The sequence below is a fragment of the Solea senegalensis genome, linkage group LG6 (genome assembly GCF_019176455.1).
Source record: "Solea senegalensis isolate Sse05_10M linkage group LG6, IFAPA_SoseM_1, whole genome shotgun sequence".
Taxonomy (NCBI): Eukaryota; Metazoa; Chordata; class Actinopteri; order Pleuronectiformes; family Soleidae; genus Solea; species Solea senegalensis.
This window is the reverse complement of record NC_058026.1, coordinates 20,470,061-20,711,813: the sequence shown is the minus strand read 5'-3', so window position 1 is coordinate 20,711,813 and position 241,753 is coordinate 20,470,061. Positions and strand designations below refer to the sequence as shown.

The following is a 241,753-nucleotide window of genomic DNA, read 5'->3' as shown; positions in this document are numbered from 1 at the left end:
CTCAACACATGAAGCGCCTTTACGTCACGTGATTCAGTGGTGACGGACGCCCGTCTGCAGTTGAGAGTTTACCACAGTGCGGCACAGAACATACAGTAGGAGAAAGTGTGTGCTAAGGAGAGATAAATACAAAAATGATGGTGATGTAAATCACACAATTACCCTTTTATATAAACATTCGGCTCGCGATTGCAGACCTTTAGCAGTTCTGTCGCTAAATACGCTAGAACTCCTCTATTTTAGACATTTCCTTGCTAAATGTTGGAGATTAACTTTTCTTTTCAGGATGTACAGTTCGGCATTGTTCGGTTTGATTCTTGTGCCTCTTCCTGTGATGGCACTCTGACCAATCAGTGCACAGCAGTATGATGACATCACACATTTTCCCTGGTTTCCCTGAGCTAGTGGAAACACGCCATATGTAACTTAAGCCACTACAATAATAACAACGACACGCCTATTATGCAGGGGCATGTCCAGGGAGATCACACTGGTTGGCACTAATTGAATGTTTCTAATATTTTGTTCATGAGTGCAATAAACATCACAGAGAATCGTGATCTCAATTCTGAGCAAAAAATACCAATAATATCATGATACAATGATTCTGTGATCATCAATATATTCAAAGACAATCATATAGCGGTACATCACAATATCTTTCTAACTGAAGAAAACAAAACGTCAGCGAAAAGATAAAAGTGCAGGATTTCTCTATTTATTCACATCATAGAGAACAAAGTGCATACAGTCTATGTATTCAACATGGATGGAGCATCTCTTAGCGTAGCTTTCTCCACCATTGTCCCGTAAACTCCCTCTGCTTCAGCCAGGTAACTTCCACCCAAGCTTCCCTCATTCATTTGAGCAGCGCCACCATGAGGAGACATGAAGTAGCAACAAGTGAAACTGGCAGTGACTGTTTACCTTAAAGCAGCTTAATTTGTTAATTAAAATATCGATATTTGCTCTGGCGCATTGATGGTATTGCACGAGGAAGCACGTTGATAAAGCCCCAGATCAATATTTTGACCCACCTCTGTGATCAAACAATTCTTTCTGTTCATGTTCATTTAAAAGGGAAAGTGCATAAATTATTGGTAAATATTCTGTATTTATATAGTGCTTTTTTAGTCTTGATGACCATTCAAAGCTGCTTTACACTACAGTTTTGCCATTCACTCACACATTCATACAGCACATCTATGTCCAGCAGTGGCGGACTGGCCATCGGGAGCACCGGGACGCTTCCCGGTGGCCCGATGGTCATCCTGGCCCGACTTGAACAGTCACCGGACTGAGTGGACTGACTGGAGTTACCGGACGCCCGGGCCAATCAAATCAATCCATGTAGTTACGTAATGACGCCGCACGGTGACCTGTCGGCGTCACACAACAATCAATTAGCGCCGCTGTCTTCACTCTAGTAGTCGAGAGAAATGGAGGGACAGAGGAAAAGGCAAGGTGGAGCATAGAGAGAGAGAGGGACAGAAACAGAAAAAAACACTATAGCTTTCATTGCGTTTATTGTTCAATCACCGTCACCACCGCAGACTGTGTGTCTCACGGAGGGTTAATTCCATCACCTCTTAAGCAACAATAGTGGAAGTCACATGCACAGCCCCAGCCCCCTCCACACACACACACACACACACACAGGCACATGACCCAACAATCAATCCAGAATACCTAGAGATTAATCAAAAATATGATTTTGTTGCATAATGTTTGAGCCACTACAGTATAGTTTATACATGTTGAAATAATAAATCATAATTAAATACAGCTAGCTTTTTTGTTTACTCTTAATCTATTAAGCTGCAGCTTTTTGGCAGTTTTCTGTATTGTAATTCTGCACCTAAATGATAGTTTGAATATCATTACAATATATACAAGCTCTATAGTACGACTATACATTTTATAGGCTGTGTTCACAGACACCTGTCTTTCTGGGTTGTGTGTGCAATCATTAATAATATAAAATCAATTAATGAATATATATATATGTATACACAGAGAAGTGTGTGTGTGTGTCTGTGGTGACCATTGAGCATTCTTTTAACTATCAAATAGGGTTAGAATACACAACTAGAGGTATGGTGGTCTGCATGAGAAGGGTGGACTGGATTATTGTCCCAGTCCGCCACTGATGTCCAGTACATTTTTCTATCACTCATCTTTCATTTCAGCAACATGGGATTAAGTGTCTTGCCCAAGGACACATTGGCATGGAGAGTAGCGGAGCTGGGAATCAAACCCACAACCTTCAAGTTCAAAGACAACTCACTCCACCACTTAGCTACTGTACCCGAGTTAGCATAACCTGCCATTTTAAGTCCACAGACAATCTATCTATAAATTCCAAGAACGTCTGTCTGTCTGTCTGTCTTACTCGCATTCTTTCGAACCGAGGGTCCTATTGATTTCAAGATATTGGTAAAAGAAGCACATTGGCTTTCGCCACTCTCACTGCTCTACTGTAGCCACTCCCCCTCTCACTCACACAGCACTGTGAGTGAGACAAGGCTCCGTCAAGCTGAGGCAGTGGACGAACGCAGTCACCCCACTCCCCTCCGGGAGGCGTTACTGGTCTCACCACACCCGAACCAGCAGGTTCAGAGGAAGCTTCTTTCCTGCAGCTGTCACTCTTCTGAACTGTTGCTCTGCATCCCGGTCACAACCAACCAACTGTAACTGTTAATTTTCCATATTTATTGTATGCCATTATTTCACACACAAATAAAAATGCCACTGAACCTTTGCTGTGTAACAGTAACAATGAGCACTCAAACACAGCAAACCAACAATGACTAAAAACAGATTTTGCATGGGCACTGCACTAGTATAAACTATTTTGTGTTTTTAGATCATTCAGTCATAACAAATGAAGTGCAGTCACCAAGTTCAAGATATCTTCAATTACAGTATCCTCCACTTAAGATATTAAGTTGAATTAAGTTTCAGACGGTTAAAAACTGAATTGCTTTACCTATAGTCTTGACTAGTAAGAATGACGTCACAGATATCCACAACTACAATTCACAGTAGTCAACAATGAAATTACAACTAGTCACAATAATGTCACAGATATCTGTAAAAACCGTGTGTGTTTTTTTTAAAGATAACAATTTGATTGTTTTGAGCACAGTTGTGCCAGGGAGCAACCAGGAGGTTGGAGATGTTGAAATCTCTTCTTAAGAGTTGAGGGTTAAGCATAATTACTGATGCTGCTTTCATGTTTTCTCTCGCCTCTGCCGGTCTTCAATGCCACCGCTGCCCTTTTCGTTCGGTATCAAAGGAGACTTTGGTCCTCTCGGTCTGCACACCCAGACACACAATGATTAGCTCATACATGCACACACCAACACATTCATCTTATTTGGTGATTTGATTTGTTTTTGAATAATTCAAATTCAAATTCAAACGCATACGGCAAGATTTAATTTACATGCTAATACTTTATTGAGTTATGATCGCTTTGATTTTAGATGCTTTCTCACCTAAGTTCATGTTTGTGTCTGTGTATCTGATCGGCCTGGGTGTGAGGTTATACAAGCAGGTTGGAGATTCCATGCTGAGTTGGTTATTGTCACAGAAGGGTCAACATCTTCAGTTGACTTTCTGTTTTCTGCTTTGAAAAAGGTGTTTTCTCCCTTCAGTCATTTATTATGAAATCCCCCATATCCACTGATTCCAACCTCATTCTGGGTTTTGGGGTCATTCTTCATTTTGACAGAATTAGTGGGTGGCTGTGATGAGTTTTTTTTTTCCTTTCCATGACTAGGTTATCTGAGCAGCTAACCACCTAGCATGACTAAACAGAGGCAGGTGTTTTAAAGAAAATGCTCAACTGTGACACAAATACAGGTAATAAAATAAACAGTTACCAGTTACATTATTTACATTTGGCATGAACACACACCTACCTTAAAGAGGAGAGAGAGAACTTGGAGCTTGTCAGTCTTCCAACAGTGAACAACTGGGAGACTGACTGGAGCCTCTTGTTAACAACTTCCAACTCTTAAAGGGCCAGCACCTTACCAAACTACTATTACTATTGAAATGCCCTGAATAGCAAAGTTCACAGATCCAATCCAATCCAATCCAACTTTATTTGTTAAGCACTTTAAACAATAAACAATAAAATACAATAAGAATTAGCAGCCATAAAATAAAATAAATAAATAAATTCTATTCAAATTAAAATATATAAAATAAATAAAACTAAACGTCTCATGAAGTGTCAAAGGCCAAAGAGAAAAGGTGGGTTTTAAGAAGGGATTTAAAAACAGACAAGGACGAGGCCTGTCTTATGTGCAGGGGCAGAGCATTCCAAAGTTTTGGAGCTGCGACAGCGAAGGCACGATCCCCTCTGAGCTTCCGCTTGGTTTTAGGCACACTCAGGAGCAGCTGATCAGCTGACCTGAGAGAGCGAGCGGGTGAGTATGGATGTAGAAGCTCAGATGTATTCATACACTGAACAATTATAACATAACAGCGATTAACTGGGTTAACACAGGGCTTTCTTACAGTACTTGGTATAAATGATGAAACAAATGATTTCTTCTGGTTGGGTTTATATGTATAAATAATACATAACGTGTACATGTACTTATAATTTGTGAATGTCAGTGGAGATCCAGGACATTAAAAAATACACACTTCACATGCATAACACCTTCTGTATTATTTTCAATCATGTTGCATTTATGTCTACATGGCTCATAATACACAAGACACAAATATACTGTATGCTGTGTTATAAAATGATGAATAAACAGATATCACACTTCTGTATGGGTGTGTGGATGTTCAATATTGTGTTGCACTCCACTGTTGTGATCCACAAGGCTGTGTTTACTCACATTTAATCAAATCACAGACTGCTAAAATGATACTTTAGCCCCTGCAGTAAGGTCATTGAGAGGATGTTTAATTAATTACACACGCACACACACTGGTTTTGCATTCTTTGTGTGGACACTCATAGACATAATGTATTCCCTAGTCCCTTATCCCTTATCCATCACAAATAAATGCCTAACCCTGACCATAATTACTGCTGGCCTAATCCTAACCTTGACCTTAACCTTAATCTAACCCTAACCTCTCAGCCTAACTTTAAAACATGTCTTCATCTTGAACATTATGGGGAATGGATTTTTGTCCCTGTAAGGAAGGCAAGTCCCCATAATGTGACTGTGTAAACAGGTTTAGGTCCCCACAACATAAGGAATACCAGGTACACACGTACACACACACACACACACACACACACACACACACACACGTTCGACATTCATGACATGAGGGGACATTGCATTGACTTACATTCATTTCCTGGAGACTTACTCTAACCATAACCACAATTACTACTGGCCTAATCCTAATCCTAACCCTAACCCTAACCCTAATCTCAATCTCAGCCTAACCTTAAAACATACCTTCACCTTAAAATGTAGTAATTTACGTTATGGGGACTTGCTTTTTGTCCCCACAAGGAAGACAAGTCCCCATAATGTGACTGTGTAAACAGGTTTAGGTCCCCACAACATTAGTAATACCTGGACACACACACACACACACACACACACAAACAGGTTTGCACACACAGCATTGATTTCATTCTTTTGATTTTTGAAATGATGTCTTTTTTTCCAAAATCATTACAACTTTACAGATGTATTGTATATGTAAATTTAAAAGTTTTGCAGTCAGGTTTGTTTGAATTACTAGATGTTTTTTTGACTGTTGCAGTTCTGTGGATTCATTACTGTGTGTGCTTTGACAGCAGAAGTATTGTGTTGGGACAATCAATGTTTAATCAATGTATTGATGCAATGAAGGGATCATTAACCCACTCTTAAACACACCTTGACATTCACAAATTAAAAAAATCTAATGACTAACTAACTCTCTAACTAATACAAATCCAAGGTGACAAAATGTGGATTTGCATACACAGGAATGTAGAGGAAGTTTCTTTAACTTGGATGAAATCTGACGGAATAATAAAAAAAAACCACTAATGTTTTGAGTGAGGGTTTAATTTAATTCAATGTTCAATCCTCAAATGAACACAATGGTAAGTGATGTTTTTACAATGACCATATATCAGATGATTTACAGAATAATGTGTCAATGTCTGAAAAGAGAATTATCACCTGGAACGTGACGTAGGTAGCCAATAAGTAAACTAAACCAATAAGTCTAAATGTGTGATTTATCTTTGTCAGGTGGAGGGAAACAGAATCTAACTGAATGCTACTTTAGCTGAGCAACTGCTGCTTTTGCCTCATAAAGAACAGCCAGGACATACAGAAGGGAATAGGACTCAATTATGTTTTGATGTCTTGACACTGACTATAGCTGAATTAAGCATAATTTATCATTTTGCATTAAGCTATTAACTCAAAATGTGTGTTTAAAAACAAATAAAATAAACAGTTTACACATGAAACAATATTGCCATTTATTTGAAACAAGCGTTCATCTTTCATCCATCAGTTGAAAAGAAGTGTCCTGTAGTTACTGAGAGAAAATAATATAGTTTAGCAGATTTTTAATTATGCAGCTTTAACCACTAACTGTTGTTGTACTGTATGTATGTATGCGCACAGAGTTACAGTATGTCTCTGTTAAAGCAGTTAAACCAGAAACAGGGACGTGAAAGCTGTTAAAATGCTGACCGGACACTGCAAAGTAATACTTTTCTGTGGGTTTGCAAACGAGAAATCTATCCACAATAATACGATGCTTCATTACATCCGTGGTCCCCATGGTAAAATGTCCTGAGAGGTCAGATGTCAGGTCAAAGATCAGTGTATGGATATGACACTTCAGCATGGTTTATCTGTTGTATTGTTTTACATTATATCACATTGTACTGTATTGTATTGAATTGTACTGTATTGTATTGAATTGTACTGCATTGTATTGAATTGTATTGTATTGCATTGTATTGAATTGTAGACAGAGAAACAGACAGGAAGGAAGATTTCTGTGAATGTATCTTCAATGCCATACCATGTCAAGTCAAAGCTTGTGCAACCTTGGATTTATGCTATCTGTGGAACAATGGGACAGTGATGTTCAAGACTTTTAAAAAAGTAGCGGCCTTGTTTTTTTATGACAGAACATGAGCAATAACATTAACCCTTAAACACCTAAGCCTCAAAATGCCTGTCTGCTTAATTTAACCATAAAAGGGCCAGAAATTGTCCTGTGAGTAAGTGTCCCATTTTTCCAGAATTACTTTCAATATCTGGCAGTTATTTATAATTTACTGCATGTTAAAATAGTGTATTAACAATTTAAAATGAAGGTTTATTTAGAAAAAAACAATGTAGTTGTACATGAACACGGTGTTGCTGTCGGCCATGGCTGTTTTATTCCCATAAAGAACTCCCAACAGCCTGAAATTTGTTGAGCACTCACCCTAGTTTGGCTTTGATAGTATAGTATAAGCTATCTCGCTCTCCAAATGGGAAAGTATCCAATCTAAATGAGTGTCTGCAGTGCTTCAAGTACAGTGTAACCCTCTCTCCTCCAGCAGAGCAGCTGGCTGACGATCACTTCAGTTCAGAAGAGAGGCGACGGATTGAGGTTGATTGAGGCACATATCGTGTGTGTGTTTGTTCCATCTTTAGCACGTTCTCTGGTATAAACACCGCCCTTGTCAGGACCAGTAGTCCTAATGGGGACCAAAACCTCATTCCAAAAACTGACGAACACACACACACACACACAATGGTTTTCATGACACCGGAGGGCATTGACTTAGATTAATTTCCTGGACACTTACTCTCACCTTAGCCATAATTACTCCTGATTACTCCTAATCCTAAACCTGACCTTAACCTAACCCTACTCTCGGTCTAACTTTAAAACATGTCTTCACCTTGATTCACCTTGAAGGTTATGGCAAATTGATTTTTGTCCCTATAAGGAAGACATGTCCCCATAATGTGACACACACACACATATTTGTGCAGCTATTCTTCTTAGGACACTGCATTAACCTCCATTTATTTGGACAACCTAAACTAAGTGTTAGCCCTAAACTTAGCCATAACCAGTTAATGCCTAACCCTAACCTTAACTTAACCATAACATGTCCCTAACTATTTAACCCAACTACTATCGAATCTTTAACCAGTCATTCAGAAATGAGGTTCTGCCTGTCCAGGACCAGGTTTTGGCCTCCATTAGAACGAGCTGGTCCTGACAAGGTCAATGATTATACCAGAGAATGTCCTGCACAGTGATCCTTGTTCGGACTTTGCATTGACAGTTCCCTAACCTTCAACAACCTTCAACCATCCACAACCAGTTAAGCCTAACCTAACCTTAACCTAACCACCATCAAATCCTAGCCCTAAACTTAACCAGTTTCTCAAAAAAGAGGTTGTGCCTTGTTGGGATGAGGTCCTAATGAGGTGCAACCTATTTTCTGAGGAACCAGTTAAGTTAAGGGCTAAGATTTTAATCGTGGTCAGGGATACTTTGTTTAGTGTGTCCAAATGAATGGAAGTCAATGCAGTGTCTATGAAGAATAACTGCTCAAACCAGCGTGTTTGTGTGTGTGTGTGTGTGTGAGTGTGAGAGAGAGTGAGAGAGAGAGAGAGCGAGAGAGAGAGAGAGAGAGAGAGAGAGAGTCACAACAGTCAAATAGAGAGAGGGGAGAGAAAGAAAGACAGAGACGGACGGGGAGAGGAGGGGGAGTAGAGCCTGACGCAGTCTGAGAGGCAGAAACTGAGAGGAGAGAGACAGAGCGCGAGGGAGACAGAGGCGAGGAGGCAGCGCATCACATCAGGCACCGTTTTGCATCCCAAAATCTTGACGCGGGTGACTCGCCACACAAGCTGCTGCTGCTGCTGCTGCTGCTGCGGCCACCGAGTCACTTCAGAGACCGCAGAGGAGACAGAAGCGGGCTGGGATCAAATCAGTGACAGACAAAAAAAACTCCACCACCACATATCGGCACAACCTCACACAGACCGCAGCGTTTTGCTGAGGAGACCAGCGGCGTCTTCTTCCACGTTGGAGTCTGGAGCAGGTAAAGTGACAACCAGAAGCGAACATCTGTAGATCACGCGCAGAGCTGTGGGTGCGTGACATGTGTCTTTTTCCCCCCCTGTGATGGCTGGACTCTGTGTTGCGTATGCAACTTTGAAATAGACTAACAGCTCACTGGCATTCCTGCAGATGTGAAAACACCGACTCTGAACGCATCCGCGTGTGTACATGTTCTGTGTGTGTGTGTGTGTGTGTGTGTGTGGACAGACGTGACGAATGTTTTATTTTAATTTTGCTGAGCCTTCCTTGTCTTAATCTCCATCCCTGTATGTCCATTGATAATGCGGACGCAGATAGACGGATCCAGACTTGCATCATCGGTTTATGATGAACGTGTGCGGTGCTTAAACGTCCTGTATTTCAGTTTATGGAACCTATAGCGGTGCAGCTCTGAGTCTGTTCATGCTGTAAGGATGTGTCAGAGACACGTTATTTATATATCATTTTAATTTGGTCACCTTGTATGGAATGAAATTAGGGTTTTTGTCCCGGGACGGGCTGTATTTCCACAGTGAGGGAGCGACATGGTTTAGATTCAGAGACCCGCAGTGTTCAGGACCATGGACAGCGCCGGAACGCTCAGCTCGTGTTGTTCTTTGAAATATAGAAGCTTCAGTTGCATGTTCCTGCCATTGTTTTTCTCATTTGTCATATTATATATATATTTGTTTCTTATTTCTGGAAGACAAAAACTTAAACACCCCGCCCCCATCCCCATACTAAAACGACATCACTTCTTATTTGAAGCTCTCAGGGTTGAGATGCGATCCCTCAGTGGAAACAGGTCGGAACAGATCAGTTTTCTCTCTGACCCAAGTGCATGGAATCACCATGAAGACAGGTGATAAATTGACCAGGCATTCAAATGATTATTTATTGCACTGCCATAAATTGTCAAAGACTAACATTCAACACTGAAGCAGCACAGGCAGCACCACTAACAATGTTCAGAAAACCTTCCACAACCTTGGACAGGACTTCATAAAACCCTCAGGCATTAAGTGTCCTTGAATAAATCAGTGGAGGAAAATAATGAATGTATATGCTCCCCTGTATAGGACACGATGAGTCAGGAGACTCCTTGCGTTACATGACACTGAAATCTATGATAGTTGTATATTTAGGCTGTCACACTCCTCTTTACACACTTGTAGGAGATATTGGAGTGATATGTTAGAGATTGCTTGTACAAGAATGGCCTCCTATTACTCAAGGAGAGTCCTGGAGACCCAGAGTCTTGTAGAATCAATGCTAAGTAGAATGTGGTGGTGGCCCAGCCATCCTTGAGCATGATATATATAATCACTCTTACAGATAGATCTGGTTCCTAACCCCTTTAGACTGATTGATTTTCCTAAAACTGATCAGGATGATCACGACCATTTGTCTCAAACATGTTTCATTGGTCTGTTTTGTTTTGATGACACCTGTTGAAAAGCGATATACATTTTGGCTGGTGTGCTCGGTGCTTCCTGCTGACTGCTCCACGATCTGTTGTAATGCCTGTTGTTGCCATTTTGTCCAATAGGGCATGAACTACTAACAGACTTTTTCAACTGACTGGCTCCAATTGTTGGCCGAGTGCCACAGAGGTTGAGAGGGAAAAAAGCACTATGAATAGAAATGGTGTGAAACCACTTTCAGAAAAAGTGCAGCTTTAGGACATTAAGTGTTTGTACAGCTGGGGTTTGGGAGCTGGTTGCCTGACTTTTCTCAGGGCCAGAGATCCTCAGTCACAGTGAAAACTTAAGTTGTCCTGGGAAATTACTGATAACTATCTTAGAGGCCGCTCATCTTGCTTTCATCCTGCATTAGTGCTGCAGTGCTTGCTGCAGCACACTTCTCAAACCGAGAAGTCTGGTTGAAAGAGCAGGACATGATCGAGTGCAAAGCCATGTGAACTGCTTTGTTTGGTTACAGGCGGTGGAAAAATGTCACTAAATAAAATCAGACCTCTCACTCTACAATTGCCTTCACGGGAAAGGCTTTTTGTGCTGCGAGAGCAGAAATGTATGAAATGGTGGGACTCACAGTTAATACACCTGTAATACAGCAGACAGGAACATTCAAAATCAGCTGTAACAAAAGTGACAACATACAGTAAGTAAAGAGGAACTGCCAGAGTGCCTGCAAGTACAAAGTCCCTGAAAGAGATGGGTTTAATGTCTCTGTTCTCTTTGTACCTAAGCTGGGAATGTTTTTATTTTTTATTTTTATCATTTACTGCAGACCCAGGAGTGAGCTATCCATCCATGGTACAATCTTAGTACCTACAGGCATCACTTTGGGGCAAGTACTCTAGGAATATTAAAGAAACACTGCTGTGTAATGGGAGCTCCCTCCAAGCTCTCCCATCCATTTACTACATTTTTTTCACCCTGTTAGCTGCCATCGCAATGGATGAACATGGAATCCCATGCAGTCTAAATTTCACAATCCCTTTTGTTATTTGTCAAAGTCATACATTTTTCAACACACACAAGCTCCCCATAATAAACACAGAGGAGCACACCCAGCTGGCTGTATCACTTGTCATAATGTTGATCTTTGTTGAGTGGGAATACCCCATGGAAGCAGATCTGCATGTTAACATGGCACCTCCCTACACACGGATTCTGAATGTGAACATATTTTTCTTACTGTGGCATTGTAAAGAGAATGCTCAGTGCTAAATGTATTCGTTCTCTGTTTTGTTGTTGAAACTCACACAATCACACAATCCACCTCGCCCCTGTTTTTTCTCCCAAACACAACACCGTGCATGACATTAACATTCACAACGGCACATACACATATGATCACAGTATCTGTATAAGAGGGTTTAGGCAATGTGAGGAGACAAGCGAACAGATAAGAACATCCACAAACACTCGCACACGTACCCACACTGCAAACACACACTTCCCAGCATGCCATATTCCCTGTAGGAGGCGAGTTAGCATTCCAGGAGGTTTGCAATAACAACTGAAAAGCTGTAATTAGGAAGTTACACTTGTTACACACACACACACAAACTTCAATCGCTCATAAGAAACTATATCATGTAAATGTCTGTCAACCATTTTATTCCACTTTATCATCAACATGAGGGTTGCTGGAGGCTGGAGCCAATCCCAGCTGACATAGGGCAAAAGGAGGGGCTGACAGGTCACCGGTCTATCGCAGGACCAACGTACAGAGACAAACAACCATTCCCACTCACACGGTCAATTTAGAGTGTCTAATGAACCTAATCATCATTTTTTGTTTTTTGGACTATGGGAGGAAGCTGGAGTAGCCAGGAAGAAGCCACTCAAACATGGGGAGAACATGCAAACTCCACACAGAAAGGTCCTTGGTCAAAGGGTTAGGGTTCAAACTGGAGACGTTCTTGTTGTGTGGCAACAATGCCAGCCACGGCGCCACCATGTGCCCCTTAATTCAAAAATATTTTCTTAGCGCAGAGAGTTGTGATGTGATCTTAAATAAACCCTTTAACACCAAGCGTATCACAGGCGACACATTTGCGCAAGCGCCCCTTTGCTTTACCATAATTACGCGACTGGTTGTGCTATCGGACAATTTCCAATGGTTTCTGAAAGGTGAGAAGTTGCAAGTCAAAGCCAACATGTGGTTGTTACGGGGACTTCACTCGCACTGTTGCAGGAAGCCGGAGAATCAGCATCTTTGTCACTAGAGAGGAGATAGTTGGAAAAAAGCCTGTTCCCTTTTTGGCCTGATTTTGCACATTGAGACAAAGACTCAAACAAATGTTATTTTAAATATGTTTTATACTGTTCAAATTTCAAATTTAACATGCAAGATCTGGTGTTCATGTACAACTACATGTGTTTTTCTCAATTAAACTTTTAGTTTTTCTTCATTTTAAATTGGTAATACACTATTTTAACATTCAGTAAATTGTAAAGAACAGATATTAAAAGTTATTCTGGAAATATAGGCAAAAACACTCACTCACAGGACATTTATAGTTACAATCAGCAGAAAAAAAAAAAGTCCAGATGGACATTTTGAGGCTCAGGTGTTAAAGGGTTAAATTATATTAGTTAATTTAATGAATTATTTATTCAGGCAATATATCGATAAAGACTTTCCTGGTAAATATGGCACCGGTGAGCTATAGACATGATCTTGAACACTGTCATGAAAAAAATATAGCACCTTAAAACAATCCACAGACTGCCTAAAATGAGAGTACGACATGATAATTCATAGGCACGTCAACACATCAGCAACCAGAAAGGAGAGCAGGCAGTTGCTGCTCTTCAGTACGACATGTGTGAACATGGTTCTGCTGTTTGTGCAGCACTGAGAAACATTAAAAAAGTTTCATTTATTCTTTTAAAAGAATATAAGTCCACTGAAAACCTTCAAAGAGGTTGCATTTATCATATTACCGCTGTGGCAGAAATCTTTGAACCGACCCCATGAGATCAAATGTGTACACATGCTTGAATACAAATAATACATTATTGATATTGTATTAATAAAATATATTAATCTGTGGCTGCAGGTGTTTGTTCTTGTAAGCGTGAAGTTGACCTCATCCCATGTGATGACATGTTGTCAAAGCTTTTAGGCTCCGGGCTCATCCAGTTCTTATGGCTCCCTTTTTCATTGTGGAATCCTAAAAAACTGGACTTGTTTTGGGTCTCGAGCTGTAGTTTCATGAGAGCCGCTTTCATTAACCACAGAGTAACAGTTTGAAACAACGAGATCATTTCACCGTGACCTCAGACCCCATGCTCACGGTGTGAATGATGAATGAGCTGCTTAATGTATGCTGATGCATGTCTTAGTGATGGTGGTGTGGCAGAAAGGAGAACTAATTTCAACCTTAACTCTCAAGAAAGAAGGTCTTGCGCCTTCTTTTGTTCTTTCTATACTCTCTCCCCAAACACTGTGTCCCTCCTCCCTTTGTTCGCTCATCTATAGCCTCCATTTTTCTATACTGCCACAATATACATACCTTATTCAGACAGCATGTGCGTGTGTGTGTGTGTGTGTGTGTGTGTGTGTGTATTGAGTCAGCTCGTTTGTATGCTGGAACATACCAGCCTCTCTCTGGAAATCAAGGAGAGATCGTGGTGTGTATGCTGAGAGAGGAAGAAAGAGAGGAGGTAAGAGCAAGCGGGGGAAAAGGGGAAGGCAAAGAAGACGGGAGGTGATAGGAGACAGAGTGATAGAGAGAGGGATTGGGATGCCATAAGGTGGAATGAAAAAGGTGGAGTGGAAAAAAATAACAAAGGGAAGAAAAGATGGAGAGAGCACTCAATAGATGTGTTTTCTCCCCCAGCCTGCTCGTCTCTTTTCTGTTTCATTACCTCGGCCTTCTGTTGTGCAGACAGCACTGTCTCTGTGTCAGAGGTAGTTTGGAGACAATGTGGCCTGGCAGAGACTTGAACACCCCTCTGATGTCCTGTTCTGACGTACTCTTCAGGGCCAGAAGGAGAAATCTCTCTGGCTGTCCCATTAACTACTGCAGAATGAAGTACTGAAATGGTATTACCTACCCTGACTGAACAGCATTTTGTCTCGCCCTCCATTACTCAGCAGAGATCTGTCGTTCGGACCCTCAAGATATCAGCATGAGGAGACCAACAGGGAGATTGTTTCTTTTTCTTATTTCTTTCTCTCCTCACTTATCTTCTCCGGTCTCTGGTGACAAATTTCTCTTGGGTTTGGGCGTCATTTGTAACCCCTTCCTGTTGCTTGAAATATCTAGTGAGAATCTCCAACAGAGATGATAATGGAGGAGGATAATGGTGGAGATGACTCTCTGTTAACAGCTAATGGATAACTTTCATATGGGACCATTTGAGTCCTGAAACGATGACGTTTTCTTTTTGGCTTGATGACCTCATTTCTTATGTACTATGTTTTGCTGGCACTTCCAAAAGAGCAAAAAGATAATGGCCCCTGACGTTGAGGGGGTGAATAGAAACCTTTAATCGCCGATGAGGGCGTGCAAATAAGCTCTATCTTTATCAATCAATGAGGCTAAATAAGCTCAAGAACATTTCTGAAGCATGTGAAGTGGGCATCGGCAATCGCATGGTCTACAGTGGGTTTAGTCACAGATCCCAAGAGCAACACAGGTTTATTTACTGTGTGAAAGTTTAAACTGATCTTGACACTCAGAGTCAACAGAGATGAGGAAGTACAGTTCCTGTACCGGTCTTTCTCCCCCTCCTGTGTTTTGTTGTGCTACAATTATTCACAAGCTTTGTGAAATCAGCCAACTGGCAATCACAAGACGCCGGGCTAAACCATTCAAACCTTTTTGTCAATTAGCACTCACTAACACCAGGGAACAATACCAGTGCTCAGCAGCCAAGTGTGTATGACTGTGTGTGTGCGTGTGTGTGTGTGTGTGTGTGTGTGTACTGTATGTTTCGTGTGAATTATTAAGTGAGTGCACGAGTGGGCGGGCATCATGTGTTTGAGGAAGGTCAGAAGTCAACTGTGTGTATGTATTCCCATGTCTGTCTGGGTATAATCTATAATCTCTCTGTCTGTTTGTCTGTCTTTCTGCCTCTCGCTCTGTGTATGTGTGTGTGTTTGAATAACAGCTCTCCTTATATAATCCTTTCACAGAGCTTTGTGTATTTTACACAGTCTTTCTACAAAAATTACAGACTACAGATGTACTTGTGTGTGTATGTGTCGCTGTGTGTGTGTACCTGGTATTCCTTATGTTGTGGGGACAAAAAGTAAGTCACCATAATGTAAATGACTACATTTTAAAATGAAGTTTTAGGATTAAGCCAGTAGTAATTATGGTAAAGGTTAGAGTAAGTCTCCAGGAATTTAATGTAAGTCAATGCAATGTCCTCATGGAAACCAGTGTGTGTGTGTGTGTGTGTGTGTGTGTGTGTGTAACCAGAGAAAAGAATAGGAAACAGGACAGAAACAGCATGTTTATCTGACAGCTATTGGCAGTATGTACTCTAGGTGTTGAAAGTGTGACACACTGTGTTTGTCTGTGTATGTGTGTGTGTGTGTGTGTTCAGGCATATGCTGCATGCTAAATGTGTGAGTGGGAGTGATATTGGGTGTGCATGATTTTGTAATGGTTGCCTGTAGTCAGCCTATGATTTTCTTCCTGTGACACTGTCACATTTCTGTCTCCCGGGCTTTGTGTTAGGATGTGACATCACATACTTTCCTGTTGGTTTTGTTTGGAGACATTCATTCAAGACGTGGCCTTAATTTCTGCTCATCTGAGGAGATAAAGACATGCTGTTCAGAGTTGTGTAGCTCTCCTATCTGGGGTGATGAAAGTAGGTGACTGGTTTTGTTCCATTTATCGTGATATACCACAGAGAATTTGATAATCAAAAGAATGACAATTCAATTAAAATCAATATTGGAATCCATTTTCTGTTGATCCAAAATATAAATTGAAAGTAAAGCTACATGCTGCCTTGCTAAGTGACATCAGCTGGTTAACCAGTGCATTGGGATCCAGATTCTGTTCAGCACATGTATATATACATATATATATATATATATATATATATATATATATATATATACATACATGTACACATGCAGTCAGGCAGTTGTTTTTCAATACTGGATGGTCATGTTTGTGAGAAAGCCAAATCTTGATTCCAATTTGATTGTCAAGTCCTTCTGAACGTCCAGGTTTATTTTTAGCAGTAGAATCTTTTTGTGGATGCCTCATGGCCTTTTAAGTCACAGTCTAACTCCATCTAACATTATGTAGCTGCTGTGCAGCCGCCTCACCTCCATCAGCTGTGGCATAAAATGTGTCACTCTGTTGCTGGGCAACACAAAAACAAAACAGGGCTATACTGAGAAACAGAGAGAGATGTGTGGACCTGACAAACGTTGTGGTTTAAATGTAGCGGGAATGTGTTTCAATTTAAAAGTTACACACGATAGCTCTACATTTACATCACCTTTAGGTCCAAAAGTAAACTGCTCTAAAAACATGAGTGTGTTCCATGAATTATTGGCAGAGTAAAAATAAATAAATAAATAAATACGAACAAATGCAACAATAGTCAAATGCAGCAGAAGCTCCTTGTTGGCTAATCACTCCTTCACCTTTTGTGTTGCCCTCTTACTTTCTGCCTTGATGCCGTCTTTCCCGTGAATATTTTGTACATAAAAGAAAGCAACCAGATCAAAATGGAGTGTTTCACCCTCAAGGCTGTGGAAATAGTTTTATTTCTAATAAAACATAGAAATTCACGGAAGCAAAGAGTAACTTTAGACAGCAAAAAAAAGTGTACTTTGATTTTTATCTCCACATAAAAAATATAGACAAGCAATTTTAGCTGAGCTTCCAGATATGATCAGACTAGCATATCATGGAGCAGCACTCTCATGCACAGCGTGCACATACCCTCACACACACAGACACACACCAGCACGATGATGTCAGGACCAAAGTCACATCATCTTGGAGAGAAAACAGGCCAAAATCTCATCACGGCATCCTGAAATGAGATTACCACCCCAGCCTTGCTTTTATATAGAAGCCAATATATCATTCACCCCCTCTCTGCCTCCTTCCTCTGCAAATTGTATTAAATCCTAGATATGTCCCTTAGAATCAAGACCAGATTGTGGGGTGGGGAGGTCGGGGTGAGAGACACAGGGAGAGAAAGAGAGAGAGAGCTTTAGGGTCTCTGCAAACAGCACATCTTCTTAGTGTGTTCGCTCAAGGAAACATTGAGATGTGTGAATTGAGAATGTCACATGCAAGAATGGGTTGTTTCTCCTGTGTGTCTGTATCTGTGGACACGTTACACTGTTTGGATCTGCCTTTGGAACAAAAACGCACGTGTCAACACATGTACATGTATGTGGACACTCATAGAATATACATTCCTAAACCTAAACCCAGTTCTAACCCTAAAACCAAGTCTTAACCCTCAAAAAGCCCTTTAAAGTGATGACAGAATGTGAAGAACATGTCCTCACTTTCCCAAAATGTCCTCACTCCCTATGGTTTATACAATTTCTGGTCCTCTCAAAGATACCTGTACAAGATCACACATGCATGCACGCACACACACCTTAACCTAACCCTAACCTCAGCCTAACTTTAAAACACCTTAAAATGTGGTCATTTTACGTTATTGGGACTTGATTTTTGTCCCCATAAGGAAGACAAGTCTTTACAATATGACTATGTAAACAGATTTAGGTCCCCACAACATAAAGAATACCAGGTATACACACACACACACACACTAACTGGACTAACGGTATCCATAATACATGTCGACTGTTAGAAGCCGCCTCCTGTCCAAATAGGTAAGAGCTGCATTGCTCTTCCCAGTAAATATCTGTAAATAAATGCACATCATTATACAACTGTATGCATGTGAACATGCATACGGGTTTCCAAATAAAATATTGTCATTTTTGTTGCACCACAATGAATTAAACATTGGCCTTTTAGAAGTAGGAAAGCTACAAAACACCTATACATATTCATCAGTGTAATGTTTATTTTCGTTGTTAATGTATTTGCCTACAATTTGTCAAATAATAATAATAATGACAAAAACCACAATCCATAATAGTCTAGTTTATTCATCGTGTTTGATAAAGGGAAGTATTATAATATTTATTTAAAACAAAAACTAGAATAATTGTCAGAATTCCTAGATTTCCTTTTTTAATTGATTGTACGTTAATTGATAAATGTTTGCAGTCCCAGTTTGGTCAAGGTCATAGATAGTTTAGGTTAAGGTCCTTCTCTTTTTAACACGTGTCACAAAAAAACAAGTCCACGAGAAAAAACTGTTCCTGTAGATCGTGGTTGGAAAAAAATCGAATCAATCCTATAATCCTACGCAAGTCGAGCGCCAGACCTTATCACTCCACGTCAGCTGCAGACGTCACTAATGCTCTTGTGACTGAATGGGAGCGAATCTCTGCAGCCGACTTGTAAATCCTGTGGAAAGTCGTTTCTAGGAGACAGGAGGCTGTGTGTCCTTATACTTTTGACCATGCGATTGGTTTGATTTGAATTTCATTTCATCATTTATTAGACTTGTCACCTTACAGCCAATGACAGCAGGACATAAAGAAGAGACCAGCTCACTATGCAGACCTACAGCCACACAGCACTGCAGGAAGAAACACCAAAAGTCTACTGTCCTTACACTGTACCTCATCACACAGCAGTGTGACTCACCCACCCTTCCCTTTCTGCTCTCCAGATGCCAACTCAGCTATTTAGCTCACGTCTGCCCTCTCTGACCATGCGTGGCCTCACCCCTCCTCTGTTCTTCTCCTCTCTTTATATATTGCCCCTTGCTGCTGTATATATATAACTCCTTTGCGAAGCGGCTGTCACATATGAGCCTGCGCTGTAAGCACATGCATTTAAGTCACGTTATATCCTTAAGATGCAAATGAAACATAAAAGAGCCCTGATCAGCAAAAGGTCCTGAAGTCAATCACAGTAATGAGATCCTGTGGGAGGCTTGTTCATGTGTGGATGTGTTTGCCTGCATGTTTTACTGTGTGTATGTGTGTGCTCATGTGTCCTGTGTTTGTGTGAATGGAGCTCTCTGTGATGGCGGAACACTTGAGTATTGTCCGTCTGTCCACATTTTCTACAATTAGAAGCGAGTGACTGTTGGAATATTTGGCTCTGATTCTTCCATCCTCAAAGCCCTTTGATGTATGCAGCCAGCAGCTGTGTATCGATGGGCTAGGAGCCAGTCAGAGACCAACTAGGGCCTCTTATACTTTTACCCAATACTGCGAAACACTGGACACTTTGTCCAAAACACAACGAGACAGTAGTGACTGGACTCGACGTTGCACGAGAGGCGTAAGGTGTTTCGGATAAAGGGGATGAAGGAGAATCTACACAGACTGTAAAATTTATACTTAAATTAGTGTCAGAGACTTACAAGTTAAAATCTGGACAACACAAGACTCTCAAATTTTAAATAAAACTTGTTGATTTAGGTAAAACATATTTATTTTGATTGTGTCGTAGTCAGCACTCTGCCTTTCTGCATGGAGTTTGCATGTTCTCCCTGTGTGTGTGTGTAGGATTTCTCTGGGTTCTCCGGTCTCCTCCCACAGTCCAAAAACATGCAGATTTGGGGATTAGGATACTCTAAATTGACTGTGAGAGTGGATGATTGGTTGTCTCTTTATGTGTCTCTATGATGGACTGGCGACCTGTCCAGGGTCTTTCACCCTATGTCACCTGGGATTGGCCCCAGCGACCATCATGCGGAGGATAAAGGGGTAGAAGATGAATGAATTAAAAAAAAATTTTGATTTAAAAAGTGGAGGAAAAGTGTGACATTGCTTTCAAAATGCAGACTAAATAACCAGGATGCAAAGACCACTTATGTACCAGTGAGACAATTATTTGGCCGGCGAACCGAGGAACTGTCACATGCTTCCAAGTTTGGGAAATACCATCCTGGACATTCTCTTCCTGCTTCAGTCGTGCTATGGTTGCGAGTCAGATGGAAGCTTAAAATTTGGGCTCATCCATGAAATTCTTCCTTTTTAATAGCTCGTTTTTTGAGCTCAAGAACATGATCAGAACCCTAATCCTAACCCACAGGGAAGGCAAAACAAGCAGTTGCCTTGGTTCCATGAGGTGACCGGGGGTCCCAAAGAACAGCCAAGCACATTAATCCAGAGGAATGACAAAAACCTCCAAACTGATTTATTTTACAGGAACAGGCCTTATGCCACAATCTTGCTGCCAAAACCTTTGTAATGCAATGCATGAAAAATGGAGCACACTTGCTTCAGGGAGTCCAAAATGTAATGTGAGGCAGGAGATGGAGGAAAATAGTAATAAAAAACAATACAAACCACCTAGTGGTCAGAGTGTTTGCCTCTGTAACAGGAGGTTGGTGGTTCAATCCCTGACGACATCATACTAATGATGTAAAAAAAACAAAACATGGTGGATACTCTGAGATTGACTCACACACCATCCAAGTGGTCGCAGAAATACTATAGGAAACAGGAGTGGAGTGTGGCTTCATGACAGCTATATGTAAGCCAAGGGATTCATTTGTTGTAGCAGAAAATTGGTGAACTGACAAATTACTGCTAACACCAGCAAGTTTGTCAGTGTGCACAAGCTTCCAACTGAACTGTTAATTATGTGTGTGTGTGTGTTTGTGATCAATATGGATGACAAATGGCAGTTTGGTCTGGTTCCATGTAGGTTGTTTTGTCTGTGTCTCAAATCTCCTTTGAAACACCTTTGGAAGGACTGTGAGCATTTACTCACGTCGCAAACTACAACTCGAGAAAGCTCACCGAGTAAAGTGAGAACTGTTAGTGCCAAGCAATGTGGAGCAACAACTCATAGTAAAAAAAGTGCTTTCCTTGTTATAATAAACTGAAATGAACAGAACTCATGTGTTCTGTGTTCATTTACTCGTGCCAAGATGCAATCTTACAGAAATGTGCTCCAATTTGTTTGGATATGTTTTCTGCTTGGCTCAGACTTGATGCTCCAAGACCTGGAAAGGCACAATAACATCTGTGTATATTGTTAAAACCTCAGGCACTGTGGTGAATGATATTAACAGGGTCCAATAAGCCAGTGAGGCATTCACATGTTCTCCGAGGGACTTAGAAGAGCTCAAACTTTACCTAGTTGACATATAGATCCCCCATGCACAATGCACAGGTATAGGCATCTGGGGTTTATGTGCAGTGATAATAAGTTTATCGACCTTTTGGTGCAGTAACTATGAATGTAAATGCACCTCCAAACAAAAAACATGGCAGATGCTGGGATTAAAATAAGGAAACAATAGAAAAACAAACAATCAAGTGGCCCTACATCCTGCAGGGCTCCAATTGTCACTTGCTGGTTACCCCAGAAACTCAGACCTGTAGTTTGATGACATCTGGAAGCAGCGTGGAATCATGGCATCATTGTTGTCTTATTGTCTCGTTTAGTTCCGCTGTGTTTACACAACAAAATTAAACAAAAAAGACAAAACACATAGGCAAACTAGTATTACTGAATATTTCCATCCTGGGGGTTTCCAGAAGTTGAATAAGGTAAAAAGGATGACACTAATAAAAGGTACGTTAGTGTTTTCAGTTTTTATATTAAATTTTTTTCTCTTTACACATTATTGTTAAGCACAATGAATGACACCCGTGTATGATAATGTGCTATACAAATACACATGCCTTGCTTGCCATTAGAACGACATTAACATTTCATGTATTTCATCAATTTTGTCTGTCAACTCCAAATAGACCTGCTACTGATCATTAATAATGGGTCCTTAATGTTCATCAATGCACTGCAGAAATATTCTAATGTCAGTGTTGGATTGCAGTCCTTAGATAAGTATAATTAGAAAAACTACACTGCATTACGTGTACACACTACATCAGCAGTAGAGTTTGCTGGTTTTTCTATGACAAATGTTGGAGGGAAAGTCTGACTTCATTGTAATGAAGCTTTCATGTAAATTCTATGACATGCTTCTATTAGAGTTTCATTCCCGTAATTCCCATGTTATATTCCTCTCAAAAGCATGCGCTGTGTCACTTAGCCTGTCATTTCCAAGAATGTCAACGCCGCGATCAGCTGTTCAACAGCTGGTCTTGTCGGCCTCAATAGTGCTGGAACACGCCCGACTCGTTAGCCAATCATCTCGCTGTCTTTTTAGATGTTGTGTCTCTTTGTGTCTTAGTTCTCTCGCTCTGCCGTCACTCACTTTTCTGTTCTGATTGAATAAATGACTTTTATGATTCCTTGACATTATTCCAGATTATCCAGCAGTAGACCTACAGTAAGGTTATGGACAGTTTATACTTATATTAGTTTTAAACATCGTATATACCGTACCCTGTTATTAAGCTTGTGAACAACAGCTGCTTAAATGTATCATTCACATTTATTTTATCCACTTTTATCTCTAACAATGCATTTCGTATTGAGCAGTATCACACACACATTTGATTACACCACTGTCGAGACTTATCCTTAACTTTTCCACTTTAGCCTTTATGTGCATCACTTTTGAAAGCTCAGGCACAAGTGACCCATTTCTTCTTGACCTGTTAAGCCCACACATGATCAGACTCCTGATGTCTGTCTCTCCCTCCTCCTGTCACTGGTACTTTCAGAGCAGATATCTCAGAGCAGGTCATTGTAGGCCATCTGCTGCTTGTCACTAGTCCATTACTGTACTCGCCTTCCTGATTTGTCTGCCACCTTGGTGCCAGAGAATCTTCTTCTGAGGTGTCCTTGGGCAAGGCACGGACTTCCTACTCATGATAAATGAGGCTACTTCTACACTCAGTGTGTTTACATCAGGGGTGTCAAACATACGGCCCCGGGGCCAGAACCGGCCCGCCAGAGGGTCCAATCCGGCCCACAGGATGAATTTGTTAAAATTTCACACTAATCTAAACGTAATGTCAAATGCTTCAGATACCCGTGACTAAATGCTTGTGCCTTTATAGATCCAGTGTGCTGTGTAAATAGTAAATTTAGGCATGATATTGTTGAAATTGCACTTATATTTCTCAAGAAATTTCATGTTTTGTAAAATTATCCTTCATTAAATGTAAAACAAAGGAGAAAAAACAAAGGGGTTCTTGTTGTTCATAGGTTATTATTCTATTATTTTGCTATTTTTACTGGTCCGGCCCCCTTGAGATCAAATTGTGCTGTATGTGGCCCCTGAACAAAAATGAGTTTGACACCCCTGGTTTACATGCATGTTAAAAGTCCAATTTTAGTCAGACTAAGACAGTTATTCGGTTTTCTTAATGTCATGTAAACACATTAGTCTGACTAAAATCAAGCTAGTCATAGTCAGATTGGATAATGCGATTCATAGTCCGATTACTCCTGCATGTATACGCTTAGTCAGACTGGAGTCAGACTTCTTGTTCTTGTTTCCTCCCGATCTTTGACCCGGAAGTAGATGGAGACGATGTATGAACTGCAGTAATGTTGCCGGAAAAGAACAAACAACGCAGTCGGCTGGAGCGAATGCTACGGAGAAGACCCACTTTTGGTCTAGATAAACATGTACAGCAGGTAGAAGACACACAGAACCGCAGCATGATCCATCTCATTGTTCAGTGATGTGAAGGTCAACAGAAAACTGATTCAATACGCAACAGCTTATAGAGAGACACAGTGGCACCTATGGAGGCGGAGTCACACATACACGGCCAATTAAATTGAATAAATCTCCTCTGCATGTATACTTGGACTCTGCAACCTTGTCCGGTTGCCTGTCTTAGTCGGACTATGACCGTAGCTGGATTTAACTGTGCATGTAAACGAGTGTAGCCGGAGGGCAACCAAAAAGAGAAAACTCCCAGGTGGATAAACAGAGTATCACTTTATTTCTCATTATTATCAGTGGTCCTGATGTGCCAATGATGAACACCAGATTTAATTATCACTGAAGAGTCTATCTCTTATCTCCCTTATCGCAGCACTGAGGTGTTAAAAGAGCAGGAAAATTAGGAAGCAGGTTTTGAAAGTGCTATTTCTCTGCTTAAAAGTCTGGTCGCTCACCGGCTCACCCTGAAACAATTATCCTTAATGGGATCTTGTAAAATATTCCATGATGGCACCATAAAGACAAATGACTAAATGCACAGATTGAATAGATGCCAAGGAAATACTTAAAATCTTCATCCTCATGTGTCCATATTTAGTAGTGGTTATCTGAAAGATCTTGACATAGGTCGGGCTCAGAAAGACTGGCATTGCCATAGGAACCAGCTGCACCCACGCATTCATGGAGAGATGGCAGAGGTAGTCACAGAGAGACAGGGAGAATGAGAGAGAGAGTGGGACGGAGGGAGAGAGGGAGGGAGGTAGGGAAAGATGTGATGACTTTGATGTGACTAGCAGCCCCAGGTCTCTAATCTTCTAAATATTTTCCTGCTTATGAGATGAGATTTACCCTCTTTTTAAAATTCCCCCATGTACACGTTCTTTGCATCTGTGACAGATGTCCTTGGGCAGAGTGAGCATGGAGATGGAGTTGAGTCAGAGATATAGAGCGCGCAAACCTGCTTTTTAACAAGAAATGATGTCAGTCAGACCACCTCTGTGTGCTGCTATGTGGAGGGGAAAGCAATACTACCTGCAGGATGCTCCCAGCTAGAAGGAGCCTTCAGGGGAGCTGGGATGTGTGGCAGGATTCTATATGCATCGGACGCGTGGTGGCCCATGTGTCACGTCTTATCAGGTTGCGCTGAGTATCTCAGCAGCCACCGCAAGTCTACTGCCTGATAGCTCCGCCTGTCACATTCTGTAGCAGTAATGAAATACTGCCTCTGTCATTTTGTTTGCCCAAGCATTGATCTCGCTCATCTCACTCACAGCAAACCCATTAAAGATTCCTTTTATCCAATCCAAACTGCCATCAATTACCAGGCCTGGGCACAAAACTTTGTTTTTTCTCTGAACTTTATCAACTTGTTTCCATGCCAGTCAAGACAACAATCATTTTTTTATCTGTAACAGAACACGTTTGTAAATCCCGGAGGCAATATGTTAGATTCTGTTAGATGGGCAAGTATCTGAAAAATGAAACTGCAGATGATTTTGGACTGAATGAACTTGCTGTGCAATATATGGTGGCAGGGAAAGTGTCTATATTGAGCCTCTGTAAAAAAAATCATGTTCTGCAAAGTAATCAGTCATTTTCTCAATGTTGTTTTACATTAAGATATTCTTCTTTATACGTGGTTTGTTTATGACCTCTTTTTAATCTTAGCACAAATAATTCGATTTCATTCTACTTAACTATCTAACATAATTTCTTACATCTAATTTTATCTATATACAAATGTTTTTGAATTGACTCCTTTTGAGCTCATCTCATTTCAACTTTAACTTCTCTATTTTTCAGTTAAATGTCAGGTGTTTACTCTCAGCTCTTTTATCTTATTTCTCAATCTATTTTTTTTAATCAACTGTAATTCCTCTATAACCCCATTTATGACCTCTATTGTGTATCACATGTCATCACTCTCTCATTTCTCATCTTGTTAAGTCAAGATACAATTGAAGATACATTGATCATACTACATTTGTAGACTGAATACTTGTTATTTAATAACCCAGAATCAGGGACTGGATTAAACACTATTTTGGACATTTACAGTAGCCCACAATGGACAAACTAGGTTCTCCAACAGACAAGGAAGGGAAACTTCAGCATCGGCAACATGCAACTTCAACAATTATTGTTGCAAAATGTACACACTGTACCTTTAAAAGCTGTGTATCACTGTTATGTGGGGACATATGATGGAAAGAAAGAAAGAGGTGAAAGATAAGGAGGAAAGAGAGGTCAGAGGGAACGATAAACAAGAAGTTTGATGTTGTTCTGACGCCTGCGACCATCTGTCAAATGTAGTCATCAGCCCACTCGCCTGCAGTCACCTCACTCACTGTCATCTCTACAGCCTGATGGATGCACTCGTGTGGTGTGTGTATGTGGAAAGAGTCAACACCACCCTGACAGTGTGATGTGCTGTTTGAGACAAGGATCAGGGCGCTTCCAGGTGGTTTTGTCATTTGATAATTGTACACATGTTGTTGACACACAACACTCACAAATGGTTTAAGGCAGCTTTGGCTCCATTACCCCACTCTTTCCTTTCCGTTCCTTTGACCCTTAGAACATAATGTATTTTGCCTGCTTTTTTCCATTCCTTTGTTTAACCCTTAATGGCACAGATGTGTGCTGAAGGTGCACCCTTGGTAAATTACCATGGAAATAATCCATAACTCCTTAAATTGGACGTCCTGGGGGTGTGCATTTTCTTCGTCTTCTTATGCTATAATTTATGATTTATTTTATATCAAATTTTTAGTAGTGATATAAAGTAGCAATAACTGTGCAGCAGTCACAAAATAAATCCTATTTTTTTCCTTTAGTTTTTGCTCATAAAAACGAGCAAAGCTAACTTTGAACTCGAGTTCCATATTTCACAAATTCAATCCGATTTTAAGGTTGTGCTGGAAAAAAAGGATATGTGGAATGGAATGTGTTCTAAGGGTTAAACATGCAGTATAAAAGAATATGCAAAATGTCTAATATCGTTTTTTTTTTAGCATAACTAAAATTTCATTTTCACCAACTATTTAAACACACCTGACAAAAAGTACTCAAAATGTTTAAAATGGGATTGATTTTGTGAAATTTGGAAATACGTCACAGTTCAAATACGTCACTTGGCTCGATTTTATGAACAGAAAGAAAAGGAAAACGGTCTATTTTGTGACTTCTGCACAATTATTGCTACTTTATATCACTACTCAACAAAAAAATGCATTTAAACGCATTTAAAGCTTGAATATGTGCCCTACAAACACACACCCCCGGGATGTCCATATAAGGAGTTGTGTATTATTCGCACAGCAAATTACCATGGGCACACTGAGGGTTAAGCCTTTTCCTCTTACTTATAGCAGAAACTAATTTAAAATGAATGCCATACTTTTTCCGCGATTAAGGTTCTGTGCTTAACTTACATCTGACAGTAGCTTTTTGAAAATCTCTCCCCCGAGGCTGAAAAAAACGCAGAAAATAAACATAAGGTAAAAAGATACGGGTTGTCAGACGTTCCATATTGCATTTGTTTGCTGAAAAAGATGCTGTTTGTTTGAGATATGTTATTTGACCTCCTATAAAGCAGTTATCTCAGGTGCTGAAGCTTCCTCAGTGGATTTCTACAGAAAAAACAACTTATTGTGATTTGAATCACAATAAAATAACAGATCAAATTGTTCCACCTCATTAATACTTCTTCATAGTCTCTTTTATACTCATCCCTCCCCTCTCTTTCACTTTTATCAGAATACGGCATTTGTGCTGGCGCTTCTCTCTGTCGCGCTCTCTATAAACCTCCTTAAAAGTGATCTATACCACCAGAGGGGTAATTTGCTTTAGCTCAAATCCTAGATGAAAGCCATTTTTCACCCACCAGAGTCAGGATGGGTACATATTCAAGTGCTAAGAGCAATGTATTTCATAGAACAGAGGTGTGAAGAGGGAGGAATAGGGAAGAGAGTGGGGGAAGGGTTCAGAAAGATCCTGTAGTTCACAATGTATTCTTTAGTAATAGGGACATTCTGTGCCATTTTCCTCTCTTTTGTAACATCAAACAAAACAGATGCCATTGTTGAGGGTTTCTCTGGTGATGAGAATGCGTTAATTAATCAAGGAATGCCTTTTCAAGCAGAGACAGCAACGAGGAGAGGAAACACTTTTGCGTGTTTTATTCACTTATTCATTAATTACGATCTCCTTATTTTGTACAAAAGTCTAGAAAGTAAAGCCATGTTTCCTGAGCCCTTTTTCTGTGACTCTGGTGCTGTAGGTCTTCTGTCTACATATTGGCTTTCATTTCACACTCGACTTAAGTAATGTATAGGCAGGCACAATAAGGTCCAAATCATCCTGCAGCCCAGGGAGCGAGTGCTTTACCGCCATGGTGAGGAAGAATCATTACAGCCTCCTCTCTTCCTGCTCCAGTATTGGCACTCCTAAAGTGATGTTGGGCCAAATGACTTTACATATTTAATGTATTTCGACATGCTGGAGGGCAACAGGCATCTATTGTGCATCACTTGTCCCTTATGCCTCCAAACAGCAGGCTCAAATGATGCTGCAGGAAAGATTCTCAGCTCCACCCCCAGCTTGTTCGGGAGTCCACAGTGGTTTCAGGTTTGAATTTAAAATGATGAGAATATTAGCAGATGAACATGTTCGCTGGCTGAGTGAAATCAAAGTGTTTTGCTTTCAGTGGAACAACTCTGCTTCAAGGCATGCGATGCTCATTTGGCTTTGTGCTGCCTGGAAAATCATTCTTTTAATGCCAGTGAGAATTTCACAGTGCAGCTGTATTAAATCAAGTGTTATTTTCCCTCGTATTGTTTTGCATGCTCGGGTATAATTTTGGTATGTGGTGTTTTACCCGAAGATGTGCGATGTTAGCATATGATGAGCATCGTAAACACAGGACTTGCTGAGGTAGGGGAGTTATTAGTTTCTGCCTCTCTTATCTCTGCACAGAAGATGAATGTTACTTTGTATGTGTGCGTGTCTGTTTGTGTGTCTGTGCACAGGGAAAAATCAGTGTTATTGTTCATCAGACCAGTAGTCCTTGACAGTCTAACATCTAACGCACTCACACTCGTGCAAACTCATGTTAGTATTGGTGTACTTAAAGGGTTTCAACATTAATTCAAACATTAACCCTTGTGCTCACACAGCCCTGATCTGTGCCACAGGTTCACCCATGGTCATTTGCAGTAGGAATAATACACAACTCCTTATATGGACATCCTGCGGGTGTGTGTTTATAGGTCACATATTCAGGCTTTAAAAAAAGGTGTTTTTTCGTGTTCTTATGTGTTGTTGAGTCAGAGTTATGATTGATTTTATATGGCATTTTTAGTAGTGATATAAAGCAGGAATAATTGTGCTTCTTTTTGTTCATAAAAATCAAAACTTTGAATCAATCCACTTAAACATTTACAGAGTACTTTTTGCTCATATAGTTGATAAAAAAATGACATTTTGTTCATCAGATTGCCTAGTTTGTGGTGAAAAAGAATATAAAACACTGTGTGGCACATTCTTATAACCTCTGTATATATTGTACGTTTAAACACAGTAATGGAAAAAAAGCAGCTAAAATGCTTTGTGTTCTAAGGGTTAACCTTAAAACCAACAAGGACACAGAGTGAGCCTATTAAAAGTTCCTGTACATGCAGTCTATTAGTTTTACTTTCATTTCCTCCCTTGTGTTACACTGGTAAGAGGTGCACCTTGCATATTGCATGAGCCCTCGAGAGAACACTGCTATTCCAGAAGTGTTCTTCCTCTTCCATTTTACCCTACAAAGAGTAAAAAGAAATCTTTTATTGTGTGGCCTTTTTTTGGGGTAAATATCGTCTTCAAAAATATAAATTATTACCTACTTCAATGTGCTGCCCTTGAGAGAGTCCTCAGTGACTACATTTACATGCAGTTGAGTAACCAGATTACAGTCAGCTTTCATCACTGAGCTAATTTCTTAAATGTCAAGTAAAGGAGAAACCTTTTCTTTTTTTAATTGGGCTAGGAGATTAGAGAGAACATGAGAACATGATTTCCCCAGGTAAACTTCTTTTGGAAAAGAATGATTTTGATGTCATTTACACAGGTAATCTGGTTTCTAAATGACTTTTTACAAGTGTGCATGTGCATGTCAACAGACTGAAAGTAGTGGAGAGAGCATCACTTAAAGGGGACATATTATATAAAATCAACTTTTTAACCATTTCAATACTTATATTTGGGACTCGGGAGGCCCTACCAGTCGCCAAAGTGTGGAAAAAGAACATCAGTCATATTTTCGTGGTCCCCTTTAGTGTAAGTATAGGCGATAAAACACTCGATGTTGAATTCCCTGCGCTTATGACGGCAGCATGCACATTTCACCGCGAATGTTACCGCACCACCAGTAACTTTACTACGACAGCTCCACCTTAGCTCCACCTTAGCTCCACCTTAGCTCCACCTTAGCTCCACCTTGTCCCTGCTAGAGTGCAGGCGAGGGAGGAAGAGCGGTATTATGTCAACGCGGAGGGACAAGTGTGCTGTTGGTGGCTGCACAGTGGAGCACAGTGTTTTACAGAGGATTTTATATATGAAGCTAATGTGCCGGATAAAGTCAGCAAACGTGTGTTCGCACCACTTCGCATCAGACTGCGGCCAGCGGTCGCCGTATTTAGTCAGCGAACATATTTCACCGACGTACAAACACACACATTGTTAAGAAAAGGTCAAATAGAGCTCAAAACTGACCATTCTGACACATCCTAATTAAAAATATTTGTTCAGTACGTCCTCCATGACCGGAGCACAGACTCAGTCTGATACAGTCACATACAGCAGCAGTTTATTCAGCTTGCCCCCCCCTGCTGGCGACCAGCGGTGCTGTCCCTAAGTGTTTTTAACTGATTTACAGTTCGGCACTGTTCGGCTCAATCCTTATGTAGGACGTCTCTTCCTGTGACGGCACTCTCGCTGTTTTCTGCGCACGCTGCCATATTGATATTGTCAGAGAACGAGTGGAGGGAGGGGGAGAGGAATGGAGCGGAGGGGACAGAAGCTGAGCGAGTGAGCGCTGTAAAGAGGACAAATCAGAAACCCCCTGGAAGAAGTGGGTGTGTGTTTGCCTGTGTCTCATTTGCATAAAAGGGACCATGCACAAAACCGAGCGTTCTGAAAGGGGCGGGTTTAGCAGGGTTATTGAAGTGCTATGGTGCTTCAAAATACCTTATGGTATTTTGACCAAAATATGTCACAGACATGTTCATTAGGACACCAGGGAACTATTTTAATTGGGAAAATAGGGTATAATATGTCTCCTTTAACATTAGCTGAACCTTACATATGACTGAATCTAACAGAAGTGGCCTATGGAAGTGGAAGACTGAACAAGACAACATCCTCCTAATAGATAATTCTCTCCAGACATATATGTATATATATATATATATATATATATATATATATATATATATATATATACATATATATATACACTGTATATACTGTATATACATATGAGAGAGAGAGAGAAAGAGAGGGAGAGGGAGGCTTAATGTGGTCATTGATCTGCAGGGGTGTTTGAAGTGAGTGTGGGGGCCTCAGGACAACTTGCACTTTCTTTTTTTTCCACTCGCTGAAGCATACAGTAAGTGTGTTTCATGGTTCATACCTTGACGCTCTGAAATTAGGAAGCTCTTGGCAGTAAGCATGTGGCACGGGGCCTTGTTAAGGAGTTTTACGACCTCGGTGTAATTGCAGTCTTGTGTACATACTGTAGCTGATCAAATTTTAAGGGGCTTCTTAGAAAAATGTTGTTGCTGTGGACTCAGCAGGTAATGAGCTGAGCTTTGTCCTGCTGATCTGCTGCACATATTCACCCATTTAGAGCAGTTTACAAAGGTGTGGGTTAATGCCCCTCCTCCCCCCACACCACCTGCCGATGTATGGCTTTATCTGTGAGGATATTTTACTGATAGATAAACCATCACCGCCATATCTATCTCTTAACTTGATCTATCTCTTAACTTAAATACTGTAAATCATGGTCCGATTTTATCTTCTACATTATATGAAGCCTGGCATCACATTAAGTGCTTGTACATATTGTGTAAATGTACTATGCATTGGTATGCTGAAAACCATAACGTTGACATGAAATTTAAAGCAGCTCATGATGAAACCAGTAAATTAAGACCATATGGATTATCCGAGTTATAGTTTGGCCTAAAAAAACCCCAGAGTGGTGTTTGGAAGACAGTTTTTAGAAGACAGAGCTCTCACAGTCACGCAGCAGCTTGATGGTTCTTTGCACGACAGAAGAGGCAAGTGGCATTAAAGAAGAATTCACATTCTGAGCGTCATTATTTTCAGCCATTAAGCTCTGATGCTCGGTACATTCCAAGAATTATTATGCGATGAAGTGCTGTAATTTTCTCTCCCCCGCACACCCTTGTGTACTCTCAGTTCAGTTAGCAATTTTATACCTGTCTGAATTGGTAGCATCCAGCAGTGGATTATTCAGTCCTATATATCCCATGGGTAAGATTTTCTGGTCAAGAAAATTGAGAGCCACACTATTCATAGATGAAAAACTGTGCCTTGTGGCTGCATTACCTTCTGGTCTGTCAAGGCTGCTCTTAAGAATAACTGGTATGATTTCCTCTTTTGTAATGGGTTTTGTGAGATTGTTCTTTGAGCCTAGAGAAGAAAAAACCCTCATAAAAATCATGATGGCTTAGATTTAGCAGAGACAGTGTGGCTGTTGACTACCTTCAGTGCTTGTGGCTCTTTATTTAATACTGTGTGCAGTAATTGTAAGTTAGTGCATGTTAAAAAAAAAAAAATCTCATTTCATTTATGCTCGTGCGGTAAAAAAGGGCCTGACTGAAAGATTTGATCCCACCTCAGACTTAAACAGGTGATCAGTCAGATATGCTCACAAGTCACTTTGGGCTTCGCTTTCTTTTAAGCACCAATCTGTCTAACTTTTCTTTGTTCAACTGGAATTTGAGGAGGAGCTTAAATCCCCCTCAGTGTTGTTCAGCCCTGAGCAGAACATTACAAACAACACACATTCACTGCTATAATGATTGTATGCAATGCAACGTGCTGGTGAATTACACGACACAACTGCTCCATTTAAATACATGAAATGTCACAAGTGTTCCAAACAATATAAACAAAATAAAAAAATGAAAATGCAATGTAGTTTGTCACCATCTTGTTCGCTTATAATCTCAATGCCAACTTTGAATTTAAGAATTACAGTGTGTTTACTTAACGGTACAGTTTGGTTTGGTGCTGTACGGCGGTGTTTTGGAACGGTATAGCTTTTGGTCAGGCTTGCATTTCGACTGAGAACAGTACCTTTACTTGGTAGGTGGGGTCAGCGAGATACATAGCATGCCAACAAACAACGACATTGAACGTGACACACGGACAACAACGGAGGACATTGTAACGGTGCAATGTGTCACTTAGGCGGTCAAAGCGGGGAACGTGCAGCGGACTGTCTCTATTAGGGACAGCGGTCGCACCATGGAGAGTTGGGTGTCCTGGCAACGGGATTCCGTGGCGACACATATTGGGAGCTTGGCATTCGGGGTGGCAAACTGAACGTCAGGAGCGACTTACGATCCGAGAGAGTATTGGTGTGGGCTGATCAAAAACTCACCGGCGATTTGGATGATCTTCCTTTCTAATTGTTAATTTATTTTGCACAATAAACAGCTTTTATATCCACATCTGCTGCGACAAGGTTATGAGAAATATTATGTTAATTCACTACAGAAGAGACTGAATGACCTCCGCAGTTGGGGAGAAAGATAACCAACATCAGTATCTGTTATCGGCCCAATCACTGCTGATATATGGGCATATTGGATATCGGCAAATCGATACCAATATCGTGCATTCCTAAAATGGACTGATGTATTTGTTACTCCCTGAGCTGCAGTCCATTATGCTAATGTAAGTGTTTTCTTTAGAGGAATGATGTAGTCAGTTTAAACAGGAATTGGCTCAAAGCACTCTCTCCTCCACTCAGTTTCTAGAAGTTACCAGGCAGAACGTGTTTTGTGTGTGTGTGTGTGTGTGTGTGTGTGTGTGTGTGTGTGAGTGTGAAGCGTTGATTTGGTGAAAGAGCTGACAGGAGAGTGTGGGTGTGGGATGTATCAGTTGCATGGATTGGCCCACAAGTGCAAGCTTTCCCAGACTCTGCACCACTTTTCTACATTTTCTTTGTAATGTATTGATGGCTATAAAGAGGATTTCAACAAATACCCTAAAATGTGTTATAGAAATGACAATAGACCCTAAATATCATATGAATAATAAAAAGACTATAGCTTATAAGTTACGGTGAGGGTATCTGCTCCAGAGCATTTTCTAAGTTCAAGTTGAAGAATGGTTAGTACCCCTTAGGGGCAATTAGTTCCACAGCCAGTGGAAACGAACCTGCATGATGAAACAACAAACACACCAGATTACAACAGGTCATTTAAAAGTCTAATTACTTCAAGGACCAATGAATCTTTTAGTCTGTTAGCCCTGCATCACGGTGTTAGGAAAATGAAAGTATTCTAGGGGAAATGATCCGCCAGAACTTATTAAAAGACTCAATGTTTTGAGCAGAAAAAACATTTGCCAAGAGATCATGTTGACCTTGTAAAAGATAGACAATATATTCACTGCACTACACCACAGTAGCATAGTATAGCATTCATTATATAGTGTAGTAATTTCATATTTTCAATAGAGTTAGTTATAATTGAATACAATCTTAATGTGTGTTTGTATGCTGCCCAATTTATACCAAAACAATACAATTTACTGCTTTTCAATATAAAATTAATATTGAGCAGAACTAATTCAGCCCATTAGTCCGCTTTCTCATGTGGCCCCTAGGGGAAAATAATTGTCCACACCTTGTATTAAAGATGGTTTGAGCCAAATTCGATTTGCATCCATGCTCCATTTCTGTTAACTTTGTAACTCTGTAAACTCAAAATACAGTTTATTGCCTCACTATGCTGAATCTTCACATCTGCCTTCAATGTCCTTTTTCTCTCCACAACATAATTGGCGTGGGCGGCAGGATTAGGCCAGGGCTCCCACCGAGGGGTGTGCGATTCTCATCGGTGCCCGAAAAAAATCAAGGTAGGAGATGTTTCTCTTTAATAATTGCAGTTGTGCATCCTGTGCATGCAGCAGTCTGTCTGATCCTTCAAATTACAGGACCAAGCATAGTGGAGAGGGGGTGTGATGTGAGGCCTTCAATGAAGAATTATCCATTTGCATATGGACACCTGTTCTCAGTTTGTTTTCATAAAAGTGTCTGAATGAGAAAAAAAAAGAAAAAGGAACGGAGCAGCTGATAAACGGCTGTGTGGGGGTTGACCACATCTGCTCCTTGAAGAGAGGAGGCAGAGTGTGTGTGTGTGTGCATGCTGAGAAGTTTATGCTGTTGAAAAGTTGTTGATGCTGTTGAGCAGCTTTTGATGCGGAGTGAATACTGCAGTTGCCCCGCGCCTGGAGTGTGGATTTGTCTGTGTGACGAGGCTGGAATCGTGGATACTGGGCTTGTTTGAGGCAGGCAGGTGCTGTTTTAGACGCAACACATCTGTCCACTGTTGCCTGAAAGGCAAGAAGCCTGCAGATTGATTGACCCATCTAATAAAATATATGTGAAATGGCTTTGTTTCGGATGAGTGTGCTGTGTGAATGCTGCTGATGTGGTAAGAAAACGACTGAAGCGACAATAATCCAACACATAAATCAGAAATTTACATTCCAGTCTCTATAGGGCCGAAGTAAATACGCATTAAAAGTAGTTTTATAGTGCTACTCAGTGTGACGTTGAAAACCTGAGTTCAGAGGATATCAGAGATCATAAGATATCAGCAACCTGAAGTCTTCGTGCAGTTGGCCTGGCTCTGCTCGGATCAGTCTGGCTTTTTTCACTGACCTCACCTTGTGCAGATAGTTATTTAGGGCTGTGCCAGCACCTTTACTGCACGACCTGAACAATTCCCAACAGTTTGCTCCTGTTCTTACAGGTTAAGAAACCAAACCAGCAGATGTAGTTAAAAGTTAGTAAAAACTCGATAAAAAAAAACAGAATAAAACATTCTCATAGAAGTAGAATCCACGTCAAAAACCACGGCGCTTACGATAACTGTGAGACAGAGAGAGAGAGATGCACCACTTCATGAACATTCTACCAGCACGGCCGTCACAGAATATACACCTACTGTACACCAAGCCCTCACTTATGTATTCTTGAAGTAAAGTCTGCCTAAACTTTTCTAATCATCCTTTTTGATGAGTGTTTGGACACACTCCACTGTAAAACACCATGATGACTGCAGCTCTGCGGTTCTTCCCGCAGAACGCTGTCTTCACACACTTGCCGGAGTATTCTGTGACTGCTTAAAGTAATCTACCACCCACAAATATACAGCGCTCAGTCGCTCACCTCCGGCTGATTGTGTTTGGAGAATAGTGTCATCATTCTCCCAAATGTCCCTGTTAGCATGTTTCCCCTCGCACATATTGCAGTATGATAAGCTGGTAATTAGTTTCTCTGAATTATGTGTTGTGACAAGAGTCTCTCTGCAGCTAAAGCAGCTTGCTAAAATATAAATGATTACTAATGGGAAAAGGATCACTACTGAATGCACAATTAGGGGAAATATAATAACATTGTATGAGATGGTGTTATCGTTGCGCAGCTGGGTATTCAGATATCAACTCTCTGCCGCAGAGAAAATCAGCTCTAAGGTAAAACCACCCGTGTGTCCCCTAAAGACACAATGACGAGTTTGTCCTGATGCTCAGGCGATGATGTCGTCCTGGTTTGCAGGGCCAGAGCATCCTTTGAATGAAGAAAATCTTAAAAATAATTATCCAATCCAAATGATATCTTAGGGCAGAGCTCTTAAACATGCGGCCCGTGGGCCATATGCAGCCCATCAGTCAACTTCATGTGGCCCGCCACTCAATTAGAAGTTAAATTAAGGTACTTTTGTATGTTTGTTTTTTTTAATATAATCTGTAATATAAAAAAATTTAAAATAAACACCTTTATTTAGAAATTCCATGGAATACTACCAGAAATATTATCATGATGATATAATTTTAAGCACATACCAACCGAAAAGCTGTTTATAATTCCACTTGAGTGGCCCCTCATGACCACACAGGACGCTCAGTGGCCCCCAGGTCAATTAAGTTTGAGACCACTGTCTTAGAGTTTACCTGGAACTATGAAATTAATATATCACCATTTTACACAAATATGAGTTTTATTTCACACCTTTTTTTATTTCATGTCATGGGTTAAGACCAGGGCCACACGGCTGGTGTAGTGGTTAGTGCTCTTGCTTTTGCAGCAAGGAGACCCGCGGTCAAGATCCGGTCGGGGTGCATGGAGTTTCTATGTTCTCCCCGTGTGTGCCTGGGTTTTCCCCCGGGTTCTCCGGCTTCCTCCCACAGTCCAAAAACATGCAATGTGGGGATTAGATAAATGGGTCACTCTAAATTGACCATAGTGAATGGTTGTTTGTCTCTATGTGTGTGGCCCTGCAATGGACTGACAAACTGTCCAGGGTGAACCCCGCCGAATGCCCTATGTCAGCTGAGCTTGGCTGCCATATTCTGCTCCCATAAAGAAGAAATAAACAAGTCCACTGAAATGCTGTTGCTGCATTTTATTTACATGTTTACAGTCTGTGATTAGTAAAGTATTCATATGATATTAATCATTTTGACTGGTGTCAGACTGATAGGATGCAATATGGTTTCATGTGATGCATCTAGTTCAAGCACTGACCTAAAATCTTTGCCAGTGTGTTCAGAGGAGTTTGGTTAGCCTGCATGAAATCCACTATATACATCTGTGACATTGTCACCTTGTGCTTATTTCTGTTGTGTTTCCCACTTCTAAAATATCGTTTTTTCACACATTAGTTTGCAGCACATTTGTGACGTCAAACAAACGAGCCGGGAAGAAAACAGAGAAGTAAACTCCACCACCGGCAATGTGAACTGAGTCAACCACCTTTTTAATGCACGTCGTATCGGTGAGGATAAAAGAGGCATAAAACACAAGGTTAGGAAACTCGTGGTTGCGGTGAAAATGACATTCATTGCGGGACAGTGGTGACTGCAGGCTGGTTCAGTGAGTGCCTACGTTATACCTTACATAGAAAACACAATATGTAAAATTCAAAACTCTGCATTTGCCAGGAGGGATATTCTTATCTTCTTTTCATTTTTACCTGAGGCCAATTCCCATCCTTTTTATTCACAGTGGCATGTTACTGAATCAGTTGTTCCACTGAGACAAACTCAGAAACACATGATATGACTGTGAACAAGCCAACAACATTGAAGTTAAGTAGCATTTCTGTTAGTTGCTGTGATGCGATTACTAACAGCTCCATAAATGGAATGTAATCAAATGATTGTAACATTACACCGATGCATCTACGTTCACTGTCTTTCCTCATACTCACACTCTGCCCGACTCCTTCTCTCCTCTGCAGTGCTTGAAGTGTCTGCTTCAACATTGTAGTTTTAGCCACTCTATGGCTCTTTATGCTCATGAGTGGAGGTTAAACATTCAGATTCCACACACTCTGTTGTCTTTTGTTTCTTGCAGTGGCGTGACCTGGGGAAAGAGTTATCCGTCTCCCCCGCACACTTAAACATTTGCACTCTCACAAGAGAAGTCAGTATTGTTTTTTTAAAAGCGCAGACTGAGAATGTGATGCCATGAACGGTTCTGATGACCAGTTTTGTCCATCATCGGAGGCCAGACACCCTCAGACACCGTTAACGCTCTACTGGAGAGTGACTGAGAGCAACAAATCACAAATCGCAACATACCTCAACCAACTTGAAAAAAAACGCTTTCTCTCTCCTTCCTACCATCACCTGCACTCTCCTATCCTTCCCTGTATTGTCCTCTCCACTTTTCTTCTCTACATAAAAGCTCATCCACCCACGACTCCAGACCAAAGGAAGGGAGAATCAGACAAAGGACTGTGAATGCTGATTTGAGTCCTCGGTCTTCAGCTCGTTGTTACAGCAGATGGATGAGGGAAGGTGAAAACGACAGAGGAGGAGAGTGGAGAGGTGACAAAAGGAGCACTAATTGTGAGCAAGAGTGGAGAGGAAGTGTGTCTTTCCCAGTGCAGCATACAAATGAGGCGAGGAAGTGAGTGACTAAAAACAGATGCACTCCAAGTGATATAGGGTATATGGTGTGAGGGTTTTGAAAAATATGAGATACAGGTCTTTCTCATAGGATTAACATACAGTACACGCATTGTGCTATTCGGGGAAGGTGAATTATGCAGAGTAGAAAAAAGATCTTCCATGTTTAATTGTAAGAACTGTGCTGCTGAACTTGTCGACTCCTCACACACATAATTGGATAACACAGAGTTTCTATTTTTATGTCATGGCTCAAAAGGATTAATTCGGCAAATGGCCTAAAAAGGTCAGCGAGTCACTGAGCCTCAGAGTAAAGTGAGAGATGTTAATATTTCTTGTTTAAAAACCCTAAAAAAAAGACACAAAACAACCAATAGCAATAACTATCAACTAAACAATGATGCAGATCCACACGACACTGTTACAGAGAGTCTGTGTTGAAGAAGTAAACAGACTCTTTACTCGTTTGCATTATACTTTTAGGAGTGACTGCCTGATTGAAGGCTGAAATCACAGTTATATGGTTCAATAAATGATATTCTGGGTCACAAGCAAGTCCACCTCCACACACAGAAAAGGAAAGCCGAGACCAAGATGTCAAACTTGTAAAGATACACACATCGCAAAGATGTTAAAGCCCTGCATGCCGTCGCACTGCCTCCTCATTGGAGAGGAGATGACATGCCAATTATTTCTTACTTTTGGAGCTGTGCCTGAAGTTTGATGGACAAGGTACTAAACCATATGATACCGTAATGATTAATGGCTGCCCTGTAGAACAATAACTGTCTTTAGCTGCTCCATGAACCCCATGTCAGGCAGTGTGTGAGCAGCACTGATGACATCATAGAGAGAGAGAAAGAGAGAAAGAGGGAGAGAGAGAGAGAGAGCATATGAAAAAAACAGTGAACAGTGAATGTGAGTGTGTCGGCAAAAAGCTGAAGAGAGATGAAATCGATAAAATAAAAAGTCAACTTTGTAATGTGTACTACCAAATGCAAGCTCACATGTACATGCACGCACACACACACACACACACACACTTAGACAGAAAAGTGCAGAGTTTGCAGGACAGACTAATTTATGCTTCAGTGAAGTTCAATTAAGGCAGATGTAAAGAAGTGTTCCTCAGTCTCAGCTCATGCTACCCTGTTAAACGCAATGCAGTGCACACACACACACACACACACACACACACTTACATAATGAAGCTGGAATTGTTCACTGAGCCTTACGATGTGTACAAACACAACAATGCCAGGGAGACATGGAAGACCCAGTGCTGCGATTCACATGATGCTAATTTCACATTACACAGTTTTTACCCCGATCTTGCACCCGAGATCGCAGACAGAAGATCCAGATCAGAGTCCAAGTGGCACATTTGTCAGTGTTCAAAGACTTGGAGGATGCCTGAATCAATATTTAGCGTGCATGTAGTGTGTAGTCTGTGTTGGGACTGTTTCCCAATTCATTCTATTATTTCTCATTATATTCCTTATACAGAAATGAAGGTGGAAACACTGGAGCATTTATTTAGTGTGTTTAGTGTTTTGGGATGATTTTCAGTTGGCAACATGTCTTAATTTGAACATGGCTTGTTTTTACAATTCCCTTAACGACAAATTTAACCATAATGAAAGAACATTCTCAAAGATTTTGTATTAATTTTTTTTATTTAAATGAGTAAATATAAAACTACCATATCAGCTGTTAATCAGAATTTAAGGGTTCATATGTTTCTTTTTGTCCTCTTAATGCGCATTTCTTCTATAAAATTCAATACACTAAATAACAAATGGTTTGTTCGCTAACTTTGTGTATATGGGTATCTATGTGTATAGATTCATCCACAGGGAGATTTGAAGTTGTGGCTGACCAGTGCAGTCTCATCCTTTCTCTTCTCCATTATTCCATTCCAAAGTGAAATTGGTGCTGTCATAACTTCTGCCTCCCATCGGTGCCAAAGTGCCACTAGAAGTTCAGATCAGATGAATTCTGGTCATAAAACTTGGCAGAAAATCAAGGCAGCGTGCAGTACTGAAAGTGGTCTCTCACTCCATTAAAGAATAAAGCCTGACTCACACTTCATGGTCGATGTATTTGACTCTACCCTACAGACGAGCAACAAATTACAGGCAAAAGTTGAATAAGTGACTGGAGAAAAATAAAAAAATAAACATAAATGCAGATGCTTTCACAAAGCTGCACAGTCACGGTGTGTGTCAAAATGCTGATCAGGCCCACGTGATGAGACCTAAGTGACTTTGAAAAAAGGCCCATTGTTGAGGTGCCTCCATCACTCAGGATGTAAAAAGCGTCACTTCCTGTGTGCAGAGTGGAAATGTTGCTGGGCGACACGAGATCTAAACATTGCTATACTGAGAAACACAGAGTCGTGTGGAGGTGACAGGCCTAATTAGCGCTGCGTGAACTCATGTAGATGACATTTTGTTTACATTCAAAAGCTACACACCACTGCTTTAAAAGAAACAACTATCATAGTGTGTACCATGGTGGTGTGGTGGTAAGCATTGTCACCTCACAGCAGGAAGGTGCTTTGAATCCCTGTTAGACTATGTGGAGTTTGCACACTGTGTCTGTGGGTTTACTCTGGGTTCAATGACATGCAGAACTGACTCTTGTCTCTGTAGGCGTCACAATGGATTGGTGACCTGTTTATAGTTTATCACTCTGTCAATCTCTGCTGGGATTGACTTCAGCTCCCCACAACCCCTCAACAGAAAAGTGACCCAGGCCTTTAAATCTAAAGGAAAGATGTCAGTAAATATGGCCAGAAATTATGGTCGAAGATGCATTTGATGACTGTGGTATGCATTAGTTTGATTTATATAAGGAGCATCTCATTATCTACCATAATTAATATTAATGTATCAGTAAGAACATTTGCACAGAGGGAGATATTATAGCAGGGCTTCAGTGCACAAAGCCCTCATTACAAAGATTAATGCAGATTTGAGAGGTCATTGGTGCAAAAATGCAACGATCTCCAGAGATATGGAGAAAAAACTGATATGATCAGATGAGTCGTATCCCTCACCATATCTTTGAGCGTGTGATTGCATGTGTGGCATAAACCAAGAGAATGGTGAGGACCTGAATGCCTGACTCTGACAGTGAGGGGATCTGGTGCCTCTCTTGTGCTGCAGGGGGCATTTCGCTGACATTGCTTTGGTCCACTTCTCCTATTAGAGGGAAGGGTCACTCAGAACAACTTTGTATTGATTCATATTGATTTGCAGTGCAGTGTAATGCTCCGGGATATGATAAAGGATCATTTCTCTCCTGATGAGAGTGGTTTCTTCCAGGTCAACAGGCCATGAAGGGATGCTAACTGGTTAGATGACTATGAAAATGACACACATTGTATGCTGTGGCCTTCACATTGATGTGATCTTGATTAAAATCTTAGAAAATAAATAACATAATGCAAAAACCTCCTTCTTTATTCGTTTCCTCTCTCTGTAACCACGCACTCACATGTCCTTGTTTTACATTTACTGTTGTCTTATTTATTTCCCTGCCTCTCACTTCCTTTCTCTGTCTATCTCTTTCACTGCTCCCTCCCACATATTTTTGCTGAGAGCAAACAATTACTTGCCTTGTTTGAGGTCCTCTGGACTAAAATAAATCTGAATAAATGCAGGGATCACAGTCTCCACAGAGATGTTATATGGCTGAGAGAGGAATGGATGAAGAAGGGAAATAAGACACATGGAGGATGTCAGAATAACCATATTTACTGTAGATAGAAACACACAGTTAGATATTTCCACATACTTCCGAGACAAACCTTTGTTTTAAAGGAAAGTATTTTCCTACAGGCAAAGAGGAAGTAGGATAGGATTACTCAAGAAAATACACAATCTAGTTGGACCCGAGGGCTATTTTTTTATTGTTACTTGGTAGAACAATTCTCATTCCTCACTTTTCCTCTTTCTTCTTTTTCTGTGCTTATCTCATTGTGTTTTACTCTAAATGATTAGAATAAGGATAGCCTCAAGACTTCCCCTCTGCAGTCCATCATTTATCACGACCTCCATTTCAGGCTGTTTTATCCAACTTCAATGCTTAAATCTTGGAGGCGATTTAAAGAAACTTCAGAGGATTAAAACTGCACATAACACTGCGGAGGATGCACAAGCATGATTATTGAAAAGATTGATGATTTCTATTCTATACTGTACAGTAGGATGAAAGAAATGGGAAAGGGGCATGGAGAAGAAGCGAGAGGGGGGATGTTCATGGCATCAAATGGGATTATAACCTAGAGTATGACGCTTTCATCACTGCACACGTACGTGTCTGCGATCTCTAGAATATTCAGTCACTCAGCTATTGCTGCACGTCCAGTGAGTTTGTGTAAGTGTGTTATTTTGTGCCGATAATAGAATCTTAATTGGTTGATTAGGGAGGATTAAGGTCATTGATTGGATGGAGCTCTGGGCTCACCTGCTGTTGCACACATGTAATTGGTTGGCTAAATAACATTTCAATGGAAGGCTGGGAGCTGCATCAGGCGAGCGTTCACACACTCACATACACAGAAACACGCACACACACAGCGGAGAGAGGCGGAGGAAGGAAGGAGACGGACGAGATGAGCAGGAGGAGAGAACATTCTTTGAAACGGGAGAGTCTCAGCTGTTCTGGAAGACAGAAATATAGTCTGTCAATCACAGCACATGGTTAACATGTGTATGTGTGTGTGGGGCCCGGGTTATACTCATGTTATAGGGACCTAAGCCGCAGGGTAAGGCTGGGTTTGGTTAGTTCAATACTATGGTTAAGTAAAATGAATGTGAGTCAATGTACTGTAGTGAGCAGAACTGTTGACTGGTCATCTGTGTCAGCACACACACACACATAGAGAGAGAGAGCTGTGAAGTGTGATAGCAGCAGTGACAGTGATTGGCTGTGAGAGATAAGACTAATAACAGATTGACAGTGGTGTCCTTGCTTCTTCATTGCCCATGGGTAGGTATGGATTTTGTGAATGCACATGTGTGCTGAACACGCATGTGCATGTGTGTGATCTGAATGTTGAATTTGACACAGTTCATTTGAAAAGGATCACGCGCCCGTGCTCATGTGCCTCTTTGTGCAGCTGCTGGTGATACACATGCTTCATACCACAGACTGTTAGAGGATTATTGAGGTGTCTGCTTTGCAGCTACAGCCTGTATCATTATTATGGGAGACCTTAATGATGGTGAATTATCATTACTGCAGCAAATGCTGCCCTGCACAGTAGGAAGAAAGCACATAAGCCACATATTCATACACAGGAGGTTGTAAATCCCGCTCTAGATTTCTAATGGGCCGTACATAGTGGTATTCTCGCAGAAGCAGCAGAGGAGAAGCAAATCTATCTCCGCATGTTGTCTGGCCCAAATCCAAAGAAGGTTCTTTATTTGTTTATTTGCACTTGTACTTTGAGTGTCATGCTGAAGCAGGAGCAAGCTGATGTTGGGCAAGAGGCGCGCGACACCCTGGACAAGTCGCTTATCTGTCTCAGAGCAAACATACAGCGACAAACTAACATTCACATTCACACCTTCAGGTGATTTAAAGGTGCCACTTAATCCAACCCACATGTCTTTGGACAAAATATCCTGCAGCACAACATAGTTCTGATAATTACAGCAGAAAAACCTCATTTGGGACATCATTTTTACTTTTACTCAAAGCCACAATAATCTTTCTTAAGCCTAAATCAAAGCAATTGTGTCGCCTAAACCTCACTTACTGTACAACAGAAATAGGATAAAATCCCTCTGGTACCTGATGTGTGTGTGGGTGTGGTGTCCAGTGTAGTGTTGAGTCTAGTTTCCATGACTTCAGAGAACATTACATTGACTTAACCTTAACCATACTAATGATGTATCTGTAATGGCCTTAACCTAACCTCATCCCAACCATACAACATGTCTTTACCTATTAGCTTTTTGTCCCCATAATATGACATATTATTATTATTATTATTATTATTATTAATAATACTACTACTACTAATAATAATAATACAAATAATAATAATAATAATAATAATAATAATAATAATAATTATTATTATTATATAAAACAGAGTTAGGCCCCCACAAGGTGAGTAATAAACCTGGAACACATACACACACAGGTCTTAACATTTTGGCTAATGGAAGCCAAAGGGTGGAAGCACAACACTGACTCATTTTCCTATCTGTATCTTTTTACACACACACACACACATTCACAAACTTGTGAGCACTAAGTGCCTAATCCTAACCCTAAACCAAGGCCTCAACCCTGAAAAAGCATTTAACGTAGTCAACAAAATGGCCCCACAAAGAGGTTTTTAAAGGTTTTTGGACCTCACAAAGATACAAATACATCTACACCACACACACACACAGAGGTACATACACAGTCAAATTGAGTATGCATATTTAGCACATAAATCAATTAATTATTGAAGGTTGGAAATGGGCCAATAACGCAGCAATATGCATGTGTGCATGTGCATGTATACAATGTAATGCATGTGCAGTATTATGTGAAAGTTAAGAGTACAACAAGCATACATCAGCATGTATTTACAAAGTTTTATTTTGTTTTTGTTTTAGAAGTGAAGTGTTATTATGAACAAACCTATACAGACCTGCACCACCACTCATATTCAGTATCTCTTTAATGTATAGGAGCCCTTTGAATAATTCAGTGGTGTTTAAACACTTCAGCTAAAGTTATATAACAGTTTATATTGATGCCAATATTATCATTTGTTACATTTTTTGTTTATTGTTAGATACACTTTTTCTGAGTTTTTATAAGTTGCTTTGTGTCATAGACCGTTGCCAATGCTGGAATAACAACCTTTCTACTGAAGGGACATCAAAGAGCTGGAGGAGCTTTTAACAAATCTATCATGGCAGCAATATTTGTTTCCTCTGTTTGGCAATGATAAAATAAATGTTTAAAGGTTTGATTGGTCAATGCAGCTTGTGTGATGACCACATACTGCTCTGGATATATTGTTTTGCTGTGTGCATTTCGGTTTGAACTCACTGCATCAACCCCACTGACATTAATAACGATACAATATCAAACTGTGCAAATGTTGAAGGACAAAGTGGGAACAATGATGGAAGAAACACAACGCAACCTGCCCCACTTCATAAAATAAAATACATAATAATAAGTGATAAAATAACACACAAATTGGTGATTTTATCATGACAAAAACACTGAACACTGAGTTTTCCTTCATAACGTGACTGGACCAGCCGCCGCAGAACAGACATCCAATTCTTAGAAAATTAATGAAAACAAACCACTTCCTCATCTTCATTTAAATCATTCAGCCCTCAGACTCTTTCAACTGGAGCGCATACAAATGAGTTACTCAAACTCATGGCAACAGACCACATCAATCCAGTTTGCATTTTCAGACTGTATACACATTCACTCTCAGAAGACGTGCAAACTCACTGTTATGAGACAGCACAGCTTGTGGATTTTGATGAAAAATGAATTCAATTCAGCGTAATTTGTACAGAACGAAGGCTGCTCAAAAATAAACATACTGTATGATTCTTTAGCCTGGGGCTTAAATCGTAGCCTGCTTTACACTGGTAATCACACTCAAAAAGTCTGAGCAGAATACAGTCATATTTCATCCTGAGCTTCTCTAACTCACTGTTTTAGCGTCATCTGTCTCCCAAGAACCAGATGAGACACTGTTAGTGTGTCAATAAAATGTTGGAAGCACTTTTATACAAGATAAACAGATCATCAATGCAAAGGGAAAGGGGATGTAGTTACCATCTGTAGCATTCAGCGACTGAGAGAAGCACTAAAATCTCACACCATATCCTGGGGGAAAGAAGGATTTTTCCTTGTTGAGCCGTATATATTCACGTCTCTTTAACTCCTACCCTCAGCTCAGCATTACTGTTGACCTTGCTGGGTCTGATTTTGACAGTTTAGTTGCTGACATCTATTAAGTTACCTTAATAAATGAGCGTTACCGCTTGCTCATCAAACTTAAATAGCACCAGGACACAGGTTCAGGTGCAGCGTGGGAATGTAAGAGGCCCCATTCTTCCAATTACAAGTCAGTGACCCATCAAAAGCTGTTATTTTAAGGTAACATATAAAGTTGCTTAGTGTTGCTTTAAAGTATTCTTGCATAGCAAGTCATTTTCAGCGTCGACATCAAAAGTTACAGTCGCACAGATCCGATGTTAAGCAGACTGTGTCTCGGCCAGTGCAGTGCAGGATCTGTGTGAGATGGTAAAGGTCCAAAAATAGCTGGCTGCTGAGTCATACAACTTTGGGATGAGCACAAACACAAAATGCTGTTTGCTACGATGAAACACTTTCCGTGTGGTCGATGCACCTTCACCCCAATCCCACCACCGGGAGTAAATCGAGGGCTGAACTGCTTTTTGAGCCAGGATTTTCAGATGCGGTTTTGCTCGTACAACATGATGATTTATTTATTAGTTTTAGAGTGCCTCCATTCATATTTCTTCAGCATGGCGACTCTTGTACACTGCACAAAACAAGGCAGCGTGTTGCAACACTCACAAATAGTTGGGGTGAGGCCATAGAGGAACTGTACAGATTCTGGCTCTAACCTTCAGAAGGTTTACAGTTTTGTGTGAGGAAGGTGACACTGTTATATCAACTCGAGCAAGTAAACGGGCGCTTGAGAGAGAGAGAGAGAGCAGTGATAAATCTAAAATGCTAAGAAAAGCCATCAATTGACAGTGAGGTGTGGCTGTCGAGAGGGTTTGAATAGTCACAGTGATGGAGGTTCCACAACAGGAGCCTTGAAAAAGAGGCCCAGTAGACATTTTGATTTGTCATAGTAACTAAAACACTTTTGTCCCTAATCACATTAACCACAGATTGCTTCTATTCAGTTGTCTCTGTAAACCATAACAATGTGACGGTGAGCCAGCGTGCCAGCGTTAATTTGGATTGGGCCACCATTATGTTCATGATCTTCACTGGTCCTTTTCCCTGTGTGTAATAAACTCCTGTGTTTTACATAGTGAGGTGTGATACTGTAGAGTTTCTGGTGGATTTTCAATTACAAACATGGTGTGAAATTGTCGCTTCCACTTCCTGGGTTGCATTGAATGGACACTGCAGGAGGCTGTTTTCTCTGTTTTATGCTAGAAGCTCATTCACTAACGTTTCCTGCTGAGTAATGCTTCATAATATTTTACTGTCTCTGTTCAGATGTCTTTGTCATGACACGTTTAAAGGAGCATTTTGTAATTTATGGCCCCAAGTTTCCAAGAATTACAAGCTCATAGCAAAGTATTTACGTCAGCGCTCAGAGGTCTCAAGGCATAAAATAGGCAGTTTGCTTTTAATGGCTTATAAATGAAATGTGGTGCAGGGCGGGTGACTTGTGTTAAATATCTCCCATTCACCCTCATTTAAAACTTTCTTTGTGTATGTGTTTATTTGTGTGTCTGACAACTGGACTCAAGCTGGAAGCCAGAAATCCAAGAGCTCATCTCAGCATCTCAAAGTCTGTCCTCAAGTCATTGGTATTGATTAAAACCATTGCAGATTTATTTTTGTGACATTAAAATTGTACGCAGGGCGCCCTCAAACACTGCGTACATTTCAGAATTATATTGTAACGGACACAAATGAAAATCAATGGCACTAATATCAGAGATCCTATATTGATTGCGATTGCTTTTCTTGCTTCTAAGCCTCTTGTTCTTTCAGAGCGGAGCCTACTAAATGAATCCCTGCTGTTTTATGCGAGAAAACAAACTCTGAATTATTAGTAAGATAATGTGAGTCGACAGATCTGGGAAAGAGGAGAGGCCAAGATCAGCATGAGAACAGACTATAAACACTTTGGGGAATGAAGCCCTGGTTGTCTCTAGTGAATAAGTGAGAGCCTTGTTCCATGTTTATAAGTTAAGACTTAAGTGATCAAAGAGTAACAGGTGAAGCCCTAAATTGAAATAGGCCTTTTAATAAGCAGCTGAATATCAAGGAGGAGAACTAGCTTAGCACATCTTACACGCCTGTCAACTGGGCTGACTTCATCATTTTAAGTGTTGGATAACACTGTGACTCAATGCACCTTGATGCTTTTGTCATGTTATAACATGTAGAATTTAGTATTAACCTCTACGTGACAAAGCTAAATAACTATACAAAACTACACCATGTCATGATAATAAAGTTTTAAGTCTAATTTATGGTCAGTACGTAAAAAAAAACAAATTATTGTGTTTGTGAAATTGACTTTTAAAGTACAAGTTAACATGTTACTCTGACTAAAATGTTACTAAATTCCATTTTTCAAAGTCAGACTTGCTCAGATAATGTGATTGTGAGTCAACCTTCTATTTCTATGGACTGAGTTTAAGGTCTGCCGGCATTTTAAAGTTCTTGGATGGAAGGAAGACTTGAAATTGTGCTTGACATGCTAACAACTATAGCTGCACTCTACACCTACTGACAGAAGTGATGTATTCTGGGATGGTAAAGGTGTCACTTCACACTTTCTTTTCAACTTGCACACCCATAGATCTGTCTTATCCCGCAGACATTGTCAGTGGTTGTGCAATGAGACTGAACTAAAACACAGACAGTTGCTCTTTTATTTGTTTCAAAGGACTCGGCAGCCACCTCTTTATCTTTCATTCCCGTAGAAGTAAAATGATATATTTTACTCTTGAGTTAATACAGCAGTTTTATCTAATTTATCTTTTCTTAAATGAAGAAAAGCTGACAGACGGACAAAGCCATTGAAATAATAAGATGCAACTTAAAGAGCTGGATTTGATATAGCTGTTTCTATTGAGAAGAATTATCCCTAAACAGTATAAATGATGCTAAATACAGTATACCGACAATGAAATTTCAGGTCATTGTATAAATGATAGCTATAGGACAGATAAAGAGTTGGTCTGGTCACAGAGCGTTGGTGTTGGTTTGATTCCTTATGCTCCTCCGTTCACGTGAGCAAACCATTGTTTCATCCTTCACTCTTCTCATGGTTTCTTTGTTTGTGTTGCATTAGCAAAGAACAAAACATCACAGTCAGCCCATTAAGCTTGGACAGGTCGTTCTGTTGCAGATAAAAGCTTGCTAAGCTACATTTTCATAGCCTATTGTGTTAAATGAGCCTGACCTGTGCTTGCACGCCAACTTTTCCACATAATGGTTGCTTCCACTGCTTCTTTCGCTCGACACCAGTAGGTGAATAAAATCACACAAGCTACTTGAGATGCTAATTAAATCATACCACATGCCTGGTATCAACAACTTCCAATTAAACGACACAAATTAAATCATGTGGTCTGTTACACTCATCGGCCATTATATTAGGTACACCTGTTCAACCGTGTATTTAGGTACTATGTAGACATAGTCAAGTTCAAACTGAGCACCAGAATGGGGCAAAAAAGGTGATTTCAATTAGTTTGATTGTGTCACAGTTGTTGGTGCCAGACAAGCTGGTCCGAGTGTTTCAGAAACTGCTGATCTACTGGGATTTTCACACACAGCCATCTCTAAAGTTTACAGAGAATGGTCTGTAAAAGAGAATATAGACCATTTCTGAATGTACAACATGTCAAACCTTGAAGCAGAAAAGCTACAGGAGCAGAAGACGATACCTGCTGCCCTACAACCGCCACCGTGACAGGAATCTTCTTTTTTTATATAAGCTTGGCACAAGTGGTTAAAGAACCTTCAAAATGGGTCCCAACTTCATCCTGACGACGTGTAAAGTCGTCATTTTGTCATTTTTATCGACCTCCATGAACATCTGTCTCATATCTCTGAGGTCACATACAACAGTTTTGACACAGATGTGGGTTAAAACTGTTGAATGTGGAAACAAATCAATTGTGTCCCTATCTGTACTGTTAATTTGTCTTTTATCAGTAGAAACACCATTGAAAATTATGATGATGATGATGATGATGATGATGATGAAAATGATGATAATGACGTATTGAAAAGACAAAGCTAAATTACAGGCACATGTTATTGACACTGACAGCTCTTTGTGCAATAGACTTGATTTGCTCTATTCATGTGAGACAGATTATGCCGTTTTCCTAATTGTTATGGTTCATATTCATTAGTTTTTTTCTCTTATACACATACAGAAGCTGTCGTCTACTGCAGCAGTGGAGCTCTGGATGTAACAGAGCGCAACTGCGCAGCTGCAAATACACTGCAGAGGGACATGATGGCAGAGAGCAGGTGGCCTTTAAAAGCCTTGTATTCGAAAATGAGGATTTCAGGGGACGTTACATGGATGGACAACTCAAATGTGAAATGTGAAGTCACAGGAGAGCATGTAAATCCTTTAAAAGAGACAAAAATGACTGGGGTGGGCAGAGTGGAATGAGTGCGTGATGACCTTGAAAACGGCAAGAATTTCCCCAGCATTGTTTGTCAGTTCATGAGTAATAATTATATTTTTTAGTTTTTACTTAAATAAGAAGATTACTCTTAATACACCCTTTAGGCTTTCTTCCTCTGCTGCACTCTGTTTTTTATTTATTTATTTTTTATTTTTTTTTAACATTATTCAATTTTTTGGAATGCAATAAAACTCAAGTAAACTAAACTTGCAACAAGAAATTCCCGATTACTCCTGAACTCATTTATGATCCAGGAGTGAACTGGACATGTTTTGTCAGACTTGCTCACAGTATACCTACTTTCTTCAGGTTAAAATAAATAATAAAGTCGGTCCCTTTCATGGTCTTAATATTGAAGGCCCTTCATCTTCATAGAGAGCCACAAGGTTATGCGTATGTAAAAGTCACAATAAAAAAAACAAAAAAAGCATATGCAAAGTAGTCCTCTGAGGGAAAAAACAATGTGTGTGCCACCAAACTAAATAACAAGAGAACTTGATGATCTCATGACACAGAATAAAAGTGAAGAACATCTGACATCTATAATTCTCCGACATATCGAAGAGCTTTGAGCTTAAGTTTTGTTCAGTCAGACAAAAAAAATGTGATTACCTTGACATGTTTTGATCACTTCCTGTGGTCTTCCTCAGAAGGGTCATGTGATGTTACATGTGACGTGTCTTGCTTCCTGCTTTATACAGGTTTGTCAGACAGCAGGGGATGACTACGCCCCCTGCTGTCTGGTGTCCTGTTGTCATTGTGAGATCCCTCATCCCGGTAGATGGTTCTCGGGGCCCATCAAGAACCATCAACCACAGGAAATTGTCGAAACATGTCAAGGTAATAAAAAACAAACTGATTTTTCCATCTGACTGATCTAAACTTAAGCGGATAATGTGACCAAGAAGACAGAATGATTTTTTCCTTTTATTGACAGACATCTAATAACTGAATTGTTGTTCTAAATAGCTGATTTATCTTGGTGGGAGATTTAAGTAACACAATTGAATTGCTTATAGAATTGTGCACCTCAATGATTCACTAAACCAAACTTTGATTTACTGCGATGTCACTGGTTTAAACGCTGAATGAACCTCCCCCATATTTCCCCCAAAAAGCCAGAGAAACAAAGGGATTTGTTAATTATTGTTGTGCACTTTCTACAAGCCAGGGAGAAACATTACTCGATAAGAAGGGAGAAGCTGAAAATCAGATACACACAGAGGAGGTCAGTTTTGTCTGACTGACACACACACAGACCCACACAGTCAAACAAGCAAAACATTCGTGCCTTATACAACTTGTCACCTCATCGATCAGGGTGTAATGGCACCCCATCAATAATGCAGCACCCACTGCAGCTACTGCATGAATAGTAACTTACAGAACAACAGCTGGCTGGTAAAACATTCCCCCACAGAGGCTCAATGTGAGAAAAAAAACTCCTGAAATGTTTCTTAGAACTGAGGTAGAGGTGCTTTCTCTGGTCTCTCCCTTCTCTGTCTCATTTCTGCGTGTTTACGTCCTTTATGTCTGTCTCTTGAATCTGTAAAGAACATGTTTGTGTGAGTGTGTCTCAGAGTTCTAAATGTTATCGTGCACCAGCTTCTGCTTTTCTCTTTTTAAGGTATATGTCGAAGCAGCCTTTGGGCCGTGTGTTTGTGTGTCTGTTTGTGTGTGTGTGAGAGAGACTTTAGCCATGAGTCCTGTCAAAACCTCGGGTAAACACACACAGAAGCTCATTTGCAGAAGAAGTTTGACACAGAAAAGACAAGACAAACAAGGCGTGAAACATAAAGAGATGTTATACAGTACAACAGTTGAGTTTGTGTGTGTGTGTGAATCGTTTGTTTGTGTGTGTCCTCTGTGTTTTGGCCTTATTTAGTCTCATTTACAGTAAACAGATGAGTTAGAAATTCTGTTTATCTGCTTTTGGGGGGCTGGAGGGGTTTTTACAGAGACGTGGGAGAGACAGAGAGAAGAGGCAGAGCAGCTGCATACAATGATCTATTTATCAAATCCCCATCCTGTTCCCCTCCTCTCCACCCATCCATCCTTCTCCCCCTCCCATTTCTCCACCTCCCATGACTGGCCTACTTGCTTATCCTCTCCATAGCACTTTAAACTCAACAACTCTTTTCTTTTTTGCCTGCCGCATTCTTCACCCCCACTCATTTAATTTCTCCTCAATTGCTCATCTTCCCTGGAACAAATAAGATACAGTAGAGACAATTGTTTGTCCCCATCTAATTCCTACGTGTGTATGTAAATGTGTTTGTGTGAGAGGCGAAAGCAATGAGGACAATACAGTGAGTGGACCATAATAACAGTGGAGTCGTTCTCAACACTGCAATGCTTTAATTAATGTCCAAATATAGAGCTACTAATACATGTTTAGAGGCTGATTTGCACAAATACATGCCTGTTACCAGTAGGCATATTTCTTAATTAAAATTTTCAAGATTACATCTATAACTAGAAACCCGCAACGGCAAGAGAAAGAAAGAGAAAGTAGTTGATGAGGGAGAAAGAAGACGCGGAAGATAGGAGGGTTATCTCGTTTTTACAGGGAATGCATTTAAATTAGAATGGTATTTACAGCCGGTGCATATTCAGACTGTGAGCACAAGAGTACTTTAAGTTTAAGTTCAACATCAGCTAAACAAATAAGAAGTTTGAATCAATCATGGCACATGAAAACATAACAAACGTCATAAACAATAATCCTGGACGGACCGTGGACATTTCATGGCCATCTGCTGGTTTCAGTGACATTTCAGTCTGGATTTAACGTGATGGTACGACTTAAACACATGGAGATATACTATCTTTTTGTATTATTATTATTATTCATACTGACATTTGGTGTTCTTGGCATTAAGCAAAACAATATCAAGAAATGAAGAATTCATCGTCAAATACAAACAGGGAAACTGGGGAGCTTTCTTTAGATATCGCTATTTAGTAGTGAATTAAATTATATTAGTATGTAGCTCATATTCATAAATCATAATTTACTTTACTTACTAACCTTAAGCAACAGGGATTAACAAAGTGTGGCATTTTGTGTCCTTAACCCTTAGTACACAGAACATTTTGGCTGCTTTTTTCCATTACTATATTAAAACATACAGTAAATACAGAGGCTATAAGAATGTTTTTTCAGCACAACCTAGACAATCTGATGAAAAAACATTATCAAAAATTGTCTGACTTAATGTCTGCAACATTATTGCTACTAAAAATTTGATATAAAATGAATCATAACTTTGACTCAACAAAACATAAGATGATAAAAAAAACACACCATTTTGTAAAGCCTGAGTGACCTATGAACACACACACACACACAACCAGGATGTCGATATAAGGAGTTGTGTATTATTCCCACCATGGGTTACCATGGGTGCACCTGCGGCACAGATCCGTGCCCCGTGAGCACTAAGCGCTAACCCTCGACCCCTTTGAAAAAAACTCTAGGGAGAGTCATGAGGGAGGAACTCCTTGATGCTGTGGCAGTGGTTGTTGGAGTACTTTCATGATAACTGCTGATATTGTACATCCACTCATTCACTCCCATTACTGTTTTTGTGGTTATAAGTGATTCCACACACACACACGTATTGCTGCAATGTTTCACTGAAGTGACTGAATGCCTGATGAAGGTCATCAGACAAATGGTCTACAGTGGAATACACTGAGCTCAGATTATTAAGTTCAGAAATGAGTCTTTTGATCTAACAATTGACAGACTTTCCACCGCATTGTTTGTTAGCTGACGACTAAAAATGTTCCTCTTAATAAATGCTTTGCCGACCTTCCTCTCCTGCACTCAATTATTATAATTATTTATTCTTTTTTTAGGCCTTTCCCATGCCCCAAAAGTCACAGATTTTTAAAGACCTGGTGAAAATGTACGTCTGAAAGTGGTTCAGGGGAATGTGCGTCAAAAATTGGGAGGGGCTAAAAGCTGACCCCAAAAAATTCTATCAGGTAGTTTTGGTGTCTTTTCCTGATATTCCTAAACGAAGAAAAAATAATAATATCACTAGAAGGGGGGGAGGTTGATCTGATCCTCTTACGTGTGTGTGTGTGTGTGTGTGTGAGAGAGAGAGAGAGAGAGAGAGGGGAGAGAGAGAGGTGATAAATCTGTCTCTCCTCATTTCATTTTCTGCCAGTGTTGTACATCCCTCCCACTGTGGGCTTTTATTTTTATTTTTTTTATGAACAAACAGTAATCAGAGCAAGAAAACCCAGTGGGGGGGCTGGCAGTGAGAGAGAAAGAGAGAGTGGGTGAAAATATTAGAGCGTTTGCTGCTGTTTTTGTTTAGAGAGAGAGCGAGAGAGAGAATGATTACGCTGAAGGGATCATTCAAAGCTGACTGAGGGCCGTCACAGCACATGTGAATGACCTGTGTTGATGTGCTGTCATGTGACAAGGTCGTGTGCAACGGTGCAAGATCAACATCGAGATTAGTTTATTTGTCACACGAGATTGTACAGGGTACATTTTGGTGAAATTAAAATTGTGACACGCCCCTATTGTGCTGCAACCAGATAACAATTTAAATTGTAAATAAAAATAGAGATAAAGGCAAATAATAATAATAAAAAAATTTGATTAGAATATAAAGGAAACTGTACCCAAGAATAAAAAGAATAAATAAGAATAAAAGAATAAAACTGTACATAAGTGCATGCTCCACTGCTGGTGGCTCGTAGCAGTACAATGTTTGGGTGTTGATTTGGAATCTCTCCCAAATCATGCAGTGATCACATTTCTCCTCAAATCAATGATTTATTCTATTGCTCTCTGAGTCATTTAAGTCCTGACATGATGACGGTTATTGTGCTTAGATGTACGTTAAAAGTCAATAATGCAGTTTTCTTAATGTCATTTAAACACATTAGTCCGACTAATATCGAGCTAGTCTTAGTAGGACTAACATACCAGAATAATTTGATTCATAGTCTGATTACTCCTCATCGTTCTTTGACCCAGAAGTAGAAGGAGACAGCGCATAAAAATGCAGTACTGTTGCTGGAAATCGTGCGGCGGCGGCGGCAACGTCTTCTTCAGACAACACAGCAAGGTACCAAAAACACACAGAACCACAGGACGATCCAGCTCACCGTCCAACTCGCCGCCCGCTGTTAGTTCTTCTGTGACGTAAAGGTCAACAGGAAACTGAGTTAATACACACTAGCTCATAGAGAGATACAGCGCCACATACGGAGGAGGAGTCAGACGCACGCGTATGTGTACTCGGCAAGTTGTCCAGTTGTCTCAGTCGGACTACGGCCATAGCTCGATTAATCTGTGCATGTCAACGTACTGACCGACACTGATGGTCTCACCCTCTGAAAACAGAACACACATTCTGCTCTGAAACAACCTGGAGACCGTGTGAACATGACAAGCCAAAACGGCACTGTTTATTTATGGTGCCGTGTGTATTTGATGTTTGGGAAGAGCATGGCAGTGTGAGCTACTGCAGCCATAAGCTTCCCTCTCTTGTGGGAAAGGGAGGGGGTGAGAAAAAATAGAGAAAGGGGAGCAGGGTGACAGAGGGAGAGGTTGGTGTGTTTTCAGCTGATCCACTTCCTCCCTGATGTTGGCTCTCATTTGTCTTGGCTGGAAACTGAGCACAAGGCTGGAATACTGATTACTGTTACTCCACATCGCCCTTCTTCTCCTCCTCACCTCTTCCTACTGCTCTCACATCTTCACCCCCCTCCATTTATCCTCTCTACATTCTGTCTGCTCAACCGATTTCCTGCCTCCTGTCTCTCTTCCTCCCCTTTTACCCTCCTCATCTCCTCTTCTGAAACAGCTGAACTTCACCGACTCAAATTTCTCTTCCACCTCTTCTCTCCTTCTATCCATCTCTGCATCTGACCTCTCTGTACCTCTCCCACAGCTTAGTCTATCACTTACCAGCTACATAACCAGCGCTATTCATCCTCCTGCTTGCCTTTTCTACCTCCACCAATTCCTCGTCTCATGCCTTCAGCATCCAGCCCCACACTTCTGAGTTATCTTTTAAGCTCTGGCTTTTTTCTTTCTCTCTTGTAGTGTCCACCTCCTGTCCTCCTCCTTCCACCTTTTTTGTTTCTTTTGCTGTCTCTCTGTCTCTCTCTGGCCGGTGTGAATTAGTAGCTGGTCTATGTGGGTCACGGGGGTGATGAGACGTGAAATCGGAGGTGCGTACATGAGCGTGTTCTTGTGACAGAGAGCAAGGGAGAGGTGTAGTCAGAAACAGGATGGGGTGTTATGGGGAGAGTGAGAGAAAAAACCCCCATTGCAAAACAGTTCCGACTCTACACAGGTTATTTCCAGACAGGTATGTGAAATGCTTGTTTTGCAGTTTTTACTCTTACATGAATGGGATTCATGAAACACAATGGCAAACAGAGGAGAATTAATGAATAAGTAAATATTTACTTATTTCACAGTTCTTTCACAGTTCCTGGAATCCCAATTACCATATAGGTTGTTTGTCCTTATACTCTCTGATATGGCCTGTATATAGGGGTGGCAGGCATACCAGGCGCATACCAGGGAAACATAGTGGTTTGGGGGACCTTCATTTTCATGGTTACAGTTATAAATGCTTTATTAAAGCTACGTTACATTCCACAACATCCTCCTCTGCAGCCACTATAATCTGCCGTCACCACAGAGGTGGAATTATGATAATTTTGAAACTATATGGAGCTGCTTTTAACATTGACGCAACACTACACTATATACATTTATATATTCCATGTATTACTTATTTTATCTGTGTGTTTTCAGCTGTAGAATAAGTATTGGTCAGTATTTATACAGTGCTTTTCTAGTCTAGAGGACCACTCAAAGCGCTCACACTACAGCTTTGCCATTCACACACACACACACACACTGCATCTCTATTTTCGACCACACATCATTCACACATATCCACACATTGTTGACACAACCACCAAGAACAGTTCAGGGTCTTGCCCCAGGACACTTTGGTTTACAGAGTAGAGGAGCAGGGGATCGAACTGCTGACCTGATTTGAAGTGACTTTCTACAGCTCCTGAGCCACAGGTGCACATTTATCTTTTACATAAGTTAAAGAAGCAGAACAAACATGTAACGTAAAAGCACTAACAGATTCAAAAACGTACTCCTCAGCTATTCAAATATCAGTTCCTAAAATGACCCTGATTGTAACTCAGTAGATTTTGGGCAGAGGACCATTGATTTGTGCTCATGTCTTTTTGTATATCGATGTCTTTTATATTTCATCCAGCCCATGTAGATAAATATGGCACAGTTGCATCTCATTATTCTTATTGTGGTGGAGGAGTATAGTCTTCCCATTCATTATGTGTGACTGCACTGAATTGATCACCATCATTTAACATTAAGTATCACACTGATGATGATTAAATCAGTGCTGAATAAATCAGCACCATTTGAGAGCTGCACAGGAATGGGAAGCCTCACACGGCATCAATATAACCTCTAGCAGTTGATGACCAAATATAATGATATGCATATATGCTGTGGCATTTTTAAGTGTTAATTGAATATCTCATGCTATATACGTTATCATTATGGCATTTGCAGAGAGCTTATCTCTTAATTAACCGTTTTTTACAAAGAATCGGTGTCTCGTTCCTCTCGTTCGCAGAGATTTTACTCCCTGGCTGTTTTACATGTAGCACAATCAGAAGTGAAATGCATTTATTCTCAATGTCACTTACTTGGTTTTTTCTCTCTGCGTGCGACAGTGTCTCTCTCTCTCTCTCTCTCTCTCACACACACACACACACACATTCACAAACCATTCAATAAAAAAATGACATGATTTATGAAAAGTGTCGTCAGTGATAGCACAGAGGTACAGAGGAGACAAGCATCTTGGCCCACACGGAGTCACTTTAATTTATCACACGATGACCAGTGGTATTCAGCCATAAAAGCACCATCGTTTGATTCTCCTCATGTGAGCATTTGTGGCATTACTTGATTCATCGATCGGTTGTTTGACAGACTGCTTTATTGATTGAGCGTGAGTTGCTTGGGAACTTCTCCTTCCCACAGACTGTTTGTGTGAAGACAACTTACCAAAACAAAGTTAAGTTTGCTTTCAACGAGACGCTAACTGGGAGCATTTTGCTTCACTCAGGGTGACGTGTGGTTGCTCTGATGAGGCTTGTCAGCAGATTGTCTCTCAGCGTCTCTGAATCATCTGCCCAACACATCTCTCTGCGGCGGTGTGAAGCAAAGAGCAGCCATAAGGTTACAGCTCTCAGAGCTCGTTTTTACTGTCTCTGAATTTAATGAGCATTCGCAGCAGAGCAGTCGATGGTTTGCTGATAAGTAGGAGCTCATTTGTTTTGATCATTTTGGTATCTGGAGACTTCAAAGTTGCAACATTCAAGGTTTAGTGTGAGATTGTGTGGCAGGAAATCTCCACATTAGTGCTAAAGATTCTCCCGGTCCAACATGTCAAAATGAAGGAAATTGCCTATTTTTGCAGGAACTGATTAACAAATTTGTGAATTATTTAAATGATCATGTCTCATTTTGGCTGTCATTAAGAACATGCAGGAAGATGTTTAATAGAACTCCAAATCAAGAGAGTCCAAATCAAGCAGTGTCTTCATGGTCACTCAGACTCACCTGTTCTGATGATGAACTCGCCAAAGTGTTGAAGCTTGCACACTCAGGTACACACCTCCAGCATTTCTACTACTGCACTATATGTATAATCTGCATTATATATGAATATTTGATTCATTTTAATGTGATTTTTGTCTCCATGTGACTTCACACGGAAAGAAACGGTGAGAAAGGGAGACTGAACTTTATCAAATCATTTTTTGAACCATACTGACATTAGGTTAGCAAAGGAATACTATTCTAATAATATATAACAACAATATGCAACTGCAAAAATCAGTAAAAAAAAACACTCTGTGTTCTGGATGACTCTGTGAGATGAATCATGGCCAGGTTTAGTCTCAAACACTGGGGTCATCCATGAGAATTAGTCTGATACTTTGCCTGGCATCATCAACTGAGGTTTTGTTTTAGTGCACCACTGCCAACAGTGCCCAGAGTAGATGTTTCCTCTCTCCTGTTTGATTTTGATTTTGGCTCAGTGAAGTGATGTTTGTTTTCATTCAAGGTTAGATGGTAGCGTAGTCACATCTGGTGATGCTCCAGTCTATAAAAATTTGAATTTGCTGTGATGTCGCCTGATGGATACTCACATTAATCCGACTGTGTTGTGAACAGGCTCATATTTCATCAGTCAAAAGACACAGTGTAATGATGTTGTTTTTGAGTGAACTATCTCTTTAACAAATGACATTGGCTTATTCATAATGTAAGCACTGGGCCTTGTCTCTTCATAAATAACATCTACTTTTACTCTTTCATTCTCTTTGAGATCTGCTGATCTTCCTTTTCTCCCTTTATCCCTGCCTTTCCCCACTCACATGCACCCGCCTCCCGCCTCCCGCCTCCCCCCTCTGTCCCCTGGCCCCCTTCTCTGGAATTCAGATTATTTTAATACATATTTCATCCTCCGCTGTTTTATCCCAACTTGATCTATTATTCACTGGTGATTTAAAAAATGTAACAGAGTGAAGGTCACTGGTGGCTGGCCTGCACTGTACTGGCTAAAAAGAGACAAATATAAACAGAAATACACAGAAACAAACACAAGCTAAATTCACACAGAAGCACTGGCCTGAATTTTACAAAAACAAAGAATGGATGTAAGTAAATACGGGCTGCTTGAAATTGTATAGATACTGAAGTCCAGTGGACTGCATGTATGAAGAATAAAGAACTTTAATTCAGAAAGCGGAAGCTTGACCAGGCCTCCACTCATATGTATAAATATATCTAATATATTACAAAGTACATCTCAAATATTTTGAGAAACGCGTCTGCTTTTGAGGAAAGTTTCCCATCAAAAGTTTTCACTCCGATCAAAGAGTAACAGAGATTAAACCGAAGGCAACCGTTTGACTTTGATCATTAATGTTACTGTAGGAGGTAAAGTTGAACACATGAGAGCGAGTGAGAGAAAGGACAAATGAATAAAGGGACATGGGAAAAAAGAATGAGGGCTTGGACAGATGCTGGAGACAACAGCAGCACCACCTGTTGTCTCCAGCATCTGTGGAAGGGAAACAAGGCTAAGTGAGAGGAGGCAGAGAGACATGAGCGTCAACAACAGAGTAAAACATAAGAGCGAGAGAGCGAGGCCAGCGGGGAGATATGACAGTTATGTAGTTACACAGGATTATTAGGATTAACAATTTAAACACACGAGTGACACGCCTGCAATGTTCTGCCGTGTGTTCAGCTTTGAAGGCCACACTCTCACACATAACGTACAGAAACCATCACGCCGACTCCCTGCCTCTCCTCCTCTCATCTATGCATCTGCACTGTGCACCGTGACATCTCATTGCGTCCATTGGTAGCCAATTAAATGAGAGTATGTGTCACCATGACAGCTCATTAGCGAATCAGCATTCACCTTCCATGCAGTATGCTTTCAACTGTGCATATGGACATGTGTGTGTCACTGTGTGCATGCAGCAAAAACCCATTTTTATGTGTTTGGAGGAGATATTTGCTCCATACCTGGGGAAGGGAGTTCAGTTTTAATCTCGACTCCTTCAGCTTTCACTGTGTCCAAATGAAATTAAAGCTTTTAAACTTCTTCATAAATGAGATTAAAAACGATTAGCACCATATGAAAGAAATCAGTTATTTATATTTTCTAGTTCCATGGTTGCACGGCTTTTAAAATGCATGGCATGCATCCAGGTTGCATTTTTAGGTGTTTACATCCAGTACTCAACAGATGTGACACAAAAAGAGCAACACATTCCTAATGCAGCCCCCCTTTCAGACATGGAAACATCTCTTGACCTGTGCCATGGCAAAACAAACATTCATCAGGGAAAACGTCCACTCTGGATCAGTCTATTTTTCCACTGTTTCAAAGTTGCCACCAGAGGACTATCTTTAAAAGTGTAACGCCATTTTCAAAGTGTTACTCAAATGTCTCAATTATATGTCCAACATCTACAATGGTCGAGTTTGAAGTCATTTTTCATGATTGAATATCTGTACTTTGAAAACTACTTCATAGGAGTTTCTGAATCCAACTTATTTATATCAAACACTATTCATTTCTAACTCTACTACTGAGTCAAATCAGATTGACCCACATATGCAAGTGCTGGTATACTGGGACAAGGGCAATGGACCAATGAAAAAGCATAGTTGTGCATTTCCTAAATTCCCACTGAGGTCCAGAGCATCAGTATTTTTTCTGATACATATTTCAAAAGATGATTTTCCTTCTGTTTAATCATAGCTGAAGTTTCTTTGATTCTTGAGGTTGCTGTTCAACTACTGCAATATTTACAGCAGAGAAAATGTGGTTGTTTGAGTTGGACCTGGACAAGACTCTGTCTTTGTTGTGAGAGTGGAAAGTAACAGATCATCAAGTCCAAGTGGTGGTTCATAGTCTGCATGAAAATTTTACAGGACAGCTGTTTCCCCAGTAAGCGGTCCACTCATGCCTCTCTTGGTTTGACCAGACTGTGTGCTTGTTATCACACTCCACACCTCCTTCACACTGTTTTTTTTGCTGTAGATTTCAGTTGGAGGTCTTCCAACCTCTATTCTCCTCTTGCGCTCTCTTTGGACAGACTTCCCAAAACCCATAGAGGATTTGAGGGATTTTGTCATTCAGAGTTTGTCCTATTTTGCTGGAATCCTAAGTGTCCACACAGGCACTGAAGTAATCTGTAGTACCAAGGGAGACTTGTTTGATATCCCATAGCAAAGTGTGTGCATTCATTAACAGGCCTGAAGACCATCACACACCCCTGAGACCAAATTCACAGAACAAATACAAACAAGTTTCTGCTTGACAACCACGAAGGATGAAGTCCCAGTCTGATTTTTAAATGGAGGAAAAGGTAGTGGAGCTACTCAGTAGATTCATAGGCTTCTCCTGCATTTGCATAAATAAGTGACAATTATTGTTGTTGTGTGCAGATGTGTGTGTCTGGCTACATGAGTAATGTCTATGCTTTAAGCCAGGGGTCTCAAACTCAAACGACCTTTTGCTTTAAATACATTTTAAAAGTCTGATTCATATATAATTAGGTATTATTATTAGAAAAATACAATGATACCTGACAATGATGTTTAAAAACATATTCTGTCTATAATTCAGCTCCTAATAACCACATTGCAGCATCCAATTTTAATTTTGTATGTGTTTGTGTTTTATGTAAGGTGACCAGATGAAATGTGTTATTGTTATAATTTTTACTATTATTACAGGTGGAGGAGGTCATGGGTCACTTCTCATTATAAGTTCATATTAAGGGGTTGAGTGTGGGCCACATGTGGGCCGCCAAGTTTGAGACCTCTGCTTTGAGCTCTGGAGTGGTCTTAACCAGTTCTTCAGGGAAGGGTCTGGCTTTTAAGCCGGTGAACCAAGTGACAAGCCGCTGAGCAGCCCTTTATATTGAGATTTGCAATTTGAGCAGATCCATGTTTTTTTGTTATTTTTTTCTTAAACGTTGGATGAGAAGATAGAGCTGGGTAAGAAGTGAGTGATGGTTCTTATTGAGAGCATGTGGACCTCTAGGTCACAGTACTTAACATCTGGTGTCAATCGCATCATATGTTAAAATCATGCCCTGCTTTACTGTTTATATGGAACCATTATTTACAAGATGAACATCATGCTGTTTTGAAGAAGACCTAAACATAGCAAGTTTGACCATTAAATCCCCAGGATTAAAATCAAAAATCAAAATAGAATTAATCTCATTTTCCCATGTTGCCCCCTGATGGCCATTCAATAGAATGTAGGTTTCAAGCACTTCCACATTGCCTTGACTTTCAGACCAGGTGATGAAATCCATTTTCAGTTGTATGTCATTAAATAAAGGAGCTGAGGAACAAGATGTGAGTGGTGGAATAACAAATTAGACTCTTACAAAGAACGGTAGTAACATTTAACTTGTGGGTACCTAATCTACTATTACAAGGCATATGTTTGGCTGAGTAAGCTTCTTGTAACTGTTTGTAATTGTTACCATTTTCTTATGGTGAAAACAAAAACACAGTGCCGTCCTTGAACGATGTTGATGAGCTGTTGCTGTGCACAAAAGCAGCATTGACGTGGGGCCTTAAATCCAAAACAATAAGCTGAAAGAAACCACTGTAGAGCTTGTAGAGCTTTGGGATCTGAAGAGCTGAAAGACAATTCTCTGTGGCTTCATCAGAGATGAGCCAGAGACACCACGTGTGATATTATCACAATATTTAAGTCACAATACGATCGTATATTGTGATAAACTCACAGAACAGCTCTAGTGAGAGTAAAGGCCCTGGTATACTTCTGTGCGTGTGGCATATGCATCACATATCGTGGACCCTGGTATACTCACGTGTCAGGGTGCAAGTCTGAATGCTAAGTACTGGACCAAAGAAGAAGAGAACGATGCTACAGCTCCCTCGGACACATCTGGTTCGAGCAGCTCATCAAATGAAAGGTCCGGTAACCTTGGCGATGACTTCTTCTGTTGGGGCGGGGCTTAATACTGCACCTACTGGTGGGGCAGAAATTCAGTTTGCGTGTGTGCTGTCCACTCACAGCCATCGCACTCTTTGTGCGTGCTTCCAAAATTGCGTGTTGATGACACATTTGACGGGTATACCAGGGCTTTAAGCTCTTGGACAGAAATGTCAATTGATTGTTTCTAATGCTAATCCACAAAAAGGTTAATGTTTATTTGTAACGTATACGAATGCTAAAGAAAAACAAATCAATACTTGGAGTTTCCAATGAGATAAAATATCGCCATACAAAATATGGCGATATTTCACTGCATCGATTTTTCCCCCCATACCTACTCAACATCGTCATGAATCATTTTCGGGTCCAACAATATGTTTATATTTAACTCGTAAAATGTACGTTGTGTAGCAGTCAAGAGAGATGATGTTAAAAAGACTTAAACTGAGGCTGCCATGATCAGCTTGGTGCACCCTAAGCCTGCCCACGGCCAACCTTGATTTCTGTCTCCTTATTTTTTTTCTTCACAACAACAAATCAGATATCCCACACTGCAGACCTCCCACTGATGGAGACCAGCTGAGTCGGACTCACTCATATGGCTCCTGGGCTCAATGGTCACTGTGTTTTTAGCCTTTACTGACACTTTGAAGTCTGTGAGGAAAACAATAAACACCCTCTCTGTTGCCCTCTGCAAACACACTGCTGATGCATAAAGAACAGCTAAAGACAATGTTTGTTTGACAGTTGATTCATTTGGCAGCAGTAATGCAGAACCTCAGTTTGTAATGTTTTTCATTGTTTTTCAGCTCTTTATTCATCCGCTCCCTCGTGTTTTTCTCTTTTGTTTTTCCCTGTGGCTACCAGACCTCCTCTGCTCCGTCTTCTACTTTAACGTGCTTAACCTAAACGACTTTGATTTCTTTCATTTTGGTTTTGTTTTAATACAAAATGGGGTAGAAAATAAACGCGTAAGTGGAATGGAGCCAAAAATTACTTCTGGGACAAAGTTGCCTTCATGGTTGATGGTACAGTCTTTAATTGCCTACAGTGATTAAAGATCATCTGTGATGGAAAAGGACCTCAGGGATGTTTAATACTGAGTCCAGCAGACTCACAGAAAACTCACACAATGTACGCGTCGCTACACGTGTTAGCACCTGTCAGTTATAGACAACAACTACTCATTAACAGTCTGCTGTTCTATTGATTTTACCTTGTCACCCAAGCCTCCTCTCATTTCCCAGCACCACTATCTCAATCATTCAGTCTCCTCTCCCTGCTGGTTTGTCCCCTCTTACTTTGTCAGGCTGAGCATTGTTCACGTTTTTCTATTGTGGAGTTCAATTCTGGCTCACGTCCATGTTTGTCAGGACATCTGGGCCGGTCCTCACAATTTCAAAGTGCTTTTTTGAGGGTTCAAACTAGAAATGCAAGGTTTAAATACATAGCCACATCTGATGAGACCACTAGAATCAGGTGTGTGGCTCATGCAGACCAGGATTGAGAAACACTGGGTTAGGGGACAGGACAGGTGGACATTAAATGAATGTAAACAGAAGATCAGCATGTGGGTTGATGTGGAATTTGGAGTTGTTGTGGTTAGGATTAACTGGAAACAAATATGAATTAAATGCACAGTATGCAATTTCTGTGGCTGGGGTTGTTTTCTCTCTCTCGCCAAACCAGACAGTAGCAACAGTCTTAGTTTTAATGACATTGGGAGCAGCGTAATGCGATCCTCGCTTTTCCATCTTTTTTTAAGTTCCATTCACCACACGATGATCAGCTGTTTTCTAGTCTGACATGAGGGACAGACTCACTCTACTCCCCATGAGCAAATGGTGACTGATAAAAAGTGTAAACATATATTGTTACCTAGGTCACGGATCACACTAAGGCAGCTCTTCGTTTTCTTTTTCATTTGCAGTGGCTACTGAGAAGCATGATTAGACACCTCAGCTCAGCTCTGCTGAACAGCTCGTCAATGCATGTGTCACAAACAAAACATGTGGTGTTTCTGTTCCCTGAAACCATTCCTTTTTCTTTATTATTGTGACATATTTGCAGTCCTAGCATTTTCCTGAGCACACAGGAGTCATTTTAAAGCATTTAAATCCAGGTTAGAAACACTGCTTTTCACATGCTTATGATTGAACTCTTTTAAAACGTAAATATAATCCTCTGCACTTTACATTCTTTTAATCATTTGAGAGTAAATGAATGTTTTATGCTGCACTATCACATTGGTCCTTTTTAGTACTCTGTTTTGTTTGTGTTATAATTAGGTTTTGTTCAAATTGTGCATTTTAATGTTTTCCAAAAGTCCCCCTTGTGTATGAAATGTGCTATACAAATAAATGCCTTGCCTTAAAAGGAAAATATACATTTTTTTGTTGGCTAAGCTAAAAAATGTACATTTTCTTTTACCATCTGTTGTCTTTAAATGAGGTGGTTTGCTGTGTTAATGAGACAAGCCCATTTGAACACGACTTATGAACCAACACAATTTGTATGTTAGCATATAATGAATCATTCTGTAGTGAAAAAGAAAGTAGTGCAAAGCATCCAGCTGCAGACGACCCTTTAGATTTACTTCCAAAGGAAGTTTGTTCTTTGGCTAAAAAGACTTCAGAGACAATATTAACACTGGTCTACCTTCTCTTTGATGAAGAAGAGCTCAACACGCTGCAAAAGAGCCAAAATAACTCATGACTCAGAGCTAGTGACTCTTTGTGCATAAAGTATGTTACATGTCTGTTTTCATGATTAGCTTTCACAGCTAGTGGCACTCAAATATTGCACATTTAAGTTTGTGTTTAGTGCTTTACTGGCGTTTTACAGACTGAATGGCAGAATTATTTCACCTCCTGACACGACACTTCTTTTGATATAGTGCAACACCGACAGTAGTAAGGGGTATTCAGGTAAGGGAAAAGGTTAAGGGTGTTAGGGTAAGAGAAAGTTAATGTCTCTGAGTGGTCCTCACGACCACAGAACACATGTTTCAGTTGAATTCCCAAACTAAGGGGGCTGTTTTTGTTTCACAGATATTACATCACACTGCTGTCACGATCTAATGCACTTTGCTACAGAGGCATTATAAAAGTTTGTGAAGTGTAACCGTAATGATTAAATTGGAAGCACATGGAATGGAAATTTTGCCAAATGCCATTATGGCTCTTAATGATTGGAATGAGAGGAAAAGGTGGTCCCCATGAGGGACTCGGGTACTCATGGAACTTGTTTCTCCAACTGTGGAGCTGGTTTGAGAATTGAGACTCGAGGCTTGCTTTCTTATTCAAATTATACATGTTCCGACCCAGTTTGCCAGTGTTCGCTACTGTTGCACACATTCGGGAATTACCTAGTGTAATCCTGGGTTTTTCTAGGATTACCTATTTATGTTAAGAGGGCTGTGTGTGCAAAAAAAACACACAAGGAAGGAGAATCGGAATAGCACACATTATTCTACGTCTCTGCACTTGCACAGCGAGGTCTGACCTCATCACCTTTTCATTGCATCGCATCTGCACCATCTCAATCTCAATCACTCCACCTGCGAAACATGGCACGCTCCACAATATAGTTCCCAATCCATCCAACAGAACTGAACAGACAGAATATTGAATAAATCTCACCTTGCACTAGTTTAGTATATTGCTGAAGGCTGAATTGTGCCTCTGAGGCCGGGACCACGGGAGAGCTGTGTGCAGCTACTAAGGTTTAAACTAACGACTGGTACATCTCTCCATATTGCATCAGACTCTGTCTACCATTTCCATATTAAATATAAATAATGTGGTGTGAGAATGTGGAGTTGCTGTAAGGCATCACTAACGTAGCTGATTTCTGGGTTATAAAAATACAGGAAAGATGAATGTCAAACATTACTTTTGCTGCTGAGAAATCAGTAAATAACATGATCACTTACTTATGAGTGATGTGCAGAATCAAGGTCCTCGTGTTGGAAAAACCAAATGCGGAGTTTCTGACACTTTCATGTACAAACTCTGTTCAGCAACTAACTATCATTTCCTCACCCAAAGTTTTACGTTTGCACTGAAGACAGTTAATGAATCAAATCAAAGAGTCAGGGATTTACTTTGAAATCGCTGCTCAGTCTCTGCTCTTGAGTTACACAATAAGATGTTGGTGCAGACAGAAGATTAGTCAGACAACAGTCTTACTAATCACAGGTTGGGTTGGTCATTGAGCACTGGATTAAACATCGTGACCCAATTAATCTCATCACTGAGTGTGAATATTACAATGATGTGATGTGATTTAAAATTTATATTTTTATGCTTGTAGCAATAAAACAAAGGTTAAGATATTCTGCGCTTGTTTCATCCTCTCCATTAACAATCCAGAATTAAGGTTGCATATTTCAACCTTATTTTTGATAGCCTGAACTCCACTAAGTGGACACATTGACCTATTTCCGTGACTGTTCTGACCTCTTTTCGATGAAATCACCTTTTCAAGATTGTGTTTCATTTTTAATGGTTTCAACTTATTTTGTTTGTTTGTTTTTCTTCCTAATGAACTCTTGAACTTTTAGTATTAAGTGACTTTGAGTTCATAAAAAGCAATATATAATTAAAAATGTATCCTTACTCTTATTAAAAGTTAAAACCCAACATTTTGGGTCAAACCTTTACTGAACCCGGCAGTTTTTAGAGAGAAAACCTTTTAGTCGCTTGGTATACTGAAAAATGCAGATATTTAATTTACTTTATTACACTTAAATCTAATTCATGCTTCTGGTATGTTGACTTTTACTGCACCACACACAAGGGTCTAACAGACTTAAAAACACAACGTGACCTATAATAATTTCATTCCACTCTCCCACAACAGATTAAGTGTTTAACCCTCCACCGAGCATCTTCAACGGTGTCCATGTGGCTGCGCGAGGAGTTTAGAGGGTGTGATTTAAACTGTGTTGTCATTCAGCTCTTTTAATAACACGCTTGGCAAACTAGCTCATTAGGAGCATAACCTGTAACAGAAGTGATCTCAGTGCACCTTCCACAGAGAGCAGGTCATAGTCTTTAGATATTATTTACCGATAGCCAAGCAAGCGTTTGGTGACAGCAGCAAGAGAAAAACAACCTTTTAATGGGAAGCAGAAACAGACTCTGGGTGGGCGGCCATCTGCCTTCCTTGGTTGGGCAGAGAGGGGGAGAGAGGGTGTGTGGGTGAGGAGGAGGAGGAGGGAGGGGAAGTGAGTTCATCATCATCATACGTTATTAATTTGGTGGCGAGGTTAAGTTAGAAAAGTACCTGTTCAGGACGGCAACACTCGCTCTGTAATTGTATCATGATGTAATGACATTGGCTCAGCCCTGCCCTTTATTTGGTTTGCTTGAATTGGTTTCACACTCGGGCGACTGCTGCCAAAGTGGCATCACATGCAGGATATTGTTCTGTTTGCCAAAGGTATTTTCTCATGACTCATCCTCAAATCCTGTTCTTGTGAAACTGCCAACATCAACGCGTAACTGTGACACATGTGCTTGTCTAATATCTTCTTTATCCAGGTGAGACTGAAAAGCATTTCATCATTTCTTTACCCTGAGATAACTGGAGCCTGTTAACATGTCTTTTGTGGTTCATGGACATGATTTTAACTTTTGATTTCATGAAGTCATCTGTAGCTTTTATACAAATTTCAGACCATTGTATGGCTTAACTAAATGAATAAGATGTCAGCTGGAGATTAGATTTCTATGTGGGCATTAACCTGTACCCTTACAAGCCACAACTGGCAAACACAGTGAGCCATAGTGACAAAATCCACAGTTTAATGAGGAACCTGTGTCTGTTTATTTATGAAATCTGTTTACCTGCATACAGTGTGTGCTGTGTCCGAGCAGAAAACCTGACAGGTGTAGCTGCAAGAAACTGGTGATTTATCTTGTGATGAGGGTGAAGACAATGATGTGAACATTTTATAGCAACAGGTATTTTTTATGTCTTCACACACACACACACACACAAAAAGGTCTCCACACACTCTGGTTTTCATGACTTCTGAGGACATTACATTGACTTACATTCATTACCTGAAGATTTACTCTCACCATAACCATAATTAATATTGGCCTAATCCTAACCCTGACCCTAAAATTCACCCAACTCTGACCTTAGCCTAATTTTAAAATGTAGTCATTTACTATACGGGGACTTGATTTGTGTCCCCTTAATGTGAGTGTGTAAACAGATTTATGTCCCCACGACATAAGGAATACCAGGTATACTCAACAATCGAAGATAGAGAAGGTTATAAACTCTCTTACTGATTGTGTTTTTTCCCAGTGAGACAGAGCCACACATTAGCCTTGGAAATAAGAGATGTTTCTCTCCGTCTCCTCCTTCTCTGTCCATCATTGACTTGCCAGCTGTCAGATGTTGCTGTCATCCTCAGCCGTCCCTTCATCTGTCTCTCTAATGGGAATTCCCCTCTGTTTTCTCTTTGCACAGCCTCATTTCGACAATCCCTCCTTCTTTTTCCTCTGCTGTGTCCTACTTCACAGTCTATCACTGCATCCCCTCTGACACACATAGATCTTTGAGTTGTGGAACGTAAATCCTAGTTGTTTTGTTATCATTAGTATTCATAGAGCAAGGGTAAAAGCTGCGAAACTTCATTTCCACTGTTGGACAGCAGACTGTAACTCTGATTGACAGATATTAACCGCCCACTGTCTCCTCCTGTTCCTCCTTTTTCCTTCTCTCTCTTTTTGTTAGTGAAGTCAGAAGAGACTGAAAGCTCAGCTGGTTCAGAGAGAGGTTCTACATCGGCAGAGGTAAAAAGTTTCCCTCCTTCCTGTTTGCCTGTGCCTGTTTCCCATTCTGCTCTCTGCCTCTAAACACCAACCTCCTCTGCCAGGAGAGAAGAAATGACCAAACACTTATTTAAGTCCAGACAGACAAAAAAGCATCCAGCAAATGTTACGACAAACTTTTCTTGTACAGCATACTTAGAAATACTCCTACGCACAGCACGCATAAACAGCACGTTTTATATCTTAGTGCGACATCATAAACGTAATGCATTCCCTGGCCCCTCAGGTCACAGTCACCATCACAACTAACCCTAACCCTAAAACCAGGTCCTAACCCTGAAAGAGCCCTTTAAAGTTGTGGGGCCCAGACAAATTGTCCCCACAAGGTCTTCACAAAAATAGGTCTGTACGTGTGCCACACATTGTACATGTGTGATTCACCTTTTATTTCCTTTAAGGAAACACATTCATAGCAGGTGTGTGTGATTGCATGTGTGTGAAAAGACTCCCATTTTTTCCTCTGCAGTTACTTTGTTATTTGTGTGGGAGGAGCAGCCAATGATAGCAGCAGGTTAGCAGCTTTGCCTTTGTGTGGAGGTCCCCTCAAATTTGCCAAATGAATTCTCTCAAATGGCTACAACACGCATTTCACACCCAGAGGCATTGCAGCATGACCTCAGTCTGATCTGTTGGCCGCTAAGCTGAATGGAACAGTTGTTAGAGAAGGTTAGGGGCCTCACTCAAGGGCGGCGAGACGTTACCAACCCAGATTTATCCTGCATGTCAAGGGGCAGAGCAGGATCAATCACTGAGGACACTGTGTATGTGTCCTCTGTATTTTTGCTGGGCTTTTTACTAACACGGTGGTTGTGGTTGGCTGGAGCCTCTGTGAGATTTAATATAAACTGTTCTCCTAACCCAGAAAACCCCTGCTCACCAGAAGTGATTTTTGATTATTTGGGCGTTAATAATATATTATGAATCGATATCCAGTCTTAAGTAATAAGCAGATAATAATAATAATAATCATTTTGAGGCTGAGGTGTTAAAGGGTTAAGGTTGTTGTTTAAAATCTTTTGAATCTTTTATTTTGGCTGCGATCAGTTCAGTGTGCATGCACTGCTATGTCAGATTTTGGACAGAGATAAACAAGTGATGAAATGACTGCATGCATATGAAGGAGCTGTATATCACACTGAGCTCTACAGGGCGTTTTTTCTGTATGTGTCTGCACTGATGTCATTCATGGCTGGAACCTCATTTGCACTGTTTACACCCTGTTTTTGATTGTTAGTTTTTACAGGTGTGGACTGTGTTTAATTAGCGTTCATTCTTGGGTCAAATGTTTCTGAAATGCACACAGGTTTTCATCAGCTTCAGCTCCAGTATTAATCACCTATTTTTAGTAGCTTCAGACAGTTGTAAAAATCTGAAGCATACCCAATAATTTTAGTGTGTAAGAAGCTTATTTTTTCCCTCTGTCTGATTCTCAAAGATAATATCTCAGGGTATTATCTCTCAATCTTCAGATTTAGCTCACACATTTATGAATGCAATATCTCAGTGTCTTTTATCACATCTTACACACCATTGCACTCAAGATTGGGCTAATTTGATTGAGGTCAATGCAACCTCACAAATAGTTTTTATTAACAAAATTCTTGAATTGGGACCATCATTCCTGCAATGTGACTGGTTAATAGGTAAACAAGCACAAAGTGGTAATTCCACGTTGATGGCTTGTTTGTTTTACAGCCCACAGCTGTACTGTTTTGGTTCACCGTCACTGCTCTCACGGCTCTCTGAAAACCCATTTCACTACCTGCCCAGCAACAAACAGCAGACAGAGACACTTAGTGATTAGCTGGAGAAGATAGTGGGGCTTTTTGCTGCTAAAGAACCAGATATTTCCCACAGGAGTTGGTGAAAGAGCTTTCCTGCTTTTAGTTACATAACATATTAGTTTCCTTCATTATCCTTTCATTGCATTTAAATTCACACAGAAGCCTTTTAAATGTAATAAAATATATGCCAGTGACACCTATCCTATCCTAGCCATCCATCAGTTCTTAATATACTCTTCTTCACCAGATAAGGTAAATGGTCTGTATTTATATTGCACTTTTCTCGAATTGAAACTACTCGAAGCTGCTTTACACTACAGTTTTGCATTCACCCACTCACACACCAGCAGGAGCAATGTGGATTAAAGTGACATGTAGACGGGTATCAAACTCACAACCTTCCAGTTGAAAGATGACTCGCTCTATCACTGAGCTGCCAACAATCACACCAGTTCATCAGTTTAAATGAATTAATCTCTTAAAATAACCGAAATTATTATGAGATTGACTGGAGAATCGTAATGGTGGGAGCGTTATTGTGTTCGCTCTACCACACCATTGTGATAAAAAAGAAAGCTGAGCCAAAAGGCAAAGCTCTCAATCTCCCGGTCGATCTTCTTTCCCACCGTCACCTTTGGTCGTAAATGACGGGTCACGTCTGAAAGAACAAGATCGCGGGTACAAGCGGCCGAGATGGGTTTTCTTAAAAGGGTGGCTGAGGTCACCCTTAGAGAAAGGGTGAGAAGCTCAATCATCAGGAGTTGAGTCACTGCTCCTTTGCATGGAAATGAGCCAGTTGAGGTTCAAGCACCTGATAAGGATGCCACCAAGGATTAAGTGGAGAGATTATATCTCCTCACTGGCCTGAGAGCGCCTTGGGATCGCCCAATCAGAGCTGGACGATGTGGCCAGGGAAAGATATGTCCATGCTAGAGCTGCTACACCCACGGCCCATGGATGGATGGATGAAATAATCTAAAATCTTACGGCTAAAATCTCATGCTCTGATGTCAGTCAGAGCTGTGTACAAATATTGTCATACCACATATAACTGCAGGAGGTTTTGTGGAGCTAATTATGATGATATCTACCCAGTCTGCCATGATCAATAATCGCTTCAGCACCACCTTGAACTCGAAGTTGCAGTGATGATTGAAGTTGTCAGTCAAACACAGAGGGCGCCGTAAATGTGCAGCTGAGAAGTTATAGTCTGTATCGACGATGGGAGGGCTGAAATAAAAATGGGGAGAACATCATTATCATTGTTTCATTGCTTGTATCATGACTGTGACCTTCATCCTTCATCAGTTTAGTCATAATCATCATCTTTTCAACCTGCACAAATGTGCGGCGCTGCGGTCGCACCGCCCGTCGCTGTCTTTTCCTGGCGTCTCTGCTTCCTGAGAGTCACATGTGGTCTCCTGCCCTCGTCTGTCAGCATTTACACACCAAATGATGTTTGAGCCGGATTCAAGGCTTTTCTATTTCCATCCCTAATGCATGTGAATGACCTGTTTGTCTATGTCTGACTGTCTGTGTGCACGTGTGTGTAGGCGATGTGTAAGGGTGTGTGTAATGAGGTGATTTTTATTCGTCCTCCCTGTCCTCTTGCCCTGTCAGGACCACAGATTCAATTTGTGTGTCGAGATAGAAAGCGAGAGATTGCTTGTGTGTGCGCATGTACAAGTGTGTGACAGAGAAAGAGAGAGACAGACAGGGAGAGAGAGAGAGAGAAATCCTTGCCAAATAATTCCCTTTTTTGAGCCCAGAATCCGAGATGGATGTGGAGATGAATGCTATTTTTGCCAGGCTGTGTGTTTACCTCTGTGCGTGTGTGGGAAAGGAGATGGAGAGCTCAAATTTAACAGCTTGGCAGAAGCTTGTGTGAGACAGAAAGAGAAGAAAGGAGATTGAGGGAGAGATAGAGGAGGAAAATGGAGCATGAGAGCGAGGGGTGGGGGGTGGGGTAGTTAGGTGTGAAAAGATGGGTTATGTCTTTGAGGGAAAACGTGGAATTTTAGATGACAGGAGACATGAGAGGCAATTTCTGCTGTCGTGACACTGAGGCGGGAGATAAATGATCCACATGCAAAGATAATACAATTTTCCACTGAAAACCAGGTAAAGGGCATGGCACTGTGTGCACCACCACATAATACAGACTGCACAAACATTAATTAACGAAATGAAAACAATCCTGACACTCATTTATCAACGCTTTTTCATGCAGTGCCACCAGAGGCCGAAAACTCCACAGTGTCCCTTTAATCTCCTCACAAGGTTGAGTCACGAGGTCTTTGCAGAGCCTCACACGGCGTCATATTTACAAGCTCAATTCTTATTCCAGCAGGAGTAAACAGCTCACTGTCAGTCCAAATGTGCAATAAAACACACATCGGATGATAAATTACAGCCACTCCTGAGTGATCAATCATGACACTGTTAGGACTCACAGTATGTAATGGCGTGTAATCATACAACGGCTGCTGCGGGGCTGTTAGTGGACGCTGACTTTGCAAGACTGAGGACACACAAGTGAGTCTGGGTTTCTGGCCTGGAATGAGGATTTAGATTAATGATGAGAGCGGGTTTAACTAGACTTATGTCAATATTGACTGTGGATGTAGTTTGGTTGAATGCATATCTGTCGCACCTCATTTGAATTTCAAACACGCCAAGGAACGTGAAAATAATAATTAAAACTGTAGAAAATTCATTGTATGGTCTAAGATGTACATGGATAGATAGATAGATAGATAGATAGATAATCTCCCTCATTTCCATTAGTCTATTGCTTCATTCAGGCTTGAGCATCGTCATCCACTCCACAGCTCATTCTGCTGCCACTGGCCAGTCGTCCAAACCCACTCACAGCTCTGGCTTGTTTGGCTCTGTCCATTTCCTCTCTGCCCTCGGCCTCCGTCTGCCAGAACTCTCGTCTCCAGTAAACCTGTACTGTGCGAACCTTTGTTCTGCTTTTCACTCAAACATTCCCATTTACTGTCAAAAACAGATTTTTACTAAAGATTTCAACCCTAGAGTGTTATTGGAGGATATAACAAGACTAAAATTGTTTGATTTCATGTAGAAAGTCAAGGTCCATGAAGGTGCCATATATGGTTCCTTGCCTGTGGTCGAAAAAGAGTACACATAAGAATACACATATGAAGTGAAAGGAACATTATTTTATTGTTGTAAAATACGGCCGTACTCACACACACATATTAGCTATTCCTTCCTCTGAAAGTACAAGATAAAGACTGAGGATTGTGTTTTCATTGCACATTCATTTGACAAAGTAAGAATAAGAGCCCACAGCCTGGTGTGATATCATTAAAGTCCTCTGACGTCCCTCAGGATGGTGAAGACTCCAACACACATCCAAATTAGACGAGTTGGGGCAGAGCACAGAGCAGATCCATCTTGGATTATTGATAAGGGACTGCAACAACAACTGACACATTTCAGCACTCAGCCATAATCAGCACCACATTCTAATGATCCGTGTATCTACCTGACTAAGTGGTTGCTATGTGTGACATTTGCAGACATCAATATGTATCAATAAGCTCAAATGAACTCGGTGTAATTACACATTTGCAAAAACACCAAATAGCCTGTATTTTCTCTTTTTCTGGATGAGTTATTTCCAAACTTGAGTCTATATTCCCATATATATATATATTATCTTTTTGAAAAGCTGTTGCTTTATACTCTTTCCTCCACCTACATCAACAATTCATCCGTTCAATCTTGTCCTTTAAGATCAAGAAGGAGAGAAGTGCCAGTGTGGTGAATTAATTAGTGATCCCAAAACAATAAAAGCTTTACAATATTGGTCTTATGACATGCTACAACAATCTACCCCAAGAATCTACATCAATCATACAATATAATATATGAGTATAACATATAATATATAATGAAATGCACAATATACTGCTCCTGTCATCTGTACAAAGACAATGAAGCCTTTCAAACCCCATCACTCAGCAGATAACATCACTTTGCTCCAGGCTAAGTGGATAAATGATGTACCCAGTAAATAAAGGGCACACAAACTGGAAGATATGTGTTGTTGTTGTTTTTTTTACATGACCTGTTCTTAAAACCATGGATAAAAACAAAAGATATTGTTTATTGTATACGTTTGAAAGAAAAAAGTAAGCAGGGTTTAACCATGGTTCTGTGATTCTATGACACCACGGAGAGACGATACGATATCATCCCAGTTACTGCACGGCCTGACAGACGAGAAGCATCAGATGGACTCGTAAATGCACAATGGTCATGCAGCTTGACCGTCAATATCTTTTATCTCTTCGAGTGACTGGACAGAGAACAGGTTTCTTCATGTGTGTCATGGTAAGCAGAAACACAGCTGACAAGGTTCTCAACCACACACAATGAAAACATGACCATTGGGAAGCGCATCAACAGCCAATGAGATGGTCGATATCCTACGCTCGCTTCAGTTCTACTCTTTGTCATTTTCAGCGACAAAATGCACATCACAAAAGACGACAAGCAGTGTTTGGTCAGGGAGCATCGTGTAATCTGACTCTGTTGTCACTTAATCTGACCCTTTCATTAAAGCATCTTGTGCTCAGTGTTAGAGGTGATTTAACCCTTAGAACACGGAGCATTTCGACTGCTTTTTTCCGTTATTATGTTTAAAATGTACAGTATATACAGAGGTCATAAGAATATGTAATATAGAGTGTCTTATATCCTTTTTTTAAAACCACCTGTAGACAAGAAAAAATGATTTTCACCAACTATATAAACACAATTTGTGATTCTGCACAATTATTGATATTTTACATCTCTACTAAAAGTGTAATATAAAATAATAAAACACATGAGCATGAGGGTTAACTTCCTAAAGACCTTCTTTGTGACCGAGGTTCAGGCATGTTGAGTCATTTGAGTTTTTCTCTTTTAGTGTGTTTCTTTATTTCCTTATTTCTAAGTCTGTCCTCGTGTCACATCTGTTTTAAACCACTGCAGACACATGTATGAATAGACGCATAGATTGCTCAGGTTCACGTATTTTATTCTGATTTAAACCACAATCAACCTCAAGTAATGCTTAAAGGTAGGGTTGGAGATCCTGGAAAAACTGTTTTGGAGCACGCTACGTTTTGAATCCAAAAGTCCAAAAGCCCCTTTCTTCAAACTTCCCTCCGAAGCTACGCCTCCAGAGCACAGGAACTCGCAATGTTTGTTCACGAAGAGCGTTGGTTTTACACGGATTCACGAGCACCGCGCAGCATCGGTAACTTTCGGTACTTTTTCCGGTACTTCTCCGTACTTGACAGTGACGCTAACTTTTTTGGATACTTAAAAATAACAAAGAACAACAAATATTCTCATAAGATCACAAAGACATCAAGTTAACCTAGCTGTCCAGTAGAAACAGAACCATCATGTTCATCAACGTATTGGATAGTGTTTTTACAGGCCTGTCCGTTCCACAGCTGACTGATATTTTCCGTTTTGGTGACAAGCATTTATTGATTGGTTGCAAGGTGTGAAGAGGATTTTAAGCAATACAGTAAAAATGCTAGTTTTTAATGGAAAACTAAAGCAATCACTGAAGGTGTTTCAAGAAAACACCACATGACTCTGGTTCTTTTACTTGATTTTGTGCTGGAAGCAATATGATCCCTCAAAATCCAACCAGGGAGCATATGACGCCAAATGAAATGTTTGCTAAACGTCTCCAAATTAAGATTGTAACCATGTATTTACTTTAAAATGCTTTAATGTAGCAGATGCATAAGAGGAGGAAAAATGTCCCGAAATGGTCCCGTCACCATCTGTGAGGCTCGTTTTTCTCCACAGCGTGACAGCGGCAGGTGTATCGAGAGAGAGAGAGAGAGACAGACAGAGCTAAAGACAGATGGAGAGACGTTGATACAGAGCCCGCTGACAGCTGAAAGAGAATGAAAACCAACCACATAACTTCTCGCTTTAACACGGGCCCGCACATGCACGCCACAAGCGCACAGACACCTCTGAGATGTGACGGGCGACGTGGCAACATGACATGCGACACGATGATAACAAAACCAAAAACAAACAAAACAAATCACAAAGTATGAGGCAGTGCAGAGAGAGGGACACAGCCTGACAGACGGAGGTGCATGCGTGTGTGTGTGTGTGTATCACAAGTGCTTCTTATCTGTGCCAACAAAAACCAGTGGACACATAACGTCACTTAGTGATAAACACATAAACAGAAATGTTATGGCTGAGAGTTAATCTTTTATTCCACAAAAAAAAAAGGAGCTTTAAAATCAGATCCTGCATGTTTCAGGTGGAACAAAGATTAGACTCAAATGAATCTCTGCCTGTCTGTGTCATTTCCTGAAGAACTTCATTTGAATGATCCAAATGTGATATTCGCAGGGTGGAACTCACACTCATGTCTCTTTGCATTATGAAAAACTCCATTCCACTCACATCTTTTCCACCAAGCACCTAAAACCACATTAAATCATCCCTGGTATATTATTTCTGAGAGGGGGAAAAGGACTAATAGAATAATCCCTCGTCATTGCTTCGGAACCCGATTTTAAGCTTGTCACAAATCAAAAACAAAGCCCGTCTGAGGCAGTGGAATCCAAAAATAAGCCGTGAGGAGGCAGTTTCTGTGTGAAAGAAAGAGCTTTTCCCAGTGTCAAACTGTGTTTGAGAGATAAATCCTGTGATAGCGAGCATCAATGTGAGATACTTGATTTGTAAAAGTGCCCAGCTGTGTTTCAACACTTGAATATTCATAAGGAAAAGCGTGTTCTCCAGCCAGTGTGCTCCAGGAGCATTTTCGTATTTAAGTCCTATTTGCCCAATTTAAACTTGTTTTGTGTTTGTGTGTGTGTGTGTGTCCTCAGCCTCTGAATGACGAAGCTGCAAGACCATGAATCTCAAATCACCATATGTGAATGAGATGTATGGGAATTGAAGACGTCTTATATGCAACGTATCAATGTGTGCAAGTGAATGTGTGCTTTATGTGTCTGATTTTAAAAGTGCTTTTTGTTCAGGTGTGTTTACAGTTGGTTAGTTAGTGAATTGTCTATAGGCTTGTGCTGAAAAAAAGGATGTAGGTCACTCTATATTGCACATTCTTATAGACTCTGTATATACGTTTTAACATAGTGATGGGAAAAAGCAGTCTAAACGCTCTGTGTTCTAAGGGTTAAACATTATTTCTTCAGTTTCTCCGCACACATTTTGTCTAAAAACTTCCTCCTACTCCTTAATCTTTTCCTTCCTCCCACTTTGTTTTTAATACGTCTTCCTACTCGTCTTTTTTTAACTTCTTCTCACTCCTTTTGAAGCATGGGACTTCAATATGATTGCTGTTTTTATTCATTTGTTTATTACATATTCCAACATCTAACATTTTAAAAACTGATGGCATTATTCTGTAAAACTGTGTGTGTGTATGCGGACATATTGTGATCTGAGAGAATTGGTAAAGACGGATTCATAATAATCAGCTGGAGAGACTTTGGGAGCATCGGCATTACAGTGTATCAAAATGAAAGGAAAGACAATGTGACACCTCAAAGACAGAGAGCAACATTTCCATCAAATGCAGTGGTTTTCCTGCTGTTTCCAGAAGTGTTAAGGTTGTTATTGTCAAACCTGTCAGATCTGAAACACAAAGACAAATCAACAAAAATGAATCCAAAGGCAGTATGAAGTCTGACTTTGAGTGAAAAATAATGTCAACCACATCTCGTTTCATCTTTAAAAGAATAAATACTCCGCGTGATTGGTTGATTTATGGGGAAAACATGTTGATTCACAACATTATGAAATCATCAAACAGAAGTGTAAAGTGGTAGGAAAGATGTATGTCTTTATTGTCGGCTTGTACTTTGATCAAAGCTGATGGTTGTTTGAAATCAGTCTCATTGTGTTCCTTCCTCTGATTTTACAGATGTTTTATCAACATTTATGTTCAAATTGTACCTATGGTGCATGGTGTTGTTACAGAATGGTTTCAGTTTACCATTAAAAGTCAGAAACTGGGAGCTGGTGTTTTAACAACTGCTCATCCAAAACATGGACTCTGGACCCTGCAGGCTCGAGCCACAGGGTATAACTTTGATCAGTTGAGTGGTTGTTAAGGACGGGAAAAGATGGATATAATGAAAAGTGAGCTTTCTGGCCCTTTCTGTGTATAAAAATGGTAGCAGCCATTTCATTGAATGTGACTGATGCTGAATGGCTCTTTTGATAAGTGTGTGTTTGACAATCATTTGACAGCATAAATATTATACAGAGAACAAGCGGAGGATGACACAACAAAAAGGAAGCGGTGATGGAAAATGACAGCGGTCAAACAGATTATTAGCAGTTTGTTGTGTCTGAGTGGAACTGTAAGCATCACAATGAAGCTCCGACGCAACAAACACTGCGCACACATCAATCAACCTGTGTATGTGTGTGTGTGTATCTGGCATTCCTTATGTTGTGGGGACCTAAATCTGTTTACACTGTCACACCATGGGGACAAGAATCAAGTCAATGGAAATGACTAAATTTAAAGGTGTTTTAAAGTTAGCCTGAGTTCAGGTTTAGGATTAGGCCACTAGCAGTTATTATGGTTAAGGTTAGAGTAAGTCTCCAGGACATGACTGTAAATCAAGGCAATGTCCTCTGAGGTCATGGAAACCAGTCTCTGTGTGTGTGACCACCAAATTTACCATATTGAATGTTTTATTTAATTTTATTCTGGATTGTATTTTGATTACGATGATTACATATGGTGTTTTGTGAATGGATTATTTATTTAAATGTGACGGAGCATAGTCTGATTATGACTCACAGGCACACAACTCCAACAAATCTGATGTTAGAACGGGTAAAATGTCTACATGATGTGACTATGTGGTCGAAAGACTCCACAACCTTAAGCTGATTATTGCCTAACCAATACCAACTTTAATCCTGGTTAAAGTAATCACCGTCGGACTGTTGTCTTATTACCACTTTGTAACATCTTGCCAAGTTACAACCGTTTGTACTAATTATTTGTATGTTTTATATTATAGGTAGGACATACATATAAGTTATATTATTGTGTATACTTTTTTACAGTAAAAGTGTATTACTCTCTCTCTCTCGCTATACATATATGTATATATATGTTTGCACCATTTGTCATATCAGAGCTGGGCACAGACTAAAATGGAAAGCTCTCTACAGTGCATTGTAGTAGCTTCAGAGCTTTGTCAATCAGTGTTTTCGCCCTCATTCTCCCTCGTCGCTGCGGAGAAATACTATTTCACAGTCACACACTAATTCTCAGTGGCAGGGAATGTTGTTTTGTAGAGTCTAGCTGTCATAAAGACGAGGAGCTGCAAATGCATTGGACTGAAGTGAACGAAACAGAGTGCAGCTGTAAAGAATTTGAATTTGACGGGAGTTATTTTAGGAAATATGATGCATAGGGAAGAAAATGCTGGGATCAGTCCTGGTACTGATCTTACATTTCTAGTGTTTGCATTAGTTGTAAACTAGTGTTTTGCATAATTACAGATACTGCTGTTATGATGTTTGATGAGCTCTATAACTGGTGGATGCAGCCGCGTTATGTTGCACATACACTTGGTTGCATCTGCAGAGAATCTTTTTTTTTTTTCCTCATTCGCAATCCACCCTCCTGCTGCCACTTCTCCTCTCACTCGCTCTCTCTCTCTCTCTCTCATGGCATGTGTTTTTATGTCAGAGTTTGTGTGTCTGCACATAAAAACACATTTATCACATTGTGTTAGCTGTGGCCTCCACCTCCACCTCCTCCTCCTCCTCCTCCTCCAGCTCTTGTGTGTACTTGTGTTGCTGTGCACACGGGTTTCCTTGTTCAAAGGCATTCTGTTTACAGAAAATCATGTTTTATGTATGTGGTGCAAACATTGCAGCTGTAATGTATGTATTTGCAAATCAACAAGCAATGCATTGAACTGTGTGTGTGTGTGTGTGTATATACACTTGTATTTGTTACCTCTTTAGGATCTTTTCTGGCATAAACACTGACCTTGTCAGGACCAGTACTTCTCATGGAGACCAGAAAACCTGCTCCTAATGAGGTTCTGGGGCTAAGATTTGATTTGTGGTTAGGTTAAGGTTAGGAATAGTCATTAATAACACTAGGTTTAGACTGTCTAAACTAATGGGAGTCAGTGCAGTGTCCTATGAAGAATAGCTTGAGCAAATCTGTGTGTGTGTGTGTGTGTGTGTGTGAGCCTTTGATTGGTCAGTTCAGTGATGCATTGTCCTTAGGTCAACAGATTTTATGAGGTGAGACACAAGGATCAAAGAGATTCATCGAATTTGCTACACATACATACTGGCACATGTACCTGCACACGCACACACACACACACACACACACACACACACACGAGGGGTCAGTCCATAACAATTCTTGAGCCACACCTGCTTTGAAATGACCTTGCCAAGCATTCTGTCGGTCTGTGTGAAGCTGTGTGATGAGCTGTCGACCCCAGCCTCTAATCTGGTTGGTTTGTAGCTGCTGTGTATTCAGTGAAGTAAGAGAGAGCAGCTTTACCACACACACACACACACACACACACACACACACGGTAGGAGGTGGATACAGTGTTTGTTTGCCATCGTCACACTGAAAATAATGATGCTGTTGTTTCCCATGATGACTGACTGGTTACCTCTACCCTCATGGCCAATGAAGTGGTACACTCTCACTCATTACGGCTTAAAGAGGCATGGACACATTGATATGTATACACACACACACACACACACACACACGCACACAACCACGCACAAAGTCTACCTAATGCTGATTTAGCAGCACACACCATCTGTCTAGAATGATTAACCTTTCCATCAATCACTGGTTTCTCCATTTTCCAGACACACATTTAAAAGCACACACACACATCCACTCTAATAAGAACTGAGTGTCAACACCATCACATTCATATGCACATGAAACAACACATATTGTGTTTTCTTCACAGTATATTTTGGGGCCACACTCTGATACAAGTTAATGGGTTTTTTTTTTTAAATATTTTTTATTATAAGCAAATGCCATGACATTTGCTTATTTTCCTTAAAAGCAACATTAGATTTTAGAATAGAATAGGCTTTATTTTCATTGTAGCTTTTTTTGGTCACTAGAAAAAGCAACTGATATAGACAGGTAAATGAAATAAAATAAGATAATTAGATATGTACACAAAATTAAAAGGCTGTGAAGTATTTCAAATACAATAGCGTAATGTAAACAGTAAGAATAAAGTAGGGCATCGATGAAAATAGATGAGACTCTTCAGCAAATGCAAATGATGAAAGATGCCACTTCATCCAAAGTTAGAAGATGTTTGAGTTAAGCTGAGTTTTCGAGAAGACGTTCAGACTGCGTAGGGTTTATCGGCCTCTTGTGGTGAGATTTCAAAATGGAACTAGCAGGAGGAGCACTATCGCAACAACACATCATCAGGGGTGTCAAACTCAGGGGATTGGACCCTCTGGTGGGCCGATTCTGGCCCACAGGCTGTACATTTGACACCCCTGGTCTAAAATAGGAACATGATGGGTTTCATGAGGAATAATCTATTCTTGTAAGAAATAAAGGGTTCATTCTGTAACAAAAATGTTCAGGTGATCAGAAAACAATAATTCTTTAATATAGAATTATTAACTATTACAATATAAAGCATTTATGCCTCTAGATCTCTGAAACACTTTCCTTTAAACATCTTATTCTGGAGGTTAAATCCATTGAAGTCACCTCAAGTGGGGATTTAGAGCGACGTCAAGTGCAGGTTGGACTTGACTAACAGTGGATGTGCAGTTAACTGACCTTGCATAATTACTTGGCTTTGTATCAAAGCCTCCTCGTTTTGGAAGTTATAAAAAATTGTAAGCGCAACAACTACAGTGCACAAAAACCTGCAGACGACTTTTAATGGCACTGCCGCAGAGGAAACTGCTGTAATTTAATTCAGTGGCTGCATCCCAGCTCTGAGGCGAAACAAAAGGAGGTACATTATGACAAAAACAGGATGGCACAAAACAAATGTTAAATTACAACATGACCGCCAAGCAAGAGAGAAACAAATAAAGGCACACATTTCAGTTAACGAAAAATGTTTTCAATAAGAGAACCACATTAGTGCACTTTTAAAGACTGTATCAACATTATCAAACCGCCAAAACTATTACAAGTGTTATGATTGTTGGGGACATTTTGCTCTCAAGGTTTTGGAGAACAGTGAAAAAGACCCTGGAGTCTGTGATTAGGTAAATTAAAGGAGTTTATTTGAATATACTTGGCTGAGGAGAACAGAGGCTGAACTGACTCTACCTCCAATTTATGTGTCCTCGAGATGTTACATAGAATCATCTGTCTAATGACCATTAACATCATTTTATTAGAAACAAGAAGACACAAACTCTCCCTGGATTAATCTGCTCCATCGACCAGGCTCTGATTGGCTGCTTCCTGGCAAGTGATGAACCCAATAGCTTTCTCTTGGAGTCGACCTTGAAACTAGCACAGTCTGTACAACAACATTTTCTCCTAACAACTGCACTTTCAACGACCAATGGCTCTCTGTTAATAATAAAGGTTATTTAATAACACGAAAGGCTTTGTTGGGTGCTGCAGAAAACATACTGTAGCTCAACGCCCGACAGAGACTGCATGAACAATTATGAGGGACAGAAAAGAGTTGCTTTGGTTGTTTTCCATTATTTCCATTGTTTATCTCAATTTCCGCTGCCACTGTAACAGCAAAGGTTGCAGCTATCTCTGTCGACACAGTAGAAACCTGGAGAGCAGGTGGGCTGCACTTCCATTTCATCGAGCCCGTAAATTCAGTCAACTACTCACTGGTGTCTGTAGCACAAACACACACACACACACACAAACAAACACTCCAAACAGCACATGCTGACAGGCGTGCAGAGAGACACACTGGTGGCAGAGTTACTTTTAACGATTAGGAAGTGAAAAGAGTTGACTCTGTGATTGTGTGTGTGTGTGTGTGTGTGTGTGTGTGAGGTTCCAAGCGAGCTGAGCCGATACTTTGTGTGATGTCGACAGACTACAGAGTCATGAGTGCAACGTCCAACAGTAGATCAGCTAAAAAGACTTAAAAATCCTAAAAACATGCGTTAATCTCCAACATTTAGCAAGAAAATGTCAACATTGAAAAGAAGAGTCTGGTGTATTTAGCGACAGCACTGCCACGATCGCAAGCGGCGAGTCGCATCTCAAGCCCTTCCACCGTATCTCAGTTCTGTGACTGTGTCAGGCAGAGTCTGTGATTCTGTGAACTAATCTTTTTAATGAACTGATTTTAATCATTCAGTTACACTGATAACAACTGCTTTACAAGTCACTCGTCACTGTGTCGCGTGTGTCGCGTCTAAAATGACATCATGCTGTGATGACTCCGCCCACGTTGAGGAGGTACTATAGTAATGGAAAGCTAACCAAACCATGTTGAGTAGAGCCGTGCCTTAGTATTGGGTTTATGTTAGGGTTAGGCCTTTAGTTGAGTTGGTCAAGGTTAGGGTCAGGGGCCTATACATGAGTGTCCTCAGTGTGAATGCTGCACAAACGTGCATGTGCATGTGTAGTAGGCTGTGAGGACAAAATATTTTGTCCAGTCATCAAAATTTTAAAGGGCTTTTTGTGAGTTAAGACTTGGTTTTAGGGTTAGGATTAGAGTTGGGTTTAGTTTAAGGTTACTTTAAGGGTTAGGTGTATTCAAACTTAGCCAAAGCAAGTCCAGTCGCCTACAACTAACCTCTGAAGATATGGAATTGTGATAATTAAGTTTGGGGTGAGGGGATGCATTTTGTCTACGAGTGTCCTCACTAAGAATACTGTACAAGAATGTGTGTGTGTGTGTGTGTGTAAGAGAGAGAGATGATTTCCACTAGTCAACGGGTCGGGTCAGCCCAATAAACCCTGTCTGGTTGATGGCGAGTGGCAAACCTGACGCCGCTGTGGGCGTAACCCCCGACACTTTGGGCATGTCAGTGTCATTTATTGGAGCCCTTTTATGATGCTCAGCGTGAACTGGAGGGGGACAAATATCCCACTCTGCATCTTGTGTTGCTATGGGCAGAACGACTCAGACATCACTGCCAGCAAAATGCCAACGATACTGCACAGCTGGCAGCCGTGAGTCAACAGCATGCGCACCACTCCCCAAAGCCCGCAACATTCCTGTGGTCGAAATTCAACCAGTTGCGGATGCCGTCTGCTGACCAAAGGACAAATGTACAACTGTATGTGAAGTCCCGCCTGTTAGCTACACAGCAGCCGGTATCAGAGGACCCAGATGACGCGAGCCAGGAGACAGGTGCTGCGTCAACAGCAGCAGCAGCGGCAGCACCCGCTCCCGCTGCAAATAAAACACCACGCTTGTATTTCGGGCCGGGGCGGGTTCAGACGGACAATTCATGCTGGTGTGTCGGGGTCGGGTTGTAATTTTCAGGCCCGTTGAGAAGTCTAACTTCCACTATGAGTTATAGCACATACCCATGGTCATTTGTCTGGGGAAGTTTTAAAACCAAAGTTTGGAAAAGTTTTCAGACATGCCATAACACGGTCCACCTACCAGAGCTCATAAGCTCTGCTTTCTATTACTAAGAAATCTCTCTCTTCTGCACTCAATCACTCACTCACTCACTCTCTCTCTCTCAGTTCAGAGGTCCCATATTCTCCTGCATGGTCTGAAGACAACAGATAACAGATACAGTAGAGCTAAATCAGTCTCTCTCCTCTTACTGTCTGTGTAAACAGATGAACTGCAGAAGACAACATGTCATTAATGTTATGATCAAAATCCCATAATAACCTCCACCATAATATAAGTCACAAATGGAACTTTTCCACTATAAAATTCCTGCATGACTTGGCTCGGCATGGTTCTTTTTGCTTTTCCATTAGTGATAATACCTGCTACCTCACTTGACTTGTCATTTGACTCAGCATAGGGCAAAATTGGAAAGGGAAAAAAAGATTTTTTGCAACTCAGTGGGAAACTGAGGGAGGGAAGCACATTTTTAAAAAAAATAAGGGCTGTGCCAGCTGTGAGTGAATGGACATGAAAGATGTGTGATGGAAAAAAGAGCTGCACATAGCTACGCTGCATGAATGTGTGAGTGAATGGCTGAATGGCAAAACTGCAGTGTAAAGCAGCTTTGAGTGATTGTGAAGAAAAGCGCATATAAAAATAGACCATTCATAACCTGGGGACATGACTCAAAAATCTTGCCTACTACTGCTTTATTCTGACTTTCAAATGTTCTGTACCCGTGGGTTGAATGTTGGCTCTACACGTGTTTCTCCTTCATGGAGGATGGCAATTTTAGTCTGATTAGATTCACAGCAGTCAGTGCCCGGTTAGAACGAGAAGGAAGCACAGTGAAATTCATTTGCACACTTGTTATGATATCGCAGTAAGTCATGTACTGACTACATGTGTCCTCAGTTGCTTTTGTTTTTATACCACTCACTGCTATCACATCACTGTATGTATGTATGTATACATATATACAGTACATACATGGACACAAATTCTAATAGAAACACTTTAAAATCTTGAGGAAAGTCTGTTAAAGCTGCAAAAGGGGACCTTCATATTAAAGTACTATATATACGTATACATATGTATATATATGTATGATATACACATGACTTCAATCTGGCAGAACATCATTTTTTATTTAAAAAAAGTATAGTTCCCAAACTCGGTAGAAACTTTAAATAATTGATGTGAAGTTTTATCACTGATGGAGTTGGGCCTTTCAAAATGAAAACAGCACCATAACATGACATAATTATGACGACAGCATTTCAAGATGTTTATAGAAGAGATGATGGAAACATGGCTGTCGTGTTTTCATCTGCCACGTTCTTCTCTATTTCTTCAGGGATTTCTTGCAGCTCCTTTTTTATTTAAACACTCTCTGGCCTTTTACCAGAGCAAATGGCAGCATGTTTGAGACAGTTCATCTGGGTAAATTTACCTTCGCAAACGCTGTCTGTTTATATTACTTTGCAGCCATGAGCTCCCATCTGTAACTTTTGTTTAGATGTGAGCAAAAGCAGAGGCACTGGGCATCATTCATCAGCATTCTTGAATTTGAAATTGTTCTCTAATTTCCTCATCATGTGTTCTTAAACTGAACTGCACAGTGTTATTATTTACGCATAAGAGCATAATGCTTTGTGAAATGATGTAAATAACTATTAAAGGTCCAGTGTGTAAGATTAGAGGGCTCCTTTATAACAAGGGAACTACAGTGGCCTTTGCGTACCAGAGAGGATGGTCTGCATGGTCTGGCTGGTTTGTCCATCCGGGCTGCTGTAGAAACATGGTGGTGCGAGACAAAGCTTGGGCTTGCACATAAAAGGCTTATTCTAAGACAAACCAAACAACATTAAGTGATAACACACTTATACAAATGCACTTAGTAGTATATTCAATTTATGCCAATAAACCCTCCTACATGTTTCACACTGGACCTGCAAGACTTGTTATAAAGAATACATTAGTACATGTATATATTTTACTAATTATTTTTCGTAAGTGTGTCAGGGAGACACACTAAGGCAGATTTGGAACGTGGATTTATTTGACTGTGTGCTTTCATCCTGGCAGGTGTGTAAAACCCTGTCTTTTGGAAATGAGTGGGTTACTGTGTGGTTGTTGGTGTCCATTAGTTTTGCATGTGTACAGTGTTGGAGCCTGACAAATCCTTTTATACCAGAGAGTGTGCGTGTGTGTGTTTGTGTGTGCGTGTGTGTGTGTTTGTACTGGATCACACACAGCCTTCAGACATGTTTATCTTCAACATTAGTGTGTCCGAGAGTGTGTGCGTGTGTCTACTGCAGAGTGTGAAATCCCATTAAGCATGTTAAAACCCTCTCTGGCCTAGTGCCTGCTCAGAGACTACACACGCACACGCACACACACCTGTGTGTGTTTGCTTTCTCTGCAGGAGAGTGTGTGTCACTCTGTTTAGTGGCTTTTAGAAAAGAGGCGATGATGGTATTTTCCTTTTTTATTGTGTTTATCAAATTATTGTAATGGCCATAGATGCCTTTATTGGATAACATCAGTGGAGACAGACAGGATGTGGGAGACAAAGTGAAAACTGTCCAATAAGCTCGGAAAGGAACCAGGGATTCACTGCTCACAGTTCCTGTACCTCTGTAGCATCCAACCTTAGGGCCCTGGTATACCTCCACGCACGACACATTGTGCGGACCCTGGTATACTCATGCATCAGGGTCCTGTAGTATCCCACTTCACCATCGGGTGGTTTTTTGACCCTGACACCCTGACCACAGTTCCAAAATCTGGGCTGCAGCCTGTTGATGACACAAATGATGTCATGTGCACGATGCGCCTTGGGTCCCACACACTGTGCATGGAAGTATACCAGGGCCTTCAGCATTCAGTGACGATTGCAATGTGACTGATGTAGCGTTAACAAAACTAAGGCCCGGCATCGACAAACTAACCCAATGGTTGGGCTGATGGGAAACAATGATGACCAAGCACTCTCTCACACTCCATTGAGTATGTGTGACAAATAGAGAGACAGCAACAGGCACACATACATTAACCCAGTGTGTGAGGGATAACACAGTCAGAGGTGAGGTGAGGTGAGGCTCGCCACTGCCGCACCGCGTGTATTCACGCATGGTATCACCTCAGGTCACTTGGAACCAGGTACCAGGTACTATTGCTAATGGAAATGCAAAATAACCATGTTGCGCCATGCATGTGGAAAAGGGGCATTCAATTCTGTATTTTGAAGCCTCTAGATTTGCAGTTTCTCAAGGTTCTGCAACCAGAAAGTATCTGACAAATCAGTTATTATTATTGTTATTATCATTATTATTATTATTGTTATTTGAGCTCCTGCAATATGGTTTTAATGACCATAAGTTCTGTCCCGGTTCTTGTTCACACACAGCATAGCAGCCTATATAGTTGTGATTCTGCTAATGTTGCTGTTTGTAAACTTGGAGATTTTAATGAATAATTTAGATTTGCTTTTGTAATTGAATTCATCATCCACATTCATTTCAACAGATCATGTAATGAATTAGTTTAGTTCTTTCTCCGATCACCTGATTGACATGCTGAAAGGTTTTCATGGACTTATTGATTAGTGACACCAAAATACAGTATGTCACGTATATCAGCTTTAATGTACTGTCACTTTGATGATTTCCACCCCTGCTTCCATTTTTTTTCTCTCTATCTCCGCCTCTATCTTCTTATTTTCTTCTCTCTGCATATTAAACCCGTTACGTAACCATAAAATGCTTTACCACAGATGCTTTGTCACACGCGTTTCCCTTCTCTCTGCTCGGAACTGACAAATGCAGCACCGCAGGCCAAACGACGATATATGCATTAGCAGAGCCTATTACTGTGGCATAACCTCCATGCTGCAAAGATGACACAGACAGACGGGGAGTCTCTCCTGCTAAAAAAGAAGATGGACATTCCAGATAAAACCGTGATGAGACAAGTCAAAATGCTTGTATCAATAGTGTTGTTATTTTCCCCCACTGCGTCCCAGTTGCCATCCGGTACAAACCCAGCAGTGAATGTTTTCCCCTCTCTGTCAACACCACAGGCCGAGTGAACCAGGCAGTGGAATATTTCTATTATAGAAATGTCCGTCACGCTCCATGTTTCCATGTCTCTTATAGAAATGTCCATCACGCTGGGTGTGGACGTCAGCTCAACCACCAAACTCCCCCATCCGTCACTCCATCGCCACTACCCATCACCCCCCTCCTTTGAAGACCCTGAGGCTTAAAGTGATGGGGTTGGGAAGATGTAAGATTTCTTTCATCATTAGGGTGAAGTGTGGTGTGTGTGTGTGTGTTTTTTTTAAAGTTAATCACTCTGATAAAGGGTATGGAACAAAGTACTATTCTATCGGTTGTCTTTGAATCGTGAGGACAATGCAAAGACATGCGTGACATCCATGACGACATACAGACACACATACACATTCACGCCGTGTCTCTGGGCTGAGAGAGGTGTGGCTGCACTCGCCTTCAGAGTGATCTGGCTTTTCGATCAAACGCCTTTTCGTTCTTGTACGTCTCCTTTACATTTCCCCTCTTTTCCCCCCTTTCCTCCCTTCACGTCCCTTGGCTCTGTAATCTAATCCAAACGGCTCACTTCATCAATTGCACAAATCTCGTGCGGCATCTGTGTCATGTTTGCGTGTGTGTGTGTGTGTGTGAGTGCATATACACCAGGGGGCGAGTAGTTTTGTTCTGCTCAGTACAGACTGTGTAATGCGGTTTGATGTGAAGTCCCAAGACACTAAGAAAAGATTAATTCTTCACAAGCCCGTCCACAGTTTGACATCTCTACGTCCTCGGGGATGAATAGGCTCATAACAAACAGGGGCAAAGGGTCCTCTCTATCTTTTATTTAGTTAAATCTACATTTAATCAGATTACACATTTTGAGGTCTAAAATCTGCATGCATCACCAACGAGGCAGGAGTGCTCCATAGATGAAGTTTTAGATAAACAGTATACACATACATACATGTACATACGACATCCAAACTTATCCAGACTCCCATGGATTCATCTCACATCGCTCCAACGGAGGCTTTGAACTCGAGCAGAGAAATGAGTCTCGGAATTTTCCAAGCCGTTAAGCGGACACATTTACACGATGAACTCAAAGCTTCATAAAAACCGTCAAGCACGTCGCTGTCAGCGCTTCAGGCAACACGGGGACAAACTGTAAACTACTAACATCCATACTTGTGTGTCACATAAATAACTCAATTATTTGGTCGCAATCCTAAAACATCCTAACATATCCTACCACAACAGGCATTTGCAGAGCAGCTGCGGAGCGTAACCAAAGTTAAATGAAGAATTTTGCGTGCAGTGTATATGCTGTATGAGAAATACAGCATAACTAAAACCATGCTGCAGCTTTTGTGCATTATTTTTCAGTTTCAATTTAGACGAGTGTTGCTAAGAGTCACTGTTACTTCCAGGTCAGCATATTGATTTATAAAATGGCCACACCTCCCATACTGACTGTCGAATTTACATGTTTACTCAATGCACAAAATCGTCGTGTAAGCAATTCAGGGCCACATAATATTCAGGTATTCGATAAAGGAGTTTTATTAGCATTAAAAGCCTTACAAAGCAAATATGGCCCATCACACAGTGTAAGGGGCACACAGCTACTTTGTCAGAATCATGACTGACAAACCTGCTTGAGTTCAGCCAAATAAGACGTGAGTCAAAAGTGATTGCAATTGCAGTTTGATTCCCTGCTGCGTGTGACCTGAGTGATTTTCCCTATAACAGCAGGGAACAGTGAAGGAAGTTTGCTATCCTGCCGCCGAGTCGGAGATGTGCAGCCCGTCTCCTGAAACTCATCAACAGCTACGGCGGCGCTTTCCATCGCTTCCTGCGTCATTTCAAACGGATCTTCTCGCGAAGGATCATAATTATCTTCATGAGTCCTGATTGCATTTCCTGTCGATGTCTCACACAAGAAACAGGAAATGAGTGCGATAAAAAGGCACTGGAATAAATGCACTCAGCATGGAAATAACAGCCACGAAAACGATTGAATAAAGAGGTGATCATTACATTAAATACAGTGAAGGGCTATCACGTCACAATGACACTGACAATGTAAAAAGTTACACACGTGCACGTTGCGTTAACTTCTGCCCAAGGATTACACTTCTATCACGTACGTGTGAGTTAAAACTGCAGTCACACTTATAGTCACGCTGTTTCCTTCGGTGACAGCTTTGGAATAAGAGGAGTCGTTACTGTGACGGACATCTGTGCGTGTATGTTAATGCATGCCTATTATTAATGTCCGTATATGCCGGCTGCACCTAAGTGCTCTTCATCACTCACGTGCTGGAGAAAGGGGTGGTGCGGTGTCGTAATGGCTTATGTGTGTGTTTTTATTCATGACAATGCAAACACTGACGTCTATTTTACAGCTGAAGGCTAATGTGTATGTACTGTATGACATAGAATCATAATTTTATTAATAATGTTTCTTTTTTTATTGATTGTTGAGATCAGAGGGGGCAACAAGAAAGCAGATTGGAACACTGAAAAACATAAATAAAATAAAATAAAAGTGTCCTGTCCAGGGTGTACCCCGCCTATCGCCCTATGTCAGCTGAGATTGGCGCGGCGCCCCCTGTGACCCTCATGTGGAGGATGAAGTGGTAGAAAATGGATGGATGGAAAAACATGTGTCACGTTTTACTAGTCAATGTAAGAACAGTGACTAAAAAGTCCTGGATCTGCACCAAACCCCAACCACTGTTTTCATCTGGCCTGTGGCCTGACTGTTAACCACTTGACTTTGTTATGAATCAAACTAACTGAGCTGAAAGGGCACCTTCCTTGACAAGACAGAAAAGATTTAACCCCAGCTACATGGAATACAATGTCTGCACTGTGTTTATTCTCCTCTCAGACTCTGAGTCACCGTGTAGACGGTTTTCTATGACACACACAGAGCTCGGAGGGGAGAACTGAACACCAGAGATCTTTTTTACTCCAGCAGCTGTGGAAGCGTGCAACTTTCAGTTTGTTGTGACTTACAGTATTTTCATTAACTCATCTCATTTTTCTTACGAGCCAATGCCTCGCTGATATTATGATAAGTGTGAAGATTTATATGTGTGTGTGTGTGTAAATGTGTATGTAGACTCCTGTAGTGAGGCTCAGTAAACAGACTGTGAGGAAATGTAATAAACTGCTGTTTCATACTGTACTGTGAGTTGTGTCAGCAGGCCCAGTGTTCCCCACACTCAATATGAATACGTATTTACGTATTCATATTATTCATGCAATATCATCTGGACAATATATTCTGAAACTACTGCTGCCATGGCAACATAACCCTGTCAGTACAGAAGGTTAAAGTCCACCTCAGTCATTTCTCCATGTTTGTACCCAATAAATCTTTGAGTGTGACAAGACTGGAAAGTGAGCCGCTCATGATGCTGAGTGCTGGAGTTTCCCCACCCAGCCTTTTTCTCAGCGATGTGTGTGTGTGTGTGTGTGTGTGTGTGTGTGCGTGTATTGGCTCAGGGGCTGCGACTGCAGCCGCAGAAGGCGAATGAATGATGCAAAATGAAAAAGAAGCCGACAGACTCTCAATAGTTCCTTCTGTGCGTACCACATTCATTAATTCAAGTGTATTCACTACAAAAGAAGGTCAAGTGCAAGTCATAACTGATACTCCGATGCTCCCTGCTCTCCGCTGGCCTGCATTCCTGTTCCATCCCCCGGCCCTTCAGCTGACATCACTTCACTTGGTATGAAAGGAAGTCAGGCGGAAATCAGCCGTCTCTGCATATTCACTAAACACCTTGGTCTCCCTTCCTACTCACTGCACCCCCATGCTCTCTGTTCTCAACAGTTTGTTTACCCGAGCTTAACCCTTGGTCAGCAAAATAGACATACTGTGCATTTGTGTGGCTGTTTGTTTGTGCGCAGCCGGCAGCAGTTCCTTCCTCGCCCTGCGCTGGTGGCCTAACTGGGTAGTTTGTCTCGTGCTATATTGGAGGAAGCATCGTCGTCAATTAGAGATTGTGCTGACTGGCTCGTTTGTGTGTAACTGCCCACAAACACACACACACACACATATATGCCACTGTGATGTTTATATGAAGAGCCAATGTGAAAATGGAGCGACAAACTCTTTCGGAGCCTCGCTAACACTTTTTATGAATACAAATATTTTCAGGCAGCATTCTAGTAACAGAAAATCTACAAGCTAAAAATGCAAAGTTTAAATAAAGATTTGCATCATGAAGTCAACCAGCCAGTGCAGGAATACTGTGACAATAAATACTATACTATACAACCCTCGAGAGACAGGGTTCACGCAGGATTATCACATGTATTGCACATACATCATATGTGCAACTACACTGCTAAAATGTATAATTCATTTGCTGAAGTGCTCACATTTTAACCCTTTAACACCGAGCATGTCGCAGACGCCGCGTTTGCACAAGTGCACTCTGTGCTGTCGGAAAGATTCCAGCGGCTTCTGAAAGCTGAGAAGTTGCACGTCAAAGCCAACGTGCGGTTATTACGGTAATTTCACTCGCGCTGTTACAGGAAGCTGGCGAATCAGCATCTTTGTCACCAGAGAGGAAAGAGTTGGAAAAACACTTGTACATAGTTTCCATTTTTTGGCCTGTTTTTGCACATTGAGACAAAGGCTCAACGAAATGTTATTTTTATGTATAAAATCTGGTGTTCATGTACAACTACAGCGTTTTGTTTTTTAAATAAAACTTTTTGTTTTGCATACAGTAAATTGTAAATAACTGCCAATACATATTGAAAGTTATTCAGGAAAAATGGGCAAAAGCACTTACTCACAGGACATTTTCTGGCCCTTTTAATGGTTAAAATAAGCAAAAAAGTCCAGACGGACATTTTGAGGCTTAGGTCACAATAATTAAACAGACCTCACAGAATTCTAACAACATGTGGAACCGTAGCAAGCCAGGAAGTGGTGTCAGGACTTGTGTCCTCTATAGGGACACAAGACAGTTCAGGAGGAGCTTTGTGTTGTTCTCAAACAGAGGTGAAGGCATCCACTATTCATCTGTAATCAATAAGGTGAGAACAGCAGCCAAGTGATGCTTGTGAAGGACAGACCTTGAGCTCCTTCCCACTCTCTCCTCCTCCTTCACCTACATGATGTCACATGTCACATCCTGTGTGTTGCTTTTTCAGCTGAGAGAAAGAGAGAAAGAGAGAGCCTCTCAAAGAGAAGAGAGAGCCACTATTCTAGCAAATCTCCCAGACAAACAACCACTTTAAATGTCTCTCTTTTTTTCCCAGCCTCCTTTTTTCTCATGGAATCACTGCCTCTTTCTCCGGTTGCCACCTCGTCCCGCCTTCTGCCTCGTTATTTGCTTCAACTCACCATGCCTCTCTCTCTCTCTCTCCAAATCATCATTCCTTGTCACTCGTTTGCACCCACATCGTCCTCTTCACCACTCCACAGCTCAGTCCTGTTCCATCACGCATCAGCTGTTTATACCACAGTGTTTTATTTAGAGGAGATTAATTAATTAGATACCGTATCAGATCCATGGCCATTCTAGGCTCAGGCCCCCAAGGCTGATGGTGTGGCAGAGGGTGCGTGCGGTGTGTGTGTGTGTGTGTGTGTGTGTAGCAACAAACTGTGCGTTTGCAGGTGCTTGTTGTGTATCCGAACCAATGTGTGCAGTAATTGGACTTGTCAAGAAGAAAATGTGTATGTGATGGTGTGGGAGTTTGTGTGGGTGAGGGTGCGTGCATGCCAGACTGTTATGTAACAATAACTTCCTCTGTCTCATGCTGGTAACTGGGTTGTGTTTGTTGGGATCTTAAAAGAAGCCACTGTGTTCATTAGACTGTTGCCTTAAACCCTCTTCCTGTGTCTCTTATGTCTCTCTGCCTCCAGGGACAAGTTCTCACACACAAGTACCGAGCAGTGAGCAATGAGGAAGAAACAGAAGAGGTGCCTGTCCAATCAGAGTTGCAGATGGCCACAGAAGACATGAGTACCAGCCAATCTGGCACCAGGCTGACTTCCACTTGCCAGTTTATGCATAACAAATCAAATGTGACCCCGTGATTAAGCAATTTATCGAGTTTACCAAGGCACACATACTGCCAATGAAGTGATACATCCCATTACTCTATTCATCTCTACTTTCACAAAAGATCTCCAACCATTTGGACTTGCAGTACAAGTTTACCATACTGTGACCAGACCTGACATGAACCTGAAGAAACGTGAAGTCATCCTTCACTGAGCTAATTCTATTTAACAAAAAACCCCATTTGCTTTCAAATGGCTCCAGCCTCAATGAATACATGTTAGATGGCAAAAATCTCCCGACGTCTTTCTGCAATGAATCTTGCAACAAAATCCCAAATGGCTCAGAGGACAGGACGGCAGAGATGTAATGTGACTGGAGGTTGTTCTTCGGTGGTCCTGTCTGGAGCCAGCTCCTTCCTCTGTTGGCTCACACTGCTGTCAATAATGCGGTTGCCAATGGTTACAGCTGATTGTTGGCTTATTGAAGGGGAGAAGGGCTTTGTGTGGCTGGCTATCTGCAGTATGAACCAGCCACCTTATGAATCCATCCCTGCCCACATCAACAGGTAAGATCTTATTAGTACGTTTTCAAAGCACTTGTTTTTTGCCTCTTTGCCAAACATCTACAGCCTTCACACTTCTCCCCAACAGCACCATTGTGGATCTGAGGCTGAATGAGAACAAGATACGGTCGGTCCATTACTCTTCGCTCAGTCGCTTCGGCAACCTCACCTATCTGAACCTCACCAAGAACGATATTAGCTATGTGGAGGACGGAGCTTTCTCAGCACAGTTCAACCTGCAGGTGAGTTTTACACTTGGACAAACATATTTGCATCCATGAATGTACTCAATCATTTTACACTGACACAATAAGTTCTTAATCTGGGCATAATAGCATCAACTTCCATAATTCTGATTGAGCCTATCAGATCTATGTGACTCTCTGGCCCCTTTACACCTGGCATTAAAATATGCTTTCTGTCATCGGATAGCTCCTGAACACTCGTACATGTGTAAATACAACCGAGGACGGATTCTTATCCGATCTGCCAAACCATTTCGGGAGGCGGTGCAAACGCACCACATGCAAACGCATTGTGACCAGATTGAACAGAAGTGTAAATGTGATGTGTCTCCGATGTGTCTCCACTCGACACCACAACAACTGAACGGAGTGGAGGTACTTGGTGGCTCCGCTAACGGTGACAAAACTGCACAGTCTCCTCTGCTGTCGTCCGTTTCCCACTTGGCAAAGACTTCTTTAAAACTGTTGCAACATTAAAACGCGCTACACCTTGTTGCACCAGTAGACAAATAATCTATATATGATAAACAATGGGCGCCTCAGTACCTTTATGGGAAAAATGTGTCAAATCAAATCAAGTCTGTCAAATCGTTCCGCATCAAAATTCAATTATAAAACATCACTTGTTGAACACTTAAACAAGTGATGTTTTATCATCTTTATTCTAGCAATGTTTCTGTAGGCACTTTTAGAAAACGCTGAATATTGATTATAACCGGTCAAGACAGGTGGCCATCCACCTCGAGTCCTCTGGTCTCCAATGTTGTCCAGTACTTACTCATCTCCTGACATGTTGGGTTTCTCTATTACTGTATATTGTAATTTCTTCACCTCGCATTGCTACAAAGAAAGTGTTTTGAGATGAAGAGTGTTTACATTTGGTGCTATACATATAAAGTTGTTTTCAGCAGAGGGAGTATTTCTTTACACTGCTAATATTGCTTCTATTATCTCTATCTAAATTCATTCACCACTACACACACACCAACATGTACACACAAGGAACACAACATCTGCTCATTATGGATTCCAGAAATATTCAGACAGGTCTGCTTTATCAAACTTAGCTGAACACAGCCGTAATGAGCTGACTTGCTTAAACAACTTCCTCAGTTGCTGGAGAAGAGCCAGAAGGTAAAATGGGAACAAGAATGATCTGGGTAAATTCACAACAGCATAGAGGCTTAGATCACCATGTGAAACATGAATTGTACTGAACCGTTGTCTGTTTGTTCTGCAAGTTTCCAGCTTGTAGTGAGCAATGCCTGGCACTGACTGGATCCTCAGAGATTAGAATAATCTCACTTGTCTTGCTCTCCCCAGGTTCTCCAGATGGGCTATAACAAGCTGAGGAACCTGACAGAGGGAATGCTGCGAGGCCTGGGCAAGCTGCAGTATCTCTACCTGCAAGCCAACTTCATCGAGACTGTTACACCCAACACCTTCTGGGAATGTCCCAACATAGAGAATATAGATCTTTCCATGAACAGGTATTGAGTGGATGCATATTTTATCTAATTAGAATAAATTAGGAACTGATGTGCCCTTTCTCAATGCTTTTATCACACATGTATCTGTCATATTGACATGTTTTGACAGTTATTCAATAATTGATGATTGTCATTATAGAATTTGTTGCATATCTAAAACTGAGGATGATTTCCTGGAGGATTTCTTTGTTTCCCGTCAGCTGCACTTATGACATAAAAGTAAACAGTCATTCATACCTTTTATTTTAAACATCAGGTGTGATGTCATCGAGCCAGAAGTGAAGATCAATATCACCATAAATCATCAAATGTAATTAAGTAAGACATTTTGTCTGTGGAGGACGATACATGATCTCCTCTCAAACCTCCTCTCTTTATCTATCTATCAATCAATCAATCAGTCAAATGTACAGGGGGGAAAAAAAGAAAAAGGGATTTTATCACTGACAGCAGATCATGATGAATGCTGCAACAAGGCACTGTTTCAATTATAGTTGACATCTACACTGTTTCTGGTGAGAATTACAGTCTTGTTCTTGCTTGTGCCGGTGTAATTGGTATCGATCACTTCACCTAAATGTAAAAAGAGCAGCTGAAGTTTAACTGTTCTTTGGGGCTTGTAGAGAAGTTTTATAGATGTTTGGGATCTTAAACTCAAGACAGAGAAACAAATGCACATGAGTGTGAAGTGGGCCACAAAAACACAATAGTATAAAATCTTTTGTGGCTTTAGTGGGAGCTGCCTGAAGTCTGATAAAATGGCCTCAATTGATGCAAGACTAGAAAATCTCTGTATAAATACAGACCATTACCAGCAATTATTTGTATGATATTTAGTAAGTTAGATAGTTAGAGGTGGAGTAAAAGTAAAAGTTGCTAGAAATATAAATAAAGTAAAGTACAGTTTAATTTTGTAACGGTAACAGAGTTGGTAAACAATGTGTAGGATGTGTGGAGGATAAATGTCTCTTTCTCTCCTATGAGTTTTTACATTTTCACCGCGTGTCCTCGTCTGTTTAACACAATCTGTGCAAATGTTCACATAAGAAGAAGTGCAAAGCTAACGTGGTTGTTAGATTTCTTATGATGAATGATTTTTCCTTTGCATCTTCCTCAGGATTCAGGTGCTGGACGGCAGTTTGTTCTCTGGACTCTCCAAACTCACGACCTGTGAACTTTACACCAACCCCTTCAACTGTTCTTGTGAGCTCCTGGGTTTCTTGCACTGGCTCGCTGCCTTCCCCAACAGGACCAGTGAGAGGATGGTGTGCGACTCCCCTGTTGGATTCTCTGGCTTCAACCTCCTGAGCCAAAACCCCCGCATGTCGACCCAGCGCACCGCTCTCCACGTGCTCAGCATTGTATGCACGGATATGGGAAGTAGCGTGACCCCCTTTTTTTCCATCAACGCCATTGATTCCACCACACTGTCCCCAGATTCTGCTTCTCCCTGTGGATTGGACGATTGCTCCTCCGGCACACCTCCCGATGAGGTCATCAGTATTAGCGACCCCATTTTTTCAGACACCAGTCCACTCATGACGCTGAAGCAGGTGCTACATTCAAGTGCTGTGATAACAGTCCAGATACCCAATCCATACAGGAAAATGTACACCCTGGTGCTTTACAATAACAGCTTCTTCACCGATATCCAGATTTTAAAAAGTCACAGAGAAGATATTGAGCTCAAAAACCTAAAACCCAACACTGACTATACATACTGTGTGGCTTCTATACGAAACTCCCTGCGCTTCAACCACACCTGTCTCACCATCTCTACTGGCCGCAGGTTGGGGGCTGAGAGGATAGCCAATGAGTCATCAGCCACCCACTATATTATGACTATTTTGGGCTGCTTGTTTGGAATGTTGCTTTTTCTTGGCCTCCTCGTGCACTGCCTGAGAAAGAAAAGAATCATGGAGGAGAAGGAGCGAAAGATGAGCAGGATCCAGAGGACTTTGATAGAGCTAAAGTACGGTGGAGAAGGGGATATCGAGGGAGGTAGTGGAGGATCTGTTTCTCAGAAGATTGCTGCTGGGGACAGCCTGCCCAGAATGCCCTACCTGCCTCAGGGTGGTGAGATTGATCCATACAAGCTGCAGGAGGTGATAGAAACACCAGCCCACAAGCCTGCTAAACTTAACTACATGGAGGTCAGAGGCTCTGGCATAGAGAGGGAGCGAGAGCGAGAGCGAGAGCGAGAGCGCGAGAGAGAAAGGGAGATGTCGCCACAAGCAAATCCCCAGGGCTCTGTAGCAGAGATTTCTACCATCGCTAAAGAAGTTGATAAAGTAAACCAGATCATCAACAACTGCATAGATGCTCTCAAATCTGAGTCAACCTCCTTTCAACAGGGGATCAAATCCCCCTCTTCTGCAGGTGGAGGAGCTGTTTCAACTGCCGAGCCGCAGCTGGTGCTTCTCTCTGAGCAAGGAGAGCGGGGAGAAAGAGGAGGTGAGTTCCTCTCCCCGGTGTACAAAGGGGGAAGAGGAGGGAGAGAAGAGAGGGGGAGAAGCTCTCATCATTCTTTACAGAGGCACCACAGCATGGAGGCACCACCAACTTCCAAAAGGCCCAGCACCTCCTCTTCTCCTGGCTCTGCCCGCAGCCCTCGCTCCTTCCGCTCAGAGGGAGGTTACCACTCATCAGAGACCCGTTATATTGAGAGGACGTCCCCCGGAGAGAGAGGAGAAAGGGGAGGTGGGGGAGGAGAAGCCATCCGTACAGTTAACCCTGCAGCAGCTATCTTACGAGCAGAAGCACAGAGAATCCGCCAGTATAATGAACACCGCCACTCCTACCCAGGCTCTCAGCAGCACCTTCAAGAGCTGCAGCACCACCCTCAGATTTTGCAGGAGCTCCACCACCACCCAGGAGGTCGTAAGCCCTCTGTGTTAGACCCACTCACCCTGAGCAGGCAAGCCAAGCAGCGGGAGCTGGCTTACTCCCAGCTCTCGCCTCACTACCCACTCTCACCCCAGTACCACAACCTCAGCTACTGCTCAAGCCCTGAGGAAGATGAGGAGGAGGAGGGGCTACTGTGCACCCCGACCCTGGGCTTGTGGGAGAGATTCAAATTGCACCGCAAAAGGCACCGGCAGGCGTCCATGGAGGACGAAGGATACGTGGCAGCGGGACACGCGCTGAGGCGAAAGGTTCAGTTTGCCAAGGATGAGGATCTCCATGACATACTGGACTACTGGAAAGGTGTGTCGGCCCAGCAGAAAGCCTGATCTCACCCGTGGAGACCCCAAACACTTTGAAGAAGGAGAAATATCAGTGCACCCGTTACACACTAATGCAGACACAAGCTGGACCTGTAAATACACACAAACACACGCAGAATCAGACACACAACAATGGCTCACACTTAACACAATTTAAGACATTTTCTTTTGAGAACTTTAAGGACCAAACTAATATATTGAAGAAAAATCCTAACTTATGAATCTAAGTTACTTTTTGTAATGTAATGAGCTCTGACTGATGTAGCTATTTGTACCAAGTTTTGACTGACAAGAAAAAAAAAAAAAGATCAACACTAACAACAGAAACCTTAAATGTTGCCAGGTAACCCGTTCAGAACAACGCGGCTTTTGATCTGCCTTGAAACCGACATTTATCAGTCCTGACCACAGCATATGTAATGCTTAAGGTTTTTGCATTGCTAGTTGAGGCTATTTTTGCATCGCGTCCGGCGATGTAGCCTCCAGCAGAGACATTTTTGAAAGGTTTGCTGTTGTTCAGGTTATTAAAACCTTAAAAAAAACAGATATACCGGATGGGTAGCCAGGCAACAGAGCTATTCAACTGTGCCGAGAACGAGTAGGTAGCTCTCACCAGAGAGTGAGTATAATGTGCCAAATCATCCAAGGGGATAGTAGAGGCCTACTGTGTTTCCTCACCACTGTTTTTATATACGGAATTTAAAAAACCTAGAATGATATGTTGTTATTACTATTAATTATTCTTATTATCATTACTGGTCTTCTTATTATTCCTATGATCCTCATCACTTATATTCTCTTATTTGGATATGGCATGGCTCTGTCGTGTGACTGTGTTTTGAACTTCTCAGCTGAGATGTGCACACCAACAGAGACAAACGGAGCGATGGACGAGACAGTTTTCTTCTTCTTTTCCACCAAGAGGAACGTGCTCTCTGCTGAGCCACAAAACAAACGCGTCTTTTCTCTTGGTGAACCCCTGCGACACCTGCTCCTCATCCTCCTACAGAAGGAACACTGTACAGATGAGAGACAGACAAAGAGAGAAGCTCTATATTTGCAACAGATGTGACTGTTTTGTTTGTACATGGTTTTGAAACCTTTCAGACTTTTCAGAAACCAGAATCTCAAGTTGGTTACCTACCTGCTCACTTACAATGGTACGTTTTTGATTTTGAAATCGAACAAAAAAAGAATTCTAATCCTTAAATGAATGTCTTCAATTCCCACAGGGAAAACATATCTGCACTGTTCAAAATCAAAAAACGACCCGTAGGGAAAGACCTAAAACGTTCATAGCTTCCTTCCCGATACACTGTAGCTCAACTGTGTCTCATCAACGACTCATCGTTCCCCTCCCTTTCTCCCACCTTTTTACTATTTTATGTGTAGGGTTCCTCGGGATCCACTGTGGTGCCGTAACTTCACGTTGTTTTAAATACTACTATTTACAGACCTCTTTTTCTCCCCATCGCTAAACATGAGTTTGCCAAACAGAACAAGAATTTGCACAAAATGATCCACTGGCAACGTTGGTTCACTGCTCCCCTTGTACTCTCCAATCATTTCTAAGACCAAAGTACTGTGGTAGTAAATTGAACCCTTATAGCCCCTGACCTGGCCCCAACTGTTCAATCAACCATCATTCATACAGTTGCTACTTTAGCACATGTATACACAAACATCCAAGTGTACTCATGCACACACAACCACAACCACACACAGATGAATGTATTTTCTGAGAAATTAATACTGTCGAGCAGCTGGTTTTTTTCATGTATGGGCTGTATTCAAACTGTGTTTTCATCAGTCTGGCAGAAAAACACATCAGATGGCCACTTGTGTTTCAGAACCAGAGAAAAATAAGGAATATTTCACGTTCCTCATACCAGTTTGTGTTTCAATTGAACCAAGAAGCCCAAAATTGCCACTGCAGTTACTGAGGTAATAGAAATAGGGTTCCGCCTTATCAAAGGTTTGAAACTGAAAAGGGTTTCGATATAAGAAGTGTTTTAGTCGTGTGATTAGTATCACTAGTTTGGTGAACATAAGTATCTGTGTGTATTTGCAATATCAGCAGGGTCTAAATACTGAGAGATGAAGTTTAGAAAAATGTGTTAACAAACACTGCTGTTTATACAGAACTGTGCTGCAACCACATATTTAATAAGACATAAAGCGAGGATGGAGTCAAGGACATTTCAGTTCAGCTGATCTTGAGTTTAACAGGCTTGTGTTACAAATGCTTGACTGACTGAATTGCACCCTCCTTATTTTCTGAACTGAAACCGAATTGACTCCAACCTTGGATCTTCACCGAAAGCGACACCACCACAGGCAGCAGAGCTGTCAGACCATGACACGTTTTATTGGTGAACGGAAACACTGTATAAAATATGTTTTCTCTGCCATAACGAGTTCAGAATGCTCAAGTCATTTAGCCCAGTTAAAGCCATAATCATGGGTCAGTGAAATCACCACAGCTGTTAGTAGCACTGCAAAAGCACATTCAAATGTGTGGTTAAAAGAAGAAAAGGCACTTTTATTTGTCCTCCTTCTCCCTCTCTTGCTGCAGCAGCTACAATGTGGTTCCTCTGCTTCTGCAGCAGAACGACTCTGGTACAAAAGGAAACTGGTGCACTGTGGTTGTTTTTACATTACACCTTCTAGATTGTGGCTTTAACCAAACAACAGCCTTAAAACATTCAATTTTATTTAGTCTTTTTAACTCTAGTACTGCTTTGAAAATGGAAAACAGTTCATTGTTTCGTAAATTATACTTTCCTGACTGCAATTTTGTAATTGCTTGACTCTTAAGCCTCACTTGAGCATTCTTTGAGTAACAGTAATATCAATGTAGCGATGTATTTAACTACTGTTTTGGTTTTTTTTTTCATTTTGTTCTGTTGATGAACAATAATGGCCTGAATTTATCAAGTGTCAGAGAACAGCAGAGCTCACCTAGAATCAGACAAGCCCATGGTATAAGCGTTTAGTCAACTGTGACCCAAACCAGCGCTGCTATTCTTTGAGGCGTGATGAAGGGAATCTGTGTTTTTGAAACAACAATGCCTAGAAAGTGGAAATAAATTGAGGTCCTTGTAACGCGAGACAGAGAGGACAATGGAGCATGCTGCAAGGAAATCCTCAAAGGAAGCTTGTGTTTTATTCGTCCAGTGAATGACTCAGGAGTGACCGAGCAAGATATATATGTAGAGAGACAGAACGCTCTGCCATAGGATCTCTCAGAGGCTTTCTTTATTTTCTTGTCAAAAAAATTTAAATGAGCACAATAAAATAGCCTTTCTTTCACTGTGGTCTTTCCTGGAGAAAACATACCGTACATACTGTGTGCCAGAGGTTTCAAACACACTCAGAACCTTCAATTTCACATTTCAAACTTGGCTGATCGTGATCATGGATATCTTTTCAATTCTGGAAGCTGGTCTGAAAGGTGGTCCCCCGAGCACTTTCTGGAAAAGTGCTCACCTGGCGTATGATAGGTGAGTTTACTCAAAACTTCCGTGATTTAACTTCTTTTCCTGTTTTCTTTTTGTTTGTTTGTTTTGAGGCAGACTTCTGCTCCGATTACAAGGAAGGTAAAAGTCTTTTTTTTCTCGAACGGCATTGAACAGTTACATTTAAAGAAGACCACGTACTAAATGCTGACTGCGATGCTGTGCTTGGAGCTCCAAACTAACAACAGCTGGTTTCAGCAGGTGCAATTGAACCATGCTCATCTTAACCAAGTTAGTCCTATTGTGATCAAAGATCTATTTTACAAGGAAGGCCGAGATAGCAGCAATACAGATCAAAAAAATAAAAGTCAGTCAGTCACTCATTGAGAAAAAAAAAATCACAGACTTTGAGAATAAAGTCGTAAATTTACAAGATTGAAGTCGTAAATTTATGAGAATAAAGTCATAAGTTTGCCAGAATAAAGTTGTAAATTTACGAGAATAAATTCGAACCTGTTGTTTTCGAAGAGGAGAGTTGTTAAAATGAGGGCTGTGGAGCATTTGGTGGAATTGTACTTTGGAAATTGCTGCTTTTGTGGAGGGGGAAATAGCTGAAAGTGGTCGACTGCTTCACTGCAGGGTTATCGGCGGATGCATCAGCAGGCCATGCAATCTGCCTGGCTCTTACTCCTGTTGTATGATATAAAAAAACATTCATATATTTCATTTTGTTCATCGTTCCAACTAACAGGTGTTGTAAAGTTTTCAAAATGTTAAATGTTAAATGAACAATTTCTTATTTGTGCGACACACGCAGTACAGCCAGGATGCATGGCGATGTCATTGGTTTTATAGAATCCTGCTTTCAACCATATCCAATTGTTGCTGTAAGTTTAACAGCATTAAATGATTTTGTTTGTCTTAGTCCAAACAAAATCATAGTAAATGTGGGTGAAAACTGCTTCATGAGAGAGTTCATACAGAGGGAAGAGGGAACGCCATGTTGAAATGGCTCTGACAATGAAAGGCCCTCATTTGGATCATGTTCTCTGTGAAATTAATTAGAATGCTGACTTAGTTGAATTTTAATTAACTGCAGGAAGTGTATGGACCGAGTGAACCATCTAATAAGGAGCATCTTCAGAGTGGATCTACTGTACACGCACCAAAGCGGGTAAAAACATACTTTGGAAATGTGGTGTTTAATATGGCAAGTAAATGTTTTATCTCAAGAAGAATGTGGTGCTTGTCCACGCAAACACACACTTCACATGGAGCACAGGTGTTATTATTATTATTATTATCTGAGGCTCATTTTGTGCATTTTCATTGCACTGTGCATCACAATGAGCTATTTGTCATGGAAAATACGAGCCAGTTTGTGAACAGTCTATTCTTTTATATTCTTTATATATCTCAGTTGCCTTCTTACACCTTTAGTTCGTTTTAAATGAAAATCTATATCTAAATACGTGGTTAAATATGGTGCAGCAGGGACTGAGCTGCCTGTTGCTGCCTGTATATAAAATAGTTAAACAGGTACAGCATCCAAAACCTTACACATAAGTTAAAACAACAGAAATTCAAATCTGGTAATATCACACAAAAGTGAAGAGAACTCGTGTTTCATCAAGAAAAATAATAATAATAATTGTGTTTAACACAAAATAATGTGAGAGTGAATGGTTGTTGGTCTCCTGTCCATAGACCCCGCCTCTCGCCCTGTGTCAGCTGGGATTGGCAACCCTCACATGGAGGATAAAGTGGCACACAGTGAATGAAGGAATGAACAGATGTCTCTTCATTTAAGCAGATTAGCGTTTTACAAGAACTCTACAGTCATGATTTCAATTGCTTTATTATCTTCATTGTAAATGATCTCATAGAGATGTTGTGCACTATTTAAGTGCACTTGTGGGCACTGGCACAAAGGTGCAGTGCAATATGGGCCAGGGGCTTATCTTTCCACATGGAATAACTCTTTAGATTCATAATAGTAGTGAAACTCAAAAGCAGGAGCACTTTTCAACTCCATCCCAAACTGAAAACGACTTCAGCGGAACAGCAGCAAGGTTCATTACCCCTTATCTTTAAACTGCCATGGTACAAGTGGCTCTGGGGCCTGACGGCGGCCGTGCAAGCAGAACATGTCCCATCAGGAGCTTTTCATTATCCTTCCATCTTCTCTCTGTATTGTACAATTTTAACTTAGGGCGTGAGGTGAGTGTGGCTGACATGTCTCCATGGTTACATTATCTGTCTTCAAAAAAACCTAATTCCTCTCCCCGCCCTTCCCTCTGCCTCAAGCCCACTCAGTCAGACAGCTACTTTCAGGGACGTGTGTGAATATACAAAGACATAAACAATGTTTTTACTTTCATACTTTGAGAATGTTGAACTTTCAAAATTATAAGTGATATTTACAGAAGTGCACATAAGGCAGCGGTGACGCGAGGCGGTTCATTATAGAGCATTCCCGGACCGCAGAATGAAAGATCTCGGAAGTGCTGTACCCAGGGGGGCAGTTGAAAAGGGCGGCCAAACAACTTCTTGTATTACTGCCACTGGAGGAGAACCCACGTTAAGTCTAGTGCGGAGACCCGGCGGTCGAGAGCTGCCCTTTCGAGATATGGTCTTATCAAAGCAGTCTTACACAGAGCGAAGACGAAGCCTTCAGCTCGCCCCAGCATCAGCACTGGGAGCACAAGTACTTGTCAGGCTCATCACAGCCGGTGCTGCAGCGAGCAAAATATCTGTCTCTCTCCATGTGTGTGTGCTGCTCGTCTCCCCCTGTCACGCCAGAGTTACCCCCACTGAGCCCTGCCCAAACACAAAAAGAGGCCTCCCTAGGAGAGACAGTAACATCCATCAGTCTCCACAAAGCCTTTACAGTGACGCCGAGCAGTGTGGAGGACAGCAGAAGAAAGAAAAAAGAAGTGAACACGAAACACAATTAAGAACGGGAGTCCAAGTGAGATGAAAGAGGACAGAAAGATTGGGCTATTTGACGATTTTGAGAGTTTTGATTTCTCTCAGAGCCATGGGAGTTATCTTGGTGAAATAACCGTCTTTAAACTGGGAATTACAGTCACTGTGTCTCTCCAAGATTGCCACTAAGATAGCCTGTAAGAGGCAGCTAGATTGAGGATGAAGGTAAGGGCTAATAAAGGGGAACAGCCTCAGCATTAATATATATTTAAATAAAGCCACTAAATGGAGGCACCAGCTGTGCACTGCAGCACACACACGTGCAAACGATAGGCCATCCAGCATTAATAATGTACGGTGTGAGTGAGAAAACACCGGAAAGGTCGAGGCTGACTGACAGGCGAACAACATGACTTATAAGTTAATAGGTCAATCTCGAGGTCCGGCATTGGTGTCATTCATTCTGTGCGTTTAAGGACATACAAATGCTTTCGAATCTAACACAATTTCATGAAAATAAACATTCTTCCATACATTCTCCTTAATAAACCGAAAGAAATAATAAGCAGGTGCCTTCTGTAATTTCTCTCCTCTACTGAACTATAATCAAACCCTGTTTACACAATCATTTCAACGCCAATTTGTTTGGAATTAAAGCCTCAATTTAATGAGTTAAGCATGAAAACGTTTGCCAGATGTTGTGTGGAAACAGGCGAGCGCTGCTGCAGATATTCACCGACATACAGCTGCTGACCAGCTACAACTAATGACTATTTTGACTGATTATTGAAACAATTAATTGGATAATTAATACTGGGGTGGGGAGGGTTCCTACTTTAAAAAAAACATTAAAGATAAAAAATAAAGTTTTTACCATGTTGTCCAGGAGAGGGCTCTGTGAGTGCAACGGGGCCTGCATCCATGCTCTCTTTGCTCATTAGAGGAAGACCATAGTGATATTGTGTTGGATAGTTTGCCAAGCTAAACAGAAAAAACAGAAAGTAAGAATATCACCACTGGTTGAGTTAATGGTCCCAATCATTAGTTTCAGGTCTTCTTCAGTAGAACATTGATGTAAAATAAAGTACAACACATATGAGTGGGCACAAGTGTGATTGACAGCTGAAATTGTCCAATAGGAGCCTGGTTGCAGGTGACACCTGTGAACTGCTGTTGCAAAAACCTCAACATGACACGGCTCAAGCTGCGAGTCTTGAGGCTTCAAAATGGGAGTTCAGGTTCTCAGGGGGGGCGTCACTACTGGTTTCCACAAACCTGCTACATTAGCTGTCAGTGAGGACTGGCTACAGCACATGTGCAGAGATGAGCAGAAAGCAAAATGGGGAAAAGGCACAATGATGAAACACACAATCTACTACAGTAAATGTGTGATTGATTGTTATTATTGATGTTAAATTGTTGCACCCATAGACCACTGAGGAGCTCTGCAGGAAAAATGCCAGATCATTCTTGAGGTATGAACACCTGACTCAGAACTCAAAATGTTGGATCCTTTTATATAGGATGCCTCTGTCTAATATTACTTGCCTTGGTGAATTTGCTGCACTCAGTGCACTATGCTGGAGGAGAGGGAAGATGGGTATGACCATAAGGTTGGAATAGGTTAAACTCTGGCAGCTGTAAAATGTTACCGCAGCATTTTATATCTAATGCTATAGTGACTCAGGATTGTGGCGAGTACCTCGGCTTAACATTATCTTTGAGGGTCATAAAGCTCAATGTTTCCCGAGATAGAGCCTGTAAGGAGGCCAGTCACGACGAAGAGCAGCAATGTTACAAGTCTCAAAAGTTTCATTTTCACAATACAAATGATATTTAGGTTGATTGTATTTCATTTCAAAACCAGGGCATTAGCAGTTTTAATGAAGAGTGTGAAGAGTGTGCAGAGGTTTGGAGTCAGATGCATGAAACTCAGGGGAAGACGGAGTGAGTCATCTGTAAAAAAAAACAACAAAAAAAAAGCAGTGTTTAAAATGTCAAATGAATTAGCAGGGACAGAGATGCAGAGGACAGACAAAGTTTGTGAAAGACTAAATGACATACTTTGGCATTTGGCCTTCTTTTAAACTATCTCTCCTTTGTATATAACCACTAAAAGGTGACACTGCACTGGCTCAAGCTACACAAACACGCACCAGCATGCATTCCTGCACACGCACACCCACTCACTGATTGAACGAGGCTAAGACGAGAGATCAAGGCAGCGCAAATTAAAAGTGCTCTAATTAGCCAAACTGTCACTCTCCTGCTCTGTTGCCATGTTGAAGTCTGCCTGGAGACCTGCCTGCACATTTCCACAGGCCTTCAGAGCAGCCATGTATACTGTATGGGAGTGAGGATTAGAGGCAGCGGCTGTTGAGAATTACACATGCCAGACGATAAACACTGCAACAGCTCCAAAATGCAATAATGAATGGAGAGAGAACTCTAAATGGAGCCGCTCTGTCGAGGTCCATCATCAGAGGAATAAACTTTAGACAGATATACAGATATACAGTAAATACTGTGCGTTAACTTTGGCTTTTGCATGTTTCTGAAGATACACAATCAACTATCATAATATAATTCAACTGCATCCTTTCAATTACTTCAATAAGAAGTTATTATCCCTCCGAAAAATACAGTGACAATAAAACTAATGCAACCTGTGTGCTGCTCTGTGCCCATTTCATCTGCAGCAGAGTTGGCTTGACATGATTTTACATTTTATATGCATCGGCCTAAGAAGCTGAACCTACAAAAACTAAAACTCCATCTACGATGGGCATTACATTGCTGGTGAGCAGGGTTGAAATACTAGAGGATTTTAGATAGATTTCCTCCCTCTGATATCACCACATGTTAGGGAAGCATGAAAATCTAATCGCAGAAATGTGACATGTGGTTGAACTTGGTCCATCATCCATCACAATGAGCAGCTCTTCACCTTCGGGTTTTGTCAAAGTTAAGAGCTATCACAGGGTAAACCGAGAAGTCTTCCGAAAGGTGCTTTCAAGCACAGAGACACAGACGCAGAACAGCAACTCAGACCCACATCAGACCTGGTTTTACCAGCCATCCTGAGGGATGAGATCACAGGTGGACAGCGGCACTGACTGCCTCCAGAATTCATCTTGAGAGCCACATTTGGAGGTTGTTGCGCGTGTGGCCACATTCCTTTACATAAATACTTCAGCAGGATCCAGTAGACCACCTACAGAGCCGACATCCACTGACACTGATCCCCTACAACTCAATTCCCCTGCACATAGATGATATCTGCACAGAGAGCAGTATTGCATTTCACATTTAAACACACTTAAACACACTCGTGTCACACACCTGCAGCCAGCTCGTTGTCGTGCCTCTTTACCTCAGCACTACCAGCTTTATTCGTATCCACATCTATGCAACCTTTGTCTTCATTTTGAAAATGGATGGATTCAATTAAGCTGTTGTTGCGATTGAGGTTTTGAGATTTTGAATTGACTTTTAAGTAGAGGTCAACAGGAGCTCAAGAAACAAAGATGGCCAGTGCTACATCAGGCGTCAGACAATAATCTGGCAGCATTTCGTACTTACTGTAACCTGAATGAGGTCATTCTCCTCACAAGCAATAGTTTCATTGTTTGTTTCTTGTTTTACTTGCAGAGCTCAATTACAATAACTATTATTATATATCATATAGCTCCTTATTACTACTAACGTTAATATTATCCTCATTCACCCTTCATCTACGGCTGGTCCTTTTCTGAGGGTCACATGAGGAGCTGGAACCAATCCCTGACAGCGTTGGGGCAAGAGGCATGTCACAACCTGGATGAGATGATGAAGATGATAATTGTTATTAATGTTATTGATTTTGAAAAATGCTCTTGCTCTCTATCTATCTTTGTCTCTCTTTTCCAACCACCTGTCCTTCACTTACCCTCTTTCCTTCCCCCTCCTTTCTCTCCTCTCTCCTACCTTAACCAATCGACGCCGATGGCCATACACTCCGAGTCTGGTTCTGTCAGAGATTGAGATTTGTTCCTGGTTTTTTTTTCTCCCCACTGTTGCCATGTGCGAGCTCATTGTGATCCTGTTGTGTTTCTGTAGAAATAGAATTTTAATATTTTTGAGTGTTGTAATCTTGCTTCTTAACGTAAACTGGATTCTACTGGAGTTTTAACAGCTGTGGACGTACAATCAGACACCCCCAACGTGTTCAAAACAGCACCTCATTTTGAATAGAAATGCCACGTGTTAAGCGCAGACATAAGATCTGAGCACAAGTGATCGCAGGGACAAACTTAACGCTGTCCACATATGACTGAATTTCTCTCAGGATAGGAGTTAATACCAGGTGTGAACAAGGACTTCATTCGCTCACTATCTACTGTACACATTGATAAAATGATGGGCTTTCCAGGTAAAAATAGTATGACTCTTTAAAAAAGAGAGCATCCTCTACAAGCTATACAGTGAACAAGTTACGTAAGTGCTGCAATGAATTCAGGAGCAAAAAAGGTCATAAAGCATTCATACACTCCAGTTACAGATACACCTTCCTCAGTGGGTACACTATCACGCTGCTTCTGCTCTGAGGGGAACCTGAGGAAAAGGAACTCAGATCTGAACGAAAGCATGACAGCTGCTATGTCTCTCAGTTGACAGAGAGCCAGGGAGAGGAGGAAGAAATTTGGAGAAAGACTCACGAGACAAACTGATAAGCTTCCTGTGCGAAAAAACAGGCAGATGGAGAGTTTAGCGGAGGAAGGTAGAGACAGGAAGAAAGAGGGATGAGAGATGAAAGGTAAGACGTACCATGTCCTCTCACTCCGTCTGTCACACAAACTACTCGGACTCCACTATAGTGGGGACATCTCTTCTCAGTGGACCACGCTCACAAATATTTCTGCAGTGTGAAGAAAAAAAATATATATAAGAGGGAGGAAATTCAAATGCCACTCCTGTACTCCCTCATAAATTAAACACGCAAGAGAATTGCTTTTAAAGATTCAGTGCTGCCTCCGAATGATTTCTGCTGCATATCTTTTAAAACGCGCCTTTCAGAATTGATCGTTTACCACTTGATGAGAAGCGGTGCATTTTTTTGAGTGTGTGACAGCTGAGGTATGCTGCAGCACAACAAAGCTCAGCTTTGGCATTCTCAACCTCGCCTCATTTATAGTTAATACCATATCAGGGGTGGACTAATTGTTTTCGACCGAGAGATGATGGACTGATGAAATAAAGATAAAGGGATGAATGAAAGAAGCAGAGAAAGGATGAGAAGCAGGACGTAAATTGGGGCATAACAGGTGGTGAAAGGCAGAAATGGAAGTGATATAGTTGGCCACTGAATGGAAAAGCACTTTTCTCCATTACAGCCATAGAATCATAGCAAGAGGATCCTTCTTTTCTCTTATCAATACACATTCCTTGGGTGTTTTTATTGTAGTTATAACGCACTATGAAACCAGCGCTAAATCTTCTTCATGGACAGAAAATCCTTTTATTTTATGACTTCAGAGTCAGTTAAGTCTCACTGGTGAAATGGAGCTAAATTGACTACAAGGCAAAGCTCTGAACAATGATTGACAGTTTAAACACAGCCTCTTTCTTCGCCTGTAGCAAGCAGCCACTGTGCGAGCACAATGACACACCGAGGAGTCCTGCGTATCCTGCGGTATAGAGAACACATTTGGTGGAAACGTTTCAACAACTTTTGCCTTGTCCTCAGTGGGTGTGCTGGACAGGTTCATCAAAACTTTATTTTACTTGGAAATCACATTGAGATTAAGATCTTACACGTGACAGTTGTAGCAAGAAACTATTCACACAGGTATAAGTCAAGCAAAGCCCAAGGCAGCAATAATGAGTCATCCATTTATCAGTTATTAGGAGCAAAGGCAACCCTTATTGGCCTCAAGTTTGGGTTTAGACTGAAGATCATTTCAGATCTGACAGAAGACACTTTAAAGCAAAGCTGGATGCAAGAACTGTACCAGTGTAAACCTCTGACTCGAGTAAAAAGGAAGCTTACCTGAGATAACTTTGTATGAAGACATAACAATGAAAGGTGAGGGATTATCATCCCACCAGGTTGGGTCGTGACAGCACAGTTGGTGATGTATCTCAGGGCTGAGTGATACAGAGGGTTGAGTTTGGACGGCGAGGCAAACCTGTGACTCGTATCTCCAAAATCCACCTGCGAGAAAAACACTTTGTAGAAGGCAGTAAAAAAGCAGGACAGAAGTCTGTACACAACACCTAGTGTGAGTTTCCATTTCCTTTTATTAGATCGGTATGACATTTTAAATGTAACCTTTTGTCCAGCCATATTTGCAGATATTTATAATCGCTTGACCGACTGAAAGGTGACACATGCAGTCAAGAGTATTCATGAAACAGTTAGAATAACCGGAAAAGGAGAAAGAAAATCATGGTTCTAGTTTTGTTTGAGTTTAAAAGCAATTTGAAATTCTGCTGAGCATGCTGTAGGGTGTAAAGTTACTCAAAGTGCTGCTAAAACCAGCCAAAAATATCTTTTAAGGTGGTGAGCCTGAGAACTTCCTGGGCAGAATGTCCATGTCGACTGACAGTCTGACTTTTTGTTCTTGCAGCTGTCAAGAACTTAATGTTCAGGAGGGAGAACACACAAAAGGTCCAAAGCAGGTTTTTATTAAACATTTGTGTTTACCAAAAAGACGAGTGAATAAGTGACAATCTGTGAGACCACAGTGATGCAAGGATTTGCACGGATGAGTGAATAAAGCCCCACATGGGGTGAGCCGAGAGAGAGTGAATCAAACTCAGTCAGCCTGTTAAATAAGCTCCCCAGACCAGCACCCATGTGAACATCATCCTTCTGACCACCTCTTCTCTGCCATCTATTTCTGAAAGAGCACAACGAGAACAGACAGAATAGAAAAGGACTCATTTCCACTGCAGGACCTGTTACCAGGAACAGAACTCGTACACAGGATCTCCGTTAGCTCTGCCAGTAGCTCTGCTATTCTCGTCAAATAATGACGAGGATAACTGTGATTAAAACAGCTTAAATATATGTAATTTCATGTTGAGTGTAATACATTTAATAAAGCAATGATTACAACCAAATGTCTTATTACTATTATAAAAATATTGCCGGCAAATACATTTAGTCTTATATTCTGTCTCTATTCCATCACCTTGCACAGTGGTAGGCGGGCCGCATGTAATCGATTGGAGGGCCCCATGTGGCCCCCGGGCCACCAGTTAGACACGTGCTTTACAGTATGTCCATAGATTTGCACTGTGCGGCTTCCTGGCATAATAGCGCTGTTTTAAATCCAGCCACTGTATGACGTGATTGTGAGAGTTACTGCTACTGAGCTCTATAATAACACAGGAAACCATTTTCCTGCTCTGAAGAAAATGGTCGCAGTGGCATTTATTCTCCTTTAACAGCATGCATGAGGGAAACACTTTTTTAATACAAAGAATTTAGCAGAAATGTAAACCTGAAAATTCTGTGTGAGCCCGAACCAAGTGCCAGAAGTCAGATTTATCTCGTTTTGCCCAAAATTGTCATGTTATTTGTTGATTTTCAGCGTTGTTTTTCTCGTCTTCAAGTAATTTAGCCTCAGCTTCACTGCTTTGACTCTTGACTGTAACTTAATTTTGCTTATATAACGGTCTGCCTCTTCAAGTATTCAACTCTATAAATAACTGACCTGTCAAGTGCAATGTAAAGCGTGCGGGAATAGGAACAGGCGCTTATTATATTATAGCCTATTCATTAATTCATTCTGTCAGTCCCTCCTGACTCTGTCCTAACACACAAAGATGTGCAACAACAAAGTGCTGAGAGAATCTGCAACTTTTTTTTTTTTTGGCTCTACCCGTTTGTCAACGGACGGATATGGTCTCACAGCAAAATTAATATTCACTGAAGTGTAGTCAGTTTTATGACAGCCAGTCAAACAAATTCTTTATTTATTACCACTTTCATTTTAACTTCAAAACAAAAAAAAAGGATACAGCAATGTCATGGGGAGGAAAATATGAAGCCAAAGTGTATCTCACACTACTGAGGAAAAACATTATGTACGTCACTAATGTATGTCATGCACCACAGATCTGAATCCCTCTAAACTATGACACCGGGGTGAGAGCTGTCAGGTGTGCAGTCCATGTGCTGCGTGGAGAATAGGTATGAGATAAAAGATGAAAAGGTACAGTTTGTGACATGTACTGTACAGAAGAATATGTTTTCTCATGAGACATAAGGCAGCACCAGCTGCAGCTCTTATATTGTTGCTATGATAAGTGACTTTATTCTCAGTTCACTTCCTTTCGTTTCTCAGTTTTATTGGATTGCTCCCTTGCTTCCCTCTTCACCCCATGTTTATTTCTGCCATTTCTCTTTATTGCTGCCAAGAAATTTCCCTCGACTTGTCTCATGCTTGTACTCGCACAAATATACACAGGCGCGGTCATTAACTAAATTCCAAAGAGGAATTATTCATAGTTTGTCACAATGAAATTCATATCCAAAGACAATCTGTGTCACAGATGCATCGTCTGTCAATTTCTAACATTTTTAATGAATATTTGAACTGAAACATTAAAGCCTCCCTGGAGTTTTCCTGCCTCTACTTCCTGACACATCTACTACCATTCTTATGAGGCCAATGAGCGGCGGAGGAATAAATATATACATATGCTATGATGAATATATCAGTGTTTAAAAAATCTAGTTAAAAAAAAATTAGAGCTGGAAAGAACAGTGGCAGAATGGTTTGAGATACACTTAACCTGCAGCTGGGTAACCTTAACTGCATGTCTTACTCCTTTCTCTCTCTGCCCTCATTTCCTAAATAGGAAATAACAATTTGTCAGCCCACATAACCTTATCCTACACTGACATTGTGCTGTAAGATTAACATGTTTCCTTTTATTCACAGTAACTCTATCACCTCACTTGAGTCACTGAGAAGACAGGAGAGTGATGTGTTGTGCTGATCTCACTGTAATACAGTTGAAAGGCAGCACACGTCTCATTATTTCCATTTTGCTTTAAAGTGAGACATTAGAGACGAGCCAACAAATGACATGATTACAAACGTCCATGGCTCAGCCTTTTCCAACTCTCACACTGAACTTTGAAATGTGGTGATTATTTTTCTCAAACTTCCGAGCAGTAGAGTAGAGATGTGGTTTGGGGAATTAAAGCATGGCATTAATCTACTTTGCTTTTAAATGCTTCAAATTCTACCTTATTGCTTTTCTACAGGAAGAGAGACAAGTAAGACATTGTATCTATGGCATAAACTAAAACAGACATTTTAATGGAAAAATGACTTTGCTTTGGTAAAGGCCATGCAAGACACAGCTACTGCAGATTCAGTAGACCACACAAATGTTTCTTTTACTTTACCCACTGTTTGTGTTCAAACTTTTTTGGGATATGTCCAATTCCTTTCATAAACACGAGCTCCACATCTAAATGTCAGTGACTTTCTCTGTGTTTCACCTTAACAGCTTTGTCCTGTGAGGAGAAAACGTTATTTCTCCGAGATTCATCGATGAATTACACCGGGCACGCAAAGTGAAACCAAATTGCTTTCCTTTTGAATGAAAGATGGCAGAATTTGATCAAACAAGGTGCTCATCTTTCAAGACAAATCACTGACTACGCTAAAAAATATACACTTTGAAAATATTATAGGATAGAAAGAAAAAAGGAAACGCAAATGAGGGCAGACAAAATCCGAAACATCTAAACTAATCCCACTCTTAGATGTTGTAGCCCCATGTCTGAGACAGTGTCAGGTTACTTCAGATTGTGGTTTGCCTGCTGAAGAGGTCGAGGGTCACTGCAGAGAGGAACGCTGGGATGCTCTTCTGGTGATGCAGATGAAGGGCCACCATCTCACCCAGAGTTTTGGAGAACTCAGTTTCCATGAGCTGCATGCTTCCATTAGAGCCCTGCACACAGACACACAAACATAAACAACACAAGTACATCAAAAAAACAATATCCACCATCAAATAAGAGCTATAGATTTACTTTATCCATCTCCACAGAGAAACATTGCTTGATGGGAAAAAAATGAAGCTTAAATTTGTTAACGTCCTCTGTGCATATATATATATATATATATATATATATATATATATATATATATATATATATATATATATATATATATATATATATATATATATACACACACACACGTATATACACACATTCACAGCAGGGAGGTGTCCAAATCTGTGTGGATTAATTAAAAGGAACACGGAAGCAGCTTGAGGCGATGGAGTGAAGGAGAAAGGGATGAGGGAAACGAGGGATAAAGTAATTAAATCGATGCAGGGTGGAAGAAGGTAGCAAGAGGAGCAGAGTCCCATGACATGCTGGGAAGACATTGAGACATCCAAGAAATGTCTTGTGCCAACGTGTGAAACAGTGGCCATTCTTATGATGAGGGGGTTTATATAACAGAGAGTAAAGGGAGAGTATTGAAATAATAAAAAAAACAAAAGTCAAAGATTAAAAGTCATCGAAATCACTGGAAGATGTTGAAGTGTAAACATTATTTCTCATATGAACACTTCAGCTCCATCCCATTTAACCCCTTGCTCCTACCACTTAGCCGTGAAAGGGCATTTTTCTGTGGCACATTTCAAACAAATGGTTATGAAATCTTTTCCCAGATTAATCAAATACAAGGAACATCGCCGTCATCAAGCACACACTGTATAACATGTAGCTGTGTTCTCTGACACGTGTCTGCTGAGCTGCAAAAAAGAGCATAAAAATGCCTATTGGCAACAACAGCGATATAAAATTGGACAATGGCTATTGATTTATTTGAGAGAATTTAAATGGCATCTCAATGTAACATCTGCATCACGTCAATGAAGGGATAGGAAAAAAAGTTATAACAGAAGGTCCAACTCAGTAGAGGTTCAAAGAATATGATCTAGATCAGTGGTTCTCAAACTCAAGTAGCACCTGAGAAAATACTGAGCTCTTGAAGTAACACCATTTCAAAATACAGTGATGTAAATAGGCCACGCACAGCCAGCTACAGACTTTTCACAGGAGGAAGATTTATTTCCAATAAGATAATTTGCTCTCTCATCATCCACCTCCATAACTCCAGACACTGGTATAGTGAAATTAGATTAAGATGGAGCAAGCAATAAGGTGACTCTAATCATTATTTCTTCATGTAGAAATGTTATTGCATTTTTTTGCATTTGCACTGTGAAGCTGTTAGGCAATACTGCCACTAACAAAACTTAATTATCATTTATAAAGTAAATAAATGGGTGTCAAGTATTTGGTATAAATGCAATTTCTGTATATTTTAAGTGGACAGACAAAATCCCATCACACTTGAAAATGAACCAGGTGAAATGGTCGTCCTCCTCCTCATGCTATATCTGTTTATGTAGTGTATTTGAAAATGAAATGTTGAAGGAAGAAGATGGTGTCCGTAAGGGCCTTAATTACTTTTGTCATACTAGTCAACAAAACAGGGAATTTTTGTAGCATTGTCTTTTTCTTTTTTGAAATAATACATTTAGTCTCTTCTGACGGGCTACAGCTCAGACGCTGGAGACGGGAAAGGAGATGACAACACACAACAAAGACCTCGCCATACTTTCATTGACGTTATGTCATTTTAAAATAAGATTTCAATACATTGTAACTTTAAAGGTAATGGAGTTAAAAAATCAGATGATTTCCCTCTCATAATTCATAAAGTTTGAGTGCAAGTACTGTGACTTAAATGTTATTTTCTCTATGCAGCTCTTAGCACATTTCAATAGCACTTGATGGACTAAATCTGACTGAGTCATAAGGATTCAGCCTCTGGGGCAATGGATACTTACACCAATAGGACTTAAGCGAACAAGTGGCAAACAAGACATAGTGAGTGCAGAGAACCATCATCTCACAGCTGCCTTGTACCATCAGTCACAGAAACACATGTGCCTGTATAACATTGCTATACTATATGAGGACGTCACAAATCTACATGGATCTGATGATGTGGTGTTGATTTTCATTCAAAATCAATCCTTACCACACCCGTTTGGAGAATGACGAGAAGTAGGGAGTAGGGAAGGGTGTAATCACACCATCTCTCCTTTGACAGAACTCTGATTTGCTTCACTCTGTGGCTTTCTTTCCCTGAGACTCCCTGGTGTTTACTTCTGCTGTGCAGCCTGAAAGCTCTGCCATATCCTCAGGCTGCTGTTCTCTTCACATGCTCATGCAAACATGTGTATGCACATGGCTCCAGAAGCTGCTCAGGCTCCGGGAACATGGAGGACATATATCACAGAAATGCAGGGAGCCCAGTTACCATGGAGATTGTATGTGTCGGAAACACCTTCTGCCAAAGTTGGTCGTCAGAGTTGACTGTATATGTGAGTGGGCATGTGTGTGTGTGTGTGTGTGTGAGAGACACAGCAGACAAGATAATAGTGGCTTATTGGGACTGACTACTCCCAGTCGGTAACATAAAATCCTAGTGATTTACAGGGACTGATGCCTTGCATGTATTAAAACATAGCTGCAGCTTCTTTAAGTATTGTTAATTTACAGACTTAAAGGGACAGTGTGTAAAATTTAGCAACGTCCATCAGTGAAGTTGCATGTTAAAACTGAATATCTCTCACCTCACTCCTCCCTTGTGTGGAAGAACCTTTGTAGCCTAGTAGCCTGTCCATTGTGGGCTACTGTAAAAACATAGCGGTCCATAATGAATGCCTCCATAATGAATTTAAGAGGCTGATGCGGGGGTAATGGAAAAACAACATGTCGTGATGAGGTGATTGTACACTGTATAATAATTATAATTATTCTATCTTCAATTTCTGCCAAATGAAAATAATTTCACTTAAATGTTACACACTGGACGTTTAAGGCTTTTGCAGAGTAGTTGTGTATGGTGTAAGTATTTTTCAAGCCTGTATCCAGTCCATGAAACTTCAGCAATGTAATTTTGCAGAGCGAAATTATGGCATTTTAAAGGATACACACCAACCAAACAAAATATTTAGTTGACGATGTAAGCAAAGTCACTGAATATTACAAAAAATAATATGATAAAAATAAATAAAATAACTTGGACCTTGTCTAATTTTTAAAATGACCTCCAGTACAGCCAGGATTGGAAGTGGTGAGATGTATTTTCTTATTGTTTTTATTATTTATTTTAGGCAAAATGACCAATGTACCAACTTATCACCAGTAGGTGTTGACCTCACCTCATGTTTTTTGCCCTAGTCTGTATAACTGACTCTCTTAATTGTGTTGTGTTTAATGTGAAAAGTGCGGGTGTGTCAATATTGACCTCTGAGTAATTCACAGCTTCGTGAAGAGGGCACATCCTAATCCTAATGAAGGCTCTCCTGCACAAAAGACCTTGAGCTACATGCTAACAGGCAAGCGAACATAACATGACAGTGCAGTGACACTATTATTGAAACCAAGACACTAGCATCTGTCATTCAGCACTTAAAGTGACATACAGTTCAGACTGATGAGAATGTCATCAGTATTACTCGTGGTGTCATACACTTAGGTCGTTTTCACACCTAATAGTCCACCAGACTAGGGACGAGTGGGGACTCGGTTCAACTGGGGGTTACGACATTCAGCCGGTCCGAGTTTGCTTTCACATCCTGCACTTTAGTGAAACCAAACAAACCTTTTGAATAACGTATTCTCCTGCTCGCCTGAGACGGCGCTGCATCAAGAATTACTTAAGTAGAAGACATGACAACAACGAAAAAGAAAACGCACTCATCTGTTGGTTAATGCAGGACAACTCCTGTTTCCTCCACATCAGAGCAAAACATGGAGCTGCATCAAATTGGTCTTGTTTTTTTTATTTTGCTTTATGTGAACATATGACACACATATACGCTGCGACAATTTCTCCTGGCTATTGTTCTACACTTGTGTATGTTTTTGTTGTGTTTACCCACAATGCATTGTAGTTCTCTTCCAGCATTCGGTACACCTAAAGTGAACCGAGACCTATGTTTAAGGCGATAGAGTTCGCTTCTATCGTACGGATCAGAGTTTGGTTGCGCATTCACACCTCCCCAAACAAACCGGACTTTCTAAACAAACAAACTAGGATTCGATTTAGAAAGGCTGGTGTGAATGCACCCTTAAACACTGTTCAAAGAACACAAGAACATAAGTCGGGGTCATTTCTCATCCTCTACAAACTATGAATATATCAATATGGATTTAGATGGCGGTCAGTAAGTGTAAAGTGGAAGACCAAATGGCAACACTGTCCTCCCTGCCCGCCATCAACATGGTCAATGAAGAAAAGGAAATTTATTATAGACATTTCAAATAAGCCTATTCTTCCCCACAAGGCTGTGAGGCAATACAAAAATACCCGACTAACCAATGATGGCATAACTGCTTAATTATATGGTGACACTTGGAAGTACAAAAGCCTTCAGTAACATCCCACACATTGAAGCTTGTGATTCATCTTGTCATTTTCTTTATCCAAACCAAACACAGAGGGCCTTTACTTGTTTTTCATGACCAATTTATTTTTATTAAAACATATAATTTCCTGTCTACAGTGGGCTGACATTTGCGGTAAGATACCACAGAATTGCACCTGAACGTCTGTACTCCGGTAAAAACAAAGAGGCTATTTTGTTTTTCTGTTTTAATTGGCTCTCGGATTATCTATCAGAAATCAGAAATGAATGTGCTGGTAGTGTGGAGTTATTCAAAAAATGTAATCTATAACATGCATAACAATGATATAATATCACTTGAAAAAATGGCACTGCAAATTTGCTCTCGTCGATTTTTTTATTGTGAACTGTGTCCCAACTAGAGCTGAAACAATTAGTCGATTAATCAATTATTGATCGATTGCTAAATTAATCGTCAACTATTTTGATAATCGATTAATCAGTTTGATACTTGTTCATTATCAAAACAAGATTTCTGATTGTTTGAGCTTCTCAAATGTGAATATGTTCATTTCTTTGCTCCATATAACAAAGAATAATAATGTTTTGTGAATAAAACTAGACATTGGAGAACATCATCATTTCCAGATTTGACAAACACGGATCAACATTTTTTTTATAGATAATTAATATTTTTATATTCATCGATTAATCGAACGAAAACAATCGTTAGTTGCAGCACTAATCTCAAGAGTTACCTAGGTGTTTATTGTATGGGAGGACGGGTTGAGGTTGGGGGCCTGGTTTGTCTTGGACACAAGCAAGGGGACTTCAAGGAAAAAAGGTTGGCATCCACTGACTTATACTACTGTTATTATGAGGGTTATGGCTGTGGTTGCTTATCCATGAAGACAAGTCTCCAACGAAGTAGTTGAAGCTGGAGAGCAGTTTGGGTTGTGATTAGCTTGATAGCACACATTTGTTTAGGGAGGGCACACATCTCTGGAGTCCAAATTAGGGGTTTGACTTAGAGATGCACCGAAACATTTTGGTTTTTCAACTGAGAGACTTTTAGCACCGAAACAGGATGTTGTGATGACGCAAAACTGTTTAGAACACCAATAAAACTAGACGGTTTGTCTTAAAAAAGAAAGAGAATAGGACTTGTTTGACAGGTGGAAGAAAATGCTTGTTAACAGGTTTCCTTACATGTAGTGTAGGGACTACCTCAAAAATACATTGACATTGTGGTCACAGGAGTTTTTTTCTTTTAGCTTCAGCTTTATTCAAATACTGACCTTATCAATGGCTGTTCACATATTCTCAGAACGCTAAGAAGCATTTCAAACAATGTCTGACCTTTATTTATACAACAAGGTTCTGTTTACACTGAAAAACAACACAATTAACCATATTCAGTGGGCCATGTAACACCAACTCCTCGGTAAATCCAACCTCATTCGTTGGAAAAAAAACTTTTTTTCACCAAGATCAGACGGAAGAATCTAAAACACACACAAAATGTAAAGACAGACTCAACGACTGAGAAGAGTGCCATCTCTTTCATCCCCTCTTTTCCTATGTCCATCCAATTAAAGGAAATCAATACTTCCTGCCTTGAGATGCAGGGCGGGGCTTTATAGTGACCTCATCCAACTTAAGCGTTACATGCACCCTGAATGACAATGATGATGCTCTCCTAATGCCGACTACATCAGAGTAAAAGTGCACACCCACACCCTCAGTCAGCGAGACAGAAACACTTGAAAGAAAAGGAAGTCTAAACAAAGGAGGCATCTGTTTTCTGGCTAATGCTTAGATAAGAGACAATCCTTCAATGTGTTTCAGGGCACAGTCCAATAAGCATTGCACCTTGAACAGTGGGTGGTCCCATCTAGCTCATAGGGGTGCATAAGATAACTCAGGAAGAACAATGGTACGTTGGCAAAAGCAAAACTGATGATGTTTTGAAGTCACTACAAGACAGAAAGCCTGGTCAAATCTCTACAGTGATTTTCAAGGTCTATGGTCGGCAAATCTCTGATTAAGAACAACCAAACATTTCAACACAACAAACCTCATCAAACATGTGAAGATTAGGCGTCTAAAGGAATCTGAGTTTTTGAAGCTGTGTAGTGCTGAGGCAGGGAGAAAGGGGGACCATTTATCAACTTAGTCACCACTTAGCTGTTGGGTCACATTGCAATGACGTGAACCCTAGAGCAAGGATAACAAGAGTTCATGCTACACTAAACCAGGAGGAAATTATTGCACAGCTGTACAGTATTGAACTGCATTCAAACAAAATATAAGACATCCAAGCTGCTACTCGTCGTCCTAAAGTCCCTGTAAAGTGATAAAATATCACCTAATTTGTCACCCCACGGGAAAAATGTGTTAGTAACCACCTTAGCAAATTTGACTTATTAAAAAAGTCACAAAATGGTTTTAAATTATGTGAAATTCAGCTTCATTCTCTGCTTTATTCATGCACACCAACACTCTACTCTCGGACCAGAGTCCAGGAACGTCGCAGTTCATCAGTGTTTGTACAGAATATTAATGTAAACACTCCGATAAGATAAACAGAAAATACATTTTCTCCATTTTGGTGGTAGCTTAACAACATATTGCACATAAACAGAGCTGGTTTAGCAGCAGTCCTCCACCCTCTCGCTCTCCCTCTTCCTCTTTATCAGCGGGACCTGCTGCCTCACAGCAGGAGTCTGCTCCTCTTTCTGTTCTTCTTCCCCACTTCATTTCCTCATCATTTGAAATTTTAGATAAAGTGTCAGAGCTTTTCTGTGTGTTGTTAGATGCAGGTAAGACACATTTGCTGGACAAAAACATCTCAGCTAGCTAATAAAACAAAGACAGTAGGTGCAGAGACTCACAGTGAACGGGAGACCACAGATAAAGGCACTGAGAGTTTTCATATCGACACTGTTTGAGGAGAAGCGACGCTATCTATGGCTGCTCTGCGACATGACGCCATATTTTAAAACGCACCAAAAAAAATGGAAAGACTACTGGAGAGAAACTATTTTCAGTTAACGCCACAATTCTTAACGCACACATTTTTTTTTCCAAGAGACAAGAAATGCTGAATTTGTTTTACAGGATCTTTTCACTATTTTGCTTTCCAATTATATATTACTTCTATTAGTTGAGCAAATGTATCATTCTGGAACTAATAAAGAATATCGGATTCAAAAATCCTAACACCACCTCACTGAAGACAGGTGTCAAACTTCCACATACAAAAAAGACAGTCAACCTATTGAAATTCAGCTTCAAATGTATTTTCTACAAACTAAATCTTGTCAGTCTTTCATCACTGTCGAATAGATACGCCTTGCTGCTTTGAACAGGCACTGTTCTACCTGTATTGTTAAAACAGAAGCCTTGGCCTGTAAGAGCATGCATGAATATGACACAGCTCTATATTGAGGGGGTGACATGCAGCTCATAGATCAGTTGACCTCCGTCTGAGCTCTCCACAAACTAATGAAAAGCCTTTTCTCCTCTGCCTTGTTCTCCTCTACCTCTGCTATGCTGACTTCTATCCAATTCATCACAGTGCAGTGACAGAGAACAATTGGGAAATAGAGAAATAAATAATATTATTCACTTCTCATTTACATCTTCGCCTCCCTTTCAGATCGCACCTTTGCCCACCACTGCGTCCATCTATCCGTGGACATACTCAGTATTCACACATACACATATCACCGTCCCATCAGCAGTGGCAGCAGCAGCAGCATCAACAATAAACATTTCCACAAGATTGCATAGCTGCTGATTGGTGGGGGTGAAACAGCAGAAGGGAAATTAATTGAATAATCAGAAATATGCAGATGAATAGCTTTCAATTTAAATGCAGATTTTGGCTTTTTTTTATGCAGAGGGAGGAGGATGTCAGAGAAAGAATGACAGCAAGAGACAGAATGAGCCTCTCCAAAGAATAATTCAGCAGCTATTCTACTCTCATTTTTATTCTAATAGGCTTTTTGTTTACTGTTTTTAAAGTGTTGCTCGTGTCTCTAAGGAATAGGTTACTAATGACTACACACTAGGCATGTAAATCATACAATTTACACCTTACAAAAAAACTGATCAACCTGATACTCTCTGGCACAGATACATAAAACATTAATTAGTTACAGTTGTCAGAAGGAAACATCTTACTACTTACAATGTGCCCTGATTTACATAATATTTAATAATACCTACTATAGTGTTGTTAACATTTCTGTAAAGCAACAGGAAATGTGTAATTTGCAAGATTAGGCATAAATTATAAGTTAATGTTTTAACTTAAAGTGCTCTCTTTACTTTTTTCCCAGTAAATAAAATCTCACATCTATATGTAATTTTGCTATTATGCTCGGCCCTAGTGGTCACCTTTGTCCGGTGACTGACAAGTCATCAAACAGCTGGTTAGAGTTGAGAGAAAGACTGAGTATCTCTGTGTAGCATGAAACACAGCTGAGACTCTTACAGAAGACGCACGCCCACCAGGCTGAAAGGTTTGCTATTAAAATTCCAAACAATGTATTCCAGGTGAGGAAGAGAACACTGATTTATATGCAGCATCAGTTTCAGCCAGAAACCACTGTGGATCCTTATATGCAGTATGCATTTCTAATTGGATTCAAAACTAAACAAATTGTAAGGTTGAAAAAGATGAACGGGTGATTTTTTTTTTCCCGCATAAACTATGAAATGGCAGCGATACCGTACGATAGATGGTCCACAATACCAATAATATCAAAATAAAAAGTGGAGGATTTCTCTGTTCATTCACAACACAGAGATTAAATGATAAAGTGGAATATGTCTATGTAGTAAACCTGAATGGGGCATCTCTTAACGTAGCTTTCTCCACCATTATCCCGCTGTTATCTCCCTCTCCTTCAGCCAGGTAACTTCCGCCCCAATTTCCCTCATTTATTTGCGCAGCGTCGCCAAGAAAAGATTTGAAGTAGTGACGCCCAGTGAGTAAAACTGGCAGGGAATCACCAAATCAATATTTTGACCCAATCCTAGTATTTACTGTTACAGGTTTGGATAGAGATGTAATGCTACTGGCATCCCTGTTATTATATAGTTGTTGTGTTCAGCAGGAATAAATATGATGTTTGGGCACTAGTAGCTTGCGATGTAGCTGTTAGAGCAGCAGGTGCCACGTATAGTGAGGGTACATCGTTCTTCAGTGGGCGCCCCCCTTTCACGCTACAATCTGCCCTGTCAAAAAAAAAGAGCTCAAAAATGCCAAAGAAAAATATATAAAGTTAAAAATGAATGAATATGCGTGTATGATGACAGAAGATGTGAAAAAACAGTGTTCAGCAAAAAGGAGTTGGCTGTTGGTTAGAGCACTTTACTGTTAGTGGAGGTACAGTATGTGCTGGTAGAGCACTTTCTTAGTTTATGCATTCATTTGTGAGTGCAACACAAACTTGTCCTAGATCGCAGGTGCACTAACCCTGTATCAGCATTGAGCTCAAAGGAAATTACCATTGTCGGGCTGAATGTATTAAAGCTCATCTACTCGTTTCTACCAGGTTAATAAAAGCAAATTTTGCTGAGGATACATAACCATGATACAGGTTAAGAGTATAATTAATCATATTTATTAAAAGAACAATTTGAACAAGCGCAATTAACAATAATATATAGCCACACATTTAATCATAACATACTAATGATATCTTAATGAGGTTGCTTTAATAGGAGGGTGCAAATGCAATTAGCACCCAATAATGTAAACCGTCACTTGGGCCACGTTATCTTTTTTATTCAATTATTAATTAAGTTGGACATCACGCTCCATAAAAAAAGACGTTGACAACATACGACGTTGATAACATACGACGTTGTCATGTAACAACAATTTAATACTTGAAATTATGACCCTTAATCATTAATCTTGTCAAAATGTTTTATTAAAATGTTCCTTCACTCTTTCAACCTTTAATCATAGGTTTCCATAGCAACTATTGATTCCCATTAGGGGAAATTCAGAAATGTAAGGTATCACAAGAAACGTGGGGGTAAGATTTGGCTCTTGAGCACTGCACACTTTTCCAGTGCTGTTTGATTATGCCTGCTGTGCAGGGAGAGGATGTTCACACTCATAGGCATATATGACGCTTCTCATTCATTTTGCAAGTCCACATATCAGATATAAAGTATATCTGTCACAGTCCTGAGAAAATCTGATCTGAGTCACAGGAGGAACTTAAACAACCTAAACAACAACCAAATATTAGCAAGCTCGCTGACAGCAGTTGGGCTGATGTCAACACAAACAATGTGTATTATATTTAGCCAGGAAGGTCGCATTGAGATATAAGATCTCTTATTCCAGGGAGTCCTGGTCAAGGTAGCAGACAAATAGCACAAAACAATTTAAGATATAAAATTCACAACAGAACATAAAAGCTACAGGGAAGTTAAAGGAGACTAAAAAAGAGAGACATAATAAAGTGTAGAAGTATTCAGGGCATACCAACAAGATCCTTAATCCGAACCTCTCAAAAAGGCTATGGAAAACAACATGTTTCTTTCATCACAGTCCATAAAATGCCTTTGAAGCTGTTTAAAGAAGGCAGTGTCTGTAGTGAAATTATGTTTTGCAGCTCAATCCATGTCCATTGTGCAAAGGATAAAGCAGTTTTACTGAATTAATGTGCAGACTTTCACATTCTGTGGATGAACTACACTTGATTGAAGTAACCAGGGTTCTAGGTAGTGCATGGCTCAAAATTAGTGCAACGGTCCTCAATTTAGCGCATCAGTGTTGTGCCGATTTCCTTGTTGTAACGCAACACATTCTTGGCTACTGTTCGATCTGATCATGCCAGCATCGAAGCGTGGAAATAACAACAAATGCACATGTAGCATCGTATTTCATACCACACGACAAGTGATAAAACTTACTGCACATAAATTAGTCATCTATAAATCGATAATGTGAAGGCAGATTGCTCTAGGTAATTCATTCATACAGCTCTCTTGAAGTAGCAACCTATCAGCCAATCAGAAAATAGTATTTCTTGTTGCCAGGTAAAGTCTGAAAATAGGTTTCCACTGCAAATACTCGTTCCATGAAAATGTCCAGCTAAAATGCACATGTGTGTACACACACACACACACACACAGACACACAGACAATGATCAATGCTGTTTAAAGGGACAATTTGGGGCCAAATGTCTCTTTGATCCATTTCTGAAAGGCAAAGGTTTAGTGGAATTTATTCTTTATTATATTAACATATTATCTTCAAACTCTAACACCCTGATCTGAAACAACTGCCCCATCACAAAGCTGATCACATTTAATTAATTTTGACATTTTAATCAATTCCAGAGATCAGTGCCAATATCCAGCCCTACTGGGCTGTGGCAAGTCCGTGGCCTTCTACTACTGAAATATGATCTCAGGTGGACTTGTGTGTGGCTCTGATGTATCATGTTACCATGGAGACAACGGGCATATGTTCACAACATCAACCAGAACAGCTAGTGATGCAGACAGACGGACACACACACACGCACACGCACCCTGAGGGTGAGGAGGACACGGAACTGTCAGGAGAAATAAGAGACAACATTCTTACTGCAAGATTTCTCTCAGATGGCTTAGGTACACAAAGTCATATCCACTGCAAATGTTGTTAATTTATTCACTGTTGTATTCCCATCAGCCTCCGTGCTTGCTGTATATTAGCGCTTTGCCCATGTTTATCTTCATAGCCATCAGCAATATATCAGTGTTTTGTAAGCAAAGTGATATTCAGTTCCATCCATGGCCTCTTTTCTTCTTTTTGTCCCTTATTCACTGTATTGCTCTTAACTCTAACTTGTGCACAAAAACAAGAGGCTCATTGATACACACATATACTTTAGATCACTGAAAACAAACGGAGGAATGCAAGAACTAATGGATCTTAATGTCAGAAATGCAAGATTATAATGAGAGATAAAGACAACAATCATCAACAAACTTACAAGCAATAATAAGTCTTTTTTTCCAGTTGCATTGCTCTTTTGTCTACATGTAGATACAAATGGTAAGAACAGATACAGAAAATATCTTGCCACAATGAAGTTGGCACAGTATGAATGAATGAAGCCTGGTAATCTAAAAGAGGTGAATAAAATAATAAAATGCTACCGCTTTAGACCCCCAGCCAACCTACCTCAAGCCTATATTATGTAAATGATTAGGCAGCTCATTGTCTAACACAAGTTTAAAGAGGTGTTTATGTTTCTGTGCATGTTCATTGTGTAATTATTAGTATTTGGTTTTGAAAAACATGGTTTATGTACACACGGGTGCTTTTCAACAAATTTAGCCCCATGTCTTTTAACACACCTGCTGCCCTTTAAAGCATCACTTCTGGTCTAGTACGTCTTTCATACACACACGCACACACTCTGGGTGCATGCTCTCTCTCCCTCTCTCTCTCCCCCCCTTGTTTCCCCTTCCCTTTTTTGTCCACTTGCTGTCCAGTCCAGTTCCCCACACCGCATAATCATAAAATAAAGAAAAAAGAACACAAAATATTAATAATAATAACAACAGGCTGAGTATCACAGACTCGTCCTGTGCACAGCAAATCTGTCTGGCACCACAAGGCATGCAGCCAACCGTATTACATGTCTTAGGTACTGGGCAGGACAGGTTAAAAAAGAAATCCTTTGTATTGAATGATTTATTCACAGCAGAAACTATAGATGTTCTAATTCAAACAAAGATTTGGCTGAGGACTATAGATAAAAGCCCAGTAACAGTACTGTACTTTGTCTTCAAGCGGAGGACTTGTTGTGGCCTTCAGGCAAAACATCCATTCTAGTTGATTTAATCTTATAGTTGTGTTTTCTTGGATTTCATGACATCTACATGCACATGGTTTTTAAAAAGAGAGAGGTATGGAGATCCAGTGTCAAATTGGTACTGGTGTGAAAACAGTTCCCTCGTGATAATGAAGCTGCTGACATTATGTATTGTATATTGTCTATAATGAATGTGCGGTAGCTTAGCATGTTTGAGTGCTCCAGCAAGACCGTTTCTCTTGCTGCCAACAGAACTACAGTGTGCCAGGTGCAGCTTTGTGGCTCCAACACTGATAGAAACCCGACAAGGTGACACTCACTTGTTATGGATAAATCTGTTGTCATTACTTTGAAGGGCTTTTATGTGTCAGACAAGCAGCAGCCAAAGAAGACAGGAGGAAAACTCACTGGGGATGAAAAGCTGATTTTACACTGATACAGAAATATCAGAACTATATCAGTTATTATTACAGGTATTGATGAAATCCTGTCCCTATACATCCCTGGTTTGTAACATTTTTATTCTCATTTTCTTTATGTATCATTTCCATTCAAACGCTGGACCTTGTTTTGTTTTTTTTCACATTAATATTGACTACCTAAATACTGATAGCATTCGATATTAAGTACTATCTGCACAACAGCTTTACAACTTGTCCATTAGCTTTTTCTCTGTGCACTCATGTTTGGGTGCGCTCGTATTTTAAATCCCCTTGCTGCTAAAATGTTCTCTGCAGCTTTTCACCCAAGGATAATGTTGTCTTCTCATGCGCACATGTAGATAATATAGTTCAGTCCTCACACTGCTCCTCAGTTCTGAATAAGGTGGCCTCCTATTAAAATGCAATATACCCCCTCGGTTAACTCATCCCACGAGTTAAATGAATGTATTTGTTGTTTCCCGTGTAAATGTCAGAGGGCAAAATGAGTGCGTAAATCCACTGAACTTCATGCTCAGTGGCTTTATTACGAAGACCTTTTAATTTAGCTAAACAGCATGATTAGCTATACAAGGGGTTCTTTTTGTTGCTGATATTTTTCATGGAGCAAATACAACCACAAATTGCTGTTTGACAATCTTAATAACCTTGTTACTTCAGCACTTTTTGTGAGTAGTTGACAAATGAGAACTGCATTATTTTCACTTTATTTTATTTGAATAAGATCAGAAATAATGGTGATTACAGTAACCCCTCTTCTACTGCACTCTACGCAGCCAAATTGGGGATGGTGGGCAGCATGGAATCCTCACCCAGTCGTTTTGATATTTTACCTAAATATGTGTTATAATATTCAAGTCTATTGGACCATGCCTTCCAAATAGCCACAGACCCATATCCAAGCTGTGTTTTATTTAACAAACAAAAAGTGTTTTCCAGTCTCTTTACTGCACACAGTTACGAATCCCAATCTGTTTTCCATTGAAAACACTCCAACCAACCTGCTCTTCTCAGTCTCCAATGAAACAAATACAGCATCACAAGATTATAATTGTCTCTGGAATGCCTTTAAAAGACCCTTTACCTTTTTGTGTTGCTGGGTACCTACAGGTGGACAGTATTGCTCTTTTAAGTGGTGTATGGGTCCTGTACTTATTGCTTTAATGATGGCATTAGTCATGTCTCCCAATAAACTACAAAGCATCTGTTTGGCTGCATTAAAAAAGCATGTCTAATAACTATCATATCTGAACCATCTATATCATCTATATCTATACCATCTATATGGTGTCAAACTTGTGTGTGCCCGCCCCCAAATCGATGACATGCGGCCCACCACAACTGCCCAAGTATACAGTATCTGCCATTTTCATGGCCTATTATCATATTGACATGGTAGAGCAATTCAGTGTGGAATACTATGCCATGACACATAAGCAGTTGAAGCTGCCAAACAAAGACCCATTTGTTTAATGCCCCTTGTTTAAAGTGTCTTCTCAAGTCCCATGTTTAAATGCATCTTTTGACTTAGTTTGTATTGATTTAATGTTTTTATTTGAACATTCTTCTCTTTAATTGAAGCTGCATCTAGTGCTTCTACAAGCATGTGTGGTAGGTGTATCAACATAAGGAGAGCAATAAAATAGAAGTAAAATTTTAGGACAGCCATGATTAGAAAAAGAAAGGTTCTCCAATTGTCCTCGTCTTTAAAATCAACTGTATTGATATTTTTATACCCCATGGAGAGCTGTCAATAGTGCGGTTGTAAAAAATAAACGTGCGCTAACTCCCATTCCCATTAAACTGAGCTCTCATGCCACTTCAATTTAAAAATGGCTTAACAAGAAAATGCAACTCCTTAAAGAGCGCTTATTATTTTAAATAGGTGCCAATCTGCCTGCTTAAAATAACACTTCGACTTGAATGACCAACTCTGACTGGTCTGGAAAAGAGAGGTAGAGAAAAAAGGCCAATCACCAAAAAAGAAACACGAGGAAGCTTTCAGGACACTGACTCACCTGGACTTCAAGTTCTTAGTAACTTTAAATTTATCTGTAAGAGACATATGACTGAACCATTCAAGCAGCGATGGCTTACAATCTGTCTTACCACACACAAGCTCGCGGGCAAACACACATTTGTGTTGTGTTAATCATTCCCAAGTGGTAGATAAAAGAGAGACAGGTCATATTGACTCAGCACTGTTCATAAACTGTACTTTAATAACTGCCCTCCTCTCACCTTTAATCTCATACTCACACATAGAAATAAATATTCTTTTTCTTTTTAAACACCAGATTTCATTGCTTCTTTAAACCACTGGCATTTTTTTATTCATGTTCTACTCGGTTCGTGCGTCATCCGCCCTCCACGCTATTTTTCTATACATTCTTTAGTTTCCCTCTATCTCACTTTGATGACAAGCTTAAGTCTCAAGAAAGGATGGGAAGAATGAGAACAAGCAAAAGGAAGGAAAGAAAAAGAGAAAAGTGAGTCAACATCAAGAACCTATCAGCGACTGCTGAGGAGAGTGCATCTCTGTGCCTCTGTGCTTGTTTATTTGTTAATGAGCTAATCAATATTAGAGGTGTGTAAGCCCAGCAGAGGATCTGCTTCACAACATTACATAAAGACACACACAACCTGTCAAACTTGTTTGTCTATAAAAATCTTGTTTTTAACTGATCCGATTCGATTAAAAGCTGCTTTACGAAGGTTTCTCTCATATGGATTTTAATCACAAAACCATCATTTCTCAATGCAAGTAGGATGTTTTTTTAAGAATCTTTAAATTGGGTTATGTTAATAATGTAAAATGCAAAATGCCCCTCCCTATACTTGAAACTTCAAGAAGAAAAATGTTCATATAACTTGCTCATACAGCTAAGGTGTTTATCTTGCTGATTATCATCAGTGATTAGGTATTTATGAGCCTCTGCTAATCAGCCCTCTCACCTAGGGGCGGGCTAAAAATAAACATGACACACATGCCTAGCATAGACTAATGCACATTTACATTTTCGTGGTCAAAATAATTCTAACTTCACAGACATTTCTTCGTAACCTTACATTTATCCATCAGTAAGTACCACAAACACATTTTCTCTACATACACCAGCTACAACTTAGCAGATGTGGCACTGTGCTGGTTCTTGAATGCAACACTATAGAAGGAATGAAACGCAGTCAACGTTGATACTGACTGCGTTTCATCTCCCACAATTTCAAGATTGTCTGATAAAAAAAAAAACACAGCTGAGCTTCTGACTCGTTTGCGGAACACCGATCAAAAATAATGGCGTGATCGTGCCAACATAATGAGACTGCTTTTGACTTTGAAGTGTAAAAATGTATCTGGAGATATGTTGCGATAAATATAGGTGACGCACATCTAAAACATGAAAAAACATAATGCAAAAATAAATATCTGACTGCCATTTTTCTGTGATAGGATTTCAGATTGTTTTTGTAATAAAGGTTTGGGTCAATATTGCTGTGATATAAACATGATGGGGCATTAGACAAAATATTAACCTTTATAATGTTATGCACAGATGAGAATTCAATTGAATTTAATAAATATGTGCTGTGTAATAAATATATTATTATAATTATTCTTTAAACTGGCATAGAATATAGAACAAAAAAAAATAGGATGAATAAACTGCAGCCTTAACGATTTTCTGACTGCGTTGTTTCACATCGCAATAACAATTAAGTGTTCAGCCCAAATGCAAAGTAACACTTTGACCTTGCCTTTGCAAATCTTTTTGTGAGCTGGTGAAACATTTTCAGGGAAAAAAATGTTGTATTAAGATGCTGGATTGGGATTTCATGTAGGGAGTACCCGGACTAAGACTAGCTTGATTTTAGTCGGACTAATGTGTTTACACGACATTGGGACAACTGAATTAGGACTTGTTTAAATATGTATGTAAATGCACCAACTGTTGACACTCACATATCTCACAGATACATAGCAAAACATTTCATTTGAAACATTAAAATTACTCACATTTAATCAATTCAAAATTAAACGTGAATGGAGGATAAAGTCAACATGTGAATGTGAGTGCAACATAATGAACCCATTTGGAGTGAGAGAGAGGGAATATGACAGCTGCAAGTTAAACAGCTTAGACCACGGAATAGGGATTTATGTGCCTCTGCAAAAGACGGATATTAGCAGGATTATATGGCAACCCTGTGGCTGAGGTGAATCACATTGGAATCCTATTTGTAAAGACGCCTTTGCACCATGTCCAAATTTCCCACTTTTGTCTCCACTTACTCCTGCCTCATCCTACAATTAGGCCACCTTCTATTCTCATACCACAGATTACGCTCACACACATCCCTAAAGGGCACATAACTTGTGCTTGTGTGTTCTCTACGTGTGTGTATGGTTTGGGTGTCATATTCTGTTAGTAGTACATGCCTCTCTGCTCCCATAGGCCACCAGACGTGTGTGTCCAACACAGACGGTGGAAAACATCCTGAATACTAATACTGGAAGTGTTGGTATCTTCATTGTGTGTGTTCTTGAGTGTGTCTTTGTACATCTGTATGCATGTGCACTCACCAGAGTAGGGAGGTGAGGTGGGGTGAGGGGGTGTGTGTGTGTGCATGTGTGTGGTATAGGACGCAGCCTGAGGTTAATAAATATTGACAGTGAATTATCTCTTCTGGCAGGTCGCAGGTGGGTTCGAAGGGAACAGATTGGACACGCCAGCCAGAGAGAAATACTTTGTATAAATACTATTCTGCATCAATCCAGTCCTTGAGCAAGGCAATGACCAGATGCAATCGTCTACCACTTGGCCATATCAATTAACCTGGCCTACATTTGGATTCTCTGTGGTGTGGGAAGACACCTTTCATAAAACAACACAGCAACATCACAGTGTTTAGAAGAAGCAGATAAATGGATAAAAGGTGTAGCAGGGATGGGATGGAGGGTCAAGAAATGAGAAAAGATACAAAGCAGTCTGTAAATGCAAAAGGGAGCACAACAGGATGTTTTCACTGCAGAGCTGCTTAAGAAAAGGATTTGCCTAACAGCTTAGGGACAGAAATACAGTTTTTATTCAGCCCACTAAATGATTGTCTGGGGAGTGGTGATCGATTAATGCAGCCCAGCCCTGTGACATTGCCCAGTCATCACTCTCCCTCCCCCCGTCTCTTTTTCCCCACAAACATAGTTAAAACAAGCACACACAAACCCCCTTTCCTCCACACATTCACTACACACAGCAGAGAAAAGTCTTTGTTGGCGTTCTCACTGCATGGCTGATTTGGGCACTAAGCTATGACATGGCGTACTGGTGCATAAACATGGATGTGGGAGGGGCACAGTAAAAACAGGGGCAACAGAAAAATATAAACGGGTCAAGGTCAAATTAGCACTTTGTGAAGCACTTGTAAGACTGATATCTGCAGCCTGTAAGATCTCTGATGTTGACAGTAACTTCGCACATCTGTTTTATGATCACTTGCTTCCAGAGAAAGACACTATCAGTAGCTAATAGCTATCTACAATTTGATATCTGAATGTCAGCATGCATGCAGGTAAAGGTTTATGTCAGGCTTAAATACATATATCATATGAAACAGTAAATCTGGGATTATGTTGATGGTAAAAAATATTGTTTCAACGTGTCACCTTGTCTCCCTAGGGTTGTATTTCTATAAAACTCATCTCTTTCATGTGTTTGTTTCAACAATGACCGTGTCCGCATTACCTGAATTCTACATACCTTTTTGAAGAGCAAGGTGTCGTCCATGTGCTCTGCATAAACTGAGGTGAGTCTGTATTGGCTCTCGGTGGTGATATCTATCTGATATCCCGTCAGCACGTAGCAAACTGTGCGAAACTCCTGGATTTTCTTCTGAAACACCTCTTTCAGCCTCTGGTTCCTAAGTTCAGATCTCTCCATCTGCTTACGTAATTCTGCCACAAAAACACAAGTTAGAAGAATCGCTTAGTCAGGTGTTCTCATGCTGGTCAGCAAAATATACAAGTTTGGTTGGTTGTTTTATTTTTAATTTGTAAGGTGTAAATCTTTTATGAATATGTGTGCAATATATACAAGACTCATTTGTGGAGCAGTGCAAGTACATCCAACTCACTAAGCAAAAGCAGCATAGATGGAGGGCTCTGTATCAAATAGCCAGTGCCTCCAGCTCACCAGCTGCTCAACACGACAATGCAAGTGAGTACAGTGGTGACTAAAGCTGCCTGTAGTGTATTCTAGCTGGGAGCAGAGAGATTTGTTGAAAATCAATTTACAATAATGACTTTAATTTGAAGGCTTGGTATGAGAAGGCAGGGAAAATGTGTTTGTCTGAGCTAAAATGAGTCATTACAATTTACATGTAATTATTTACAATGTTATCACTGCAGCAAATGTTAAAGGAAACTGTGCATGAACATAATATAAGATCACAAATGTAGGAGATTAGAACAAAAATGCAAACAATTCTCTGATGTTACTCTGATTGTTTAAAAAACTTACAATCACTTTTTAATGTTTGACAATCTTCCTTCTTTTTTTCCTGTTGTTCTCAGACATTGTTTTGAATGGTGCTTTATGAAGGTAATGTATTATGTTAATATATTTTTTATGAATTTGACATGAATTTCATAAATGAATTTCTATTTGACTTGAGAGCTGAGGCAATTTTTTTCTCTCACAGTGAAGCAGACGCCACTGATATCGAGTCATCATGATTTCTGCCAAAAAAAAGGGCAGATTTAGTGAACCACCATTTAAACAACATTGAAAAAATGAACCAAGCATAGCATGCATAGCAATGAGTATCAGGGTATAAATTGCAATAAGTTAGCTTTTATAAGAAGAAACAAGACCGAGGACAGTTGTTTTCAAATCAGGACATTTTGTATGTCAGAGTTAAATTTCAGGGGCAAACTAAGGCTGATTTAATGCTTACTTAAACAATAGAAATAAAATGTGTTTTTAATTGGCTATGTAGAACACAACAACTGAAGAAACACCATATACAAATAAATGAGACAAGATCGACACAGCACAACCAAGCTGGACTTAAAACAATTCCCAACAGTTTGCAGGTCTACAAGAGCTGCTAATAAAGTCAGTCAGTCATTATCTACCGCTTTATCCTCCACCAGAGGGTCGCGGGGGGTGCTGTGCCAATCTCAGCTCCATCGGGCGATAGGCGGGGTACACCCTGGACAGTTCACCAGTCCATCGCAGGGCCACACACAGCTAGAGACAAACAACCATTCACTCTCACACTGACTCCTATGGTCAATTTAGAGTGTCCAATTTACCTAATCCCCACATTGCATGTTTTTGGACTGTGGGAGGAAGCCGGAGAACCCGGAGAGAACCCGCGCACAGAGTGCTAACCACTTCACCACCGTGTGGCCCGCTGCTAATAAAGTGTGATAGAAAATGACAAAATGCAAACAGTGCCATCAAGAATTGTGCAAATTAATGATATATTAGAATAGCAATAGATTGGACATGTGGAAAAGGAACATTTGCATCTTTTGGTTTTAACTCTGGCAAGCCTATGCGTCTGTCCAGAGGGGAAAAAAAATGAATTAATCGCATAACAGGATCAACCGGGCCTTCTGCAAAAAGTGTATGCAATATATATGTGAGTGAGAGCTACTCTATGCCAATTATTTCACTGCCTTCCCTAACTTAATAGAATGTGTTGTTTTTGCATACACACCAATTAGTGATAGTGAATCTGAGCTCTACATTTAACTGCATCCTTTTTACACACCAGGGGTGAAAACACACACACATGCACACACAAGTCAGGCACATATACTTTGGCCTATTACAGTTTTGTCTGTCATCATTAAGCAAGTCGATGGCTAGAAAGTCTGTCAGTGTGTCCTCCTGTGCGCCCGTCTGTCTCCGAGATAACTGGGCTCGTCTTTAGTGTCAGTCAGAGATGATAATACTGTTTCAAGACATTGGGAATGTGACACAAACGTCAATATGTGGCAGCCATCACGCTGACCTGAGAGTGACTGGTAAAAACATTGTTTCAGTTACTGTACTGCAAGTGTTACTGCCACAGCAATCACAAATGTGAACACTGCCATACATCAGGTGTCAATGTGCGCGTTAAGTCGCTAGAACAAAGTAGTTCAGTCAAAGTATTAAACTTAGAGGATTTTTAAATAACCACCAAGTTTTGAGAAAGTCACTGACTTCTGACGTTTTCCCTTAATTGGTCTCTACGGCTCTGTGTGCACACTCTCTTGAAAACTGTCAAAAACATTTCATCGCTGAGGGAGTTTCTTTCATGTACATACAGTACATATATATCATGGGTGTGCAAAATATACTTTCAACTGAGCTCCCACAGCATCTTTTTAAATTAACAGAACATAGTGGTTAATGATACAAACTACATTCAAACTACAACTACATTCATGGGTCAAGATGTTGACCCATGAATGCACTCCAGAGCCATTTCAGTAGTAGTCCTGTCAGTAAAACATTATTACAGAAAAACAAAAACTGCCTCCCTGTCACAACTGGTAATGAGATCTTGAATTAATAAGTTAAGTAAAATTCTCCGAGCACGGAGATGATAAAGAGATGCAGAATAACATGAAAGTAAGGAGGGGGACCGGTCTGGGAAGATGAATCTGTAAGTGGTTTGGTTTACTTTCTGGCTAAATCATAGACTACTGACAATGTTTTACTGAAAGAAAATGAACGCCTACAGCAAAAAGCATGTACATTGAGTATTCACCCACAATATGTTCAATCATGTTTGACTGCCAATAGCAAAGTAACCTTCAGGATGCTTCCAAGGAGAAGCAAAAAAAAAAAAAACTCACAAAATGCAGTCATGTGCAGGGTTTGAAATATGACTTAAGGCTGGTTTAATTCAGGTTTTATTTTAAGCTGTATGAGTGTAATGGAAGGTTTTCTAATCTGGTGCAAAATGAACAATAATTCCTGCAGCTTCACTGCAAACTACATTCTTAATGTGTTTGCAGACAATGGTTTAAAGTCTCATTAAAGGGATAATTATAAAATAACCTTACCACTAAACTCTGGTAACACTGCTGACATACACACACAAATCCAACTCAAGAAGACCCAAAACTATTTCTAATGTTTGTCTCAAATAAAACAAATGAATTGCACAAAGATTAAGGTGAGGTTTCACCACTACACTGAGTATTTTAGTTCATACACATAGGGCAAAACTTTTCTTTATAGTATATCGCAATATATGGCCTTGCAAATACACAGTATAGTGCAATATTGTGATAACATCGTAGTGTCTCTGGCAATTCCCACTCTTACAAAAGACAATTCAATCACATGGAAAAAACACAATACACAAATACAGAGGAAAAATGGATCAAGCCCACACAGGAAAACGATAAATTAAGAGTGTTGTGAGGGACAGAGAGACACAGAGAAATTACCAGACCTCCTCTTACCAGACCACCAATTAATTATTTAACCATGTCATAACTACACAACCTCCCACTAGCTCATCACATTCAAGAGGATAAAGACCTCAGTGACCTAAATAGCAACGCAGCTATAATGTATTTTCTCAGGTATAGTAACACGGCCACCAGAGGGGGCATGCCTCTCACACCTTTGAATTGATATACATTGATGACCACTCAAAGCTGCTTTACACTACAGTTTTGCCATTCACCCACTCACACCCACTTTCATAGCCATTCACACGCTGCCGGCACAGCCGTCAGGAGTAACTTGAGGTTTAAGTGTCTTGTCCAATGATATATCAGCATGTAGATCTATAGCTTATTTTTATATATTATATACATCAAACACAGAAAACAGAGCTACATAGTAAAACATAGAAATTATGTCCAATTATGACAGGTTTCCGATCTGCATCTACATGAACAACTTTGGTAGCTAACAAAAAAAAGCTAATTATGATTTTATTTAAATTTGCCATGCACATGCTGTCCATTTCTTGAAATGTAATATTCTAATATGTTTAAGATGCCCTGTTGAAGACTTACTACTATTTGTTCTACAGCTAAACTCAGCTTCAGGACAATGTGTGTCAATGTGTGTCTTTGTCACTGATCTTACCCAGCACCTCCTTTGATGGCGGCAAACTGAGGCCAAGGCTGGAGCTGTGCAGACTGGATTCGTCTTGAGAATGACCCATAGCGCCTCCATCCCGCAAGGAGCGCACAAGATCCCTGAGAAGTGTCACTTCCTCCTGAAGAGCCTCCACTTCCTGCTGGCGCTGTTGCTTGGCAACAGTTGTGGGGTTCATTTTGAGGTGAAGAACTCTGGTTTTGACTGGATCATAGTCTCCCTGAGACAAAAAGAGACATAAAGATTAAGATAAGACATCACTCAACTAAATCACTTTTCTGCTAGAGTGGACTTTTCCCAACGTATAATAAACTCAGGACAACTGAAGAGTTAGCGATCACCTGGACATTTTACAAAGAAACAAAACAAAACAAGGTTTCAACTCAGTATTCGTGGATCAATGAAACACAGCCTCCACATGCCATCTCCTTCATCCGAGGCCAAATTGCCTCATTAACATTTTGAAGCTGTCTTTTGACATTTGATATTTATTTCTTTTTGACACAGTGCAATGGAAGATCATTTGTAAAATGGAGCAATTCACCTTTCCCTGCACATGTATGTTCAAAATGAATGCAGAAAAAGTTATGAATTGTTCATAATCTATTTTACGAAAACTGTATAAAAACAGCTTAATACTACAAAATAAATACTTTATTAGCTGTCCTATTTGATTTTAAGGAGTGTTTGTTTGTGTGTATGTGTGTGTGTGTGTGTGTGCATGTCTGCAGTAGTCTATGAGGATGTTTTGACCTTGTGAGGACATTTTAGCTGGTCCTCACATCTTTAAAAAGGCGTTTGAGGGTTAAGAATCAGTTTTAAAGTGAGGGTTACAATTGGGTTTAGTATGAGTTAACGGTTTGGGTTAGGTTTAGGAGTTTTGTTGTGATGGTCCGGGTAAGGGACTTGGGAGAGCATTATGTCGATAATGTTGGACAAGAATGTGTGTGTGTGTGTGTGTGTGTGTGTGTGTGTGTTAACATGCATATACAGCTATCTCTACAACAGTATAGCAAGATGGAATGTCATTATATGTCCCTGAAGCCGGATATACTATATTAGAACAACAACAACACATCTATTACCAGGGAGGAGTCAGTTTCAAAAAAGAAGCATGAGGCAGAGAGAGCGAGAGCAAGAGATCAAGGAGCAAAGAAGAGACAAAATAAGATGAAGTAAAGATCGAAGTTCAGGAAACAATATCCATTTTTAACATGTGAGAACAAATTGCTCTCAAACATACACTTGGGGACCAAAAGGGACATACAAGTCACTGATGGTGAGTGAGTGTGAGAGCAGAGGGGTACTATCAGAAAACAAAGGATCACTCACACACACTTAAACTACTAGCTGATATAACAACGTGTGTGTGCTTTCTATGCTTACACCATAGAGTAGACATTTTTATTTTGTTGAATGAAGATACAATGGCCCGTCAATCAAACAAGGCAATTCTGATTCTGTAGTGGTTGAATAAAAAAATATGCTGGAACAGTAAATCTCCTTTAATGTGTCATATTATCAGTTTGAGACCATTTCTGCTGAGTGACCTGGTCCTTAGACCTTCTGACTGAGTCCTAAAGGATAGAAGAAAAGATATTATATCAAGATATTAAATACATGTATGCCAAAGACAAAAAGACAAACACCATAAGAACCACATTTCTTACTGTCCTGTCAATTGTGTGTGTGTGTGTGTGTGTGTGTGTGTGTGTGTGTGTGTGTGTGTGTGTGTGTGTGTGTGTGTGTGTGTGTGTGTGTGTGTGTGTGTGTGTACTGAACGTGGTGTGATACAGCAGCAGTTGATGGGGCAACTGATAATCACGAAATGCCCACTGATGAGTGCTGCACAAAGAGTTCAACAGATACTGAGAAAACATGTCTTATCTTTCAAAATGCCTGCTGTTGCCATGAGTTTATTACTCAGTGGGGCATTTGGTTTTAGAGCAACAGCAGTCACTGCACTGCAGCATGCACCGAGAAGTTTTTGTTGGGTAGCAGTCTTATCCAGGTAAGGCTTAGTTCAGGACACAAATACCTGGTAATCTGAGCTAAAAAACAGAAAGAAGGTACAAGGTCCCCTACATACTAGACAGGGCTTACATAGCATTTACATGTCATTGCAGGGATAGCCAGAATCAAGAATATATCTTATATATCTTTGCTGAGCACTCATATGTCCATTTGGTTCTTTACGTCTCTATGCCTTAAATAAAAACACCAAACAAGGGGCAGACCTAACACCACTACCTCAACTCCCCCAAGTGATAATTTAGATGGACTGCAAACATAACTTTCCCTCTTTACAAGCCAACCAAGACACGTGACAAGACATTAATGGATACACAAGAGGAGGTTGAAGTTGAGATTGTGCCCAGAAAGCATGAACGCAGGAAGCACTTCTCATGGAACTTTGAGCTCCAAGGTCTAAATATCACATATTTTCAATATGGAGAATAGAGCAGTGCAGATGATTCCCTAGGAACAACTAGGGTGTGAAATATGTCAAACTCAAATTGAACCAACTCAGCTCCAAACACTGGAGTGGCCCGTCCTTGTGTCTTTGTGTTGGTAACTGGTCTTTCCATTTGGTTGCTGTAGTTTACCAGCCACAAGATTGATAGATTTTCTACATTGTATTGCTTGAAGAAGCTGCAAGAAAATACTTTGATGCATAATCATTTCACCCTGAATGCCTTTACTGACATTCCTCTCTCAAACTGCATCTTGTATTGAGCCAGCTAAGGGAGGATGAGGCACTCTTCCTTGACATCTTGATTAATTTCATTGATTTATATGAATATAAACTGAGCGGCACTGCATACTCTTTTCTACTAAAAACATCCGTAAGCCGGTACCAATTTTATTCAGCAACTCCCTCCAACAAAAACCCATATGCCATAGTCAAAAATCAGTCAAAATAAAAGCACTGCAAGACAAGTTAATAGGGGCGATAAAGGCCTGGTTCTCATTTAGACAGATTCAATACTGGGAAAGGCATGTTTGGCACTGACGCTTTCCAAGTCACTTCCAAAACAGTCGTAGAAGAGACACTCACTGCTGCTGAAGCTATCTGACTGTTACAAATATCAAAATCAATCCGAGCTTGACCGGTGCCCTTTTTGGGAAAACCCATTAACAGTACATAGTCCTCTGAAATCAACTTAAGCTTTGCATAAGTTGGGCCTGTGACATATATTTCCAAACAAAGTGACTAATTAGAGCTACACTTAGAAAGGAGGAAAGGCTTGAAATTGAATTACCATTTAAAAAGGTATATGGCTATGTATGTTGAGAAAACCATGAGATATAATTGTTAAACCCTTATGTTGCAAAAAAAAATGTGTTTTTGTATTGTTTTTCATCAAATCATGATGATGTCCCAAGTTACTATAAAAGATGTATTTTAGTGCCACTCCAGAAAACCACATTTTTGGACCAGGCATTAAATTTCAGGAATGTCTGTCTTTCTGTGTGTTACTCACATATCTCTCGACTTGGGAGAGCTCGACAGGTTTCTTGCTACGGGCACAAGTAAGTGCAGTGCCAAGTTTGACGTTGTTTGGATAAGTAATGCAAAAGATATCGGTAAAAGAAGCACACATTGGCTTTCGCCACTCTATAGCAGCCACTCCCCCCCTCACTCACACAGCACTGCGAGTGAGACAAGGCACCGAGAAGCTGAGGCAGATGATGAACGCAGTGCTGGTCTGGTAAGTAACGCTCCACGTCAGACAAGGCGCAGCCAAGCTGAGGCAGACAAGGAACGAAGTGCACTCAACCACAGAATGTTCACCCAACTCCCCTCATGGAGGCGTTACAGGTCTCTCCGTGATCGAACAAGCAGGTTCAGAGGAAGCTTCCTTCCTGCAGCTGTCACCCTACTGAACTCTAGATCTGCATCCCGGTGACAACCAACCAACTGTTATGCAACCATGTAGTTCAATGTTCCATATTTATTGTATGCCATTATGTCAGTATCAGTATTTGCTTTCCACCATACACAAATAAAAATGTCACTGAACTTTTGCTGTGTAATAGTAACAATGAGTACTCAAACACACCAAACGAACAATTACTAAAAAACACACAAAAAGAGATGAGATTTTGCACGGGCACTGCACTAGTAATGATAACAATAATAATTCATTATCATAATCCATAATAAACTTTATTTGCATAGCACTTTTAAAAAATTTTAAAAAGTGTTTAACAGACCAATCAAGCCTAATCAATCAATTACAAGACATCTTGCTTGGTAAGGCAAGGAAACAATAACAGTTCACACAATGAGTAAGCACACGGCAACGCTGGAGGAAAAAAACGGGAAGACATCTCTGACAGAACCAGACTCAAAGATGTGCAGCAATCTTCCTCGGCTGGTTGGGGTGAGAAGTAAATAGGGGACAATAGGGGAGACGGAGAAAACATATCAACAATCAAACAGGTATGTTAAAATAAAGCCAACAAGAGAGAGGGGAAAATGATTCATCAGCATAATAACAAAAACAAAACAACACAAACAACAAGAACAAACAATACAACAAGTATGTTAAACTAAAGCCAACAAGTATTATTTTGTACTATTTAGCACAACTCCTCTCTTCCATAAGCAAGACTCCACTGTGCAGCAAGTCCAGTGCATAAGCTAGTGAAAATGTCTGTGTGTATGACTGTGAAATATTGTTTGGGCACAGCAGTGAAGGGGCACTGAAACCAGTCACTGAGACTCAGAAAAAAACAGATACACTGAGCTCTGATGCTAATAGCCATGAGCAAAATGGTGTAGAAAGTGTTAACCTAGAGGTTTCTCATTTTCAGCTGGTGCTGAGCTTTGCTTTTGCTAGTTATTTTGACAAATGTCTTCGGCTGTACATCATATCTGCTGTAGCTAGTAGACATAAATTACGTGCATAACTTGAAGACGGACCTAAACTAATCCCGACTGTGGCTGTGATTTTTGTGCTCTGTTTAGGACTGTCAGTGCTTGTTATAGTTTGTGCGTGAAGAACTTCAACTATGCAACACCAATATACATGCACAGGAATAACATACAAACTCCATTATGTAGTGTGAAAGGTTTTTTGTGTTAACATGAAGAAATATCAAAAGCTATAACATGCGCCTGTTCCTCTTCTAAGCAAAGATATAAGTTAGATAATAGAGGGCAACTTTATTCCGTCCACACACATTGTTTAAATTATTAAATACAATGAAATAAAATAAAAAATAAATCCAAAATACTTCATAAAAAGCTGACAAAAGGAATTTATAATGAACTGAGCATTGGTTGGAAAGTATAGATTATCCATGATGTGATTTAAAGTGTGTCAGTAACCTATGAGGGTTTTTTCAATATCATAGTTGAAGAAACACATGAGTAAAGTTAATTAAATTATACAAACATTGCCTGGTTATTAAAAAAAGCAATTGTCCATACATTCATCCAGAATTACCAAAACATGAGCAGTAATGAAGAGTGGTATTTCTTAAAGCCATCCACCTTCAACCACTAATACCACTACTACTACAAGCATTGCAAAGTCAAACAATCACAGTGTCATCAAACACATATAACACATCTCTTAATGTTGCTGTGGCTGCAAATTATGGACCTGCCTATGAATATGCACAACAGAGAAGCCACAGTGATGCAATCTCTTGCAATAGCAACAATTGTATCTGTCTAGACACTGACATGACAACAAAAGCACAAAGACAAAGGACAGTAGTGTCTACACCATTGAAGCCGATACATCCTCTGGTGCATAACAAGGAGGACAGTTGTAGGTTATGGACTGATAAGAGGCTACTGATTGTAACTTAATACCAGCCGACTTCAAAAAACTTGATCTTAATTGAGTTTTTTGAAGGCTTGATGATGTCAAATCTGAGGTCAAGGAACACAGGGTCCAAACAACAGAGGAGCTACTTAAAATAAGAAAATCGAACACACATGGTAAAGAGCAGACAAGCTCTTGACAGTTTAGAAAAGCCTGTCTAAATATGAGTTCCTTGAAATAAAATTGAACAGAATATTGTAGCCATTTAGAAATGGCCTCGACTGACAAATGTGGAGTAATCGGCGAGAACACTTAAAAATTCAATAAAACAACCATACAGCACATTCTGTTCAAATCGAACTTGTTTCTGGTTTCACATTTAAATCCACAAAGCACCAAGTGGTGCAAAAAGGCCCTTTTGTTTGGCCTGATGTTATCATTGTCTTTTTAAAGGAATCAAACTTCTCATGCAAGTAAACAAACCAAACTTTGCACAAACCAGTACCATACCAAATTGAATACATCTGCATAAATGGAGCCTTTATCCTGAGTGTGGCACTATGGTAACTGCCTTAATTGAAAAGTGTGGACAAATCTGACCAAATCCTTGAAATTCACTAGGGCTTTCACAAAATTCATCGCACTCTTGGCTGCCAGTGGTATTTTTGTGTATGTTCTGGTTTCATGTGTTTTATGTGAATTTGTTTGGTGAGAGTAAATTAAGTCCATAACTATGTTTTTCCCGAAAAACTACTTTATTTTAACTACTTAAACCCTTATCCTTCCACATCTTTCACTCAATTGACTCTAAATAATGCTCCAATCAATTGTCCTGTCAAAAACACAGTGACTACACATCTGCAGTTCAGTCAACAGTAAATTTTAAAACAAAAAAGGTTACTTTTTTTCAGTAGCTTCTATTAAATTGTCCCTACCTTAGACAGAAAGGACAGTGGTGCTTTAAATTACCATCAATATCATTGATGGACTCTAAAAGGAAAACTGCATTACTACCAGAGACATAGACAAATAGGACACACCTTGTATGTCGAGAGCCCTAACCCTCGAAATACTTTTATAGTTATAATGCATGTGTGAAAGCAACTATTGTTTGTTCTGTTCTTGTTTCAGAACCATTGGTGAATGATAATCACAATTAGAGTACAACAAGGGGTCGTGAAATCAATGAATAATACCAACATCATTAAAAGCTGTAAAACGAAAGGGCAAAATATGGGCCTCTTTAAATGGGGCCAGAATTTTCAACATAATGAATCGATATAGTTGATGTATTTGTCCTATTGCTTATTCATTTTGGTATTGTTATTATGTATGGCCTTGTCAAATGTAATGAATAAAAAACTTATTTATTTTGCCAAAATAAAGAAAAGGGGCCCAAGCAGCCAAAGCATGCACTGTACATATGAATTTAATTTTATTACAATTGTACTGTTATTTGCAAATATGAACAGTATATATTTGAAATAGTGTTAAGGGTGTAATGTTGATATAAGTAAAGCTAAAATTCCTAGAAGTCCATCCTGACAGACTGCTGGTTGGCATGATTGAAGCAAAAATTATGTCCACAAAAAGCCGTCTCATTATACTGGTAATCTGAGTGGTTGGCAGTCATTTAATTCAGTGTGATCTGAACACAAACACTGAGCATAAATGATGGGTTACGTCACAGTAATCTTTAGTGCGAGCTGATATAATGAAAAATCCTGCTGTCACTTTATTCAAGCTTTCAATTCTCAAAGTCACTCGTGCCTATTCATTAATTTTCCCTTACAAATGCCTCGCTACTCAGTCACTCATCCCTCCACTCAGTCTGATGTAGAAGTCCCTTGGTGTGCATTAGACCATGGAGGAATCATAAAAGGATTAGATGCTCACAGCTGCATGTGTGTTTGTGTATGCGAGTAATGTTAAGCCGACTCCCAACCAGGCTTCATTTTATCCAGTTTCATTTACAGCCAACACTGGGGAATGCCTACATTTATTTTGAGGATAACCTCCACCAAAAATGTTTTGCCAAATTCTAATCCTCTCAGCCAATAAAGGATGACTTTACATCAGCTCTAATTTCTGCAATTTCTCCATTGGTCATTTCTTGATTCACACCTGGGTCCAGCTGTTTCAGATATGGGGTGCATTTGTGTGTATCAATCTGAGGTGTCATACAGGCTAGGCCTCTGCCTTTGGGTTTGTTAAATTGGTTCCTTTGTGCTAGATGAGTATATCTATCACAAAAAAACAGTTTGAGGTTTTAGTGCCTACCTGCAGGTTGTGTCTCTCCAGTCTCATCTCCAGAATGTTGTTCTGCTCCTCCATACGTTGCCGCTCTGCCTCTAAATCTTCAATTTTTTGTCTGGAAACAGCACACGCAAAAACTTACTAGCTAGCAATGGATATCTACAAGGTAGAACAGAGTCTATGCATAATAGCAACTCAAAAGGTTTACACCTAGAAGTAAAATAATGCTCAAAGACAAGCATGCAAGGTAACCTTTAATGTACCAAGCTTTGACTTGATGGTTGCAGCCTTCAGGCTTTGGTAACTTTGATAGCTGCGTGTTGGGGTTGTGTTGTGTTTGTGCGCGCCAATGTACCTGAGTATGCTGACCTCCTCTTTGGTCAGTAAAGAGCTGCGGTCACCTGCAGAGGCCTGCTGCTTCTTTACAGACTCCAGCTCTAACTCCACCTGAAACAGACAGACCACAAATGAGCCTGGTGCACTTATGTCAGACCACCTTTGGCCATGTGCCTGGCAGAAACCTTTCGTCTCAAATACATCTTGACTACACTCTTCCAGTGCTGCCATCAGACATCCAGACAACTGCTATATCCTGGATTCACAATTAGTCCTCAGACTCATTTTTATTTCACAATGTCATGATTTTTTTCTCCCCCAGTGATTGTTTTTATTCTGTGTACATCTTAGTTAGTTTCTCTCTGATTACACTCACCTCCTGACAATTATCCCCCATTTCCATTTGCACAACTTTTTTCCTCTCTGTCTGACAGCATCTGTCTGTTTCTTAGCTCATCCTCACTCACAGTCTTCCCAAGACGAGTAAGTAATTACCGCTACACCAGGTGGATTTCACACTTCAATACTCATTGCCATGGCTATGTTGATGTCTCCTTGGTAACAAGAAGCCATGAAAAAGAAAGGGGATTATAGAAGTGAAGAGACAAAAACAGAGACGCAGTGTGTGTTACAGTGTCCATGTCACATGTGCCAACACATTATCCCAGATTTCTATCAACAACACAACAGCAGTTTACTTTTCAGGAACTTTCTCAAATTTCTCCAACCTATAATTAAAATTACATAGCAAACATATCAATTGAAATGTTAATGTCAATCAAAGATCGAGTTGGGCACACACTTGGTACCTTTTATCAGTGTTTTACTCACTTATAATAACAAAACACGGTTACAGTTGTAAAAACACAGGAGCAAACTTTTCATTTTTAATCTTTCAATGCCAGAACCCACTCACGGACCACACTATCCTGTCGCAAACAATTTTAAACAGAAATGTCCACATTTAATAGAACATTTCTTTTCTCCTGTCACTATGTATCACTGAGTATGCATGTCCCTGTGTATATGTCTGCAGGTCGATCTTCATTGTTAGTTATAGTGTATAAATGATCAGTAATAGTCAGGGCACTGGCCACAGAGGCAATAAAGTATGTTTGACACACATAGAACCGCTGCCAGGATAACTTTTGCAACACAAAAATAAACCAGATACATTCTTAAATGTGCAATATAGAGCATTTCTCTGCCCCTCTGGCAGTGTGAGTAATTACACAATCTCTATAGTTTTAATTTTTTATAGTATGCATCCCTAATGTTTTTAACCGGCACACAACACTGGTGTTTACTAACCGCTTGCAGCTGCAGTTTGAGTGTCCCCGTCTCTTCTTGTGCTTTAGAGAGCTGGACCTGAAGGAGGGGGTTAGAGATAAAAGAAAACACACATATGAAGTTATTTTTCGTCCTATGGATTCACAGTATTGACAGAAACCTCGCAGGTGAGCAGAATGGAAGTGGGTGCAACCATAATTCAAGAAAAATGTGCTATTCATTCATTATTGAAACACCCCAGCCTTCATCACTTTAGAACAAAGTGATGAAGGCTGGGGTGTTTCAAAAATGAATGATCTTAGTAAAGAGTATAAGTCTGCAATGCATCTTCTAAACTTAAGTTGATTCATTTCTAACAACACACTTGGCTCTATGGAAGACTAAGAAGTAGAGCAGGAATATGAGTTTCGTATTGAAGTATAAGTACACACAAACCTCCATCTCCGCATTGTGATTTTGCGTCTTTTGCAGCATTTCCTCGGCCTCTTTGAGCCGTTTGCTGAGTTGAGGTGAATACTCGGTGGGGGCCAACTCGCTGTCATAAGACTCTAGTATCGCCCGCATCCCATCACGCTCCTGCAACACACACAAGCAAACAGAGATTACCACACAGCCCTACAAAATCCAAATCCTGCTACAAGATCACCAATAAAAAGATGAACTTAGATCATTTTGTAATATTAAATATGTAATATTTATGTGCATGAATAAACAAGTACTTGAGTTCTCTTTAATGTGTTACTGTTGTATAGGGCTGCAACAAATAGGTTATTAAGCGATTACTCAATTAGTGGCCAAATATTTTCAAATTCACTTAATAAGTTTGAGAGGATATATTTTTAAATGAGTAAAACAAGTTCTGATTTCCTGGTTCTTAAATGTGATTTATTTGATTTCTTTGCTTCATATAACAAGAAACCATTGAAACTGAATCATTCTGTTTTGTGGACAAAAGAAGATATTTAAGAACATCATGATTTCTGACATTTTATTTACCAAACCAAATGAAGAATTTATTAATCAGGAGAATCCTAAATAGATTAAACGATTATGAAAATAATTGTTCTTGTTTGTCTGTTGGGTGTGTTCACAGAATAGGTAGATGCCTTTGTAAATAAGGAGGATATGAGGCAACTGTAGATTTCTGATCAAAAATTCGAACAAAAGGTTGGTGATGGTCATGTTCATTTGCATTTCTTCTGATGTAATAAACCAAATATAAAGACAAAATAAAAATAAATCAGGGCTGTGACAGAGCGATCATGCCCTGTAATACCGGAACATCCTCAACACTGTAATCTGTCCATTACATCAAGTAGTTGCTTTTCTTAGAAAAGAGAGAATCAAACCTCTTCAAGTCAACATCATCACAAGTGTCACTCAGACTGACACAACATCTCCAAGTAGCATTCAAGTCTTTGTCAGTCTGTGTCTGAATAAAGCTATGGCAAAAAGGCTTTCCAGTCAAAACTGTTGACATGACTCACAAATCTTAGTTGTAGTGTGGAGAAAGCATGAAGCAAGATTTTGACATTAATGTCAGTCATATGTTGTTGTGTAGTTGCCATGGTGATAAGGGATATATTTAATTCTACTAAAGACTTAAACTCAGGTCTACCAGTAAGAGACCTTAACCCCTACCACTCTTAACATGTATGACAAAAGTCAATGTGACAAATGACCTTGCATGGCAGGAAACCACTGAATGCAGTGATATTAATTATTTATTTGCCTTCTACAAAATATGGAATATTTACAAAGTTTGAAAAAAAAAACAATTCCCTGAATATCTGATTCTTAATTGGCTTTGCAGTCTTTAGGGCAGTTGTATGATAATCAGAAGCTCACAAAGCTACAAAGAATGTTTGCTTTGATAGTCTCTCAAAGGCAACACTGCACTGTGCCAGCGTTGCAGAACGGTCTGGCTGCACCCATTATCTTTCTGCTATTGGGGGGAAAAACACTCTGGTTTGTATTTGTTCTAAGCCTGGGATACATTAGTGGTGCTACTTCAAAACAGTGGTGAGGGGGCTTGTTAAAGTGGAACAAAACAAGGCTCATTTGCACATGGTGAAGCAAAATGTCTCATTTTGGCCAAAGAAAAGACCTCAGAAGAGTAAAAAAAAAAAATGTATAACCATGTGGATGCACAGTCCAAGTCTGTGTCAAAGCCGCTCAACATGTAGGATTCTAGTTAGGTGGCAACAGCAAGAGAGGGACAGCAGAAGGACAGGATGCTGTGTGAGACACATGGCTTAACAGTTTAAAACTCTCTCACTCCATTTACACTCTCTAAAATTTAACATTACAACCATTGATTCCCACGAGTAAAAATGTTGACAAAACAGAATATAATTTATAAAACATTTGCATGATGAATGTTGTAGGACAAGATAGGTGCCACAAAATGACGCAGCGGATATAACAATACAAAGGAAATGTTAGAGCTTTGAAGAACAAGTGGGACTTCTAATCAGTGTAATCTGATGAAAAAGACAGGCAAACAGTCAATTTTTCAGCGTCAGTCAACACAGTTCAAATGATCGGTTTCCTTTCTCTCCCTGTACTGCACTGATACGATCTTATGATGTGAATCCAAGTAAAACTGACGCTTTGCTTGATTTAATTGTTTCTAAATCACACTTTTACAGTTTGTATTGCATTTCAAAGCCAATGTAACGTTTCATTTCAGATGTCTCTGTATTGTATTTTCTACCTCTTTAAAGCACTCTGAATTGCCTTGTGTATGAATGGTGCTAAATAAATAAACTAGCCTGGCCTGAGAAGGCTGCATTTTGTGGGAAATCAGAGTTCCGAAAAATATTGTACCTGCTGGTTGCAAGGACTTTTGGATTTTGGAAGTTTTATAGCTCAATAGTCTAATAGAATTAAACAGCATGTGAACGCCATGTGAAATAAACTGTATGGTGGGTGCTAGGTAGTGCTGTGTTTCTAGAATGGCTTAAAAGCATCTTGCAATTGTGGAATGTAGTTCTATGCATAAGCCATACAGCCGCAATTTCCCAAAGAGATTAGCTGATGGGGTTCAATCAAAAGACAAACTGATGTAATTGGGATCTAAACAGATTTAACGTTTGGCTGATCAGATTCAGCCTGTAATTAGCCAGAGCAGAAATCAACATAATCAATTTTAAAGTGACAGCGTCAGGTTCTTAAAAAACACTATACTTAAAAACTCCCTTAATTCAACTTTATTTGGTTTGGCACTGAAGCAGCATCATTTGTCCATTTGTCATGCAGTATTACACAACTGCCCAATGCCAAATATCCTTGTGAGAACCTTGGGAAGAAAAGACAGTAAAAAACAACAAGAAGACAGGGGAACACCAATAAAAGCCAAAAGGTAAAAACACATTTAGAGGTCAGTGTGTATGATTTTAGTTTCTATCCTAAACAACAGGCCCTTGGGATATTTACTGTCTATTAATGTGTAATGAAATTCACTCCATCTAAATCAAAAATCTGCTGGCTTTTCTTTGATAAAACTTTCATTTTGAAAATAATCATGGAGCAGGAAGACAGAGTGATAACACTTGCATCACTGTGACTTTTTTTAAATTGCTTTTATGTCAGCTGTTTTATCCATTTGATAAAAATGTGACTGTGCGTCTAATGGATCTGTAATTCTGTCCCACTAAAGTATATAAGAAAGAGACATGTGAAAAATAGTAGAATAGGGGAGACAGGCAGAGAGAGAACAACTAGAAATGTATTCTTCTCTCTACTTGTTTAAGAACGTCGATCAAGGTTCTGCAGAACGAGGAATTTAATCGTCACCGATTTGTGAGCAAATGTTGCTATTGCTGTAGTCTTTCCACGTGTTTTGCAAACCAAACAGTTACAGCTGACTATTTTAAAAATGACCCATAGATTAACAGTGCTGTATGTAAGAAATGTATCAAGTCATTAAAACAGCCATGATATGGAACTATGTTAACCTAAAGACTTGCTACACTGATAACTGCGAGTAAACTCAAGTCTCTGGCGAGGAGGGTGGGGGTATTTTTTAACATATGCAGTATCTGTTTTAAAGTCTATTTGCTTAAAATGTTTCAAGCCTCACAGGTTCAAGCTTTAAAGTTCAAGTGCAAAACCTTGATCACCCACAGTGGTCCTCAAAGTAATTACCACAACAATGCGGTTCTGATTTGACCTAGTTTTTCGCCACCATCCCTCCCCAGTCACACATACACACACACACAGGGAGAGGAAGAGAGAAAGGTGGCATAAGTCCCCCCCACCACCACTTTCTACAGTAATTGGGTAAGCTATGTGTTTATCCCTCTTTTTCCATCGCATTACTTCCAGACTCGTCCAGAAAACTAAGGCCTGTGAGGTGCAGACACAGGCGGACTGACACAAGCATGTAGTTGGGCAGCTGTTCAGGGGATGCTTGGTTGCTGTTGGCAGGAACAAGCATTTTCTATATCGGACATGCACATTTATAAAAGGCTAAAATGAAGATTGTGATTAAAAAAAATAAATAAATACAATTGTGAAGTGGGGGCCTCTTGGTGTGTGCTACTTCAACCTCGCCTGCTCGGTTGTGACGTAAAATGAGTGCAGTGCTCGACACTAAAACAAAATACTGCTATACTGACAAACACAGAGAGTCGTGTGGCACTGATCTGACAATTGCTTGTAACAGACATTTGTTTATACCTAGAAAAGTTAAAAAACTACAGCTTTAAAAAAAGTGGTTTGGTTTCCAGTTAGATTTCTCTGTAGCACTCGCCAGTATATCAAATAAATGTTTTGATATTACATGATATATAAAATGTCTACCTCTTAAATATAAATAAGATGAAGACTTTAGTCGGTAACATTCATTGAGTTGGTCTGCATCAAATTAGGAAAACATGCAAAATGTGATATTGTTTTTGAATATTGTGTATATATATATATACACACACACATATATATATATACACATATATATACATATATATATATATATGTATATATATATATATATATATATATATATATATATATATATATATATATATATATATATATATATATTATATTACATTACATGTCATTTAGCAGACGCTTTTATCCAAAGCGACTTACAATGGAATCAGGTACAATTAGCCAGGGGTGGAATCGAACTTGCGACCATGATGTCTTTGGTACACAAGGTAGGGTCTTAACCACTGAGTCACTCCATATATATATATACACATATATATATATATATATATATATATATACACATACACATACACACACACACACACACACACACACATATATATTCATACATATGTAAATAAACAACCAACAACACTTTCTGCTCTTGGTTCTCTGCCAACACGGAGCCAGAGAGTAAGTAGCAAATACAGTGAAAACAATGACTCATTAATCATTTCAACTACATGGTCTTTGAACATCTTAATGCCCCTTAACACTTTTTGCTATTTTAATCAGAAATATCTTTGACTATATGGATTATGTTTACAATTCTTTAAAATATAACTAACGTTTGATATTTTCATTAATTCATTTAATGAATAAATTCAAATATGAAAAGTTAGTTAAATTTTACTAGTTAATTGAAGGGACCTGCGTATGCGAGTGCTGTGTGCATTTCTTGGACTAAGAGACTGAACATGTTGATCTAAGGAATTAAAACACACTGAGAAATTCATTCACATTAAAGTGCATACAGGAATTGTAGTATGTGGGCAAGCAAGACAGGTGAGAAAGAGAGAGAGCGCACACATGTCTTCCTCTGACAATCATAGAGGATAATAGGGGACAATATAAATTCTGTACTACCCCTTGAAATTCAAGTGTCTACCAAGTTCACCAAGTGTTTTAAGTAAAATGTAACAGCTGTAGCATTGCAGTATATTATGAATGGGTGCTAATGTGTCTGTATATTGAGGGGCAGGTACCTTTGTTAGTAACAGTATTCTCTTCTGCAGTCGTCGGACGAGAGCGTCTTGTGTCTCCCTCTTTTTCTGCTCCTCCAGAGTCTTGCTGCGCTGCTGGGAAAGCTCTGTGCGGAGCTCAGCCTGCGAGCACTCCACACTCCTTACACTGACAGAGGAAGATAAATGAATAGGTGTAAAGTAAGAGGGTGTGTGTATGTGTCTGTGTGTTTGGGAGTAACAACAGTGCATAGCCAGCGGAATAGATAACTTCTGATTGTTTAAACAACCCAAGAAAAGCAATCCATAGACAATTTAAGTTCCTAATATTTCATGAGCCCAATACACTACATCCAAAAAGATGCTTGTCAGATCATCTACGTTTTCTTGCCTACACTTAGCTACAGCATGAATGTACAAGAGCATGTGTGCTCATCACCTCAGCTTAAACAGGACAGGTTTAATTAGTGAATTCCCCAACTCTTATTCACAACCTCTCACACATAGATAGTAGTGGTTACTGTCAGGAGAGCTATCAGAATCAGGACCAGTTTAATTAACTTTGTGACAATTAAGGACTTCTCAGAGATATGCTCTAATAGATCCATGGTGTGAAAAGGGGGATGGAGACAGAATTAGAGAAAGGGTTGAAGGCAGAGAAGGACTGTGTGTCTGTGTGTGTGAGAGAGAGAGTGGCTGAGGAAGTGTGCGTTACCGGCTGTTGAGTGTGTAGTTCTGCTCTTTCAGAGCAATTTCTCTCTGTTGGATCTGAATCACCTCCCTGGACAGATCGTCTGGTTTTCTACAGAACACACACACAGCACAGAACAGTTTGTATACACATGTGTAAGGACACATGAACACACACAATAAAAAAAATATATAGATATAACAGATAAAAGGAAAAAGAAGAGAGAAAATAGATGAAAATGACAGAGTTTCCATATTCTTTTGTTAGTTGGCCAGTGAGGAGCTGCGGAAAATAAAATAACATGAGCAGCAGAGTGAGAGATGAAAGCTGGATAGTGGTCTAAATACTGGTCATACTTCTGCAAAGTAAACTCACTCCATGGGAGAGATTGAAAGATTACAAAACACAAAACGAACAACAACACAATGGGAAGGCAAAAATACAGTGGGTCTTTTACTCCTGACAGAAATATGGCACATCACCTCCCATTGCTAAATCCTGTACTCTGGACCTATGGATCCTAAAAATGTTCCAAATCCCTTTGATCTCATAAATTATTCTGGCGTCAATTTATGATGTTTTTATTATTAATTAAACTGTTGACTGTTTTCTCAAATTTTCAATTAGATGTTTTGTCTATAAATGGTAAAAACACCTCAAATTGAGAAAATCCTCAAAATCCACATCAACAAAACACAGTTAGTGCCTTTACTGTCAAAGAAACCAGAGCATATTCATAGTTAAGTTGCACTTAAACACTCAAACAATGATGATCAAATAACTGATAAATGAGTAATTGTTGCAGCTGTACACTAGGATATTTAAGCTGTACATACTGCATTATTTGCTGAAAACAAACTGTTAAGCTTGCGCAACAAAATGTGACGCAGATCACTCACTAGTGCAAATCGACTAGCTCCTAGTTAAAAAACACACACAATCAAATTTTAGCTTTGGCTAGAGACAGTCAGTGTGTTATCTTGAGAGCTGACCTGGTATTTTGCTGCAACATTCAGCAGTCTACTGAGTCATATGACAAATTAGGTACATGGAAGCAAAAGGCTGAGCAGTCAAGGTTAACATCAAGGTTGGAATACCAGAGTATCATCATGTGAAAGTTTGGGATGGATTTATCACCACGTCCTTTTAGCAGCATGGAGCCTTATTTATGGAAATAATCTCATGACTAAAACATGAATTAATGACTCATACGGTGGAATAACTATGGTAAGGTATGTTATTCCAAATTGCCCTAAACACAGGAGTTTTTTGTTGTTGTTTTCCAGACAGAAATAAATAAACAAACTAACACATCCCTATAGGTGTTGGAAATAAAAGGTCATGTAAATTATTGGATTTGTTGAGCATCTATGAGGTGCAACACGGTTAGAAGCAAATGAGCTCTCAGGATAGTATAAAGCTACCGTGAACACACTTCTCAGCACATACATTGACTGAGTAGAGAGAAGTGGTTCTTATAACAGAGTTTACTCCAGAGTCTTGTTAAACTTGTGTGCCCAAATTTAGAAAATGATTTGTGGTCACAAACCTGAAAACAAAGCCACTTCCTGTTTGTTTTCAGACAAACAAGGGACCATTTTTAATGGTCAGCTGTGAAATCAATCCCCCCTTTACATATCATCATATAATTATTATTTGTGCATCTAATACTAAACCTTTGAACTGTAATTTTAGCAATGAGATGAAAACAAATTCTGAGCAGTACTGGGTACAGAATTTTTACCATACATTTCTCATGGAAATTATTATTGTGCATTCATGCAATTAATCTTGTTCTTATTATCCACCAATTTGAATATTTTATGATCATTTGAGGGATAGTTCAAAACAAAAAATGACAAAAATGGTGTGAAATTAAACACCCGAGTAAATATTGAGTTGAGGAAGGAACACCATTATCGCCAATGTTAAAATACAAAGTCAATTGTGAACTGACTTTTCACATGAGGCAGATTTACGTCCAATAAGATAATTTGCTCTCACATCATCCTCATCTTCCTCTCATATATTTCACACACTGTTAGTGAGTGAAATTAGATTAAGATGGACTGAGAGATAGGTTGAGTCTAATCATTATTTTTATTTGTCATTTGTTTCATTTTCAACACAAGGTGGTCCTCAGCACCACTCCCATCACATACCCTGGTATATACAGTAGAACAGTATTTCTGATTTTCCTCCAAGTGCCACCAAAGGAAGCTTGCATACAACTGGTAGAACACATACCACAGTTTGAGAACCATGGATATAGTGGGGTTGGGTTTAAAACAACACATACAGTATATAATTGATCCTGGCAATTTACATACAAGTCTAATTTATTATCAATTTTGTGATGTGCATAGCATAACAAGTGGAGACTAAGAACATTTTATTACCACAGCAATTTGTGCAAGAATGCTTTACACAATATAAAAAAAAGACTTCACTAATTTGGGTTGATTAAGGAGCAGGTTCAGACACACAAAAAACATTATTGTGCCAACTTCAAAACATTTTCACTCTACACAAACATCAGCACCTTAAACCTCATTCCTAAATACACCACATGGACCTGCCAGCATGTGCCCAATTAGCTCCATCTCTGCCTGAAAATTATTCCTCCAGCTGTAAAAACATGAGACACCCATATACTGGTTTCATTTCTGTGTTGAGCTGGTGCATTTTGTTGTGAAAAGGAAATGCAGTTCCAGAAAGTCTCCCCACACATATTGTCTCTTCGACATTGTTCTACAGAGCAGCCTAATCACGAGACAATATTTTCATACTGCTGCTGTGGGTTTTCAATTGTTGAACACATGGATATATACACATAAGCAAGTGAAATGTTATCAGACTACGAAACAGACGGAAAGGAAACAAACACCAGCAACCAGCCAACTGCTGGCAAATTCAAGCCGCGGCTGTGAGCCTCGTCTGTTCCACCAGGGAGCCACATTGATTGTTGCTGTTGGACACAGTTAACTTCAGCCCAAAAGTTATTCTCCTCCCACGTAACAGCACAACAACACTAATGACCACCCCATTGTAGCATAATCTTAGATAATCATCAAATATAAGTTTAAGGTTCTGATGCAGAAAGGTTTCACTTGAGAATGTTCAATAATATGACCAACTGTTTAATCAGATCGCATGGAATAAACTGTACCCATCTGTCACCAACTGAGATTGTGCACTAAAACTCCTAGCTCAAAAGGCTTCAAGACAAAGGCTTCAGGAGTTTTGGGGTGACGGTGTGATGAAAGGGTACATGAAAGGGTTTGGTAGGATGTAGAGCAGCAACTAACGGTTATTTTCATAATCGATGAATTTGTCAATTATTAAGATTAATCCAGTAATCGCTTGGTTGAGAAAACATTAAAAAATGTTCATCAGTGTTTGTCAAACCTGAAAATGATGATGTTCTCAAATGTCTTGTTTCTGTCCACAAACCAAAATTATTCACTTTTAATTATGTCTTTGTTATCCAGAGCAAAGAAATGAATATATTTGAGAATATATTCACATTTAAGAAGCTGAAACAGTCAGAAATCTTGTTTTAATAATGAAAAATAAGCTTCAAAACGATGAATCGATTATCAAAATAGTTGACAGCTCTGAGTTTCAGCTCAAGTAGAATGCATGATTTATTTTTAATATAGCCTGCCATTGCCATCTTTTCCTGAATTACAAATCCCATTTTAAACTTCTGCAACACAGTTCTGTGCCAGATTAAAAAAAAATCCTTGTCCAATTAAGTTGGACATTAAATATCAGTAAAACCAACATCACCACATTTCTAAATGTTAATTGGCAATGCGCAATAACTTTAGATCAGTATGACCATCACATAGAAAGCTGGCCTTTTGCAGTTGTAACAGTTTTTTGTTTTTTTTTATCCTCCATCAGTCAATGTTACAACCGTCTAAACACCTTGAAAAGTTTTGTCAGTCACACTTACAATTGTCATAGAATTGACAGACAGCCCCAACAAAATGATTACATATAAAGTAACAGTCAACCGTTCAGTGACAGTGACACACCCTCTCATTTAATGCTTTTTTCTTGATTTGAAATGCTTCTAAAATTATGTTGTAAACAAGCGGCGTAGAAAAAGCCAGCATTATGTTTTATATTTTAGATTCTTCAAAGTAGTCACCTCATGCTTTGAAGACAGCTTTGCACACTCTTGGCATTCTCTCAGTCGGATTCATGAGCTAGACACCTGGGATGGTTTTCAGTTGACAGGTGTGCCTTGTCAAGAGTTCATTTGTGAAATTTCTTGCCTTCTTCAGGAGTTTGAAACCATCAAATCAGTTGTGTTGAAAAATAGGTAAGGTAGGGTTGGTACACACACGTGTATATTCAATTGAGATTATTTTTATAACCCAAATATCATCCAAGGTCTTAATAGCTGTAAATTGAACAAGTGATGTTAGGTAGATTATGGAAGACTAAATGAAGTCTTGCATAAGAAAAAAAACTTCCTTTTAATCCCCTATATATCTTTTTCTGTCTGTCCTCTTGTAGGGTTGAAGAGTATAAACAGATATGTTGAGTGTTCTGTTTATTATTCCGTTCATCACAATCAGATTTAATCATAGAGAAAATGATGTGCATGTGTGTGTATGTACATGCATACATTATAATCCGTCAGAGCTGCTCCACTGCTCACACAGAAACATGCAATCATTCTCTTATTACTTTTGACTGGATGCTCAAAGTTACAGTCATAGCACTCATAAGCAGGCATTTAAAAAAACACAAACAACTTAGCCTCAACCCACAGTAATGGTGATAACCCTGTTGTTTGAGTGACCAGAGCTCCACCTAGTGACAAAGTTCCATACTTATTTTCTCTCACAGTCAAATAGAGACGGTCTCTGACCTTATGTTGAGTCCAGTAGATTGCTGCAGGTTTTCCCAGGCTTGAAGCTTCTCAACAAGTCGCTATGAAACATCAGGTTACAAGTTAGTTGATGCCGTAATAATATAACAAGGGTAATCACTGATATCTCACAATGAAATTGAAAGGAATACCATCTCACAACTTACCTCTTTCTCCAGTTCCATATTGACCAGCTCTTCTCTGGTTTTCTCCATCCTCTCCAGCTTCCTCCTCAGCCCCTCTACCTCCTCTTTCAGCAGGCTGCAATTTTCTCTGCTCTCCCTAAACAGAGTGAACAGAGTTTTGGGATTTAGTGCATGATGTAAGATAGGTAACAATCACACATTCACAATGTATATAGTGAGATCACATCTAAAAATGCAGTGACTCAACTAGCCCAGATAATACATGTTCACCAAGTTTCTCTTTTTTTCCCCTCATGCTTTTAAACACAGTAATGCTATGTGTCTAGTTTGAAGGATCCAGACACAATAATTGGTTAAAACAGCCTTCACCTGGTGCTTCCTGGTGTTATACTGATTATCCTTCAGTATTTCTTGTCTTCACACATTATATAGGTAAGCATTAGGAAAAAAAAGAGACTGAGAACATGTGAAAAAAAATTACAAATGTAGAGTAAAGGATTATGGACTAAAAATATGTTCTCTCCAGTAGACTTTTCAAAATGTCTAAATGACTTCACCATGCACAGGAGCCATAGTTAGAATAACTCCTCATCAAACACAGTGTCAATATAAAGACTCTCAGCGCCTTTAACTGCAGTTTCTCCTAAACTCCAGCCTGAGATGTCTTTGTCCCACAAATGTGTCTTACGTGGATGTAAAAAACACAGAAAAGCTCTGACACTTTATCTATCTAAAATTACATAAAGATGAGGAAATGAAGTAGAGAGAGAAGAACAGAAGGAGCAGCAGAATAATGCTGTGAGGCTGAAGGTGCTGCTGATAAAGAGTAAGAGGGAAAGAGAGGGTGGAGGACTTCTGCTAAACTAGCTCTGCGTATGTGCGATATGTTGTTAAACTGCCACCAAAGTGATGAAAATGTCACTTGTCTACATGTTTCAGCGAAGCGTTTATGTTGATATTCTGTACAAACACTGACACACCCCCATTCAAAACATGACAGAACACAGCAGTGACCTTCACACCATGCTGCCAGTGTGAACCAGGCCAAAGTTTGTCTAGTCTACTGCTAAACTATTTGGACAGCATTCAAGACTCGGATTTCACCTGAGAAAGGCGTTATCATCTCTGAGGTGCTTCAGCTCCTTCTCCAGATCTGGAACCTTGGCCGCCTCCAACTTGATAGTCTTCACAATTGCAATGTCTTGCTCCTGGAAGACAAGACGTCTCTCCAACTCCTGCCACAAGAAATGAAGACATGACGGTGACAAAATGCAGTCAGAGCAAACATTTAATGCCTGTATGACACATACAGATGTTGGAAGAACTGAATTATTTTAACAGTTCATGGACATGAATATTAATTGTCTAAATATAACATAATATAATATTATAGAAAACCAAGGTAAAATAAAAACATCTCAAGCAACATCTGGTAATTGGAAAATATAAAAATGCTTTAATAAGTGGGCTTGAGTCACTCTATAATCCAGGTTTCCGAATGTACTACACAGGGGAGTACTTTTCTAATTTACCAATTAATTTTTGTACAAGCTGAGACAACTCTGTTCACAACTCGGCTGGATTTGTCTTCTCAAATGTATGTGTACTGAGAGCAATGAGAGCAATGAGAGCAACATGATGTAGAACCACATCTACATCACATACATTCACACAATTCTGAAGCATATGAATAAGAAACTTGGCAATAACCCGATGACAGCACAACAGTTTTTTTTTTGTGTGTGTCTGAACCTGCTCCTTAAACAAGCAGGAACACCTCGTAACAGTTATAACAACAAAGTATGTCAACAATGATTGCCTTCTTGTTGCCAGCAGATACATAGAAACCTCCTGGCTGCACTAGGAGAACAAACTGACCCGCATCAATTCCAATGCCACAACTCTATTTTTAAGGAAACAAAGGTGTACCTTAATCTTGATGATGTGTTCGGAGCAGGACGACTCTGTAGCTTGGAGACTTTGACAGAGCTGAGAGATTTCCTGATATTTCCTGATTTATAGTAGCCATCAGATACAAGAATGTGGTCAATAAATCACCAAGCATAAACATAACATACAACTAGATAAACAATAAGTCTCTAAACATGTCTGTACCTGTGTTGTAAATCTAGCTGTTCCTGCAGCTCCTGGTTTTCCAGGATTTGAGCTGAAATTGCTGAGTCCTTACTTTGAATCTTCTGTTTCTGCTCTCTGATCTCATCCCTTAAAGAAGTTATGGTCTGGAAACATATGCAAGAAGTAAGCCAACATGACATAAGAGATGTGGCCAAAGTAGAAAATAAGCATATGCACAATTGTGTGTTTGTGTGTGTGTGTGCATGTTTACCTGGTTAGCAGAATTCAATTTAAAATCTCTCTCCTCCAGTTTCTTGTTCAGGCCCTCCAGATTCTTACGCAGAGCATGATTTGCATCGACTTGTACCGATAGGTTCTTCGCTGCCTCAGCCTCTCTTTCACCTAACTTTTTTATTTGTCCCAAGAGGTCCTGGTTACGGTCAACCTCGTGCTGTAACAAAAGTTTGAGAGAGAAGTTTGCAACACTTGTTATTCCATGTACAATTTCTTTTTTAGACGAGGGTAAAAGAAAATCCTGCAAGTTAAATGTGACATAGATGCATGATATAAAGACAGAGGGATGTACCTCCAAATTTCGTGCGCTGTCGGAGGCAGCCCTCTCAAGTTCAAATCTGGCTCGCTTGTGACTAAGCTCCATCTGCCTCTTCTCCTGATCCAACTGAAGGTAGCGAGTCTTTGACTGAACCCTCTCTGCAGCTCCCAAAAACTACAAGAGAAGACAAATCAGTCATTGCAGACGTTGTAAGTTGACAGTCCTTCTTCTACATGGCTTATTTACCGACGATGTCATCATTGTCTATATACTGTACCTCCATGCTGCGTTTGTACTGACTCTGCAGATTTCCATTTCCTGCGGAGTGATCGGACATACTCTGTGGGTGTTCTGAGTGGCTGATGAAGGAATTGAAGGACTTCAAGGTTGTTAACACTGTAGTGTCGTCTTCTAAATCCATTTTAAGAGCCACTGGTGGTTGCAGCACAATCTTCACAAGTGAAGATTCAAAGAAAGGGAAGGAGCCAGATTATGTTAAACAACACTGTCGACAACCACAATTTAGATATTTCAGTACCTATTATTAAAACAATAAATAGACAAATATAGAATCTAGATAGAGTTCATAGTGTCAACGCTCTGCAACTTATATCTTAGCTAACGTTTATTTCACCTCTCTAAAGTTATAAAACAGTAAAAGGTCAGCACTAAACGCTAACCTAGCAGCTGATAACAAAAGCCAATATTTAGTCGCTCTGTTTTGTTTATAACATACAGATTTTCCATTTCGTTCATGTGTTTTTCTAGTTTCTCTGTCTGAAAATGTTCAACTCTACTCTTGCATGGCTTACATTAAAACAGGACGAGGGTTAGTCTGTGCAGTGAACTTGCTAGACGGCATCAGGCTTAATCTTCACTGTATTATACCTCGTTTAGTAGCAAAGTCCTCACCTCAGAGTTGTTAAGTTGTTTGTGAAGAGCAGCACGTTTAGTTCCAAATAAATGATGTCCACTCTGTTGTTAGCCTGCTAGCTTGGTCATTCAGCACTGACTGCACACAGATCCCTCCAGTTTAGCTCGAATAAAACGCGTGTGCTATCGCGAGACCATGATTCTTCTTCTTCGATTGTTAATTGGCGGTTGGCAAACAACGTCATGGTGCATTACCGCCACCAACTGGTACGGTGTGTGGATCAAGACAGAACGCAAAGAAACTAAACTTGATCCCCTATATTGTTTTGATTAGACAGATATTGCCAGACAACGAAATGTGATTTTATAACATACTTCTCATGAACTGTTTCATAAAATGCCTATAAGGTCAAACTGTACTTTTATTTACCAAAGTCTTTTTTCTGTCCTAATTTCTTACACTTAACTAGAACATGTTAATTAGTTGTTCCTTTTTGAAAACCAACTTCACATTTATATGTTTTACCCAATCCCAGAGTCCCAAACTAAGTCTTGATATCATCCTTTCATATTTTCCGCTTCTTTTAGTCCACCTCACTTCTCCCACTTCCTACTTTTTCCTTTTCTATAAAGCCATCTTCCTTTTCTCTCTTCTCGTTGCTTTTGCCATCTTTCCTTTGTTCTCCTCTTAATCACACTTTGGACTTCTGTTTTACTGTATATCACAGTCAATGTTGTTTTGCTTTGAAGATACTCTTATCAGCACTTTCATTCCCCTTATTTCCCACACAAATGGGGCCCAGCCAAAAGTGGAGGGAAACAAAAAGCAGTTGACATGACAGTTTGAAGAAGACTGTGTGACCTTTTCACATGAATTCACATCACTCAATGCTTTCAAAATTAAAATAAATCCCCCCTGCATTTATTATTTGCTTTTAAGCCTTAAAATTGGTGAGCTAGGTTAATTGCACAAGTTATTGACAAAGATAGCAGGGTAGTTCATATTTACTCAGTCACTCTTGCTCACTGTCACATCCACTCCACTCAGTTTCAATGAGATCAGTGTTCATCACTCTCATTGGTTTCTATTCTGTTCTCACCTTTGCATCTTTTCTATGCATCTTCCATTTTTTTCCCCCACACATGGTGAAGAATGACACAAAAGCATTTCAGTCATAAGGAATAGTGTGGGAATTGTCTGCTCACACCACAGAACTAAAGTTGGTCCTAAGGCACAATTCTCTGGCTGTCAAACGCAGAGAATAGATTTTTTTTTTTTTACTGTGTAGCGTTTTGTCAAATGATTTTAAACATGCTTAAAGCTATGGACACCAATATATTTACCCATACTGTCATCAACAATCAGCCCATTCCATGTTTGCCATCTTTAAAGCTGTGCCATCAGTGTCACACCTGGGCCCATATTCCCATGCCAAATAAATGCCATCAGTGCCCGATCATCAATGTGTGCTTCTTCACAGCTAAGAATCACATGTGTCTATTAATAATGAAGAATCCAACCATCATAATTGAAGTAAAAGTTAAATCCCAGCAGCTGTTTGTGCCTCCAACAAACCACTGCTCTCATAGTGCTGACGGATAAACGAGCCAATGCTGCCCTCTGTGGGATAAACTACCAAATTGCAACTTTTATCAATAAATCTACAAAAATATACAAAAAAAGGTGGTTTTTTTTAGTTTTTATTATTTGGAAAACTGACTCACTAAAAGGCAAAAATGTTAGCTTGACATCATGTTGTCAAAGACATAAAATGTATATAAGTTAAAATTTTGGTGTGTGATTTCCTATAGTCCCTTTAAAATATTTTTGACCCACTCATATTGTGTATGACCTGAGAGACCATTGAGTGTCAGGAGGGGGTTGGTCAAGTGAGAAAATTATTTAAAAAGTCCAACCTTTTGTTCAGTTTAGGTGGGCATAAAAATATTTCATCACATCATCACAATAAATGACATTTGTGACAAGACTCTTCCCTTCATGGAGGTATGGGTGGCTTTGAAATGATAAAAACATAGAGACATACAATTAAAAACTCTCATACTGCCACCTACTGGTAGCGAGGGTACATTCAAATTCAAAAGTAGTGCACTCAAGCAGTTATGATCACCAGATTGTCAGTTTTCCAAATAATAAAAACTGAAAATAAAAACGCATAAGAACAAGTCTTTAATGTATTTGGTATTGTTAAATTTGTGTAGATGTATTGATAAAAGTTGCAGTTGGGCAGTTTATCCCACAGAGGGCAGCATTGGCCCGTTTATCCATCAGCACAATGAGAGCAGTGGTTTGTTGGGATTTACAGCCCAAAAGCATTACATCTGTGGTAACTTTTACATCAATAATTATAATGTGGGGCCAAACCTACAGGTCAACAACAAGCAGTGGACTGATTCTTCATTATTAATAGACACACGTGATTCTTAACTGTGAAGAAGCACACATGGATGATCGGGCACTGATAGCACAGGAATATGTGCCCAGGTGTAACACAGTTTTAAAGATGGCAAATGTGGAAAGGGCTGATTGTTGATGACACATGGTTGAATATATTAGTGTCCATAACTTTAAGCATGATAACAAACTCTCTCTGTTACACATCCACTTTGGCTCTGCATGAATATTTAATCGATTCCCAAGAGTAAATCTATTCCCTGCATTTGACAACCACAACATTGTGCCTCAGGACCAGCTTTAGTTCTGTGGCCTGAGCAAACAATTGCAAGTCTATTCCTTATGTCTGAAATGCTTTGGGTCATTCTTCAAAATGGAAGATGCATTGAAAAGATGCAAAGGTGAGAACAGAACAGAAACTAATTATGCTTATTATGCTTGTTCACCATTTTTTATGGGATGAAAGATTTTGGTTTAATTTTAGTATGAAAGCATTGAAGGGTGTGAATTCATGTGAAAAGGTCAGACAGAAAGACTTCTTCTTCAAACTGTCATGGGAGCAACCTGTCACTGTCTTTCTTTTCATCCTGATGAGTCCACTCTCCTCAAACCCCCAGTCCACTCTCTCCTCTGGTCTCACTTTCTTGGATGCCCAAGAAAGTCCTTCACTCACAGGCTACTAACACTGTCACAGTCCCTCTCTCTCTCTGTCTGTCTGTCTTGTTTTTCTGTGACTCTCCTCCTACTGAGGTCAGCCTGAATGCAGTGATCTCTGAAAGATGATGTAAAAGCCCAAAACACACACACACACATGCGCACACGCACACACACGCACACGCACACACACACACGCACACAAACCATAAGAAGTAAATCAGCAGAAGTGCCTGCAGATGTGCCCTTCATTGCCATCTGTTGTGAAACATTTGAAAGCAGTTCACAAAATGGCATCTTTGATTCAGTGGCTTTTCCACCACTGACAGCAAATTAGCATCACCCTAAACATAAATACTCCACTTTTATGTCAGGCACTGTGTAAAGGTTTTGGCATCTAAGATCTGAAGTCGGCACTAAATTTAGTTTCCTTGCCTTGCTGGCAGCAATGACGACCTTTACAACTTTAGCATCAAGTGCAGAATGGTGAGAACTAATAATCGTACATCACACAGTCATTATAAAGGCTTTTATCATCACGTCATCTGAGGAAGTGCAGTACAATCACTGACCCTATTGGAGAAATAATTACTACACACTATTAAGCTTATTACCCATGTTGCCATTGTATCAGTTGATTTGAATAGTTTTTGTATTTCAACACTTGTGTCTCATAGTGCTGTGAACCGTGAGCCTCTTCCTCTTTATTATTCTTGATGGTTGAGTGAAAGACATCTCCATCATGTAGAAAATGCCCCTCATGGGGACGGACTGTGTCACGACCCGAAATAGAAATGAAGTCAATCAAGTCCTGCTTCTTCCTCCATAGACAGAGAGAGGTCACATCGAGGTGACGTGGACAAAAGGTGTTGCCTCAGTAACTATTGTTAAGTGTTCATCTATGAGGGAAACACAGGAGAGGAAAAGTTGACAATTAGGGGGAAAGAGGATATTAAATGGATGAAAGAGCGGAAGGTGAGGACAGAAAAGGGAGAATTTGAAGCCATTATTGGTCCGTAAAGTCAAAGGCAGAGCAAGGTGGGGGGGGGGGAAGTGAAGGGAAATTGAAGACAAAAGAAGAAAACTGCCGGGGAAAAAGCAGTGAGATGGACAGATAACAATGTTAGAGATCAAATGAAGCAAAGGTTAAAGAGAGGGATCGATAAAGCAGTGATTTTATACTCCTCTAATGAAGGAGGACAGAGTCAGTAGCTGATTCAAGCTTCCTGTGCTCCTGTGCCCAAGGGAATACTTCTCTAACAATATTAGTTTACGGCAAACATGCACAATCGTGCACACACATTAAAAAACAGGAAGAAAAAGGCAAGAAACCAATAGACATTCAAGGTCAAACCAGATAAATCTCCTCATGGCACAAGGGTTGTCAGGGAACATAGTATAAGAAAGGCCTTTTCTACAGCCAGTGTTTTGTGAGGAGTCATGACACAAGTGAGCTCACTCTATTACTTAATAACATGTCGACAAATGTGAATATCACCATGATAGTTTTTAACCACACAAGCAAATTGGAGTAAACTATACCGTTAGGTTTAGGCACAAAAAGCACCCGGCTATGGCGTTGAAAACATCAATATCCTCTCTGTAAGACACATAGAGATTATGTCATCAACACTGTAATAATAATAAATAAGTAACGCTTTTAAAACACACCAGGGTGACACTGCTGGTCTGTTGCTTGGTGGACGTTTTATTTTTACTTACTACACACAACCTCCACCAGCTCCTCCACCTCTGTGGGATTATGTGCCTCAAATACTCAAAATATTTACGCTTATTTCTTTTTTATTAAGTGTAATTGTTTAACTGTACAATCTCCTGGCTGTATGAATTGTATGAATACCCCAGAATGAGCCTTCTACATCGGTTCCCCAGCGCACTAAGATGAGAAGGGTGAGCTGCAACATGCAACTTCACCAAGAAATGTTGGTAATTGTTGCACTAAGTATTTCTTATTCTTTCCAGGTTTTCTGGGAGACCATTGTGCACCATTTTTTATTTGAATGACACAAAAACTTAATTAAAATGAATGAATATTTTATTCCATTTCTCCAAGTGCTATACAACTGAAAATGTCCTGCAACAGAAAAGGCATGTTTTTCCTTCTTCATGGGCTTTTCAACATACCTCCAGAGATCAGCCCTATCATCAACAAGAAGCATACCACAAATCTATGCGTAATTTTTTTCTGCATGACCATGAAGGTATATATAAGTGCAAAGTCATACATATTCCATGTTACTTTGGGTGTGTTATATATGTGGTCTGCATTATACGCTCAGGGATTACAGACTCTCTCACTCGCCTGTTTTGCAACAAACCTGCCAACAGCATTCCACTGGGAGTCACTTGCAAAATTGTATAAAAGTCAGGGCTTTGTATTGGTGCTGGTGTGTGTGCAGTTGTTTGTCTGCTTATGTGAGCAGGAATGCGACCAACTGTACAGATGTGTTTTATCTTCAGGGTGGCTTAATAGGAACACAAAAGAGCAGGCGCTGAGGCACCGGAGTGAGAAAAAAAAAAACACACTGCGGAAGGTGAGAGATGGAGGGAGGAGATGTGATAGTGGTACCAAGAAGGGTGGATTTAGGGAGGAGAGAAGAGACTAAACAGTGATGGTAGAAAAGGGCAGATGAGGGTGAAAATGCTACATGTTGAAGAAGTAAACACAGAGAGAAATGCACATACTGTAATTAGAATTCTAGTATTCCCTCCATATATGTGTTGCAACTGCTGATACTGCAATTCCATTATTGGATTGCAAGGCTGATACAAATGCCAATATTATAGAGTCAATAATTACCTCAGGGTAACTAAGTTCTTGAGGGTGAGCTTGCAGCTGATTATGCTGTAGTGATCTACTCACCTTACTCCCACCATCACTGTAACTATGTTTGTCACGTATGTTTTTGTGGAAAATAAGTACGACTGCTAAATGAGTATGACTGCTGCCTACGAAGCCTGATGTAGGCAAGTTTCAAAAAGGTTAGATGATTTTATGTCATTTATTATTCAAATTTCACAATTATTATTGACAAATTCACCATGACAAATGTGGTTTTGAAAAAATATAATAGTGTCTTTGCAGCAATAAGACCGGATTGGAACAAAGGCCTTTCTGAATGAAGTTTGCATGTTCTCCCCGTGTGTGTGTGTGTGTGGGGGACAGTAGGAGTGTAAGGTTGTTTAGTCTCTTTGTGGCCCTGTGATGGACTGGCAACCGGTCCAGGAAAATGGATGGATGGATTATGCAGCCCTATGGCAGCCTATGGCCAAGTGGAAGGGAGGTGGGCTTGTAACCAGAATGGTCAAGGGCTGATAAGTGCAGATAAGTGCTATATAATAAGATAAGTCAGTCAGTCAGTCAGTCATCATCTAACCACTTTATCCTCCACCAGAGGGTCGCGGGGGGTGCTGTGCCAATCTCAGCTACATCGGGCGATAGGCGGGGTACACCCTGGACAGTTCGCCAGTCCATCGCAGGGCCACACACAACTAGAGACAAACAACCATTCACTCTCACACTCACTCCTATGGTCAATTTAGAGTGTCCAATTTACCTAATCCCCACATTGCATGTTTTTGGACTGTGGGAGGAAGCCGGAGAACCCGGAGAGAACCCACGCACACACGGGGAGAACATGCAAACTCCATGCAGAAAGGCCCTTGTTCCAACCGGGGCTCGAACCCGGGTCTTCTCGCTGCAAGGCGAGAGTGCTAACCACTACACCGTGTGGCCCATAATAATAAGATAAGTGTAGTATATAATTGCTTTAAAATGAAACATTGTTGAGATTTTAGAATAAGCCTTTTTTTATGGACTTTCCATCTTGCTCCTCCATGTTTTAACAGTTACCAAATTTGACTAACTTTCAGGCTACCAAAGGCACCTTCGTGTACCTACATGGTAAATTTGGTTTGGAGCCTTTATCAGGGAGTCATATGGATATTTTGGAACAAGAAGCCATCATATAATGGTGTTTCCAAAAAAAAAAAAGCAGCCTGTCGCTTACAAATCCAAATGCTTCCAGTCAATGGCTTTTTTGGTCCACTCTTTCTACATAAAATGTAATATTGTTAACTCCAAAGTATGTCCTGCAAGCCTCTTTTCGTTTCCTCTGTAAAAAACCTAACGGCTTGTTGTGATAAAGTTATTATAAATAAATTCTTTCTGAGATTTCAAGTCCAGAATCCTAACCTCACTGCATGCTCACGTCACAAATCTGTTCAGAGCAGCAAACATGCATTCAGCGTCTGTCCTTGTGCATTGGCTGTTAAGTAATCTTGCACACTAAAATCTCTCAGAAAGAATTCAGGTTATTGAACGCAGTCAAGGGCAAAAGTAAAGCGGGATGTGGCAATGCTCTTAAAATGTCTTTCTTACTCAGCACTCACACAAACACTGGTTTAAAGTTATGTAGGGTGTGCAGCTGTGAAGCTCTCTGGGGTTTGCAGTATGTCCACTTAAAAAAAAAAAAATGAATGATGTACTGACACTTTACATTCTGTTTTGTCCTTCAGTTTCACTGATGTTACGTAAACACAGACTTGCAAGGAGTATCTTTGGTTATCATCCATCCATCCACTTTCTACCTCTTCATCCTCAAAATGAGAGTCGCGGGGGTGCTTCGCAAATCTTAGCTGACATAGGGCGATAGACTAACAACCATTCACTCTCACACCTATGGTCAATTTAGAGTGTCATGCAAACTCCATGCACCCCGACCAAGTCTTGAACCCGGGTCTTCTTGCTGCAAAGGCAAGTGCTAACCACTACACCAAGTGTGTGGCCCGCTTCGGTAATCAGTGAAGCCTAAATAATTGGTTTGGCTGTGTTCTGTTTGATCTGATTGTTTGACACAATGTAAGAAAGTATTCCTTTGTCCAAAATGACATTTGCAGATCTCATGGCTCAGAAAGGATTAGGCACAAGTCAGATAGAGGTTGACATCACTGAGAGTCTCATAACAGGCGAAAGATGTGGCAGCAAAGCCTCTCAGGGAGTTCATCAATCAACATTTTTGCCCAATTTATTTATTTATTTTCTCCTCCCTCGTCATGACAAAGACCTTCAGCATGTTTGCGTTTGTGCTGAAACTTAAAACATGGCCAAGCAAGACAGCTGCCATGGTCACAGTGCATACAAAGGTAATAAAAAAGAAAAAGCTTGACACGAGCAATCATTATGATGGAGCTGGATGCAGCCGTTTCAGTGATCTATTAGAATGGGATCAATGTGTGACTGGATGTTTGAAATAATACATCACATATCAATGCACACAGTGAACAAAAAAAGCAATGCCAATTGTTATTATTCCTCCAACTTACATCAATATCCTTGCAGTTATTATCTTGGTGATTTTGATCCCGAGCTGATTAACATGCTAAGCTTAACACAACAGAGTACGAGACACATGTGAATGAATTATGAGTCACAGCCTCACAGATGAGATAAGATGAGCTGGTGACATAGCTGGTAAATGCTCCACTTTAATACCAAATCACTGCACCCATCTATGTGAATAGATACAGAGTGTGAAATGAAATAGAAAATCTGAGGGCCAATGAGCTGAACATTTACACTTTTGACACTTTATTACCAAAAAGTGTAAAAGAAGAAATGAACATCTGTCTCTTTGTTGTCTGTGCCATCACTGGCTGATATAATTGCACTTCTGGTCATAGAGTATTTGTATATTCCCACAATACAAAAGCATGTAAAGCCGCCCACATTTATGTTTTGTATAGATACATCACCCAATCTTTGTGTTAAGGCGTGTCTTTGTAACATTTATGAAATTTTATGTTTGTGTAAATGTGTAACTGTGTGGGCAGTTGGGTTGTCGCCTCACATTACTAATGTACATTATTATGTACAGTGCTTAAACCTTAGAGCTCACATGGCCGCAGGTGCACCCTTGGTAAATTGCAATGGGAGTAATACACAACTCCTTATATGGACATCCTAGGGGTGTGTGTTTATAGGTCACATTCAGGCTTAGATAAATGCATTTTTTCGTCTCCTTGTGTGTTGTTGAGTCAAAGTTATGGTTCATTATATATCACATCTTTAGTAGTGATATAAAGTAGCAATAATTGTGCTGAAGTTACAAAAACAGTGGGGTTTTTTTTGTTCATAAAAACGATTCTAGGGTTAGGGTTTCAACTGTGACATAATTTCCGGATTTCAGAAATTGAATCCGATTTCAAACATTTTGAGTACTTTTTGCTCCGGTGTGTTTATATAGCTGGTGAAAATGAAAAACATTTACATCAGATTGCCTAGGTTGTGCTGAATAAAAGGATAAAAGAGACTCTATGTTGCACATTCTTATAGCCTCTGTATATAATATAATATAAAATATATGTTTAAACATAGTAATGGAAAAAATCAGCTGAAATGCTCTGTGTTAACAACATGTATTAGACTACCACCCAAAACACAGCGGCCCTAAATAATTTAGGATTAACAGCACTGGCAATTATCAAAATCATTTTTTACATTTCTGTATTGGTTAAGCTCTTTAACCAAAATTATTTTATTTATTTAACCATTATTTAACCAGATAAAAGACCCATTGAGATCAAGAACTCTGGCCAAGAAAGGCAGTAGCCCACGTCATAGTGAATAAAAACAGGGAGATAACAGTTAAAAAACAAACACTGAAATATGAAAGTGCAAGTAAATAGTATACATAATAATAGTGCAGTGCAAGTTATGGTTACTATTGTTATCCATGCATATTCAAATGTTTTGATTTACAAAGCACATAATTATTTCTTGATTAAGGTGTCAAACAGTTTTAGTACTTGAATGTTATGCTTGACTGATGATTAATTGGTCACGGTTCAGTTTGTTATTTATCAAATAAATAACAATAATATTATTTGGATATTTATTTATAAAACCCAAGGCTTCTAGCATAGCCAGCTGAAATATTCAACCCTGCCTCTGAATATGAAAGTGACAGAAAAGGGTAAACAATTGTGTGTGTGTGTGTGTGTGTGTGTGTGTATATACATATATATATACATACATATATATGTATATATATATTTAAAGACCAGAGCTGGTCGGTCAACAAACACAGGTGATCAAAGTGTAAATTATGTGGTGAAAATCTGGTGACATCTAAATAATGCACTTGTTTACTATGAATCATGCATTCTGTGTGTGTTTGAAGTCTACACGTGTCAACAGAGATTAATATGAAAGTCTGTTAAAGAAGGATTCATAATTATGCAATACTGATATTGAACTAACTGCAGTGAAGCACTGAAGTGTAACATTAGTAGTACATGTGGTTGAGTCATTCAGCATATGCCATATTTCTGTGTCTACTGCTATGATTACTTTTACAGAAATCATTTTTAAAAAGGCTCTGTTTTTACAGGATTTTTGTTTTGCTCCTCAACGTGTCAAACAGAAGCTGGTTGTGATACGCTTCCGTAGATGAGAAGCTCCAGAAGGATCATGCAGCCCATCTGGGGATCCAGTCATTTTAACAATCTCCTGATTGTGTCCTTCGTCACGACGTAGCCAGCATGTATGCTTTTCAAGTGCATCATTTTATATTCATGACGCATGCCGTATCTGCTCAAATGATCTTGAAGAAATATTGCAATCTCCAGCAGACCTCAGTGTTCTTTCCGCAAAGTCCTGAGGTGCCTGCACAAAGTCGACAAACTAATAACTAATAATAACAATTTCATAAGTATTACTTAACCCTTTAACATTGAGTGTACTGCAGACGACACGTTTGCACAAGCACAATTTGCATTACCATACTTATGCAACGGTTTGTGCTATCAGAAAAATTCCAAAGGTTTCTGAAAGCTGAGAAGTTGCAAGTCAAAGTTAAATGTGGTTATTACGGTAAGTTGACTCGCACTGTTGCATTAAGCCAGAGAGGAGAGACATTTGGACATTGAGACAAAAAAATGTTATTTTAAACATGTTTTATTTGAATGTTCAACATGTTTGTTGAAATCTCAAATTTGTAATTTAAAAAAATTAATTTATTTTATTTATTTAAAAAAATAAATAAAAAAAATTTAAATTGTTACTGCATGTTAAAATAGTGTATTAAGTTGGAAATGCCAGCTATTCAAAGTTATTCTGGAAAAATGGACAAAAACACCTACTCACAGGACAATTTCTGGCCCTTCTATGGTTAAAATAAGCAAACAAATCCAGATGGACATTTTGAGGCTTAGTTGTTAAAGGGTTAAATACAGGAGAATCTCCCAATGTCTTCAACCCTAAGCAAAGTATAACTTTGCAGCGATCAGCTTTGCCACTATCTCATTCACTTAAACAACTGATCCCCCCACAAAAATCTCATTAACACAGACCCGAAAAGAAATCTCATAAAAATAGAGCCTTTTAAAAAATGATTTTAGGTGAATACAGTATGCTTCCGTATACCTCTAATGCTAAAATAAAAATAAAAAAATGACAAACTTTTTTCGGATTTCAAAATGTTTAATCTCTATTCACGCTCAGGTGAAATGACTCTGTAAAACAAAATGTGGATTTTGCTCTTGTGTCTTTCTGTGTTTCACTTCACCTCATAACTAGGATGAGTATGTTTGGCACCACTGTGTCCTTATGTGCACATGTGCAGGTTATTGTGCGTCACATTATGCTTTCTTGGCCTACAGAGGATAATCAGTGTGTGGGGAAAAGACGAAGCTATTATACTGTCCGGTATTATATGGTGCATTCCAATGGAAGACTGAAAAGTCATGGAAACCATGATGTTCCAACCATCATCAAAACCATCATGTCTCCCATAAGAAAAAAGTATCAAACAAGGCACCTACTGCTCCTTCAAAAAGAATATATAATTCACTTTTTGCTTAATCAGAAAAATGACCATACATTTCTGTTATATTGGTTACAATGACAAATATTTTGTGATTTCTGATTTCTTTCTGATAATTGTCCTTATTGGTTGAAATTGAAATGTGGAGAGGCAGAGAACAATAAAAGATATACTGTAGATCTTCAAACTATTCCCAGATTCTTTTTGTCATGAGCACCTGTGTTTATTTTCCTCGGAGCTGTGGTGGCGTGTTGTATTGTTCCATCGGATTCAATTTCTACACATTCTATTTGCAGATTCATCTTGTGATGGAATTACCAGCAAAAACAACAACAACAACAACCACCGCTTTTCACTTGGTTCTCTTCTGTCAGAGAAATCGACATTGATGCCAGCAGCACTAATAATGTTGATACAATTTTTTACCCAGGTAACATGAGCCTTGGAGATGGATGTGGGGATGTGACAATTTGTGATCTGATTGGTCAGCAGGGTTGGATTAACCCTTTATGGGCCCCTGGGGCACGAGTTACAAATTTGCAATTGGGCCCCTATTGAACCCTGACCTCCAAGTCCAAAACACTGTGCACTGTACATGTAACCTGTCTCCTCCTAATACCCATTAATTACCCATTACACATTAGAGTGCACACAGCAGCAAAGCAGCTTTACAAACCCAGATAACCAGACTTAAACTCCCTTTTTTTGTTTGTTTGTTTGAATTTTATGTAGCATTTTAGGAATGTACACCACAGTAAACCACTGAGTCTGGTTGATTATTAAGTTTAGTTTATCACAAACAAAGACCGTTAAAAGCAGAGGAGCATGAAGTGGAACAAAAAAGGTCAGGAGTCATACCCGCAGGTCACAGAAGTGAGAACTTATGGTTTGAAGTTCGATGGTTGAGAGATCACGGATAACCTCTTTCCACCTATACGCAGTGGACCAGTCCTGTGATAATGCTTAATCTGTCTTTTTGTTTTTTGATGAACAAAGACCTGGTTCTGGGCCAGAAAAAAAGTTCCACTGTGGTCTGGTATGAGGGGAAAGAGTTATCCAGCAGTACCATGCACAAACAGAAATCATCACTTTCTGCTGCACCTTTAATTACCTTGTGCTGGCCCTGCATGGCTTAATAATTAATACTTTTTTTGCACTTGTCAGAATAATGAAACTTCATGTATCAAGCAGTGGCCTTGGTGCAGTGGCAGCGATGTTGTACTGCTATGGGTTTCGCTCTCTCTCTTTCTCTCCTTCCCTCAGACACGCTCATAGGTGGATGTATTATTATAATAACAATAATAATAATATTTTTATAGTCAATTATTGTCACATTGTTCTGTTCTTTTGCTGCTGCTCTCTGACTGTTCCACATGAAAATTAACAAAACAGGTTCAATGTTTATAAGAAATTAAATTAAACGTCCTGTGGGCAAATGTGTTTGGACACAGTGTATAAATGGTGTAGTGTGAAGTCGGCTGTTGTCTATGCTGAGCTTGTAGTCAGCATATATTAAGTGATGCGTATACAGTACAGTACAAAACAACATGGCTCTGTGGTGTAAAAGTGGATCTGAGTGTCGCATCACTCTCACACATTACTAAAACAAGGGTCTGTGTCAGTGATCCATGCATGCTACTAGGTGCCATGCTCTGTTGTCTTCATTTTTATGTAGTTTTCATTAATTTGCATTAGTTTGGTACATTACAAAATAATTCTCCAGGTAAAAACATTCTCGCAGTAACATCAAAAATATTTGCTGGCAAGGAGACAAAGAGATCCTGTGGAAGAGGTGGAAGAATACAGACAATAAAACACACCAAAGCACCATTCTCATGCCTGATACCGTAATTTTAAAAGATTCACTTAAATGAAACTAAAAATATACAACAAAAAGTTTTTTTGTCTGTATTTTCAAGCATTTGAATTTTGCCTTCTCTATCACTCCATTGTTCGAATAGCATTTTCCATATGTATCCTTGCCTGTTTGTGTTTATTATTATTATTCAGAGAAATATTTTAAGTCTGTATTACCTGTCTGAATCCAGGCTTGTTCAGTGTCCAGCATCTGAAAGAGGAGGCAGGGAAAACAAAACATGGCACTAGATGTGCAACCAGTTAGCCAGTCCTTCTTCTCATACCAGCTCCTGTCTTTTGTTTGCTGTTTTATGGCGACGTTCGGCTGGTCAGGTCCGAGTTATATAAGCCGAAGCTTTTCTTCTATGAAACGGCTTTTTTTGCAGTGAGAGAAAGTTGTTTGTACTTTTTTTCCATGATAAAATCGACAATTAAGCGCTGGTAAAGTTAGCACAACTTACAGAGAAGCGAACGGAGGTATTTCCGTTTCCGCCGGCATTAGGCCATGTCCGCTCGGTCGTGGGAGGTCTCAGTGATGCATCAGTGCGTATGACGAAATCACGTCCCGGAGCCCATTGAAATGAATTGTAGGGTCCAATATTAGAAAAAAATTATCTCAACACGAAGTCTATGAGATCTGACACAGCGATATTCAGGCTGCTGATTGGACAATATTATTAAGACTTAGACCTTTCTCTCTTTTTTTCGTGTGGCTTAAGGAAGGCGGTGCACTGTCGCCCACTATGGGCCAGCCACCCCTGCCAGGTATTCTGATGGAGCACAACCACTATCATGAGTCTGGGTTTTCAGCCAAAGATATATCATTTCAGAAATCCCCCCGTGTTGGCCCCTTAATGTGTTTTTTGTCAAAAAGCGCTGACTACCCCGAGCACACCTCCAGTTTGAGTCTATGTGGACGTCTGTGAATACGGGGGATAATGAAATTTCATGAACCCTACTGGACCTCTGCACTGAAGCAGACACAGAAAATAGGATCTTAAAAAGTTCCCATGTTGAACCAGCACTAGGATTTACTCTCAGGTACTTATTTTCAGTTGATGGAGACAATGTGTCATGGTCACTCTTGTGTTTTATGTGTGTGTGTGTCGTGGCAGCATCTCAACCCTGGCTGATTGGAATGCACCTGTGGTCTCATCATTTACTCACTCACCATCGCCACGTCATTTTGTCATCTCAAGTAAAAAGACACCTCCATCAACATCTGCCGTGGAGCCACGATTGATGATTCTGTCTTTTTTGATTCTCACCATTCAGGTGTGGCCCCACATTTAGTCATGTGTGGCCCCTTACTTGGTCAGACACTGGTTTCCTCTTCTTCACTACCTCCAATAATGTTTTTCTCACTTTTTGCCAGCTCTGCTCTGATCAACATCTAAAATTCTGCGCACGTTTCTTGGTAGACCTGAGATTTCATGAGGCCTCCTGATTCTGCGTTCCATATGCTGCACTGTCAAATGAACCAAACCTTGAACCAAACCTTTTGAATAACGTATTCCCCTCCTCGCTTGAGGTGGCGCTGCATGAAGAATTACTGAAGTAGAAGACAAGATAACATCATCTGTTGGTTAATGCAGGACAACTTCTGTTTCAATCACATACGAGCAAAACATGGAGCTGCATCAAGACACATATACGCAATATTGGGCTCAGACATTTCTCCCAGCTATCGTTCTACATGCGCGTATGTTTTGGTTGTGTTCACCCACAATGCCCTGCTTTGTACCCACAATGCCCTGCTCTATACCCACAATTACCTGCATTGTGGTCCGCTTCCTGCATTTGGTTCGCTTGAAGCAAACTGAGACCTATGTATTGCACGGACCGGAGTTTGCTTCTTTGGTGCGGATCAGAGTTCGGTTGCACATTCACACCTCCCCAAACGAACCAGACTTTCCGAGCAAACGAACTAGGAGAAGGGCTGGTGTGAATACGACTTAAAACTGCACCTAGTGGTGGGGTAGTTATTAAATTTGCACATGCTCTTTGTGCGTGGTTCCAAAATCTGGGCAGCTTGCGCAGTCTGCACGTTGATCGTTGAAGGCACAAATTCGCATTGGATATACCAGGTTCTTTCAGTGGGAATCAAGACTAGCTAGTTACAGTAAATGCAGACCATTTTACTTACTTCATCAAATCTTCCAGCTACTCATTGCACTTAACTCAGTGTCATTCATCAAAACTCAAGGTCTTAGGTGGATTTAAGATGCGGTTGTACAGTCGATTATGAAAGGTGCTGTATAAATAAAGCTGCACTGCCATACAGCATCATTTTTCACACTAATCCAGGCACCAGAGGGCTGTTTGTGATTGACTTTTTCATGAGCTGTGTGCGCTCTCAAACTTTTGAATAATAATTCCATACAGGACATGAATATATTACTACAGTTTTCAATCCATCCATTTTCTTTCACTTGCAGCCCCTAAGAAACACTTTTTCTGTCTCCTCCTAAGGGTGTAATTACCAAGCAAGTTCTCTAAAACCTATGGAACGTTTTCGATTCCCACAAAGCTTTATCTGATGCCTTAATCACCTGAACACGTAGGAGCAGTGGCCTTACCCCGAGCTCCTCCGGATGTCTGAACTAGTCACCCTGATGAATCTTTCAATCTATTAATTAAGATTAAGATTAAGAAAGAAAAACAAACATGTTTTCCAGAGATTAAATATTCATATACTGTTGCTGCTTCTTTTACTTTCAACAAACATGTATGTATCTGCTCTCAACCTCACCATTGCATGACAATCAATGCTGCAGTTAGTGGTGAAATCAGTAAGAAGAACTGAAAAAACTTGAAAACGAAAATGGTCAAAACCAGAGTAAAAAAAAGCATTTCATAAACCAATTTACCAGATTTTCTGGTCACAGCTGTCAGGTGAAGTTCTATTTAGCTGACAAATTTTAGTGTTGAATTTGGGGGATTTTGTTTAAAGCCGCCATCTGAAGTCTGTGTCAAAGAGCATACAGTTATTTTTACAAGACAGCGAGTGGTCGGAACATGCCTGGTAGAGCAGCTGTGTCCTGGGTTGGAGAAATTATGTTGCAGTGGGCATTTGCATAATCTAAACAGAGGCATAAAAGAAAAACAGCCATGTCAGCAGTAGTGTGGACGAGAATGTCAATGCATTTAAAGTGATAGTTCATATACTTGTCATTACGGTTGCCCTCAGGACTTCCACGGAAAGCCCATCCAATCACAGACAATATTGACCAGCGAGTCACATGTCTGAGACGTGCAGCTTCTCAGTACCGTAATTCCTAAACGGTTGAATAACTGCCAGATATCAAAAGTGAAAATACCCTTGGAAGAGGAGCAGAAAGGGGCAGAAGCACTCACTTTTTGAAGATTGTTTGACAATTCTGCAGCCATAAAACATATAAGTCCAGGCATCCTTATTATCGTGGTGGTCATAAGAGGGTTAACTAAACTTTATTTTGGCTGTGAGACAAGTTGAAACAAAGGAGCAGCTGGTTTACTGGTGCATCATTTGGTAAGATTGTGTCTAAAGCACTGACGTTACAAAATAACACATTTGGACTTAGGGAACAGTGGATCAATAACTGCTTAGTGCTACAAAGTGAAATTCTATGGACTTTTACTGTACAGTGTGGGTGGTTTACAAAGTAACACAATCTTCGCATTCCAGTTAGAAAAGGCTGTCTAACAGCGAGAGCTTTGAACATATTCCACAGATGTCATGGATTTTATTAACTTAGCTTTTTGTTACAAGTGGCTGCAATCAATTTTTTTCTTTGTGTGTGCAGCGATGTTTCCAGCGAGAGTAAGCAGAGATAGTAGCTCTGTCTTCTGTGTCATCCCTCTGATAAAAGAGCACATTGGCCCTTAATCTTCTTTTGAACCATGGTGTTATCCTTGACTCTGCAACGTCCTTTGAGCAACATTTTAAACAGTTAATAAAAAATGGCTTCCTCCTCCCTCTCTGTAATATATCTAAATGGTGTCAACCTTGTGTCTAAGGTTGAATTGGAGATGATTATTCACACATTTATATCCTCACGTCTGGACTATTGTAATCGTCTTTTTTACCTGTCTAAATAAGAAGACACTTGACTGCATTCAGGTCATGCACAACTCTGCTGCAAGGCTTTTAACTGGAACTCACAAAAGGGCGCAGATCATGACTGTTTTAGCCTCCCCTCACTGGTTACCAGGGAATTTAAGAATCCATTTTAAAATCAGCAGGTCAGATCCCTGGTCCCAAAGACCCATTTCGAGACGCGAGCTAGCTCTACTTGACTTGTCTCGGCATGGCACGGTTATTTTCCATCAGTGATAGTACCCCGCACCTGCTTTTTTTAGTACCTGCTCAGACGGGGTTCCAAGTGAGCTGAGCCGATACTATGCGTGACGTCGTCAAACTGCCATGCACTGATTGGTCAGAGTGTCAAGGCACAAGAATCAAAGCAAACAGTGCTGAACTATAAATCATTTAAAAAGACTTAACAATCCTGAAAATGTGGGTTAATCTCCAACTTTTAGCAAGGAAATGTCTAAAATCTCATCATTAAACAGTTAAACGACAGCATCACGACCGCATCACAAACCCTGCTGCTGACGGAGTCTGTGCTCCAGTCAGTCAGTGTGAGCTCCAAGTCTTTTCAAAACGGGTAAAGACTGTGACTTTACACACACACACATCCTAGCTGTCATATCTTGGAAATGTCCCAGGGATATTCTCTGTCTCCATCTGTCCATTCATGCCGCTATTACAACATGACCTCCAGCTCTCCAGGACAAACCAGTTTTTATGGATTCATCGCTCATCAATGTCAGGAAGTCATCAACCTTCCATCACCAGTGTCTGGACTCCATCTCGATCACATGATCACCTTTTTCCAATTTCCCCAGGATTCTGCTCTTAGACTTTAACATCACACACTGAATCATCTGTTCAATCTGTCAAATAAATGATTATTTTAATTCACTTGTTTGACATGATTAAAATATAATCTGCCCTCAATTTTATTTTTTAAAAAATGGTTAATCTCAGTGGGACGTTCCTGGTTAAATAAAGGTTAAATACTACAGCTACATTAATGAACATTTTTATTGTTATGATGACGGTCTGTATTGATCCCCTGACTCTGCAGTTTCCCTCAGCGATATTAGTGCCATTCTTGTCGTTACAGGGGGTTTTATGGCGTGTGACTGTGCAGCATTGGTTCAGACTCCCTGCTCTCATTAACAGTGGATAGTTAATGTTAACTGCTGACCACAGGGGAGCATTTAGCAGCTGAAGAGCCAAGTCTTTCATGCAGGAGTTGATGGAGACTAAAAAAAGAGCTGATGCTTTTGCTTACACTTCACCAGATGACCAGAAATTTAACTCTAAATAAACAATCACACTGTTTAAACCTTAGGTATTTATCTGTCATTAATATGAAATTATAGTTTACTCAGCTTGTTCAAGCCATTTTAAACTAAATTCAATGTTGCTTTATATTATTACAAACATAAAAGTACTGTAAGTCAAACTGCAAGCAACAGTGAGCTGATAATCTAATCTTATTTACAAATATAATACTGCTACTACTATTAAAAATACTGTTTTTATTGTTGAGTTAGAGATTCTATTAAATAAATGCTTTTATTTCTAAATAAAGATTCATGATAACCAAGCCACATGCATCCACAGAAGCTTTAGAGGATTAGTCTGAATAATTCAGGACTAACAATTCGCCTCAAATACTTTTCAACATTATTGTCAAAATGCGTTAATTTCACCATAATATTTGATATGCTTGTTGCTGTGTCTATGGTTCTTCTTTCTCACCCTAATTAATGTTTGCCTCACGACTTCAAAGGCTGCTAAATATTCCAATGAAGGATGACGGGAAAAAACACAATTGCTCAGATTCCAACAAAAGAAATGCAGAGGCCCACTGGGGTGTGAAATGAACTCAATTAACTAAAATGCAAAGAAGGCTTGATTAGTTTTCATCTCAGGAAACATGATTTCATTATTTCATGCAAGTCTTCAATAAGTTCCCACTGTGGAAATATACAGTAAAAATCACAGACTATTAGAAAAACAGATGGAAATAAACAAAGCATATTTTCACAAAATTTGAAGTAACATTGATACTACTACTACTACTACTAACAATAATAATAATAATGATAATAATAATAATAATAATAATAATATTAACATGGCATTCTCAACTCAACACATTACATGAGCTTGGTTCAAGTAGGTTGCCAGATGTGGCAACCTATGTAAATAAGACATCGCACTTATGCTCATACACGTAACCATCCCACTGTCTGGTTTATTTTAGCGTGTCAGCAACAGACAAAGATTGAAAGTGAAAGTGTCAGCTTCAGAGCAGCAGTGGAGATTTATCACGCGATGAGATGACAAGGTGATAATAAGTAAAAAAGGAAAAAAAGAAGCAAGTAAAAATGACATATTGTGTGTGAAATATCTAGCAACAAAGTGAAAGCAAGAGAGGGGGAGAGAACATCTACTGTATATATACATACATATATATGTATATATATATATGTATGAAAACATTTAGCTGTGCAGTGTCTTTGTTTTAACCCATCTCCACTGCAGAGCATTTTCTTCTCCTCTGGTCAAGACATTTTTGAGAGGGTTACAGATGCTTTTTAAGTCTCAGCATGTCTGACACATGGCAGCCAGCTGCTCTCTGCTCTCTAATCTTCAAAACAAATCTGATATACAGTTCACCTGCATATATGGTAAAGTAGAGTGCCGTTAAGCCTTCAGCTAAAATAATTTCCCAGTGGTACACGAGGAGGAGAGTCAGCAATCAATGCATCAAGTCTTCCAGATGGTTGGTTCAATCTTAAAAGGTGCTTGCATAAGACACTGAAACTTAAATGGCAGTGATGGGGGTGACTGTAAATGGATGATGAGTTGACTGTAAATTGGTTTGAGTGGCCATCAAAAAGAGAAAAGCATACAGACATTTTTCATGCCATCCATCATCTACCACTTTATCCTGGCAGGGGGGCGGGGACATGCAAACTCCATGCAGAAAGGCCCTTGTTCCAAATGCGTCACCAGTCTGAGTCTTGAGGAACTAAAGCATAGCAGTGAACTATCTCTGTGTATTTATTCCCCCTTGTTCAACAACATAATCAATTAATTTGTTCTGAATTATTTTCCATATTTGCATATCTGATTAATATGACTGTGTTTTGACTGCTTGTGGTGCTTTTGGCTTGAATGGAATTGCTGATAACAATCTCCTGGTTTTGAGTGTGGTTATAGGTTTGGGTAACCTTTAGGCTCAAAAGCACCTGGTTATGATGAGAGAAAGACCATGATTTGCCCTCATAGCATCCAGTGAAAATGTTGCCTTAAATACATGCAAACTACAGCACATTAGTTTTGGTTGTATGTCAAAAACTAATCCATAATGCAGTGTAGTTGTGTGGAAATGTAATATTCGGTGCAATAGTCCAGGTTATTAGTTTGAGTCTGTTTTCAGGATCACTATGAAAGGACCCTGAACTGATTAAAGTGGAAAACGTAAGTGAGACAAGGTCTCGAGGATGCTTAGATCATGAGGTTGTAACAGTTTGGAACTGAGCTTGGTGATTCCTGGATGACTGATCGTGTTGTATAATTTGACTGATAAGACAAATGGACTATTTAAACTATCAGTTTATCTTATCAGTCAAAACATAGAGCACAATAAGTCTCAGGATGTCCAGGTCAGATGTCAGATATTAGAGTGAAATGTTTTTCATCAAGAGGTTCCAGCAATCTGAGGACAAAATGTATAAAGTGTAAACACACTCACATCCGCTCATGCTTACACGACACACACGTAAGGTTGCACTTGTGTATAAAGATGAGAGAGGCAGAGCTGAACTGTATCTATGCTCAATGTCTGTTTCTTTGAAATTTGTAACTCCAAATAAAACTTTGGCTCCCTCAAGGCTCTGTAACACTTCACATCTGTCTTCATTGTCTTTATTTTCCTCCACAATACCATGACATTTTGTGGAGGGATGAGGCTGCACACAAGGATGAACCCATCAAATTTGAGATGATTAAGGTGATGGATACATGCTCTCTCTTTTTTCATTTTTAAAATATTGTAAAATAGGATGTTAGCAGAGCACATACTGTACAGTATATGCAATTTTTGAGTATGTTCTACTTGCCCTTGTATATTAAAAATATGAATAGTGAGATATTTGTTGTATCAAAAGTTACATGGTCTTGCTTCAAAGTGAAAAGTCACAGATCCTCTCATGCGTAGGAGAAGCAGTGGCGTGTTTTATTATTATTTTTGGATAAAACTGTTTGTGATTCAGTGTGTGTGCGTTCTTTACGCTGCTATTCCTCGCTGTGCCTGCACAGCAGGGGTCAACTGCATCAATTAACCACGTTGCCCCCTTTTATTAGATGCATGAAGTGAGAACAAGCCGTGTTAGTGTGAGGTAAAAGCACAACATCACCGACTACATCCTGTTAATGTGTGAATATTAATGTCCTTTATTTGCCGTGTTGAAATGTGGTTAAATGTCGCTCACAGCAGAGGTCTTGACACCTCCACGTTTGCACACAAATGCACAAAACCACTAGCACTAACACAAAGTGCAAAGCGTTAGTTTTTCAGCAGATCTGAAAACATAATACATCTGAGAGGTTTATAATCAATAGTTTGATAATAAAGGCAGGGCAAATGGCAACGAGGGATGCATTAGAAGAAGAAAAGACACAGAGTAAAGGATGCACTGAGCATAATGATGTCAGGGAGGGTAACAAAAAATGAACAAAAAGAGTCTTTAATAAATATAAACTTAAAAGGCAAAAAAGTAAAACACAAACTGAAAAAACGGAAATATTTGGAGGAGATCAGGGACACGTAAAAATAATAAATAATCAGAGCACAGAAAACCGGAGAAACAGACAGGACTGAAAGAAACAAACACACTGACACTGAGGAGCAGAGGCTAAAACACACATGGGAGGCAGGGACAATCAGACACAGGAGAAACACATTAGAGCGCGACAGACGATCAACAGGGAAGCCAGGACAGAAGGACAAACTTTACAACAAGAAACTGTCCAAAGTTGCAGGGACAAGGTCATCGTTCATATCACACAGTCTGAATCCACCGCAGATGAGGGTGCATGTTTTGAATATACAATGACTAAGCTATATTCACAAAAAGTGCTGGTGTACACGCCCAGCAATCAATCTGACGGCTTCCTTTAGCAGACGTCTGTCGGATAAGATGAACAGGTTTCCGAGCACTGCTTTCCAGTCTTGCTTGGTCGGTGTGCTCGTGACGCCAGAAGAACAATAAACATAATTTAAAGCTTGTTTCACACAAACACAAAAACAAGCAGCAAAGCCCACGGTGCGGGCCCAGCAGGAGTGCTGTCACAGTGCAACCAGACTAAATATTCACAGCAAAGCAGTCAAACATCAATGCAATCAACACACACTGGAATATTGAATAATTCAGTGATATTTACCTTGTATTGTCAACTACGACCACTGTGTTCCCTGTTTGATGATGAGGTGACTTACTCCTGCCGTACGTTCTCTGTAGAGCTGTTAAGTCGGGCCACAGGTGACCCGAGACAGTGTCTGTTCATAAGCTTGACTTGTTCGTATGCACACACTCACACTCACACTTTCTTGTGAATTATTTTTGGTCTGAATGCAGGAGAAAAAGGGTTGAAGTGACCAATTTTAGTGCAATGTAATAGCGAGTACATTTTCAGATGATAGGTTCCTCTTATAGAGCCATCATCCAACACTTAGTGAGAGGGGATGTCACTAGCACACACACCAAGTCACTTGTCCTGTCCCTCGTCTTTCACAATTAAACCAACTGTGATTTTTTAAACCCTGCATGAAAAAAAAAAGAATTCCCATTGCTAATGGTTGTTCTGCCGGGTGTTTATTTTATTTTCACCCATGCGTGAACTGTGAGGTTTTGAATGTGCCTGAAACAAAATAAGTGGGAGGAGGAAGAAGAAAACAACACCATTTTATTCTCATTCCTCTTTTAATGGATCTTTCATTTGATCCGACTGACCAAATAAAAACACTATTGAGCGCTGACCCGAGTTGTAAAAAGTAATGTTTGCCCCAAACATTAATCTAGAGTCTGGCAGCTAAACTAACAACTGGAAAATGAATGCACATCATATCACTGTGTCTGAAATGAAGAGGACGAAGTAGAAAATAGCCCGTTCATTTGGGGAGGTGTCGTGACTCAGGTGAGTTCATACATAAGCAGGATACTGAAGAAAGACATATGTGAATAGATCATGCAAATACAGGCTCTCATTTTTTTGTTTTCTTACACGCATACAAATGTGTGGGGTGGCTGGCTGTGGATCAGGAGGTACAGCAGGTGGTTGGTGGTTTGAACCCTGGCCTGATAGACAAAAAAAAGCTCTACATCAGTACAAAATGACATCCAATTATATTACATATTCTGACCTTGCATTTGTCTCAACAAAACATTTTTAGTAATCTTTACAATGAAGTAAATGTCACCGAATTACTGCGACTCACTGATTTAGTTTTCTCCAGGTGAAAAACAGGAAACGGCTATTTCTGGAGCTCTTCAGTCTCCATTACTGGATCACGAGTATTGGCTGCAGCTCGATCCCTGAGCCGTTCTCTTGGCGCCAAGTCAGACATTTTTGTGGCTCCACTTTGACCTCATTTGGACATTGGTTATTGAACATTGTTAATGACGGTGACAGACAAACACCAGTGGGTTTGTTTTACTGTCAGTATCCAGCACATTGTCAGACACAGGGACAAACGTAAGGCAGACAAACAAAAAATACTGGAAAATAAGAAATCCTTCCATTTTTGAGAGGGTTGTTTGTGTCTTGTGTGTGTGTGTGTGTGTGTCTGTTTGTGCTGATGCATGCATTATCACGCTCCGCTTTGCTGACCACTTGTGTCCTCCATATACAAGCTCAGTACTGTGTGAGTTGGTTGTAGTGCCTCTCATATTTCTATAAATATTCATATTCAAAGGTCCAGTGGGTAAAACTAAGTTATAGCAGTAACTGAAATGATTACCCATTAGGCAGCTTGTGTATAATCGCTTTAAAATAAAACTGTCACAGTTTTTTTGTCGTCATTTGAAAATGACTGTGAAAATGAGAGTGCTCAGTTAATGTCCATTTCACAAGTGAAACAGAAAAGTGCAAGAGACGGCAAACTTACTGTAAAGCAGCTGGCAAATCAGTTTCCTCCCACTGAAAACACACACAGTCGACGACGCGCTCAGCAATAAAGCCAGACAAATCCATAAAATGCTTAGGGTGGAACAATAAACTTCATTTATCTGTAGAAACATGCATTCAGGACAGTGGTTTGTGTCTTTCTAACAGTTTATTTCACATCACCTCGTTGCCTCAGGGATTCAAAGTAAAACATTTCAACTAGAAACTCAGCTTAGACTACAGAACTCTATGAGACGAGAGGTTTTACACTGCACAGCTGTGAGGATGCGTTGGTCCCTCCACGTCTTTAGTACAGACAGAAATATATTTGATAAACAATTGGATTTTTTGCTATAAAAAAACTGTTATATTGATTTTTTCCCCCTAGCTCGACCATAAGTTGGCATTTGGATTTGAGCGAAAAATAAGCATGATTAAATTTCCCCACTACCTTGGTTTGTTAAATTCCTCATGCATCATGTTTTCCAGTTTAGAGGGATTCAGTGCACATAAATGTATGTGTAAATGTACTCAGCTCTTAGCATGGCAAGACTCACAAAAATATTTCAGCTCCACAAAATCATCTTGCAACAGTCCAGAATCAGGTTTTCTGTATTTTAATCATTAGAGTCTATGGTTTTGGATTTACATTTACATATAAAATGTAAATCCTAACAAACTAAACCAAGAGTTTAAATGATAACTGAAGGCTACATAGGTTCTCCTACATGACTGAGGTGAGAGATATTCAACACACAACTTTAACTTTAACTTGTTGTACAAAGCTGGTAAAAGTTCTACTTAATTCGTAAGAAAATCCCAAATGTTCACTTAAACCTATGGATTGGCTGTTTAGATCTTGTCACGTGAGGATGAAATAAATGGTTGAATAAAAGCAAAACAGCAAAAACAGAATTAGTGGTAACATGATGTTATTGCATCATTTTTATAATTTCTTTCACCATTCTGTCAGGTCTGGATGACTCTCTTGGCTGTCGTTGTTGCTCTTATGTTTTTCTTTGCTTCCTCCACTGGACTAAATCAATATCACTGCATCATTTGCTTTTGGTGGAAGATTTTTTATTTATTTTTGAACACAAAAACAACTAAAACCACCAAGGGACAACACAAGGACATGATTGACAGTAATCCATATACTGCAGTTGCCCAGAGCAACAGTGCACACATCACCATTGAGCCCTGAATACATACAGGAAAATCTGAAAAGCATGTGAGCTGATAATCCCTCCTGCTTTAAAAGAAACACATTTTGATTCTTGATTATTTGATACATGCGGTATAATTTACACTAACATGTAAGTGACAGAATACTAGAGCTGCAACTAACGATTATTTTCATAATCGATTAATCTGTAGATTATTTTCTCGATTAATCGCTTGGTCCATAAAATATCAGAAAACCTTTAAAAAATGTTGTTCAGTGTTCGTCAAACCTGGAAATGATGATGTTCTCAAATGTCCACAAACCAAAATGATTCACTTTTAATGATTTCTTTGTTATCCAGAGCAAAGAAATGAAGAAAAGATTCACATTTATGAAGCTTAGACAATCGGAAATCTCGTTTTAATCATGAAAAAAGCTTCAAACCGATGAATTGATTCTCAAAATAGTTGCCAATTAATTTAGTAATTGATCGATTAATCGTTTCAGCTCTACAGAATATGGATCCTATTGGCAAATAGTGCAGTGCATCTTGCTTTTTATTTAGGCGCACATGTTAACTGATGAGCCCTGTTGTACACTGTCTCTCGCCCTATATCAGCCCCCTGCAACCCTCATGTGGAGGATGAAGTGGTAGAACATGAATGAATCAATGTTAACTGATGGGAACGTTCACACTACCGACGTGGGTCACACGTCTCAGGGCTTCTTTTTTTTCTCAGAAGGATATTTAAAGATCCATCCATCCATCTGCTACCGCTTTATCCTCAGCATGAGAGTCATGGAGGGGCGCTGGTGCCAATCTCAGCTGACATCGCCAGCCCATTACAGGACCACATAGAGACAACCATCCACTCTCACATTCACACCTATGGTGGGTTTAGATTGTCCAATTTACCTTAACTCCAAACCTACATGGTTTTGGACTGCGGGAGGAAACAGATGCACACACGGGGAGAGCATGCAAACTACAGAAAGACCCTTGTTCTGGCTGGGTATAAAATGATTTTATTAAACTTAAATGACCTGACTTTATGCCAGCCACATTTTTGCCAGCCATTATGTAGCCTACAATGGACAGACTAAACATCTTTTGAGTTTGATGCTAAGTGAAGATAACAAACATATGTTTTATGATTTTCAAAAGCAAAACATAGCAGAGGCTCCGCACCAGCTTGGCAGCAGGTGAGCATGAGACACTTCCTGTGTGAGGTTCAGCAGATCAGTGCTGCTGTTGTCACACACTGGATGACTTGCTTGGACAGTGTATCAAGCCAACGGCGAACCATTAGTTCGCTGTGTGACATTTAAAAGTAAGTCATAACGAGCACATCGCGTGCCTGCGAGCTGAGAGCGAGCCGTGGCCTTGTACGTCGGAATTTTGTGAGCTAATTCTATATCACATGGCCTGAGGAAAGAGGATTTACTCATTCACAGTTGCAAGACTGGAGCCAGCATTAGCCACGTGACAGAGTATCCTTCTGCGACGCTGGTGGTGACAACAGCTGTTCAGGCTTTTATCATCTTGTTGGAAGCTCAAGGGAGATTTGCGGTAGAAGAGCAAATAGCAAACGTCTATTGGTTTGTTATGGGACACTTGGATAGAGAACAATTATTACGGTGATCAGTGTGTTTTCCTAGAACGACATGTCAAAAGCTGTGCCCCAATTAGGAGGCTGATGTGCAGTAACATGACAGTGAAACTGTGAAAGCCAAATTCAAAGAAGGCAATCAGAGATGGCAGACTTCACCCCATTCACGCAACAAGCCTCTGTCGGCCTCTGTTGGTCATAATGGCAAGTGTGGAAACACAAACAGACAGACAGACAGACTACTACACTAAAAACAATACTTCAATCCCATACTGTGGGGTGAAGTTATAAGACAGATCGGGTTTATTTCCCTATTACATCACCTTCGAATGCAGCATCTAAAAGATATGGCTCCCAAACTGGGACATTTTTGCATTTCCATTAGGAATAGTACCAAAATAACCATATCCTCCCCTTGGGGTACCAGAGTAAAGGTGTATGGGTGGAGCTAGACCCAGGGCAGTCAGCTGATAGGGGGCGACAGAAAAGTGTCACTCCCTTGTGACTGATATTTCTTCACCGCCCACAGTTTATTCTCATACAAAGGTCTGAAGTCTTGTTGAGACAAACAGCCGCAATCCATGCAGAGAAAAAGGGCCGATGGACATGGCTGTTGTCTGTTATGTCGCATTCAAAGTCGTTGGTTGTGGTCGGCACACCGGTACAATGTCACAGTGCACACCCCGCCTACCAAGTGAAGGTACCGTTCTCACTTGAAACGCAAGCCTGACCGAGGACTCTGCAGTCCCAACTCGTACTATACCAAACTGAACTATACCAGGAGCAGCTGTACTATTATATTGTCATGCATTAAATGCCTGGGGCGGACATTATATACCACATATGTGCAAATAATCATTTGTGTGTAAAGTGTTGCCGTGTGAAAATGTGCAGAATGGGAGAAGCTGCAAAACAAAAGAAAAAAAGAAACAAAAAAAAGGAAAACGAAAAGTAATGCCAGCACTCTGGCACAACACATCAGTTCACATTCCGCTATCAATATTTAATCTTAAACTAAATTCTTTATGTTTTAGCAATTTAACCTTGTGCCAACGGGAGATGATTCAACACAGGAAAATCTCCTCTCCGTAATCAGACTCATCAATCAAATTTAAGAGGTGTGTTAGGCTTATGCAATTATAGGTTGTTACACACTATAACAGTGTCTGTGGCCTTGATGCACTGTCCCTCCCTCCCTCTGGGGGTGTCATCTCGTGTTAAATGGCCCTTGGTGGTGTTGCCAGCAAAAGTTAATATGAAAATGGAAATGAAGGAAGAGAAAAAGGCTGTTTGGATGCATGGTTTCTGACAGTGGGACAGCAGTGATACAAGAGACAGAACAAGTCCTGAATTGAAAACAAACAAGAAAAGAAGAAAAGGCTGAGAGACTGGATTAAAGTCAGAGAATGGAAAAAAAAAACCCACACAAACTGATCAGATGGTGGATGGAACAATCAAAGTGGATGAAAAAATGTCTGAAAAACAAAAAGCAATCATGGGTTGAAATGTCTAATCAAGAGTCATGCACGTGCATGTGAAACAGTGTAATCAAATTGTGTGTGTGTGTGTGTGTGTGTGTGTGTGCACTTTCAAGCAAAGCATTTTCTTTTATTTTGAAGATAATAGAAAACATTTGCAATTAAGATGATATGGAAGGCACTTCAGAACCAGGTATGGTTTTGATAATGAAACCACTGTGTCAACAACACGATCTGCAGCTCAGGGTTTTTGATTCAGTGCCTCAGAATGAAGACTTTAACTTGGCAGTCTTTGTTTTTGATTCCACCAAAGCTGCAGGAGCGGGGACACAATTCTTACACAACAATCTATTCCTGGGACACACAGCGGAGTAGTGGCTAGCACTGTTGCCTCACAGCGAGAGAGTCGCTGGTTCAACTTCCGGTTAGGCAGTGTGCAAAAGGTTGAGGACATGACACCGAGGCTTAATGAGCTGACACACAGCGTGCATGCTGGCTTGTAGGGGATACTATCATACAGTCCAATTATAAAGCAATTGAGAGACAGGCAGTCTGTGCTGATTCCTCAGTTTTCTGGCATCTATGATCACTGTTTTGTGAATCTGTAAAGATGTTTTATTTGGTTGTAGAGCATAGACTATGGTCCTTTCTTAGCATTTTATGAAATGCATCATTTGTGTTAATTAGAGATAACATAGAAATAAATGGCACAACTGTGATGTCCTTTATTTCTTCCCATTTCATCTGTGCATCTTCAGCCCCTTTTCCATCTATGGTCCTAGCTCGACTCGCCTCGGCACGACACGGTTTAGGTTGGTGGGCGGAGTCATCCCTGCACAGCTGCATGAAACTGCCGTTTCACACACGAGTGACACACACAAACGAGTGACTAATGACTAGTGACTTGTAAAGCAGTTGTCTTTAATGTAACTGAATCATTAGAATCAGTTAATTAAAAAGATTTGTTCAGTACTTCCTCCATGACCGGAGCACAGACATGAAATACAGTGGCAGGGTGATCAGCAGTGCTGTCGCTAAATCCACCAGACTCCTCTGGTTATATATTGAGATTTTTAGAGATGTTTCTGGTAATTGTTGGAGATTAACCCATCTTTTTAGGATTGTTAAATCTTTATAACTGATCTACAGTTCAGTATTGTTCGGCTTGCAGTCTGGCAACATCGCGCATAGTATCGCCTCAGCTCACTTGGAACCTCGCCCGAGCAGGTACTAAAAAAAGTACCAGGTACCAGGTACTATCGCTAGTGGAAAGGCAAAATGCAGAGGCGAAGCGAGTGGAGAGGCACTACAATATCAAATAAATCTGTTAACAGACATTCCTGCCTCTTGTGTCCTGACCAGACAGCCCATCATCGGCAAGACTGACCAACCGAAAAGACTTCACAACAGGCAGAGAGCCTTTCTTTGAGCCTTTGACAGTCTTTCTTCGGGCAGGCTGAGGGCCAAGGCACAGTCAAATCGCCTGAGGAACAGCCTTTTCACCAGGGCTATGAATGCACTTCTGAGCTGCTGAACCAGACCGTCCCTGCTTAACTGTATTGCAGTTTTTAGATGATTATTTAGTGGCCTACGGGCATTTTATTCTAGTATTTTAACAACACTGTATTAAACTAGTACTTTAAAATGCTGCCAGTGGACACTCTAAACTGTGAATGGTTGTGTGTTTGCTCTGTGATGGACTGCCGACCTGTCCAGTTTGAACCCCACATTTCACCCTGTCAGCTGGGATTGGCTCCAGCTCTCTGCAACACTCGTGTGGAAGACAAAGCAGTAGACGATGAGTCATTAAAGCTATTCCTTCCTTTGGTGTTTGGATATTATTGATGATGATGATGATGATGATGTTGATGATGGGGTGGTGGATAATATGCCATTAAAAATTCCCCAAAGACATTGACTTTTATTTAGATTTGGAGCCTGTAAATTAATATTAGTCACGATTTTCATGCTCATTAAAGCATCCAGTGACTCTTAATGCCCTGTGGATGAAGATAATATCACCGAAGAATAATTTATCATAATGTGAATATATAAGCGTATTAATAGATGCTTTGATAGGAAGTGATCCTTCCCTTTTACAGGACCAGTGATAGGTTGGAAGAATCTACTGTTCTTTTAGAAATAAATAAAATAAAACCCTTATGCTCTAAAAATACAAACAGCTGAAAGTGACACTCTCATTTGACAGTGATACAACTTTATGACCATTCATATGGCAACAGTAGTGCACACAGGGGACATGGCCGCAAACAGGTTGGAGTATGACTGAAAATACAAGTTTCAGACATAACATTTAATCAATAACAATGTGACTTGCTGTGGACGAAAATGAGAGCAAATGAAAGTCAGTTATTGATGCCTTCAAAGTCCAAAGGATACTGTTTCCTTGCAATGTTTGCACAAGTAACACGAGTAAACACAACATGCACATATTCCCCATTCTCCTCTGAAGAGAAAACAGCTTTTTCCTTCCACCAGTTCTTTCCCAACCTTGCACTTTTCATCCACTCATTTCCTGGCTTTGACTTTGTGTGTCAGAAAACAAACACACCATCAGTTCACTTATTACGTCTCTGACTATGATAACAGGGTTCTTACCTGCTTGCCATCTTACATCGTGCAAGGTTCAGAGGTTCAGGTGCAGAGAGGGAATGATAAAGACATTACAGTGACACAGCATGATTTTTACCATTTTATTATTTTACTATTATACTGTTCTACGTCTATGTTTTTATGTTTTATACCTTGTTGGTGTGCCTTTAACTCTGTAAAGCGCTTTGATCCACCCTGGTTGTTTTTAAATGTGCTCTAGAAATAAAGTTGACTTGATATTATATTATATTATATATTAGTGTGTAAATTGTGACACATAATAAGAATGATTATTAAATCATACAGCCCAGCTGTGCAGATGTGTCTGTATTTGTTATATTTGTTTACTTGGGTGAAATCTCTCTCTGTCTGAATGTACAGTATGTTGGTCAATTAGTTCAAAAATAGTAAGTGAAATCTGACCTGTGAGGGGGAAAAGCCTGCAAACAGTGATGTGGGTTGGTTGTCTTTTAACCAGAGGAGGAAAATGAACTTGTTAGGTACCTACCTATGTAAATCTGTAGCCTCTGATCATATCACATCAGCAACTCCCGCTCGACTTTCCTGCCTGTTCTTAGAATGAACTCAGAATTCAGTAAAACTTCCCTCTCCTTCTATGCACCATGGACATGGAATGACCTGCAGAACATAATTTGACTCCCGACACTGCCTTCTTTAAAACACCATCAAAGGTGTTTAATGGACCATCATGAAAGAAACATGTTGGTTTTCCATAGCCTTTTTGAGGGTTTATATTAAGGATTTTCTTATAATGGCCTGTATACTTCTGCACTTTACTTTTATTTATTATGTCTCTCTTGTTTACTCTCCTTTAACTACTTCCCTTTAGCTTTTATATTCTGTTGTGAGTTTTATATCTGAGATTGTTTTGTCTCTGTGACCAGGACTCCCTGGAATAAGAGATCTTGTATCTCAGTGGGTCTGAGATAAAGGATAAATAAATAACTAAAGAGACCTCAAGGATGCAGAAGGAGCCTTTTGGTCAGAATGTGAATGTTAACCAAACTCTAGTTTCAAATCCAACCTTTAATCTATGAGACCTGAATCTTGATAATGTAGTCATAGCTTCAAAATCACAGAGTAAAATTAGAAAGCACTTCTCATCCCAGCAATCATTAATCAAGTTCATGGTGGAGTGATGTCCATTTCACAAGACTGGAAAAAAAACAAGGTCCTCCATCACTCGTTTAGTCGTAGAAGCTACTCAAAGCTAAATTCAGATCCCATTAAGACTGAATCATGCCTGTGGGAACAGGAGAAGAAGAAACAATGGATGTGAGAACAGGGAGCAGACCCTTTATCTGTCAAAGACAATCCATCTCTCCCTTCTTATTGTGTCTTTATTAGCTCAAGGAAAATTCTTCTAAGAATCAGGGTGTTCCACTTGTTGACCAGAGACAAACTGTTCAGCTTTTTATTAAATTAAAAAAACAAATGCACATAATTTATTACACACACACACACCGTCCATTAACACAGTGCAGCACTGAGAGAGAGACGGAGAGGTAGATGTGAGTAGACACATAATGGCACTGAGACTTTCTATGCTACCACAAATAGAACAGTTTTCACACAGTTTGGTGCCTGAACTGCTGCACCATTTCACTTTTGCTGAGAGTGAGAGTGCGATTAGCAGCTTGATGTCACAGCAGATTGATGCAGTTCACCACTTCTGTTTAGCACACGACTGGAAGCAGCCTGAGGATTGATTATCTTGTTGTTTGTGTGCGTGCAACTGTGTATTAGTGTGTGTCTCTGTGTGTGTGTGTGTTAGTTCCTTAACCTTTAAAGCTATTTTGATGCTTTTTAGGCCGAGGATTTTCCCTTCGATCTGTCTTTTTATATGCATTTTTTTCTGTCATTGAATATTCTAATTTGTTAAAACAAATGTATTCCATTCCTGTATATTTATTGTCTACATATACAATAATATGTGATTGTGTTGATGTTTGATGTCTTTGTGAACAGAAACAATGCATATGATGCTTCACCTGAAAACAGGTTCTGTCAAGCAAAACTATCAGACCTGACTGAGGTAATGTTTGTGGCGGTGGCGATTGCTCAAGACAGCAAGGGAAGCTCAGCTTCCTCTAAAATGTTATCAATTAGATAAGAATGTGTCACGAGTTCATTCAGAATCATCTGTTTATCACAGATGACAGATCATCTTACACGTTTTCCGTCTTCCCGTAGCAGCCTCCGCATTCAAACCACTTGAAGCTCAGAATAGTTTTTTTTTCACTGCGGTGAGCTTGATGGTGACAAAAACATCCCAGTCAATAGAGCAGTGGGCGGGCACGGACGCTGGGCTTCTGCATGATGATTGGAGGAACTGTCTGAAGGGCGGAACCAGTGTCTGATTGACAGTGCTGCAGAAACATACACAACAGTGAAGCCTTTTCTGCCTCTGCAGACAAATAGCTGGATTTTAAAATCATCGGATTTAACATCAAATATTATATCCAATACAATCCAAATATGGGTTAGATTATCAGAATTTCTTTTCTGATAATTTCCTAATCTGTTATCTGATTCCAGTGATTTTGACCAGTATCAGATCAATACCAATACTGACGGATACCATTTCCCATTCCTAGTATAGTAGTGTGATATTAATCGTTAAAGGACATTTTCATATTTATTCAGTTCATTGCAAATAAACACAAATATTTCCTCTCACATTTTAAGTTGGGTTTGGACAAACAAAGGAATAGAGATACAGCAGATTGTTTTGATTTTGAGACATCCTTGCTATTTCTGCTGATCCAAAATAACAGTGGTAAATGCAATTTCAATATGAAATGTGGACAGGGGCATTGAAGAAAATGCCCTCGCTACAGATGTGTCTTCTGTTTAATGCCTTGTGTTTACTGACACTTTATTTGCAAACAGCTGAGTCAATCAGAACTTTGTGGCAGGATTAAAACTGTGAAAAGTGCAGATAAGATCACAGCAGCTGACTTGCAGACATCCCAACTTTTTAAAGGTTCCCTGCAGTGTTGCAGTGGAGCGATGTTTTTATGAGCACCACTCCTCTGCCTGTTTTTGCCAGCATCTGTTGGTTAGACAAAAATAACTTTGTGGTAGGATTTGGACCATGGGCCATGAAAGATGAGCGGTAAAATGTTGGTATGGAGCCCAAAAAGGGGAGCAGATCCAGGCTTTTCTCCTTCTTTCTTTATTTCATTATTTTCTGATAAAGCATTGCAAGATAAGGCATTTAATAATAAAATTCTCTACTCTACTGAGAGCAATTCCAAAGTGTTCCCGCAAACTTTCACACTACGTCACTGATCTGATCTGTGTGGTACTCTCCAGATATAAACAATACAAGGTTAAAAAAGCTGCAAACAAATCAACTGCACACAAAACATTCATTAGGCTTCAAGGACACACACGTTTAGTGAATGACACATCATGTAAACACTATAACACACAAACACACAATAATGAGTGGCTCATTATTTCAATTGGAGGGAAAAACTCACTATTCCACTATGTGAGTGTAAATGATGTTGGCAGGATGGGTATGATGGGCTCGATGCCATTCTCTCTAATAGGTTATGACATATTTTCCCCACCCACTAAGAGCATCACGACCACAGAGGAAACACCCAACAAAGACACCAATGTCGTAAAATCGTCCGATTCAAATACCAAAGAAACCCAGGGCAAAAGAATTGTATTGATTGATGTATTTATTGATTTGGTTAAATTTTCCTCTGAATAAAGTAAACCTGCTCATCTTGCCATGTGGCACTCACTCTTGACGTGAAAAATGCTGTGAGAGCAAAGTCACAATGTTATCACGAGACAATCAAAAGCATCCACTGTTCACTGACGTTCTCATTTTCTGCTTCATACACAGTGTATTTCCCCATTTCCTCTCATTTCATCTGTGTGGCTGCACACATGAGCAACTGGCGATACTGCTTTAACAGACTGCAGACACTGATGGTGACATTAACCTGTGACACTGTCAGAGACTCTTCACACAGACCTTTCATTGTGATAAATGGCTTCAGAAAATCCAACAGAAACCAAGTGCAAAGCGATAACAAATGAGGAAAATAATCACATTTTAATCCTGCTGCGTTATTGTCTTTACTAGCAGATGTGTCGCTTAAGATATGACTTAAATGTAATAGCGCATCGGTGCAATTCATCCTTCTTAATGATAACTGGTGTTTTAGCTCAGGGCTAAATGGCACAATGAGTCTTCCCCTGCAGTGCTCACTCCATCACTGCTCACCCCTGATGTGAACTCTTGACAACAAACACTGGTCCTGGATCCCCTGAGCATTCAATGAGGAGACACACAAAAACACAGAGTGTAGACTTGTTCAGCTAATCCTCAAGACAATCAGTGCCTTGTGTAAGTGATAAATCCACATTGTCAAATGTAAAATGTGAACCTGGTGCTGTGTTTGTTTTCTGCCTTGAGGGCAAAAATAAATAAATCCCCCCCACATCGGCTCATGTGCTGTTTTCACAGACTGGTCATATCAGTTATTTCATCCTCATGGTCTCCTACGAGAGAGCAGGTGTGTGATATTTTGTCGCTGAACTGCCCAGAAGAACACAGAGCATGTCTATCAATGGTAATGGTGTCTATCTTATCATGTGACAGACAATATATCCTGTCCCCTGAATGCCTCCTGAGAGGCAGCACATCTATTTCCACAGACTCAATTCTTAAAGTTAATGACCCAGCGCTCTCATTCTCAGAGTGTCTTCTTGTGGGCAGGAAGTCTGCTCTATGTATGGAGTGCTGGAGTGTGTGGAGCTGGCAGGAGAACAAAGAGCTATCCCACAGACTGGGACTGGACTGACACCAGTCTGAGATACTGTGGTCAGATCCGGCATGGCTGTCTAACCTGTCCCTAACCTTCTGCCCCAGTCCCTGGCCCCGAGCCAGACTCAGCAACCTGGGGATTGTAACCAAGGATGCAGAAGCTGCCACAGCAGCAGAAATGCTGCGATGCTCAGCAGCAGGTGCTTTGGAGTCTGTAATCACTGCAGCAGGAGACACCACTGCAGCTGAGCTGGTGAATGAAGAGGAGCCAAAGAGCGCAGCCACTTTCTGGTAGTACCGCGTCCGAATCACCTTCGCAGAGCGGTACAGATCTCCTATGAAACAGTAACAGATGGGGTTCAGGCTGGAGTTGGTCAGGCCCAGCCACTGAGCAAACGGCCGCGTCTGCAGCAGCCAAGACGGTGGCCTTTGCTCACAGTCGATCCAAAGGTCGGCCAGGTACAGCGGCAGCCAGGACACTGCAAAGAGCAACACCAGGCAGACCACCATCTTGGCGATCTTCTGACGGGTCTTGAGGCGTGAGGTGTGCAGCGCCTTGCTGCGAGGATCAAGGTCAGCAAAAGTGGATTTTGTTCCTCCCCAGAGCCGCCTGCCAGTCAGGAAGCCTATGGTGAGGTTAAAGGTCACTGGCAGGCAGTATAGCATCATAAATAGGAGCACATTGTACCTGTAAGAGAAAACGTTCATGTTAATGATATTTTGATAGAGCTGGGCAGTCATTTAATACTATATATATATATATATATATATATCTCAATATGCCTTTCTTCAAAATTGAGTTCTCTGTCTGAAATATTGCAATATTTGAGTGATATTCTCTTACATCTTCATCAAAAGGCAATACCACATTTAGCTGGTGTCTTAAACTTTTACTGACATTTTATCACAATTACAAACTATTGATTACAACTGATATGAAACCTTTTCATAATGATAACATTCTTGGCCATTTTCCCCCAGCCACAGACACTGATTTCTAAAATAATAAACACCCACTGTCCAAATGTCTGGTGAGTCAAGCAACAACATGCTCCATTTGAATGTATTGATAATGATCACCAGGGACAAAATGAGCTTTTCTAATGACTCAATTTGCTCCCATTATCATCAACAACATGATTCAAGAATCAATTTGATTTGTTTCATATGCAACACTGCAACTGTCTTTGCATCAGTAGACCACAGTTTCTTGCAACACATGCAGTGATTCACAGACAAAGAAGCCGTAAGGACAAAAGCACAGACTGTAGGTGGCACAATAGAAGCCATTGTGGGCCATTTAACAAGTGTGCTTAACAAGAATGAGACAAGAAAAAAAGAAAAAAGGAAAATATTTGTTTTACACACAGTTGACTCTCAGGCTTCTATCACTAAGCAGATTTGGAGCCAAATGCAGGAGCAATGGTAGTTAGGGACCAAGATTTATTCAATTAAAACTCAGCATAAAAAACCCCATAACAGCAAAACAAAGCCACATGGTAGAATTCAAAACCCAAAAACAGACCAGGACAAGACAAGACAGAAGAGAGGAGAGGATTCGACCAAGAATGAATGGAAGAGACTGAACTTAAATACAAGCAATGAGACTAATGAGGGATGAGACACAGGTGGAGAGCAGAGAGGAAAACACCAGGTGAGGAGAATGAAAACAGGAAGCTGATTGGCTGTGGAGAAGACACAGGCGCAGGGAGGACTAACAAGACTAATGTGGGACAGGTGATCAAAAAGAAGACAGTGAGCAGACACACACACACACACACAGACAGGAAAACAGGAAACACTTAGAAATAAAGGAAATATACCAAACTTAAAACAAACATTCAAAACCATGACAGACATCGCACACCGCAGAGTTCTGTACAATCGCTACACAAGCATCTATGGGTCCTTGCACATGCAGCTAAACTGTAAGAGACAAACACATCTTCTTGGACAAATTCAAAGACAAGTTCTCCCCCTGCATGGGAGTTTATTCAAGTCAAGTCAAAAGATACCACCAGAATGAACCAAAATGTATGCCAATTTTCTACAGCAAAGGAAAAAAAAATGAAATGCACAAAGTTGAAATGTTTGAGTGCATGTGAGGGAGTGTGGTCCTTTATGAAATGGGTAACAGAAAATAAAACACTTCAAACAGTTTTCTTCCATTGACATCCTCTATTTCAACATGCTTTTCCACGAGCACGGTTCGGCTCCACACATTTTTTGGGGGAAGTTTTTTGCTTCGTGTCTTTGTATCGCGTATAAAACATCACGGTAGGTTCATGCAGTCGTGCTATGACCACCCTGTCCACATTTAGCATGAACTCTAGTAATGGAAAATAGTAGAGTAGAGCCGAGCCGTGCTAGAACTGTATAGGGAAAACTTTTCTTCTTTATGCTGCTCTCTTAAGGGTCGCCCCAGCCAATTTTTCCTATAAGCATTGTTGATTTAGCATCTATTTTGTGAAGGATTCAATTACTGACACAAACCTCTCAACTTTTACAGGCTTGGGACCAAAGCACACTTATGGACCCCAGTCGCTAAAATATATAGTGATATAAAGTGTTCTGCCCAGGTACTCATCGTGGCATATAGTTTAGCAGAGCTGATGTCTTCAATCAACTAAAGAGCACTCAAGGCTGAAGCTTCATCCATACTATTATGTTTCTAATTGTTTTATTTTTGAAAAATGTGTTTTCAAACTAAAATGCCCTGCATCCAGCTCTGTATCAGAAGTAATCTGTACACGACTTATATCAAGTGTCCACTCAGGTACACTATCCATGCTCATGCTGGTGTAAACCCACAATAGATTTTATGCTGTGCAGTTGCTTGTTCAATTTCAGAGACTGTTTTTATTAAACTGATGATGAGGGGAAAGTGAAATTGAAGTGTTAATAGCACTTTTCATTATAAGTGAAAAGAGAAAGGAATGAGCAATTTAAAAAAAACATTTGTTTGTGCCCAGTAGGGCTGCAATAGACTGTTATTTTCAATTAATTTGTCAATTATTTTCTCAATGAATTAATTTATTGTTTGGACCATAAAATGTCAGAAAATGATGAATTTAAATATTATTTTTTTTACCCAAAAAACAATTAATAAATCACCTAAAAAAAATTGTTGATTAATTTAGAAATCAATTAATTAAGTAGTCATTGCAGTCCAATGCAGACACAAGTTGTTGAGAGAGTAGTACACACTACACAAGAAAAACAGGAAGTGACACCACGGTCTTTACCACAGTACGTCAACTTGTCAGCGTCAGACACTGCTCTTAAAGACTTTAAGAACATAAAGTTCAAAATATACAGCCTAGAAGCACATCAAGCCATCTATGTGCTTCACTGTAAGTGCAGCCAAGATCCACTTTGAATGCCCTCTTGACTCGTCAGAAAAATAATCCGTGATGCTATTTTGCTTTTGTGTGAAAATGGAGGACATGAGCAAGGCTAACCATCCCCCTGAGCGTATTTCAAGCACTTTTCCACTAGCACGACTCAACTCGCCTCAGCGCAGCATGGTTATTTTGCGTTTCCATTAGTGATAGTACCTGTTAAGTACCTGCTCTGACGAGGTTCCAAGAGAACTGAGCTGATACTTTGCGTTACGCCAACACAGACTGCCGGCCACTGAGTGCCGTCACAGAAAGCGTCCAACACAAGAATCAAGCCGCACAATGCCAAGATCAGTTAGAAAGACTTAATAATTCTATTGACTGATTCTAATGATTCAGCACATGGAAAATAAGTGTGCTGCGTATAAAACAAAGTCAAGGGAGCTTCATGCAGCCGTGCTGTGATGACCCCGCCCACGTCGAGGAGGCACTATAGTAATGGAAAACCAACCAAACTGTGTAGAGTCGAATCAAGTGGAAAAGCGCCATAGGTGTCTGACTTCAGTTACACACACATTCTGCAGTCTGTCGAAAAGCACCTACCCCTGTTTCAGGCGATGCTGAGGCCACTCCTCCTGACAGACCAATATGGCGAAAGTCCCAAAACTGATCTCCCGCCGCCGATTCATCACTGCAATAGGAGCGCACATGATGAAGGACACCATCCACACAACCGCGACAGTGGCCAAGATCCTGCGGCGGGTGAACATGGAGCGTGCTCGCAGAGGCGATTTAACGCTGTAGTAACGATTCACGCTGATCACAGTTAGCGTCAACACGCTGGCTGAGACTGACACGGCCTGCGTGAAGGGCACGGCTCTGCAGAGGAGGTCACCGTAAACCCAGGCCGTGTAGATCTGGCTCCCCAGAGTGATGGGCATGCAGACACACACCACTGCCAGGTCACACACCGCCAGGTTCACCAACAGACTACGCGTGGCACTGACACTGGCTAACCGCTGGTTGCGTCTGTTGGTGAGGACACGCAGGGACATCAAATTCCCAATGAATCCCAAAATGAAGGAGAGGCAGTACATGATTGTCAGAGAGATGGTGCTGGGCTCATGGAGGGTCCAGAGCAGCATGCTCTCCAAATCTGCCAACTCATTAGCAGAGAAGGTGGACAAGGATGAAGACAAGGAGGATGAGGAGGATGAGGAGGGCCGGTAGACATAAGTGGATGTTTGTCGAAAGGATGAAGAGGAGGTCATGGGGAGGAGAGTGGAGGGAATAAGGGTGGAAGGAAGCAGAGAGGGCAGAGGTTGAGGGAGGGAGGCAGTACGGGAGCTGAAGGTGGACGGCAGCATTAGAGAACCAGGCAGGTTGGTGTTGTTGACTCTTTCCTGGGAGATGTCATACTGCAGCAGAGGCTGGACCGAGCTCCAATCCAACGGCTGCTCCTGAAACAGATCCATGATGCCTCCAGACTACACGTGGTCCTCATTAAAATCCATTGGTGGACGCGTCGTCTACAGGAAGGTGAATCAGGAACATCAGAAGCCAAAAAGGGCGTAGAAAAGTTTTAATTATGAGTGTAAAAAAAAAAACGTCATTGAATCTCAGTTCATGCACTTTGTCTTTGTGCAACATTGATTCCTGTCTCAATCTGATAATCCACCACAGGGTCTTAACGTTACCACCTTCACAGAAGGTAAACCTTATGCCAAAATTGTCCTCATCCTCCTCCTCCTCCTCCTCACCCTCTCCACCTCACACCTTCACTCCCTTCAAGGAATCCAATCCTATCAGCTTGGAGGAATATAGATATGAAGGATTGTTTGTGCCTGAGGCTGTAATAACAGCTCAGTTCCTCACCAAACTGCAGCTAAAACACATTCACTGGATGAAAAGGCCACTGAAAAGCTTCTAACATCTTCTTCTATGAGCTGCTCCCAATTAAGTCAAATAAACTTTTTGTAAGGAGCCAAATTCAAAGTCAAATTTAGTGTAAATGTAACTTTATCAAAAACATACTCAGTGCAGCTTTACTACTGGGCAAACTGATATCATATAAATATGTTTATTAAGGGATTGAAACAGAATGCCCCACTCACATTTATCCGCCGGTAGATTCATTTTCTTTGAGAACATGTTGTCACAGTCACTGCCATTAAGCAGAGGAGCGTGAAATGCTGCATCCGAGAAACTTGAAAATGTCCACTTCATGGAATAAAATGTTTAATTCCTGAGTGGAAGAAAGGACGGAGGGCGCGTGCTCACCCTCAGGCAGAGGCAAATCCACTCAGATGTCACTCATCGTCTCCTCGTGTCCTTATGCGGTTTCCTTTGGCTCTGATGTGGAAGAGGCAGCAGGTGATGACTAAAGGTCTGCGCACAGAGGAATTAAACAAAAATAATAATAATGATGATGATGGTGATGGTGATGATGATGAAAACAGTGCCAAAGTTGCTCCAGAATCGCTTCTAGACGGCGTGGGGGCGTTTTAATCCGTCCACGAGACCCAAAGGTGTAGAGGGATTTTTGTGTCTGCGCTCCTGGCGCGAGAACCAAGACGCTGCGTCCACCGCTGCTGCTGCTGCTGTACGGCTGTGTGTGTGTGTGTGAGAGAGAGAGAGAGAGAGAGAGCAGTTGATGCTGCCCCCAGTAAAGTCACTTTACAATGATGCGTAAATGAATCGACAAAAATGTATGGACATGTATTCACTCTCTCTCGCGCGCGCGTTGATTGATTGACCAAAAAGCCTATTGACCTGTACATGTTATTGTCCTGTCTAACGTAACCACCACAGTGTGTGTGTGTGTAAACGTGAATGCCATCAACTACAATAAAATAAAATAAAATAAATAAACAATCATTGTATTAGACCAACTGTAACTTAAGTTATGATTGATTTCACAGTTGCATTCATGCTTTGCCAAGATTTGTATACATTTATAATGTGAGACTGCTGCATGCATCACATCTCATCCCATAATTCTCAGAGTCACGTGCAGGGAACCTCACTATACTGTACAATACATGGTCCACGATACCAATAATATCTCGATACAACTGTATGGAAGAGCTTCTGTACATGCTTTTCTGTATTGTTTTGATTTGGTTAAAATTATCGTATTGCACGAAGAAGGATGATGTTATATCACCAAATGTATATTTTGTCCCACCCGTAGTGTCCATGTCTGGACTAGGAATGATGAACTGGTCAGTCCATGTGTGAAAATGACTCCTTGAACCATTCTTTGGTTCATAAATGTGATCCAAATCCGTATCATAAATGTGATCCATGACAACCCTGTCCCTGTCGGCAGAATGACAGTGAAAACAAGGTTTACAGGGGATCAATATAAAAAAAATGGATGGTGTTACTTCTTTCATCCTTACACTGAGTAATCCATTTTAACATCATAATGACAAAGTGTTGGAACAGGAACTGTTTCACCAACACATCATTTTAAATGATAAAATCCTACATGTGAAACCCTGTACATAATAAGGCCATGTTGTATCTATACTGGTTACATTGTATATATTACTCTCTTACTTTATCACTTTGATCATATATGTATTTATTTCCTATATGTCCTATGCTTACCAATCATTAACTTTACAATAATACATAAATGGGTAAAATGATACAATGACAACTGTGGATAGAAAGAAAACAATGTGGATTTTCACATCAAACCCCAAAACATTCCTCATGTCATCATCATCACAGAGATGCGTCTTATAACCTGTTACTGCTGAGCACAAACCAATTCTCATGCTGCCATTAGTCAGACGGGGAATATGTTTCATTTCATCAAATGGAATGGAATAATTGGACAGTGTGAGAGCAATGATCCGTCTGTGATATTGACAACTGCGGAACTCAGATAACGATGATCACTGCAGTAGCACAAGCAGACATCTTCAAAGGGAACACTTTGCACACAACATTTGAGGTCAAATTGAGAAAAATATACTTCAACCTAATTAAATAGGATCATGGGGCCCTCCTCTTTCCAACCCCACATCAGTAAGAACTCCCTGTCATGGAGCATTTTGATCAAACTGGAGTTCTTTTTTTCCCTTGTGCATAACTCTGCTGTCCTTTTCTCCACAGAGGCAGAATTAATTTTGTTAAAGGTTGACAGGTTGTGTCTCTTGTCTTTCTATAAACAGCGAGTCCATGGCTGATGGCAAAACGGCCACTTCTCAGATTATTTAATTTGGGCTAAACCAAGCAACACATTTTCTTTAGTGTGCCTGAATGTTTCTGAGCATGTGCACATGTGAGGTACAATAACAATAACACCATTGTCATTGCCAGTGGTTGTTCTGTCCTGTGGTGTTTTTTGTTTTGGCCCCTGCAACACTGCATGAATTTAAACATTATAGTCGTGTCAGAGGAGGAGAATGGTGGTCACTATTTCACATATTTTACTTTGGTCTCTTTAAATCAATCGTTTAGATCATTTGATTGATGAAATGCATGATACTTTAATGCTGACATCTATACTAATGGCCACAAGATGATAGAGTTGCACCGGAAATGGCAAGAATAGAGCGAATGAAGATGTTAACATGTTCATCCAGGTCTAACAATCACAGGGAAGCTGATAAAAACACACGTGCATTAATGAGTCACTTGACCTGGGAGTAAATGTGTCATGATATGGACTTCTGGTGTATTTTGTTTTGCATTTCCTGTATTTTTCCCTCCACTCGCTGTGCTGATCTCGTGCTGAGGCTGGACATGACTGCTGCTGGCTGGAGGCACACATGCATCTCATCATCTCATTGTCAACAGCAGACAAACCCTGCTGCAAAGACTTCTAGTGACTTTATTTTTCTGGTGATAATCTCTTGTGTTTGCAGACCACGCCTCTCCATTGCTCCTCCACCAGTGCCACACCTTCCACAAGGCCTGAGCTAAATTATGATCTTTACTTAACCATTACACTGTCTTGGTGTCAGAATTTTGGTCTAAGCTTACAAGCCATTCAAGAAAGAAAAGCAACACAGAATACAGATTAGATATATTTCTGCTGCTTTGGGAAAGCATATGTTCAGGGCCAGATTATTTATTTCCGTTGGTCTCTCGGCCTCTCGTCTTCATAAGAGGATCTCTCTCCAGTCAGATCCACTGAAGAATCAGCTAAGCTACTGCTGCAGACCAAATGTAGAATGTTTGAGGGTGAGAAGGCTGGACTTCTTTTCAATATGTCAAATATGTCAGAAAACAACCCTATTGTAACACATTCACTGAAAATATGGTCTGCTGAGAAACTGAGACTTACAATGCATGGCTCTTTGGCCACATTTGCAAAAGTCTGGCAGCCACTCATAGATTATATTATTTATCCATGTTCTTCTTTTATCCCACCTCAAGTATACACTTGATATGTAACTGCTGTAACCTGCCAATAAATGTTGATAAAATGCACAATTAATAATGGAATAATATTTCTGCTGGTGAAAAACTTGTTTAAACCAAGAATTAAATGGGGTTTTAACAAGTGGAAATGTACTATAAAGAAACTTTTTAAATGTGTTTTATGCTACTTACCGTGAAAAAGAATTCACTTTCAATAAAATCAGCAACACAATATATATATATGTACATATATATATGTATATATATCTCAAGGGCACCAGCCTTTAAGAGTGAGCAAAGATAAGATATAAAGCTGTCATTTTGAAGCACATTATCATCATCTATGTATGTATGTACTGCAGTATCTGCCAGATGTGCCGTTTACCACAATTTATCCTTGGATGATGGACCATACTCTTTTCTTGGCAGCCAATGTACCTCACTGAACATATTTCGCACTTACTGTAAGTGCAGCATGTGGTCCTGTACTGAATGAATAATGTGGTGTATACATCGTACAGGTACAATATATCACAACTTCAACAGGTCATTTTGACTTCATAATAAAATAAGCCCCCATGGCTGTTAGCCTACTGCGTTACAACATAACTGTCCAACTGTGCACCAAAATCTATATGCTTCTTTATGACATAAATCATCCTTTCTCTATTCAGAATATCGTTGTCACTGCCTGGCTCAAATCCGGTGTTATGTGAACCGAAAGAAAGTTGTGGCTGTTCTGTAATACAATCAAACTGTACCACTTTGCAAAGTTTGCAAAATCTTCCATAGACCACAAAAAGCAGGAGTGTTTTATGAAATAAAAACACAATGAAGTTAAAAATACTTTTAAACACAAAAACACACTGATGGATACACAAAGGCCCTCGAGGACAGTGGAAGACAATAGTTAAAAAAAAAGAGCAGCCCCCTCCCTCTGGAACTCATGACCCCAACCATGACCTTTCTGACCTCATTCAAAACCCATCTCTTCAAGACTGCTCAAAGCATCTAATTTAAGTTTGAACTTATTTGTCTTTGTCTTTTGTTTTGTTCATTTTTTGAAATCTTCAACTTTGAGTTCATGAAAAGCGCTATATATATATATATATATATATATATATATATATATATATATACATATATATACATATATATATATATATACATATATATATATATATATATATATATATATATATATATATATATATATACATATATATATATAACATGTAGTATTACTAGTATTATTATTACTATTATTCCAGCAGGCATGGCTAGTCTGTCTGCACCACACGTCGCACTCGATTTTTTATTAGTTTTAGTTTTTATTTAGTTTTGACTTTTTGTTTTCAAAATGTGTTAGTTTAAATTAGTTTATAGAGCGGGTTTGCTAGTTTTTATTAGTTTTAGTGTTAGTTTGAGTTTTTTGTAATATGGAGTATTTGCTAGGTGCAAGATGCAAAAAAACCCAGCAAAAGATGCCATTTAAAAAATGTATGAGGACACATGAACAAACATCCCTGAATCAAATATAACAATGTGCGTCATACTGCTGAGGCTGGATGCAGTTAGTGTGAAATGAAAAAACTACAGCCCACAGACTAAAGACACACATGAAAATAACAACATAAATAAGCAGACACAAATCAGACTCATCACATTGTCTGTGAGTCTCAGGAGCTCAATCTGAGGAAAAACATGAGCAAAATTAAAAAAAGAACACAGAGGGATTATGTTCGAAATTCATTTGCAAAGACAAACACTAAGCACATTTTTTCAATTTTAGTCTCCGTTATTTTGTTAGTTTTTGTTAACAATAATAGCTTTGGACGAGACTACACAATAATATCAACGTGGATACACACAGATTGTATCTGATCTTTTTTTTTGTCTGCTTTTTTCTCTTTGTTATTTACCCAGGAAAATCCCACTGAGATTAAGAAACTCTTTTTCAAGAGAGTCCTGGCCAAGATCAGCAGCAGATACAAAACCCTCAACACAGTTAACCCTTAAAATACAGAGCATTTCGGCTGCTTTTTTCCATTACTATGTTTAAACATACAGTATATACAGGGACTATAGGAATGTGAGTGTCTTTTTTCCTTTCTTTCAGCACAAGCTAGACAAGCTTTCTTCATTTTCATCGACTATTTAAACACACCTGAGCAAAATGTTTCAAATGAGATTACATTTGTGAAATTTGGAAATATGTCACAGTTCAAAATTGCCTATTTGATGACTTGTGCACAATTATTTCTACTTTATAACACTACTAAAAATACGATATAAAAAGAATCATAACTTAGACTCAACCACACACACCCTCATGTCCCTATAAAGGGTTGTCTTACTCCTTACTCCTGCAGCATTTACTATGATTAAAACACAAGCAAAAGACAAATAAAAAGACATGAAATAAAATAGATTATATTTACAACCAGATTATGAAAAACAAGTGCATGCAGAACTCTCAGTTTGGAGTTAAAAATGCTCAGTTACTAAGACAAAAGCCCTTTTACCCAGTTCATTTTGGGAATATAATGGAACAGAAAGCAACAGATTGCAAAGTGAACTGTTGGTCGGGAAGATCAGATTCTAATTGGATATGCTTACAAATCTGAGTTGGGCTGCAGTCTAAACAAGGCCAAAGACACTGCAGAGCACAGATTGAACACACGTGCAACTCATAACACACAGACACACAATAGCCATGTGTCATTTCAGGGTGTGGGTCCTGTGAAGTGTGGAGCCGAGGGACGAGATGACTTTGGACGGAAATGAGACACAGTTCATCAGTCCCAGAAAACAGCACAGGAAGTAAAACTACTCTACAAGTTAACACTAAGAGGAACTCCAAAATAAAACAGGAAACTAAAATGGCACAGGCACTAAAAAAACCCAGATTAGAGAAAACAGAACAAAAACAACAAACAAACTGAATTCATCTCAGTAAGACAGAGTTCATGACACAGAATAAAGTTTCCATTTCAGAGAATTTAAAAGGTCACAAAAAAGTGAAATATAAACTTAGGGAACAGCTGATTTGGTCTCAATGCCTCATAGGAGAGAGCATTTTCTGTAGCTACACACAATAATCAAAGCATTAACTCGTGAACGCCCAGTAAAATGTGGCTTTAATTCATCTTCATTTCCTCTTTTCAGAGACACCCACGATGAAGAAAAGATATTGACTGCTACAGTATTGTTGAGGTGACGAGTCCTCTCAGGATATCTATTATTTAGTTCAATATTAAGGATTAAATCATTCATATCTTTTTCACCACTAGTGGATCTCATGGCTGCTCACAGGTCATAACAAACCAATCATTTCACATTCTTTTGTTGTGTGGGAAAATGACACTCTTTTTACTTTACACATTTGGTGCTGTAGTTGAAGCAGATGAGTAACAATGATATTTCTGTTAACATTTCAGATGGTTTTACCAATTAAATGAACAGCGGGGAAGCGTAGGATGTAGGCAAAGTCTGCTATTATTTAGTGAAAGAAAACAGTCACGTGGCCTTGAATGCTCATTGCTGACTTGATGTAAACTGTGTGGGAGTCAAACTGTGCTGGGTACAAAAACCTGGATGCTACAGAATGCTGCAAGGTAAATGCCATTTGTTGCTTCTTCTGTTTTTTTGTTGTTCCCCTGAGTGTCAGCAGTACCTCGTGTCAAAGCTCTGTCTCTGTCTGTCTTTCAGCCTGAAAAGGGCACAAACACCCCCACCACCACATCCGCCTGGACACCTGCAGAGCTTGGTTTAAGTTCGACATGATTCACACGTGCACACACCAGGATGAGTCACAATGAAACCACAACAGCACAAGGGAGGTTACACATTGGCAGGCTTTGATGTCTGTGTTTTCATTCCGTCTGGATTCTTTCAGTCACTTTGTGGAGATTTTTGATTCATAAAAAAAGAAAGAAACAAATCCTCATTAAAAAGAAATCCCTGCACTCCCGGTGCTGCCCCTCCATCTGCACCCACTGGCACTAAATGAATATCTTTAATCACTAAAATAACATTTTTGGCAATATGGCCATGTAGACTGAGTTTGTATCCAGGTTTTGAAAGAGCCACTTTTTTCATACACCCAAGTCATTATTTACACTCTACTAGATACAGGTTTCAGAAACTCCTGCATTGACTCTCCAGAGACGTCATCTGTTTTATTCATATTTTTATATTCATAGTAGAGAAGGCAGAAGAATAATTCAATTATCTCATTGAAAACACAACAGGTGATAGTTTAGTGATGTTTTATTTATTAAAATAATGCTTCAGGAAAGAGGATTAGCATATAATATACTGATAATGACAGATGCAGGGAAATCTCACTGCACAGAAGTGATTTCTCAATTGTGTGTGTGCACGAGACTAATCGTTCCTTTTGCGCACTGACCTGAATTCATGTGTTTGAAGTTCATGAACATTTAAATGCACGCACACACACAAGCGTTTGTTATCATAAAAACAGTAGGAACATCACCCAGACACTCTGAGATCTCTGAACTCTCACAGTCGGATGTCAAGCCCTCAACCCTCCGTTACACACCGTTACAGACCAAGCAACAATCTGAAACCTCAATCTGTTTTTGTTTGTTTGTTTTTTTACCAAAAATAAAACATGTGTGCAGCAGGAGGTTAAATAAGCACGCATATTTGAGAACACAATTGTCACAGTTCATTTATGAGCTTTCCATCACAGCACATTATCTTCATGAACAGATGGACTTTATATGCAACTGCCAGTTTTCTGTTTTTGTTTTTTTTTTGTTTTTTTTAAGTTTTAAGTTAGTTTCCTTTTCTGGCAGATTTAAATTTTGATTCTTGACGTTGAAGCAGTTGACAACAATTTCACACCCAGGTCCATATATAACAGTACACTGTCAAATAATATATATGTATAGATTCAGGCCATTTTCTTTTTTGTGTGGCCTTAAAAAAAGAAAAGAAAACAGCATTAATTCTGACTTTAATCTCAGAATTCTGACCAACGGTAGCGCAGTGGTAGGCCGAGTCGTCTTTGAACTTGAAGCCCAGGTCGTGGGTTTGATTCCCAGCTCCTCTAGTCTACATGCTGATGTGTCGTTGGGCACACATTGCTCCTGACGGCTGTAGAGAAAGGCTACACATACCTGCGTTGTATGACAGTGTGAGTGAATGGGTATGAATGAGTGAATGGCAAAAGTGCAGTGTAAAGCAGCTTTGAGTGGTCATCAAGACTAAGAAAGTGCTTTATAAATGCAGAGCAGTTACCATGTGTACTTTAACAGAACTTGCAGAATATAATGTCCACATGCTGTGTCATCTTACGACTGGAGCCTCTGAAGTGTGATTAAAGAGTTATTTCCATATATCGATTATGTCCGTACTGCTCTCAGATTACCGCTGCTTAGTTTGTGCTGGATATATGAAGAACCCTGAGATCAATAGCATTTTCAGACCAATGTGTCCAGGCGTGTCTGAAGTGACAGACGAGGCCTCGGGAACAAAGCGAGACAAGGGTTAGGAGAACATGTCCCATCTCACTCCGTCCTCAACCAGAGCGACAGATGTTGGATGATGGACAGTGTTCTGTGAATATAAAAAACAATTGTCAATTTTGTGACTGATCAACGTCCCACTGCTGTGACACAACCTCTTCCCCTCTCTTTTTTCCCCTTCTGACATCATGTTTTATGTTGTACTTCCTCTGGGGACAGGAAGTGATTATGAGCATCAATCATTAGAGCTTCTTTCTCTGTGTTAACGCTGGGATCTCTGCTGAAGGCACACATGAATCACTCTCTACAGTTACACACACATATGCACACAGGCTGATCTAATCTCTAGTATTAATTGAATCTCTGAAAGCATTTAACGAACCATCTTAACCATCAGGATGTGTGTGTATGAGGGCAATCAATCCCCTCCATGTACATACTGCTTATGCCTATGAAATGCCCTCATCACTCTCTCTCTCTCTCTCTCTCTCTCTTTCTTCTTGCTGTGTCTCTGGCTGATTTTCCTGCCTCTTAATGACCCTCCACCGCTCCCTGCTGCTGAACGCTCCTTCTTTTACTTATCTCTCACGCTTCGCTTTCCCACGACTATTAATACTTAATGTAAAGCCAACTTATAATTTACATAAAATCGAAATCATCACTTTAAGAAGCAACACAGCAAGTGCCTTGAATATCTGAGTAGCAGAGTGTTCCCGCTCCGTTTCTCTTTTATCCTGCCGCCGCCTCCTCCACTTAAAAGTGATGTAGTGCAGCGTGGTCATGACTTTATACATGCGCTGCAACAGTAACTGTCAGAGAAACTAATATGTTACACCAGCGATTCACAAGTTCATAGAAGATAGATTGTAAGAAATATTTATAAAGAATAAAAACAAAGCCATGCCGTTTACATTTATCTGACATTGTGACAAGTGTCCAGTGTCAGCATACAGGCCTAGTATTTGCACTCTATTATTATTCATTTGAATTGTAAATCGTTATTTATGTTGTTCAAATATGACATGGAGCCCAGCTGTAATGTGTTAAAAAGATATGCAAGTTCAGAAATAAAGTCAAGGGGATTGATGTTGTGATCTTATGTTCATATAAATAAAACAATAATACATATGGGAATTATTGATCAGAGTGTTGATTTAAGGTGTGGGTGTGAACCTCAGAGGATTTTCAGACTCTTAAATTTGGGAATGGCTGCAAAAACCAAATTTTCTCGTTGTGAAACAGACTTGCGAGTACAAATATAGAAAGACCGTTCAGATATTAATATCCTGTCAGAGTCTTTCCAGTGCTGGTCAAGATCAATGGATATAAGAATATCTGAATACAATTCAAAAATTCAAATGCTCACAATGATGCTTCACAGATGTGAGTTAATGGTTATGACCAGTCATGTGTAGAGCAGTTCTTATAATGTAGTTGTTTTTATTACAGTGTGCTGTTGTTCATAATTTGTTGATATGAACACCACGACAGTGATAGCAAATAAAATAAAAATCCTCTATGTTCTTGTCTTTCCTTATTTGCAGTAACTTTTTTTCCCCAGTGTGGTGCGTGGGTGTTGGAACAGCGGTGATATTCTGTGGTCGTTATTGTTGTCAAAATGTCCTTGTTCGTACTACGTGTTCCTCTTTAGAATTATGAACAGTCTTTTTCAACTCACTGTTTCATCCAAAAAAATGGATTAGTCACACACACACACACACTGATATCCTGTTTTACAGGTAATACTTTTTCATGAATTTTACATTCGCCGTCTTATTTTCCATTAATAAGCAATAGGCCAGTGACTAACTGTCTAAATGGGCTTTAGTTGTCGTGACTGAAATAAAGGTGTTGTATTTCAATTGAGCTTTGGACTTTGGATTAAAGGTCAATGTTTCACTTTCTTTCATTTGCGACTCCTCATGCATTGAGTGATGTAACGCCCTGATTATGCATGCTATATTTACATATTTGGTTTTACAGGATTCAGGACAACACATCTTTCCAACAAGCCATCGTGTGTTTCTATGACAATCCCTGGTAAACTACATTTAGCAGACGCTTTTATCCAAAGCGAAAAGAGGAATACGCTACATAGAAGTGTTGGAAAGAAAGCCACTTGATAGGAACAGTGGACTGACAGAGGGTGAGAGTAGCAGAGATGGATCCTAGTGCAGGTAAGAGCTAGGACAGAAGATGCTCTTGGAAGAGCTGAGTGATGGCACCGCCACCGACGACAATCCTTTGATGAACGGAGTAGTCGAGGGGTAACATAAGCCTTTAGGAGAGCATTGATTCTGCATAGATATTCATTTTATGTGTCCATATGGTCTCCATATATTACATACTGTACATGAAGGTATTTAAATCCAGTTTCTACATCAGCTTATATTGTATGCCTTAACTTCCAGAGGACCAGGCTATATTTTATTTCTTTTTTTAGTTTTGGGATGTATAACAACATTTATCAATTTAACAACCTTGGCAGTAAAACATGTTTATCCAAGGATCAATTTCATATATGGGAGACCTTAGAGATAAGGAAAACGTTGTTGTGTTTAGTTCTTCCTTCAGTCACACGCTTGCACCAACTCTCACTGAGTGTTTACGAGATCAGGTTTAGTCACTCCTAAATTAAAATGGGTGGTTACTAGCAATAGTGTAATGTTAGTAATTGATCAATATTTACACCGACCTCATAAGTCTGGGATTATCTTGCTAGGTACTGATGGAGTGCAGCATAAATTGAGGATGATGTCAGTACAGGAGGAATCTGTTGACTGTAAAGTTCTGAGAGACATGTTAGGAACTCTCACAAAGCTTGGACCCAAACACACAAGACCAGAAACAAGAGAAGGTTTAAGAGAGGAGCTTTATTGACTCCTTAATTCAGCAAACAACAGGTGAGCAGGAACAGCTCTGAAAAAAGGCTAAACGCTAAGCTAAACTTGACCTAAAACTGAGAAACAAACAAAAACCTTAACTTGTCTATGACAAAAAAAAAGATCTCTTTCTTTGTTCATAACTTGAAGCGACACGGACGCTGACAACATATGTAAGACGCTCTGGCAACAGGAAATGGGAGAAAGGAGTATATGTAGGGAGTGAGGGTAAGGAGCACCAGGTGAAAACAATCAGGGAATCAGGCGAGACACAGAACAAGGCAGACAAGGTGCTCACAGGAAGTAGAAAAAACCTCTTACCAAAATAAAAGTGACAGAGAAGTTTTGTACCTCAATGTCATTCACTACACTGCATTACATTACATTACATTACATTACATGTCATTTAGCAGACGCTTTTATCCAAAGCAACTTACAATAAGTGCATTTAAACATTTGGGTACAAATAAGAGCTAGAAGTAAGTAAGAGCTTGAAGTAAACCAAACTACAACCCCATATGGGCTATTTAAGCTACTTTGTTGTTTTTAGAAATGTCCCCATATAAGTCTGTACTGTATCAACACATTTACAGTAAACTATGTGCACACAAAAAGTTGTTAGCAGCGCTAAAGTGCCCTCTTGAGTCACAAGACGCATGCTAAAGTACCCTCTAGAGCAGCGGTCTCCAACCTTTTTTTGCGCCACGGACCGGTTTCATGTCAGACAATATTTTCTCGGACCGGCCTTTAAGATGTGATGGATAAATACAACAAAATAAGTTTGTTGTAACAAAATAAGTCCATCACTGATCTCCACAATGCCGCAACATTCCTGTGGTTTTGTGCTAGTATCTCAATAGGCGCCCAAGGCTACTGACTGGGATGCTGATTGTGTAGCCAGTGTCGTCACATCACTTCATGCAACTAGTAACCACATTACTGTGTGTTGAATGTGTTGAATGTTATAGTTCTGGTTATTTAGTGATTGGGACAGACAATGAAGTCTATCCATCTATCTGTTCTTTGTCTGTAGTTATCTGTAGGTGACTGCGCTTGCTTGAGTTGAGTTGAAGACATTTCACCTGTCATCCAAGAAGCTTCATCAGTTCTAACTAAGTGATGGGGAAAACCAGGTATTTAACCTCTGAGGCTGAAACCTGCCTATATAGGACTGCAAAGGTTTGTCTGGCACAACCAAAATAAATCATTCTCATTAGTACTGTAGTTACTAAATTATACATTTAGTGAAGACTTAGCTTAAACTGGTGCAACCACACACAAGATTCCAATTTTCTGCAGCGACACCTTGAATGATGTCTTTATTGTTGATTTGTGGACCAGTGTGTACAGTATGTCCAGTTGAACCAGGGCCCAGCGTGCGTGTATCAGAGCACATGACTGTGTGTGTTCTGTCTCACTTACTGGAGAAACAGATGCTTTTGAAATTAAGTGCAGCTACTTGGTGAGCCAGAAGCAATTCTTGGGTCCTCTGCGTCGCATCATAAATATTTCATTTCTTCTTAAGTTTTGACTCTCTTCGCTTTCGTGTCTATGAATGTTTCTTAGATGGAAAGTGAGGGTGTATGACTTATTGAGAAATATTCCCGTGTGAATCGTTTGTCCTCTGCAGTTGATATTTAGTACTAAACTGGCAGCTTTTGCAGCACATGAGAAGGAAGGGCAGCTAACGTGAGATGACAGAGCCACTCATATCACATACAAAACCCTGCAGCTGGTATACAGAGAGAAGAAGTGACTTGTTCATCCAATACGTAGTCAAGCACTCTATGCCATATGCTGTGCGGTGGCTCAGTGGTTAGGTGTAGTAGCTCTCAGGAACCATCAGAGCAAGCCATGGGCTTCCTCTGTGAAGTGTGGAGCCTTAGCATCTGGGAAAGCAATGGCCAGGCCATCAGGAGGCAAAAAAAATAAATATAGGAGAAAATTAGCCTACGTCTCTTGATTTATGAGATCAGTAAATATTGGGGTTTTTGGTCTAAATTACTAGTCATAGGCCTTCTTCAGTTCAGTATGATGTATGTATGATTTGTAAATTATGATCACATGGTTGGTATAGTGGTTAGCACTCTTGCCTTTGCAGCAAGAAGGCTCAGGTTTACTCGGTTATTTAGCCACTGTCTCTGTAATTGTGTGTTGGAACATTTCACACTTTTTGTTGTGATTGACAGCATGAAGAACTTCCAGTACTTACAGTAAGATCCACCTCTAACTTCAACAGCCACCCCACCCTCTCATCCAAAAACTAATTATAGATTGCCAACATGAAGCTTCAAAACAACAGTTTACAAACCAAGGGTAACATCACAGTGGGTTGGAACATGCCATGTGTCATTAAATGGATGTTCAGGTGTATATTGATTTTAGCTTACAAGGACACAGGAGCAGCTGGTTTACTGCTTCAGTAAATCCCAACAAAAGGGTTTTATACAACAAATTCACATGAGAACTGACTGAATCAGTACTGAATGAACAACTTCTGCGTGTAAATTGTGTTTTTAAAGGTTTCTTTTCATGGATTTTGACACAGGAGGTTTACAAACTGCAGTTCCTGACCAGAAAGTGTTTGGTAAGAAAACTGAAGATACCACAGACATAACCTGATGTGGATTTGATTAGGTGAGCCTTTTGCTAATTGGCTAAAATCAGTGCCTGTCTGCCAGGCAAAGTCAGTGAAATTGAACTATCCCTCTTTTCATTGTGCCCCAATTAAGTAACTGCTCACTTAGCACGTACACTTTCTTCACTCATCAAAGACAAGCAGGAGCAAGGACCACAGCAGTTTCCACCTTTCATGTCAAACATTTGATCTTGTTCTTCCGCACATCTCCACCCAGATACTCAAACACAAATGATTTCAAGCTTAAACCAGATAATCGAAGTCTGTATATAGAATGTTTTGCATCACCTAAATAAAAGTCACATATTAAATACATCTACTAATGTGTGATTAGGGCTTAACTGAGGATAATGCAGCATTCTCTCTGACCTCAGGTGATTCTTCGGTTTGAATCACCATCCTTTTCAATGTGTGGACACCTGCTATAATGAGGGTAATATGGAAATTCAAGCAGCCGTGTATGCTCTTTTACGCGTCTTTGAACTCTTCACCTCAACCCATTCTCCATCACACACACACACACACCACAAGTTGCCAGTGACATCACAGGAAAAAATCATCTGCCGGCTACAGGCTGTAGATTGTTCCATCCTTGGTTCACCAGGCAGTTTTTGAAACAACACTGACACAAAAAGCCAGAGGGGGGTTGTCTTTGCAAGAGACAGTATGGAGGGAGGGACATGGATGTATGTGCATGCATGAGGCTGAAAGAGGAGGAGGATGGGGCTGAAGACACGAGCCGTTTCCCCCGAGCACCATAAGATGAATTTTTCAGTTACACGTTGATGAGTCTCTTTTCAGTTAATGCATGGGGAAGATGTATATGTATATGTGTGTTCAGTAGAGTAAAGAGTGGCAGAGTAGATTTACATCAGCTGACCATACACACACACACACACACACACACACTCACAGCCTCAAGAGACAGGAGCCCAAGGACATGTAGTGTGTATATGTGTGTGTGTGTGTGAGGGTTTGTGAGGGTGGGGTGGGCTAAAAACTCCTAGACAGGCTTTAGAGGATTTATGTCCATGAATTTGAAGTGCTACAGGAAGATGCCACAGCGCCATCTAGTGGGGACACATAATGGTGTCAAGCAGCAAAAACAAAGCCATTATCTATAAGTCTCATCTTTGCAGTGTGTCAGCTGGACTGTGCATGGAAGATCACACGCAGACACGGAGAGAGTGTGTAAAATTCACAAAAGTGTTCAGTCAAACTGAGATTCAAACACTGGTTTTTAAAAATCCCCCTTCTTCTACATCTTTTCCCCGCATTTAACGGGTTCCTCCCATGTTCCTAATTCAATGGTTTAGTGGATATCTGTTCAGCAGGTTTTGTGTCATCTCCTTAACAATAAACAGACCCAGGAGAAAACACATTCTCCTGTGTTGGAGTGCAGTAATGAAATGCAGTACTTGAACTAAAGAATGTAAGAAAAGAGAAAAGTTCACACTCTTGCTTACTGTTTCAACACTGCATACTTAGACAACACCTACAATTCTTGTGGAATAATTTATTTGGTGTGTAATATATGAAAAGGGAATAAATTGAAATAAATTCTGTCACAGAAAATCTTACAAAGTTTGCATGTGAGTTTGTCTCAGTGAAGGATTCACTTGCAGATGTGAAGTAAAGCCATGCCGAACTGTTTTAACTGGGTTCATTTTGGTGAAATTTCACATGGAAAGTTGTGCCCTTGACCATGAACAAAACATTTTTGACAGTTCTGACCTTTGAGGGAAAAGGCAGCAGCGTGGATTAGTTTAATCTGACCAGAGGTTCACGACTGACAGACATTATGTGGCTGGGCGAAAATGCAGTGATTGGACACTTGAGCCACGATCACGTCAGCAGACACTCTGTGGCACTTCGCGAATAGATGCGAGCGTGAGGTGATAGTTTGCATGTTATGATAATGCAGATCTGGCAGAACCGGGTCATTGTATTGTGAGTAAATTTGCGACAAATACCAGTGCAGTTCATCAGTACACTGAGCTTAGCCGCAGGAGTCAGCTGGATAAAACATGCTGCCCTCCAATAAAACCACTCAAAATATTTCAGAGGATTGGAGCGGCTTTTGTCCACAGGACTGTGAAGTGCACAGAACAAACTCAATATGGTCTCGGGGAAAGTGTGGATTATTTTAATCTGACCAGAGTTTCACGTCTGGGTCTGCTCCGAAGCTCAAAGTTATCCTTTGATTTATTCCCACCAATTCTTCTCATCATGTTCAAGCTTGAGGGAGAGCCAAACTCATAAATGGCCACAACAGGGCTCGGATGAGGAGGTTTCGGAAAATCTTTGCTCTCTTGCCGTGAAGTATTTTAGGGTTTGATGTACACACACTTACATACAGTGCTAAATATGATGCGTCCCTCGGGTTGTTTGCTTATCGGTGTCAGCAGAAAGTGTTGCACTGTAAGGGCAGCTGATTTTGTGCATGTACATGAGCCCACAGTGTGTGTGCGTGCAAGCAAGGGTACTGTCTTCTTCTCACACTGACTCACTGGGTCATCAGAACAGACACTCTGATTTATTTTGGTATGACTTGATTTGAGCTCTCTTAAATACTTCACACTCCCCCTAACATTCGCTTGCTCTTGCATTAAAGGAACACAATATTGTTCACTCAGCTTTTTAGTATAAACTACTGTGTCTTTTAGTCTGCAAATGTTTAGTAGTTAAGCCTGACTAGTTAGTAGTTAAGCCTGATATACTCCACTTCCAATGAAATACAATAGTTTAAGATCTTGTTGCAGTATTTCAGTAAGATCCATCAAAAATACAGTCATTCTTAACAAGAGGATGCGCTCAACATTGTCCGTGGGGGAAACTACAGCAGGAACACGCACTTAACTCACACCTTTCCACTTTTATTAGCACTGTACCTCTACATCAGCTTAATAAAATCTACATCAGCTTAAGTGTATGCGAGCAAACATATTCATCGCCCATCGCTTTATCCTCCACATGAGGGTTACAAGGCCTCTGGAGTCAATCCCAGCTGACAAAGGGTGAAAGGTCACACCCTGGACAGGTCACCAGACCATCACAGGGCCAACACTAAGAGACAACTAACACTGACATTCACTCTGACATTCACACCTTTGGAGTGTCCAATTAACCTCTGCACGTGTTTGAACTATGGGAAGAAACTGGAGTAACCAGGGGAAATCCATGCGCACACACACACGCAAACTCCACACAGGACCAGGTCACAAACCCATACACACGTGCAACGTCTGCTTCTCAACACAGGGAGCAGAGCATTTTGACCGGTATGCAAGATCTGGACACACAATCCTGCTTCAGAAAAAATCCCAGAGAGAGTGAGTGTGAGAGTGAGAGTGAGATCAGTCCATAAGGAGGATGTAATTGGCAGCATGTGAGTGCAGATGAGCTGGTGTCAGACTGATGCGACACACCTCTGCTTCAGGTCTGGTTGATAAGATAAGACTCTGCGTCCACCACTATCACATTCACACAAGCTGAAAGGCGTCAGCTCCTTTTCATCCTGACACATTAATGCGTTGCCATGTTTGAGGCTTCATTATCGCTCACACACCTCACACACACACACACACACACACACACACACATAGCAGGGACAAACATGGGATTGTCTGGCTGTGCTTGTGAGGACACACAGTTGACCTGTTTTCTCAAGGGCAGCCTCATCGAGGGACATGTTGGACTGAGTGAATTAACACTCAGTGTACATGTAAGTGATTGGAGACTATTGTCAGTGATGGGCGGACGAAGCAGGACTCTGGGCAGTTCGCCAGCCTCTTTCAGAGCCAACATGCAGAGACAATAGAGCAAACCAATCATGTATGGTTTTGACCATATATGGTTCATTTATAAGCCTATAGTAAATGAACCCAAACTGTGTATCGACACATGGGATTGAAACCAAGAACCTTCTTGCTGTGTGGCACCAATTCTAACCACCACAACACTGTGTCGTCCTTTAAAAGGGACCTTTAAGCTAAGTCATAAATCTTTGATTCTGGCTCTGAAATTGTGCTTTATTAAGATTCATTGCACACTTAAACCCATAAACTGACATCAAGTTTGAATTTGTAATACATCACCCATCTCTACACATTTTCAGTCTACATTAATATGTAAAATGCTACTTAATCCTGCTTTTTCATGAGTTTGGCATTTTAATCTCAGTAGGTGAAACTGTAAACCCATCTTTCATAATATCACTGTCAGACTCAAGTACTTTTGCTCCATTTTTGGTATATTATATTACGGCACCAATTTGTGTTATGACACTTCCTTCACATTATCACTGTAGTTGCGCAGTTCCCTTGAACATTTTCTATAATTCTTCATATATATATATATATATATACATATATATATACATACACACATATACATATATATATACATACACACATATACATATATATATATATATATATATATATATATATATATATATATATACACATATACATATACATATATATATGTATAGTACTGTCTTTATTCATTTTTATTCTACTCTTTCATCCATGTTTCATGAGCTCACTTTTATTTATCCTCTTTTTAAACCTCCCATTGACAGATGTTCCAAATTAGCATTTTGCTTTACACTGAAAACAATGTATCCGTTAATGTACATATTATGTTGCAACATCAATGTTGTTTTATGTGCACCTAAAATAAAATAAGAACAGGAGCTTAAACAGCAAAAATCTGACTATATTATTATAATTCTTTCAGGGTTAGTCACATAATCAGATATTATTCATTATTTAACGTGTCATTGAACACATTTTAATTATAAAGTAATGTGATAAATATGAAACAGCTTCTTGGCAAAACAAAGATGTCGGAGAGATTTGAGTTGAGGCTCCAGCTGCTATGATGTTGACTTATAATTTGTCTTCAGAAGCATAGTCATGTTTCATTTGTTATCTCTGTCAAATTAAATACTGAATTATTTTTTTTAATATATTACATTTAATAGCATGACATAATAAGGATGTATAGATATCCATGTTCCCATGCAGCTACATTTACAGAGAGGTCACCGGTTACCATACATTTTTCATCAGAGAAAAACAAAGTTCTCACACACTGTGGGCCAGTAGACAGTTTGACCAGATATGTATTTTTAAGACTGAATAACGGCTGTAGATTTATTGCTCTGCAGAAAAAAAACAAAACCTGATCTGCTGCTTTATTTTCCTTCTTTTTCCTCCATCATCCTCTTGTCCTGCTGCACAATTCATTATTCAACATTATGGACATATTCCCCTTTAGCATTATGATTATAAAACCTAATAAAAGTATAAGCTACGACTTATACAAATTGTTGCAACTAGCCAGACCTTTTATTTTTATTTATTTATTTTTTTAATAAAGTTGGATTCAGTCATGAATCGTTTTAGAAACTAAAAAGCACAACAAAGACAGGATGCCTTTGTTTGTTCGGGTTCATATCAGTTCAACAGATTCACTTTACCGTTTCAGACGATGAGCGTGACTGTGACAGGCTCCGCACACAGACCAGCGGCTCCCCTGCATTTGTCATGGCTTATGGATGTATGGCTAGATTTCACAGGGCCTCAGGATGATGAGGTTAAAGTGGCTGAAAGTGTGTGAAAAATTGGTGTGTGTTGCTGGAGGTCAGAGCATACGGTATGAATTTCAGGGAGCAGGAAAGCAGAGGTTAAGGGTGAGACACAAGAGGGAGGAGGAACAAATCAGACCTTAGATCAGGAGGTTGAGGGGAATCAGTGAGTGCAGCAGCAGCGTTTAATGTTTTAGATAAAAAGGTTTTACTAATTAAACTACAATGACAAGCTGGTCAGCAAACTAACACTGTGCCGCAAAACATTGTTGAAATTACCTGAATTTTTTTAATTCTGATGGAAAGCTCTAAAGTTACCAAACGTGTCAGACTGAGGGGGGAAAATGATGCACAAAACAGATGTTTCTATTCACATGAAGGAGCATGCATCTATGAATTTATTTCTTTGGAATCTTTCCCCTATACATTCATCATTTCATAGCTTCCCCTTCCCCCCACCACCCCTTTTAATTTAGACTTATTACATGTCTGTTGGCTTGGAGCCAAATGAAACAGTTAATTTCCCCCTCCTCTACTCCCCATGTTTTCTGCAGCCCTGTTTGTGGCTTTTTGCTGTAAGACTTGAACACAAACGCACAGATAGGGCCTCATCATCATCATCATCATCATCATGCCACCATTGTGCCGAGTGATAATGTAGAAGTGGTGAGTGGTGGGCCTGCTGTGCAGTGCGTGGTATGATTTTGAAAGCAGCAATGGACATGGAAATGGAAAAAGGCAATAAGAGAAAAAAAAAAAAAAAACCTAATGGTCTACTGTCAATTCTTTCTGGTGTCATGTGTTACCTTCTACTGTGATTTCTACCAAGTACTTGTCTTTATAACACGTCTATTGCTGCACATTCTTCACTGAGGGTGCTCCCATTTTTTGTCCTCACAGGCCTTAACACACACACACACACACACACTAGCAGTTCACAATATTAACAAGAACATACACACATAGACTTTGTTTTGATATGTCAGTCAAACATTTGTGATATTGCCCATGAAATTTGTGATTCTTTGTCAGAAAGTGTTAATGTTTAACCTTAAAGTTGCTATAATCATCATCATCATCAAGTTTCTGGGCTTAGAAAGTGAAGCCAAGTGCTGAAGTTCTCTTGAATGGCCAGGAAGAGATGATGACAATTTGTATGCAAGTCAATGAGAAAATGAGCCTATCCATCCATCCATGCATCCATCCATCCGTCTTCTACCACTTCATCCTCTACATGAGGGACAAGCTGGGTTATACCAATCCTAGTTGACATAGGGCAAAAGGCGGGGCACACCCTGGACAGGTCAGAGTGCCAATTTGCCTAATCCCAAAATGTGCTTGTTTTTGGACAGTGGGAGAAAACTGGAGAACCCGGAGAACTCAGCCAACTTTTTGGCATTTTTCAAACTCAGACTGTAGGTGGAGTTAGTTGCAGAGGAGGGGATTTAGTTATCTTTTAACCCTTCGACACCTAAGCCTCAAAATATCAATCTGGACTCTGTCATGTAAATAAGTGCTTTTGCCCATTTATTCATAAAAACTGTCAATATCTGGCAGTTATTTACAATTTACTGTTAAAATAGTGTATTAACAATTTAAAATGGAAGAAAGAAAGAAAGTGTGTATGTATTGCATGAACACCAGATTTTGTGTGTTCAATTTGAACACAGGCGTTTTTCCAACTCTCTCCTCTCTGGTGACAAACATGCTGACTCGCTGTTTCCTGAAATCACTCCTCCAATGTATCTTCACATCGAATGTTCCGTCTTTAAAACTTTTTCTCTCATCAACAAGACTATTAAAATCACATCCATCAGTCATCTGTCTGTCCTCAATTTGCCTCTGGAGCCCACTAACACACACACACACAAACACACAGCTGACCCATTAAGTTAACTGCTGTGAAATCTTGTGATCAGCGATTCTGCCGATCATAGACTAACTCCAGCCCCTCCTGCGGGGTGAATTTGACCCACACACACATACACACACTCTGGGTGGTATGTGCAGTTGAGATATCATTTAATGGACTCACATGGTGCAAGTTAATCAGCTTTTCCTAAGTAGCTACCAAGTCATCCATGAAGAGCTATTTCTATTTTCGATTCATCATGTGATCATGACTTGCAGTCTGGAAAACATATTGTGCTCTGAGCATTTGTTGTCTTCATCATCATCCTCATCATCTACCATGTAACACCATATCAGCCTCAAGTATTATTGACACAGTTAATCCTTCCAGGGCAACTGTCAGACTTCAAACAACAGTGAGACAGAACAAAGATGACTCACTATCTCTCTCACACACACACACACACACAGCACTTTTTTTTATAATCAACATAAAACTTCTTTCATACAAACAGACATAAGTAGTTTAATGAAAAACACATGACTGTACAATCCTGGTTTAGATGACAAGACCTCTTTTTGAAGTGGCAAACACACACACACACACACACACACAGGAAATTGTCAGACATCTCAAACAAAGAGAAAGATCCTCTTCTCTGTCAGATTATTTATACAGGAGAAGAAACACAGAGTCTCTGATTAAAACCATTCATCCTTAATGTGCCTTCAACAAACAGACATGATGTGAAACCCAAGCACCGTCATAAGCCACCTTCACACAGCCTTATTCATTTCCTGAGGACATGCCTTCACCGTAACCACAATTACTACATGCTTAACCCTTGACCCTAACCTTCACCACTCACCCAAATATCAACTTTCTCCAAATTTGTCCCCAGTTGATTCATTTTAGTCTAGAATGTGTCCCTCCAATGTAGCCTAAGTTAGAAATAACACACAAAAGCACACACAATTCTGGGGAGATTACATTTATTTGCCCTTACCCTGACCTTAACATACAGTTTTCATAAATTAAATTCATAATAACCCTGTAAAGTAATCCTACAGAAAGAGACATTTGTCTACCTCATGTGGGCTCCATTTATAGCCTTTTCCGATTCTGTCCTATCAGTGGAGGCTTTGAAGCAAGTAGCTGGTAACTGACATCACGCAAACCTGTCGTACGACAGTTGATATCAAAACAACGCCCTTTTGGCTGGAAGCCACGCTGTTATATGTATATAAATAAATAAGGCAGCATAAAGACCAGGCAATATGTCAGGTAACTTGACTCAGAAAAAGTGAAGATGGCGGTAAACAGTAAAGCATTTCATCAGATCAGGTCAAGTTTATCACAACGTTCAAGATGTCAGTTACAGAAAGTCTGGAACAATGTCCACTCTGGCTGTTTCCATATATTAAAAAAGGTCCAGTTCAATCTCTGTGGGTTTAAAGTGTGCAGTGACTGAACACCGACGGCTTGATCCTGCTACCACCAAACAAACTGGGTCATGTGACATCCGCAGCTGGACTGTATACAGGTCCCTTCCTACTAAAAAAATTAAAAAGAGACTTCAGTCGGACAGTAAACGGACAGTAAACGCAATTAAATCCGTCGTGTACTGTATATGAAGCGAGTGCTTCTCTCAATGCTCAGGACACAGAGCCACAATACTAAAACATATTTAAACACCCTGTGAACAAAATTCAACAATTATTATTGTTGACTTTCCTAGCACTACCGACAGCAGCTTTTAACCAGAAACCTGACGACCCTCAATTAAACAATTTTAAGTTTGAAATGTGTCCTAAAGTTGGCTGAGGACAGAATCATACACATAACTGTCTCCTCTCTGTTCTGTGGTTCATACTGGAAAAAATATTCACATCATGGCACAAAATCAGAGACTGGAGCACGGACACAATCAGACAACAATTGTGTTGAGTGAATCATGGGGAGAGGTGACAAAAGAAAGCAGGACAGATAAAAATAGAAGAGGACACAGGAGTGATGCAAGTCGTGCCATCTGCAGCCGTGTGTGCTCAGTCCAGACTGTTCACTAAGATCTGTTTGTCATTGGCAGCCCTCAAACACACAGATTTTTGTTAAATAATAAAACTGTGCAGGCTTTTCCGTCGGATGTAATAATGAGTATCGAGAGTCTGTTTGGCTCCGTCGAGCAGCTGCTTTTTATGATGATGTTAAATCTGAATGATCCAAGTCATATTTGGGCGGAACCTTTAAAGTTTTATTTATCTGTCCTATATTTTACTAGTGCGACAATGAAATTAAAAACCCTTTTGCACGCCAGTTCTCATCAAAGCATGTGTTTGGACTGTAGTAGGAAGCCAGAGTACCCGGAGAGAACTCTACAAAGAATGGCCCTCAGATGAACCACCCGAGGTGAAAAGTACATTTCAAATCAGTGACCTTCTTGCTGTACAGATGGTCATTTTTTTGTGGCCCCTACCTGACATTTGGCCCACATACTGTACCACCTGTCAGCGTCTGTGCCTTTATCTTTAACAAAAGGTGGTCCACATTTGTCTGCAGATATTCAGGCCATATTTACAATTTATGACATGACCCACTTTGGGGTGACATCCAGATTATGCGCCGCCAACAGCACTACATGTTTGCCCCCCATGAAATGCAATATTTGGGACACATTAGCCATTTCACTCATGGAATGCACAATTGCCCACCTCCAGATGCTATCATAGTGAGAGGCAACAATGCTGATATAAATCCACATGTATGGGAATGTACCACAACAATTAAGGGACAAAAAAAAAAAAAATTGAAAGATTATGAAGCTAAATTACAATTTAAATATCAGCGTGTAAAGGGGAATATTACTTAACCCAGGTCCACACACAGGCATCTTAACATGATAGTGTTTCAGCTGCTTATGGTGCTTTTGGAAGAAATGAGTGTGATGATAACCATGTCATGTTTATGAATGTGGTTAGGTTTAAGCAGAAAAAAAGCACCTGGTTAACTTTAAAATAATCTTGATTGTTTTTTTCTCTCTCTCATAGATCAACATCTCCATAAAAACATGTCATCATAACACCATAAGCCTCTGCTACATCATTTTCCAACATCTGCTCTCAAACCATGGCCTGCTGGTCTCATTCTCTGCCATCATTTGCCTCAAATACATCACTTTAGAAATGTTAATGTGATGTGTGAGGCTTGCCAAAAAGCATAATACTTTAATTTAATTTACAAAATGTAACATTTTAGTTTGTAGAAAAGTAGAAAGACTTTTTCCAGGCAAATATTTGCATTTTTGGACTATGATATGTTAATTATTAATTATCAAAACGTTGGAAAGGATTGATCTACTGAGTGAAACGATATTTGTAAGTCCATTTATCTTGAAGAAGGCAACTGAAGACAATTGTGGCACGCAGGAGTCTAAAACCTCAGGCAGTTTGTCGCTGCCTTGTCAGCTGCAGACTTTTCACAGGAGGCAGATTTATTGCCAATAATCATCCTCCTTCTCTTCCTCACATATAATTCAGACACTGGTATAGATAGCAAAATTAGATTAGGATGGAGCGAGAGATAATGTGACTCCATTTATTATGACTTTTTAGTTATTCATTTCATTTCCTACACACTCTGGTCAAAATTCCTCTGCTCTACTCCAATCACATACCCTGATACACACACACTATCTATCTATCTATCTATCTATCTATCTATCCATCTTAACATACATACATACAGTACATCCATACAATAGAACATTATTTCTGAAGTACCACGAGAGCTGGTGCACCACCTTTACTGAAGTACTCTGGCTATAGCTGGTGTACCACCAGAGCAAGCTGTGGTACACATCCCCAGTTTGAGAACCATGGCTCTAATCAATATCACACTGTGAAGCAGAATCCCCAGAAACCGTGACTGACGCCACGATAGCCGCAAAGCTCTTCTCCCCCAAAACCCTCCCTCTGCTCAGATGTGGTCTACAGGCACAAAGAGGAGAAAAACATCCTTGTTGCTTGTTCTGCTTCCCACTCACAATCACATACCTCTAAGAAAAAAAAACCTCTGTCTTTTCTTTCACAGGAATGGCCACATTTGTGCAGCAGTTGGTCTTCAATTAATCTCAGTGCAGTGCTGCTAGTGACTGTGAAAGCTCATGGAGAAACTGGGGAAAAGTCCCAACTCGAGACTTGGAAAACTATGACCTTGCACTCTGAATTCTGCAACACATTGTCGAGATTTAACAAGGGAAGAAATCAAAGACAAGGGGATTAAGCTGAGGGGGATTTCTGCGGATGAAAGAGAAAGAGGAAGAGTGTGAAGCATGACTGTCCCTCAATGTTTCTGTTGCTCATATCAAACACACACAGAGGGACGTGATTTTGTGATAAACACATCAACTCGACTTTGGACAATGGATTCTTCAGTCTACATCCATTTAGGAGCCGCAAACTGAACTGATACAGTTTAATAGGAAATTAAAGGCATCGTGAAGAGGGTTTGCAGCTCGGCTGTTGTGCTGTACATGTTCTCCTCTAGGACTAAAGTAGAGTCAGTAAGTTGCTCTTACCTTTGAAGGAACAGGATAAAGACTTTCTGATGACCGTTGATTCTCAGTGTGAAACATCAGCAACTCTGTGATAAGAAATACAGAGTGTAAAACTTACACATGTTCTTATTCTTTTTCGGATTAAGTCAGAACTATGAATGATTATATATTGCGATATAGCATTAAAAGCATAGACTAATATAGAACTTAATTCTCCATCAAGATATACAGATCAATGATAGTCAGGTCCCATTTTAAACAAACTCTTGTTATGGGCCCTTTACACAGCAGCCATTTTGACACAGTAGGTTAACTCCCAAGAGTAAATATTCAAGTTCAAGTTTCCTCACTCTAAGGCCACATCCAGACGGAAACGGCACGAAACGTAAACAATCTTTTTATTTGCCATTTCCAGAAAGTTCCCGGTGAACGTGGGATTGTTTCAGGAAATATCTCCAACTTTTGTGCTGTAAAGTTACACCAAAAAACCGAGAAGACGTAAAAACACAGCACACACAGCGCACATAAAAAGAGTCAGCTGAGGACAGATGAGCTGAGGATGTTCAGTGCAGCAAACTGTGTGTGGAACCGTCACTGTTCTGTTTTGTTTATTCAAGTAAAAATAGGTTTGTTTTCTCCTCTCTTTATTTTACGATTCAACTCTTTTTTTCACTCGCGTGTGTGAAATCTCTAAAGACAGGACGTGTTGTAATGATATCTAGCGCCTTTTCAGACTGACTTTAGTTACTTTTCATTGACAGTAGCTGTCAAACAATCTCCAAATACAAGACAAGAGAGAGCTGGGAATATGATTTTCCTAAAGTATCATATTCGCTGTCTACGCGGAAGGCCGGTGTTGTGCTGAAAAGAGACTGCTTGCCGAAAAACGTCTGCCCCAGATGGGAATGCGCATCAGTTCAGAGGAAGTGAGCGTAGGTCTACTTGTAGATATAATATACGGGTCAGCTGGCAGTCGCAGCACCGAGAGAAATGTTTTTTTACTGTGCAATAGAAATGTCCTGTAGCCCAAGTGAAGAGGCTACGGAAAAAGTAAAGAAAAAAAATTAACCTGATGTTTCCACAATGTAGGCTAGTTGTCAACAATTGATGAGGGTAGATGCTTTACCTTGCCACTTTTATTGTTGTTGTTGTTATCGTTGTTGCAATGTGATTTCACACCGCTTTGATCTATAAATAAAGTTATATTTCAATACCTCACTTTCAATGATTTTATGTAGATTAGGAAATAAATGGAGAAAAAAAATGTGGAACGTTTTAATGTCATATTAGATAGCAATCATATAACCCATAATGAGAAATCAGTAAGTGCTATCAGAGGTGGGTAATAACGGGTTACATTTACTTAAGTAACTTTTTGGATAACTTGTACTTTTAAGAGTATAATTATGAATACAACAATGCAGTATATATAGAATTGTAACTGTAACGGATTGTCTTTACATTCTGCATAACATTCTCTGTGTTTGCCAGATGCATGTACAGTGAATTTGGTCAATATCACCCCTACCAATTTTTATTGGGGGTTACATTCATTCTCTATCTTTTCAGCATGAACAGTAGAGGAAACCAGGTGGATGTACAGTGAATCGTTTTTTGGCAAGCAGTCTCTTTTCAGCACAACACCGGTGCTTTGAGATTTTCCCACTCTTAGAAGCATTTTGAAAAAATACCTAAAACGTAAAATGCATAAATACATTTCAATTTCAAAATGCCGCCCTTACGTTTTTGTGTAGAAAATTAATTATGCTACTTTGTGAAAACGATGATGTCATTGTCCCACCACACTGGCATTCACTGTCCCTATCTCTGCCGTCATAGTCATCGTCATGACAAAGTTTGGCAGAGTAAAGTAACTAAAGTCAGCCTGAAAAGATGCCAGATATCATTAGAAGAGCCATGTTTTTTCTTTAAAAGTGAACATTATGATTTTATACTAAAGAAGTAGACTTTTCTTGTGAGAGTAGAACGGTTCTTTCGCTTTACCAACATGTTTTCATATCCTGCAACTTTCAGAGTCTTCAATCTGCTAACATGGTAGAGGAGGGCTTTGTGGTCGATACTGCCACCAGCCACCAGGGGCAATAAAGATATTTCGGTTTACTTCATCTAAAATCTTTACATACTGTACAATGTATGACAAACACTTTGAATGGTAATCCCCCTGACTTGTATTCTTTATTCTATCATTTTCTGTCATCCATTTCAGGGAATGAACATAATTCTGTTTTATGTTCATGTTTTCTCCTGGATTAAGTGTAAATGTGACACTAATGTCATCAGTGCAAAGTTTAAATGTGTCAAACAAAGGTTACACTCTAACCTTGATGCTGCATTTCTAGCAGCATCTGCTGTGCTTTGCATTTAGTGCCACTGTTAGCCTGCTAACCTTAGACAAAACTAATATATGGAACATCACATGTTATGCATTGACTTCAAAACAGCAGCACATTAGCATGATTGTCATTCAGTCATGGCAGCAGATATTAGTTCAAGGCCTTGTTGTGCATAATTACACACAGAGCTACTGCTGTAAGCACTTTGCTTTGTTTATACTCATGTTTAAAAATAGAGTCACTGTCATGTGCGGACAAGAAACAAGAAACAGTCTTTGAAGGAAAACTTACTGTGACGTGGAACAAAAGGAGAAACAGGAGGCCAAAAACACAAAAGCACAAATGTGTTTCTTTGTGAAGGACACAAAGAAACACATGGACCAAAGAACAACAGAGAAAATCAGAAAATAAACAGGTGACTTCAGACAGTCCAGCAAGTGACACCAGGGTGGACAGAGACACTGGAACACTGGAACAATAAGACACAGCTGTAAGCAATTAGGAAGATTGCAGGACAGGTGTGGGTAATCAAGTGAGTGAGCAGAAGCAAGAGAGGATATGCATTTCAAGATAAAACAGGAAATGAGACAGCACAGGAAGTAAAATGAGGGCGGAAAAAAGAACATTTACAAAAGAAAACCCCTGAGGAATTAAACCAAAACAGCTGAAAACCAGAATCCATTAAATAGAAGATTGCTGTAACTTTATTAACTTTTGTCTCTGGATTTGAAGTGATGGCTGTGTTTATAAAAGGCAAAATTAAGCGTCATTTTTGACTTTGGAAGTCTATTTAATGCTCACTTGATGGCTTTTTCCGGAGCTCTCAACTCAAGCATTCTTTTTTCAGGAATTAACCTCTTTGAAGACGGTGGAAATGTCCCTTTGAAATCCATCTCCATGTTCACATGACTGTGTGTGTTGTCATTTCTGCTCATCTGTCAGCTGCACAATCCGTCTCCCACCACATCACAGACGTTTTTATTGGATTCAGCCCTGATGATTGGGGAGGCCATCAAGTTTAAACAGTAAAGTCATTGTCATGGTTATACAACCATTATAACGAAGGAAGTAACCATTATTGGGTGGTTAATTGAGGCTATAAAGAGACGCACGCGGTCAGCAACAACAGACTATGGCAACTGATCAATGGTTGATTGGAACTAGGGGACCCAGAGAGTCCACTCTCTAACAACTACAGCTGCAGCAGCCTGGAGTGTTGACACCAGTCCATGGATGTATGCTGGTGATTTTTAAGTCTTCTGTTGAGACTCAGAAGTCTGATCTTCCCATCTGCATCAGGACTCAGTGAGTAGTTGAGCTTTCTGTGAAGCTTCTCTGCTCATCACAGTTCCAAAGTCTGTGAGCTTGAACCTTGACCTGTGTTCCTCTCACCTCTCCACAGCACAACACTGATTTTCACAGGATGTTCAGTAGCTTCAGACATACTCACATCGATCCATTCGATACCAACAAGAATTCACATTTCCCCAGTGCAGTCTGAGGTGTGATGAGTATCTAATGAAGCTCTATCTGCATGATTTATCATATCACTCTGTTACTCATCTTATGCTTCGCTTATCGCTATCTTCCAACAGCTCCACTGGCTCCCTGTCCAATTATGCATTCAGTACAAACTCCTCTTCATCAGTTACAACCC

At 40.0% G+C, this 241,753-nt stretch overlaps 3 protein-coding genes across 5 annotated transcripts; 1 reads left to right on the top strand and 2 right to left on the bottom strand.

Moving 5' to 3' along the window:
• The first annotated feature begins 8,762 nt into the window (after positions 1–8,762).
• On the top strand, positions 8,763–107,603 carry LOC122770433 (protein ELFN1-like). 3 transcript variants are annotated; one of them, XM_044027279.1, is made up of 7 exons: positions 8,763–9,058; positions 35,272–35,333; positions 72,190–72,248; positions 98,626–99,332; positions 99,418–99,571; positions 100,898–101,064; positions 102,182–107,603. In XM_044027279.1, exons 4-7 carry the CDS (start codon positions 99,049–99,051, stop codon positions 104,295–104,297), a joined length of 2,721 nt encoding a protein of 906 aa, XP_043883214.1. In that variant the 5' UTR covers positions 8,763–9,058; positions 35,272–35,333; positions 72,190–72,248; positions 98,626–99,048; the 3' UTR covers positions 104,298–107,603. The 3 variants fall into 3 exon arrangements, with proteins under 3 accessions (XP_043883214.1, XP_043883216.1, XP_043883215.1); XM_044027281.1 differs by lacking the exon at positions 72,190–72,248; XM_044027280.1 differs by lacking the exons at positions 8,763–9,058; positions 35,272–35,333 and adding an exon at positions 52,622–52,660.
• An 11,000-nt stretch (positions 107,604–118,603) lies between these two features.
• Positions 118,604–169,495, bottom strand: mad1l1 (mitotic arrest deficient 1 like 1). The gene is made up of 18 exons (XM_044029341.1): positions 169,356–169,495; positions 168,721–168,894; positions 168,477–168,617; positions 168,162–168,341; positions 167,930–168,054; positions 167,744–167,825; positions 166,919–167,049; positions 165,836–165,950; positions 165,669–165,730; positions 160,805–160,891; positions 160,114–160,258; positions 154,625–154,765; positions 154,211–154,267; positions 152,919–153,010; positions 152,588–152,678; positions 144,513–144,744; positions 140,166–140,359; positions 118,604–120,634 (listed from the first exon to the last, which is right to left on the bottom strand). Exons 2-18 carry the CDS (start codon positions 168,862–168,864, stop codon positions 120,485–120,487), a joined length of 2,169 nt encoding a protein of 722 aa, XP_043885276.1. The 5' UTR covers positions 168,865–168,894; positions 169,356–169,495; the 3' UTR covers positions 118,604–120,484.
• Positions 169,496–204,204: 34,709 nt separating this feature from the next.
• On the bottom strand, positions 204,205–211,909 carry LOC122770692 (galanin receptor 2a-like). Its single transcript, XM_044027705.1, has 2 exons — positions 209,946–211,909; positions 204,205–206,689 (listed from the first exon to the last, which is right to left on the bottom strand). Exons 1-2 carry the CDS (start codon positions 210,815–210,817, stop codon positions 205,696–205,698), a joined length of 1,866 nt encoding a protein of 621 aa, XP_043883640.1. The 5' UTR covers positions 210,818–211,909; the 3' UTR covers positions 204,205–205,695.
• Between the last annotated feature and the right edge of the window lie 29,844 nt (positions 211,910–241,753).

Bases quoted from the DNA above. Each gene is read 5' to 3' on its own strand.
- LOC122770692 (XM_044027705.1), bottom strand. From the start codon at position 210,817: ATGGATCTGTTTCAGGAGCAGCCGTTGGATTGGAGCTCGGTCCAGCCT. The intron at 206,690-209,945 runs GTAGGTGCTTTT...TTTCTCTTACAG, and splicing joins CAGCATCGCCTGAAACAGGG to GTACAATGTGCTCCTATTTA.
- mad1l1 (XM_044029341.1), bottom strand. From the start codon at position 168,864: ATGGATTTAGAAGACGACACTACAGTGTTAACAACCTTGAAGTCCTTC. The intron at 168,055-168,161 runs GTAAACATGCAC...ATATGTTTCCAG, and splicing joins AATTGAATTCTGCTAACCAG to ACCATAACTTCTTTAAGGGA. The intron at 120,635-140,165 runs GTATGTAGAATT...GTCTGTGTGCAG, and splicing joins ACACCTTGCTCTTCAAAAAG to GGCTCTAATGGAAGCATGCA.
- LOC122770433 (XM_044027281.1), top strand. From the start codon at position 99,049: ATGGCAAAAATCTCCCGACGTCTTTCTGCAATGAATCTTGCAACAAAA. The intron at 99,333-99,417 runs GTAAGATCTTAT...TCTCCCCAACAG, and splicing joins ATCCCTGCCCACATCAACAG to CACCATTGTGGATCTGAGGC. The intron at 101,065-102,181 runs GTATTGAGTGGA...CATCTTCCTCAG, and splicing joins ATAGATCTTTCCATGAACAG to GATTCAGGTGCTGGACGGCA.